At 36.2% G+C, this 288,358-nt stretch overlaps 1 non-coding gene across 1 annotated transcript; it reads left to right on the top strand.

Moving 5' to 3' along the window:
• The first annotated feature begins 266,813 nt into the window (after positions 1–266,813).
• LOC117704746 (small nucleolar RNA SNORA48) lies at positions 266,814–266,956 on the top strand. The gene has a single exon (XR_004606280.1). It is a non-coding gene; the product is annotated as a small nucleolar RNA SNORA48 (small nucleolar RNA).
• The last annotated feature ends 21,402 nt before the right edge of the window (positions 266,957–288,358 follow it).

The raw sequence follows: 288,358 nt of genomic DNA, 5'->3' as shown, positions 1-288,358 counted from the left end.
CTACACATCACCTTTCCTGTTAAAACTTTTCTCTCAAAATACAGTTAGAGCATAACTATACCAATTTATGTCAGTAAGGTGCAAGATAGACCTAATACCATGCTCAGTTTGTTCTTAGATTCTAAGATAGGAAGCTGTCAGGAGCAAACAGGTCTCTAATCAAAATGAACATTAATACAGAAATGTTTGTAACGTCAATTCTGTGGACTTCTGATGTTTTGAAAACCAACTATCCATGTAAGGCAATCTGGTCTGTTGTCTGTTAGCTCCTCTCAGCTATTTCTAAAGAAAATACAGAAAACACCCTAACAATAAACTCAAAGCCATGAATTTGCTATAGGCCCTTAACTCACAGGCTAACCATGTCAAATAAGTTAAATAGTTAAAGAAGGACTGGGTCTAAGCCTTGTATTCCTAAATGTGTTATACAGGTGCAATGCCTATGATAGTAACAATATTCATCTCACTTTTATATTAATAAGAAGCTCATACCAATGAAAACCTTAAATTTGAAATCAAAGTAAATTTTGTACCATTTAAGAAATTATAACTTCATCTTAATAACAATTATACATATTTCTACCAGTAGGTTATGGCTATATAATAAATCCTAGCTAATCCACCTTGTTCCACCAAAACCACTACTTTTCCCTAGAAAGACAGCCCAATATTAACCACCTCAGTCCCCAAGCCCAGGGAATAGGGGTACTGACTCTTCATTAATTTTTCAAGCTGATTATGGGTGTTGAGATATTAGAAGAAGGGTTGGGGGAAGAGTAAATTGATAAGCCTCTGACACTGGGTCTTCACTGCATCCATCTGGAATTCCAGGACATCAGAGGTTTGAGCAGGTCTACTCAGCTTGCCTGATGAGTAGATACACCAAGGCTATGTATTCTGCAATATACAATTCTCACAACAAATTTTAGTATCAAGATAATTGTTTGTTTGAATTCTGGAATCTAGTCTTCTGGCGGCCTGCCTCTGTCATGTCTAATCCATATAATTCTGGGAGTTTCTATGAGGGTGTGCTCCCACCATCCTCCCATTTTTGTCTTCCTGCTCTCAAATTTCCCAACATCAGGGAATTCAAACTTTCGGGCACCTAGGCCCTCCACTTCCACTGATGCCTAACCCGTTACCCCATTTCCCCCCTCCAATTACTATGAGGGTGTGCTCCCAGCATCCTCTCATTCCCGCCTCTCTGCTCTTGAAATTCCCCAACACTAGGGAATCCAAACTTTCAGGTAGCAAGGCTGTCCACTTCTACTGATGCCTGGCAAGGCCACCTTCAACTACCTATACAGGTGGAGACATGAGTCCCTCCACCCCTTTGTGTTCTCGGGCTGGAGATTTTAGAATGGCTACTCCAGCTTGATTCTTAGGACCATTTTCTTGAAAAATTGTTTTCCAGCCTTTTACTCTAAGGTAGATTCTGTCTTTGCACTGAGGTGGGTTTCCTGTATGCAGCAAAATGCTGGGTCTCTTTTATGTATCCAGTCCATTAGCCTTAAATCCCTTAAAGACTTACAAGAGAATACAATCAAACAGGTGAAGGAATTGAACAAAATCATCCAGGACATAAAAATGAAAGTAGAAACAATCAAGAAATCACAAAGGGAGACTACGCTGGAGATAGAAAACCTAGAAAAGAAATCAGGAGTCATAGACACAAGCATCACCAACAGAATACAAGAGATAGAAGAGAGAATCTCAGGTGCAGAAGATACCATAGAAAATATCAACACAACTGTCAAAGAAAATATAAAATGCAAAAAGTTCTTAACACAAAATATCCAGGAAAGCCAGGACACAATGAGGAGACCAAACCTAAGGATAATAGGTATAGATGAGAGTGAAGATTCCCAACTTAAAGGGCCAATAAATATCTTCAACAAAATTAAAGAAGAAATCTTCCCTAATCTAAAGAAAGAGATGCCCATAAACATACAAGAAGCCTATATAACGCCAAATAGACTAGACCAGAAAAGAAATACCTCCCATCACATAATAATCAAAACACCAAGTACACAAAACAAAGAAAGAATATTAAATGCAGCAAGGGAGAAAGGCCAAGTAACATATAAAGGCAGACCTATCAGAATTACACCAGACTTCTCACCAGGTACTATAAAAGCTAGAAGATGCTGGACAGATGTCATACAGACCCTAATAGAACACAAATGCCAGCCCAGGCTACTATACCCAGCAAAACTCTCAGTTACCATAGATGGAGAAATCAAGATATTCCATGACAAAACCAAATTTACACAATATCTTTCCACAAACCCAGCATTACAAAGGATAATAGCAGGAAAGCTCCAATACAAGAGGGAAATTATACCCTGGAAAGAGCAAGAAAGTAACCCTCTCCCAACAAATCCAAAAGAAGATAGCCATACAAAGATAACTTTACCTCTAATAACAAAAATAACAGTAGACAACAATCCCTGTTCCTTAATATCTCTTAACATCAGTGGACTCAGTTCCCCAATTAAAAGACATAGGCTAATGGACAGGAATGGCATTTATAGCTTGATCCAAGTACGTTTTTTTTCCCTTTTATTTGGAGGGGGGAATATTCTACTTAATTGTTTCAGATGTTATTCCCTTTCCCCATTTCCCCCTCCCTCCAGGAATTCACTATCCAGTCCACCCTCCAGCTGCTTCTAAGCGGGTGTGCCCCCACCCATCCACCCACTCCTCTCTCTGAACCCTTGAATTAAATTCCCTAACACTGGGGCATCCCACCTTCAGAGGACCAAGGACATCCTCTCCAACCAATGCCTGAAAAGGCCATCCTTTACTGCGTATACAGCTGGAGTCATAGGTCCCTCCATGTATGCTCCCAAACTGGAAGTTTAAACCCTGGGAGCTCTGGTTGGTTGGTATTGTCCCTCTTCCATTGGGGCTGCAAGCCCCTTTAGTTTCTTCAGTCTTCTCTCTATCTCCTAAATTTGGGAACCCAAATTTACATCATTGAACTGATGTTCAATGGTTAGCTGTGAGCATCCGCCTTTGTGTATGTCAGGCTCTGGCAGACCTCTAAAGAGACAGCTCCTTAGAGCATGCACTTGTCAGGCTCCTGTCAGCATGCACTTGAGATGAATCCCCAGGTAGGGCAGCCTCCAGACAGCCCCTCCTCCAGTCTCTGCTCCACTCTTTGCCTGTATATTTGCTCCCTTGAGTATTTTGTTACTCCTAAGAAGTACCAAAACACTCATACTTTGGTCTTCCTTCTGCTTGAGCTTCATGTAGTCGGTGAGTTGTGTCTTGAGTATTCTGAGGTTTGGGGCTAACATCCACTTATCAGTGAGTGTATACCATGTGTGTTCTTTTGTGATTGGGTCACCTCACTCAGGATGATATTTTCCAGTTCCATCCATTTGCCTAAGAATTTCATGAACTCATTGTTTTTAATAGCTGAGTAGTACTCCATTATGTAAATGTACCACATTTTCTGTATCCATTCCTCTGTTGAAGGACATCTGAGTTCTTTCCAGCTTCTGGCAATTGTAAATAAGGCTGCTATGAACATAGTGGATCATGTGTCCCTATTGTATGTTGAAGCATCTTTTGGGTATATTTTTAATTTTCTTTATTGAAATTTGAAAGTATTTCCTCAACTCTTCTCTACTCTAGATAATATTTATTTCTGAATGATAGAAGTTATATGTGAATTTCTGAATTGACAATACCTTCCACATATTTTATTTTTATTTTACAGTGAGATTTTTTCTGCCCTTTCTGTTTGGTTATTTTTCAGAATATTTGTTTCCTTACTGAAACCTTCTTTCTTATTAGTCATGTTCTTATCCATATTATATTGATGATATATGCTCACTCAGTTTTTTGAACTTTTCATCTGTGTTTCTGATTTTCTTCTTTATTCCTCAGATTGATTTCTTTATTTTAATCATGTGTTCTTTGCTATCCACTTGAAGTAAATACGTGTTTTTATTATTATTATTATTATTATTATTATTATTATTATTATTATTTCATTATGCTCTGGATTTTCTCCATTTAAAATCTGAAATTCTTGCATTGATTTTTCATGTTTCTTGTATTTTTGTGTTGTGAATTGAGCATCTGTTGGCATTGATTTCTTGTCCAGCTTATTTTGTGCTGGGTATGTATATGTCTTCTTAGTAAATAGCCTATTTATAGGGGATTTATATTGAATACTATTCAGGGATGAGAAAACAACTTCCTGTAAGAGCCTATACTTCTTGACTATTCTCCATGACAGTTTTCCATGTCTCACCCTATGGCATTGATGTTTCCTGGCAACAGTCTTCATAGTCAGAGAGTGATAAAATTGCACTCTCTACTATAAACCAGGCTTGCCATATGTCATTGTTTTTGGTGACTAATCTTTTCACATTTTTGTTCCTGAACACAAGAAGTCACAAGTTTTCCCAATAGCCTAATGATACATCTCATCATTTCATAGTATTTTGTTTAAGTAAGTAATTAAGGTATTTTTTAGGTTGTTCTTTTATTCTCTATGTTCAAGCAATAGGCACTAGTTCCCACAGTCAACAACAGTTTGTCAAAACACTCCATTGCTGTAAGGTCCCAGTTCTAGAGACAGAAAGTAAAGAATCTCAGAGTGTTACACTAGTAGCATGATGATTTCTTTAGTATTATTTTCTACTTGTTTGCCTCTCAGTCTTTCACTTTAAAACACCATTTAAAAATTGAAAGTACATTTTGCAAGTTTATAAATTTCTTAAAGGTAACCCCTTTATTAAAGAACAAAGTAAATTATATACTACTAACATATAATGGCATAGAATATACTTTACCATTCCAAAAGAGAGTAATGGGGCAGAGAGTGGTGCTGAAATACTGGTTCAAAGCATGACTAGAACACAACAAATAAATGCAGAATCCTATACCTTTCTATCTGATGTCAAGCACTTAGATGACTCCTCCCTTCCAGTTTTGGTGCCTGAAATGAATATCTCTCACTGGGGCTGGTACCATGTCATTAATAGGCTCTTTGGCTGATAACCCAAAGCTCTTGATTTTCAACATCTTGGGGGTCTCTACTGCAACCTAGAATTCACAGTCACAGCTTCATGCAATTACCTATCACAGTCTTTTAACCTCTTGAGGCCAGTATATTTCTGAAACCATGAAAGAAGAATGTACCATCCCTTAACTCTTGAATCCTTCATGCCTCTACTACTACCACTGTATAGACAACACTCCACAGTCTTGTTGTAAGGTTGGGAAGGACCTTAGTGCTCTAAATCAAATAGCAGCAATACTCGTATACAGTTGCTTTTTAAATAGTGACTTTAGATGTTTCTTATGATGTTGCCTTGTGGTATCTTACCCTAGGGCACTCTTTCCTTTGTCCTCATACAAAGTAGGCTCCCGCTTCATGGTCTAATCTTTTTAACAACTGAAATTTTTTCTTCTGGCATATAACTTGATTGTAATACTACGCTCTGTAGTGCTTTTCCTTTCCAATATTTACATTTTGCATTTATTTTTGCCCCACCTGGTTTTTCATTATAAACTTGTGTAGGCATTATAAATAATAGTCATGCCACAGACTAAGCATTGTATAGCCTTCAAATTTTCTCTTTCAGTGAAATTAGTCCATCCCATTTAACATATGCTCAGGGAAGTTATCAGAACATGGAAAGGAGGCAGCCAGAATTTTTTTTTGTATCCTTTTTTAAATTTAATTTTTATTTGATTTATTTTATTTATCCACCTTATATCCTGATTGCTGCCACCTCGTACCACAATCCCCTTCTCTCTCCTCTAAGAAGATGGATCTTCTCTCACCCTTACCCCCTGCCTGGGTAGCCCCCTAGCCCAGTATATCAGGTTTCTGTGGAGCTAGGTGCATTCTCTTTTACTGAGGCTAGACAGTGTAGCCAAGCTAAATGAACCTATCCTAGACACAGGCAAGATAGCCTGTGTCTAGCTAGCTAGCCCCCACTCCAGTTGTTTGGAACACGCATGAAGCCTGAGCTGCACACGACAGCCAGATTCTTATTCAAAATATCACATACCTATATTTTATTTCAGTTGTTTTTAAAAATCCTTGCTTTATTTTGAACATTCTTGGTTTAGACCTCTATAGTCTTCAATATTCTTAGCACTACATGGTTCTAGGCTCTTATTAGAAGGTCTGTTAAGCAGTACTTCAACTTTTAATGATGTTTTGCTATTGTTATTTTGTTCAAAGTTTCAAAGACTTAAAAATAATATGGTCAAGACCACCACTCACTACCACAACAGCCCATTCTGTGGTACCAATTTCAGTATTATTTACATTTTTATGACTGTGATAAAAATAGCACATGAAGGCAATTCATACAATGAAGAATTCAGTTGGATTACAGTTGCAGAGGGATAAGATGTTTTATGATTAAGAAGCATGACAGAGGACAGGTAAGATAGCTTCAGCAGGAAGTTGAGAGATCAAATCTTCAACTTTGAGCATAAAAGAAAGAGCAAACTGAATATGAAATGAAATGAAAAAAAGAAAGTGATAGACTCTTTCAGTGTACACACACAAAAAAAGCTTCACTAAAGTCTGTCTTGTTAAATATAAGGGACTATAAGATACAACTTTATCTCCACAAAGAGCCCATGAGAATAAATTTGTACCACTGTATGTTTTCTAATAAAACAATGAATAGATTAGCATATAACAAACATCATTGTAAATTTGTAAAGTATTTCGCAGGCTCACACTAAGGACCTATTTTCTAGAAACCAGCCATTGTATTGAGTGGATTCCAACCACATCATAAGGTATCAGGTGGGTGTCACAGTTGCTTTATCAATTAAACCTGTCTTTACTTAATTCCCATTAAGTGCTAGTATATCACAAAAAGAATCCAGATGGCTAGAGTCCCCTTTTGGACTCTTTTAAGTTGAGATGAGACATATGAAGCAAAGAAGCTAGTCAGTCATATTTGTCCTCTTCTGATACCTTTGAATAATGACTCAATATTCAGGTATTTGCTTTATAGAATAATGTCTGCATTGCTATCCAATATTACTTAAGAGAAAACTTAAAAAACAAAAGGTTTAGATTCAAATACAGTTTAAATAAAATGCCTCATATACATTCCAAATTAAATTCATCTTTGTTTATTCAAAACATACTGGAAACTTCAGAAATCATTGTGCCCTTTGAGATCTTGACATTATAAAATAATCCTGATTGTATTATCAAGCTTGAAAGAAATACCTAAAATGATGTTATTAGAAAGATTATAGTACTTTGGAAAGCCAGATTACATAGTTATTATTCTTGTATTATGAAATAATTGACATAGCAAATTTTATAATTAAACATGGGGAGAATGATTATATTACTAGAATATATTTTAGAATAGTCTCAAATGAATATTTAAAAGTTTAATTTTAAATACAAAACCAAGAAGTTTATTATAACCAAAATATGCTCTCAGAAGTGAATGTTTCTGTGTACATTAGACAGAGGGTTAAAGGAGGAGAGAGAGAGAGAGAGAGAGAGAGAGAGAGAGAGTTAATAATTGAGGGATGAAGAGATGAGATGAAAGGAAACTTAGGAACTTAAAAAATACTGATAATACTTTGTATATTTATATAGGTCATTTTTTCTAAAGTATAGACTGTGAGGTACAGAGCCATGCAATTTCTAAGTCATCAATTAAAGTTTAGTCAATTTCAATGACTACATTTAAAAAAATGCTATTTCTAGAGCTTAAGTGCTATGTATGTTTCCAGAAAGACCTTTGAATAGAATTTTGCTCAGTTCAGTGAACCCTTGCTGTCAGTAATGCTCCTAATAGTGCTTTTGGTATCCTTAAGATAATATTATTGTCAGGATTCAATTGTTCTTTCATTTTATGGGGTGATTAATCAGTGACTGACAAGCCTAATGAGACGATTTACTGTGTGCAACATGCTAGTACTATCTAACAGTATTGTGGCTTAAAATATCTTTTTAGCAATACTATAAGAAGAATGATATTTTATAGAAAATTCAATTTACCTTGCTGCAATTGCTGCATGCATATGTGACGAGGTTTTATTAGGGCAGAAGATACTACCTTTGGAAGTATAAATATATTGCTCTAATGGTTTTATGGTGTCTCACAACACCTCAGTGTTTCTGCTCTAAAGGTTTGATGGTTTTTCAAATTGGCAAAGATAGATTATTGCATATGTATAATTTTTTATTGTATTCAGAATGTAGTGCATTTCAAGTGTGTAGATTTATGCTTTGATGAAAAGAGTTTTTTTCTCTTTCTACTTGTTCCCAACAGAGGTAATTCATAACTGGATATCATAATCAGAAGAGAAATGGCATCTGTTAAAAAATATGGTGCTTGGTTACAAAGTCAACATAAAATCCTATATTTTTTAGACACTGAAAATATCTAAGAAAAACCAATGCTCATTTCTTCCTATGATATGGCATTGGCTAACCTTCTGAACACATTTTTTTTTTCACATAGAAATATCTTCTAAAGTGTTAGACTTCAGACTAGATAATTATACTGTATATTTGCCTTTTAGAATTTCAATTAGGATCTGTTAATCTTGAACTTGTGAAACATACTTTGTATGCAGAAGAAGAAAGTGGAATTACAGGAAGTATTCAACCATTCTTTCTGTTCTTGATAAAATGATGAAATAATGTACAAAGTGCTTTCCTTCACTTTCTGAGATTTCTTTTAGAAAATGAGGCTTTCTATCACATAGAAAGCCATAAATTTCTGAGAAGACATCCTAGCCTCTCTTGCAGAATATGGATTGCACCAGAGCCCAGTGCTTTCCTGAGGTTTAAAAGCCAAATGACAGTCTGGAAAATACCATCTTATTTTTATTTTAAATATCCTAAATCAGCATTTTGAATTAAATACATCTTTAGGTACTTTGTAATTTAGTGGATGCATGTTTTCTACTCTAAACTTCAAGCTGAAATATTAATATGATGTGTATGGAAACACCGATAAGAAGCCTTTAGAATATTTCCATGAGAAAGTATATTGATTTGAAGCACTAGTACCAGATGTAAAAAATTTAAAATGCCAACAAAGATATAAGTTAGAAATTCTCCTTTTAGATTTAATTTTTTATCATGCTATAGCATATTTGTTATTTCTGTATTTTATAATCTTACAAATATTCTTCTAGATACATTCTGCAACCACATTCATAGTGCCTCTAGAACCCAATAGAACTGGTCTGCTTCTGACATCTTCAACTTGCTACTTCTTGTGTAAAAGTTTCCTTCCTGTTTGAAACATTTCACCTTCTAAGAAGCTCCTTAAAACAAAAATCAAACTACTCAAAAGAAATCCAGGAAGTCCCTGAAATTGGGCAAATTCACTAGGTCCCTCTGTCTAATGAGTAAACAATAAAGACTGATGAAAGATACTTGGAGAAAAATCCATGCTGCAAAGAAGACACTCTCATATAAGCACAGCTTCCTGGAAGAAGCAGAGAGCAGCCATTCAGGCTGTAAAGAAACAGACCAGATTACCAGGCTGGAAGGGATTTAGACACATTGAGATACCTAAATGGGATACTCTATTCTGTTGAGCTGACTACAAGATGCACAGTATGTTCCAGATTTCCAGCTTTTGTAAGTTAATGCCCTTGCTGGGATCAACTTTGGAGGTTCAGCTCTCTTTGAATCTTTTCTACTTCTAATTTTCTCTAAGTAATCATAAAATAATATGTTGACTCACCAAGGTAAACTTTGGTGATATGTGTACTTTGGTGCATGGTGGAGTGGAGTCTCTATATGGGGTGACAAGATGGGTATGTGTCTTCTCTCCACCTATACTTCAAATCATCTGCCAAATACATCTGACTCTAATTGGAAATACAATGTGACTCTGGGTATTGGTTATTGAATTATACATTTATATTAAAAGAAAACAGGAGGAAGGTGGTTACTTTTAAAAGGTGTTGAGAATGTACATGGCAATTGCTCTTTGCAATATGAAAGTAATTATAATTTAGATATATGTTTTATAAAATTATGCAAACTTGTTTCTGTAGGAAAATACCTAGAATCCTAATTCTTCATGCACTTCATTTTATTCTGTGATGTTTCCCCTTGATCTTTCACTTTAAATATTTATCAATAATATTTCCAAGTTCGCAAGTCACTTGCCCAAAATATATTAAAATTTATATTAGTGCTCAGTCACTTAACTGAAATCAGTTTTAGTATCACTAGCATATTTTCAATCACTGATTTCCATGAAGTATAATGGCTGTGCAATGAACATCACACTGCAGATTGATTGGTTCTACTTCTGGGTGTAGAGCCTAAAGAAGCTGTTAGTGAAGGAGCCAAGAGAGAGGATCATGAGTAATGCAACACAGTTTTGCAGTTACCATGCATTGTGGAAGGAATTTGTCTGCCTGCTGAGGACACAGAGGTTAATGGCATGTCTTACCCAATGCAGTGGACAGAATTTACAAAGAAGGAAATTTGGCAGTGCATGGTTTTGTGAAAAGATCCATCACTTACACTTCTCAGAGTCCTTATTTTAAAGAAATTAATACAATAAGAATTAAGAACAGAGAGAAATAATCAGACAAAAACAGAAATATGTGTCAACTATGCAGAATAATCAAGAATGTCTTTCAACTTAAAAGATCACCTTTTGATTACAATTATTAGAAACTAAAAATATAATTCATTTAACAATTGATGTTAAAAATAATCAAAAGTAATTGATTCAGTCTTGAAATTAAGGACAAGAGAGGCAGAATGAGAAGAGAATATTTCAGAATGTAACTGAGTCCTAGAATTCCCTAGTTACTCTTAGCTTTAAAATAAGCACAGGTTGAATTTATTTTTAAATAACAGTTTGCAGTTTTAAGTGGGAGATGAGACAATTATTTAGGGAAAAATTCTACTTTTTCTTAGCTACTTTAATTTTTTTCTGTTACTGTAGAATTCAACTTGTTATCTCAGAAAAGTCTGTGCAATAGGTAGCCTTATTTTTAAAAATATTTTGAAATCTAGTATCTCAAGTGAATCAAAGCATCATGAACAAAGTAAGGTTTTAAAAATATTTTTGTTTGCAACAAATATCATTAATAGTTATAAAAAATAGTCCAAACTGATTAATTTTCTGCTGTCTCAGTCACTGTTTTATTTCTGTGAAGAGACACAATGACCAAAGCATCTCTTATAAAAGAAATAATTTAGTTAGAGGATTGCTTAGAGTTTCAGAAACTTCATCTTCAGCAGAGAACATGCAGCCAGGCAAGTTTGGTAATGACCTACATCCTGATCTACAAACAGAGAGGGTTGGGCAGGCAAGGGAGGAAGAGAGGAAGGGGGAAAGGAACGGGGAGAGGGAGGGGGAGAGGGAGAGAGACTTGTCTACCAAGGATTTTTGAGACCTCAAAGCCCACCCCTAGTGACACATTTTCTTCAACAAGGCCCCACCTACTCTAAGACAGTCACACCTTATCCCTTTCAAATAATCCTGCTCCTTGATAACTAAGCATTTCAATATGTGAGGCTATGGGGCATTCTTATTCAAAACACTACCTCTGCTACATCTTCTTTTTAAAGGAGTCTTTCCATCAATGGATTATTCACTTAGCCATTTTTTGAGAGTTTTCAAGTTTAGTGTATGATTGGATCTTATTGTCCCCCACTTCCAACTATCTGAAATCTTAACCTGCTTCCCTTCCAGTTCAACTTACTGTTCTTTCCTTTTTTTTTTTTTTTTTTTTTTTTGCCTGTGTACACAATTTTGTGTTGCTCAAATATTTTAAATATTGGTCAAATTATCGAGTGATATACTTTTAGAGAAAATTGGCTTTCATTCTCCTAGCAGCTATTCAAATACTCCACAATCACCATCTCTTCCACATCTGGGGGTTGGATTATACTCCTACCTCTTCTCTCCATCCTAAGTTTGGTCTAACTTGTGCTTTCACAGGCTTTCTGCATGCTCACAAAAATTGCATGAGTTCATGTGTAACTTTATTACTATTTCCAAAAGAAAGATACCTCCCATGCTCATAAATTGAAGTAATATGTTGAAAGTTGTCCTTCTACCAAAAGCAATCTACAAGTTCAAAACAACCATCATTATAATTTTAACACTTTTTTACTGAAATTAAACATCATCATCATCAACAATAACAACAAGCTCTTAAATTCCACAAGAAATTTTAAAAAATTCCAAGATGTCCAGAACAATATTGTACAACAAAATGTTACTGGAGATTTCAGAATCCTAGGTAGCAAGAAATAAAAACAATGAACAAGTTTGGTACTGGCATAAAATCAAACTTGTTGATCAATGCAATAGAATTGAGAGCAAAAATATAGATGCACACTCTTACAGTTCTGACTTTCACAAAGAATACAACAATGCACGTTGAAGAAAAGAAAGAATCTTCAACAAATAGTGATGGTCAAACTGGGTAACTACATATACAGGAATGAAACTTGAACCCCATGTCTTCACATACATAAAACTCAAGTTCAGATGGAACAAGGACCTCAATGTAAGACCTGATAATGTGAATTTGATAGAGGAAGAAGTAGAGAAAATTCTTGAACTCATTGGCATAAGAAAGAACTTTCTGAATAGGACTTCAAAACCACAAACATAAAGAACAACAATAAACAGGACCTCATGCATCTAAAATCTTCTGCCTAGCAATAGACTACATTGCTTGAGTAAAGAGGTAGCTAAAAGAATGGGAAAAGAAATTTACTAGCTGTACATCTAGCAGAGCATTAGTACTTAGAATATATAAAGAACTCAAAAATAAAACAGCACTATTTTAAAAATAGGGTATAAAACTAAAGGGAGACCTCTCAGAAAATCAAATACAAATGTCTGGGAAATACTTAAAAATATTCATCATCCTAAGTCATCAGGAAATAAAAATTAAAACAACTTTGAAAGCTCATATCTCCCCAAACACTAGAATGAAAATCACTAGAATGGAAATGCCTAATAATGACAAATACTGGTATGTGTGTTGGAATGCAAGTAGCTAAAACCAGTGTGTTATCAGTGTGGAACTCCATCAAAAGACTACATATAGTTTATGAACCAGCTATACCATCTGAGATATATACCCAAAAGATATTCCATATCTCAATCTAGAGGCACAAGTTTGGCTTTGCTCATTGGTGGTTTGTTCCTAATCATCAGGAAATATAAATAAAATAGACAGCCATCAATTGATAAATGAATTATGAAAATGTAGGAAATATTACATAATGAGTATGATTCAGCTGTTAAGAAAAAAAATAATTACAAAATTCACAGATAAATGGATGAAACTACAAACAATTTTTCTGAATAAGTGTGATGGTTTGTATATGCTTGGCCCAGGGAGTGGCACTACTACAGGGTATTGCACTGCTGAAGAAGGTGTGGCCTTTTTAGAGTAGGTGTGTTACTGTGGGTATGGGCTGTAAGACCCTCATACTAACTGTCTAGAAGTCAGTATTTTCCCAGTAGCCTCCAGATGAAGGAGTAGAACTCTAAGCACCTAACTGCCTAGATGCTGCCATGCTCCTACCTTGATGACAATGGACTAAACCTGTAAATCTGTAAGCAAGCTACAGTTAAATATTATACTTCTAAGAGTTGACTTGGTCATGGTGTCTATACATAGCAGTAACACCATAACTAAGACAATAACATCACTAAGACTGAGAAAGAGAAAGTCAAATGTTTTCTCAAAAATGTTGATATTCAGTGAGTCTTCATATATTTGTGTTTCATTTGGAATACCCATAGAAGTAAGAAAATTATTAGCAGCCATGGTGATGGATTTTATGGTAAAGGAGTTAGAATGTGCTACCATAAATAGTAAAAAAGAAATAATGAAATATGGTGTAGGAAGCTGCTGTTAGCGGTGGTATAATTCGCCATTCCAAGATGGCACGGACATCGTGTCCTTCCCACTAGTAAACAATTAACTGCGCAGCTGCAAAGGCAGAAAGCCCGCCAAAGTCACTGGCCAATCCCGAGGCGTAATATTGGGTAATGAGTGAACAGCCAATCAGAAGTGAATACGTCACTCTAGGGTGTATTTAAGCTAGGCCTCTTCCTGTCTTCAGCCCTTCCGCGTTCTTCACGTCTGTGATACAGAGTAAAGCCTCATTTGTAGTAACTACCCGAATACTGTCTCTCATGTCCTTTTTCGCGGGCGAAGGGGACTCGAGAGGTGCGCGCAACAACTGGAGCCGAAACCCTGGAGTTTCAAGGCAACGCGGAGGCCCCCAAGTTTTGGAGTGGGTTAAAAGACTACAGGATTTGAGGTACACCTTTGGAAGATATGCCTGGAATGGCGTTTTTGGCAAGCGGATTTAAACTCACCTCTGCCGCTCCACTAGCTAGCCTCTTGCTTGCATTGCATTTGTTTTTAACTTATTTGCGTTGTGAGAAAGAGGGCCACTCTAGCATACCAGAACCAGAGTGTGTTAGCCGGCATCAGGCCAAAGGGTCTGGGGGTCAGGCCAAAGAGCCTGGAGATATAGAGTACTCAAAAGGAACAAGGGCTACTGCAGAGTCCATTAAGCTTAAGGAGAGAGTGGAGGTCAAAAGGACCCCCCTGTACTTCATTAAGGAGCCTGACTCCATAGAACTGGGCAGCTCCGAGGAGGAGAGCATAGAGGAGGAAGTAGCCGCTTGTGCAAAGGATAACCGTGCTGAGATAAGACTAAGAAAAGGCAGAGCCAGAGCAAGGGAGCGTGGTGTGAAAGACAGGCAGAGGAGAGAGACAGTTTGCTCTGTGAAATGGCATACCGCCGGCAGACACACGGGGAGTGCGAGCTTAGAGCAAGCAATGCCAGTGATAGAACAGATGATCTTTGAAAATGCCACAGCTGAATGCCGTACAGCCATTGTCCCTCATAGGAACAAGAGGCTACAAGATTGGCTAAGGGCCTGCTGTGGCCCGGGAAGGGAGGCTGTTTGTGCTTATTCCACAGGTGAAAACAATGCAATTTGGGTCCCTACGCGGCTGGTTTAGATTGTGAAGAATGAAGCTAGGTTGCAAGATTACGGCCCTGAGTCTCCTGATACTGAAGTTCGATTTGGCGATAAGTATAACACTGTGGGACATAGTTAGATCTTGCCAGTACATTCAAATGCTGAAGTACTGCCTATTGATTACAGCTATTGAGTGTCACTTGGTTGCCCTGGCCTCAGGCGCATCTGACGACAGCCTGGGTCATAAATGCTACAAGTATTCCATTAGATTTTACACTTTGTTTTGTGGCAGTAAAACTTTATAGCATAAAGGTAATCTACTTGGTGTGTTTTAAGTTAAAATCAAAACCGCACAATTCAGGCGTAGCCACGCCTCAGAGAGCAGGCAGAGGGAGGTTAAGTGCATTTACATTTGAATTAAGACAATGCAGACTGCAGCAACAGTCTGTGGGCTAAAAGTTATGTTTATGCTACAGAAATTAAAATTATGCCTGCTTCCCTCCATGAGTATAGCTGTGCCTGCTGATAGAGTATGGTTCAGGTTGTTTTAATTCCTCTGTATTTGGAGTTGTTGAGGATGAGATGCTTTGGATTCCACTAATGTATGTAACAATTATTAGAGAATAAGGTTGGCTTTTATCCAATATTCTCATTGGACAAAATAGATTGGTTATTAAATTAATCCAAAATAAAGTTCAAATTTAAGATTTATACAGCCTAACTTGCCTACTCTAGCTGCCATTTCAGTAAATACTTATAGAATTTTATAGATATAAAAGATGTTTTATACCATCCCTTTACATTTCTGGTAAAGGTGAGAAATTTACAGTTAGTAAATTTATTCATAATTTTAAAGAGCCCATGAAGCGATATTTGTTAAAAATAATTGGTTCAGAAAATGGTTAATTGTTTTACATTATATATATATAAATATTGTTGTTGCTTTAATACAAAAAAATTGAGGTTAAATCTATTAGTGTATTATTCATTGTGTGATACTTTATTAGTGGATTTCTCTAAAGAAATTTTTTCTGCAAGCCATTGCTCCAATATAACGAGCTTTAAAAATTTTTAGAGTACTTGTTACTCCAAAAAAGGATTCAAAGACAGTGTCTTTTTAATATTTGAGACAAGTTGGGCCAGAGAGAAGGCTAGATTTACAATTTAAAATATAAAAGCTAAACTCCCAGCAACCACATGTTGGCTCACAACCATTTGTGGTGGGGATCTAACACCATCTTCAGGCTTGGGAGTGTACATACAAAAAGAAAATAGTTTACTTTTAATCTTGATTTGCTCTTTGTGATTTTTAAAAGTTGTTAAGAGATATTATTTGGCTAAAACCTCATCTTAAGCTTATCATAGGAGGATTTAAACCTCTGTTTGATATTTTCAAAGGGATACAAGTCCTAAATTAAATCATATGTGTATTTTCTTGAGTTTATCCTGCTTCAACACAATTAAATTATGTGTTGTAGCCACTGTTTAGAATGTTAAAAAAGGGTGTATCTGCCTTTGTCTTGTTGAATGGTATATTTCATGAAGTGCAGAATGTTTCGGCTACAAGATCTAATATCTCTAGCCATTTGAATAACATTAAAATTAATAAGGTGTTTAAGAATACATCTGCACAACCGGTGTCGGTGTGTGTAGACCGTCCATTTTTCTTTATGTTATCCAACTTTCAGAATAATTCTGATATCTTGGATTGTAAGAATGTTGCGTGCTTTTTAGCACAATGCTGGAATGGATCACTAGACCTAGCCATGGTTAATCAAGTTACAGCAGCTACTGTTAATCAAATCTCAGAAAAGACTTCTGAGGATTTGACCATTCTACAGAAAGTGGATGCATATCAGACATCCTGTTGGTCAATCAGAGAGTTGATTTGCTCCAAGCCCATGTGGAGCAGCTCACGGATGTGGTTCAAATAATCTGCGTGTCAGCAACCCCACATCTAGGTACTACACCTCTGAGATTTGTGAATGATACATTTATTCAAAGCCATAATCTTTCTGCTTATTTAAAAGAGAATTGGACTGGGGAGCTGGACCTGGTGCAGCAGCAATTGCAAATCCGGATCTTGAGCCTTGATGGAGTGCGGATGGAGCCCGTTACCCCTGGCGATTTTACTTCTTGAATTTCTTCTGCCTTTCCTTTCTTTCTTTCTAAAAGGGGGGATAGGCCTGTTTGATGCAGCCCTATGTTGTGGATTAGTGTTCATGATGGTTGGTCTATAAGCTCAGAGCCCAACAAAAACGTGACAAGGCCGCTATAGCCCAAGCACTCGCAGCCTTGGAGCAAGCATCTCTCCCTGAAATTTGGCTATCTAGGCTAAGAAAGTAGCCGATGACTGAGACCCTCAGTCGATGCACCCCAAGGGTTCAGCCCATTGCACTGGGTTGATGAGAGGTCTAAGTCCAGCCAGCCCTTGCCTAAATAGCTGTGGTACCTGAATAGTAGGTTGACAGCCCTTGCACTCCTGGGAGCTATACTCCATTGCACAGGGACGGGTGTCAATTCCTCTTTACTTCCCCTTAGCCCTTGCACCCAGAGGACTTGTTTCCATTGCACCTGGTAGGGTAAGGGAGAATCTTCGGGCTGTAAGCTCTTGATCACTTATTCCCCCAAGATGGAGTTTGCTTGATCAGGCTTGAGTTCGAATCTTGATTGGTACTGCGTTTGATAGGCAATAGGCTGTTCCATATTAATAATTTAAACAGGGAGAGATGTAGGAAGCCGCTGTTAGCGGTGGTATAATTCGCCATTCCAAGATGGTGCGGACATCGTGTCCTTCCCACTAGTAAACAATTAACTGCGCAGCTGCAAAGGCAGAAAGCCCGCCAAAGTCACTGGCCAATCCCGAGGCATAATATTGGGTAATGAGTAAACAGCCAATCAGAAGTGAATACGTCACTCTAGGGTGTATTTAAGCTGGGCCTCTTCCTGTCTTCAGCCCTTCTGTGTTCTTCACGTCTGTGATACAGAGTAAAGCCTTGTTTGTAGTAACTACCCGAATACTATCTCTCGTGTCCTTTTTCGCGGGCAAAGGGGACTCAAGAGGTGTGCGCAACAATATGGAATCACTAAATACAGATGGGCGAATGCAAGGTATGGCAGAGGATGAAGTAAGCCAGGTACCAGAAATGGGTTAATACTTTTGGAGTTCTTTACTAGTGAGGCCCCATGAACATCTCTAGCAAGTATTATAGGCTACTGCAATTGGTCTTGGTCATCCTTCAGAAACTGACAGTAAGACCACAGACCACATGTTGAAGACACAATATACTTGAGTCTTAGAACCTGATAAAATTAGGCTAATACAGACATGGGAGCTTCATCCATATTAGGTAGATTTCATACTACTTGGGGATAGTATATAAGCTACTCAAGGAGAAAAGTTATATCATACCCAGCTGTGAACCCTGTGAGCTACAACAAATACATGCCTACTGGTGTAACAGTGGCACTAACATCACAAAGTAAGTACTGACTAACTGGATGTAATTCTCATTCTATAAGAGGAAATTCATTTGTAGCATCAATATTAGACATGTGCATTTTGTTCCTACCATAGAGAAATAAAATATTCATGAGATGCCTTCCTTTATAGAGGAAAGAATACTAGAAGCTTCTTGAGTTTTGCCTCTGAACTGCAGTGCCTAACCTATGTTTGTGTCTTAAAAATCAAAATAATTAAAGCACCAAAAATATTAAAATATGCTGTTCCTATGAGGCATTCTTGTAATTTTTGACTTAACTAGTTTCCTAGGATTTTATAATTTTAATTCCTATGTTCACAACTTTAAAAAGATAAAGTAATATGATTTTTTGTGATAAATAAACTGAAAACAATTTTAACAAAATAAGTAAGTACTGGTTATTGCATCTTCAAAAATGTAGAAAATTAAATACAATGTAGCTTCAAATTTTATTTTATTGTTTACATAGAGACATAATTGTTTAATCAAGTATTTTTCAATGAAAATAACATAGAAGGAAATATATATAGTTTTCAATTTGTAATTGGTGTATTTTCAGTGTGATGTTTGTCATTTTGATTATTCAAATTACATTTAAAAAATATTTCTGTTTCAGTTCATAATGCAAAGTGACCTTAGTTGTGTACTACTTTGCATAAGCTGTACATACTGTGTACAGAGATTTAATAACTTAAAGATTCATAAATCATTCACATTGTGTGTCTTAGGATTTCTATGGTTGTGAAGAGAAACCATGAACAAAGCATCTCTTATAAAGGACAACATTTAATTGGTGCTGTCTTATAGGTTCAGAGTTTGAGTTCATTATCTTCAAGGCAGGAGCTTGGCAGCTTCAAGTCAGGCATGTCACAAGAGGTGCTGACTGTTGTACATCTTGTTCCAAAGGCAAACAGAAGAGGACTGTCTTACAAGGAATTAGGAGGGAGGTCTCAAAGTACACCCCCACAGTGACATACTTCCTCCAACAAGGCCACACCTTCCAACAATGCCACTCCCTATGTGCCATGCATATTTCAAACATCACAATGTGAATAAAATGTTCTGAAGTACATTGCAATGAAAGACCTCAATTATTCAATGTAGACTGACCTATATTTATGTAAAAGGTCTCTGCATTTTGCTATCTTAGACAGAGTTCTTAGATCTTAAATCCTTATATAGCCCTCAAATTATTTCTGTAATATTCTAATCTTATTATATATGCAGAGAATTATACAAAAATGTCACAATAAACCAGGACAGAAACAGACTGTGGTCAGAAGGTATCATGTACAGTAAGTTTGTATCATTAAGGCGACCTAGGTATTAAGGATGAGTCTTGAATGTGACTGAATTGGGGAATTAAGCCAGATGTTCCCTTTCACCAGTTCATCTGTAGAGCAAGTGCTTCGTTGGGAAACTAATATTCTCACTGACTTTAATTCTTTGGAACTTTAGTATCTAAGAGATACTTTTATGCATCGAGTTAGTAGAGTAGGTATTATTTTCCAGAAGACAGAATCTGGGATGATCATCTTGTTCATGGAGCTCATGCTGATTTCTTGAACAAAAACAAATAAAGATCTGATTTGGTTTACATAGGCAAAACATGAGATATAAGTGATGTGTCCTTATAAGATTAGCAACTTAACATTTTTGATCTTAGCTTTATTTGAGAAAAGTTTATAACAGTTCATCTACTATGAGATGTCTGAGCATTTCTGTGATATAACGAAAAAGGGAAGCTGGAAATCCATATACTCAGTTGTTCTATTCTGTGAGACAAGGAGGGACAGTGGGACATACTTTGTTAGAGAGTTTTGGAAATTCCCAAGAGAATAAGCAAGATTGTAAAACAGAGCACAGTCAGCACAGTCTACATTTGCTATGATGACTGAGAGGTGATGACAGTAGTGTTCTCACTAAAGATAGTGTAACAAAAGCTCACCTCTGGCAAGGAGAGGAAAATGAACCAGTTGATGAAAGACTTGATACTCCTCTTTACTGGATAACCTGCGAGAGTATTTATTCCATAAAATTTTCTTCCACTTTCTATTAAATATGTAAGTCTGCTTGTTTGCTTCTCATAGAATATTAATATTTTCTAGCATATGATAGAATTCACATTTCTCCAGTCACAAAATACAGTCAAACAGTACTAATAACTATAGAATATAATAGGCATTTATTATGATGCTCAAATTTAATGTGCTATAAAACAAATGAAATTTTGGCTGATCACATTTTACTTGCAATCTGTAGAATACTTGATTAGGAATAGTGCATTTGACAAATAACTCTGAATTGTGTTTAAGCATTTTTAATACCTTGGCCAATTGTGCAATTAAAATATCTTACACTATGTTTTATCGTAGCTTTTAAAGGAAAAAATGGGCCTAAAAGAAACCGAAGCTTCAGTATGAGATGACTAGCAATGAGTGAAGTGTCTTGCCTTTTCTCTTAATTGAAATGTACTGCTCAATAAAGTGGCATTAAAAAGTCAGTTGTAAGTTTGGTGTAAGTACCAACATTTTCAATTTTATAGTTATCTATAAACTTGCATTTAGTATTAGACTTTTTCCCAAAAGCAATAATTTTGGACTTGCTGTAATTAAACTTAAGTTTTTATCTGCTAGAAATGATGGTAAAAAATCTCCCTGGCATGTGAAGGATCAGATCTCTGGGAGCCTATAGGGAGGGGCAGCAACAGTGGCTATGATGGGAACTCACATTCTCTCACACAAAGTTCTGGTTGTATTTAGTTCAAAGAAGTAACTAAGGCTGTGGCTTCAAAGTAGCCAGCAAAAGCTATATTCATTTAAAAACAAATTAATGGGTGATTGAGGTATGTTGCTATTTGTGTCCACGAGTACAATGTTCTGAGAGTTAATTTTTCTATGCTTTCAAATGACAGCAAGATGCCATCAGTTAGCAGGTAATTCACACATATTAATAGAATTGAGCACAAACAACATAACAATAGTAACATAGCATCAAATACAGGTTTCCAGTATAAACACCCAACTCAAGTTACTATGAAACAGAGGATAAGTCTTCAGTGGTAACAGACCAGAGTTTTCTAGATTTTTGTTGTTGGAGGGTACCTAGAGGTAAGTTCTAACAATGAACTAAAAAGGGAACAGAAAGCTAGGTCATGAAAAATCACAAAATAGTGCAATAAAAGTGAAATGAAGTCAAGAAACAATTCTGAGCTCCTGTCACAAAGAAATACATTTCAAAGGATTCATATTCCTGTAGATTGGTGAAGCTGAGGAGCTTCTGTTGAGAAAGAAAGGAACAAAGTATGCTGCATTATCTGTGGTTACCCACATGGACCTTTGGCAGAAACATTATGAGTATCTTTTGAGTCCTGTAACTATAAAAAATATACCTTGTTTGGAGAATAGGAGAGATAAAAGTCAGGCTCTGAGGGCCTTCTTTATTCTCATGAAGTATAACTGTGTGGAATATAATAAAAATTAGTGATACATCAACCTGTGTGATAACCATAGCATTCAAGGCAAGAAAATGACACACAGGTGCCCCGGCCTGAGGGGTCTTCAACAGGATACCCTAAGAGAAATGGGGAGAGAATGGAAGGGAGAGGGGACGTAAAGAATGAGACCAAGTAAAATTTTCTGATCAAGGTCTAACAAACTGTATTTTCTCAGGCAATTTATATAGGCAGGGAAGGGGATAATGTGTTTGGGTGAATTTCACAGAAACTGTGCCTTCTGCCACGCCGATACCTTGCAGCCCCAATGTTTTTGCCTGGCTCAGGGCACAGCCACTACTTTCCTAGGGGCACAGTGACTATTGACCATCTGCTGTCTCAGGAGTTGAGAGCAGAGGAAAAACAAAATCTAAAACTATTCTTTCAAAATGGAGTAATGTTGGCTTCCGGCACACAAGGATGATAGTGAAGAAGACACAGAACACTAAGAGCATCTAACCATTTTTTTTTTTTTTGGTTTGTTTGATTGTTTGGTTTACAATCAAGTAAAGATGAAAATATTTATGTGACATTCCTACTACCTCTCTAAAGAATGAGAATATTATGTTATTTTCTGAATGTCCCACTCTTTAATCTTGTCTGATCTTCAGTTTAAATTAATCCATTGGTATGAGGCTTGGGTTTATGATCTATGGTCTGTTCTTTTTCAGGAAAATTCAATGAATGGTTTTTAAATTGATAAGGTTTCAAGAGAGTTTGAGGCTAACTAGAAAGATTAAGATAAAGATTAAATACTAATTCCCTAACCGGGCATACAGAAGAAATAGCTATATCCAGAAATCATGGAATAAAAACTGCATACTTTCCACAGGCCACTATTTCAAAGACAAATGGTTCCCAAAGTAAGGTATGTTTTCTCAGCTCTTTACACATCAATATTATCTGTGCCTTTTTGGTTTGCTTTTTAAATTTTAAGATGTTTAAAATGTTTTATATATTTTGCTTATATTTGTTTTCCTCCACCCATCTTTACCCAGCATAATAAACCTTCCTTTTCTCTTAAAAACAAACAAACAGATCCCACTGAGTTCATTTTGTGTTGGCCAACAGCTCCTGAACATGAGGCCTGCTCTGGGTTGTTATATCCAGAATCATTCCATGGGGTTGTGGGAGAAAGGATGTACAGGTACCATCTTCTAGTAGCTATCAGGTTCCAAAAAGCTTCTTGATTAGGGGTAAGATTTTGTAGCCACTTCTGCTTTTACATACTGGAATTTTGTCTGACTTGAACTTGGGTAAGTCTTGTGTGTACTGTCACAGTCTCTGAAATCTTGCATCGTTTTTGATTGTTTGAGATTTTTTTATATTATTATTAGTTTTCACATCAAACCAAACCCCACATTTCTACCATTCTAATTGTTCCTCTATCCCCTCTATACTTTTCTCTTCCAATTTCATATATCCTCCTTTTAGAAAGCCGCCTGAGTTCAGTCCAGGTTCCCTGTATAAGCATGGTGTAAAACCATCTACTTTAGCTTGAATGCCCCCCACCCCTTTTTTGTCTTCAATCATGAAAAAAAAAAGTCCTTCTTCCTTCTCCATCAGCCATAAATGGTCAGTAGTTTCTCAGCTAGGGGCAGAATTTCATGAGACCCTTCACTGTCTGGACTAGAATTTGACTGACTTGATCTTGTTCCGGTCTTATGTATGCAGTCACATGTACAGTGCATTCATGTGTGTGATGGCCCCATCATGTCCTGCATATACTATTTTACTCTAGAGGACACCTACTTATGGCTCTTGTGATCATATATTCTACTTTACCGATTATCCCTGAGCCTTGCAGGGAAAGTCTGTAATATGGATGCTCATATATCTTTATAGAAAATTACCTCTAGAGTTGACATTTTTGTTTATAGAATTTTTACTTTTAAACATGTAACCAAATAATTACATTTTACAGGTCAGCAACAGCTGGAACATTTGTCAAATCTTGGTAACAACACATCCAAGAAGATTAGTTTATTTTCCCAGCTGCAGTAGAAATAGAAGAGTTGAGAAAATGATATTTTTTTTCTGATTGCAGTTTGAATATTAAAAAATAAGAATATACATATATATGTGTGTGTGTACATATATATGTATATATGTATATTTAATCAACCTGTTTTACTTATACAGTGAAACAGTTTGAAAAATGCATGTGCCTCTTCAGTTGGGAGTCTTTTATAATGGAAAAGATAATAAATTTAAGAGGCTATAGTCTAAAAATAATTTATGTAGCATTGACTCCATTTGTGCTTTAAATTAGATTATATGGATTTCATTAAAGATGAAAATGAGAAAAATGTCTCAAGGACAGTGTGTGATAACTAGGATTTCAATGTCCTTTAATGAATTAGGAGTACATTTTTCTCAATAAAACTATATTAAGTAATTAAAACATCTACTTTCAAGGTTAGAATAGAGCTTCTTTTATTCCATTTTAAAATATGGAAACAAAAAAGAATGCAAGTAAAATGCAAGATATGCAGTTTACAAGTAGAAACATTGCTGCTCCAAAAATATGAGAAGTATATACCCAGTAACGAGCTTTTATATTTCATTGGCTTATTTAAGATAGTATATTCAAGTGAGTATAATATGCAATGAAAGTTTAACAGGCACTGAATAGAATCACTGACCAAAGTTTCATTGACTTAACACACTGGCTGAAATTCAGTTTCCTTTACCCTCAGAGCAGTAATTATCCCAGCTCCCTACACCAGAATTGCCTGTATTTTATTTAAATCACAATAGGCTGGCTTTGAAAGATTCATTTTACCATGTAATCAAGAGTGAAAAATTAATGGCAAAGTGATACTGTGACATGAAAGACTGGCTTGATTTCTACATTCACACTGTGCTTGCCAGTGAATGCTTGATGCACTCAGGTAATGCTGGAAAGAGCTTCCTGGGGTCATAAATATCACCCAAAATATTGAAATAGTGGCTGTGTCAGGAATCAACCTCACCTGACTTTGCTATTACTTGGGGGAGAGTATAGAGTGACCTTCCCTCACTAACATGATCTTGCAGCAATTATTGCAGTGCATCTCTCTCAAAAGGGCAAGCTATGTGAAACCAATGCCCATCGATAAAAGCTTTTCCCATAAACTCCTCCTATTCATTAAATCAAATGTAGCTTTTAAATGGATGAGACTGCAAAGATAAATTGTTCCTTAAGTTTAGTATATTTATCAATGAAATAACATAGAACAGAACAAAGAGAATTAAAGACCTTAAGAAGAGTCCTGACAACCACATTCAGTGGCCATTATGGGTTTCGCTCAATTTAACAGATTTCACAGGAAAGATTAAACAATCAAACAAACAAACTTAATAGATTATATCAAAAGTAGAAAATACGGTTGCATGCCATGTCGAAGAGTGAACTTACAGGAAATGAACCAGCATTAGCTAACATTAAAAATGCTGAATAAAATAAGCACTTGAGAGTGCCTTACAAAGCGAGAAACACATATTTTGATGTATTTAATATATATAGTTAATTGCGGCTTCTATGTACACACAAAATGCTCAAAGAGAAACAAGGTTTCTTTTAGCTGCTGTTTTAGAAGGTAAACACAACTTCAACTCTTCTTTGTTGTAGTAGTTGTCATTGATGTCATTCGTCATTGTCTTTGTTGTCATCCTCTCCACCCCCTTCCCCACTTTTTTGGCTGTTGTTCTTTTGTTGTTGTTGTTGAGACAAGATTAGACTGTGTATGCCTAGCTGTTGTGAAACTCACTCTGAAGAACAGGCTGGTCCTCTACTCAGAGATTTGCCTGCCTCCTCCCTGAGAATGCTGGTTAACTGGTGTATGCCACCACCACAGAACTCAAGTTCTTTTTTTATACACTATGCAAAAACAGATAACATAAAATAAGAAATGAATTTTTATTGACTTAAATTTTTAAATATCATTTAATACAATGTATATTTAAGATCAATACTCTGAAATGTATATACACTAAATCTGAACATTCCTTCAAAAATTTAGTTGAGTTCCAAACATTGGTATCTCTGAAGATTTAGTCATCAATAAGTTTTTGTCAATATCCAAAATGCAATGTAAACAGAAAAGATTTTACATGATCCTCCAGGAGTGTATTTCACAAATCCTGGGCTTCAGATAGATCATTCCACTTATCTTTCAGACTAATAATAATTGAATTTAGAATAGACAAATAAAGATCTTGCCTGTTCCAAAAATATTTTACAGTAATTGCAAAGAAGTAAGGATTTAGGGAAAAATCGATCTCAGATCAGACTGAAAGGAAGAGGTCAGGGGAAGGAAACTTGAATCACTGTCATGCTAAATATTGCCACTTCCATAGTCTACTAAGGTCTTCAGGAAAATTAATTTTTTCATAAAGCAGGTGATGCTGCTTTTCAAAACCAAAGATCACATATTTGTGAGCAAGTAAAGCTGTTACTCTTTATGAACCAATTACACTTTCTTCTTTGTACATTATTACAAAGAGCCTAAAGAGCTTTCCTAGTATTGGTGAATGAGTGGAAAAATCCAGTAGGTTTGGGCTTTAGACTGATGTCAAATCATTCTTAGGCTTTACCTTTCAGCAAGAAGGCAACAGAGAGTGATTTCAGGTTTCTTTTGAACATAAATACATTTACTTACCTTAGTTTGTTTTGTTGAATGGGAATATCTTTGAGAATATCAAAATGTAACAACTGTTACAGTTTCTGCCCTCAAGAGGTTTATGATCTACCAAGTATATTTTTTAATTTTTGTCACCAATGTTTAATGTCATAAATCTTCTGAAATTATGTTAGCTTCTAGGATCAAACATGCCCTGTTTAAGTCACATAGTTTTGTTAGTATTTAGTTTTCATAAACTCCACCTGCATTTAAAGTAACACAAGGAACACAGGGCTGCTTGTCTTGACGGAATTTAGGAGATTATTCAATAATATTGTGATATTAAGATATTGAAACTTTGAGCATAAATTATAGGATTTGGGGGCTAAAGAGATGGATTTATATGTGCCTTCTGCAATTACATTATAAGCAAAATAACCATATACATTAAATGGAAATCAGTAAGTCTTTAAAAATACAAAACCAACTTAAAATGAAATACAATAGAGGTCATTTCATTCTTTATTCTTGAGGTTTTTACTTAGTTTCCAAGTTGGCTATTAATTACTATAGTATACAGATATTTATTTAAATAATTTATGCATGTATAGAATGATTAGGTTCACCTCCCATTATTCTCTGTTCTCCCCCTGCCTCTCCTGATAAACTCTTTTCTTTCCAGCTAGGCCTTCTGATTTATCTATAATTCAGTTAGTTAACTAAAGCTGCCTTCATGACCGTTGGCATTAGTTGACTGTTTTCTGTCAGATGGCTAACTTTCCTGAAGACAGTTCTTCCCCTTCTGGAAATTCATTAGCTGTCAATAGCTTCTTAAATAGGAGGGAGACTACATGGAACCCTCTCCCAGCCACAAAAAGAAAATGTTGTTATTCCCAAAACTGTACAGGTCTTCTGCAGGAAACACATTGTAGGTTCATGATTGCAGAAACAATGATTCCTCAGTCTCTTCCTCATCCTCTGGCTCTGAATTCTTTCCTGTTCCTATTCAGTAGTGCTCCCTGTGCCTTGGAGGGTTATTATAGATGTCCCATTTAGGTGTGTTCCTCCACATTGCTTAGTATTAACATTTGATCAGTTATGAATTAACTACAAGAAAAGTTCTCTGACCAAGGCTGAGAAGATCAGTCCTCTGTAGGCATAAACAGAAACATATTGAAGTCATTTTGACATTTTTAATTTAGTAAAAAAACAAAAACAAAACAAAACAAACAAACAAAAAAACACCCTGCAGGATATTTCTACCTAGGGCCTGTGACTTCCTCAGTAATGGTCTTTGGATTGGGTTTATAGCATTACTCATTATAACCAGATAAAACAGGGAACCTTTGTGATTTCATTTTACAACTAGAGCTAATGACCATTAGAAAGGCTGAGAAAATTACTCTTTTAATTTATCAGTTAGTAACTGCACATTGAATTCACATCATGTGACTCTGTAGCCTTCTCTTGCTATCATTTGGAATGCTTGCTTGCTGCTTGGATTTGCTTTGGTGCTTGAGTCGTCATTTTCTTTAATATCTACTCATCACTGAGGACAGTCAGCTTTTTAAAAGCTATAATTTCTTTTCTAGACCAGCAATTTTCTTTGTATTGTCACAATCATCATTTTTATACAACTTTCTGCTAATCACTACTTATTTTATCTAAGCACATTACATAAAATAACAAACTCATTTGTCTATCAAATTGCCACTAGATTAATAAGGCTGAAGCAGCATATGTCCTTTCTTTCTGTCTGTCTGACAGTTTACTAGCCCTTAACTGGGTTTTAATGATGTCCCCAATTCCATTTATTCTAAAAAAGCTCTGTAATAAAAATTCTTACCTTATTAAGTTTTTAATATACAGTTTTTAATTTTCAAAATGTGATTCTATTTTTTGAAATGTCTATACATATCATTTGGAAACTATAATTTTAAAACTATTTGTTTATTAAAATCTAGAAATTTTCCAAATTTCAGCTCAAGTATGAGTTCTTTGTAGCCATTTGCCTTTTAAAATAATTCATACTTCATCTTTGGAATGATAATTGTCATCAAATAGTTTTAAATTTGACATGATAGTATTTTTTCTTGACATTTCACTTCTACATAGTAATATGTAAATAGAATAATTACTTTTTGTTTATATATATATATATATATATATATATATATATATATATATATATATAACACTAATCCCAAGGGACTTCTTATTCAGTTTTGAAAAATGAGCTTCAAATATTTATTCAGTATACACACACACACATGTATACATATATGGATTGTGCATAAATTTAGAAAATATAAAATATGATTCTTTGAGGCACTATCAAACAACATTGCTGCTATTTGTCCTTTTTCCCTTCTTCTTCTTCTATCTTGACCCTCACTCTTTCCATCCCAGTTGGGGCCAACTCCTCATTATTTCCTTTCTGACTTCATATCATCTATATCCTGCTATTCTGCTCTCAAGCCCTTCACACAAACTATGGTGCCTTTATAGTTTCCTGTTTTTTTGTGCTTATTTTATGTTATTTTTTCACAACTGAGGATTTTGAGCTCAGAAAAACAGTTGAGAAAGAAATGCAACATTTGTCTTTCTGGGTCTGTGTTACTCCACCCACTCATTATATTTGCTTGGCCCATCTACATACCTTCCAACCTCATTTTTCATTGCAGATGAATAGTATTCCATTGTGTATATGTAACACATTTTCATGATCTATTCATGTATTGAAGAACACTTAGGTTGTTTCTATTTCTTGTCTATTTTGTCTAGGGAGGATTTGGACATGCTGGGCAACAGTATGCTCAATCCTTTAGTCATGTGCCAAAGAGAAGTATAGCTGGGTCACATGGTAGATTGATTTTAACTTGTATGTTTTGAGCTAAACCTGACCTGATGGCCTCTTTCTTGTGATCTAGCTTTCATGGTTCCATGAAATATTATACAAGCTGTCAACAGAGGGAAGCAATTAGTTTCCTACACAGTTGCAAAACCTATGCAACAATTACCAGCATGGCAAAACATGCATAAATTTGTAGTAAGTGGCACTTACATATTGCTCTAATTGAACTTAAAGCTCACTCAACAGGAGGGAAATCAAATTTGGTACTGAAAACTTAGCCAGCTTCTCGGGGCTAGTGAAGTCAGGGACATTAGAAAAGAATCTATTACTGCCACTTTGCTAAACCAGCATAGTTTTTGCTATATACTAGTCTTGTCTTTATACACAAAGATAAGCATAGCTGTCACCCTCATCAAAGAAGTCTCTCTTTACCCCAAGTGGAGAACATCATAGAAAACCAAATCTGGACATATGCAGAAATCAAAGGATGGTAGGAATCCTAGCCCTTACGTGTGTATGTGTGTGTTTATGTCTGTATCACAGCTATTCCACCTATGATTCAGAGAACATCATGGAAGATGTGATGGAAAAATTGTAAAAGTCAGAGGGTCATAAAGTCAGTTGTAGAACATTATTTTCTAGAAATGGCATTTTAAGCAAGATAGATAGGAAGAACGATAGTGGAGTCTTTAATTTGAAATGGAAGTTTTTACAGAATCTCATCTCCATACCAGGAATGACAGGAAATTAATGACTGCTGTGAGAAGGAGAATAATCCTCTTCCAGGGATATTCTTATTGCTTGATCAATTTAGTCTTCTTATTAGTCTTCATATTGATTGATTAATGCAGAATGGGAAGTCTTGAAGCCACCCATATACACACAAACAGACTTAGCAGGTTTCATATATGTATACATATATGTATATAGTATGTACACACAGAAAACACACATATGGCGTGCACATATATTATCTACTTATGTATGTATATCACAATAATAATCAAAGAAAGAAAGGCTAAAATCTTGAGAGTTGGAAAAGATATGGGAAGAGTCTGAAAAAGATAGCTTGGAGTGGTGGGAGGGAGGAAAGAGGAAGTATACATTTTGTAATTACAATTCATTAAAATATATCTTAAAAAGTGGAATAAAAGTTCTGGAGCCAACTCTTATATTCAAATAATTGGTACACTACTACTTAGGAGAATGGTGCTTAGAAGCATGTTTGACTTTTCTATATATAATCCTTCCTGTCTGAAAAAAAAAGTAATAAATGAGTCTGCCACATGAAGTTCTTGAGAGGATGAAAGAAATTATTTTTCTAAATAACATAGAGATAATCTTGTTTTGTAAAATACTGATGTACATATCAATATATAATGAAATGTTTTATGCTCTCACATACAAACATATAAATATGGAGTGCGGTGGGAAGTTTTGAAGAGCAGTTCTCAGCAGTGGAATTATGACTGTTAGGACATACAGAAGTGAAACATATTGCCGTATTTAGGTCCTAAGGTCATGGGTACTTGAGGGTACAAAGACATATCCGTACCATTGTGACAACAATAATTATAGTAGAATAGCTCATAAATTGAAAAGAATGTGAGGGGGCCTAGAAGGTGCTAGAGGAATAAAAATGGTTTCAGTACAGTACTCATAGGTTTTCTCAGAAAACTAAATAAACAAGCATGATAATGTAAAAAATAACTATACAAAATTTATAAGAGATCCAAATTAAATATGAGGCATATCTTTGGGTCTATATGTATTTAACTGCAACTTAAATACTGGTCTTTTATTACAAAAAGTGAAAACAAATACACATTTTTAAAATGGGTGACATTTGGTTAACAAATAATTCTATACAGAGAAACTGGCATAGAAGTTTACCTCAGCGAAGGGTGCCCTAGTAGCACATGAACCCGATGGCTATGTAGAACATTAAGTTGCATTGTTCTCGAACATTCAGGTTTAAGGCAGCCTGAAATTTGAGGAAGCAATTTGACATTCATGTTTTACACAGCCTGAGACCTAGACTTTATTATTTTTTTGCAAATTTTCAGTAATTCATTAGAAATACTAAACCTAAGGTAGACCTTCAATGTGCTTTAAAGAAATAATTAAGCATCACATTGAAAATTACTGGAAAAATGCATATTAGCAATTATCTCTATATAAATTACAGATGTTCATTTGCAAGATAATTAGCATTGTTTGTAATGATCTTGCACTGAGTCAGTTTTATCAAATGGAAAAAATATTAATATTTTCAGTTAAACACCAGTAGAGAATATTTTTTCTTTTTTTGCAAAACAGTAATCTTGAATGGGAATCTAAATAAGTGAAATAATTAATGGTGAATGTCCAGCCTTGAGACTAATGTCATTTTATTTAGCAAAATATATTACAGAAGGGTTGAATTAGAAATTCATTGTGCTTTCATCAGTAACATTTCAAATGCAGTTTCCCAGAAACAGAAGTGATGAAAGCAAATGTGGACATCATTACAGTATTCTGTAGATTATTTTAACTTCCTCCACCACTGTCTGTCCATTAGAAATGGTTTATCATCAGTAGGGATGAGTGAATCATTTGGTGATCAGACCTGTAACCTTTCTGAAAACTTGGATCTAGCATTTTTTTTCCTCAAGAAAGCCAGCATTCAAATTAATTGTAGGCACAAGTTTCTTTTATTTAATTCTTAATGTTACTTGTAGCAAAGAATCAAACTATTAAATAAAAATCCTTTCTGTCTTCCTATCTTATACTGAATGTTCCCAAGTCTTTGATTACAATACTTCTTCTCTACTTGAGAACTAAAATAGTTGCTGCTAGTCTTAGCAGTTTATTGCTTCCATTAGTAGCTCTGCATTGACATTATTAGTCTGCTTCTTAGAATACTTCATGATGAATTTAATATAAACGTGTGAAAATGTACAATTTCCTATGATTTTTTTCTAGCAGACCGGAGAAATATATTAGAAGTGAATGTTATCTTCTTATGTATTGGTATCAATCACATGATCCTCCATTTTCATTCTATGATTATAATAATAAACATTATGTTATCTAAAGGTTGTCAACTAAAATAACCATAGTTTTAAATAGTTAGTGTACAGGATTTCTTTTAGATTATAATACTTTGATTTTGTTTTTTGTTTTTTTTTTTAATTTGGAAAAGTTTTAGAGATTCCAAAATTCTTTATAATCCATTTCTCTCAAATATGTGCTTTGCAAGATAATGTCTAAGCTGGCATGTTAGACTGCCAATGTTGTGTCTATTATACTATTTCCTTTGGGTCATCAGATGACTGTTCCCACCCATAGCTTTATCTTAATGGTCTTTGTGATCACCTTTGCTTTGAAAAGTAAATCCTTAATATGAATTGCTTAAAAGATATTAAAAAGGTTCCTTGTATGTATTACTTGCAATAAATTAAGTACTATTCCATATCTAAAAAGAAAGCGTGTTCAGAATATAACCATAAGCCTCTGAGAAACAGGAATCAAGATTTGGACTGTTAAGTCTGTGCTCTTCATTTTGTCAGTTGATTATGAACCGTTATGATACTTCTTTAGAAAAATGCCTTTGGAAACTTCAGATCTTTCCATCCCAACTTTGGCTTTTGTTGTTTTGTTTGTTTGGTTGGTTGTCGTTGTTTTGAGAGTGGACCTTTTTATGTAAGCAAACAAGTAATACAATCATAATACGTATCAGTTCTGAGCTGTCAGGTGTGTCATCATGCTAGGCTTCTATGACTTCTTGACATAGTTTCCATAATTCTGTTGGAGATTAAAAGGGATAAAATAAAACCAATTAGACAAACACTGCACATTGATCGTTAGCAGTCACCTTCAGATTTACAATGCACATTCTGCTCACTTTGAATTTTCACAATTCCCGTCCTTCTTTTGCGATAAATTTTAATCAGATACTTTGTAGGAAGTTAACTCTCCTCTGCAACCTTCTAAAGTGTCATTGTTACCAAGGAAACCACTTCGTTATTATCTGTGCGTTCACACTGCCTCACTGTCTGACTCATTTTTCTCCTTTATCTTGCTCATTCTGTGATTCAACTGGAAGCTTGTCATCCAGGAGTTAGAACAAAACAAATCCCTCTTTCTCTCCTTCAACTATACTGCTCATTTAAACAGTGCAGAACACAAGCTTCAGTGGGGTTTATTAAACATTCAGTCTTTTGAGTTTTATGGGGTGGGGGGAAGATAAACCAGAGATGAGAATCCTGACTTGTTTTCTACTTTGCTACATTGAATGAGCTGGAGTGTGTCTGAAGCCATTCTTTTGATCTGCTAGAAATATGTAAGTTCTGCAAAAATCTGAAACATGTGGTCTGGATACCTTTAGTGTGGACTATTTGCATATGTAGTGAAAAAAGAAATTGGAAATGGACACACAGACATAAAAGAAAATGTGGAAATGATGGTATGGCTTTTGGTTAAGCATGTTCTAAGTACTCATCTGTTTATGGTCTCTTTCCTTCTTACTCCCAGAAATAGGTGCTAAAACTTATTCCTCATCCTTTTACTTTTATGTATTTCATATTATCTTTATGCTAAATATATGATTTTGTATTCTATATACAATAAATGTATATATTGATCTATATGTATACAAACATATATATGAATATATTACCTCAAATATATATATATATATATATATATATATATATATATATACACTGTATACATGCATTATATATTATATACACAAATATGTGGGATTGTTTTTATAAAAAATTTGATATCTCTATAGAAACCAAATTTACAAGGTTTTATTAAAATGAAAAATTTTAAGGTTCTGACACACTGTTTGTTTTTCTTCAAGTGCATGCACAAATACATATAAGGAAGTTATAAACTCAGTTAACTGTGATATTGAAAAAATTCCTTAAATATATACAAGAATATACCATTGTTAATTATTTTTCCTTTTAATATTTTGGTTAGTTAAATTCATTTTTAGCACAAAACATAAAAGGCATATATTATTAGAATATATATATGTATATACATATATGTATAAATATATTATGTATATACATATATAAATATATATGTATATATGTATTTACATATAAATATATATGTAAATATATATAAATATATGTATACATATTGTTATCTCTATTAATCCCATTGTATAATATCCCACCAGAACTTACATTATGTCTAATAACAACTGAGTGTTCATTGTTCATACAGTTCTTATCCCACCTACTCTCTTCCACCTCTGGTAAACAATTCTATCATTGACTTCTAGAGAATTAACATTTTGCATCTTGCCTGTGAGTGAAACCATTCAGAACTCATTCCCCCACCAACACCCCAACTTTATTTTATTTGAAACACTAGTTTTCAATGTCATTGATGTTGTAAGTGATGGAAATATTTTAAAGCTCTACTGATATGTAATAGTGTTCCAATGCATAGAATTGTATTTTTATTTCATTTTTTTGTTTTTTGAAAAATTACTGAGTAGTGGATTGCTAAACTTATAGTTTTAGTTGTAATTTTTTAAGGAAACTTCATTTTGAAAAAATTATAGTGATTGCAATTTATAAATTTCCAGCAACCATGACCAGATACTTTCTTTACTTTGCATCACAGCCTTTGGTCTTCTGTGAAAATCACGTTTCTTTTTTAATGAGTTGGCATCTCATGCTTTTATTTTAATTTCTTTGATGATGAGTGACACATAGCCTGCTATCATTTGTAGCAAGTTAACTTTAACATGTTAAAGTTATCATGTAACATTGCCCCAATTTACATCACGTTTTTAGAAAAAGTACACTTTTAATATTATCAAATTAATTGCTAAATAAACAAACTAAATCCATCTTCATATCAAGATTATTACCATGATCACAGACCTGCAAGTGTTTCCACTGCAAATTGATCAACATGATGTATACAAACTGCCCTTACAGAGTAGATTAAAACCCTGAATGCCTCAGTAGAGATACAAAAACAACCCAATAAGATAAAACCCACTTCTCATGATGAAATGTGTAAACAAATTTTGGTATAAAAGGGATTCAAGTCAACATAAAAGTGTGTCAATGAAGCCATGGATATTAATCCAAAAAAATTATACTGAATGGGAAATATTGAGATCTATGTCTCTAAAATGTAATATTGCTCAGGACATAAAGATACATTCAGCAGATGACCTACCTTCCTTCCTTCCTTCCTTCCTTCCTTCCTTCCTTCCTTCCTTCCTTCCTTCCTTCCTTCCTTCTTTCCTTCCTCCCTCTCTCCCTCTGTTCATCCCTCTATCCCTCCCTCCCTTCCTTCCTCCCTCCCTCCCTCCCTCCCTGCCTCCCTCCCTCCCTCCCTCCCTCCCTCCCTCCCTCCCTCCCTCCATTCTTCTCTCATTCCTTCATTGTCTAGCATTTCTGCTTCTCTTAGCTTGTCTAGTTGAGTGTTCACTGTCCTCTCCTCTCCCTCAAAGCCATCCCTTTATTTTGCTATTAATTTTATTCTCTATGTCATTATTTTTTTCTGCTCAGTATCATTTCATTCCTTCTTTTAATCTTAGTTTTGGCCTGTTCTCATTTTTCTCATTCATTATAATACATCAAAATATTGCTCGAGATTTCCTCCTTTTCTACTTGCTGGCACTGATGACACTTTATTAATATAGTTTTTGATGCAGCATATAGAATTTGGTATCTTTTTTAAAAAATTATTTTATTTACATTTCAAATGTTGTTCTCTTTTCTAATCCCCACTCCACTCCACGAGCATCCCACCCCATCTCCCCTCCCCCTAGCCTCTAAGAGGGTACTTCCTCACCTACCTACCACTCCTGCCTCACCTCTCTAGCATCCATTTTCTTTGGGGCATCAAGCCTCCACAGGACTAAGCATACTCCTCCCACTGAGGCCAGACAAAGCAGTCCTCTGCTATGTATATAGCAGGGGCTACAGACCAGTACATGTATGCTCTTTGGTTGGTAGCTTAGTCCCTGGGAGCTCTGAAGTGTCAAGTTAGTTGATACTGTTCTTCCTATGGGATTGCAATCCTCTTCAGCTCTTCAGTCCTTCCCCTAAATCTACCAAAGGGGATCCTGGACTCAGTCCAATGGTCAGCTGTAAGTATCTGCATCTGTCTTAGTCAGGTGTTGGTAGAGACTCTCAGAGGACAGTCATGTCAGGCCCTTGTCTTCAAGCACATCTTGGCATAAGAAAGAGTGTTGGGTTTTGGTGTCTGCATATGGAATTGATACCAAGTTGGGGCCATCTCTGGATGACATTTCCTTCAGTCTCTACTCCACTTTTTGTCCCTGCATTTACTTTAGACAGAAATAATTCTGAGTCAAACATTTTGAGATTGGTGGGTGGCCCATCACTCAACTCGTGGCCTTGTTTATCTACTGGAGGTACTCGCTATAGGTTCTATCTCTCCACTGTTGGGCATTTCAGCTAATGCCATCCTCACTGGTCCTGGGAGGATCTCACATCCCTGGTGTCTGAAGACTTTCCAGTGGTTCCCCCTCACCCCACCATTCATTCTCATGGCCATCTAGGCTTCTCTTCTGTCTCCCCCTTACCTGATCCTGCTTCCCTTTTTCCTCTGCTCCTCCTTTGTCCTACCTAGGTATCCTTCTCTCTCTGTACTAAGTGAATATTTTCTTCCCTATTCTAAGTTGGAATGAAGCACACTTGGGTCTATCTTTTTGTTAAGCTTATGGTCTGTGGTTGTAACAACGAGTATTCTGAACTTTTGGCTAATATCTACTTAGCAGTGAGTATATACCATATATGTCCTTTTGGGTCTGAGTTATGTCATTCCGAATGATTTTTTTAGTTCCATCTACCTGCCTGCAAAATTTGTGATGGCTTTGTGTTTAAGAGCTGAGTAGTATTCTGTTGTGTAAACTTACTACATTTTCTGTATCCATTCTTTCATTAATGGACATCTAGATTGTTTCCAGCTTATGGTTATTATAAATTAGGCTGTGACGAACATAGTGGAGTACATGTCCTTGTGATATGGTAGAGCATATTTTGGGTATATGCCCAGTAGTTGTATAACTGGGTTTCCAGGTAGAACTATTTCAAATTTTCTGAGGAACTGTAAGATTGATTCCAAAGTAGTTGTACTAGTTTGTAATACCAATAGCAATGGAGGAGTGTTCCTCTTTCTCCACATCCTCTCCAGCATTTGCTATTATCTGAGTGTTTTATCTTAGTAATTCTGATTTGCATGAGGTGGAATCTTATGGTCGTTTTGATTTGTATTTCCCTGATGTCTAAGAATGTTGACCATTTCTTTAGGCACTTCTAGGACATTAAAGATTTCTCAGTTGAGAATTCTCTGTTTAACTCTGTAGTCCCTTTTTAAAATTGGGTTATTTTTGTTTTTCTGGAGTCTAACTTCTTGAGTTCTTTGTACATCTTGGACATTAGCCCTCTATTAAATGTAGGGTTCGTAAAGATCTTTTTCCAATCTGTAGGTGGCTGTTTTGTCCTATTGACATTGCCTTTTGTCTTACAGAAGCTTTTCAGTTTCATGAGGTCACATTAGTCAATTGCTGATCTTAGAGCTGGATCCTTTGGTGTTCTGTTCAAGAAATTTGTCTTGTACTAATGTGTTTGAGGCTATTTCCCACTCTTTCTTCTATTACATTTAGTGTACTTGATTTTATGTGAAGGTCCTTAATGCACTTGAACTTGAGCTTTGTACAAGGTTATTAATATAAATCAATTTGCATTCTTCTACATGTAGACTGCCAGTTAGACCAGTACCATTTGTTGAAGATGTTTTCTTTTTCCACTGTACAGTTTGACTTCTTTGTCAATGTTGATAGGGGTGTGGGTTTATTTCTGAGTCTTCACTTTTATTCCATTGATGAACCTGCCAGTCACTGTACCAATACCATGCACTTTTTAAAATTGCTATTGTTCTATAGTATAGCTTAAAGTCAGGAATTCTATTATTGTTGAGAATTATTTTTGCTATCTTGGGTTTTTTTGTTATTCCAAATGAATTTGAGAATTGCTTTTTCTAACTCTATAAAGAATTAAGTTGGGATTTTGATGGGGATTGCATTGAATCTGTAGATCACTTTTGGTAAAATGGCCACTTTTACTGTGTTAATCCTGCCAATCCATGAGCATGGGAGATCTTTCCATCTTCTGAGGTCTTCTTCAATTTCTTTCTTCAGAGACTTGAAGTTCTTGTCATACAGATCTTTCACTTGTTTGGTTAGAGTTAAACCAAGATATTTTATATTATTTGTGACTATAGTGAATGATATTGTTTCTCTAATTTCTTTTTCAGACTATTTTTCATTTATATAGAGAAAAGCTACTGCTGTGTCTGAGTTAATCTTATTTCTAACTACTTTGCTGAGGTTATTTATAAGATGTACAAGTTGTCTGGTAAAATTTTTGAAATTGCTAGTGTATACTCTCTTATCATTCTCAAATAGTGATTCCTTGGCTTTGTTCTTCCCAGTTTGTATCACTTTGACCTCCTTTTGTTGTCTAATTGTTCTAGCTAGAATGTCAAATATTATATTAAACAAAGAAAAAAAGGGTGGGCAGTCTTGTTTTTCCATGGATGTACTGGGGTTGCTTCAAGTTTCTCTCCATTTAATTTAACGCTAGCTTTGCTGTATATTACTTTTATTATGTTTAGGTATGTGCCTTAAATTCCTGATATCTCCAAGATTTTTAATACAAAAAGGTGTTGTATTTTGTCAAAGGATTCTTAAGCATCTAATGAGATGATCATGTGATTTTTTTCTTTGTGTTTGTTTATATAGTGAATTATGTTATTGGATTTCCCTATATAGTACCATCCCTGAATCACTAGGATGATAATTAATTGTGGTGAATGAGTGTTTTGATGTGTTCTTGGGTTCAGTTTGTAAGAATTTTATTGAGTATTTTTGCACAGGTATTCATAAGTAAAATTGGTTTGAAGTTCTCTTTCTTCATTGGGTCTCTTTGAGGTTTAGGCATCAGAGTAACTGTGGCTTCATAGAACAAATTAGGTAGTATTTCTTCTGTTTGTATTTTGTGGAACAGCTTGAAGAGTATTGATATTAGATCTTCTCTGAAGTTCTGATAAAATTCTGCACTAAAACTATCTGTACCTGGGCTTCTTTTGGTTTGGAAACATTTATTGACTGTTTCTATTTCCTTAGGGGTTATGGAACTGCTAAGATAGTTTACTTAATCCTGATTTAACTTTGGTGCATGATATCTGTGTAGAAAATCATCCATTTCATCTCAATTTTCCAGTTTTGTTGAGTATAGGCTTTTGTAGTAAGATCTGATAATTTAAAAAAAATTTCCTCAGTTTTTGTTGTTATGTCTCCTGTTTCATTTCTGATTTTTGTTAATTTGGATACTATCTCTGTGCCCTTTAGTTAGTTTGGCTAAGGGTTTATCTATCTTATTGATTTTCTCAAAGAACCAACTCATAGTTTTGTTGATTCTTTGTGTAGTGGTCTTTGTTTATAATTGGATAAAATCTGTCCTGGGCTTGATTATTTCCTCTCATCTAATACACTTGGGTGTGTTTGCTTCTTTGTGTTCTAGAACTTTCAGGTGTGCTGTTAAATTGCTAGTGTAGGATTTCTCCTATTTTTTTATGAAGCCACTTAGTAATACAGATTTTCTTCTTAGCACTGCTTTTTTATTTTTTTAATTTTTAAAAAAAATTTTTATTGGATATTTTATTTACATTTCAGATGCCATCCCCTTTCCCCATTTCCCCTCCCTAGAAAACCCCTATCCCATACCCCTTCTCCATTTTGCTTTTATACAATTTTTTTTGATGTTAACCAATGGCTTTATAAATTTGGTAATGCTCAATATCAATCAGAAGTGTAACCTAATACCCAACCTAGATATATCAACTATCTTTGACTGGCGGAGACATGTGAACATCTGTCTCCATGTCTGGCCCCCTCTCTCTTTCTCTCTCATCACCTAGCTCCTCTTCTCCTTCTCCTCCTCCTCTCCTTACTCCTCCTCTCCTTACTCCTCCTCTCCTTACTCCTCCCACCTTAGCTCCTCCTACATACCACCCTTCCTGTTAAAATAAAAGTTTTCTCTCAAAATACAGTTAGACCATAACTATACCAATTTATGTCAGTAAGGTGCAAGATAGACCTAGTACACAGTCCATCATTTTGTTGACTAAGCAGAACCTCTATCTGTGAGGAGCCTACAAAAGGCGGCTATCATCCTTGCAGCCATCTTGAGCCATAAACCCTGACAAGAGGCTTGTTTACAATAGCCTACAACAGCTGAGCACACTCTGATAACATTGTTTAGATACCCAGGATCTTTCCTTGGGTGTGTGAGACTTAAAGGTATGTGACTTAAGGGTGTGACTTAGAGATCAGATTTAGAGACAAGGCCTAAGGGCATGACTTAAAGGCGTGGGTTAGAAATGAGACATAAAAAAGGCAAGAGGCAGACAGAAGAGTTCAGTACAACTTGGAACTAGGAATTAGGTTAGAGAGTACAACTTAGAGTACAACTTGGAGTAGGAATTAGGCATTGAGGAAGAAGACACTTGGTCTAGAGAACTCGGAAGAAGACTTATTAGGTATTAGGCATTTGGCTCTTAAAGGAAGAACTTGGAATTAGACATTAGGCACTTAGCACTTGGAAGGAGTAACTTGAAACTTGGAGGCACTAGGGACTAGGAACTCAAGACTTGGGACTTGGAGAGAAGAAGAGAGACTGAAGAGTAAATGGGATTGAATCACACTCTGTCTGGTCTCCATTCCTCGAGTCCATCCTCACTCTCTCTCTCTTGCTGAACCCCTACCTTTGGACTGGAGCAGCTTGGGGCAGTGCTGGCTCGGGGTCTAACAGTTTAGCCCCCAAGGCTTTTGGCAGTGCAGGTTCCAACATTGACAGAATGGTCTGAGACATTTTGGTCCCCAAATGTGGGGTAGTGCAGTTCTCAACATTTCTGGCCCCCAACGTGAGGCAGCTCGGGCTGCAACATCTGTCATCTCTCCTAAATAAAAGACTTAGTTCTGAACCTGGCTTTTTTTCCTTAGCTTTAGAATGAATGTCAGCTGAAAACCATCCTCTCAAATCTTTTCTCTCAAAGTAAATAGCAAGGATTGGCTATGAGACTATATATATTTATTCATTTATTTATTCACCTTAAATCCTGACTGCAGTCCTCCTTTTTGCAGTTCTACCCCCATATTCTCTACCTTCCTCTCCTAACATCCCTGGATACCAACACCACCCTAGCACATCAAGGCACCGCAATACCAAGCATATCCTTTCCAACTAAGGCCAGACAAGCCACCACAGTTAGGGTAATAAGATCCATAGGTAGGCAACAGAATAAGGGACAGCACCCTCTGAGTTTTTGGAGAACCTCTTGAAGACCAAGTTACAAATAAATCTGTTACATATGTGTAGAGGGTCGATGCCTAGTATAAGATAGTCTCTTTTTTTTTTTTTTTTTTTTTCTTTTTGGTGGTTTAGCCTATTGGAACTCCCAAGGGTCCAGGTTAATTGACTCTATTGGTTTTCTTGTGGAGTTCATATCCCCTTCATGTCCATCAATCCTTCCTACAACGCTTAGACAAGACTCCTCAAGTTCTGTCCAATGTTTGGCTGCCTCTGTTTCTATTTACTATTGGGTAGAGCTTCTTAGAGGACAGTTGTGCTAGGCTCCTGTCTATAAGCATAGTAGTATACCATTACTAGTGTTGGGTATTGTCTCTTGCCCATAAAATAGGTCTCAATTTTAGTCAATCATTGGTTGCCCATTCCCTCAGTCTCTGCTTCATCTTATGCACATTTTGTAGGTAGGACACATTTTGGGTCAACAACTCTGCATTTTGTTTGATTGGTTGTAATGATCTCTGTTGCAGAAAGAAGATTCCTTCATGGTGAGGACTATTTATCTGTGAGTAAAAAGAAAACTATTTAGATATATTTAGGGATTACATAGACTTAGAAGAATGGTGGTTGTAGACTCTCTTTCAAGGTCCATAATTTTATTAGTTCTGGGTAATTGATTAGGTTTCCAGTACTTGGCATGATTTCTTTCTTTTTGAGCAGGCCCTAAGTGCAGTTGGGAGCTTTTGGTAACCACTAAAATATGTTTAGCATTATTGCACTCATGCAGTTCTTACACCATGCTTGTGATAGAACAGCTTACAGGTGACATAATTGGGTAAGATTCTTCATTGTTTCCCTTCTTTGGAAGCTTGAATAGCACCATTTGCTACACATGCAGACACTGTTACAAATGCCAAAGTGCTTGCTGACAGGAGTGTGATATAGCTGTCTCCTGAGAGGCTCCACCAGAGCCTGACAAATGCAGAGGTGAATACTCAGAGCCAACCATTGGACTGAGCATGGGGTCCCCAGGGGAGGAGTTAGAGAAAGGACTGAAGGAGCTGAAGGGGTTTGCAACACCATAGAAATAACAACAATATCAACAAACCAGAACCCCCCCCCCCCCGAGCTCCCAGGGACTAAACCACCAACCAAAGAGTACACATGGAGTGACCCAGGGCTCCAGCTGAATGTGTAGCAGAGGATGGCCTTGTCAGGTATCAGTGGGAGGGGAGGCCTTTGGTCCTGTGAAGGCTCAATGCCCTAGTATAGAGGAATGCCAGGGCAAGAAGGCTGGAGTGGGTGGGTGGGTAGGGGAGCACCCTCATAGAAGCAGGGGAAGGGGATAAAGGTTTCTTGAGGGGAAACTGGGAAAGGGGATAACATTTTAAATGTAAACAACGAAAATATCCAATAAAAGAAGCTATTTCTCAGAGAGGAGGCTTTTGAGGACTTAGTTACAGCTTGGGAAACTCTGAGCTCTGCATCTGAAGTAGATGGCTTGCCAGTGTTGGGGAATATGAGAGCAATGGAAGGGAAATAGCAGGATACAAGTGATCTAATTCAGAAAATGGGAATAAACAAGAAGAAGAGGCTCTAAATATAGAGGCAGATAAATGAGGAGGGAAAAATATCAGTAAGAATGTCTGAAAAAGTCAAAAGAAATTCTATTATAAATTCTGTACTATGAATCCTCACTATGACACACACACACACACACACACACACACACACACACACACACCTTTATTTAAATATTCAAGTAAATATTTCCTTTTTGGGCTGACAACGATCCTTTCAGGATCCAGTGAGAATCTAACAAACACCAGACATGACAAGAGAGAGTTTTTTTTTTTTTTTTTTTGAATTATTGGTTAGTGTTGTCCAAGAGACACCAAACCATATCAGACTATTGTTAGTTCTTTTTTTTTTTTTTTGTCCCTCAGAGGTATAAAGTATGTTTTTTTATTCTTATAATGTGCATTATCGCAATATTATTTTAGTTCCTTTCTTGCTTGCTCACATTTTAAGCTTTGTGGTGAAGTTACTTGTTTAATAACATGATTTCCTTAATCTTCGTTTCTTTATTAAAATTTTTTGATTTGTTAAAATAAAGCCTTCAGAAATATATTTTGAGAGTTTGGTAGTGTCCCATAAATGAAATTCTAAGATTCAAGAAAATGAGGAAGAGGATTATTCATTAAAGGCCAGCCGGAAGTAGAGAGTGAAACTGGATTTTGTAAGAACCTATACTGAATTAATATCTGTATAATAAGAACCAACACCTGTCACCAATTAATTCTCAAGAAAGATATTAACAAGTCATCTTGGAACAAAGAGAAAGGTAGGGATAAATGGTTCTGACAAAATTAAGTACCCATGCTGTAAACTGAGGTAGACCCATATCTCATAAGCCACAAATCAAGTCAAGATGGAAAAAGCTCTCTAAGGTCTTGGCCAAACTTTCAGTTTCTGATGGTTCATCATCCTTTTCATAATGGTTTGTCAGACAGCATATATTGAAATTATAATATTTCTTTTACTTTGAAGAGTTAGATTTTCTACTCACCATCTAAATGATGCTTCTCCTGCACTTAGAGCATATTTTACATTTGTGTAGTTACACCCTTATCTAATCAATTTGTATAATTCTTCCAATATTTCTTCTTATTTGTTAATGTAATGTTCTCTCAGCTTGAAGGTCATAATTCAAGATATTTTGTTGGAGAGCTCAAGATATGTTGTCTTAGCTTCAGTTTATTTGTCAAGGTCTTATCACTTCACTTTTAAATGATAGTTTTTCTAGACCCATATTAGTTTTCTTTGACAACTTTTCCTTCATTGTGGCAAAAATATCAGGACCCTGTTTTCTGTCTTGCATAGCTTCTTCTGAGAAGTCTCTTCTAAGTTGAATTAAATTGTTTCTTTCTTTTTGAAAACCTTGAATTCCTCTCCTTATCTCTCAGATTTGAGAACTTGAGTATGAATTATCTGGTAGACAGATGTGTCTTCCTCTGTGTTTTAGAACTTCAAAGGAATCCCCTCCCTGTTTATCTCAAGGCCATCATGAATCCATATAACACTGGTAGTTGCTCTTTCTGTACAGCCCCAATAGTTCCACTGGACTCTTTTTGAAGCTTATAATCTTTTTGCTATTGCCCTGTCTCCACCTGGCACCAGGCTTTTTCAGAAACTCTATCTCTATATCCATGAGATTTTCAGATTGAGGAGTTGCCAAAAATTAAGTGTCCCAAGCTGTACTTAGGAACACTTAGCTCCATTGCAAAGCCCATATTAACTTGCATGTCTTTCCCACACTCTTGTGCTTGGTGAGACATCTCTTGATTAACATGATTAATACTAAGCAGAACCATGCTTGACTCGCAGTCACAAGGACCTATCTAAGCTCAGAATGAGCCCAGCCAGGTGCAGGCTATCATTGCCATTGGTGGAGACTAACACAGTGGTTCATTGTGTTGTATCTCAGATCTCTGCTTTATTTGAACCAAAGAGTGTGTCTGTGAGTACTTGCCTGGGTATATGCACACTGCTTACATTTGAAGATGTTATACATGGGACAATATTTCAGCTACCGGAGTTCACACTAAGTTGAGCAACCACTAGCCTCCCAGCTGGCAGAATATTTGTAGTCTTGTGCAACCACAGGTAAACTAGAATTAATCTTACCTGTAAGTAGGTGTCCTACTGATCTGGGAATAATTCAAAGGAACCATCTGTGTCCTTTGGTCTGGGCCTAAGAGCTTTGATATCTACCCAGTCCCAATTCTTCCTCTTAGTGGACCAAGTACTGAGCTCCAGAATAAAGTCTCATGACAGCTTTGGTGTCTAGATCCTAGAAAATAAAGGATAACTTACTGCTTTGTACCTGATGCTGGGTTAAAAGCTATGAAGGCATAGGTCTATCAGACAACATATACTGTAATTATCATTGTTTTTTTTTTACTTAATTTAGATAGTTTTGATTTTTCTATGAACAGTGGACACCTTGGCCACCCCACTAACAGAATGCCAGTGACTGTGTCAATAGTACTGGCTCAAAGAGAACAGAAATGGATGTCAACTTCTTACTTTTATTGGCCTGGGGTTTGTGTTTAAGGTCCTACTTGATTTTTCTCTCCTTGTGTTAAATAGAATGTATCTGTGCTATCTTGCTTGTAGTTTTGGCACAAGGGACACTGGAGTCTTCTTCTGACCTTCTTATGTGCTTTTCTTTTTGTTGTATGAAAAATGGCACCATGGTCTTTCACTTTAATTTTTGTTTAATTTTACAGTCAATTCTTGACTATTTATCTATTTATCTATCCATGAATTAAAATTAAATAGAGAAAAATAATAGCAAGAGATGTTTTTATTTTCTTCAAAATCCAAAGTTGTCATTCTAAATGACACATTTTTTAAATGGCTGTATGAAAGAGATTTCTGTGTAAATTCAGGAGGGAAAGAAGCCTTGTCATTTGTGATACAACTTGTCACTAATCTTCAATTCTCATGTAGTCTTAAAGAGGATCTCTTCATGTCCAGTCTGCAGCATGAAGAGATATTATTTGAGACCACATGAGAATTTATCACACACCTTCACTTTAATAGTCAATATTTTAAGTTCAGTATATACTGAGTAATAGCATAGAAAATTATTCTATCCTATTAAACTATATTACTAGAAAGATGTTGGCAAAACTTCAGCAAATGCAATAAAGCTAGATATTATAAGGAAATTAAAAGCATGTTATTAAGAGTGAATGTGGGTTGGTGGCTTGTTAACACATGAAATTCAAAGGAGAGTTCTCTAGAGAATTAATACAAACATTTGGATCAAAACTAATCAAATTAAGTGAAAAACGAATCAGGATACTTTAAGCATAATTTACTGCACATAAATTAATAAGCATTTGATGTCTCCATGAGCAAAGATTAATATGCTTAAGATACATTATACTTATTTTTTTGTTGTTGTTTTTTGAGACAGGGTTTCTCTGTGTAGCCCTGGCTGTCCTGGAACTCACTCTGTAGACCAGGCTTGCCTCGAACTCAGAAATCCGCCTGCCTCTGCCTCCCAAGTGCTGGGATTAAAGGTGTACGCCACCACTGCTCTATACTTATTATTTTTAGTGGCCATTGTACCATTTTAGTTATAAGCTCTTTAATAATTGTTGCTGTTGTGGCTTAAAAAAAAACACGAGTACATAGACTCTGTGTGTAGCTATCAATGTAGAGCTGTCCCTATGATGATGCCCTTCACATGAATCACTGCAATGTTTTATATCTCTTACATCTTTAACATCAATTTCTACTTCCTTTTCATTGAACTGAGTTAATTTGGTGGCCTTGTGGAAAGTGGTGTAAGCAAGAATATTCTTTCTGCTTTAAGCAATCTTCATTGATTTTAGTCCTTTTAATATTCACTGCTCAATACATGAGCAACTCTTCATTGGTTCTTTGGGGCTTCCCTCCTCATTAATCAGTCTCCTGGCACTGTTACAAAATACACAAGATAACTCACTTAAAGACAGAAAGGCTAATGCAGGTTTGTAATTTCACAAATTTCAGTCCCACATCACTTTGTGTCTTATGAGAAGGTTTATTGTGATTGTGCCTCCTAGATGAACCTATTCCTCTCTTAACAACTGAGGATGAGAGAGGGGCGGGGTTGTATGTGTGTGTGTGTAAAATGGTGTTAGAGGGCCTTGGGAGTGGGAGTGGGGCTGTATTACATTCATATCCTAACAAGAAGCAAATCCAAGTTAACATCAAGTACAAGTTTTAAGAGTGGGTTTCTTGGGGTAGCTAGTAGAATGTTCCAGATTTCAGGAAAGCAAGAGGCACCCAGGACACAACAGGGATGACGTTTGCTGAAATACCTAACAAAGGGGACATAGAACCTGTAGAGACCATATCCAGAGGGATGCGGCCACCCACCCATATCAAAAAAAAGTTAACCCAGAATTGCTCATGTCAAAAAAAAAATATGTAGGAACAAAGAATGGAGCAGAGATTGAAGGAAAGGCCATCCAGAGACTGCCCTACCTAGGGATCCATCCCATCTGCAGACACCAAACCCAGACATTATTGCTGATGCCAAAAAGTACTTGCTGACAGGAGTCTGACATAGCTGTCCCACTAGAGGCTCTGCCAGAGCCTGACCAATATAGATACTGATGCCCAAAGTCAACTATTGAACTGTGCATGGGAAGCCCAATGGAGGAGTTAGGGGAAGGTGTTGTAATAATTATTTAAAAAAATCAGCCACCGGTTAAGCCAACTGGCTAAGCTGTGGTGTCTCTGCCTAGCTCAAACACATGGCCAGAGGCCACATGAGCCTGCAGCTAGAAATTGTCAGCCAGAGACACCAGCTCTGCCACCCACAAGATGTCAGTGTGGGAGATGGCTCTGCCAATCTTCCACGCTGTCTCTGCAAGGCTGGGCAGTTCCCGGACCATCCTGCCAAACACATGGGCTCAGTACAGATGAGACTCTAATGCTTAGATTATCCAAAGGCTTATATATTTAGTAATGATCAATAACAAGATACCCTTATAATCAGAGGTGTAACCCAATACCCAACCTAGATATGCCAACTACCTTTGACTGCTACAGGCAAGTGAACATCAGCCTCTTATGTCCCACTCTCTCATTCTCCTCTCCTCTCTTAGCTCCTCCTCTTTCTTCTCCTCTTCCTCTCCTTTCCTCCTCCTCTTCCTCTCCTTTCCTCCTCCTCTTCCTCTCCTTTATTCCTCCTCTTCCTCTCCTTACTCCTCCCACCTTAGCTCCTCCTACAGGAAGGACTGAAGGAGCTGAGGGGTTTTGCAACCCATAAGAAGAACAACAATATCAACTAACCAGATCCACCAAAGCTCCCAGGGACTAAACCACCAACCAAAGAGTACACATGGAGGTGCCCATGGCTCCAGCCCCATATATATCAGAGGATGGCTTTATCTGGCATCAATGGGGGAAGAAGCCCTTGGTCCTGTGAAGGTTCAATGCCCCATGATAGAAGAATGTTAGGGCAGTGAGGCAGGAGTAGGTGGATAGGAGGGGGAGCACCCTCATAGAAGCAGAGGGGAAGGAGCATAAAATGGGGGTTGCAGAGGGGAAACTGGGAAAGGAATAACATTTGAAATGTAAATATATAAAATAATCCAAAAAAAGGAGTGGGACTCACCAGCTAAAAGGATAGGATATGATTTTTTTATATTTATATTTATATTTTATTTTTGGGGAATTTTCTATATTTTTTAAAATGAAGTATGTATTTGTTATATAATGGTGGAATGGAAGAAACTCTAAAGGAATTAGTTAATAATGATATGACCTAGGGGAAAGAGAAACCTTAAGCCTTTTAAAAAATGAAATAACAACATCAAAGCTTAAACACAACAAACACCAGTGCATTCCAGTGTTAGCCGTTAGGAACTCGATTTTGAGGTGGATATTTGGCTAGGCTTCTTTCCCTGGCTTCAAGATGAATTTGCATCTTATACACAGGAAATGAGTTAGTACTTTACTCAGACATGGATTTTGCTCCCTGTTCTGTTTTTCGTACATCTTAGTACATCTTAGTCAGTCTTAGTGGATCCATCTGACACTCCATAGCCTTCCCTGAATCTCTGCCTATTGGTTCTTTTGTACAAGGAGCTGAGCAAATGCTGTTGATTAAGTCTAGATGTCGGTTATTCAATACTCAGAGCCATTGGGCATTCAAGATACCCAAGTACAGTTTGCCAGTGAATTTTTTTCTGTATCCACACAAGTCCAGTGTCTGAATTATGGAGATCCCAAAAAGCTGTTCATGGATGCCACATGTGCTTGCCCAGAGGCACAGTTTTATCAATGCATACAATACCTAGAGGCTCATGCTTAGACACATTTTGAACCCTGAAAGAAAAGGATGGGTAAGAGAGGAGGGAGGGAATGAGAGTGAATAGGATTGAAAAGATATTCCTGGGTAAAGAAAATTAAAATGAAATATGAGACTGTCTAGCAGCAAGCTGTCCTTCTGAAGTCAGACTTGGAATACAGAACCTGAGAGCACTTTTAATAGTGTAACTAGAAGAAAGCACACTAAGCTTTCTGAATCACATCGTCTGTTTAAAAAATAAAATAAAATAGGATTATATTTTTAAAAAATGCATGCTAGGCAGTAATGGCACACACCTTTAATCCCAGCACTCTGGAGACAGTGGCAGGTGGATCTCAGTGAGATCAAGGCCAGGTTGGTCTACAGTACAAGTTTCAGGACTCCACACACGCACATGAAAATTTATGTCCACCCCCTCAAAAAGAAGCATGTAATATGCTTGCTTTCCATCATTGGCATTATTTATAACTAAATCCAGGTACTAATATATGTCCTAGTTTTTATATTTAAACTAATCCATTTGGATCTTTATGATTATGACTTTCACACAAATTCAACACTTCTATAGAGATTTTCAAACAAATATGTAGACCCGAAGAAACAAAAGAAGCCAAAAATGTTAAACAGAGAATCCTAGAAGCCATGCATTTGTAAATTCTCAATTTTTACTTTGCCAAGTTGAAACTTCATTATGTGGAATTACAGTCCTTCTGTTACTTACCCTAACTCTATGAATAATTAAGATTTTTGTCAGAGGAGCTATAAAAATCCACTTTGTGAGTCTAAAAGACACTTTGCCCTACAAAGCACACTGTCATTTCAGCATGAGAGTCGAAAGCCGAGGAAAGGTTCTTGCACACATTGGCAGTAGTCTAGTAAACACTTAACTGTAGCTGGTCTTTCACCTTTAAACAAAGGAAGATAGCTCTTCTTGGGCTCCCAGTTATTTGAGAACTGAAGTAGATCAGCAGTGAACAGACTCATCTCTGAACTGCAGGAGCCATTTGTAACATTCCTTTGTTGCAAGTATAATACAAGACATGAGATGCACGCTCTCCACCAATTTTTAATTTTATAACAACACATAGGAATTGACTCTTAATTCAGTGCTGCACTGAATATCTCCACAGTGTGTTCCTTCGTTGACACAGGTTTTTATATCAATTGCTTAGGAGTTTTAAGGGCCTCAGCTGTTGTGAGGCTGAACTCCATCAGCCTGTAGAATGTCCCCCATCTATATTTTCTCTTTTATTATTTAGGTTTTGTGTTGCTTGCATTCTGTTTTTATTGCTTATTGTTTGTTTCTTTGCTTTCTTGATTATTTGCTGTGAATCAGGTTTTGATTTGTAGCCCAGGCTAGTTTTTAACCCTGAGTTGACTACTGGTGTACTAGGGTACAGTTATTAGGTCCCAGTGACTGTTCTTCTGAGAGCAGATTGTTTCACTTGGGAAAATGCTTTCAGGATCTAAATATGTACAAAGGATAAAAGATGTTGGAATATTAATTCATTTTATGTATATAACATACTACTTCTCAGTAGGTATTTAATTCATTTCTTCTATATCTTGGCTGTTGTAAAGAGACCTCAATGTAGGAGTATTAATATTGGGGGAAGATACTCATTTTTATTACTTTGAATTTCTGTATCTCTGTTTTCTCTGAGAAATCTCCATATTTCTTTCCACAGGGCTACTCTATTAGTTTGCATTTATACCACTAGTATGCAATTCTGTGACTTCTCTAACATTCCAGCAACACTTGTTTTGTTATTTAATTAATTATTTATTAATTAGCTTTACATTCTGACCACAGTTTTACCCTCTCTCCTCTTCTTTCAGTCCTCTCCCACACCATGCCTCTCCCCTATCCACTGCACTACACATTTCTTCAGAAATGTGTAGGACTATCATGGAAATCAACCAGGCCTGGAATATCAATTTGAAGAAACATTAGGTTCATCGTCTTGTATTGAGGTTAAACTCAGCAGCCCCATGGGAGGAAATGGTCCCAGAAGCAAACAGAGTCAGAGACAGCTGACTCCCACTGTTAGGAGTCCCACTCATGATCTAGATCTTGAAGCTGGAAGATACAGGCTTTTGATAAGCATCATGAGGAATAGTGGCCAGGAAAAGTTTAGTCCCAGGCATGCTTTCAATCCTAGGAGACAAAGCCAAGCAGATATCTTATACCAAGGCCAGCCTGGGACAGAGCAAGTTCTAGGTAAAGAAAGGCTTAAGTCCAAAAGTGGTCGTACACATCTTTAATCCCACCATTCAGGAGACAGAGCCATTCAGATCTTTGAGTTTAAGGTCAATCTACAGAGCAAGTTCCAGGACAGTCAAGCTTAGACAGTGAGGGAGTTGGAAAACAGAAAGCTGATAATAGAACGAGGGGCCCATGCTCTAGGACAAGAAAGCAACAGAAATCTGTAGCTTTGACCACAAGACTCTGGCTTTTGAATTAAGAATAGAACAGATTATGGGAACAATTGATCTTGGTTAGCTAGATCTAAGAAGAGACCAGATCACTGAGGTGAAATCTTCTGTGAAGTGTTTTCTGAGAGCACAAAAAAAGCTGTGTTCAAAAGATAGCCAAGGTTGTATCACATCCTGCAGCTGTAAATGGTAATGTGTAGGAATCACCAAGGTGGTACTGGTTTTGAAGGTATGAAGGGGTCATGGAGAGCAGCTGAGTCTTTCCACTGTGAAAGACCAGAGAATGCCATGGGTGATGGTACAGCCTCAGTTACAGTTGGTGACTCAGGACTGAAGGGGTCATGCAAAGAAGCTGAGTCTTGGGACAGTAGAGAGAGCCTGTGAAATGCTACTTGTGAAGCCTAGTTGCAGTTGAAGACCCCAGTGTAGTGGAGATGCCAGTACCATGGGATAATCATTAAGAATAGCAGAAACAGTGGAGTGCAGACAACCAGAGCCTAGAGTGCTACAGAGGGCAGAGCTGAAGAACTGACACCAGTCCTTCAGAGGATCCCAGAAAATCACATGTGAATCCCAGGTATCAGAATATGAAGCTGTAAAGTTGAAGTTGACTTGAAAACCTGAAAATGTTAAAGATGCCAGAGCCCTGTGAAATCTGCTGAGGAAAGCGGCTAACAGGGAGTAGAACTGGTCCAGAAACAAGAACTTTGTTGCAAGTCCACAAAGATGAGAAAGGAGTAGAGATCTGAAGACTACTTTGAGATCAGAATGGAGATGCAGAGTTTGGAGTTTGCCAAGCTGGTTTCCTGTCTTGCTTTGGGGATTACAGTTAAGTGATTGGGTGAATCTCAGAAGAGGTTTTGAACTTTGGACTTTTAATATTGTTGAAACTACTTTAGACTGTGGGGACTTCAGATGTTGGATTTTTGCATTATAATATGGACTCATGTGTTTGAAAAAGCCTATAGATGGCAAAGAGTAGAATGTGATGGTTTGTATATGTTTGGTCTGGGGAGTGGCTCTAATAGGAGGTGTGGCCTTGGAGTAGGTGTGACCTTGTTGGAATAGGTGTGGGCTATAAGATCCCTGTCCTAATTTCCTGGAAGCCAGTATTATCCTAGATGTCTTAAAAACAAAAGATGGAACTCTCAGCTCCTTTAGCCCCATGTCTGCCTGGATGTTGCCATGCTTCCACCTTGATAACAATGGACTGAACCTTTGAACCTGTAAGTCAGCCCAAATTAAATGTTGTCTTTTATAAACATTGCCTTGGTCAAGTGTCTGTTCATAACAGTAAAAACCTAACTAAGACACTCAGGTCAGAAACAGTATTTCTTAGGTTTTCTTCTTAGGAAGTTTTAGAGTACTTTTTCTTACATTTACTTGAAAATTATTTTAGACTGATTTCTCTATGATACAAAGTAATGTTCTCACTTCATTCTTTGCATGTTGACATCTCATCTCCCTGGCAAGATTAAAAAGTTCATTCCTCTCCTACCATCCTGTATTCTTCTTTACTATAAGTTCTTTTGTAATGTTCTATTGATTATCTCAAAATTTTTACTTTAGCTTTGAAATCTGAGATCTGACTATAAGATATCTTTATTTGGATTTCTTTACCTATGTGTCATTTAAAAGTTTTGAGCCTGGTTGTCTATTTTCTTTGGAGTTTTAGAAAATCTTCAGTTAGTATTTCTTTAGGTACATTTTTGATGCTTTATTCTTTTTATTTTACCTAAACTTGAGTCTTGGATATGTGCAAACATCCCTATACTTTCTTTGTTATTCTGATCTGTATTTCTTTACTCCTCTAATTTATTTATTGTCAGTTGCCTGTGTTTGAGTTCATGTTTTTTCTTTTTTCGGTTTCATCATGTTTGCTAAAAATCCAGTATTTTCACGATAAGACCGCAATTTTTACTTGGTATATCTGGTTATTCTCATATCTAATATATTCTTTGGAACTTCTCATATGAAGTTATCACTTTGCAATTTATTAGTTTATTAATATTAATAACCATTTTATGATAATGGTAAGCTATACATCTCTGTTTTATTAGAAATGTTTCCCTGAGATTTGTCGTCTTGTTATTTTATTTTGAATATTTACCCACAACTCTTCATTTTTCATCATGCACTACATTTAAATCTATTCATCAAACAAGACTTACTTCCCCTCCTCTTCCTGGACTGAGCTTGTAAGAGAAATAAACTCATCACTCATCATAGAGATATTTTGATCATCTTTTCTTACATTTTTCTTCACCAGGGAGAAGCATGTATCTGTTTCTTTTGTCTAATCATTTTTCATTGAACCTTGGGCAGACTGTTTTTACAGGGTGGGAGAATATGTAAGGTTTGGAGGTCTGATAGGGGTAGGATATAGTCATAGCAACCGAGGTACTATTTTCATTCACCTTAACAGGTTAGTCCATGCTAGGTGGCTTAGAGCTTTAAGATTGATAATAGAGCTACTAGCTCTTTGGGAAGCTCCAGAGATATTTCATCTGCTCATACCATTTCTGCCCAGACTCATACATTGGGCTAAACCGACTAGAGTTCAGAGACTGATAAGGCACTAGGCAGTATTCAGAAGAGCCCCTTCTGATCAGGTAGGTTATGAGACATGTGAATCAATCTTTCCCTTCCTCAGTGAGACTGGGAATGGGGGCACTCTCCTAATCATATGACTCTGTTCAGGTAGAGTCTCCAATGTGAATTTTCCAAATCTCCCTGTAGTTTTATATTTTCAGGTCAGAAACCTTTTTTGGTTTTGTGAATTTCTGATTTCTTACAAAGGGAATTTGCTCATAAATGATTGCTGCACTGATGTGGACTGAAGGAGGGCTCACGTTTTTGTGCACTGAAAATTTGCTGATACCATTTTTTTCTTGTTGAAGCAACTTTCAGTGCAAGTGGATTGGAATGGGAATATATCTTCTCACTTTTAAGTTTGAACCTAAGCACAAGGTGTTCAGTTTTCAAAGTGCTAAAGCTGTTCCGCAATAAAAGGATGGAAATGAAATAAATGGCTCTGTACATGTACACAGCTTATGTTTTTTGATTTGCAGTAAGAGGGAAGATGAGAATCGAAAGATGAGAAGTGCCATATACTAACCTGAACAGTTTTATTTTTATACTTAGAAATTCAATTCTCAGTGGTGCTGAACCAAAGAGTATTTCCCTTGTGCAAAGATCACGTATGAAGGGTGTGAGCCTAGAGGACTCTTTGCAAAGGGATTGCAATAGAGAATTTGAGAAAAAAAAAGTTGAAGTCCAAAGTTATAACTTGGAAGTTAAAACGTTTTTAGATTTCAGATATAAGGCTTGACATTTGGATATAAAATTTTGAGATTTCTTACTGATGATTTAGGTAAACAGGTTCCTAAAATTCAGTTTCATGAAGCACTTAATATGATCCATGACATGTATATAATAGACTCAAAATCCAGCAACAATTGTTATACTTATAGCATCTTGAGGTGTCATGTGCTGCATTGTCTGCACTAAACAACAAAACAACAGTCACAGTACAATAGGTTTCTTCTTATATCCATCAACTTGTTTCTTTCTTTGGAAGGAAAAAACCCATTGAATTTTTCTCTCCTTTAATTGGTTATTTCTACAGGTACATTTTCTTTTTCTTTTGTTTCTTTGTGTTCTTCTGTCAATTCCATCTTTGAAATTCTATGTTTTCATTAACAAAGATAGAAGGTGTAGAATATTTGAAAAGGACATTTCAATGTATGATCAAGAACATCACTTATTGTGATACTGTCTTCATGTTGTTTGCATAGTGAATCAGACAAGAGAGTCAAAATTTTAAAGTACAGGTCTGTTTCCCCAGCTACCTGAACACATCTTAGAGAAAAACAATTGTCTTTCTTTCTTCAGTGGTACCATGTACTTTCATTTTGTGTCTTTGTGGAATTTGATTTCTTTGAGGATTCATTTATGTCTATAATTATGGATCCCCCTTTTATAATGAGAATGTATAAATATTGGGCTCATATTCTAGTGGCATTTGGATGACAGTGAATCTTGACATTGTTTTATTTTTATTGAAAATAGATTCCTTTCTCATAAAATATACCTTGATTTCACCTTGCTCTGCTACCTCAAGTTTCTCTTCCACAGCCCACCCCACTAGGTTCAGTCCTTTTCTGACATTTATTAGAAAAGAACAGGCTTCTAGGAGACAAGAACAAAGCAAGACAAAATAAAACACGAGATAAAACAAAAACTATCACATCAAGGCAACCCAACAGAAGGAAAAGAGAAACAAGAAGGGGCACAAGAATCAGAAAATCACTCAAATATACACTCAGAAATCCCATAAAAATACTACACTGGAGGCTAAAACATAAACAGAGTACCTGCTGCTTATCCACACGGGCTCTGTGCTTTCAGTCTCATGCTCAGTTAATTCAGAGGACCCCATGCACTTGAGATCCTCCATTCCTTCTGACTCTAACATTCTTTCTGCCACATTTTTCTGTCAGTTCTTTGAGCTCTGAGGGGAAAAATTAATGAAAATATCCCATTTAGAGCTGTGTATTCCCAGGACTCACTCAATGGATAATGGATTCTTGTGGTTCTCTGCATCTGTTTGCTTCTGCTGCAGGAGAAAGCTTCTCTGATGATAATTGCACAAGCCACCTATCTATGAGTAGAGCTGAATATCATTCAAAGTCATTTATTGATACATTGATTAAGACCAGTGATTTTTTTACCCCTAAATCTCAGGGGTATCTTGTTTCTTGTTCTCAGTCATACAAGCAGTGTCTAGTATGGGTTCTATCTCCTGGAGTGGGCTGTAAGTCATGACCATGCCTTTTCTTTCTGTTTTGGTTTGAAGTATATTTTGTTAGATATTAAACTGGGCACACCATCTTGCTTCTTAGGTCCATTTGCTTGAAATACTGTTTTTAACCCTTTATCTGAGATAATGTCTATACTTGTTATAGAGGTGAATCTTGGGTGAAGCAGAAAGACAAATTCTGTTTTTTCTGCTTCATTCCATAAGTCTGTTTGTTTGTTTGTTTATAGAATTGATTAAGACAAATGATATTGAATGATACCAATGTATCATAGTGGTGGTGGTGTGACTAAGTGTGATTCTGGTGTGTGTGTGTGTGTGTGTGTGTGTGTGTGTGTGTGTTTCCTTTCTTTTGATTTTGCTGTTGTGAAATTATTTATTTTTCTCTGTTTTCATGGGTGTAGTTAAATTTCTCAGGTTGGAGTTTTCCTTCTAGCATCTACTCTAGGGCTAGATTTCTAGATAGATGTTGTTTAAATTTGGCTTTATCATAGAATATCTTACTTTATCTATGGTGATTGAGAGGTTTGTTGGAATAGAAGTCTTGGCATGCCTCTGAGGTTTCTTAGAATCTTCAGGATATTTGTCCAGGCCTTTTTACTTTTATAGTTTTAACTGAGAAGTCAGGTGTAATTCTAATAGGAATTCTAATAGGTCTGCCTTTATACGTTACTTTGTATCCCTTGCAGCTTTTAATATTCTTTATTTGTTCTCTATGATTAATATTTTGATTTTTATGTGGCAAGGGTATTTTTTTGGTCCAATCCATTTGGTGTTCTGTATGTGTCTTGTATCTTTATAGACATTTCCTTCTTTAATACAGTTAGATACATTTTCTTCTATGATTTCATTGAAATTCTTTTCTTGGCCTTTGACCTGGGATTCTTCTCATTCCCATTCTTGAATTTGATATTTTTGTGGTGTTACAGATTTCTTGAATGCTTTGTATTAGAAGGTTTTCTTTTTTATTTTAACACTTTTTTGAAAGATGTATCTATTTATTCTATTGTATCTTCAGTGTCTGAGAATTTTTCTCCAATGCTTTGCACTTTATTGGTGAAATTTTCTTCTGTATTTCCCTTTTGAACTTCTAAATTTTTCATTTCATGGTTTACTTTGGTTTTTTTTTTTTTTTTTTTTTTTTTCCTTTATTGACTGTATTTCCACTTTCAGGTCTTGAACAGTTTTATTTGTTTCCTTCAACTGACTGTGGTTTCTTGGTATTTTAAAAAGGGATTCCTTATTTCCTCCAATTGTTTGGATTGTTCAGATTTTCTTTAAGTCATTTACTCATTTTTTCTTTAAGGATCTTTATCATTGTCACATTACTGGTTGTTAGGTCATTTTCTTGTGTTTCAGCTCTGTTGCAATACTCAGGGCCTACTGGTGTAGGATAACTGACCTCTAGTGACAACATATTGCCCTGTTCTTGATTGTGTTTTTACATGGACCTTTAGCCATCTGGGTTTAGGGTAATCATAGGTCTAGGTTCTGATTTCTGGGTTTGTTGGGTTGGTGTTTTGTTTCTTTGATTCTGTTCTTTAAATTTTCAGAGTGTGTTTTGATTATGTGTTTCCTATTTTCTTGTAGTGGTTTGAATATTCTTGGCCCGTGGGAATTGGTACTATTAGGGAGATATACAGCTTGTTGGGATATGTGTGGCCTAGTTGGAGTAAGTGTGTCTATGTGGGGTTAAAAGTTGAGGTACTATGCTCAATCTCCACTTACTACAGAATGAGTCCCCTCCTGGTTGCCTACAGAAGAGAGTCTTGCTCTGACTATCAATGGATTAAGATATAGAACTTTTAGTTCTCTCTCCAGCACTGTGTTTGCCTGGATGCTGCCATGCTTCCTGCATGATGATAATGGCTCTGAAACTATAATCCAGCCTCAATTAAATATTGTTCTTTATAAGAGTTGTCTTGGTGTCTCTTCATAACAATAGAAACCCTAACTAAAACTGTTGGTGTCTTCACAAAGAATGCTTTCTGATGTATGAGGCTGGGATAAGGGGATTAATTGTAAGAAAGGTTAGAGAAGACCTTTGTGATCTGCTAGGGATGGGGTCAGAAAAGAAAGGGATATTTCAGCCAGTTTCCTGTTACAGAGTTGGGGGATGCAACTAGAGAATTAGACTTGTAAAGCAGTAGAAGTGTCAGTCTGCCTTTAGTGTACTTTTTGCCCTAAGAGGAGTAGACCTTGTGTTTAGAGGGAGTGCCTGTTGTGTTTCTGGGCTAGGATAAAGTGACCAGATCGAGAGAGGAAGCTTATGACAGTGTGCTCTACAAGAGATGTAGGCGGGGGAAGGGAAGACTGCAGCTAATACTCTGTTGCATTGCTGAGGAGGTGACAGAGTGATTAGATTAGACTTGGATGAAAAGGAGGGAGTTTTGAGGATCTTCAGTTAGCTTACCTATTTGTTCCCATGTTTTGCTTAACTTGTGTATTCCCAGTGAATGCTTGTTAGTGTTGGAATCTGGATAATGGGATGAGTTGCAGGGCAGAAACTTGGGGGAGTGTTTTGATATTTTTGGGAGATGGGACCAAGTAAGAAAGGGAGACCACAGCAGGTTTCCTGCTACAGAGCTGAAGATGAGATTATGAGGTGAGCGGAGCATCATTTTAAACTAAATGCTGTTTCTCAAATAGTGAAGGTAGAAAAGATTCCCAGAGACCATATGAAATTTCCTTTTAAATGAGAGGATAAATCTTTTTTAAAAGGAAAACTTTTGGTTTTGTTTTTGCTTTGTATTTGTTCCGTTTTAAAGTAATCCTGAGATATGATTTATTTAATTATGAAACAATGAGCATTTGTGCTTTTCTCTTGAAGGAAGAAAGTTACTTGTTACTTCTCTTCAGTGTTTCTGTATTTCTAGCACAACTTGTGCATTGTGACCGAAATTTGAAAAATACAGTTTAATCAAATACAAGTTCAGAAACATTAACTCAACCTGTATACTGAAATGGCTAGTTGGTGGCCATTTAAAATGGATACATGAACAAAGGGATTAATTTTTTTCTTTTTTTTTTTTATTAGAAATAGATTATTTTTCACAAAATATATCCTGACTACAGTATCCTTTCACTTTCTTCCTCTCACTTTACTTCCTTCTCAGTTTTCCTCCCTTCCAGATCCACTTTCTTTCTTTTACTTTAAGAGACCAGGCTTCTTTGAGGCCCCCATGGGGAGAGCAACAATACCAACCAACCAGAGCTCCCCAGGGTCTAAACCACCAGCCTGGGAGAACATAGGAAGGGACCCACGGCTCCAGCTAACAGCAGGGAGTTGGGAGTGGGTGGATGGGTGGGTGGGTGGGGGCACACTCTCATAGAAGCAGGAGGAGGGGAGATGGCTTAGGGGGTTCCTGGGTGGGGGAAAATGGGGAAAGGGGCTAACATCTGAAATTTAAATAAAATATCCAATAAAAATATATATATATATATATTTTTTTTTTTTAAAAAAAGAAAGAAACCATTCTTGTGATATTTGGCAAAGAATATGGCTGCTTTCTGCCTTGCAGAAAATATCTTCCAGAGGCTAAATTGAAGAGTTTTGGATTAATGAAGTTAGAGAAAAAGATTTAAATTGAGTCTAATATTGATTATGTTGTGTGATTATTATTGACCCCTATTATGCAGATCTATAATAAATAGGAATAAGCCAGTAAGTAGCACTCCTCCATGGTTCTGCATTAGCTCCTACCTCAAGAGTCAAGCTCTACTACAGATTCTGTCCTGAATTCCTTCAGTGATGGACTAGAAGATACATGGAAGTGTAAGCCAAATAAATTCTTTTTGTCCCCCCTCCAAAAATAAAAAAAAATAAAAAATAAAAAAGAGAACAGGCTTCTAAAGAATAGTAATAAGATACAACAAAATAAAATATAATAAGAAAACTATCACATCAAATGTGGCAAAACAAAATAAAAGAAGGAAAAAGCCTAGAAGTCTCAAAAACCAGACCCACTTTTTTTTCTAACTCTGGGATCCTACAAAAACACTCAACTAGAAGCAGTGATGTATACTCAGAGGACCTGATACAGATCCATGCAGGCCCTGTTCATGCCACCTTCGTATCAGATTTCAGATGAGCTTTGATCATGGTGATTTAGAAGGCCTTGTTTTCTTCCTGTCCTCCATATCTCTTTGGCCCTTACATTCTTTCTGTCTTCTCTTCTGCAGAAAAGTTTCCTGAGCCCTAATGGGAGGATTTGATGGAGACCTCCCATTTAGAGCTGTATGTTCCAAGTTCTCGTATAATATTTTATTATGGGTCTTTGTATTTGTTCTCATCTGCTGCAGGCAGAAGCTTCTCTGATGATGGCTGAGCAAGGGAATAATTAAATACACCATAATGTCATTAGGAGTCATTTTATCACTATGTTTTTTATTGTTGTTGTTGATAATGATGATAATTATGTCATGTTTTGTTTGTACTATATGATTTTTACATAGGTCCCTATGCTATCTAGTCTCTGGTTCTTGAGCACCAAACAGAATCAGGTATGAATTCCATATTTTGGAGTGGGCTATAAGTCAAATCAGATGTTGATATAAGAGATGCCTTTACTGAGAATTATTAAGAAGTAATTATTGGGAAGGAAAATATTGCTAATTTTGACATTGAAAGTGAACTTGCCTGTCTTGTCAACATCTTTCTACTTAGAAAATCTAGGAAGAAATTTCATGGACATCATAACTATGTAACACATAAATTTGGAGACAATTGAGGGCTTTTCTCCCAGTGTCTGGTCACAATGAATTTAATTAATTTCCACGGGTTTCAAATCATGTGCATATCCATGTAACATGAAAGACAAGATAGTTGCTATTCTAGAAGCTTGTCTACAAAAAGCAAGGCTAGCTGTTTGAGGTGCCTGTGCTAAAATTTATGAGAGACTCCTTTCCTAGGGCAGGGCAGGAAAGGGTTGGTCATGAGGTTTAGATGCATGGTTTGTGGAATTTTTATTAAATCTTTTCATTATAACATTATCAGTTCTACACTCAGATACTAATTTTACACCCATGTAACCAGAGTCAAAGAAATGCCAAGTATCCTGATTGACATAAACCTGAAAGATTTTTTTTTTGTTAGATCTTTTCTAAGTTTTCCGTAATGCATTACCTGTGTTTGGTGGGTAGAATTGATCCTGGAGGGAGATGGAACCATGACTCACTTAGCATGTTTGTAGAGGAAGTTTCCAGCTGTTCCACCTGAGTGTGGCTGGTCAAGTGCATCTCCCTAAGGGAAGGATTTTTTGAGAAATTCAAAACCATTGTACTAACATGGTATTACACCTTGAGAAGCTATGTGCTTGTGACAAGCTGTGCCCTTAGTATTTTAACAACTGCCCAATTTCACCTCTGCTTCTACAGTCCAATTCTCTCTGATTAGCAGTTTCAGTGGCAAATGAAATAAAAATCCATGGTATTAACCTGTCATATTAAGAAACTCTTTTCGCTCTGGCGCATACATTTTGCACAGCTGTGAATTTTGCATTTAAATATCCCTCACCAGTGGGCTGTTCAAAACTATTGCTTTTCTACGGGAAATTAAACAGAGAGCTGCTTAATGCTCCTTGTTAGTTTTTTAATAAAAATGAAAGTGAGAAGCTAGCAGTATGGGGAGCAAATCTCTTTAGGACCTCATGGCTGTGCTAAAAGCAGAGAAGAGGAACCAAAATGCATATGACTTTAAGCTACTCCTGCAATGGTGACTATGTAAGATCCAGTTCTCTTGATCCTACAAGTTTGCCTCACAAATGCTGTTTAGAGGTTATGTTAAATTGGGAGAGTCTTCTGGGATCATTAGGTAGCTCCCACTTTCATTTCTTAATAAAATATTGAAAGTTGCAATTCAGGGGATGGGATGCTGATCTTGAATTTCTGTGCTTTCTGTGAAGACTGCAGAGGTGGTTGACAAAAATTAAGGGGAATGGAGAAAAAGTTAAAGGAAGCATAAAGTTGAGAATATCTGAATGCAGGAAGAGAAAACTAGAAGAGAGAGACTGAGATATAGATTAGTACTGGAAGGAGGAAGACAGAGAGTAAATAGAGAGGGAGAAAGATTTAGAGAGAGAGAGAGAGAGAGAGAGAGAGAGAGAGAGAGAGAGAGAGAGAGAAAGAGGGGAGAGGATGAATCTTAAATATTAAAAATAATGTCCAGAATTCAACATCTGAGCATGTGGTGCAGTTGTGGTTCTCACTACACCCATTTAAAGGCCAAAATCCATCTTAATTTCAAATATTTGTAAATGTGTCATCCTTATTTCAAGTGTAGAGCATATCTAGTGGACAATTATAAATATTTATAATTAAAAATAGAAATATAAAAGTTCTTTTTTATCAGAAAGATGGTTCAAAGAACAAAAGCTCTGTTTCTTTTCTCTCACTTTGGTTATTTTTATGCTAACAGTGATCTTATCAAGTATATTAAGGACACAGAGAACAAGTTTTAAAGATAGTTATACCTCAAAAGACCTAGCAGTCAACTTTCTGAAAGTGCCACAGAAACACTGGTGCAACTGCTCACATACACACTGATAGGTGACAACTGTCAAACACAAGAGGAAAAAATGAGTTTTCGGCTTATGACAGGAATTAATGCACAAGAAAGCAGACACCAGAATGGAGTTAAGGTGAGCACAAGCCATTGTTATATGACAACCATACTGACTACCCATGCAACCTTCTCACTAAGCTCCTAAAAGAAAAGCAAGTGTTCATTTATCCCTAATTATACATTTACAAATATTTTTAGCTTATTTTTCACAGAAATAGAAAAAGCTACCCTACAGTTCATATTGAACCACATAAAATAACTGATAACCAGAATAACCATGAGCAATGCAAATAATGCTGGTGAGACTACAGTTCCAGATTTTAAGATATGTTAGTTTCATAGCTATAAAAGCAGTCTGATATCAGCACAGAAACAGACATGTAGACTAATAGAACGAACAAGTGTAACTTCATTTAATATTTGACATAGACACCCGAAAAATAAGCTGGGAAAAAAAGAAAAGAATCTTCAACAAATGGTACTGGCAAATCTATATGTCCACATTTAGAAGAGTAAAATTAGATTCTGTTTCTATTACCTTGTATATAACCTAAGTGCAAATGGATTAAAGACCTAATCCAGAAACCTGAAACACTGAAACTACAATAAGAAAACATAGGCGGTGACTACATGATATAGAAAGGACTTACTGAATAGGACTCCACTTGCCTAAGAGTTAAGGCTGTCAATTATGAATTGACTTATGAAACAAAAGATCTTTACATCCACATAAACAATCAGCCAGGTGAAGAGGAGGCAGTCAGAATGGGAGAGCATCCTTGTCAGTTATTGTTGCATGTAGCTTTTCATTACCCAGCCCATGTTCTAGAAATGGGCCATGCTATCATCTCCCACCCAGTTTCCCTTCAATGAAAGTTACAGATATATAGTTGTTCAATTTCAACTTGCCTTCTTGGCACAGATGTTGGGGGCTACTATCTCACGCCTGGAAAACCTGCACTTATCAATATTCTTAGCACCACATTTCCCACCTGCCATAACGTTAGTTGGTCAATTAAATCTAGTCCCTGCTAAACATCTCTGATCACCCACCCACAGGAGCAGCCGCTATCCATCATTCCTGCTGAGACCTCACATGGCTGCCTGATTCTTCTCTTCTCAAAACATGAAAAACTCCCTTCTCCTCCTTTGCATCTGTCTCCTTATTCTCCAGGAACCTGGAAGTCCTACCTGTACCTTTTGCCTAGCAACTGGCCCATGGCTTTCTTTACTGAGAGATCAAGAACCAATTGGGAAACAGGACCTTAGTATCAGAACCGCCCATACACCTCACCTTTTCTGTCCAATGAAAACAAAGAAAAATAACCTCTTTTCCCAGGCATAAATTGAACAAAACCATACCAATCATGTAAATTACACAGTATGATATACAAGTGACAACCAGTCCATCATATTTGTCAATTAGATAAACTTACCATCATTCCCAACTTAAATTATGATCCTATTCCCTAGATTATATTTAGATTTTAGCCTATAATGCCATCTGAAAAGCATATCTTCTACTTTATAAACTCTCTCTCAACTTGAGTTTGATTATGGGACTAAAACTAGTCTTCAACCCCATCAGAAATCTGAGAATGACTTAAACATTATCTGAGTATATAGAAGGCACCAAACATAGCTTCTCAAACTTAACGTTTGTAAGTCAAAACTTACAAAACTTAACTTAAACAATTATAGAGACAGCTGACTACCTGGACAAGCCTCTAATTTCTCGAAACATTGCAGCACCATTCTTTAGCCTTTTGGCCCAGGATCACCTGATAGACTTTTGCAAAACAGAATTATTAAGTACTATTTACCCTGTTTTGAAATTGATAAGAGTTGATTATTCTGTATAATGTGTCCCTTTTCTGGATGGTATTTTGTGTGTAGATGAAATAGGCAATTTCTGCTCAGTGGCTATGTTGCCATAATAAGCAACTTCACCTGAAGATGAAGATGCTCAATTTCTTCTTTGAACAAAGAAGGGGGTGCTATCAAGAGTAGATATGTCTCATTACCAAATAATTAAATAATATTAAATGTCATATTTTATAGATTTTTGATGTTTTTGAAGACTATAAGATTAAATTGAATCGTTAAACCTTGACAAATTTTAGCTATTTCTAATTAAATATATTAAAAACACTCCTTTATAATTAAATCAGAATCTAACATAACCATGAATTTGCTATCTGGCCTTTAATTTGTATTGCTTAATCAACTAAAAACAGTTTGTAATAGCAGTTATTAGAAGGACTGGGTCTAAGCTTTGTATGAAACTCATTTGAGAATGAGTTGCATAGGCACAATGCGTATCCAAGGCTAACAATATTAATCTCAAATTTTGTATCAATATAAGAAATTCATAGCAATGAAAACCTTAAATCTGTATTAAAATAAATTCTCTACCAATGTAAGAAATTATAACTACAATTTGCATCAATTATAAACATTGCACAGCCTCTCCTGCTTGAGGCTTCTAGATCATAATAGTCAGATATGAATACATAGCCTGCAGTTACTATAGAAATCAGAGAATTAAAACAGGACCACTGCCTGGGCAAATAGTTAAGAAGCATTAGAGCAGGGAATAGAAGGGCATAATTTATTTGCTTAGGAAAAGGACAAAGAAGAATTATTTTAGGGAGGTAAATACAGAAGATTGGAATAAGATAAAAGAAAAGATACAGTGGTCTGGCATAGGAAATTAAAAGGGAAAACTATTCACAGGGACAGGAAAGAGCTCATTACAGGAAAAGGGCGAAAATGGGTAAAATAACAATATAGAAAGCTGAAAAGTCCAAAAAACAACAATGAATCATACTATTAACTATTTACTTAAATAAAACCAAACACCTAGAATTAATATAGCTCTCAGTGCATATACATATATTATTTTAATGAACTTTCCTCATCTGTGCTAGCAGTGCTCCATTTAAGAGTGAAATAGTACACATACACAAACATACACACACACACACACACAGACAGACACACACACAGAGACACATACACACACACCAAACAAAATCCAAAAACAAAAATAATACCACAAATAATACCAGACATAAGAAGCCCTCTTTAGAATTCTTGGCCAAAGCTGCCTACGAGACTCCTAAAAATCTCCATCTTGTTGCTGTTGCTCTTGGTTAGCTCCCAGAGGTGGTACGTAACTCTCTTTTGTTGAAGATGGCATGTACTTTAGAAACAGGGCCCAAAGACTCCTTATCTGGAACTAACCAGAATGTCTCTTCACTGAGGACTAGTTTGTGTGGACCAGAAGGCCCTTTGCAAGCTTCTTAAGGAGGAAGGCAACAAACAATCCTATCCAGCTATGATGCCCATGACACCTATCAATGACCAGCCTGAAAGGATAACTCTACAGATTCAGCAATGGCATATGCGCCCCTCCCCCATAAACACATACAAATATTTGTCCTTATGCTCATAGATAAGTATAGTTTTTACCATATATCAAGCAAACATCTCTTTGCAATAGATGAAGGCAACTACAGAAAACCACAAAACACAACAAAACCAGTTAAACTACAGAGTTGTAGAACCCAACCAACTGATATAGCTAAAAAATACTCACACACTTAAGGCTCATGAAACATTTAGTGAGAAGGGTAAAAAGGTTGTCACAGCCAGAAGATCAGGGAGTTGACAGTGAGATTATGTCCGTTGGTAACATCAGAAACTATAACTTTAAAGTCTCAAAACCATGATGTGTTAATTTTTCATCTCTTTCAATCAGTGCCATTATACACAAGGTCTAATGGATTTTAAATTTACCGAGTAGTGGACTTGAGAAGAGCCTAATTAGAGTGCTTATTATAACGACTAACTTCCTAAGTAGAGCTGAAGATGGAGATAAAGTCCACATTGCTGATTCGATCCATATATTCACAGATTACCGTGAGTGAGTATTCAAAGCAGTGATGCAGCAAGATAAGCGAGTTTGGTGATGCTTCCCAAAGTAAAAGCTTTCATCATGTGATTTCTTTAAAGAACACTATAAAGAGATATTTTTTACTATCATAAGTGACATTTATTACAATGTACTTTCAGTGAAACCTGTCACATGGATCCAAAGTATTGTGTAAATTAATTTGACAGCCACACTTTGGAATTTAACGGTTCAACGAACACCATCAAGTAAGCTAACTGTGGATATTGTACCATGCCTTCTTGATCAAAGGAAATATTCACATCACCTCCTCTAATCTTTTGTGCCAGTAATATGATGTTTATTTATACCTAATGATACAAAAGTATACTAAATTCTGTATTATTTTTGAGCCAATATGCCAAGAGAATGACTCATAAGTGTTAAGAATATCTGGAAGAGATATTTGGTGAGAGAAAACAAGAAAAGGCACAGAGCAGAATACATGAATAAATCCTTTGAATAGAGAGCTCCTGAATACCTTAATTCTTCTTCATCTGCTTCTTCAGTTCTCTACATCTCTATCTGGTAAATGATTTCAGTCTAAGGAGATAACAAAGAATAGACTTTTCAGACAGTAGTTGCAAAGTTATGGATTATAATTTTAAACACTGTAATGATTCTTACATTATCTTTAAAATTTAAATGAAAGCTCTCACATTTAAACATATATTTCCATGTTTCCCTGGACTGTGAATACAGGGGATGAAAGATAAAGAGGTCACACTGAAAGAAATACACTGAAAGACAAGTATCTAAGGGGCAAAGTAACACCTTTGAGATGTGTAAAATTTTAATTCCAGATTCCTTACTTTTGGCTGCTTAAAAGAAATAAATTTGTTAAGATGAATAGAAGAGAGGGAGGTGATAATGGGTAGGAGATATGAAGAAAAGCATTTACAAAGAATAAAACTCTAAATAGTTCATGTGGACATTTTTTTTTTTTTTGCTGCTGTATGAAAAAGGTAAAAAATGTAGAAAATTCTCAAAAAGCTAAAAATAAATCGACTATATGATTTACCTACACTACTCTTTGACATATGTCCACAGGTCCCAATGTCATATTCTACAGGTATTTGTTCAGTCATGTTCATTGTTATTTTATTCACAACAGCTAAGAAATGAAAACAACTTCAATACCCTTGAACCAATGAAATTATAATCAAAGAATACACAACAAAATACTATTTATCTATAATGAAAAATGAAAATATAAACATTACAGGTGAATGGATGAATCTAGAGAACATCATATTGCTGGAGATAACCCAGACCCACAAAGAAATATATCACATGTTATGTGTTCTCTCTTATCTGAGGATACTAGCACTGAAGATGCAAGTAAATATGCTCAAATAACTTCAGAAGCCAGGAATATAAAAATGGACCATTGTCAGGGCTAAGGGGAGCAATTGGCAGAGGAACAGCAGGGTAAAAGTGATGTGTTCTGGGAAATGGGAAAAAGGTAGAGGGCTTTAACTTGGAAGTGGGAGATAAATACAGAAAAAAAAAAAAGAAAAAAAAAGGATAAAATTGCAGTAAAAATGTCTGTAAAGGGAATAAGGAATTATATTATTAAATATCTATCTACAAAAAAAGAAAAACAAAACAAACAAAAACAAAATCACAACAACCTGTAGTACATATAAGTCTGTGTATAAATGAAAACTTTCATCTGGATTGTCAATTCTCCATTTTCTCTTCAAGATCCAATTACCACCTAACAATACTTCCAACGTTAGGCATATGAAGTCACCATTTGAGATGTTGGTCAAGATTGTTCAAAGACTGTCTAAATATTCAGACTATTGCTATTGGCTTTGGTTGACTCCTAGAAGTTGAAGGTAAGTGTGTCTTATTGCTGAGGACATAGCGTGCACTTCAGAGATAGGTCCTAGAGGTCACTGAGCTAGAGTTGATCTGAATGCCTTTTCTCTGAAGACAAATTTTATGGTGTCAGAAGACACCATGAATACTTCCAAAGGAGGGAAGCAACCAACAGTTTCCCCAGGGATAATGCCTATTAATTACTGCAACAGACACATTACTAAATCAGCATATCCCTAACTATATCCCAATATTCGTTCCCAAACCCACAGATAAGTATAGTCTTTACTCATCAAGGAAATTTCTCTTTACAGCAAAGATCATTACAAAACCCACAACCAATTAAAATTTAGAATCATGGACCCTAATCCCAAATGATACATCTACAAAATAATGACTGCTTTGGAAATCATTGTAAGAGAGAGAAGAAAAGACTGTAAAAACCAGACCATAAAGGAATTTCTGTGAAACTGTGTCTCATAGAACTTTAAGAAGCACATTCGTAAAATTTCACCAACATGACTGCCTAAACACTTGAAGAAGGACATAACTTGACTCTCACCAATATGCCTGCCTAAAGTTGAAGAAGGACAACAAAAGTAGGCATGCAAAGTGGGTGGCAGAAATCTCACATGTATATAACCTTACTGAAAAAAAACTACAGGAGACTATGGAATGCTGAGAGTGGGGAAAATGGTGTTCTCTGGGAAAGAGCACACTAATGAGTTTTCCAGTACCAAGTGGTCAGCTCTGGAAACAAACAAGTAACAGTATTCAGACTGAGCAGGTTTTACTTACGCACGTGTGTGTGTGTGTGTGTGTGTGTGTGTGTGTGTGTGTGTGTGTGTGTGTGTATTTATAACAATAAAAAAGGAGATCATGAATTTGAAAGACAGAAAGTGAGGAGGATTATAGTTGAGGGATTGGAGGAGCAAAAGGGAAGTGGGATATGGTGCAGTTATATTAGAATCCCAAAAAGAACAAGAAGAAGGAGGAGGAGAAGAAGAAATAGGAGGAAGAGGGGAAGGAGGAGGAGGAGAAAAAAAAGCTAAAATATTAGGCTAGCTGGAAGGCAGGAAATAGGGCTACATGACGAGACTAATTTAGCTGACTGCCAAGGAATTTCGAGAAAGTTGTGAAGATAATAAAATGATTTTCATCTCCTTTTCAAAATCGTTGGAAGAGTATTTTTGCTTCTGTTTTTACATGTTTTCTGGCAATACAATAAAGATACATGTTTTTTTTTCTTCTGCCTATCCTGAACAAAGACTCGCCTCCTTACAGAGCTCTCCCCATTACCCCTTCAGAGAAGGGGGAGCCCCTGTTTGGTACCACCTCACCTTGGGACAATCATTCGTAGCAGGACTAAGCACATCCTCACCCATTGAGGCCCAGTAATTTTTAACCTGTACTTTCCCTCATCTCTGTCTTCTGACCTTTTGCTTTCAAAACACTCACATCCAACACAACAAGTGTCCTCTATGGAACCTTAGCTCTAAATTAATTTAGAAGATTTTAGGTTTAACTAGGTATGCTGCAATATAAAGGTTGTTTAACTTAAATCAGAGGAAGTTATGAACTAAGGACATTTTGCAGATGAAATATCATAAACATAGACGATACTTTCCAATTTTTCTTTCATTTCACCAACAGTGCAATGTATTAGGTGGAAATCATTAATATCTCAGAAACACAGAGAAACTCAAAACTCCTACAGCACAGTGAAATGCTGTAATTGGGGGAAAAGAATAAAATTATTCAGTAAGTATAGGGTATTTGATAAAAAAAAAGTCTGAAAATACATTTAAAAATTATAATTTTAGCTATTGATCGTTAAATCAACATGCTTGTTAAAATTGAAAAAACTGAAGCAATTACATTTTTCTTAATTCTATTATTGTTTCTTCTTCAATGCTTACTTCATACTGAGTTATTCAAGAAGCAGCAGCCCTGTTTTTTTTTTTTTTGTTGTTGTTTTGTTTTTTTTTTTTTTTTTAAAGAGACAGGACTAATGTTCATTAATTAATTGATTTTATGTTGGTTGGACACTTTCTTCTCAAGACAGCATACCATAGCAGAAATCTGAACTACTTCATCTGACGATTAATTGTTCATTGATCACTGACAAGGTCCAGGGAAAGATTGGTCTATCAGCCACACACATCACCTTGCTTTGCAAATACCAACTAAATGAGGCAGATGACAATGTGACCAATTTGTCCTTGTGCAGATTCTGCATCCTCAAGGGGAAATGTGGATTTCTAAGTTGGAATTAGTGTCTGTCATCATTTAGAAGCATAACAAAATTATTCCAAATTATTAGTGATTAGTGTGAGAGCTGTAAGCCATGAATAATTCTAGCAGACATTAGCGAAATCACACTGAGAAGTTGGAACCTGACAGTATGAGAATACCACCATTGTTTTGTGTGTAGCTTTAAAGCACTATTGCTTAGCAGTAGTGCACAGAAGCATTTTTAAATGGCCGAGGATGAAGATTTTTGTACAAACCTCCAAACAAAGAGTAGAAATGTGTCAAACTTCAGCTACAGAGGACATAAATGTGTGGGTAACTTAGTTCCATCCAGGAACTCACAGTACCAGTGGAGAACCTCATTCATAACCATCTGCCATATGCTTTGTTTGCCTTTGAGGCATGGAGTCTAAATACTCTGCACAGGCTATTGTAACAAGCCTAGTGTTCTGTCTCTCAATTTCTCATTATAGATGTCTCAGAGAGGCAAACTTCTTACAAATATACATAACTTTTTCATTCTTCCCATAGTACATATGAGATTACACTGAGGAAATGCTTAGAGGACGCTCCTGCATTTAGAGAATGTGTATATGCTTAGACAAATGAGACTGTAGAGCCTCAAAATAATTTACACTTAACATAGGGTTTTTTTTTTTTTCTACTTAACAGACTTTTTTTGAGATTGTTTTAAAATCACCTAAAGCTACTAGGCTCACAGAGGTCTTTTGAATACTAACTTCTTTTCTTCCCTTTTTTCCCATCATTACAAAATGTGTACAGCATAGCTAAATCAGGAACATTCTTTCCAATATGCTATAAGTCCTTTAAGGCAAAGTTTATTGATACTTAAACACATTGATGGAGATGAGTTCTATAGTCAAAGCCAGATAAAGATATTGTCATTCAGTGGTAATGATTAGATAGATAAGAGATGAAAAGAATAGCTGTATGGACCTTCCTCTTAAGTCAGGCCATAAATCTTATTTATGGAATCTCTGCCTGTAGTGAATTAGTAGAAGCTGACCGTACCACTTTCACTTTAAGGAAACTCTTTATCTTTCATGATTAATTATTCTTTGACCAAGAAATATATTAATATGTCTGATACTATAGTGATCTTTGCTTGACATTTTCATTTGTATTTTCTGTATTCTAATTATTCCACCACAATTTTACGTTCAGTATTCTCCATATGATCTCTATTTGAAATGTTTCCTCATAGATTTGAAGAATAAAAATTAGAGTATCCATGAGAGGATTATTTAATGTCAGATAACCAATAATTTTTTTTAAAAAAGTCCATGTTTATAAATCATTCTCTATCTATATGAAATTTAATTAAAATGAACATTTTTGCCATTTTATTTGCAAATAACAGCAATTCTTAGACAAACTAACCTTTCATCCTCTCCTCTGCTGGCTAATCATTTAAACTAGGAATCCCTGAGGAATATAGCTTGGTGGTCAAGTGTTAGCTTAGCATATACTAGACAAAAATATGATGGCCAGAATAACAAAGAGAATGAAGAGTAGAAAAAAAACTTGTTTATAATTGATCAAAATTATGCATATATTTTCTGTCCCTAACATTAGGAAATAATTGCTAGAATTTCTCTATTTCCTGCATTGCAGGCTTCTTTGGTATACCTATGGGACATGGAGACTGCTGCTGTGCAAAGGTGTTAGTGTAGACCTGGAGGAGTTCATGTGGCTTGTTCACTAACCACTGCCACCATTGAACTTCCACTTCATTTATTTTCAATCCCTAATGTTACAAAACAAATAAAGTTCAGCAAGGTAATTGTGTAACAGCGGACACAGATGATGTGGTACAAAGTGACAAGCATTGTGGCGTGAAAAATATAATAATCAATGACACTTCTTACTCGATGATGCGATTCATTTATTTTTCAACCATCTTGAGGCTACATGTGATAAAACAGTTGGCCAGCTTTGGATGAGAATTGGTGTTTGGGGGGAGGATGACCTCACCTTGAAAGAATTACTTTCAAAAGGGCATTTGTTTTGCATATGACTAACTTTTAAAATTCTGATGAAGCTGGGCATGATGATGGGACAGATGCAATCTCAGCAGTTGGGAGACTGAGGTAAGAGAATTTTTAAGGCTTGCAAGCCTTGGCTGTATAGTGCTCTGGCTTAAGTCTGAAATGTATCTCATATGCTCATGTTGTAAAATTTAGTTCCAGCTTGTGGTGCTCTTTTGGGAGTTTCTGGAAACTTCAGGATATGAGATTTTGCTGGAGCAAATAGGTCAGTGGGAGTGTGCCTTTAAAGGCAATACCCCATACTGGGACAGTGTCCCATTTTCTCTGCTTTTGTTTGTCATGAAATGAATTTGCCAGCTAAATAGTCTTGCAGCCATGATGATCTGTTGGCATGCAGCAGGCAAAACAAGCATACTTCAGCATTCTGAATAAAAAAAAGCCAAATGAATCTTTCTTCCTTTACACAGGTTGTGTCTGGTATTTTGTCAAAGAGAAGAGAAACTTAGCAGGATTGTATTTGCAGTGGAGCTCGGTGATTGGGCAGTAGAAGAGGTAGGCAGAACGAGGAGAGAAGAGGAGAGAGGAAAGGGAGGAGGAAGGAGGCTAGCAACCTTAAGACGTGTTGGTCTCTAGCAGGCTCAGGTAGCAATTCATATCAAAGGCTAGATATGGGGTAACAATTCTAATTGTGTGGGCATCTTGTGTATTGATTATTTGTTGATATAGAAGTCCATTGAGATATTGGGTAACAATTCTAATTGTGTGGGCATCTTGTGTATTGATTATTTGTTGATATATAAGTCCATTGAATAATCTTTAATCATTAAGAGTCTTCTTTCTAATGTGTACCACGAGGTTGGTGGGCACTGTCTGCTCTGAGCCAAGAACCATGTGTTCACCCGTAGAGTTTATAAAGCTGACCAGTGAAGGCAGCAACCACGACAGCTTTTTGTGGGACCTCCGGGGCAGCATTTCTGGCTAGCTGGTGTTGAGTCGGAGCAGGAACATAGAACAAGAGAACTAGCCGGGACGCAGACCTCCTTTTAAAGGTCTCCTGCTTCAAGGAACAAGACACAAATTATGAAACATAACAAAAGATGGATATAATATGTCATGATTTATATCCCTCAACCCATATTTTGAAGATTTAAAAAAATCTTTGTCTAAAACATTTTTATTTATGATGTTATTTGTTGGGTCTTTTATCTTAATAATATTGTCGTCTTTTTTTGTAGAACAATATTAAAGTTCAAAATTCTTGGTTTATAAAATAAAAATAATACCTCTTTACATGTCATGAGGATTAAATTGGACAAATGTTAAAATCTTTAGCTTAGTTCTGAACCACAACAATTTAATAGATTATTTGAGACTGGTTTAATTACATGCTTTTTTTATTCTGAGCCATTTTGCAAGTTGGCATTCATAAGTTCATAAAGCACTGCTTTTCTATACAGACAACATTTCTGACAGCAGATGTATGGGGAGTTTCTTAACCTTTTAGCAAATCTCTTCATATAGTAGCTGTATGTCCTGGTTTTCAAACTAATTCTGACATTGTCTACCGAGAGTTACCATCAGATCTGATGAGTTAAAGAGCTCAAGAAAATTCAGTCTCATCCTTTCTTCTTTCTGACCAAATTATAAATTAGTGTCCTTTGTATCTTTTTTCTAATTTAGGAGCTTGGTCAAATGGCTGAAGAACTCAAGGAAACATAATTTACATTTACCAACTTTTTAAAAGCATTCACAAGTAAAGCCTCAGTGAGAGGTTAGATGTACCATTTGTCTACTGCTGTGATGTGTTTGCCAACCCATAACCTGTTCTTCACGTCCTGTTCAAGAGAATGCTTGGAACTCAGTCTTAACTTGCTTCTTTCCTAATATCGCTGAGTAAAACTGAAATACCCATCTTGCTAACTAACCTTTTCTTTCTGGTGACAAGAACTATCCTAAAGCCCCTTAAGTATTCTAAAATGCCAAAAACTTTAGTAAAACTCAGATATAATCAACGGGAAGTTATCATGAGCACGCTATAGTTCTTTGTGAAAATTCATAATTATCCTGATCTCTGTGTCAAAACCTGAGACTAAAAACTAAATATTAGTGACTTTTCATACTCCCAGGTTACACAAATAATTATTTAACCCAACTAGAGAAGAGAGCAGTAGTGTTATCAATTTTATTTTTATAATAAATCACAGTGTCACTCTAAACAAATTGCTTTCTTCATATAATTCTTTCAATATAGACAGGAGAAAAATTTCAATCCTTCAATCATTCAGACATTGCCCACACACACACATATGCAAGCATGTACATTTTAGTAACTTAATTATTTAATCTATAAATGTTTTAAATTATATAGGAGGTGTAGGTCATTAGGAACATTAGAGAAACTTAAACATTCATATGATTTGATATCCACAGGGACTGTAAAGTCAGACTTCTGCAGACACTAAGTAGTGAACCTATATGCTATCTATACACTGTTAAATGTATTATAGACATATATATGACTCTTCATAAAATGCTGCATCTTGTCATTGTCCTTGGGTAGAACAGTGGATGATTTAAAATCCCAGTGTTGCTTTACATTTGACCTAATGGACTTGATTGAATATTTGCATTTTATTTGTTGTTATGGTGTTAATATTCTTCATCAGGCTGACATTATTGATGGTCATTATATTACCAACTTCAAACTTGAAGATTTAGCTGATGGGAAACTCAAATAGAAAGCAGTTGGAACTTTGCTTAAATCTATTCCTTATTGTTGAAAACAATTAAGCAGTTTGAGGAACCTTTCAGAATGATTGAAAAATTGTCTCCTGTCTATATTGAAAGAATAATCTGAAGAAACAAATCTGTTTAGAGTGACAGTCTGATTTATTATAAAATGAAAATTGATAACACAACAGATTGTGAAAACATACCTGCCTTTGCTAACATGACAGCCTGAAGAATGGATTTCAGTATGAAGTGTAAGTCAACTCATCATAATTGGAAGTGTTTTTAGTAACATGAGATTTTTATCATCACTATATCTTCACGAATGTTACTAGATGTAACATTCTGTTTTGTTCTTCATAATTCATAATACAACAGTTGTATTATGAAAGAATAAGCAAAAAAACACAAAAAATATTCAAAGGAAGATAAAATTTTAAAAATAAACCTCACTATAAATCCATTTGTTTTCAAGTGATTAACAAGAGATTTTTAAAATAAAAATATAATTACATTATCTTTCTTCCCTTTTCCTATTCAATTCCTTTCATGTCTGCAACACCTTTCATGACCCCCTTATTCCATCTTCAAGTCATGGCCTTTTAACAATTATTGTTATATATTTACATCCATAAATATATAAATATAACCTGGAAGTCCATTTAATCTTGCTTGCATGTTTATAAATCCAGGGCAGATCACTTGGTATTAGCTAAACTATTAGGGGGATTATTCCTGGGGAAGAGTAATTCTCCCTCTATAACCGTTATTAGTGGCCTCTGTTTCTTTGTTTAGGGATAAAATTCCATGAGACATCCTTCTTCCGTGCTATCATGCCTATTGGTATTGTTGTTTCAGGTTTAGTCAGCCATATTATCCTGGTATCATGGGTGAAGCTTCTTTGACATTTCTAGGAACACAGTCTCACAGCAGATTTCCTGGTCCAATTAATATCTTTCGGCTTTCTTTTCTATGTTGTTATCTTAGTCTTAGGTGCAAGAATTCTTTTGTACATGCATCCACTCAGGCTAGGCATCCCTCTGTTAGTTGTTCTTTGCATTTTGACCAGTTGTAGTTTTCCTTAATGGTTTCAGTCTGCTGCAAAAAAAAAAAGTTAATGAGGGAGTGACAGCTACACTTACCTATGGGTATAAAAATAAATATTTAAAATACAGTTATGGATTAGGCTGGTTTAGTAAAGTGGTGGTTGTAGGGTTACATCAATAACCTTAATAACCATGAGTGTTTGCTTTGCTTTACCACCCTAGGCATGATTTCTTTCTTGCTGAACATTCCTTGTGTTCAAAAAGATAGTTAATGGTTACCACTAAGATCAGAGTAGTGTATCATTTCACTTTTAGAAATATCTTGCCATGCTCATCATTGTTGTGAGTCATAGGTATCAGGTAATCATTGATAGATATATTGGTTACTTTTCTCCATTGACAGCTTGAATAGTAGCTCCTGACATTGTAAAAGCTAGTCCACAGGGAGGGGCCCTTCAGGTTAGATCAAGATTGAATTTTTGAGTTCTATATCTGAAGTACATGGTGTCTTTAGTAACAGTGGCCAAAATTCTGCTTCTGGGAGACAACCAAAAACAACAATAGTAGTGAATATTGTTTTATGAGTCATTTGGACTCATTTACCAACAAGTGGAAGAGTTTCTCATGGTTGGTGCTGTGATTTGCTAGGTTCCTGTGGGGAACTGTCTCAGTCCAAGTGGCATAAGTTTATTTCCTCTTCATGAGCACCTCTACCATGACACTTACATGTTTTGTACATAATTTTATATCAATATAAAGTAGAATAATATTAGTCCTAAATAAGTTTTTAAATTATCCTTAGTGTTATTTATCCCTTTCTTCTCCTCTTATATGTGTTGACTTCCTGCCAATGTCCCAAATTAAATCTCCCCATTTTTCCATCCCTTCTTCATATCATTGATACCTTCCTATTGCATTATCTAGGTCTTCCCACAATGCCTATTTATTTACTTGTTTTGTTTAAGTAGTTACTCCAGATTATATATTCATATCTTAGGTTGATAGCTAGGAAGCACTGATTAGAAAGAATATATGATATTTGTACTTCTGGGTCTGGGTTACTGTATTCAATATTTTCTGCTTCTTCAATTTACGTTGGGGCTAGAAAGATGGTTCAACAACTATGGTCACTTTCTAGTCTTGTACAAGACTTAAGTTTGGTTCCTACCACACACCAAACATGTGACGGCTCAGAAATGGCTACAGCTCCAGTTCTAGGAAGTTCCTTGCCTTTGTCTGGCCTGCACAGCATGAGCTACACATACACATACATTCAGGCAAAATATTTATTCACATAAACCTGCATGTGTCCTCTCTGAGAATACTTCCATAAAGAAAACTCCCAGCCTAAGGAAAAAAATAGCTAACTTTTTCTCCCTACACTGTACCTAGTAAACCTGCTGACTTTCAAAGTTGTATAGTAGATACCCTTTATAAAATCAAATATAGCCTACCCTGTAGATAAATTTTTGTGCAGCAACATGTCTGCTTGGGCAAAAGATCACATCTAAAGACATCCTATGTCTGTGTAATTTGGCTGAAATGACTACCTTAAATCCTTCTGGAGAAATATACACATGCTCTTAGTACACACCTTTAATACCAAACAAGGAAGATAAAATTAGTTTGTATACAGAAACATGCATGTTTGAAAGTGACATCTAATTGTGGGACAGATAAAGTGATTAATCAGAGAAAGACATAGCAGGAACAGTCAGAGATAGGATACATCCAACTCTCAATAGCACAGGAAAGAGAGGTGACTTAACAGAGCACCTCAGAGAAAAAGAGGGGACAGGGTTTACAGGGACAGTTTTATAAAGACAGGTTGAAAGTAAAGACAGAATGAACCAGAGAATGAGAAGGAGCCAGAAGATTAGCACAGATTACCAGAGTTAGTTTGAGACCAACCAGAACAATTCAGCCAGAAGCCAAGAGAAGTCAATTTGAATCAGTCAGCTTGGAGAGGAGTTTTAGCCCAAATAGCTGAGCTGAACCACATTGAGTTCAGAAAGAGCTAGAAAGGGTGAGTTTAGTCAGCAGTAAGCCTTTGAGACCAGGTAAATAAAAGTTACATTTACAATTCCTACTAGAGCATACTGACCTTTTTTTACCAGGCAGGGAACTTATTTTAGTAAGAAGCCTGTAGACACTACTAGGACTACAGATTCACACAGAAGTAGTCATTGAAGATTATAATAGGTATAATATAGGAAAAATTAATGTTTTTGACTTAGGTTCCCTAAAGTTAGATTTATATTACACCTAAATTAAAATAAATATACAAACAAGCAAACAAAAACTAGTGGCATTAATACCCAAGATACAATTCACAGACCACATGAAGCTCAGGGAGAAAGAAGACTAAAGTATGGGTGCCTCAATCTTTCTTAGAAGGAGTAACAAAATATTCATGAGAGCAAATATGGAGACAAAATGTGGAACAGGGACTGGAGGAGGGGCCATCTGGAAACTCCCCCACCTGGGGATCCATCCTATGTGCAGTTACCAAACACACAGATACTATTGTGAATGCTGGGAAGTGCAAGCTAACAGGGGAATGATATACGTGTCTTCTGAGAGGCTCTGCCAGAGCCTGAAATATACAGAGGGGGGTGATTGCAGCTAACCATTGAACTGATCATGGGGTCCCCAATGGGGGAATAAGAGAGAAGACTGAAGGAGCTGAAGGGTCTTGTGGCCCAATGGAAAGAGTGACAATACCAACCAACTAGAGTTCCCAGCATCCAAACCACCAGCCTGGGAACACACATGGAGGGATGCCCAGTGTGGGGGTATTTGAGGGTGGGGAGGCAGGAGTGGGTGGATGGGTAGGGGCATACCCTCATAGGAGCAGGAGGAGGGGGGATGATATAAGGGGTTTCTTGGGTGTCAGGAAATGGGGAAAAAGAATAACATCTAAAATGTAAATAAATATACAAATTTTTTGAAAAAAGGAAGATATTCATAGCTCAATCCTGTGAAGACTAGTTTGGGGTCTTCAAATCACAATTACTAGGTAAAAAGAACGAAGCAGAATCACTCAGAAATGAAGCTGTACTTTAATGGGAAAATTTTTCTTCAGCTTCTTTATACTGGATGTAGTATCTTCACATTTGCAGAGTAACATTGGCTGTAGTTTGGCCACTTCACTCAGTTCTGCCATTGTACATGGAGATGGTGACTCTTGGACACCATCACAGAATTTTGTCATGATTAACTGGTGAGATGCTGAAGGTCATCCAAGTGTTCTTGGGTCGTATGTCCTGCCCAATACACCTATAAATTTATAGGGTTGAGATATCTTGAGATAATTGGGAGTACTTTTATATAGCCCAAACCATACTGTCTGTGATCAGATGTTACCCCAGGGATTTAACATTTTATGGTACAACTAACTTCATAAATCTTCCAGGTAATTAAATATGGAAGGCTTGGATTGAAATATTCAATGACTGGTTCATTTTGCTACTATCCATGATTGATTTTTACAAGGTACTTTCCAATAGAACTGTGTCCTGGGAAACTTGGCTATTAGAGAAACCTTTCAGAATAGATGAGTGGCTGCTGACAAGGGAAAAATTAATACTGCTTCAGTGAAAAAACAATGATAGACAGGTCTCATAGAATGGTCCAGTAATCCCTGGAACACCTCTATCTCCATCACAATACAAATAGAAAATGGAGGCTGTTACAGAACTTATGAGCTTTACAAAAAAGCCATTCTTTTTTAAAATTTTCTATTGGATATTTTATTTACACTTCAAATGCCATCCCCTTTCCCCATTTCCACCCCCCCATTAGAAAACCCCTATCCCATGCCCCCTTTTCCTTTTTGCATTTATACACTTTTTTAAAAATGTTAATCAAAGGCTTTATAAGTTTGGTATTCCTCAGTCAGAGCTGTAACCCACTACCCAACCTAGATATATCAACTATCTTTGACTGGTGGAGATACATGAACATCTGCCTCTCTGTATCCCCCCTCTTTCTCTTTCTCATCACCTAGCTTCTCCTCTCCTTCTTCTCTTCCTCTCCTTACTCCTTCTCCTCCTCTCCTTACTCCTTCTCTTCCTCTCAGTACTCCTCCAACCCTAGCTCCTCCTACATAGCACCCTTCCTGTTAAAATAAAACTTTTCTTTCAAAATATGTTTAGAGCATAATTATGCCTATTTGTACCAGTGAGGTACAAGATAGTCCTAATACCCAGTCCATCATCAAAAAAGCCATTCTTGCAAAGTTGTGTAGACAGCCAGGACTGCCTTTATCTACTGTTATGCCATTACATTTTCATCTGATTAATAGAGGATGTAAAGGACTGTTTGTTTTTCCCCCACCATTATACTAATGAGTAGAACTCTGGGAATGCAGGTAGAGCTGTGGTCTAGAAACTATAGTGCAGAGGGGACATAGTGGAGGTTACTGCTGCACAATTTTGGGGGGTGCAGTATGGGGGAGAATGAAGACATACCCTGCAGACAGGAGATTAGGACCTAGGGTTCTCATGTGCTTTTTCCCAGGTGGCAGCAGACCTTGGGGGATGAAGGAAGAGCTATGTGGCCTGTGGAATGAGTACACAGGATTAATGGTAGAAATATTAATCCAAGGTTTAACCAATATAGGCCATCTCTAAAACTTGTGTCGTTCTTACTATGGGAATATCACTATAAATATTGGTGGGACAAAAGGCCAAAATCTTCAAAAACCATTCTGACTGCAGAGTTCTGGTGATGTGGGCTCTGGGGTAGGTAATATTTTTCTTGAACTTGTGAAATGACCACTTTGAGTACATTCAAGGCCTGCAAATACCTACAGATCCAGTGAAAAACCTGATGCCAGGTATGGAGAGGCTGAGCTGCATCTGACAGAGATAATGGAATGGCAGCCTTAACATTCTTTTGAAAAGTCTCAGAGTAGCAAGCCTCTTGAACAAACTATCAGCAATGTGGCACCACCATCATGAGGTCAGATAACAAGACTTCCATGGTCAAGGATAAAACACATTGTTTTGTTTTTTTTATTCTCATGTGCCTGGTTATCATATCCATGCAGATAAGTTCGGTCTATGGTAAAGCCTACTGGACCTATTACTCAGGCCAATACTTTTTCATTCAGTGGCTTGACCACACCTTTCCACATTTGTTTTTACTAAAGACTTCCTGCATTTTGGGGTTGCAACTCTACTACTGGAGTCTTGATAGGCTCTATTCATATATGTAGGGGTTGGCTACAGTCCTGTGATTTAGCATTGAATATGTCACAGAGTCTCAACACATATGTGACACAGAAGGTCCTTATAATGGGAACAAATATAGTTGTTGCTTCTTCGGTGTTTCTTTATTTTCATGTTGTCCAGTCAGGTTTCTGGAGAAAAGTCATTCACAGGAGGTGGCAAACACCAATCTTTGCTTTTTAAAAAGAGCAGTTGGCCCTGTTTCACTGGGTGTTTAAATTATTTTAATTTCCCAAACTAGTAAAACAAAATAAGTAAGTAATTATGCCATAATTAACTTTTAATTAAAGTAGATTTCTACTGGAGCATGGTCATCTTATCAGGGGCTACCCTTGTAGAAATAAAATTAACTTTCCCTTTCCCAGCTATTATCAGTTGCCAAACTGCTAGGCTAGGAGTGAGACTTTGGTGCCACTTTCTGTCTCCATGGTAGGAATCATTTGGGTATGTGCTTGCATCTTATGCATGTTGTCTTAATAGTTGTGCAGTCACGTACAAGTGGCCTGCTGTGTGCAAAAGACATTTTTCTTCTTACACACACCAGCGTTGGCTCTTACACTCCACCTTCCCCTGAGCCTTGGAAGAAGAAGGTGTTATATATGTGTTTTATTTAGAGCTTTTAACACAAACTGGATTTGTTTTGTTAAAAAAAATGGTTAACACAAAAGTTGGATATGTAGGAAAGGCGGTAGATCTTGTGGGAATTGGAGACATGAATATCATCAAAAAAAGGCTACACAAAATTCATAAAGAAATAATAAAATTATACATAAATATACTATATATATACATATTGCATATATCTACTAAAATAGAATCCTGACTTGAAGAAAAACTGATAGAAACTTGTCCTCAGCATGCAGACATAAAAGAGAAAATATTTTATGAAGTCTCATGCACAAAACATGAACTATAGGAAACTAGAAAAAAGGGAGAATTAGTATCTCCCAGGGATGAGCCCCTAATTGGTGATTCAATACAAAGTGGCCAGCTTTCAAATTATATAGACAAGAAGAACAAAAGTGAAATGAATAGATTATATTCATATATTTGTACATATATATGTATACACAATATATAATTACATATTTGAATCTATATTTATTCTTATTTATTTGTATAATATAAATTGTTTTTACTAGGAGTGTTGGAAGTGAAAGCACTAAAGGAATTTGTGTCTGTTTAAGCACAATACAAATATGTTTCTGAATGAAAGAGTCAATGTATTCAATTACATTTGAGAAGTAGAAAAAATAATTACTGCATGGTTGAATATTGATCTAAGACACCAACAGTTACAGTGCTTTTCTTGGCTGCCAGTAGCATGTAGGGAACTCTGATGATTGTGTTGATGGATGACGAGACAGAGTGATTGATCATATAGGTATTTTACCTAAATATGGCAACTATGTCAAATATCAGCTATGGTCTCTTAAAAGTACAGTCAGCCCTTAACAACCCCCGATCTCCTAAACATAGTTTCATAAGCTAAGTTCTGCCAAATTGAAATGGAACTATTAACACTGTATAATAAAGTCTCCTCTTTCAGATCAGAGGACAAAGCCAATAAATGGGTCTGAATTGTTACAGGTTAAAAACTAACTCATTGTGGGTTTTTTTCTTCTGCTCATTCTGAATCAAAATTGCAACTCTAGTGGGCTATGCATCTCTTTGACCTTTCTGCAATGCCCCGACCCATCCTGTAAACAGAGCAGATGGGTCTCCTACTGCTCAAAATCTAGGAGAGCTCCTTTATTACCAGTAAACAGGAAAGGAAAGGAAACACTTTCAGCCCTGTTATTCAATACATTAAAAGTTACAAAAATGTATGCCAAATTATCTGAATTTACTAAATGTCTCAAAGTGCATGAAAATGCTGACTTTAGGCAATTGCATCATAATTCTTATGGGGAAGTGAATTGCCTTTCCTTTTATAGGTTTCCACTTTAGAAGTCCACTTTCATAACATTCTTTGTTTCTTTCTTCACTTTACAACATGGCCCCAGCCTCCTCCCTCCTCTCTTCAGGGTCCCACCTTCACAAATACCTCTCCCTATTATCCTCCTCTCTTTTCCTCAGAGAAGGGGAAGCCACACTTGGGTACTACTCCACTGTGGTACATCAAGTCAATGCAGGACTAAGTTCATTGTCTCCCACTGAACCCTGACCAAGTAAAGTAAGGGGATCCAATTTCAGGAGACAGTCAGAGAGCCACCACTCCATTGTTAGGGACCTGCATGAAGACCAAGCTGCACATCTGCTACAAATGTCTACGGAGCTATGTCTATGTCTAGGTCCAGCTCCTATATGGTATTTGATTGATGGTTCACTCACCATGAACCCACATGGGCCCAGGTTAGTTGACTCTATAGGTCTTGCTGTGGCGTCCTTGACCCCTCCAGCACAATCAATCCTATCATTTTCCAACATGACTCCCAAAGTACCACCTGATGCTTGGCTATGGGCCTCTTCATATATTCCCATCAGCTGCTGGATGAAGCTTCTCAGAAGACAGTTATGGTAGGTTTCTGTCTGCAAGCATAGCTGAGTATCATTAATAGTGTCAGGGGTTGGCTCTCTCTTATGGGTCTCAAGTGGGCCAGTCATTAGTGGGCCATCCCTAAATCTCTGCTCCATCTTTATTCCTGCACATCTTGCAGGCAGGACAAATTTTGAATCAAAGTTTGTATGCGTGGGTTGATAGATTAGTCAGGGTTCTCTAGAGTCACAGAACATATGGAATATCTGTATATATTAAGGGAATTTATTATAACAATTTACAGTCTGTATTCCAACTAATCCAACAATGGGCAGCTGTGAATGGGAAGTCTAAAAAAAAATCTAGTAGTTTCTCAGTCACAAAAGGCTAGTTGTTTCACGTGGTCTTCTATATAATGTGGAATTTTAAAGAAATAGGTTCCACCAGATGTGCTGGCAGGTAAAGAGAAGGGTGAGTCTTATTTCTTCCAATGTCATTATGTAAGCCTTCACCAGAAAGTGTGGCATAGTTTAAAGGTGTTTATCACAGCACCCAGTTCTAGAACCTGCTTTGTCCCATGCTAACCTTGAGCTCAGAGATCTGCTTGCTTAAGTCTCCTGGGATTAAAGGCATGCAGTAGCTTGCCTGGGACTAAATTTTTCATGGCCACTATATCTCAAGATTTCCATGTCTGGCTCAGAAGACTGTGTTTTCAAACCTAAGGATCTGGATCACAGATGTGCTCTCCATATCTGGATTATAGTTCATTCTAGAGCTAGTCAATTTGACAACCAGCAGTAGCCATCACAGTTGGCATCCCTCATCTTTCACTGGAAATCCTGCCTTGCCTACAGGAGTCGGTCACTTCAATCTCCATATCTCACACTGCTAAAAGTCTTAGCCTCATAGGCTCCCTGGAGTACTGCCTTCCATCTCATGTCTTTGCATAGTCCCAGAGGTGCCCCCCCACACCTATTTCTATTGTCTTTCCATGCCAACCACCTTATCCCAACCCTCATGCAACTTCTCACTCTTTCTCTCCTAATTCCCACCCTCTGTCTACCTCAGCTATCTATTTTATCCCCCCATTTGCATAAGTTTCACAATCCTATCTTGGGCCCTTCATATTATTTAGTTTTTTAGGTCTGTAGCATGGTTATTTTGTTCTCTATGACTTATGTCCACTTACAAATGACTAGGCATTCTGTGTGTCTTTCTGGGTCTGAATTATCTCACTCAGGATACTTTCTAGTTCCATCTATTTTCTTGAAAATTTTATTATGTCTTTGTTTTTAATGGTGGAATAGTATTGCGTTGTGTATATGTACCACACTTTCTTTATCCATTCTTCAGTTGAGAGACATCTATGTTCCTTTTGGTTTCTTGCTATTATGAGTAAAATTGCTGTGAACATAGTTGAGTAAGTGTTCTTGTGGTATAATGTGGCATAGTATATGTCCAGAAATGATATAGCTGGATCCTGGGTAGAACCATTCCCAATTTTCTGAGAAACAACCAAATTGATTTCCAAAGTGGGTGTACTAATTTTCACTTTCACCAGTAATGAAGGAGTGTTTGTCTTGCTCTACAACTTTGCCAGCATATAACATCACTTGAGGTTTTTATCTTAGTCATTTTCAGGGGTGTAAGATGAAATCTCCAAGTCATTTTGATTTCCATTTTTCTGATAACTAAAGATTTTAAACATTTCTTTAAATGCTTCTCAGCTGTTAGAGATACTTCTATTGGATTTCTCCATTAAGCTCTATACCCAATTTTTAAATTTGGTTATTTGGTTTGTTGGTGTTTAATTTCTGAGTTCTTTATGTATTTTGGATATTCCTCCTTTGTTGGATGTAGGCTTGGTAGACTTTTCCCCATTATATAGGTTGCTGCTTTGTCCTATTCATCATGTCGTTAGCACTGCCGAAGCTTGGGTTTATTTCTGAGTATTTGACTTGATTCCATTCATTAATCTAACTTGCCTGTTTCTATGCCAATACCATAAAAATTTTAGTACTATTGCTCTTTTAGTACAGCTTGAAATAAATTCATAATTCCAGAATTTCTTTTGTTGTACAGGATTATTTTAGATATTCTGGGGTTTCTGTTATTTCATATGAAGCTGAAAATTGCTCTTTGAAGGTCTGCAAATAATTGTGCTGGAATTTTGATAGAAATTGCATTGAACTTGTAGAATGTGTCAGGTAAGATAACCATTTTCTCTACATTAATCCTCCCTATCCATGAGCATGAGAGATCTTTCCATCTTCTGATAGCTTCTTTAATATCTCTCTTCAGAGACTTGAAGTTCTTGTCATACAGGTCTTTCCCTTGCAGTTTAACCAATATATTTTATATTATTTCTGGCTATTGTAAAGGATGTTGTTTCCCTAATTTCTTTCTCAGCCTGTTAATCTTTTGTATAATGTAGGGCTACTGTTTTTTTTTTTTTTTAAGTTAATTTTGTATCTAATGACTTTGCCAAAGGGGTTGATCAGGTGCAGGAGTTCTCTGGTAGAAGTTTTTGGGTCACTTATGTATTTTATCATGTCATCTGCAAAGAGCAATCCTTTGACTACTTTCTTTTCTGAGCATTAGCTCTTCCTTGAATCTATGGTAGAATTCTGCACTAAAAACATCTTGTCTTGAACTTTTTGGGGGATTTATTGAGAAATTTTTTTAATGAGTGCTTCTATTTCCTTAGAGGTTACAGGGCTATTTAAATTGTTTGCCTGGCCTTAGTTTAAATTTGGTAAGCTTTATCTAAAATTGTTTATTTCATGTAAATTTTCCAACTTTGTAGAATAAAAGTTTTTGAAGTAAAATCTAATGAGTCTTTGGATTTTCTTAGTGTCTGTTGTTATACTCTCCTTTTCATTTCTGATATTGTGGATTTGGATACTGTCTCTGTATCTTTTACTTCATTTAGTTAAGGATATGTCTATCTTGTTGACTTTCTCAAACAACCAGTGCTTGGTTTTATTGATTTTTTGTATTGTTTCCTTTGTTTCTAATTAATTGATTTAAGGTCCTCATTGAGTATATTCTGCAGTCTACTCCTTTGGGGTGTATTTACTTCTTTTTGTCCTAAAGCATCTCCTAGACCCCTTTTCCTTTTAGAGTCTCTGTAGAGAAGTTGGGTATAATTCTGATAGGTCTGCCTTTATTTGTTACTTTGCCTTTTTCTTGCAGCATCTAATACTCTGTTTTAATTGTGTACATTTACTGCTTTGATTATTATGTGGTAAGAGGATTTTCTTTTTTTAAAATGTACTTGGTGTTCTGTATGCTTCTAGTTATGTATATAGGCATCTCTTTCTTTAAGTGTGGGGAATTTTCTTCTATGACTTTGTTGAAAATATTTTCTGGGTCTTGTAGCTAGGAACCTTCTCCTTCTTCTATCCTTATTATTTTTAGATTTGGTCTTTTCATTGGATCTCAGATTTCTTGGATCTTTCTGTAATAAAGTTTTAAGATTTAGCATTTTGTTTGAACAATGTACTGTTTTCTTCAATCATGTCTTCTATGCCCGAGATCTGCTCTTTTAGCTCCTGTATTCTGTTGGTTATGCTTCCATCTATTATTCATGTTCTTTTCCTTGGGTTTTCTATCTCTAGGCTTTTTGAGTTTGTTTTGTTTTTATTGCTTCTATTTTCATTTTTAGTTCTTGAACTGTTTTATTCATTTGCTTCACCTATTTGCTATTATTTTCCTGTATGTCTTTAAATGGTTTATTAATTTTCTCTTTAAACATGTCTATCATTTCTATAAGATTGGGTTGACTATAATCTTCTTGTGTTTCAGCTCTGTTAGGATATCCAGGGATATTGTAGTGGGACAGCTGGTCTCTGCTGGTGCCATATTGCCCTGACTATTGTTAACTGTGTTCTTATGCTGTCTAGTAGGCTTCTGGTTGTCTGTGGTGTTGGATAGATGTTTCTGATATGAGCAAGACTCCTCTGGAAGGCAGGTAGAGCCTGATAATGGATCTCAGGAAACTGGATGCTGATCAACTATTCTGGTTGTGCCCTCTCTTGGATGTGGCAGGCAGCAGATTGGCTGGGGAGTATCTAAGCTGGATGTTCCATCCCTTATACTCTTTCACCTCCAGGCCTCCTTAGGAAAGCAGGAGGCTCCTGGGGCTTGCAAGCCTCTTTGGGAAAGCAGAGAGATCTGTGGGTCAGAAGATGGAGGTCAGGGAACAGTGCACATTTTATCTCTGCTGTGCTCCAGGTAGACATGGTTTAATTTATATTATTCTATAGTATGGATTATATACATATATAAATTATATGTAATTAATTACATGTAATATTATATAAAATATAATAGATATTTGTATCTATATAAATCTATAAATTGTATATTAACCAAAATAAGCATATCCATCAGTTTGTGAGGGAAAAAGTTTCAATTTGGGAAGGGCTAGAGAGCTGAAAGGGAAAGAGGAAAGATATAAATATTTTAATTAAGCATATTAAATAAATAATATCTCCTCAAAAGTAGATTTATAGTCTCTTTTTTCACAAAGTCAATACTAAAGCCTAGTTTAAAAGAAAAGTCCACAAGTACAGTCAATGATCACCTCAGAAATTGCTATACGATTATGTCTTTTGAGAATGTAGGTACTTTTATTGCTGTGTACCTTACATTTACTAAGGTCCTCAGACTTAGTAGAGAGTATTTGTCAGCAAATTAGCTACACATGGCATACAGATAATGCATTTACATATGGTAGTCTCAATTTGCAAAAGGTAACTACAGTCACTCTGAATCAAAGCTAGAGAAGAAGATCATGCTGTGCATCTGGCTGGTGAGGAAATGTGCCTATCTCTTCTTTCATTTCTAGCTTCAAGATCAGAATGGGAAGGCATTCAATATGAAAATTAGAAAAGATCTTCCCTATGGAGCCTATGTTGGCACAAATATCAACAGTGGAGAACAGAATTATTGAGGAGAGTTCAGTGTGTAGCACTGGTAGAGTCACTGTATGGTTGTAGATACAGTGCTTTGCCAGTCTATACGTTCTAATCTAAGGAATTTGTTTTCTTTTTTTCTATCCCTTTTAATCACATGAGCTGTTTGTATAGTTTGCTGAGCATCAGCAGAAATTTTAATAATTATACTATATGACCTGGAAGGGAAGTATATTCCTGTAAACCTGTCTCTTGGGAGAGTAAGGCAGAAGGTATGCATGATTTTGACCAGCTTTGTTGACACAGTGAACCCAGATTAGCATAGGATGAAGGCCACCAAATATAAAAATTATGTCACAAATAGACTAGTAGAAAAGTGTATGTTTTCGTATTTAAAATAAGTAAAGTGATTTAAATTACAATTTCGAGAACTGGCTACACTTCCTCATATTTTACCTGGAAACTAACTTTCATGAATATTTAAAATAGCAGAAAATATTGCTGAGAAAGGCTTGGATGCATGTCATGACCCTTTTCTGGCCAAATTTTTAATTTGATATTTCTCCATCAATTTTTCTAAAGTATCTTGAACTTTTACAGGAAAAATATCAATTTCTATTCTTCATCATTAATTTCTGTCTTTTTGTATATTTTTCTTTCCTTTTTCCTTAAAAAAATATATTCTGCCCTTCTCCATCAGATTTGTAAGTACTGGGATTACATGTTTGGATATCTTTTCCAAGGCCATGAAATATTTCAAAACCATCTCACATTCTGTCTTATATTCTGAAGTATGGAGTCCTAATTACTTTGCTCAAAGTTGAAAAAAATAACTCAATACATTTGAGCAAGACACTGAATCAATCAAAATAATTTAAGGTTGTCCATTTGAAACATTTTTTTTTAGATTTTTTTTTGTAGTTGTTGTTAGGAGATTCTTTAGTGTCTTCTTTTTAGGCCCCGTGTAGGCATCCATTGGTATCAGTAGAAAACTCTAAAAATTAGTGAATATACTTTGAAATTTTTGAAAGTTTGTTGAGTTGAGCCATGTTTCCAATTTAAAACTTCTACACTGACTCACTGTTCTCCTCCTATCCTTCCTGCTTTATACTTTGAACAGAAGCCTGCACACTCCCTGAATAGAAAGCTATCTTGACTTTATACAATGACCAGTATCTTAAGTGGTTCTCAAGTTGTTTTGTTGGTTGTAGTTGGTCCAACCATTTCTATCTCTGTTTAAAATAAACAAAACCAAATGTACTTCAAGAGACAGTGAAGTAAATCAAATAATATACATTTAGTTCTTTCTGTAGTGCTTAAAAGAACAAGTAAAAACATATTTTTCAAAATGGAAAAAAAATAAAATGAAACAAGAACTCTCTTTCATTTGTCATTTTTTTTATTCCTGTACTTAAAATCATTTCTGAAAGGTAAAAAGAGTCTATTGTGGACATTTCTCTTTCAACAACATAGTGATGATTCTATACTAAGTAGTATCGGCAAAGTAAGTGCAGAAAATAACTTTAAATGGGCACATTTACCTGTAAGTATTTGAGTGCAATTGATATACTGCTACGAAGATTCTGTAGGAAGAAGCAGAAATTATAATTGCTCCATATTTCCCAGAAGTTAAAGGAATTTAAGTTATGAGGGGAGAGCAGGCTTCTTCATAGAAATGTTAAAAGAAATGCATTGGACAAAATATTCCTGTTTATAAAATTACTTCATATTTTTAATCTAGCCCTGTCTTGTAATTATACAAAATGTCTTTGTAATTAATTATTACAAGAAAAATACCACAACCATTAAGGCAATCAAGTAGCTATATAACATCTTCATGAGCACAGATTGTCAGTGCTACTTCAGCAATTTCTGCCTCTCCTTTCCCTATACGTGTACTAATCAGTACAAATTTCTTTAAGTTTTTAATAAAACAGGTTCCCTCACACTTACTATTTTATGGGTTTCAAATAATGTTTTAAAATTTAAAATAGATTTTTTTTCATAAAATACATTTTAATTATGTTTTTTCTTCCACAAATTCCTCCCAGATCCTCCCATTTTCTTACCAAACTAAAGCTGCACACTTCTTTTTCTCTTCTTCCTTTTTATTGAAAATAGATTCTTTATTCATAAAATGTATTCTGATAATGGTTTCCCTTCTCTACTCCTTCTATTTTGTGGGTCTCTGTAGTTTTTTCCATCTGTTGTAGAAAAATACTTCACTGATGAGTGAAAAGGACACTAATCCACGAGAAAAACAATATAATTATGAGTCATTTTAATTTTACTTTATTTTTAACCAGTAGTATTTGATTTTAGCCTAGATCCTGGGCTATCTAATCTCTTGTTCTTGATAACCAAAGCAGAGTTGGGTATAGGTTCTGTCTTGGTGAGTGGGCCTTAAGTCAGATCAGTTATTTACTTGTTACCCCTACTTGAAGCAATCCCACTAAAATCAGAAACAAGACAAGGCTACCTACTCTCCCAGTAGCTATTCAGTATAGTATTTGAAGTTCTAGCTAGAACAATCAGAAAACAAAGCAATTTGTATCAAAGGGAATACACATTGGCAAAAAGTCAAGATTTCACTATTTGCAGATGATGAAATAGTATACATAAGAGACCCCAAACATAACTTCTACAGCTGAAAACTTCAGCAAAATATATAAAATTAACTCAAACAAATAAGTAACCTTTCTTTATAGAAATGATAAATATGCTAAAAAAGAAAATAGGGAAACAATACCCTTCAAAGTTGTCACAAGTAATATAAAATAATTTGGTGTAACTCTAACAAAACAAGTAAAAGATCTGTATGACAAGAACTTCAAGTCTCTCAAGAAAGAAATCAAAGATCTCAGAAAATGATGAGATCTTCCTTGCTCATGGATTAGTAGGATTCACATAGTAAAAATGATTACCCTACCAAAAGCAATCTGTAGATTCAAAGCAATCCCCATTAAAATTCCAACAAAATTCTTTGCAGATATGGAAAGAGCAATTCTCAATTTTATATGGAAAAACAAAAAGCCCAGGTCAGCAAAAACAATTCTTAACAATAAAAGAACTTCTGGAAGAATCACTATCCCTGACCTCAAGCTGTACTACAAATAATTAGTGATAAAAATCACATGATATTAGAAGAGAGACCAAAAGGTTGCTCAATGGAATAGAATTAAAGACCAAAAAAGAAATTCACACCTTTATGGACACTTGGTCATTGAAAAAATAGCTAAAAATATACAATTGAGAAAAAGAGAGGATCTTCAGTAAATGGTGCTGATTTAACTGCTAATATGTATGTAAAAAATAAAAATAGATCCCTATTTATTACCTTGCACAAAGCTCAAGTCCACGTGGATCAACATAAATCCAAATACACTGAACCTAATCGAAGAGAAAGTGGGAAAGAGCCTTCAATTCATTGACATGGGGGTGGAGGGTGGATTTCTGAAAAAAAAAAAAATTTCAAATAGATCAGGCTCCAAGATCAAGAATTGATAAATGGGACCTCATGAAATTGAAAAACTTCTGTAAGGCAAAGGATGTAGTCAATAAGACAAATCAGCAACCTACAGATTGGGAAAAACAATCTTCACTAACCCCACATCTGATTCAGGCTTAATATCCAAAACATATAAAGAACTCAAGAAGCTAATCTCCAACAAACCAAACAACCCAATCAAAAAAAAAAAAAGTTAGCTTTGTACAGAGCTAAGCAGAGAATTCACAACTGAAGAATCATGAGTGGTGAGAAGCACTTAAAGAAATGTTCAAAGTCCTTAGTCATCAGGGAAATGCCAATCAAAACGACCCTGAGTTTTCACCTTACACCAATCAGAATGGCTAAGATCAAAAACTCAGTTGACAGCACACGTTATTGAGGATGTGAAGAACGAGAACACTCCTTTATTGCTGGTGGAATTGCAAGCTCATACAAGCACTTTGTAAATTAATCTGTTGGTTCCTCAGAAAATTGGAAATAGATCTACCTGAAGATCCAACTATACCACTCTTGGGCATATACCCAAAAGATGTTCCACCATGCCACAGGGACACATGTTCCACTATGTTCATAGAGGCCTTATCTGTGATAGCCAGAAGCTGGAAACAACCCAGATGTTCCACAACAGAAGAATAGATACAGAAAATATGGCTCATTTACACAATGAAATACTATTCAGCTATTAAGAATGAGAACATCATGAGTTTTGCAGGTAAGTATATGGAACTAGAAAATATCATCCTGAGTGAAGTAACACAGATCCAAAAGGACATGAATGATTTCTACTCACTAATAAGTGGATATTAGCCAAAATAGTACAGAATACCTAGGATATAATCCACAGAACTAATGAAGGTTATCAAGTCAAGGGGCCCACGTGAGGATGCCTCAATCCCACTTGGGCGGGAGAAGAAAACAGCCATGGGAGGCAGAGGGACAGAGCAACCTGGGTGGGAGAGGAGACGGGGAGGGGAAAAAGAAACATGATCAGATATGGGGAGTTGATACACAGAAGAGAAGCCCTGAAGGCTAGCAGAATGAATGGAAATATGCAACCTGGGATGGGGGGGGTGTGGAGTTGACCTTTGGTAGTTCCAGAGACCTAAGAGATGTGAAACTCTAAGAACTCAAAGGGGGGTACCTTAGATAAAATGCCCAACAGTGGGGAGAGGGAACTCGTAGAGGTAACCTCCAATAGAAAAACAAGCCATCAAATGGAGGAATGGGGTTGCCATCCCACAGTCAAAAATTCTAAACCAGAATTGTTCCTGTTTAAAAGAATTGCAGTGATAAAAATAGAGATGAGACTGAGGGAAAGGAGGTCCAGTGACTGGTCCAACATGGGATCTCAAGAGGAAGCTCCAAGGCCTGACATTATTACTGATGCTATGGTGTGCTTACAAACAGGAGCTTAGCATGGCTGTCCTCTGAGAGACCCAACAAGCAGGTGACTGAGACATACTTACACCCAACAATTGAACTGAAGGTGGGGACCCCTGTGATTGAATTAGAGGGAAGGCTGGAAGAAGCTGAGGAAAAGGGCAACCCTATAGGAAGACCAGGAGTATCAACTAATCTGGATCCTGAGATCTCTCAAACACTGAGTCACCAGCCAGGCAGTGTACTTGAGTTGGTCCAAGGCCTGGATACATATATAACAGATGACTGCAGGTCTAGCCTCAGTGGGAAAAGAGGCATATGACTTCTGAGAGACTTAAGGTCCCAGGGAGTAGGGAAGCCTGGTGGTGGTTGTTTAGGGGTACCGAGAGGGAGGCAAAGGCTGGACTGTAAAAAATAAAAATATAAATAATAACAATAACAACAATAATAATAACAAAGGATGTTGAACATTTCTTTGTTTCACAGGTACTTGAGTACCCTCTATTGACAATTCTTTATTTTTATCTCTATAATATTTTATATTGGATTATTGGGGTTTTTTGATTACCTAGTTTCTAGAGTTCTTTAGATATTATGGATACTAGCCCTCTATCAGGTGTATCGGTGGTAAAATATTTTCTTGATCTGTAGAATACTATTTTATCTGAATTGTGTTGTTTTTTTCCCAAGAAGAAGCATCTCAGTTTCATAAGGTCCTATTTATTAATAGTTGAATTAAATGTATTCGCTAATAGAGTTCTCTTCAGAAAGTCTTCTCCAATGAGTTCAAAGATATTGCCCACTTTCTTTTCTATGAGGTTCAGTATATCTACTTTTATGTTAAAGTTTTTGGTGTTTTTGGAGTAATGTTTGTGCAGGGTAAAGATTATGAGTTTAATTGCAGTCTTCTGTATGCACACACCCAGTTTCAGCAGCACTTTTAGTAGAAAAGATTGTCTCCATTTCTGGCTTATTTTAAAATTAAAAATCAAGTGTTCATAGTTGTGTCGATGTATGTTTGGGTATATAAATCTATCCCATTGATCAACATATCATTTTATGACAATACTAGACTATTTTTATTATTATCAGAACATGAGACAATAAGTTAAGGTCAGAATAATAAAAAGTAGGGCTAATATTTACTTTATTATTAATAACATCTTTAGAACACACCTCTTGGTGCAATCAGTACTTATCCATTTCTTTCTGTTTGCTAATTATTGTAAATCTCTCATATCTTACCAGTTTTAAACATCATCTTTCTCAGTAATCCTCTTTGTCATCTTATACCATATCATCCTTTTTCTCATTTAATACTTAATAAGAGATGCTGCTAAAAAAACAGTAATGGACTTCAACATTTAGTCAATATTTCTTTCTTAATTTAAAAAATTTTAAAGCTTTAAAATTAAAATATATTAAAATAATTTCCCCCTTTCCTTTCCTCTAATGCCTAGCATATACATTGCTTCCTTTCTCATAAATTCATGGCCCCATTTTTTGTTGTTATATATTTCTAAATATTATATCAATACATTCTTTTCAGTCCATAATGTTACTCATATACACAACACACAACACACACAACACACACACACTCACACACACACATACACGCACATGCACGCACACACATGCACACACACACACACACACACACACACAGAGACATTTTTTGAATGACCACTTATTTGGAAGTTTATTCATGGGGAAGATTATTTTTATTCTTTGCATTTCTTATTTTTCTGTAGCTCTTTGTATAGAGTTGGAGTCTCATGAGATCTTCCTCTTCCATATTAGAATGTCTACTGGTTTCATCCTTGTCAGTATATTGTTTAGGTAGTCATATTGATGCTACTATGTGGCTATAGCTTCTGTGATATTTCTAGGAGACACAATCTTACCACAGTTTTTTCTTCTGGATCTTTATAATCTTTCTGCCTCCTTGCTGATCACTGAGCCTTGATTGCAGAGTTGTGTTATATGTTTGTCACACATACACATACACACACATACATACACACACATGAACACACACATACATATACATACACATATACATACACATATACATGCATATATGCTGGGTATCATACCTTATCTCTACATTTTGCTTGACTATGCTTTTTTTATGTAAAGGTCTCTGTTGTAGAGGGATTTGTTTGCTTGTTTGTTTTGTGGATGAAGAATGTAATGGTTTGAATGAAAATGGCTCCCATCGGTTCATAAATTTTTATGGCTTTTCCAAATTTGCTGAGTGTTAGGAAAGGATTAGGAAGCATGGTTTCTTTGGTGGAAGTAGATCACTTTGGGCAGGCTTAAGGTAGTAAAAGCCTCCTATTTCCCTGAGTGTACTCTCTGATTGCTTTGTGGTAATCAGAACCAGAACTCTCAGTTGATTCTACACCATACCTGACTGCCTGCCCTTTTGCCCCCTACTATGATGATGATGAAAAAAATTATTTCTCTGCAATTGTAAGTCCAAACACACCCCTCCTTATAAATTGCCTTGATCATAATGTTCAATTACTATAATAGAAGAATAAATTATAAAAGAGTTGAGGCTTATACTTATTTTGAGGTATAAGGGTACATACTTAGAAAGGAGGTAGAAATTATGCTGGATTAGTAAATTGGTACTTACTGATTTTCTTGTGATTTCCATGCCTTCACTACTCCTAAGTAATTGGGTAGGATTCTTGTATCACGAATGATCTCCCTCTAGTTGAATGGGATTAAACTCTATTCAACAAGCTGCTGGTTAATGCCAAAGCATACATGTTACTATTGTACCGGTAAAGTTACCATAATGTGCTGGTCATTGTTTAATATAATAGACATCACAGCTATGTACGAACATCAGTTTTTACTCTGGACTGTTTTGGTTCTCTGTTTTTTTATTTGTTTGTTTGTTTGTTTTTTGTTTTTTGTTTTTTTTTTGTCATACCATATAAGTTTTATTATAGTTTTTTATGTCTTTGGATAATAATATAAATATTTAGATTAAGATTTTATTGAACGTGTATGTGGTTTTTGGTAGAATGGTAATTTTTACAATATCAGTTCTACCAAACCATGAACACATGATGCCTTTCCACTTTCTTTTTCTTCTGATAAGTAAGTTTTCATTGTAAAGCTATTTTATCCCCATAGTTAGGTTTATTTTTAGATATATTGTTTTCTTTAAGTTATTGTGAATAGAAGTATATACATGATCTCTTTCTCTGTATGCAAGTTGTACATAGAAAAGCAATTTATTTGGCAAGTAGTTTCTGTATCTTGCCACATTGATAAAATTGTTGATGGTGTCTAGAACTTTTCTAGTAAAACTTTTAGTCTGTTATGTAATATTTTGTATCATCTGCAAATGGGGATAGTTTGACTTCAACTTTCCTATTGGTATCCCTTTAATTTTGTTCTACAATATTGTTCCAGAGAGTGCTTGAACAAATTATTGAAAAGAATTAATGGCATTGAATAATACTGTTGTGTTCCAGATTTCAGCAGGATTGCTTCAAGCTATTCATCATTTGGGATAATGTTGGCTTTGGGTTTCTTATGTATAGCTTTTTGTTATGTTGAGGTATGTTCCCTTCAGTCCTATTTTCTCTAGCACTTTTATCATGAATGCACTTTGATTTTGTCAAATTCTTCTTTATTTTCTATTGACATGATCATGTAACATTTGTCTTTAAATCTATTTATGTGACTTATTACATTTGTTGCTTTTGGGATGCTGAAAAGGTACTGCATCTCTGGGATAACCTCAACTTAGTTATGGTAGATATATTTTTGATGCCTGTTTGTATTTGGTTTGGAACTATTTTATTGAGAATGTTTGATGCTGTGTTAATCAGGGCTATTGGCCTGGGTTTTTTTGTTTGTTTGTTTGTTTATGTCTTTTGTTATTAGAGTGATACTGGCTTCATAGAAAGACTTAGAGAGGCTTTTTTTATTTCTAGTACTTTGAATTATTAGAAAGAATTGTCTGTGGTTCTTTGAAAGCTTAGTAAAATATTACTATGAGTTCATCTGGGCATGCAATTCTAAAGTTGGGTGCATTTTAATTACTGTATTAATCTAATTGTTAATTGTATGTCTAGGTTGTTGTTCTCTTGTTGTTAAATTTTGATGGTTGGTTTGAATCTACAAATTTGTTTATTAAATTTACTTTTTCTGAATTAATAGAGTTGAACTTTAAAAAAATTTCCCTTATAATCTAAATTTCTTTGGTGTAAAATTGTTTTTAAGCTTATTTCTGATTCTGTTAATTTGAGTCATTTTATTCTTTCTTTTGATTAGCTGAGCCAAGGGTGTGGCAGTGTTGTTTATTTTCTTGAATAATCTGTTTCTGTATTACTTGATTCTTTCAGTTTATTTTTATTTACTTAATTTTCAGTCTGAATTTTATTATTTCTTTGTTACAGTTTTGGTTAGGATTTGTTTTATCCTTGTTTTTCTAAATTTTTGAGTTACATCATTAAGTCTGGTATGAGTTTTTAAAAAATGTATACACTTAAAGTCATTAATTTCTCTTATTGAACTAGTTTCAATGTGTCAGAGAGAATTCTTGTGGTATGTTTATATCTTAATTTAGAAATTTAGAAAAAATTTTTCTTGATTTCTTTGATCCATTCATAATTCACTAATGAGTCATTCAATCGTCATGAATTTGTATACTTACTAGAGATTTCTGTTCTGTCAGCTAAAAGTTTCAATGCATTGCAGTCAAATAGACTATACAAAGTTATTCCATTGTTCATGAATTTGTTAAGATTTGTGTGTGTGTGTGTGTGTGTGTGTGTGTGTGTGTGTCCTATACTCCTTTTCAGGAAACTTTCATATCATCCATACTAAAATATATTTTCTTTGGTGTTTGGAGGAAGATTCTGTAAATCTCTTAAGTCTATTTGACATATGAGTCATTTAATTTTGATGTTACTCTGCTTATTCATATTTTGTTCAGATGACATTTCTATTGGAGAAATTAGAGCATTAGAACCAACTATTATTAATGGGTTGATGTTAATTTGTATATTTAATTACAGTAGTATACTTTTTATGAGTTTTGATGCACCAGAGTTTGCTGCATACTATATTCTTAATTAATTGTTTTCATGATTAGAATAAAGTGTCCTTCTTTATCTCATCTTATTGGTTTTATTTTGAATTATATTTTGTCAGATACCATTGATTGCTTCCTTGCTTGTTCCATTTGATGAGAATGCTTTTCTCTATCTTTTTACCCTTCATCTGGTTTTGGTATTATGGTGATACTGGATTCACAGAAATAGTTAGAGAGTGTTTCTTCTTTTTCTATTATTTTGATATATTTAAAAAGGACTGGTTGTGTTTCTTCTTTAAAACCAAGATGTTTGTATTAAAGACTGTAAAAATCCTGTATCTTCTGACTGGAGAGTTGAGGGTACTAATATGAAAAGGTATTTGGAATTTTTTATGTTTCCCACATTTATTCCATGATCCTTTCTGTGCCTTTCCTTTTTTAAAAAAATTTTTAGTACCCAATACCTGATAACTAAGTTTTATAATCAATCTTGGTTGTTAAACTTGCTAGATTCGGATTTGATTATAAGACAGGTAACTGGGCGCTTCTATGAGGGATTTTCCTGATTGCAGCATTTGAAGTGGAATGACCCATCCTATGGGTAACAAGTTTCTGTGCATCCTAGGTACAAGGGAGATGGAAGAGGGAAAGTTTTCCTGTTGTCTACTTATCTTCACTTTTGATGGCAGGCTCATCTACCTGTTGTTGCTACTGATAGATGTTCTCCAGATAATAGAGTCATCTTCTTTGGGGCAACACAAACAGAAGTCCATTTGTTCATTAGAAATACTCCAGACCTTCATCAATATACTAGGGCTTCTTTGATACCTAGTTGTGTAAACTGAGCAACTACTTGATTCTGGGCTACCATTTTTGAGACAGCCATTGTGTGACTACTCAGAATTTTTTCTGAAAGCCAAACTTTATACCCTTTTTGAGTATATAGTCATTGGTTCTTGTAATCTAGAAATCATAATACACTAAGCTCACAATTCTTTGGGTCTCATGTTTAGCTAGAAAGGAGAAACAAGAAGGCAGTGATTGGAAAAAAAAAAAAAAAAAAAAAAAAAAAAAAAAAAAAAAAAAAAAAAAAAAAAACAAAAAAACACCTCACACTGTCTACATGACCACTCTTAGTTTTTCAAACTTGTCATCCTTCAATAATTAATTTCATGCAGTTGGCTAGTTTAACTGAAATGCTATGTTAGAAACATGGTTACTTGCTTGGTACATAGTTTATTTAATAGATTAATGGTCTATTCTAAAGAATAATGGAATTGACAGTAGAGTATAAAGTGACATTCTCGGTGTATTTTATATACTTAGTAAAAAAAATAATGTAGTAATTTGACTATCATGAGGTCCAACAATGTCAAGTTTAGGTGTGTCTATCACATTGAAACTTGATATGCATTGTCTTTCTGTAAGGTAAAACTTGCATATTATCTCCAATGTCTAGCTTTGGCATGTGACTTGCTTTACCTATAAAATGACCTGGAATGGAGGAGGTATGTTATTAGAGAAAACTGTATATGCTGTTGTCTGTATTTACCAGCTATCTTCTTTCTTCTGCCACCTATTCATTCACTGAGAGCATTCTTCAGCCTGTACTCTGGAATGCCATACATGTAACACAAGACACAGCTCACCACACAATATATGACAGAACCATGCAACATAACATCACCAAACAGTCTTCTAGGATGCTAGAATTATTTATTATCAAACACTCATGTGAATGCCAGCTACTGCACAGAACACAACAGACTTAATTGTCATGAAATAGAAAAAATTTCAGAAGTGTGTGATTTTATAGACATATTTTATAAATAGCAGTCATATGGATTTGAGAGGATAAAGAAAGAGAATGTTAGAGCTTCTACACATCCTTTCCTTGAAGCCTAGCCTTCATAATATGTGGGTATATTCAGTCAGGGCTAGCTATTTTTTAGAAGTATTTAAGGAGACATTGTTGACAAATACTGTATACTCATCAAATCTCCTACCAGAGTTTAGTAACAACAATACTATATGATTGCTGAGCTAGCTTGATCAATTGCTTACAAAGATATCTAAGTAATATTTTTCCAAATATATATATCCTGTCTTGCCAAATATACCTTTCTGATAAGAAGGATTGGGGGCAAGAACAGATAGATCAAATGGGGATAAAGGAGAAGGTAAGTAATGGAAAAAATATGTGAAGAGACATATAAAAAATGGACATCAAGGACCATAAGAAGAAAAAAAAACTAATTATGGTACCAGTCTGTTTTCAGGGCAGGCTTTTTATACAAAAAAAACCAAAAAAAACAAAAAAACAAAAAAAAAAAACAAAAAAAAAAAAAAAAAAAAAAATGAAAAACAAACAAACAAACAAAAAACAGGTTCAAAAACTTGAAGACAAGCAGTGGAATGAATGGTATAGCAGTTTTGGATAACGAGATAAAGCATTATCAGCTAACCTTTTAGGTGACAGGTCCTGAGTGAGGTAACAAGGGTAGTTGACAGGTGGTGAACATATTTTCAGAATATTGAGATAACAGGGTACAAGCAATTCAACCAAAACTTTTTGACTTCTTAGTAACATTTTTAATGTTATCTATGGATAATTACTTCTGGGAAGTGGAGTCTGAGAACCTGAACTTAATTTCACCTTATGAGCAAAATGGAGACTGAATACAAAATGGTTACAGTTATGTTAAAAATAGCAGACCTCAACAGCTGTGATAGGCCTGATTATAATTTTATTTGGAGGAATGTAGATATTGAGACTTTGGGTGAGGAAAGTAATGAATTGACTTAAGCTCTGCGTAATGAGCTATACGAGTAGAAGCATGGCTGACGGTGGTGCTGAGGGTCATTTGAACTGTGGGAGCCTAGCCCAAAATGTTTCTGAGGAGAATTGTAATGTGTTGCCTAGAGATGGTTTTTGTGATATTTTGGTGGAGAATGTGGTTGCTTTTTGCCCTTTTCTGGAGAGTCTGCCCGAGGGTAAAATAAAGATATTTAGATTTATTGCATTGACAAAAGAAACATCAAAACAGCCTAGTATATACTCTGTCATGTGGTTATTAGTGTTCATTCTTATGATGAACATTTTGAAAAGGAGCTGGCTGGTTCAAGGAGAAAAGGGTACCAAGAAGTAGAATGGTGCTATGGTCTATGTTTAAGGAGACAGACAGATTAAAGTTATTAAATGGAAAAAAATGGAGCAGGACAAGATTTCGCCAACTATGCTGCCATCTTGTGAAGAGGAATTAAAGGAAACCTTAGGTTTTCTGATGTGGTGATATACTCCTTTAATTCCAGCACTTAGGAGACAAAAGCAAGCAGATCTCTGAGTTCAATGCCAGCTTGTCTATGGATTACCCATTCCAGGACTGTCAAGCTTAGTCAGGGATAGAAATTATAAAAATGCCCAAACTGGTGAAGATACAATTAAACAAAGGGATGGTCATGTTATAGCCCCATCAAGAAGTAGAACTTGGCAGCTTTGGCCATGTGGTTTTGGCTTTAGAGTCAAGGGTAGAAGAAATGGATTATGGGATCTTCCTCTGTGGGTAAGGAAGCTATGGAGACCAGGTATGCTATAGGGGTATCCTTACATGGAGGGCCAGACATGCCCTTGTGTGAGGCAGTTGAAGGTTAAACTTATATTGTCTTGGAGATCCCAAAATGTTGGAAATAACAGACCTGTGGGATACCTGCCAAGGAGAGCTGCTAGCAGGAAGTGGCCCAAGAGAAAGAAGTATGTTGCAGTCAACAAAGATGAAAGGAGTTGGAGATCTGAAGAGCATTTTGACAACAGACATGTATGATGAAGAGTGTGGTATTTTCCCAACTGATTCTTGGTCTTACTTTGATCCAGTATTTTCTCACTATGTTTCCTTTTGGCACTGTAATATATATCCTGTGCCACTGTATGTTGTAATTATATTATTTGCTTTTCTATTTTGGTTTTATAAGAGATTACAGTTAAGAGATTGCATAAATATCCTAAAAGACTTTGAACATTAGACTGTAAAAATACATCTCTGGTACATTCTAGAGGATTCCTCCATCTCCTGTCTCCTGGGGTTGCCTGTTTTCATTCTTTCTGTTAGCCCTCAGGGCTTTAGTCCTCTTCCCTCAATACCTGATCATGTTGCCCTCTTCCCCTCCCTGATGCCTTTTCCACACAGGTCCCTCCCTGCTTTCTTTTGTCTCCCAAGTGGGATTGAGGCATCCTCACTTGGGCCCTTCAGCTTGTTAGCCTTCTTGAGTTCTGTGGATTTTACCCTGGGAATTCTGTACTTTTCAGGACTCAAAGGGAGGGACCTCAGATGAAATTCCCTACAATGGGGAGAGGGAAACTGTAGAGTCCACCACCAGTAAAAGAGAGGACATCAAATGGAGAGATGGGTTGCCATCCCATAGTCAAAAACTCTGACCGAGAATTGTTCCTGTCAGAAAGAACTGCAGTAACAAAAATGGAGAAGAGGGTGAGGAAAAAGAAGGTCCACTGACAGGCCCAAATTAAGATCCAGCTCAGGGGGAGACCCCAAGGCCTGACACTATTACTGAGGCTATGGTATGCTTACAAACAGTGCCTATCATGGCTGCCTCCCGAAAGGCCCAACAAACAGCTGAAAGAGTCAGATGCAGATATTCACAATGGACAACAACCTCTGTGGTTGAATTAGGAAAAAACTGGAAGAAACTGAGGAGGAGGGCAAACCCATAGGAAGACCAACAGTTTCAACTAACCCAGATCCCTAGGATCTCTCAGACACCGAGCCACCAACCAGGCACCAGACAGCATAAACTAACTGATATGAGGCTCCCAGCACATTCACAGCAGAAGATTGCCTGGTCTGGACTCAGTCAGAGAAGATTCACCTAATCCTCAATATATGTGGGTCTCAGGGACTGGGGAGGTGTGGTGGAGTTAGGGTGGTTGGGACATCCCCTTGGAGGGGGGCAAGATGTGGAATGTGGAACAGTGGGAGGGTGGACCCAGAGGGGGATAAAGTCTGGACTGTAAAAATAAATAAATAAATAATTAAAAAGGAAAATATAAATAAATAAATAAATAAATAAAACCTACATAATAAATAAATAATACCTACAGGAGAGAGAGAGAGAGAGAGAGAGAGAGAGAGAGAGAGAGAGAGAGAGAGAGAGAGAGAGAATATATCTCTCAATTATGCTTGACCACAAACCTATGTGGCCCAAGGAGTAGGAGTAGAATGTGGTGGTTTGAATAGGAATTGTCCTGATAGACTCATGTGTCCTTGTCACACGATATAGCACTGTTAGGAGATATAGCCTTATTGGAACAGGTGGGGCCTTGTTGAAGGAACTATGTGAGTTTTGAAAGCAGGCTTTGAGGTCTTATATGCTCAAGCTATATCCACTGAGGCACACAGTCTCCTTCTGCCCCCTGTAGATTAAGGTGTAGAACTCTCAGCTTTTTTTTCCAGAAGTATATCTTTCTGTAGTTTCTATGTTTCCCTCCATAATGATAATGGGTTAAACCTATGGAACTATAAATCTGCCCCAATTAAATGTTTTCTTTTCTAAAAGTTGCCATGTTCATGGTGTCTCTTCAGAGTAAAAAAATCCCAACTAAAGTAACTATCAAACAATTAAGTGAATTGTGGAAGCTACCATTATAGGAAACTTGTTACCAATGCTGTTTTTCTTTACAGATGAACACACAGAATTCAGTCCAGAAATGTGAGGTTGGGCACATGTGTCTGTAATCTCTACATACTCCTAAGTCCCCACAACAACTTTCATGTTCTCTTGCAATAGTCTTGAAGTTCTTGATAATGTCTAAATATGTAACCCTCCCTTTTTTATTTTGAATTATATTCATGATGATATAGGTGAGCCTGGTGAGACTATGGATTTCCTTCCAACAATGCAACCCAATTTAGACATGTACTTTAAAATACAACAAGATGAAATAATAACAATAAACAATTCTCATTTTATTTTAACCTTCTCCCTTCTTCCTCATTTTTCATTAGGAGGTAAAGTATTTAGCAAGCTTGAATGTATTCCAAAAAATATGGGACCTTTTAGATTGAAGGAGAATATAAGTAAAACAGATCCACTGGCAGTGCAGACCATAGTATATAGTTTAGATTTTTATATATGAGGAATGAAATAAATTTTTATCATACAATGTTTCTGATATTTTATAGTTGTTTATTAGAGGAGCTGGCCTTTTTCAATTAAAAAAAAGAATTCATGATGATTCAAAAAGACTTTTTCTTAGAGGAAGCAAAAAATACTTCTTTATATAATAATAGATTTAACACTAAAAGGTAGCAAATGCTCAGTCCACTTTAGTAGAGTGCTAAGAATAATCAAGAAGAATGTTAAAATAACCTTGAATTTTCTTTCTCCTGTCCTCCCTTTATCACTAATATATAAAGTCTTAGAAAAGAAAAATTAAGCTTTAATATAAGACTTTATTTTTCTAGTTTACACAACATGAAATACATCTTTCCTTGTTTCATACATTACATGGAGAGTTTGATCTTCACAGTGATTTTATCACTATAAAGTTGAAAGTAATAATTTGACTTATGTCACGAAAAGGTCTCATCTTTTATTTTGATAATTATCCAGAAAAAGGCATGGGAATTTAGTTTTCTCTAGTGTATCCAAACTGAGTTTGCCTTAAATACCAAGTTTCTTGTGTCTTTCTCACTTCTTTTGTAATTAATTTTAGACAGTAGCTTTTTAAGTTGTAAGAAAACATTGGGATTGTGTTGCTGAATGAAGTTGTAATATTTCTTGCTTTTTATTTTTATGCAGTTTTATTTGATTAATTTGTATCTACAGGTGTATGTTTGCTACAGATTGAGAGGAAGGTCAGAAGACAAATTCTAGGAGTTGGTTTTTGTCCAACCTGGAATCAGGAGATTGAACTCAGGTCTTCCAGCTGGTATAACAGATGCTTTGTCCCCACAGAACTCTATTGCTGGACCTTTATTGATTTTCAAATTGTCCTTGTTAAAAAAAAAGTCAGTTAAATTTTTATATTGTGGATATTTTAATTATGACTGATGTTGAAAATTGAAAGCTTCACAAAATTACATACCTCTTTTCTCTTTTGAAACATCGTTAAAATAGAAGTGAGACTATATTTACAATTAACCCCAAGAAAATAAAAATCAAATGGTATTACCAAATATTATGAGATCTGTAAGCAAATTTCTGGAAGAAAAAAAATGTGGTAGAAATGTTTAATTGTGAAAACAGAAAGCCACAGTTGCATTCATGGAGATGACAAAATACTAAATTATTTGCTAGGCTGAACATGAGTCCACACTCAAATTGATATCTATCTAGCTTAGAACAATATTTCTTTTCTATGAACCCTAATTTAATAATTTTGTACTTTTTCTTTTAATTATATATGTGAGAACAATTATCTAAGAATCATCAATATGTATGCTATTTAAAACTTATTATTCAGTGGTTATGTCAGCCTATGAAATGAGATTGCGGTAAGAATTTGCTTACCTTAAATCCAATTTTTTAATATTATGTACATACCTGTGATTAATATACTTAATCTTTCCAATTATATTTTTAATATTTTTTAGTTTATAAGTTAGAGATAGTATATATCATTATAGGAATTATCCAAAAACTCTTTATTTAAAACACTAGAAATAGTCCCAGTTACCCAAGAGTTAAGACAAGAGGATTCCATGAGTCAGTGAGCCTAATAATTCAAAGCCTGTAGAGAAAATATAAAGAGAACATGGATCAAAACAAAACAAAACAAAATCCCACACACAACAACTGTTGCACTCATTAATGACACAGTATTCTTAAATACACAATGGCAATAGCAATAATAGTAATTATAAAGAACAGGAATTAAAAGCTTGTGGCAATATTCTTCAAAAATATCAAGGCATAGAACACACAACATTTTAATATTTAATCATATTAAGTGTATGGACAGAAAATTAATGACTACCTTTGGAAGCCCAGAAGAACAAAAATAATTAATTCAAAAGAATACAATAGTCAAAACTTCTCAATGAACAAGTGAGCTGGAGAGGCAGAGTGGTTCATCTTAAACACTATGAACTATCATATATGTATATGCTGCAACCCTCAAGAAGAGAAAGGACACATGAGAAGCTGATTTTTCACAGCTGAGTGTAAACATAAGCAAGGGAAATATGGCTCAAAATCTTATATTACTATTAATAGTAAATGTATAAAATGAAAGATTTCATCTAAAATCTACAACCAGAATAAGATGTCTAGCATTAAATCTTGATTGGAGTATAGCTCAAGGAAAGTCATCGAAGAGGTTGTAAAAAATAGAAGAAGTCAAAATGAAGGTCTATGAATCAGATAGATAACCCGCAGGTAGACAGACAAAGAAAACAGGCTCTAGTTAGATTAATGTTCTTGTCGCTTAAACCTTTAAAATGGCTGACTTCCTGTTTCTTCTCTGTGTCTGTGACAAGCACTCTGCACTTTTACCAGGCAGATCCAATTGTTCATATCTCACAGGTACTGAGGAGGGAACAAATAAGCTTTTCATTTTTCAGGCTGAACAAATCCCTTGTAATAGTCCAAAGAAGTCATTTCTGCAGTAAAGAAGAACACATCTCAGTCCCAAACATGAAGTAAGTGCAGACTTCCCAGAAGACTTGGGAAGCAGCTCTGGGAATATGAGGAGTCTAACTCCCTGACTACATTGATTTCTGTCTTTTTGTCTCTCTGTCTCTTTCTGTTTCTTTCTCTCTCTCTGTGTGTCTTTCTCTTTCTGTGTGTATGTGTGTATACACACACACACACATACACACATATATATGATTTATGTGTTTATTGGTATGTGTTTGTCTGTGTGCATTTGTGAGTATTTGTGTGTATGTTTCTACTCTTACCATGAGCTGTCTGATTGTCAAGACTTTGCATTTCCTGCACTTTTTATTCTTTAATTTAATTTTTTTATTGTAAATTTTGTTATGTACCCCAGTTCCACTCATTCCTCTGTCCTTCTATGTCTGCTTTCTGTTCCTGCTACTCTTCCTCCTGAAAAAAAACCAATCAACAAATCAAACAAAGAAAAAACAGAAAAATAACATAAAGAATAAGAAATAATCTTGTTATGAAAGCTGTAATGTGTCACAGTGTATCACACAGTACACCCTTTGAATACATATCTTCACTTGCAAATGTTCATTGGAATGAGTTTAAGGACTTTGACTTCTGCTACACTATCAATACTAGATCCTCACCTGGTCTCTCCTTAGATATTCTATTTTTGCACTGTAACATGGAGATTCTGCAGCTTTGATTACCCTGGACCCATGCTTCATGAGCTCCAGCAGTTCATAGATGAGCTAGATGTTGGAGTGGACCAACTCAAGGTCCTAGATTTGAGCCTGGGTATAGGCTTTGTTGTTTAACCTACCAGCTTTCCTTCACCCTTGCCACCAAGACCAGCTCATCCACTTTGTCTAGGGGAGGGTCAGGACCAGTTCTCCTGCTTGTGTCAGATAGAAAGCAAGAGGACATTACCCATGCACATACCATATGGGTCAGCTCTTTAGTACTGCCTCAACTAGGGATGGGACTAGCTCTCCCATTCTCAAACCCTCAATGCTGGCTCTCCCATATCTATGACACCAGGGTCAGCTCTCCTGTCTGTCACAAGTAGTAAGGGACAGGAGGGGGAATCTCTCCCAGGCTCACTCTATCACACTGCAGGTAGGAGAGGAGAGAGCAGGGTGGCTTTCCTATGACTACATCTCCAGGACAAACTTTATAGAGTGCTGCAACCAGTGAGAAACAAGACCAGTTCACCAGCTCTCACACCTTTAGGCCAAGGTCTTCAACACTGCCCAGTCAAGGGGCCTGGGCCATTTACCTCCCCTGCCTCTTGCAGGTGGTAAGGGAGAGGAAAGTGAGGGGAAACCATAACACTCTAAATATGCCTGATCTCTTCTGCATTTTTATTCTAAAAATTGACAGAGAATTTAATTTTTTCTTCAAACCTAGATGACTTTAATTTCATTCATCAAAAACATCCTTGCTTACAAATGCTTAAAACACACTAAAGATAAAAACAAATGACAAATCCCCAAAGACTCTTAGATCTGATAAAGAGTTTAAGTAAATATCAGGCTGCACTTCCTCATGAAAACATCAGTAGTGAGTTATTACTTACTAACAACAGACTTACTAGAAAAGATCACCAGAAGAATCTCCTCTCTTCTTTTCCCCAAAGAACCTAAAAATACACCTAATCAAAGGTGTTAGACACTTAAATAATAAAAAATTATAAAGCCCCAAAGGGTAGGAAATAGAAAATTCAAAAGACAAAAAGAACTTCTTTGATCATGGATTGGCAAAATAAATACTATGTCAATAAAAACTGCATACAAGTTTAATACAATTTATATCAAAATTTCAGTGGCATTTTTGTAGGCTAGTTTTATGTCAATAAACAAGGCCTTTTGGGAAGAGGAAGACTCAACAGAGAAAATGTTCTCACTGGAATGACCTGTAGAGAGGGATGTAGTACATACAGTTTATTGACTAATGATTGATATGAGAGAAACCAGCTCACAGTGGGAAGAAGCACCACTGTCAAATGTCCTAGGTGACACAGACAGCAGGCTGAGCCAACCAGGAAGAATAAGTTAGTAAGCATCATTCCTCCATAGCCTATACATCAGTTCCTCCATCCAGGTACTTTTTTGAGACTCTGCCCTGACTTTCTTGTATTTTAACTGTAATATGAAGTAAATACTTCCTTCCCCAAGTTACTTTTGCTTATAATGTTATCAGAGCAATAGAAAACAAAACTAAGATAGCTGTCCATACATCATAACAATAAATGCCCTTAAGAGTCAATACAATATTAAACAATTGACCTTTTGTTTACCACTACCAGCATTTATATCATAAAACTATAATACTAAGAAGCAATATGATACTTAAAAACATACATGTGGTAAACTGGATGAATGAAGAACACTTGGTAAATGAACCCAAGCAGGTATCAGGCTCTTAACATGGGTGCTAACTTTTTAACATGTGCTGAAGAAAAAATGGATACTTACAAACAGAAGACTGAAAATTATGCTTGAGTTCTTAGCAAGAATACACAGGGGTTTATCTTTCACACTATTCAATCTTAAAACTTAGTGGAGTAAATGTCTTAATATAAAACAAGAGGAAACATTTTGAGAATGGCTTCTAAGTGCCCCAGTCCCACAGGGCATTGAACTGGGATCAGAAGACCTGGAAGAGAGAACTGGATGACAGGAGACACAAAGAATGAGTGGCTTGTCTATAGTCTGATCAAACCACTGATCTTAATTTTATTCCACACAGGGTTATATACACATAGAGGCAGGATGTGAGGAAGGGGGTGATGCAGGAATGTAGGTGTTCTCAGGGGCAGTATAGATATCTTCCAGAACAAGGTATCAGCTGGGTGAAGAAGCAGGGAACAGGTCACTATGACTCTGTCTATGATTTACTTGTTTCTTATCTAAGCTGGTACTGTCCACCAAGGCTACCTATCCATAAGATCTATGACTGCTAGTTCTTATCCAGGCTGGTAAATTTCCTCCAAGGCTGCCTGTTTATAAGATCTTATAGCTATCTGTTATAGGGTCAGTGTTTTTCCACAGAGACCAAGACTTTGTATTAGCAAGCATGTATGGCTAACTCAGGCCTATTGCTAATTTTAGGCCTTCAGTGTATAAGCAAGGCTGCTCCCAACATCTAAGAAGTCAAGAAATTGGATAGAATTGACACATGTAATTTCATCAGTTTAAAACGATTCTTTGATAAAAACTAAAAGGAAAGAGACAACATACAAATAGGGAAAAATGTTTGCCAATTGCAAATTTATGTATATATACACATACATATTTGATGATATACATTAAAAATTAAATAGTAAAATAACAGCTAATATCATAAATTAATCAATTAATAGGGATTTGACTTAAATGTATACTTCCCATGAAAATGTACAAGTATAAAATGTACAAGTAGCCAATAATTACAGGAAAAAATGTTCAATATTCTTAGTCATCAGGGAATTGCATATCATAACTACAGTGAGATTACATAACTCAGAAATCTGAGTGTTGTCATCAAGAAGATAAAAGACAACAAAGGAAAAGAAACCCTCATATATCACTGATAGGAATACAAGTAGGAACAAAAATGCTGGAAATAACTAAGGAGACTTCTCTAAATTAATGTGAAAATTAACCTCACACAACATAGACTAGAACCAAAGAGTCAAAGTCAGGTGTGTAATAGTTATGACTAAGTTTATATAGAATTGTTCATAAGGGACAAGTTATAGATGTATCTAGGTGCCTATCTACAGGTGACTAGATAAGTAAGTATGACATAGTTATGCTATACACAGAGTAGCAATAAAGAATCATGAAATGATGCCATTTACAAGAAAGTGTACAGAATTAACTTTTATTATGTTAGGACAAATAAACCAATGATACAAGAACAAATATCATAGCCCATTCCATACCCTGATGTCTAAAGTTTTCCTCCATCATCAAGCCTGGTAAGTACCCTTACCAACATGTCTTTGTGTATCTGCAATCTGCCTGTTATACACTGTGTCATACAGCTAGGGCCCCAGCCTAGCCTGACGACTATATTTGTAGTGAAACTGAAGTTTACCCCTAGGCTGCAGCCAGGATACTTTCTATCTGGTTCTACATTCTTTGCCACTTCCTCTATAACCACAAGTAAGCTAGACTTCCTACCCCTTTCAAGTCTCCAGCAGGGTCTAGTCTTGATACCACATCCTGCACCTTGGCCTAGTCTGACCAACCCAGTTTGGCCCACACCCAAACACTAGGCAACTGCCAGGAAGTGTTGTATCTATAACCATCCACAGGTACCTTCTAGACTTCTGCCATCTTTCTACCCAGACTTCCTATCCACTCTTCCATTTTTTAACCTGGCATATAGGACAGACTTCCCCATCCATAAGTTTTTCACAACCAACCAAATTTATCCCAGTGCCACAGACAATGTACAGCTTAATATGACCTTTCCTGTCTTCAGTGCAAAGGATCACTAGGCTTTGGATACTATTGTTCAGCTTATCTCACAAAGAATCTCTGACATCATACCTAACTTTTCCACGAAAGCAAATCTACACCCAAAGTCCAGGCTTGCAAGTGGAAGCATATACTCTCTACCAGCCAAATTCCCTATGTGTACCTGACTTCATTCCACCCAAGTCAATTTCAACCTCCAGACCAACGTTCGCCAATGTCTTCTCTTCTTCTCCAATTTTCTATGTTCAGAACAAACTCAGAAGAAACAAAGGAAGCCTTCATGGCTAGATCTAATCACAGGAATACCAACAATATGAAAGATCAAGTCTATAAAAACCTGAAGGAAGTCTATAAAAAATTCTGAAGGAATGCTCACCAATTTGTATGTAGGTGAACTTCAGTACACAGAATTTAAAACATATATCATGAATTTGCTCAAAGAATTTATGTTTGAAGAAGACATAGAGGCTTTGATATAATTAAGAAGAAAGGGTTAAAGGAAAATAAGTACTTGAGTGACATAAGGCTGATGAAAATGGTGAAGACAATTCAGGATTTGAAGGCAGAATGCAATAGAGAACTAGAAATAATGAAAAACTTATGCTATAATGAAAATGAAGCTGAAAAACCCAATGGTTCAGCTAGGAAATTCACTGGAAAGCCTTCCAAGTAAAATGAATCAACCAGAAATAGAACATCAGGTCTCAAAGCTCAAGCAGAGAAAGTAGACCAAAACACCAAGAAACATGAAAAATTAAAACAAACACACAGGAAAGAAATACACAGGAAAAATGGGACACCTTTAAAAAAAGAATCCTTTAAATTATAGGTATTTTATTTCATAATGAGGAATGTCTTAGTTAGTGTTCTGTTGCTGTAAACAGACATCATGGCCACAGCAACTCTTATACAGTAAAGCATTTTATTGGGGCTTGCTTACAGTTTCAGAGGTTTAATACGTATTCATCATGATATGGACCATGGAAACATGAAGACAGACATGGTGCTGGAGAAGTGTTTCAGAGGTCTACAACCAGATCTCCAGGAAGCAGGTAGCAGGAAGAGTCAGACCTCTGGGTACTTGAAACTTCAAAGCCCATCCTAAGTGACATACTTTCTACAACAAGATCACACCAACTTGAACAAGGCTATACTTCCTAATTCTTCCAAATAGTGCTATTCTCTCAGTATTCAAAAATAGAATCCTATGGAGACCAATCTTACTCTAACCACCAGAAGGATCCTAAGTCAAAAACATACCATCTACAACAATATTAGAAAAGAAAACTTCCCCCAATGGAAAGGCATATTCATACAAATACATAAAGCTCACAGTACACTAGAGGAAAAAATAATCACAGAATATCAAAGTTAAAGTACTAAGTATGTATAAAAAATCTGCATTAAAAGTTGAAAGAAAAAAGTCTCAAGTCACACATAAAGGAAAATTCATCAGAGTAACAGATTTCTCAATGGAAACATTAAATGCCAGATGAGCCTAGTGAGATGCATCCTAAGTCTTAAATGTTATGATGACCTGCATAAACCAATATACCTAGTAAAAGTTCCTGCTATGATCGAAGGATAAAGAATTTTTTCAATGACAAAAGTAGCCTAAAACATTTATATCTAACAAATCAAGCCTATTGAAAATATTGGAAGTGTTTTCTTTTCAGGATGAAGAAAGGAGTGAATATAGCCTGTAGAGGGACTGTAGAAGTAAGTACAAAGTTATAATTATTAAAATACAAAATAGCACTGGGAACACAACCACCAAAATCCAACAACAGGATGATTGCAACTAATATACACATTTCTACCATAACTATAAATATGAATTGTCTTCTTTCTCTAATCAAAAGACAGAGACAAACATATATGTATATATACATATATATATACAAAATCCATCAATCTAAGACCTCTGAGAAAAACATCTTAGTTTTAAAGATGAATAAAACATTATAGTAAAAGGCTATGTAAAAGTACTCCTATAATATATGACCAGTAAGTAAGCTGGTATTACTGTACTAATATTTGATGAAATATACTGTAAAATAAAACTAATCAGAAAGATAAGAATGATACTTCATTCTAATCAAGGTAACAATTAACCAATAAGACATTACTATTCTAAATATAGATGCATAAACTCTTGAGTACTCAATTTCATAAAACATCTACTAGTAGATTATAAGACACAGATTAACATCCATTCATCAATATCTTGGTTAAGGTGTCATCAGATTTTTTTCCAGGGTAAAATTATATTTTAATAATTACAGAGCTTGTTGCAGACCATAGATAAAATAACGAGAAAAGGTTCATTTTGGTACATGTTTTCTGAAATTTCAGTTCATAGTTGCTAGACCACATGAGTTTGGGCCTTTGGTACATCATGTACACATACTAGATAGCATACATATGAGAACATGTCATGGAAGAAGCCTACTCATCTCAAGCCAGCCAAGAAAAGAGAGAAGATCAGGATTTCAGTATCCTAGAAGCAATTTCTTGTCAACATCATTCACTACAGAGGTCTTTGTACTGGCCAAACATTTATACATGGGCATTGGTAGTTTCAAATTCAAATTCTTGTAACATTAGGAGAAAATGAATATAATTTATTCCTAAGTATTTGATGAAATTCATCATTAAAGCCATCTGGCCTGGAATTGGTATTATTGCTTTGGCAGAGAAAGGAAAAAAATACTTTTAATTACAGTCAATTTATCTAACAAATAGAAGCTGCTTAATCTATTTCTTCTTGTGTAGGTTTTGTTAGTTTTGACTTTTCAAAAAAATTCTGGTTGTATTTTATCTAGTTCATCAAATTTACAATTTTTCTCCATTTAAAAAATTTTTAAAGAATTTTTATGGCAACCTACAATAGAAAATAAGGTCACACCCACCTACTACTAAATCCCTGTCCTCAACAGCTTCACTTCTCAACTTCATGTTATTTTTGTTTTATATTTATTAACTCACTGAGTCCATTTAATGTTATCTGTATGTATATGGTGTGGTGTCTTACTTTGTAGCATGCATAATACATAGTCAAATGCCCAAAGAAGAATAATTTTTTCTCTTTTTACAGTTTTGAGTTGCCAATAGCTATTCAATTATGGGTGGATACATATAAGTTTTTTCTTCATCAATTGTGCAATTTAAATTTTATCAAAAATAGATTTTTTCATATAATATATCCTCATTACAGTTTTCTGCCATTGGCACTCCTTCCAGTTCCTTCCCATCCTGACTCCCATACAGATCTGCCCCTTTCTGTCTCTCATTAGAAAACAAACAGGCTTCTAAAAGATAATAATATATAATAAATATGATATAATAAAACAAAAACTAATTTCCTCTAGTAGGTCAAAACAAACAAAAGAAAAACAGCCCCCACAAAGGGCACAAAAAACAGATAAAGATACAGAGACACATACTCATCAATCCCATACAAATAAAACAAATTGAAAATAACTAGATGCTAAAATATAAATGGAAAGAACCTGTAAAACAAAAGAAATTTTTTAAAAAAGATAAGAAAAAAAGAAAGGAAAAAGCTATGACAGGATATTAGGAGACATGGAGCCTCTTAATGTGCTCTTGGACTTTTGCTTTAGATTTCTGTTGGCCATCTACTGTGGGCATGTGACTTTCTCTTAAGAGTAGTTTGTTTTGTTTTTTTTTCCCCTGGAGAAACACTTGCTTGGAGAAAACTAAGTGTTCATTTTTAAGTGGTTATCAACTGGAGGTGCTATGCTGCCATTTTTGCTGACTTGATCTTTTTAAGGTAAACACAGCTGCTGTGAGTGCATACAAGTTGTAGCCATGCCAAATCCTGAAGACACTGTTTCACAGCACTCCTGCTGTATATGAGTCAAGGAAATCCAGAGTAGCAGAAATTATATAAGGAATCTAATGAATCTCTCTTTATATCTATCTATCTATCTATCTATCTATCTATCTATCTATCTATCTATCTAACTATGAAAAAGAAACACATGTATTCACCCATAATTGAAGAGCTATTGGCAACTCATAGCTGTCAAAGGAGGAAAAATTCTTCTTCTTCAGGGACTTGACTATGTATTATGCATGCTACAAAGGAAGACACCACACCATATACATACAGATAACAATCAATGGATTCAGTGGGTTAATAAATAAAATAAAAAGAGAACATGAAGTTGAGAAGTGAAGATGCAGGGGACAGAATAAGGAAGAATTATTGTGATTCAGTAGTGTGTGGGTGGGATCCTATTTCACTGTAACCGTAAAAATCTAAAAGTTTTTTTTTTAATGTGGAAAAGAAATTTTAAATATGATGAACTAGAATAAAATCCAGCCAGATTTTTTTGAAAATTCAAAACTGAGTATGTACATGTATATGTATATATTCAGGCTTTGGACCAATTATTCCACAAATCCAGGAGGCTGGATTTTTCAGCTGGTATTCTGTATATACTAGAATCTTGAGAATGTAGGCTCTAATGCCACTGAAGTAATGGACTTGCTAGCAAGGTCAGAGAAAGTGCCCACTTCAGACCATAGCAAAAATCTTTTGCAGGTGAGCTTTCTATTTCTCTATTGTTGTTCATTCTAGATGTAATCAAATTGACAATCAAGAATAGCCACCAAATTTACTCATCCTCCTGACCTCATAATCTTTTCTCTTCTGAGATGTTCCTGATTCACGCCTATGGTGTGAGAGAGGTTGATGACAAAAATGTCTTATTTAGCATTCAACACTCAGAGTAACTTATTATCACTTTAAACAGTTATGTGTCTGTATTTACTGTCTTCCACTGGGGATATGAAGTGAAAGAACAGAAAATGTTTATTTGATCAAGGCTCAGAGGACAGCCAAGGTATGAGTATATTTACAAGTATAGTGACATTTATTCCAATTTTATTTATTCATGTTCTAGATGCATTTTAATATATTGGATTTTGAATTTTTAATACACATTAAATATATCTGATATGCTATAATGCATGATGGTATTTTACTATTAATAATAATAATAATAATAATAATAATAATAATAATAATAACTTGCATATTACATTTTAAAGTGTTTCAAATATTTTACTTAATTATTTATGACAAGACAGCATGAAATATGTACATGGATATAGCTCTTCCTCTGAATTTTTAAGTATGGAGGGTTGACATCATTACTTGAATTCTGAGGTTGATTGTTCTTTTCCATGTTATGAAAATCACTGTTGACACAGGCTGATTTTCCTTCAGCCCATAAGCTGCTATTTTTCTGAACATTTTATGGAACAACCGAGCCACTAAGTCTTCCTATCCACATTCCACATTCACATAAGCATCTGATAAACAGTCATCCATTTGAATCTCTACCCTCTCATTATTTGGGGTTCATTGTTCTTGGTTTCAGATTCTCTCTCTCTCTCTCTCTCTCTCTCTCTCTCATCAACATTTACCCATGCATAGATTCAAATTCACTATTCTCCTGATGATGAATTCTAGGATTATAGGTGACAACTGGTTACACCATAATCTTGATATTCTACCATCACTGAACTGAACTTGGTCTTCATGTCTGTTCTTTTGTGGCAAGCTTATGCTAGTATCATGAAGTGGGGTTCTGGGAAGGGTTCTCCAAAGCCTTTTCTCTTGCTGGGTCTTAGCTAGCTATGCATTACTGGGCTTTCTAACTGGCATTCAAACTTTCTTTCATATTCTTTGAATATTGAGCAGGAGGCATCCTCTTACCTCATCCCTCAAATCTTTACATTTCATAATTACTATAGGGGAAAAGCAGATGGCTTTTTTAGATAGGCTTTGGCCTATTCCATTGATCACAGTCTCTTCTATTCACCCAAAACATAAATAGACCTCAACACTGGATGTACTGTTTCACTTGTATTGCTTGTCATTTCTTGCCTGGGCATTGATTACGGGAACTCAGGCATGAGTAAATCCATGACACTAAGAAATTCCAATAGTAGAAGCTACTACAACTAACATGTCCCTCTTATTTAAAAAAAATTGTAGAATCAACATTGGACTATCATAAATTATATTGTTAGCTTCTAAAATATACTTCTAACTTCTAGTAATTTTTAAATATATATTTGTATATATAATATATACATAATACATATGTATATATATATATGTGTATGTGTGTGTGTGTAATAAGGTATGTTCTATAACTTATGGACAGAGTTCTCTCATTTTTATGTTAAATTACTTAAGTAATAAGCTACATTTTATATAGTGAAATGTTAATTCATGGATAAAATTCAATGTTTTTCTCAAAATAGTTTTTAATCTCTAAGAACATGTTTCTATACTATGCATTTCTACATTTTTGTGTTAAAGAAAATAGTAATAAACAGAAAGACAAATTACATTATTTTATTAAAAAAACTAAACCTTTTCTAATTTTCGTTTATATATAAAAGAGTGGTTTATGTTCCCTTTGTGTTGTTCAACTAACAGAATAAGAACTCATCCTCCAGAGACTCACTCATCCAGGAGTCCTTCTATGTGTCCACTTTAGATATATTAAAATTTTTACCTGAAAAGGTTGTTGGCTTAGCAAGCAAATTAATCTAAGTTAAATTGAGATACAGAGTATCCGAACTTAAGATTTATTACACACTTTTCAGTATTAGTAGGTGTATTTCACAAAAATTATCACCTCAAATTTTATTTTAAATTGAGAAAAAAGTTATTAAATCACTTTTATCACATTTTCTGAAACAGTTCTAAGATTTTTTGATTATTAGCAATTTGTTATAGCAATATAGTATGAGATTAACTACTAACCTTGTTAAAGGTTTATGATATCATGGATTCTAATAGTCAATATCTGTAATTAGTAATGCCTGCTACAGAAGTGAAGCAACTCGTGGCAGTGCATCTGGCCACACAGGCACAGACCTCTATGCTTTCATCCAAACTACTTTACTCTCTTTAAGAATAGATCCAGAGCCACAGAATGGTATTGTCCTCTTCAAGAGACATCTTCCCATGTTTCCTAAATCTTTCTTGAAAACATTCATGGACACTTCATGGTTTCTTTCCTCAGTGATTATAAATCCAGTTAGCTTGCTATTGAAATTAATAATCATAATTATGTTTGAGTACTTGAATTTGAATTTTTGAAATTCTAGAAATTTTTCTCTAAGGGTGAATTTCCTAATTTTTGTCTAGGAAGTCTGTACCTAACCTCACTTAGCTGACAAAGGCTCTTAAATGTTAAGAGCTGTTAAAAACTGTTAAAAGCTCTCAATGTCAGTGAATATTAATTAACTACCTTGTAGATCTTTACATGATGGTTGTTCCTAAGAGGGTCAAAATATTTGTAGATCTGTTCATCAAAGAAGAATTTTCTCTCACAAAATTGATAAGATGTAATTATTTATAATTCTTTTAGTTTTTTATTATTTTAATATTAAAGTTATGATCAGGTGTGGCATGCTTCAATGATGTTTAAATAATTACTTTTTAATAATTGCTTATTAAATTGCAAAATACCTAACTACTTAATTGTAGCAACAAATGAAAAAGAAATACATAGTTTTGCCGCCAATAAAATCATAATCTTGTAAGTTATGAAAAGTCGAGTTAACATAATGTCAATTGAAAGGAATAAAATTCCGCAGGCTGACATGCATTGACTTCACAGTTTATGATTCATGAAGATCAAATGACTTGTCCTAATTAAATAAGTTGAGAATCAAAACAAAAGTTAATTAAATTCCTTGGAGTACAAGGGCCAAGATTACATCTGTAAATACTTTCAGAGAGAATAAAAACTGAAAAACTAGATACAAATGAGTGTCGTGCTCTTGAAGAAACGAAGAAACACCAGGGAAATTCATCATGAGTAAGTCAAAAGCAGAAATAAAACCTAAGGCAAGCCTTGGATTGCAGTATATATGAATTTATACTGATGCTTATGTACCAACAAGAGTAATTAGAGATAGTCGAGGACAGTAATACTCGTACTTCAAAGCTACTCAGAAATTTAACTTTATTTGATTTACTAGAAATTATGCCACTTAGCTTTACACACCCTCATTTTCTTTGATAAATGTGCTGATTTTAAAGGAAATTATACTAGGAAAAAATGCACAGGTCTGTCCATGTTCCAGTAAAAAAAAAATAGCAAAGTAGAATTAAAAAAAAAAAGATAGAAAATTCTTTTAGCACAGTTGTCAGAGGAAATAGTGTGCTGTAGTTGGGAGCCACAATGCTTGAAATCGGGGCTCACAACACTAAGAAGAAAGCGAAGCAGCTTTTACTCTAGAATCTAGAGCATTACATCAGCACAGAAGCCAAGTCTGCACACATCACCCAGGCTGCTGAACACAGAAGGGACAAACAAAATACTTCAGAGCATTGGAAGATGTTTTGTTTTATAAAAAATGAGAAAGAGACCAGGATATGTTTTCATAGAGGTGTAGCATGGTAAATTGAGAGCAGGCAGGCCATACTGAGGCATCTTTTCCCCTTAAGGTACTGGCCATAAGACTGATATAGTATGGAATAGAGTTTATTTGGGGTATGGGAAGAGGAATTGTGAAGGGGGAGAGAGAGAGAGAGAGAGAGAGAGAGCGAGAGAGAGCGAGAGCGAGAGAGAGAGAGCGAGAGAGGAAGAGGAGAAGGAAGAGAAAGAAGAAGAGGAGGAAGAGGAGGAGGAGGAGGAGGAGGAGGAGAGGCTGCTGGTCAGGAACATGTGGAGAAAGGTGGGAAGGGCAAGGGGAAAGAGGAAGAAAGGGGTCAGGAAGAGAAGGGGCAGAGAAAGTAAAAGAGTAAAAAAGAGAGGAGGGGACAAACAGCATCTTTTATAGTAAGCCATGTGTACCTGGCTATTGCCAGGTAACGGTGGGGCAAAGCCTGGAAGGAATGCTAACAGCTTCAAAACTATGCAGAATATGAGGATGTAGTATGAATTATGAGGGGCTTCATTCATCTAAAGGAACAAAGGCAGCCAGGTATACTATGAGCCAGCTGCTCAGGTAGATACAAAGGGAGGCAGATTCCTGAGTTCAAGGTCAGCCTGGGACACAAAAAGGTTACTCCCAGCATAGGTGTAGTAGAAATGATAAATTTGCGGCAGGGTTCTACCCAACTAATTTATCTTCTGTGCTTAACAAAGGCAGACAGATCTTTGAATTCTTCTGCAATGTTATGAAAAAAATACATATGCTAGTTGTCTCTTAAGAATTAAAGGGCTGGGGTTACAGGGTGTTGATTCATAAGAAAATCAAAAGGAAACCTGGAATAAATAATTGAATTGATATGTAAATAAAAAAGTGAGCTTTTGTTCTGCATGAGATGAGCAGAAAGCCAGAATAGTTCTTTACAATTTTCTCTAGTGAGAGCTGAGCACTCTGGAGATCTCTGGAGAGCAAAACAGGTCTTCAATAATTTTCTCTTATCATGATTTCTGACTTATTTGAAAGAACCAATATTTTTTTTATAGCATCTTTTCTGACATTGGTCAGAAAACCCATGAGCTATCCAGATAGCTTTTAGAATTTTAATAGCAGAGAGAGCTGTCTCAACCAGAGAGTTTTTAGAATAGCAAGAAAAGGCTGTCTAGAGCAGAGCAAAACACATGGGGGAGGGTGGGGAGAGACAGACAGAGAGAAAGAGAGAGAGAGACACAGAAAGAGACACAGAGAGAGACACAGAGAGAGACACACAGAGAGAGACACACAGAGAGAAACAGAGAGAGACAGACACACATACAGAGAGAGAGACAGAGAGAGAGAGAGAGAGAGAGAGAGAGAGAGAGAGAGAGAGAGAGAAATCTGGAAAGCCATCTCAGCAGAACCTAGGCTGCCAGCTTGGACTCATGATTTAATTTTGAGTCTTTTGTTTACGCCATTCCCAGACATCTCTTCTCTCAGAACCCCTCTGCATGTTGAGGCTTGTCCTTAGTAAATTTTTTTTCACAACCTTTGTTCACCTACTTCTAATGTTCTACTGATTCATTTGTTTTCATAAAGATAGAGTAGATAGGTAAGTACAACACCAGAAATATGTTGTCTTACTGTTCTGAGGTCTAGACTTGCTTGCTTCTGTGGCTGTTTTTCTTATCATGCATATAGACATCTTCCCACTATGTCTTCAACATGGTCATGTATACACACCCGTTTCCTAATTATTACATTTTATAAAATGTCAATCCTATGGATTAAGGCTCATACTAATGATATTGTTTTAGCATAAATTATCTCTTTAGAACTCCTATTTTATATATAGTCATAGTATTAGGGACTTCAATATGAAGATTAGATAGGAAAGCTTCAGTTATAATTGCATAATATTCAATGGATAAAGATCTCTGAGAGAAGCCCAGGTATGGGGGCTTGGGAATTATTATACATTTTGCCTTTTCAAATTTTTAATTTAGAAAGAGAGAAACACCAGAACTTCTTAAATTATACTTTATCTCTTTCATCTTGACTACTGAACGGAAATTTCAGTTCCATACTACGTTAAAATAGTGTGTGATTTAAAATATATTCTTCTTATGGTCCCTGTTTATAGTTAATAGACATTGGGAACATTGAGGTTACTGATGTGTGACAGTGAGGTTTAGAGGCAATGCTAGAACAACCAAAATTCAGAGACATACAAAAAACAAAACTGTAAAATTTTTATCTCAAGAAATATGTGGAGAATGTAAGAGATATTGGTAAGAGAACTATAATTCTCAAAGGAAAGATCATTTTTTCTTTTTGTTCTTGACTATAAGAGGAACATGGAGGTAGTGAGGGAAAGGAAATCTTTGCATTTTGTTCACTAAGAAGTCTGCCATGGACTTGTATAGTTGTCACTTACTTTTGTCTTCAGTTATTAAAGTTTGTTCATCAAGAACAACCAGTATTGGCAGGACTGTCTGGTAACCTTCCATGGGAAGTATGCAGACAAGAGGAAAAACACTTATATTGAGCTTACCAGGCTCAGTATCTAGATGGAATGAGAGACTAAGCTTGCTGTAATGACTCACACTTGCATTGGAGTCTAACGGTTAGCATGTACATTTGTCTTTAGTGTTAATAAACATATAAGACCAATTTTCCTTAAAGATCAGTTATCACAAACTGATATTATTATGTTTAATTGTTTTATAAAATAATGTGGTATAAGTGTAGACTTAGGAAAATTCCTTAAAAGATTATCAAAAGTTTCAAGGACAATAAAAGAAGATATTACCAGTCTTAATTTGAAACAGTTTGGCTTTTCATGTGAGTTTTGGAACTTATGATAGCATATGTCTATGTTTCCAATAGAAAAGACAGAAATGTGACCAGAAAAAATGTAATAGTTTCAGCAAAGATATAAGAAGGAAGTGTGTTCTGTGTGTTATTCTGTAAATTCTTAGTATTAAATTTTGTATTTTGACACTTAAGGTGTGATAGAAAGAAGAATTAGACAACCTGTGCAAATTCAGTTATGTGGAATAAGAAATAAAGCCTGTAGTTCTGGTCAACACTTTGTTACTATAATAAATTCATAGGATGAAACATTCCTTTTAAACAACAAATTTGGACATTTTAGTCCATGGTTGTAGACACTGCACATGTTGGTGAGGATCCTATAAAAATTTTGGCATGTGGTAACAAAGGAGGAGGAGCAGCTGAAATCCCACTGTCCATCCTTTTTGTTAACTCCTTTATTGATTCTTTGTGAATTTTATATCAAGTACCCCAATACCACTCATCTCCATGACCATTTTATCTGCTCTTTACCCCCAAAAACAACACCCCCAAAAGAAAACAAAAGAATAATTGAAGAAGAAGAAGAAGCAGAAGGAGGAGAAGGAGGGGGAGGGGGAAGGGGAGGGGGAGGGGGGAGAGGAAGGAGGAGGAGGAAGAGGAGGAGGAAGAGAAGAAGAAGAAGAAGAAGAAGAAGAAGAAGAAGAAGAAGAAGAAGAAGAAGAAGAAGAAGAAGAAGAAGAAGAAGAAGAAGGAGGAGAAATCTTGTTTGAAGTTTTAGTGTGTCATGGTATGTCACACAGTATACCCTTTTCCCAAACAATGTTCATTGCAATGAGTCACTGGCGTGGTTCGAGGCCTCTGACTTCTGCTATAGTATCAATACTGTATCTTCACCAGGACTTCTATCAGATTTCCTGTTATTCTCCTGTGTTGTCAAGATCCTGCAGTTTTGGTCTATAAGACCTCTCCCTTTACATGCTTCAGTAGTTCATAGATAGTGTATATGTTGAGAAGGGGCAACACAAAGCCCTAGATCTGGGATTGGGATAGCTTTCCTGGTCTCACTAGGGCTAGGGTACAATCCAAATGGCCAAAAGGTTTTTAACTGAGCTCTATTTACTACATTTCCATCAATCTTCCATAGCACCTATCTGGGAAGTAAGCCTTAAGGGAGATAGAATTCGAATTCTAGCTTATAGCAACCGGCAAAGACACATGTGAGGAAGGCAGAGCATAAAGAATGGAATCAGCTTGAAAAGAATGAAATCAGGCAAAACATGTAGATAGAAGTTTGATATTTGAATTAATTCCAAGGTATCCATTACCATTGTATCTGATGCAATTGCTCTTTCAAACACATCTTCCAGGGCCTGCAATGTGTGTCTATCAGGCAGACATACTTGCGGACATACCCTAAGATCAATCCTCACACAGCACAAGATGGCAGAAGGAAACTTTTGAGAGTTGCCCCATCATCTTCACATAAGCCTTAATACAAACATGCAAAATAAATAAAAGCTTTAAAAATAATGCTTTTTTCAAGATTGGTTGATCTTTAAAGGTGTGTGTGTGTGTGTTTGTGTGTGGTGGGGTTGAGTGTATACTCGAATAGAAAAACAATATAATTGTATTTATGCTGTTCACATGTATACTGTTCACACGGCAAAGGACTCCATTGTCTCCAAAGAGATACCAAGAAATCCCAACCTTTATTCTTGTCCCAAGAGTTCTTAGTGTCAGGAATTATCAAAGGTTAATAATTTTGTCTATGTGTGACCTTGGATACTCTTAGAGAATTATGAAAAGGGAGACCAACTTTATTTTGTCCCATTTAAAACAGATATAGAATATTTTAAAGATCTGCCCCATAAAAGTATTGAAGTTTTCAAATTACTTTGTCATCATAGAATCAGCATATATATTTCTAAAAATAAATAAAAAGCATACTGTAAACATTTTCTGCAGGAAGATGAAATAACTTATATTTAATTTTTTATTTAAATCTCAATTTAAAAATTTAGCCATTTAAATGGGTATGTTACCCATAGTAACTCAGAATCCTCTTGAAATCCATAATTACAAAGGCTCATTTCTTTCCATCTGCCACAAAGACCATATTCACTGAAAAAGAACCAGATGTGGCAAACAAATTAACATGTGTGCCATTGTCAAATGCTGCTGTTCTGAAGCATACAAGTGACACGCCAATTAATGCCTGAGAACAGCTGGCTCTAAAGAGCAAGGAAACTGATCACTTTGCACCATAAATGGACGAATCCACAGATGTTTCAGGTTGCACATGGTTGTTGGCATTTGTAAGATGTATTTTAGAAAACACTGTGAATGAAAGCATGCTGTTTTACAAAACTTTGCTGGTTGACACATTGGGAAAAGAAACTTTGTGAAACATTTAAAGTGAGAATACAGACTTTAGGATGAGCAAGAAGTAGTGTGCAATTTTTAATGCAGATTCGAGCAAATAAAAGTCTAGGAAAACGATCAAGCCTTTCTTGTCCAGTGGTATTGGATCTTTTGTGTTATCCTCAGCAACACATCAATAAGAATGTCTTGAGGAACTGTGAGAAAATTCCCACCTCTTGTTAACTCCTTCCTTTATGCATATTTCTATGGCACTGATGGAAGAATTTGAAATGTATGCATGAAATGTACTTGAGTATTAATTGATACTTTCTGTCTCAACAAAAGTGAAGCTAATAGATTAGATAATAATGCATAAAGATTTTCAAGGTCAGGCTCACAGACTACCTTGTGTTCTCTATTTGCACACTTTGAAATGTTATAGACATTTTTCAGAGAAAAGGTACAAATCTTTACCACTGCCAACATGATGTAAGCTGCTATATTACCCAGCAGTTTACTGATTAAATGAATGGAAAATATTAAGCTATTTTGCCAATCCAAAAATCATTAACCAGATTTATCAGACAGTAACCAATTAAAACTCATATTGGAAATATTATGTAAGAAACTAGAAATTAAACAAGATTTAAAAAGTAAGCACTTATAATTTATAACTTTCATGTATAAAATTATATAATTTGATAGTCCTCCTATGAGACATAGATATGGAAGGTTTTCCGTAGATATTGTTTTGAATTCTTCAGTTTTAAGTCAGAGTGGAATGTAAGTTTCCATTATTACTGAATCCATTCTGAATACATGAGAAAGTATATTTAGATTATGCATAGTCTGAAGAAAAGTCATTATAATCAATGATTTTACGAATTCAAGAATTGTTCTACTTTTAATAGTTTAGCACCTTAAATTCACAAACATGATTATAAACTAAAGGAAAGTTTTAGAGTTAAAAATCACATAAGAATATGTACTAAGTAAAAGATTTATACAAAAAAGTTCAATGACTTTTCATGAAAGATGTTTCAGTGACAAAGTTGAAAATGTGAAATATGAATGAGCCAATTTTAAAGCACCTTAAACAAAGCAAAGTCTAGTTCTTCCATTTCTATCATCAGGAGTATCTAAACTTTACCAACCATGGTGTAATAGCAGACGTTTTCCCTCAGGACTCCTCAAGGACTGGACAAGGCTTACATTTGTCTTTGATGTTGTATGAAATAAAAAAAAAAAACATTAATTAACTGAACATAAGTGCTTTAGTGATAGGTAATATTCATTTATGTTTGAACCAATCAGAAATCTTTTTGTATCAGCATGAATTTAAGAACTCACATTATACCTATATTAAATGATCATAATGAAATAAATGAAAACACATTTCTAAGCAGTAAAAATAAGATATGAACGTATAGAAATGGATATGTTCATAGGAGAATGATAATATCTATGAGAAAATGAAATTTTAGGGAAATAATACAGGTAACCCTTTTGGCAGCCCCAAACTACAGCACAGAGAGATTCTCCTGAAATGTGAGTCTGGTCCCATTTTAAAGGAAGTTGATGCAAGATTATAGCAGTAGGCTGACAAGAAAAATCAAAGAGATCAGATGTGAAGGGGATTCAAATTGAATATTCAGAACTATAAAGATTAACCCACACATACAGTTGCCTGTGCTAGAGATTGCCTGCTCTCTGACTCTATCTCTGTCTATGTCTCTGTCTGTCTTTGTCTGTGTCTGTCTCTGTCTCTATGTCTCTTCTCTCTCTCTCTCTCTCTCTCTCTCTCTCTCTCTCTCTCTCTCTCTCTCTTACACACACACACACACACACACACACACACACACAAGTTGATACTATGTATGCTGAGGGAAGAAAAGTAACAAAATGGAATTTGTTGAAACACCAGAAAAATTGTGTTTTGTTCCAATGAATATCGATTAAGGTATCCAGATGTGTGCTCATTTGAGTAAAATCCTCAGCAGTACTTCAGAAGCAAGACTGCTAAACTTAATTTCATTGCTTCAATAGCAGAGCAAAGTTCTTAACAAGGGCTTCTAAGTTTATAAAGGAAACACTGCTACAGCTTAAGTAACATGTTGATAATTATCAATTATCACACACTGATAATTGAAGACTTCAATACTCCACTTTTATCGTAGATAGATCCTCTAAACCTTAAAAATCAAGTGGTCCTAATAGATAATTTCAGAAAATTTTTTACCCTACTCAAAAAAAAAAAAAAAAAGACAAAACCAAAAAAAAACCAAAAAAGCCAAAACAAAAAACCCAAAAACCAACATACCTTCTTCTCAGCACCTTTGAAACTTTCTTCGGAAATAACCACATAAGCAAAATAAACAAAGCAAGTCTCAACAGATAAACTAAATTTTAAGTAACTCCAGGCATCCTATGAGTCCACCATGGATTAAAGCTGGGTATCAACAACAATAGAAACAACAGAAAGCTTACAAACTCATCAAAACTGAACAACTCTCTGCTGAATAATAAATGGATCACGACAGCAAGTAAGAAATAAATTACTAGTCTAAAAATTTTTAAAAATGAGTACACAACATATGCAATCTTAAGGGACACAATGAAAGAAGTTCATAGATACAGGTTCATAGCAGTAAGTAGCTACATTAAAAAAATTTTTGAGTGATCTCATACTGACAATATAACAGCACATTTGAAAGCTCTAGAGCAAAAAAAAAAAAAAAAAAAAAAAAAAAAAAAAAAAAAAGTCACTCCCATAAGAAGTATATACTAAAAATACTCAAACTTTAGGCTGAAATCAATGAAATTGAAGCAAACAAAAAATAAATAGAATCAATAGAATAAAGAGTTGGTCTTCTGAGAAAATCAATAAGATTAACAAATCTTTATCCCAAACTAAAAGGATGAAAAAAGATATCTAACATCCTTAGTCTTTGGGAAAATGTAAATCAAAATGACACTGAGATTTCGCCTTACAATAATCAGAACGGCTATGATCAAAATTCAAGTGACAGCATATGTTGGCAAGGATGTGGAGAAAGGAACAGTCCTCCATTGCTGGTGGAATTGCAAACTTATTGGGGTCCGACTTTTAGCAGAAAGCAGCTATCAGCTTTGCAGCCATCTTGAGCCATATACCCTGACTTGTGACTTGGATTACAATAGCCTACAACAGCTGAGCACACTCCGATAATCTTGGTTTAGATACCTTGAGATTAAAGGTATGTGAGATTAAAGGTGTGTGACTTAAGAGTGTAATTTAGAGATAAGGTTTAGAGACAAGACCTAAGGGCATGATTAAAGGTGTGACCAAAAGGCATGGCTTAGAAGTGAGATATATAAAAGGCAGAGAAAGAACAGAACAGACAACCAGACACAGCAGAGAGAAGACAGGTAGCAGGCACTTGGAAGAGAACTTGGAAGAAGTAACTTGAAACTTGGAGGGACTAGGCATTAGGAACTCAAGACTTAGGACTTAGACTGAAGAATAAACGGGATTGAAGTACACTCTGTCTGGTCTGCATTCTTTGAGTCCATCCTCACTCTTGCTCTTGCTGAACCCCGACCCGCTGACCGGAGCGGCAGCTTGGGCCGGGATACAGTGGCCACCCAAACGTGGGTCGGCCCGGGCCTCAACATTTTGCTTGGGCTGCGACATTTTTTGGCTGCCCCAATGTGGGGCTAGTGTGGACCCCAACACAAACTGGTACAACTACTCTGGAAATGAATCTGGCAGTTCAACATAAAATTGGAAATAGATCTACCTGAAGAAACAGTTGTACCACTCCTTCCTGGCCATATACCTAAAAGATGCTCCACCATACCACAAGGACACACGCTCCACTATGTTCACAGCAGCCTTATTTATAATATTCAGAAGCTAGAAACAACCCAAATGTGCAGAGGAATGGATATGAAAAATGTGGTACATCTACACAATGGAATACTAATCAGCTATTAAAATCGAGGACATCATGAATTTTGCAGGTTAATAAATAGACCTAGAAAATATCACCCTGAGTTAGGTAACCAAGACCCAAAATGACATGCATGATATACATTCACTGATAAGTTGATATTAGCCAAAAAGTACAGAATACCGAGGATATAACCAACAGACCATAAGAAATTTAACAAGCAGGAAGTCCAAGTGAGGATGATTCAATCCCACTTACAAGTAGAGACAAAATAATTACAGGAGACAGAGGTAGGGAGGGTCCTGGGTGGGAAAGGGAAGTGTTAGGGGAAATCGGGAACATGATCAGGTATGGAACAGAGGTAGAGAAGAGCAGCCCAGAGGTCCAGGAGACTGAATGAAAATCACCAACTTCTGGAGGATGGGAAGTCTAGAAAGTCCTAGAGACCTGAAAGGTGAGAGGATTCTTATGACTCAATGGGAGTGATCTTAATCAAAATGCCCAACAATGGGGAGTGGAAACTCAAAGAGCCCACCTCCAGTAGATAAACAGAGCCCCAAGTTGATCGATAGGGTAACCAAACGACAGTCAAATTTTCTGACCCACAGTTGTTCACATGTAAAAGAACTGCATGAGCAAAAATGGAGAAGAGACTGAAGGAAAGGCTGTCTAGTGACCAACTTGGGATTCCTCTCATGGGGGTAGGGGGCCTCGATGCTTGACACTATTACTGATGCTATCATGTGTTTATAGACAGGAGCCTATTATGGCTGTCCTCTGAGAGGCCCTATCAGCAGATGACTAAGAAAGATGTACATACTTTCTCCTACTCATTTGACTGAAGCCAGGGACCCCTATGGAGGAATTAGTAGAAGGACTGAAGAAACTGAAAAGTAGGTCTATCCCATAGGAAGACCAGGAGTCCAGACCCTGAGGAGATCCCAGAGATGGAACCACCAACCAGGCAGCATACACAGGATGGTCCAAGGTCCCTGACAGGCACACACACACACACACACACACACACACACACACACACCAGGGATACAATAGTGGGCATGTTAAACACACACACACACACACACACACACACCAGGGATACAATAGTGGGCATGTTAAACACACACACACACACACACACACACACACACACACACAGAGAGAAAGAGAGAGAGAGAGAGAGAGAGAGAGAGAGAGAGAGAGAGAGAGAGAGAGTTAGTTCAGAGGACTGTGTGGTCTGACCTCAGTGGGAGAAGATGTGCCTAATCCTTGACAGACTTAAGGACCCAGGAAAGAGGATCCCTGGGGTTGGCGGGTGTGGGGCAGCACCCTCTCAGAAGCCAGGGATAGGAGGAAAGGGGTGAGGAACTGTGTGTGTGTGTGTGGGACCAGGAGGGAGCAATATCTGTAATGTAAATAAATAAAATTAATTTAAAAAATAAACGGATATTAGCCCAAAAGCTTGGAATAGCCAAGACTCAACTCACAGAACAAATGAAGCTCATGAAGAAGGAAGACCAAGTGTGGATGCCTTCGTCCTACTTCGAAGGAGTAACAAAAATACTTAAGGAAGTAAATATGGAGACAAAGTGTGGGACAGAAATTGAAGGAGGGTCCATCTGGAGACCATTCCACCTAGGTATCCATCCCATGTACAGTCACCAAAGATAGACACTGATGTGGATGGCAGGAAGTACATGATGACAAGAGCCTGATATAGCTGTCTCCTTAGAGGTCTACCAGAGTCTGACACATTCAGAGACAGATGCTCACAGCTAACCACTGATCTGATCAAGGGTTTCCCAATGGAGAAATTAGAGAGAAGACTGAAGGAGCAGAAAAGCCTCATGGGGAGAGCAACAATACCAACCAACCAGAGCTCCCCAGGGTCTAAACCACCAGCCTGGGAGCACATAGGGAGGGACCCATGACTCCATCTGTATATGTAGGGGAGAATGGCCTTGTTAGACATAGGTGGAAGAAGAGATCCTCAGTCCCATGAAGGCTGAACACCAAGTGGGAGGAGGAGATTCGAGGGTGGGGAGGTGGAAGTGGGGGGTAGGTGGGGCCACATCCTCAGAAACATGAGGAGGGGGGATGGGATAGGAGGTTCCTGGATGGTGGGGGGAATGGCGGTAAGGGGATAAAATCTGAAATGTAAATATAATATCCAATAAAAAAAGAAAACATCTGTGCATCATCTCATCTCAGATATGTTTTAATAAAATAAATAAAATATTATTTTGGAAAAATAAGACTGGAAAAGGAAAGCATATCAACAGACACTGAGAAAATACAGAAAACATAGGACATACTTTAAAAGCCTTACTCTACTAAACTGGAAAATCTAAAAGAAATGGGTAATTTGTTTGATACACACACACACGCACACACACACACATATATTATCAATCAATATATATATCATACAATGAAACAAAGCAGTAATTAAAATTGTTTTCAAGCAAACAGGCACAACAACAAAAACAGCAATGGCTCAAAGCAAAGACAGTTTAGCTCAGAATTCTACCAGAGTTTCAAAAAAGATTTAATGCCAATACTCCTCAAATTATACCACAAAATAGAAACAGAAGTAGCACTTACCAATTTATTTTATGAAGCCACAGTTACTCTGATACCCATATCCAACAAGGAAAGAAAGCTACAGATCAAATTTTCTTACAAATATAGGTCTAAGAATTATCAATAAAATACGTCTAAACCAAATCCAAGATGGCATCAAAAATAAATAAATAAAACAAACCAAAACTAACCATTATTAATTAGGCTTCATCCCAAGGGATGATTTAACGTTGACATATTGATAAATGTAGCATGCCAAACAAATAAACAGACAAAAAACTGCATAAACATATCAATAAATGTAGAAAAGGCTTCTGGAAAAAAAATCCATCGTCCCTTCATGATGAAAGTCAAGAAAAGAAAAGAAAAGAAAAGAAAAGAAAAGAAAAGAAAAGAAAAGAAAAGAAAAGAAAAGAAAATCCTGGAAAGGTTCAGAATACAAGGGATATATCTAAATATAGTAAAGACACTTTATAACAAGTCCATAACCAACATCAACTTAAATGGAGAGAAATGCAAAGTAATTTCACTATAAGCAAAAAAAAAAAAAAAAAAAAAAAAAAAAAAGACAAGATTGTCCACTGTTTCCATGTCTAGTCAATATAGTACTTGAAGTACTTTTACAATAGTCTCAAACAATATAAAATATTTTGACCTAACTGTAACTAAGCAAGTGAACGACTCATAAAACTTAAGGTATTGAAGAAAGAAACTGACGATATCAGTTGATGGTTTGATCTCCCTTGTTCTTGGATTGCCAGTTATAATAAGATAAAAATGGCCAGGCAGTGGTGGCGCACGCCTTTAATCCCAGCACTTGGGAGGCAGAGGCAGGCGAATTTCTGAGTTCAAGGCCAGTCTGGTCTACAGAGTGAGTTCCAGGACAGCCAGGACTACACAGAGAAACCCTGTCTCAAAAAACCAATAATAATAATAATAATAATAATAATAATAATAATAATAATAATAATATAAAATGGCCATCCTACCTACCGAAACTATCTACAGATTCAATGGAATTCTCATCAAAATTCCACCACAATTTTTCACAGACCTTGAAAGGACAGTTTTCTGCTTCATATGGAAACAACAACCCAGTATAGTTAAAGCAATCTTGGACATAAAAGAACTGTGTAAAGTATCATTATCCCTAATTTCAAGTTGCACTACAGGGGTATAGTAATAAAAAGAGCATAGGTTACACACACACAGACACACACACACACACACACACACACACACACACACACACACACACACACACACCAGACAGATTAATCAATGGAATTGATTTGAAGACCCAAGTATAAATCCACAAACCTATGAACTTCTGAGTTTTGATGTAGAAATCAGAAATCCACACCGGAAAAAAAGAAAAAAAGGATAGCATCTTCAACAAATGGTGCTGGTTAATCTGGATGACTGTGTGTAGAAGAGTCCAAATATATCCATATTCACCATGCTGCCCAACAATCTTACCTCCAAATACATCAAAAATCTCAACATTCAAACAGATACACACATCCTGATGAAAGAGAACACAGAGAAGAGTCTTAAATGCTTTGGCACAGGGAATGACTTTCTGAACAAGATACCGATAGGCATTTTGTTCCAAGATCAACAACAAATAAATGAGACCTTATGAAACTGAAAAGTTTCTGTAAGGCATGTAAAAGACATCATACTTTAGACAAATCAGTAGTCTGCAGAATGAGAAAAGATTTATACAGATTCTTCATCTAAGAAAGAAACTAGATGATATCAAGAAAACAAATGATCCAATTAAAACTATGGTTTGGATCTAGCAGAATTCTCAAAAGAGCTATGGCTGAGAAACATAAAGAAATCTTCAGTATCCTTAGCCATCAGGCACATGCAAATAAATACTTGTCTGAGATTTCATCTTATGCCCATGAGAATAGATAAGATCAATGAAACAATTGACAGCTCATGTTTGCAATAATGTAGAGTAAGGAGAACACTCATCTGTTGCTGTTTGGAGTGAGTATTTACATAGTTACTACGGAAATCAGTGTGACAGTTCCTTAGAATATGGGAAATGAGCTACCTCAAGATCCATCTATACTGCCCATGGACATGCACACAAAGGATACTTTATGTAATCTAAAAGGTATGTGTCCAATCATGCTTATTCCTGCTCTATTCATAATATCTCAGAATTGGAAACAAATGAGATGCTACCCAAGAGAAGAATGGATAAAAATAAATGGTGCATTTACACAATGGAGTATTGCTTAGCAGTTAAATTATTGGAATCATAATTTTTATATGTAAATGAATGGAACTAGATAAAAATCATCCTAAGTAGGTAATTCAAACCTAGAAAGACAAAAATTATGTGTTTGCTTATATATGTATGTTAGCTGTTACATCAATAATAACTGAGATACAATCCATCGAACCACAGAGGTTAATTCTATAAAGAACTTGGAGCAGGCTGATAGATTACCCAAGGAAAGGTAAATAGATTAGATAGTTGTAGATGGTGGTATATACATATATACATACATAATATGTACATATGTATGTACTATGTATACATAAATCTGTATGTGTTTATATAATATATATTACATATACTATATGTCTGCAATATATTACATATATAAAAATTTCTAGTTTAAGTAAAAGAGAAAAAAATAATGATGGTAAATCTATATGCTCTTTTGGATACCCAGTTGTGTCAGCAGACAGGAAAATTTCATGCCAGAGTCAATGTCCAAATAAGTCAAAACAAATAAGTCAAAATATTATAGTTAGTGTATTTTCTTTTTTGTATGTATTTTCTAAAACAAAAATTATAACTATTTTTGTTCACTCTTACTTATGTCAAAAATGTTTCTTTAATGTCATAGTTCAGACAAAGTTGAAAAAAAGTACTAAATATTGCTAAGTCATCAATACTTGCAAAAGTATAACTCCTTTTGGCTGAGTGTGTGCTCAGTGTCTGACAGCATTATATTATAAACCTTCTGTTCAGCTTACTGAACAGAGCAGCAAGCAATACTGTAGAATCTCACTTGCACTTCCCTACCTACCATATGGTGCATCTGTGGAACATTATATGCATTAGACTGACAGGCAGAGCTATTGCGTCAGAGTCATATTGATTTATTTGAGCAAAAATCAAGAGAAATTTTGCAACTAGAGCTACACTTTCTGGCTAGTGTGATCATATTACTGTTTAATCAGTACTTTCTCTGTTACTTTATTTTCCAAAGGGTTTTCGGAAATGATTCCTGTGAGTTGCATAACAAGCTTGTAAGAGTTGTGAGTTAATCTCACATGCTATGTGAAGAAAAGCTGACATAGTTGCTGATAGCAACCGTTTATTCAGTTGTATATCTATGTGTTCAGTTTTCAATTATGTACTCATTCACATAGTGGAAAGAATTTCAAATTCTTTGCTTTTCTCAGAGTAACATTTGCTTCTGATGTCTTGATATTTTTACTTTTTTATTAGTTTATTTTGAAATGATCTTAAAGTTATAAAAGTGTTTTAAACACAACACAGAGTTGTTTTGCTGTTATGTGTGGTTTTTTTTTTTCAAAATATTGACTCTGCCACTGCTAGATATTTCAAGGGACATAGTGTTTTGAACAGGATTTACTGTTCTTTAGACCATAAGACAATCCTCAAAATTAACATTATTTACAAAGCTGAGATTTAAGCTCCCATTCTTGCCTTGCCAGGTCTTTTAAAAATCTACTTATTGGCAAGCAAGCAAGCAAATAAACAAACAAAACATAGTTCAGTATCTTGAATAAAGTTGATCTCATTTACTTTCATTACTCTACGACAATTTCTTGAACTTTCTTTGTCTTTTATGTGTGGATACTTTACTAGACACAGGCAAATACTTCAAAGGAAAATATATTTATTGTATTTTAACTTAATTTTCTGGGTTTTTATTTGTAATTAGTGTTCTAAGTGCTCTAAGGTGAGGCACAGCTATTGATTTCCCTTGTACTGTGCTCAAAATCCTGTATTAATCATCACTTAGAACTCTATATTTCTCAACAAGAATGAATGTAAATTTTCTGTCATTATCACCAGAGGGTTGGTAGAATGATATTTTCTTGAAGGAAATGGTTCATTTTGTTCATAATTACTCCTACTCTCAATACCCCCATATACCCGTGTACTCCCTTCTTTAACTACCCACAATGCACACAAACAGGAAGCATTTATTTTTCCCTAAGAAGTAACTGAAGGTGATAGTTGCAATGATGTTCTTCCCAACAAACAAAACACAGTTCAGAATCTTGGATAAAATTGATCTTGTTTACTGTTATTACCTTACTAGATAGAAGCAAATACTTCATAGAAAAAAAAAATATTTCTACAAACCCCATGGTGATGATGGCAAAAATGTACATCTAATTTTTTCTGAGAAATGTTTATCACAATGGGCAGTGCATACAAAGTTAGTTTCAGTATGTCATAATTAGAATGGACCTTTGGTGCTTGTTAACCAATCATGGTGAGTTTCCAAAAGTAAAATAGATTTTTAAGAACCTATTTCATTTTTTTCAATATATATAAGAAGTATATATAAGCAGAAACCTTTTTGAACAGATGGAAAAAAGGGGGGACACAATAGATCATAACAAAAGGAATCTTTGCCTATGAAACACCATCCAGACTCTGTCAATTATCAGACTCAGAACCACTTGAATGAAGGGATAGCCAAAATTCCCCTGAAAAAGGACTTAACTAAAGTACCTGATAATTTTATTATTAGATTTTCTCTCATCCTTATCTGGAGAAACCTATGGCCTTTTACACTGTAGAAGAGAACAGTCATACTTTCCAGGGTCTATTGGATAGTAGTTCTGAATTGACACTAATTCAGGGGATATCCAAAAGCTTTGTGGCTCTCAGGTTACAACAGGGTTTATAGAAATCAGATAATTAATAGAGTTTTACTTGAAGTTTGACTAAGAGTTGGTCAAGTTGGTCCCCAAACACATCTTGTGGTTATTTCCTCAGTTCCAGAATGTATAATTGGTAGAGATATACTTACAATTCTTAGCGAGCTTATATAGATTCTGAAGGTTGAGTAATCCTTACTTAGGTGTGCTATACTGGCCCATATACCAAGTCACTTGGGAAGTTGCTAGGTTTGAGAGGAATGTAAAACAGAAGGCTCTTTAACAAATTTAGGATGATATGCAGGCTTCTTTGTCACTTGGATCAATGGAATCATTATAATCAATGATACTTGAGATGTTAGTGGCAGAAAGGGATATAATTTGTAGTCTTTGGAAGGCCCTTATAGTTAAATCATGGAAAAGATTTTTGGGATTTTGAAACAACAATCTACCATCATCTGTAGACATCTTGTTTCTCTTTGAGAGTTTGTTCTTGGCCTTCTATTCTTAATGAAAATTAAATGATTGACAATGAGCCACTAAAATGATACAGTCTCAGATTTCCATCACTAGCTAGGGATTTTTTTGACCCACTGAGCCATAAAGTTGGATATTCATGACAGCAATCATTATCAAATGTAAGTACATAATGCTCCAAGCGTTTCCTAAGGTTACAAGCTAGTTACATGGGGAAGTTGATCAATCAAATACCTATGGTTTCTACTATAGTTATTATGCTTTCTGCTCAAAGTGTGTACCTAAAGCCTGATGGAGTGTTTTCCATGATAGGCTGACTGGAAAAGAGAAGCCATGGGTCTGATTAATTAATGGTTCTGTACATGCAGGTACAAACATGAAATTAACAGCTGCAGCACTACAACTCCTTTCTGATACATCTCCAAACTTCCCAACTGATGTCTATCAATTAAGGGAAATCTTCATAGTGGACATAACTTTGGGTAGTACACATGACCATAGAACTTTCTTAAAGAGAAAAATGAATAGATGTATGTAATTGTTTACACATTTATGGGTTATAGTCAATGCGTTGTCTGGGTAGTCAAGAGATTTGGAGAAAGCATTATTGGAAAATTAATGAGTTACTGTAGCCCTAGTGACTCCTTAGAAGTCAAAATTTGCTTCCTGTTCCTGTGTCTTTATGTTCTGCTAGCCTAGACATTTTGATTCTACACAGGGGAGCATTTCTGCTAGGAGACACAAGAAACATTCCTTTGAAATGGAAGCTCAGACTTCCAACTAGGTACCTTTGACTGCTGATGCTCTTAAGCCATCTGACTAAGTAAAGAATAATAGTGTTAGGGGGAGTGATTTATCCAGACTACCAGCATGAAAGAAATTGTCTAGTTACTGTAATTAAAGTCAATGTAATTAAAGTCAATGAGAAACTATAACAACTAAGTCCCTATAGGATAAAAAAAAAGTTACTCTGTCTAGTAATGAAGGTATGGTCACTCTTTTTGAAAAGTAAACAGACCTACTAGGGTGTTTACTGAGAGTAGAGAAAATACAAAATTGGTACAAAACATAGCTATAAATATGAGACAAGATTCTGTGACAAGTTGCAACAATGAGGATGGTAATTAATATGAGTTTTTCAGTCTTGTTTTTTAATAATGAATTTATATATCTATATATATATCAAGTAAATATGATTTACTTCTCCCTTTTTATGTAATACAGCATAGATTGAGATGATATTGGTATTAATTATCATATTTATGTTATAATATAATAGAAGAGCAAGTGTTCAACAGGCATTTTGACCCATTTAAAAATATGTGTGTTTGCAGATGTATATGTAATAGTTACATTATACTAGGCAGAATTATGATCTGATTGTTTTCATTTGTATATTAAGCCATTCTTGTATCAACTAGTCCATGGTCTGGAGCCTACTCTTTGCATTTTATATACACACACACACACACACACACACACACACACACACACACACACACACACACTCATCCTTTTCTTTCAGAGAACGGTGACTAATATGCTTTGTTTGAATGCCCAGCAGCCAAGCCCTCTCATAAATTTCCTAACCTCTATGGGTATTACAAATGATATATTACTATAGATTCAAAGCTAACTTACAGAAATTATGTGATAATGGTCTTTCTGGGTCTGGGTTACATCACCCTGAATGGTTGTTCCCAGTTCCAAACATTTACCTAGAAATTTTCATTTCTGGGTAGATAAATAATATTGCATTTTGTAAATATGCCAGTTTAATTATCTGTTTATTAGTTTATGGACATCTAGGGTGTGTCCATTTCCTGGTATTTTCTTTATCAACAGAATTGTTAAATTCTTTCATCTTATTCAGATATTTTTGCCAAGTGATATTCGGGAAAGGATGAAACTAAGTGAAGGAGCTGTGTTCAGTAAACACAGCAATGCATGCATGGGTAAAGCCTTTATTTTGGAGGATGTATTAGAAAGAATACTCTCATTGCGCCAGATGGTTAGAAATTATTTCCATGTTATGGATCCATTTTGTGAATAATTTCTCAATGACAATAATTAATTACAACACATTAGTGTTGATTGGACCAGGTTGTCTTTAGAAATGAGAAGAAAAAACAGTGATTCTTTTGGCTTTATCAATGAAAGAGGTGTGACACAATGACAACAGCAATTTAAAACTGTAATGTCAGCAGCAAATTACTGTAGCAGCAACTTCATGACAAAAAGTTTATGTAAAATATGATGGCTAGCTCCTTTTGTGTTCATCACTTTTTTCTTATTTTATTTATTTTCTTAATAACCATTATTTTGACCTTTTATATTTATTAAAGTATATTTTTGCAAGCATATGTGTGTGCCACATTGCCATTTGTAGCTGTCAGGGCAATATACAAAAGAGAAAAAAAACAACTAGACTAGTCAACATTATCTCAGGAAATTTTACCCTTTCCTTATTTCTGTACCTTGTGATTGCAATGAAGTTGTTGTGAGGGAATTAGATCATTTATACAACACACATACATACACACACACACACACACACACGTGAAATGCTGTGTGTTTTGTTTGTTAATTAATTCATTTATTAATTAATTCATTTTATATACTAATATCAGCTCCATTTTCCTCCCAATACCTTCTCACCCAGATCCTTCTCTCATCCCCACCCCCTTCTCAGAGGAAAAGAGGGAGCATCTCTCTGGGATCTCATGCCTATGTACATCCCCTCACCCTATATCCCAACACATGCAAAACTAGGTGTATCTTCTCTCATTGAGGCCAAGCAAGGCATCACAGTCAGGAGAATGGAATCCACAAGCAGGCAACATATGCAGAGACAGTCCCCTGCTCTAGTTGTTGGGGGACCTTCACGAAGACATCTGTTACATATGTTCAGGGAGCCTAGGTTCATCTCATGCTAGTTCATTGGTTGATAGTTCAGTTTCTGGGAGCCCCCAACTAACTCCAAGCTAGTTGACTCTGTTGGTCTTCCTGTGAAGTTCCTGTCCTCTTTGGGTTTCTCAGTCCTTCCCTCATCTTTTCCATAAGACACCTTGAGTTTCATCTAAATGTTTGGCTGCAGGTTTCTGCATCTCTTTCCATTTACTGCTGGGTGGAGCCTCTCAGAGGACAGTTATGTTAGGATCTGCAACCATAGAATATCAGTAATATTGTCAGAGATTGGTTCTTCCTCATGAGATTTGTCTCAATTTGGGCCAGTGATTGTCTCGCATTCCCTCTATCTCTGCTTAATCCTTGTTTCTGCACATTCCGTGGAGGCAGGAGACATTTTGGGTCAAAGGTTTTGTGGGTGAGTTTCTGTTCTTATCCGTCTACTGTGAGTTTTTCCTGGCTACAGAAAGTAGCTACTTCAGGATCCATATCCTCCATTTTTAGGAGTCTCACCTAGAGTAGATACTCTGGGGCTTCCCTCCATCTCAGGTCTCTGTAGTGTCCTAGAGTTTGTGAACCCACCACCTTGGATTCCCCTCTCTTCCCTGCTCTCCCTACACTTGAGCTTCCCTCGTCTTCCCATTCCTCTTTCACACGGTTTCCTCCATCCATCCACCTCTATTATCTATTTTATTTCCTCTTCTGAAAAAGATCAAACCATCTTTCCTCGAGTCCTCTTTGTTATTTGGCTTCTTTGGGTTTCTGTATTATAGTGTGGTTATCTTGTACTTTATGGCTATATCCACTTATAACTGGATACATACCATGCATGTTCTTATGGGTCTTGATTACCTCATTTAGGGCTATATTTTCTAGTTCCATTTATTTGCCTGCAAAATTCAATGTATTTTTGTATTCAGTAGCTGAGTAGTATTCCATTGTGTAAATGAACCATGTTTTCTTTCTCCATTCTTCAGTTGAGGAACATGTAAGTTGTTTCCAATTTCTGGCTACTATAAATTAAGCTGGTATGAACATAGTTGATAAGTGTCCTTGTGGGATGGTGGTATATCTTTTGGGTATATTCCCAGGAGTAGTATAGCTGAATCTTGTGGTAGAACTATTCCTAATTTTTCGACAAATCACCAAATTGACTTCCAGAGATGTTATAGTAGTTTGTACTCCCACGAGTAATGGAGGAGTGTCCCTCTTGCTCCACATCCTTGCCAGCATATACTGTTCCTTGAGTTTCATATCTTAGCTATTATGGGTGAAAGGTCAAATTTCAGAGTCATTTTGATTTGCATTTCCCTGATGAGGAAGGACTTGGAACATTTCTTTAAGTGTTTCTCTGCTACTCTGTTGAGAATTCTCTGTTTAGCTCTGTGTCCCATTTCTTTTTTTTTTTTTTTTTAAATTGGGTAATTTGGGTTGATGGTGTCTAACTTCTTGAGGTCTTTATATATATTGAATATAAGTATTCTGTCAGATGTAGGGTTGGTGAATATTTTCCCAGTCTATAGGCTGTCTTTTTGTCCTATTGGCAGTTTCCTTTGACTTATAGAAGCTTTTCAGTTTCATAAGGTCTCATTTGCTAAATCTTGATTTTAGTGCCTGAGCCATTGGTATTGTGTTAAGGAAGCTATCTCCTGTACCAATAAATTCAAGGTTATTCCCCACTTTCTATTCTGTTAGATTTTATGTATCTGGTTTATTTTGAGGCCTGTGATCCACTTGGACTTGAGTTTTGTGCAGGGTAATAAATATGGATATTTTATATGCATTCTTCCTCATGCAGATATTCAGTTAGACCAGCACCATTTGTTGAAGTTGCTCTCTCTTTTCCACTGTACGGTTTTGGCTTCTTTGTCAAAATTCAAGTATCCATAGGTGTATGGATTTATTACTGGGTCTTCAATTCAATTCCATTGGTGGACTTCTCTGTTCCTATACCAATATCATGCAGTTTTTATTACTATTGCTCAGTAGTGCAGCTTGACATCAGACATGGTGATATGCATAGAAGTTCTTTTTATTTCAGAATAGTTTTTATCTATCCTGAGTGTTTTTGTTTTTCTATATGAAGTTGAGAATTGTTCTTTCAAGTTCTGTAAAGAACTGTGTTGAAATTTTTGATGGAAATTGCAGTGAATCTGTAGATTCAATGGTAAGGTGGCAATTTTCACTGTTAATCCTACCAACCTACATCTATGGGAAATCTTTTTGTCTTCTGATACTTCCTCAAATTCTTTCCTCAGAGACTTGAAATTTGTCTTTGATTTTTTAAAGTGACACAAATTTGTAAATGTCTACAATTTTTATGAGCTTTACTTTGTTAGAAATGGTTACAAGATAAGTGGGGAATAATGATATCCCCAGAGGTAGAAAATATCCCTAAAATTTGCAAGGGGAGAAGAAATAAACAAGAAAAGATATAAATGTTGAGAAATAGAGATAATAGTGTGGCATTTGTGACCCTGCATATGGAACCTTTTCTGCAGATGTGTGGGGCAATGTAGCATCTAACAATAATTGACAATTCAAAACTCAGTCTTGCAGTTCAGGTCTCATATCGAAAATCCTCATTTTGAAGCTTGTCTGTGAGACTTCATCTGCAATAGATTTACTAAAGGAAACCTGCATTATTCTAGTTATGTATATGTCAGAGTTTCCATCTTTAAAGCATGCATATATTATTTCTCTGCCACAGATATCCCAAGAATGTTGTTCAGATTACTTCTGATCCAAGAAATGAATGTGCATTATATATGAAAATTTGTCACATTGTACAATTGTAATTTCTACTCATTAATAAATTGCATTACATATAGGGTTCTTCTATGTGATGACTTTTTTTGACACTTCATTAAAATTAGCTTTGATTGAAGTTTGTACTACAGTCATTTCCTGTCATGTCCAGAACTGATCTGTTTGTGTTTCTCTAGATCTCAGAAATTCATGGTTCACTCAGAGAAACCTGTGCTGGTGTCCATGTCTTTCCACAAAAAAAGACTAGAAATTCTTAGTATGGATTGTACATATTGAAGCTCAATTTTGATAAATAGGACTTACCATGTATTCTCTAAGTGTGATAAGGGAAGAGGGGAAAGTACAGGGCAGGGTAGCATATAACACAAGTCCTTAAGAACTTCCTTGAATAATGTTAGATAAAATGTCCTTTCCTATATTCAAAGGACATATTCCCATATTTTTAAAATAATATTTTATTAATTTCTTGAGAATTCCATACATTGTATTTAGATTATGTTCTCTTTCTTCCCAAACTTCTGTTGGTCTATTGTGATCAGTTTTGAGTTTTCTTTGTTTGAAATCCATAGAGTGTGATTTATTTGGTCAACCTTCACTGGGATTTTAGGCATACCTTAGAGTGTGGTTAAACTGCCATGGATGTGCTAATAGATTTTGTCCAGTTAACACAAATTAGAGCTACCTGGGAAGATCCCAACTTAGAATTTCTCTCCATTAGTCTGACCTTCACATTTGAATTTGGAGTATTTCTTGATTGACTAACATAGATAGACCTGCTCACTGTGAGTTTTGTAACTCCTGACAGGTGGTTCTAGGTTGTTTAAGAATTCAAGATGAGCAAGTCAAAAGGAGCAAGAGGACTAGCAGCATTCCACCATGGCCTGTGCTTCACTTCCTGCCTCAAGCTCTTTCCATGACTTTCCTCAGTGATGTACTATAAATTCTAAACTGAAATAAACCTTTTCTCTTCAGATTGACTCTAATTGTGGTGTTTTCCACTGCAATAAAAAAAAATAGGACACCTCAACATCATCATTAAAGAAACCTTACTCTCCCTCTTCTAACCCCTAGCAAATGCCAATAACTTGACAGCTGCTGGTGAGATATTTGTGTCCATATTTTTCTTCCATGCTAGTATTTTGTCTGGCTTGCACTTATGCATATCTTGTGATTATGGTCTTTATTGCTATGTGCTGTCATGTTCAACTGTCCTGATATTTTTTGGAAAAAAAAACAAAAATCAAAAAACTAAAAACTAACAAAACATTAAAAAAACAAAGTACTCTTGAAGTCATTTGCCACTTCCATCTCTTAGAATCTTTTGCCACCTTTCTCCTTGAAGATCTCAAGGGTGAGGATGTGAAATGTACATCCCATTTAGGATTGAACATTCCTTAACATCGTATTTGCTACACTTTGACTACCTGAGGGTCTCTGTGTTAATTGAGGACACCTACTTCTTATATGTGTAATAAGAGACAGGATAAAATTTGTTTTATTCCTCTAGTGCTGTCAGCTTATTTAGAGGACATATAAGTTGTATGTTAATGTTGATGGTCAATTCCATATGATTTAGAATCACAATGGAAACAAATGCCTGGAATCGCTTTGGGGGAGTTTCTGAATTAGGTCAATTGAAGAACTACCTTAGATATGGGCTGTACTACCATGTAAGCTGAAGTCAATGAAAAGGACAAATAGATATTGAGTACTAACATTTTTATCTATGTCTGCTTCCACACTAAGATTGCAATGTGTCCAACACCACAAACTCAAGCCATCATGACTTTTCTACCATGATGGTTTGTATTCTAAAACTGCAAGCCAGAGTAAACCTATCTTAGAGTTTCTTTTGTCCATTTATTTGTTGCAACAACAGGAAATTTAGCTAGTATAGAAAATGGGTGCTGATGTTTCAAAGAACAAGAGAATTAGGCTAGAGGTCACTAATGTGATATTTATGAAAGAATCTCTGTATATTCTGCTATGTCTTGAGAAGTGAATGAGGCTGAATGTAGGAGTAAATGAATAATTGGTAATGTCAGGGCAGGATAGCACTAAGGTTGTATCATAACTACTGTTCACTTCTCACAGCCCGAGATATAGGGACAAAGAGAACTAAAGGACATTTAAAATTAATAGTTTAAAAAGGAGAAGATTGAGAGATGTTTAACCTGATAAACTAGGCAGGTTCAAAGCTAGTGTGATTGTTAAAGAGATAACTGACTTTTTTTAATTTATTTTTTAAAAATATATTTCAGATTTTATTCCCTCACCCCATACCCCTCACAACCCAGGAACCCCCAATCCCATCCCCCCTCCTGCCTCCACAAGGGTGTCCTCTACTCCCCCCTCCCCACCCTCGAATTCCTCCCCAATTGGTGTTCAGCCTTTATTGGACCAGGGATCTCCTCTCCTGACCATGCCGGACAAGGCCATCCTCCCCTAGGTATACAGCTGAAGTCATGGGTGCCTCCCTTTGTGCTCCCAGGCTGGTGGTTTAGACCCTGGGAAGCTCTGGTTGGCTGGCACTGTTGCTCTCCTCTTGGGGCCACCAACCCTTTCAGCTCCTTCAGTCCTCTAACTTCTCCACTGGGAACCCTTGTTCAGATCAATGGGTGATGTCAAACTCTGGCAGACCTCTGGGAAAACAGCTACATCAGGTTCCTGTCAGCATGCACTTCCTGACATCCATATCAGTGTCTATCTTTGGTGACTGCACATGGGATGGATATCAAGGTAGAGTGGTCTCACAACGGCCCCTCCTTGACTTTCTGTCCCACACTTTGTCGCCTTATTTGCTCCTTTGAGCATTCTGTCACTCCACCCAAGAAGGACTGAGGCATCCACACTTGGTCTTCCTTCTTCATGAGCTTCATGTGGTCAGTTAGTTGAATCTTGGCTATTTCAAGCTTTTGGGCTAATATCCGCATATCAGTGAGTAAATACCATGTGAGTTCTTTTGTGATTGGGTTACCTCACTCAGGATGATATTTTCTAGTTCCATCCATTTACCTAAGAATTTCTCTAATATATTATTTTTAATAGTTGAGTAGTACTCCATTGTATAAATGTACCACATTTTTGTATCCATTCCTCTGTTGAAGGACATCTGGGTTCTTTCCAGCTTTGGGCTATTATAAATAAGGCTGCTATGAACATAGTGGAGCATATGTACTTGTTATATGTTGGAGCATCTTCTGGGTATATGCCCAGGAGTGGTATAGCTGGGTCCTCAGGTAGTGCTATGTCCAGATTTCTGAGGAACCACCAGACTGATTTTCAGAGTGGTTGTACCAGCTTGCATTCCCACCAATAATGGAGGAGTGTTCCTCTTTCTCCACATGCTTGCCAGCATCTACCATCACTTGAATTTTTTATCTTAGCTATTCTGACTGGTGTGAGGTGGTATCTCAGAGTTGTTTTGATTTGCATTTCCCTGATGACTAAGGATGTTGAGCATTTCTTAAGGTGCTTCTCGGCCATTCAAATTTCCTCTGTTGAGAATTCTTTGTTTAACTCTGTACCCCATTTTTAATAGGGTTATTTGGTTGTCTGGAGTCTAACTACTTGAGATCTTTGTATATATTGGATATTGGCCCTCTATCAGATCTAGGATTGGTAATGATCTTTTCCCAATCTGTTGGTTGCTGTTTTGTCTTATTGACAGTGTCTTTTGCCTTACAGAAGCTTTGCAATTTGATGAGGTCCCATTTGTCAATTCTTGATCTTAGAGCATAAGCCATTGGTGTTCTCTTCAGGAGCTTTTCCCCTGTGCCTAAGTATTCGAGGGTCTTCCCCACCTTCTCTTCTATTAGTTTTAGTATATCTGGTTTTATGTGAAGGTCCTTTATTCACTTAGACTTGAGCTTTGTACAAGGGGATAAGAATGGATTGATTTTCATTCTTCTACATGCTGACCTCCAATTGATCCAGCACCATTTGTTGAATATGCTGTCCTTTTTCCACTGGATGGTTTTAGCTCCTTTGTCAAATCTCAAGTGACCATAGGTGTGTGGGTTCATTTCTGGATCGTCAATTCTATTCTATTGATCTTCCTGCCTGTCTCTGTACCAATACAATGCAGTTTTTATCACTATTGTTCTGTAGTACAGTTTTAGATTAGGGATGGTGATTCCCCCAGAAGTTCTTTTATTGTTGAGAATTGTTCTTGCTATCCTGGTTTTTTTGTTATTACAAATGAATTTGCAATTTGCTCTTTCTATCTCTATGAAAAATTGATTTAGAGTTTTGATGGGGATTGCATTGAACCTGCAGATTGCTTTTGTCAAGATGGCCATTTTTACTAAGTTAATCCTGCCAATCCAGGAGCATGGGAGATCTTTCCATCTTCTGAGATCTTCTATTTCTTTCTTCAGAGACTTGAAATACTTGTCATACAGATCTTTCACTTACTTGGTTAGATTCACTCCAAGATATTTTATATTATTTGTGATTAATGTGAAGGGTGTCATTTCCCTAATTTCTTTTTCAGCCTGTTTATCTTTTGAGTAGAGGAAGGCTACTGATTTGTTTGAGTCAATTTTATATCCAGCCACTTTGCTGAAGTTAGGTATCAGGTTTAGGAGTTCTCTGGTGGAAGTTTTATGGTCACTTAAGTATACTATCTTATCATCTGCAAATAGTGAAATTTTGACTTCTTCTTTTCCTATTTGTATCCCTTTGACTTTCTTTTGTTGTCTAATTGCTCTGGCTAGGACTGCCAGTACTATATTACATAGGTAGGGTGAGAGTGGGCAGCCTTGTCTAGTCCCTGATCTTAGTGGGATTGCTTCAAGTTTCTCTCCATTTAGTTTTATGTTGGCTACTGGCTTGCTGTATATTGCTTTTACTATGTTAAGTGTGTGCCTTGAATTCCTGATCTTTCCAAGACTTTTAACCTGAAGAGATGTTGAATTTTGTCAAATGCTTTCTCGGCATGTAGTGAGATGATCATGTGGTTTTTTTCTTTGAGTTTGTTTATGTAGTGGATTACATTGATAGATTTGTAAATATTGAACCATTTCTGCATTCCTGGGATAAAGCCTACTTGATCATGATAGATGATTGTTTTTATGTGTTCTTGGATTCAGTTTGCGAGAATTTTATTGAGTAGAAATAACTGATCTTAAAGGGTATCCTGAACATCTGCATTGGGCCAGTTAAAAAGGTTTCTCTAGGGAAAGACTCTACGTATTGAATGATTCAATCTGAAAACATGGCTTTAACTTTAGGCAGCTAAAGTTAAAAGCAATGGAAATTCATGAAGGAAAGAAGGGTTGACAGCATGGACTCACTATTTTTCTCACTATATTGTGTAGAAAGAAAAATGGATCCACTGGCTGGGTGTGTAGGTCAATGCTATATAGTTAAATGCTTTATCTGAACTTAGTGCAGAAGCTGACCCAAGCATGAGATCTATCTCAGAATTATGGGATAGGAACTGACATGAAATATCTGGATCATAGTGACACAGATCACAATCAAAACAATAAATAAATAAAAGAGGACATGGCAAAGCCAGAGGCAAATGACAGAAGGAAAACATAGGTAAGGGTTGGGAAAGGAAAAATAGACGTATTCAGAGGTCAGCATTTCAGCAAACTGAAATATTATTATTTTTTATTGAAATTAATTTTATTAGATATTTTATTTACATTTCAGATATTATCCCCTATCCCCATTTCCCACTAGCCCAGAAATCCCCTATACCATCCCCCTTCCTCCTGCTTTTATGATGATATGTCCCCACCCACTCCTACCTCCCTGCCCAAGAATTCTCCCACACTGGGGCATCCAGGCTTCACAGGATCAAGAACTTCTCCTACCTTTGCTTACCAAGGCCATCCTCCACTACACATACAGCTGGAACCATGGGTCCCTCCCTATGTACTCCCAGGCTAGTGGTTTAGACCCTGGGAGCTTTGGTTGGTTGGTATTGTTGCTCTCTCCATGGGGCCACAAACTCCTTCAGTTTCTTCAGTCTTGTCTCTAAATTCTCCATTGAGAACCCCATGATCAGTTCAATAGTTAGCTGTGAGCAACTGCCTCTATATGTGTCAGGCTCTGGCAGACCTCTAAGAAGACAGCTGTATCAGGCTCGTTTCACCATGTACTTCCTGGCATCCACATCAGCTTCTGCCTTTGGTGACTGCACATGGAATGGAGTCACCACATACCCACATGGAGCAGTCTGTGGATGGTTCAGTTTCTGTTCCAGACTTTGTCTCCATATTTGCTCCCATGAGTATTTTGCTATTCTTTCTAAGAAGGACTAAAGCACCCACACATTGGTCTTTCTTCTTTATGAGCTTCTTGTATTGAGATGCTGTTTCTTTCATTAAAATAACGTCTATATCTGATTTGCTCCAAATCTTTTCATTAAGAAGTTTCTGGGATTCTCTTACGAAATTGCTTATCATCTGGAGCATGAACTCAAATGATTTTCAGCCCACTTATTGCCAATAAATATTCTGTAAATTTTATATTCCTCTAATATTTCTACTTTTCCTGATAATCTTCAATAAATTAATTTTTAGTTTTTCTAATGGTTAAATCTTTTAAAAATTCCAGTCATTTTGGCAAAGAACTTAATGAATTTAGACAGGATCAAGTCTATGGGTCACTTCCAAATTTCTAACTTTGGTGTTAACTACGCCTGTTTCAAATAGTAGAAAAGTTGTAATCTCAACTGAAAGAGTTTATAAGCATTTCATGTCACACTTTAGTTAGGGATTGCTCCAAAGGAGCTATGTAGTGACAATGACAGAGACTAAACTCAAGTTCTGAAGAGGTATAGAGTCATTTTCAATGAAATGTGCCCTTCATTAAGGTTCTGATTCTTACCTTTGACAATTGTTGCAGATAAGTTTTTGCAATAACAGGTAAAAGTGTACATATATGTGTATGTGTATATGATGTATATGTATATATACATATGCATATGTATATGATGTATATATGATGTATATGTATATGATGTATATGTATATGATGTATACATATATGATGTATACGTATATGATGTATATGTATATGATGTGTATGTATATGATGTGTATGTATATGATTATGTATATGTCATATAGGCATAAGTATAGGTATGTATTTTGGAAAATTGTATCTACTCTGAATATTAACAATATTTTATTGTTATAATTTTCTAGATATATAATCAAGATTTCAAGGACAGAAGATTTATTAGTACTTTTTGTTAGTTCCTTGAGTAATCTACAAAAGAATGAGTGTGAGGGAAGATGTAGGTATAACCTATATGCATTTTTATGAAGGAAAACATTGAGCATCCAGTAATTTTGATATAGTTGCAGTTCCTAGAACCCATTTACTATATATGTAGAGAGACAGCTTTACTTTCCTGTAAGTGTGGAGACTTTTCCTTCTATCATCATTATAACACTGCTAACTGGGAATGATGGCAGATTCTGGCCTTTCCATCTAATTAATTCTGACCTGCTGTCTTTACTTTTCTACTTATTCCCCCCTTAACAACTATTGTCTCACAGCTTTTGGTGAAGAGTTTTTGGCACAAACTCATTTGTAACTTAAGAATCCTTGATAAAAACAGAACTATTATAAAAGTGACAATGCTACTTTTGTAATATATAAAGAAAGATTCATTTTTTAATGCTTGAGAGCAGATAAGAACCTGAATCAGGACTGACTAAGCAAGGTAAAGCAAGGTGACTAGAAAGCAGTAGTACTTCAATGACAGATATGATGCTGCCTTTGCTATTGTCTTTAGATCATTGACTTTGACATCATTTTGAACTCATAGGGATCTCAGAAACAGTCTACAGTTTGCTTAATTTTTACCATTTAACCACATGATAGAAAATAGCTTTCTGAGAAGACAAGTTTCCATTAAGCTAATACTACAAACCCAGCTTGGGGTTGTAGGCATTATATAGATCTGAGGGTGCTTTCTCAAGAGCAGTAGACTATTAGATAACATGAGGAAGAGTATCTTGATTTTGAATATTTGAATATATTTAGAAAATAAAACAACTTTATCACTGTAAAAAAAAAAACATTCAGGGAAATTCTGTTAAAGCTGCACTACAAAGCTAGTCTATGAAAGCCTGATAAAATTATTGCTTTTATTAAAAACAGAGAAATGCAGAAACACCTTTGAAAATAGTGGAGGAATGAAGAAGAAACTTAAACATGAAATCATGAACAATTAGACTGGCTGTGTCTGGTAATTTGGGAAAACCTCTGGATTTCCACAGTGTGTAGGACTCTAAACACAGTTTACTTAGCAAACCAGTAAAAATTATTTCCATGATGGTTATATAGCTAATTTGTAAATATTTATATAGATATCCTCAGCAGACAAGATCTGATTCTTGAAATATGCTACCAGAAGGCAGTAGCATATTTCCACAAGCAAGTGGACTGCCTAGTTAATTAGGTTCAGGTGACAGTAATTAATTGCAATATGAAAGATGGGGGAAATTACTGAAATCTGCCTTGAGGTCAACATAACTGCAAGGGCCAGGACTTAATCAGCAATATGAGTTTATAAAACACAGTAGTCTTTGGAGTAAACTAACTGGATGATCAACAACAATTTTCCTTCATACATAAAATGCAAACAATATCCCAGAGTGGATGATCAAGGAAGCAAGAGAAAGTGGCTCAATCACAGTCATTATATCTGTTTCTGAATCAGTATTACAGCATGTTGATAGACAAAGGACCTGAAGGTTTAATGGTAGTAGCATCACAGTGAAATATTGAACAAAATATGTAAAACAGTGAATTTCTGAGTTCTACTGCAAACAATTTAAGAATACTTATTTGATGTGGTTGTTGAAATTAGAAATGCCTCCTCCAACCCCAAGACTATCTGGGGGAGAGTGTGGGAAGTACAACCTCAATGAAGGAAGTACATCACTGGGGTTGGGCTTTGATAATTCACAGCCTTCTTCAACCTCCAGTTCACCTTCTCTACTTCATTTGTGGAATTGAAGGTGTCATCCTTCAATGTCCTGCCACCATATTTGCAGCTTGTTGCTGAATTTTCCTGCCATGATGGACTCCATGTCACTAGAATTGTAATCCCTAATAAACTCTTCTTTTTATAAGTTGCCTTGGCCATGAAGTGTTATCACAGCAACAGAAAAGTGTATAATGTACCTGGTAACCTTGCTTAGGGACTATGTGTTTTTGTGACAATAACTACATTCTTGTTCAAATTTACTTCATTCCTTGTCTATGTTTCCTAGAGACATATGTGGAGTCACTTTCCAAGTTCCTGTACACATAATTGAGGTTTATCTTCACACACACACACACACACACACACACACACACACACATTTTTACTTAGTACAATGTTTTGGTTACTATTACGAGAGTTCAGTAGCTTATTCTTCTGCTATTTTTCTTGTTCAGGAAATCAGGAAGGGTGCTGACAGCAATTGTCACTGGGGGGTTCTTATCCTGGTATGTTGTTTACTGAAGCCCTGTCATATGAAGATTCAGGTGATCCTGTCAACTAGTAAGTCAAAATCACTAGTTATACTCCAGATTCAATGGAGATGATTGATGCTATTTTGAGTCCTAAATGTTATATTGTTCACTTTTGATTTACTAGTTGTAACCAGTGCTGAAGGTAAATGATAGTGAAGTTTGACTTCAAAATTGGAGAGATTTGCTGGGCGGTGGTGGCGCATGCCTTTAATTCCAGCACTTGTGAGGCAGAGGCAGGCGGATTTCTGAGTTCGAGGCTAGCCTGGTCTACAGAGTGAGTTCCAGGACAGCCAGGGCTACACAGAGAAACCCTGTCTTGAAAAACCAAAAGAGAGAGAGAGAGAGAGAGAGAGAGAGAGAGAGAGAGAGAGAGAGAGAGAGATTTAAGTAAGAACTACCACCAAAAGCTGCCTAGAACACATTAGCATATATATGTATATTATATTCAGCCAACTTTCTGAGGAAGATATGTTTTTCTTATTGGGAAGGTGAATCAGAAAGTTGTCATTTACATGGAATGAAAAGCAGTTATATTTATAGTCTATAAATATATATTAATATATATTTATATTGTAGTCAAAAAAGACCAGCATCCTCGGAATATTCTGGAGAAAACCACTTTGTATCATACATGGTGAGTGAAAAATAACACATGAAGTAATTTGGGAAATATGATGCTACCCAGCAATAAGAGTTACAGATTATGAAGACTTCAAAGGTACAAACATTACAGAAAGAGTCATTGATCCATAAGACTGATACAGTCCAACACTTAGCCACCCTGATAAAGAGGAATGCATCACATTTGTGCCTATAGTCACTAAGTAAAAAAGAAGCACAGACAAGCCTTGATCTAAATGATTCATGGGAATGCATCTTGCATTCCACAGCTAGATGTGGTAGTCATATTAAATGGGTTGGTAACAAAAAAACCTTTTTGTGTGAGAAGATTTAAGACAAGACCAGGATATCACCAAAATTTGGAGGCAGGTAGCCTTGCTACTTGGTACATGTAAGTCATGAGATTCCAGATGAGTAGGTAAGTAGACTGACCAGCTTTATATACTTGTGTGTAAAAGTATATAGAGGTATTAAGCAATGTCTATATATTCACATACCATGCATGGAGGCTACCATGACACCAGAGGACTTCATGTAGATCCTCTTTGCCTACAACACTCAAATGTGACAACTTGCAGCTAGTGCACTGTAAACATACAGTCTCTAAAAAATATTAGCTATATGGTCTATTAGGGTCAGCATTTTCATTTATAAATCACTATACAAATAACCAAATCACATTGTAATAATTAAGCAATCACTAAATGGCCATTTTCCTCATCTATTCACTTTGCTTATGTTAGATCTTTTGTTGAGCCATGCCATTTTTCTCCCTGTACCCACTGGTTAATGCAGTGCTACATGGCTAGTACTATCATCTTCATGGCTGTTTGCTACTGGACAAACTAAGACTTCTGAATTCTCTAACAGAACTGCAGTCCTCAAAGCTTTAACTTTACAGAGTTGAGTCTTATTCAATTATTTACAGAAGACTTGCCAGGCTCCAGTTTATAATATCTGTGGCTCCTTATGAACTATAAAATGGTTCTGTTTGAAGGGGACAAATCTGAAGGAACCAATATGTTTTTCTGGAGAGCTTAGAGAGGTGTTGAGGAAGTCACCCCCAAATACAAGTAAGAGTTACAACTAGACATTTGAAACTGTGAACGTTCTAATATCAGAACATGAGAGAGTGTATTAACAAGCAGATTCTTCAAGTCTCTGGAGAAAGAAATCGAAGATCTCAGAAGATGGAAAGATCTCCCATGCTCATGGATTGGCAAGATAAATATAATAAAAATGGCTATGTAGCCAAAAACAATCTACAGATTCAGTGCAAGCCCCATCAAAATTCCAACTCAATTCTTTATAGAGTTTGAAAGAGCAATTCTCAAATTCATTTAGAATAACAAAAAAAGAATAGCAAAAATTATTCTCAACAATAAAATAACTTCTGAGGGAATCACTATCCCTGACCTCAAGCTGTATCACAGAGCATAAACAATATGAGATAAAAACAATGCAATGTCATTATCATTGTGTGTCTTCAAATCACACTACACATTCATAGTAACACAAAAGGCATGTGGCTGGGAAAATAACTCAATGACCAATGAACTTGCCTCATGACAGGAGTACAGACATCTATATCTCACATAAAGGCCACATGCACATGACTAGTGATGGTCTATAATATCAGTTCCAGAGCAAGCCTAGTTATATCAGGGAATTCTGTGTTTGACTGAGAACTGGTGCCCAAAAAAATTCAATGAAGAATCAAGGATAATTTTGACATTAGATTGTCCTTTAATATACTAATGTAAAAGTGTGTATACATTACCATCCCTGACCTCAAGTTGTATTACAGCACAGCCATGAAAAAAACTGCATGGTATTGTTACTGAGACAGTCAGGTAGATCAAGGGAATAGAATTGAAGTCCCATAAATGAACCCACACACCTATGGCCACTTGATCTTTGACATATGAGCCAAAACCATTCAGTGGAAAACGGACAGGATTTTTAACAAATGGTCCTGGTTCAGCTGGAAGTCAGTAAATAGAAGAATGCAAATCAACCCATTCTTATCTCCTTGTACAAAGCTCAAATTCAAGTGGATTAAGGACCTCCACAAAAAACTAGATACAATGAAAATAATAGAGGAGAAAGTGGGAAAGAACCTTGAACACATGGGAACAGAAGAATATTTCCTGAACAGTACATCAGTGATTTATGTTCTGAGATCAAGAATCAACAAATGGGATCTCATAAAATTGCAAAGCTTCTATAAGGCAAAAGATACTGTCAATAGGACAAAATGGAAAATAAGAGATTTGAAAAAGATCTTAATTAATCCTACAACTAATAGAGGGCTAATATCCAATATATACAAAGAACCTAAGAAGTTAGACTCCAGACAACCAAATAACCCTATTTAAAAAAGGGGTACTGAGCTAAACGAAAAATTCTCAGCTGAGGAATACCAAATGGCCAAGAAGTACCTAAAGAAATGTTCAACATCTTTAGTCATCAGGGAAATGCAAGTCAAAACTACTCTGATATTCTACCTCATATGAGTCAGAATGCCTAAGATAAAAAACTCAGGTGACAGCAGATACTGGCTAGAATGTGGAGAAACAGGAACACTCCTCCATTGTTGGTGGGATTACAAGATGATACAACCAGTCTGGAAATCAGTCTGTTGGTTTCTCAGAAAATTGGACATAGTGTTACTTGAGGACCCAGCTATATCACTCCTGGGCATATATCCAAAAGATGCTCCAACATATAACAAGGACACATGTTCCACTATGTTCACAGCAGCCTTATGTATAATAGTCAGAAGCTAGAAAGAACCCAGATGTCCTTCAACAGAGGAATGGATACAGAAAATGTGGTACATTTACACTATGGAGTACTACTCAACCATTAAAAAAACAATGAATTCGTGAAATTCTTCTGCAAATGGATGGAACTGCAAAATACCATCCTGAGTGAAGTAACCCAATCACAAAAGAATACACATGGTATGCACTCACTAATAAGTGGATATTAGCCCAAATGCTGGGAATAACCAAGATACAATTCACAGACCACATGAAACTCAAGAAGAAAGAAGACCAAACTGTGGGTGCTTCACTCCTTCTTGGTGAGGGGAACAAAATACAGGAGCAATTATAGAGAGAAAGTGTGGAGCAGAGACTGAAGGAAAGACCATCCAGGGACTGGATCCCACCTGGGAATCTATCCCATATACAGTCACCAAATGCAGACACTATTGTGGATGCTAAAAAATGCTTCCTGACTGGATCCTAATATAGTTGAATCCCGAAAGTCTCTGCCAGAACCTGAGAAGATTGCTAGCAGCCAATCATTGGACTGAGCATGGGGTCCCCAATGGATTCTCCAATGGAGGAGTTAGAGAAAGGACTGAAGGAGCTGAAGTAGTTTGCAACCCCATACAAAGAACAGCAATATCCACCAACCAGACCCCCGAGAGCTCCCAGGGACTAAAGCAAAGAGTATACATAGAGGGACCCATGCCTCCAGCTGCATAGGTAACAGAGGATGATCTTGGCAGACATCAATGGGAAGAGAAGCCCTTGGTCCTGTGAAGTCTTGATGCCCCAGTGTAGGGGAATTAGAGGGCAGTGAGGCAGGAATGCCTAAGTGGGTGTGGGAACACCCTCATAGAAGCAGTAGGAGGGGTAATGGTATAGGGAATTTCGGGGTGTGTGTGTGAACTGGGTAAATGGGTAACATTTGAAATGTAAATAAAGGGAATATCCAATAAAAAATTAAAAAAAAACAAGCAGATTCTGTTGACTGACTGAATCATTGAATTTCCACTGTAAATGAATTTTCACCAAAAGATGTCTAGGTTATTTATTTATTTAGTCACTTCAGTCATTTAATTCTGGAACAGTCTTTTCACATTTGCTTTTTTGTTGATCTGCCTAGTTTTACATAATCAGTTACACTTAATATGTAAAAATGACCTGAGATTGAGAGGTTTTCACTTTCCTTTTTTGCTTATCATATTATTACCTTTAAATGCAGACATTTGCTTTCTGCACATTTCCCTTAAGACAGACAATTTAGTAATAGAGCATGTCGTTATCAGCTCATCTTTGAGCCTTAGAAATAGTTGATTGTATGTGAAATTATATTATGTGAATCTTATGTTACATATCATCATTATATTATTTAAGTGACCTTATAAGCAACAATAGTTGACTGTTTTGATGCTTTTGAAGTTTCAATGTGGTGCAGGAAGATTATGCAGAATGATGAGCTCTCTGTGTGTCACTGGCTCATGCCCATCTTTGTTCCTTGAAACTGTTTGTCCCCATCAGAATCTCTGCTGAGCACAGCAGAGGATAAACTCATCATGGTATAGCATTGCTCAAGCGGCCTGTCCTGAACAGTATGAATATTGAATGTACTTTGCAAGAAAATGATGAAGATGAATGGGAGAGATTTAGCCAATGTGCTTTTTACACCACTAACAGACTGCAGACACTTTCATTTGTTTTTACCCTGCTGTGTGACATTGCGTAATACAGCCCACACCTGCAATAAGCAATTTTTTCATCTGCAAAATAGAGGGAATAACAGTATTTATAGCAAATGTCATCTTGAGAGTTAAAAGAAATATTGTTTGTGAAATGCTTACCCTGAAGCTTAGCAACAAGTGTTCAGATCATTACGACAATCTCCAATGAGCTTCAAGTTCAGCTAATAGTCATTTTTAAAGGAAGCTAAATGGAATAGGGTGTGATAGCTATTGCAAAGCTCTCTAATGCAGTATAAAGAAGCCACTTTACCGATTGACCAGAATATGCTTTGTGAGGCAGCCCGATGAATAACCTCTCATTCTATGGTTTAAATCGCACTGACTCCCTGTGTCTTAATAATGTAAAAATATCAGGGAAAGTCTAATAAAAAAGACTGTAGACAGAGAAGTGTGGTCGTAGAGAGAAAATGCGGACAATGATAGAGGCTGAGATAAAGGGCCATGACTACAAAGTTGCTTTGCCATCACAGTGGCACAAAGAAGATTTTCTCATGTCCTTGGAAGGAGGAGCCTTTCCTCTCCCAAGCAGAATTTCATTTCTATCAGGTCAGAGGATTTCAATGGGTCCTTTGGTGTAAAATTTTAATTGCAAGATACTGAAAGCAACAAAAAAGAAGTCACTCCACAGAGGTTGGGGACCAGTAACCTACAATTAGGAAGAAAATATATTACATTGAGAATGACTTTCTTTGTATAAGTTATATTTGGGAAACATGGAACAAAGGATCACTAGTTAATTTCTAAACATGAGGGAAAACTGGATAATTGCATAATTTATATATCTTCAATACTTGTGTCATATTGATAAAAGTTAAGATTTGTACATAATCTGATTATAAAATGCTTTTTCAATTTTGGGATTATAATGTAGTCCAGTTTTAAAAGCACTGATACAACAAAGCCACATAAGAATAGACACTTTTATAAACACAACCCAGAAACAGCCAATTAGGCATGCAAAACAGTGAGTTTTGCAAATCACTGAGTTAGCACTTACATGTATTTGGGTGACTAAGGTCAGATAATCAACAGAGAAGGAGCAGTGGTCTGGGTGTACAGGAGAAAGATTCCTGTACACGGAAGTGGGAATATAGGCAGAGTCATTGTGGAAACAGTATGGAAAGTGATAATGGAGCTGGCAGGACTGATCCTAATGCAAATCTTGAAGATGTTCCAGAATAGTAAAAGTGGGCTCTCTTTGAGATTGAGGCTAACTTAGTGGTGTTCAGCTGAGACAAGGAATATTTATTCGTCTCACATAGTAACCTTTTAACTACTATATTGGTTCCATGACACTGTCCTATATATTATGTATACATAGTGAGGTTCATCTTCATCACAACATGGAGAAAAAGATATAAGAAATAATATAGAATAAAGCGAAACAGAGGAAAATATGCAACTGAAAAACCAAGTAGTTTAAAAACAAAATAAAGATAAATAAATAGCTGAATTATTATTAGGTAGAAATGAAACTTTATGAGACCAAAAATATAGATGAGAATTTGGCCCATGAATGAGAGATAAGGGGGAGAAATTCCAGTGATTAAATAGAGGACAGAAAGCTGCAAATCCACAATAAAAGGAGACAAACAAAAGTTCAAATGGGCAAAATAGCGTCTTCTACTTAATAAAATAGTAAAATAGTGAATTAACACATGGCAAGGTTCTTCAAACCATCATTCATTAAGTAAATGTAGTTGAAACAGCAGAGGCCAACACTTTTATACAAATGTGGACATGCACTACTTGCACACACAAACACTCACACATGCACTAACACACATACATGACAGATAAGCACACACACACAAACACACACACACACAGATACACAAGTTAACTCTCAAAGCTATTAAGTAAAAAGAATTGCTTGTTAGGGTATACAACTATGCTGATTTTCTTAAACATACATCTATCCTATGATGCAGCAGCAATGAAAGCATTCTGAATTTTTATGATTTAGTGACTTCAAAAGAATATGAAATATTCAATAAGACATACATTGAATATTTGTTATAACTTTCATGTATTCATTTACATAAATGGTATTTAAAATTTTTACATTTTAATGTGACCATCAGCAAGATATTTAAATGATCTAGATTATTCCCATTAAATTTGTACCAAACTGCACTGTGAAGAACATTGAGCCTTCTCATCGATGTGATTATTTTTATTGACTCTCGCATTATTTGTTTCATGTTTGCTCCATATGTTCTTAGTTTCCATCCCACCGTATCATTTCATTTGAGAACATTAGTTTCTTTAGTTTTCTCTATTGCATTGTGGACGATATGTTTTGCCTTGCATCCTTAATGCTTTTTTGTGAGGCTTCCAGCATGCAGGCTCACTCGCTGAAACAGATGGTCACACTGAACTTCATCTTTTTACTTTTGCTGTAAACTCAGTGCCACTGTGTACTGATTCCTTCTGCCCATATCTTGCATTAATATTGTCATATACTTTAAATCCACATGTTATAAATATTATAGTATGGCATATTTTATACAGTTGTATTCTGTGTAGTTTTAAATTTTTTATGGGCTTATAAAGTGGTGTGTGTATATGAATACATGTTCTTTGTGTGTATGTGTGTGTGGTGTGTGAGTGTGTGTGTGTGTGTGTGTGTGTGTGTGTGTGTGTGTGTGTGTGAAGGACCCTCAAGTGAAGGACCTCATCTGACATTCTCTGTATTCCTGAATCACTCTGCATCTTATGTTTTGGAGCAGGTAGTCACAATGGCCCTGGAGCTCAGAGCTTTGGCTTCCCTGACAAGCCAGCTATTACAGAAATTTTCTGTCTCTACTGCTCACAATTGGTATCACTAGAGAATGCCATATCATTCTAGGTATATGAGTTCTAGGAATCCTAGTCTTAGTCCTTGTAGTTTCGGGGTTTTACCTGACCTTGAAACAAACAAACAAAACACAGAAAATTAAAATAAACAAAAGACCCATTAAGCAAAAATGCCAAAACAAAACATAAAACACACACGTATGCGCATGCGTGCATGAACACACACACACACACACACACAGTTTTGTGTTGATCAGACCTGGCACCTACCATAGAGTATGTTGATATACCCAGTGACTATCCATTGGAGAAAACTGCATTTGCCAGCACATATCAATTGTAAACAGCTTCATAGTTAAGGGGGCAACCCCTGTGCCTGTCAGTGTTAAGACTATGTCTGGCTTGATCCTATACAGGTCTTGCATATGCTGACAGCCTCTGAGTTCAGATGTGCATCAGTTTTGTTGTGTTAGGAAGACACTGTTTCACTGGACTCTTTCATCACCTCTTGCTCTTAATCTCTGCCTCCTCTTCTACATAGATCCCTGAAGCCTAAGAGGAGTTTGATAAAGACATACTATTTATGAGTGAGTGTTCTAAAGTCTCTCCCTCTGCACGTTGTCCAGGTGTCGGTATGTACATTACATTTCTCTTCCATCTCCCTCCCCATTTAATCCTTACTCTTGAGTCTTTCACTTATCTCTTCATTGCAAAGCTTCTGTAAGGCAAAGAACACTGTCAATAGGACAAAATGACAACCAACAGATTGGGAAAAGATCTTTACCTTTGGGAAAAGATCTTTTTTAGTTCTTTGTATATATTTTATATTAGCCCTCTACATCCAATAGAGGGCTAATATAAAATATATACAAAGAACTAAAAAAAATTAAACTCCAGACAACCAAATATCCCTATTAAAAATGGGATACAAAAGAAATCTAAACCACAAATTCTCAACTGAGGAAATGAATGGCCAAGAAGTACCTAAAGAAATGTTCAACATCTTTAGTCATCAGGGAAATGCAAGTCAAAACAACACTGAGATTCCACCTCACACCAGTCAGAATGGCTAAGATAAAAAAAAAAAAAAAAAAAAAAAAAAACCTCAGGTGACAGCAGATGCTGGCAAGGATGTAGAGAAAGAGGAACACTCCTCTATTGTTGGTGGGATTGCAAGCTGGTACAACCACTCTGGAAATCAGTCTGGTGGTTCCTCAGAAAATCAGACATAGTGTTACTTGAGGACCCTGCTATATCACTCCTGAGCATATATCCAAAAGATGCTCCAACATGTAACAAGGACACATGTTCCACTATGTTCATAGCAGCCTTATGTATAATAGTCAGAAGCTAGAAAGAACCTAGATGTCCTTCAACAGAGGAATGGATACAGAAAATATGGTACATTTACACAATGGAGTATTATTCAGCTATTAAAAACAATGAATTAATGAAATTCTTAGGCAAATGGATGGAAGGAGAAAATATCATCCCAAGATACAACTCAGACCACATGAAGCTCCTGAAGAAGGAAGAACAAAGTGTGGGTGCTTCTGTCCTTCTCAGAAGGAATAACAAAATACTCATGAGAGAAAATATGGAGACAAAGTCTGGGACAGAAACTGAAGGAGGGGCCATCTGGAGACTGTTCCACCTGGGTATTCATCTCATGTGCAGTCATCAAAGGCAGACACTGATGTGGATGCTAGGAAGTGCATGCTGACAGGAGCCTAATACAGTTGTCTCCTTAGAGGTCTATCAGAGCCTGACTTATATAGAGGCGGATGCTCACAGCTAACTATTGAACTAATCATAGGGTTCTCAATGGAGAAGTTAGAGAGAAAACTGAGGGAGCTGAAGGGTTTTGTGGCCCCATGGGGAAAGCATCAATACCAACCAACCAGAGCTCCCAGGGTCTAAATCACTAGCCTGGGAGCACATAGGGAGGGACCTATGGTTCCAGCTGTATATGTAGTGGAGGATGGCCTTGGTGGGCAAAGGTAGGATAAGAAGTCCTTGGTCCTATGAAGGCTGCATGCCCCAGTGTAGGGTAATTCGTGGGTGAGGAGGTAGGAGTGTGTGGGGGCACATCATTATAGAAGCAGGAGGAGGGGAAATGGTATAGGGGGTTTCTGGGTGGGGTAAAATGGGGAAAGGGGAGAACATCTGAAATGTAAATAAAATATCCAATAAAGAAAGATTAATAATAATAAAAAACAAACAAAAAAACCCCAAAATTTTCCAGTTTCCTTTTCCTGGGATGGTTTTACTCCTTCCCCTACCTGGCCCCTTTGCGATTATAGGAGTTGTAGAATGCATATTGAAGGCTTAAAAGACATATGCTAGGGTTTGGGGTTTGCAGTTACCCATTCAGAATGTTTTTCTTTCTAGCACATCTATTTACATGGAAATTTCATTTCACTGCTCAATAATATTATATTCTGTAAATGTACATTTTAACTATCCATTTATCATTTGATGTGAGGAGCGGGTGTGGTGGCACAGCCAGGTAAAATGGCGCCTGCACAGTTTTGAGCACTGTTTCTTGGTGGGTTGTGCGCCACCCTCCTTTCCCTGACAGAGCCATGTCCGCAGAACTACTGCGCAGACTCACTGCCACACAGAATTGGGCAATTTGATGCGCACCAATGAGGCATGCCCACGTGGCAGGTTCTGAATGGGACAGGCATAGGGATAAAAGGACTGCCATTAAGGGGATGGGGGGGGGGCTTCCAGAGAGAAGATTGTAAAGGGTTCCTGAATAAACTGCTTTGAGAAGAACTCCGCGTTGTGTTGTTCCTGTCTGCTGGTCAGATAGAGAAGCGACAAGTGGTGGCCTGTACGGGGAGTTCAGAACTCAGCGCAGTCAGGGCAGCTAGCTGGTAAGTTCCCAGGTAAGTGAGACAAAATAAAGCTCTCAGCTCAGAGACTATAAAGTTCCCAGGCAAGTGGGACAAGGGCAAGTTCTCAGTTTTGAAACCTAAAAAGGTTCCCGGCTTCGGGACAAGTTGTACCATGGGAAATTCATCATCCTCACAGTCGCTGCAGCATGCTCTTTGTGGCTTGCTAAAAGTGAGAGGGGTTGGTCTTAAAATGACCATCATGGAAAAATTTTTACAGGATGTAGACGAGGTTGCACTTTTGTTTTCAGTTTCAGGGCACTTCACACTACCCAGTTGGGAGATGTTAGGAAGAGATCTTAAGTTGGCTGAAGAGAAAGGAGAACTAGCCAGCAGAGTAAAGCCTGTGTGGAAATTGGTGAGATCGTGCCTTGAGAAAAGAGAAGGGAAATCCACTGCAGAGTTAGAGAAGGGTAGTGATGTGCTAGAGCAACTGAAAGAGAAGAGATCTCAAAAGTCTGAGAATGAAGAAAGTTCTGAGGAAGAAGAGGTTTCCAAAACCGAGTTAGAGAGGTTGGCACAGGACCTAGAGGAAGTAAAACTGGATATAGAACCCTCTGCACTGGGGCCGCCTCGGCCACCTCTGTAAGCTCCTACTAGAGAATCAGGACGGAGTTTTTGCCCTGAAGCCTGGAGGGAACTACGGGCTCAGTGTTTCCCAGTATTTCAAGACACCCAAGGCAATCAGCACCATGAGCCTCTTGATTGGAAGGTTATTCAAAGACTGGCTGAGGGGGTCAGAGCATATGACATTAGTGCCGCTTTTGTGGTTTCTCAACTGGAGTCCCTCCATAGATATTGCATGACACCCAGTGATTGGCAGAATTTGGCTAGAGCTTGTTTATCTCCTGGCCAGTACTTAGATTGGAAGGCCTACTTTATAAAGCTCTCAGTGGAGCAGGCTGCTGTAAATGCCTCTAATGCCCAGCAGGCCCTGGACCAGGACATGTTGTTGGGCCAAGGCAGATTTGCAAATCAACAAACAAATTACCCTTTTCAGGTATATGAACAAATCAATAATATAGGGACTAGAGCATGGAAATCTCTTTCCAATAGAGGTGAGGTGTCAGGAAACCTAACCAAGATTGTTCAGGAATGAGCAGAGCCATTTGCAGACTTCATGGTTAAAATGGTGGAGGCAGGGGTAAGAATTTTGGGGGATCCTGATGCAGCCATGCCACTATTAAAGCAACTAATTTTTGAACAATATACCAAAGAATGTAGACAGGCCATTAATTCTTATAAGAGCAAAGAGCTAGAGGTGTGGATGAAAATTTGTAGAGCGCTAGGGGGACTTCTTTCTAATGCCAGGTTGACAGCCACTGTTATGCAGATGACCCGAATTCAAAACAACCCTAAAAGTGGAAAATGTTTTAAATGTGGCCAACTGCGACATTTAAAATGACAGTGTCCCCAATTTCAAGTCCCGATGGCCTCAGAGCAAGGGTGCCTGGTCTTTGCCCTAGATGTAAAAAGGGGAACCACTGGGCAAATGAATGCAGATCTGTAAAGGATATCAATGGACAGCCTATCAATGCTGGATATAGAGGAGCCAGGCCAAAAAACTTGCCACGGGGCCCCCGACTTTAGGGCCCTCAAATATATCGGGTAGTAGCTGAGAGTTGGCCAAGCCTGAGGCCTCCAATGCAATGGAATCGCCACGGTGAGCCACAGTGGGAACTGCAGGACTCGACCTCTGTTCCACCTCCAGACTCCTATTAACACCTCAGATGGGCCCTCAATTGGTTGAAACAGATTTTCAGGGACTGTTACCATCCAGCACAGTGGGTTTGATTATAGGAAGGAGCTCCATCACTTTGCAGGGCTTAATAATTCATCCAGGGGTGATTGATCCAGACTATACGGGTATAGTAAAGATTATGGTGTCCTCCCCTAGAGGAGTGTCCGCCATTTCTCCTGGAGATAGAATAGCACAGATGTTACTATTACCCTATTTCCATGATCGATTTCCTGCAAAAAATGTTGAGCGAGGACCCAAAGGTTTTGGCTCTACTGGACCCAATTCCATATTTTGTTTCCTGAATCTTGATTCTCAGCCCTTAATAAAATTATTTATAGAAGAAAAATCAATTTCTGGCCTTATGGATACTGGTGCTGATCGCAGCATAATCAGTATTAATGATTGGCCCAAGGGGTAGCCTAAACAAAACTCAAATCAAATGTTAAGGGGATTAGGATACACCAAGGAGCCTGAGATGAGCTCTCAATTGTTACACTGGAGAGATGATGAAGGACATTCTGGAGTTTTCCAGCCTTATGTTATGGGGCTTCCTGTTTCTTTATGGGGAAGGGATCTCCTGAAAGAAATGGGCTATGTGTTAACTAATGAGAAGGAATATAGCCCACAATCTCGTCACATAATGTCTGGCATGGGTTACGTTCCAGGAAAAGGACTGGGGAAAAGATTGCACAGACGAACGTCTCCCATGCCCGTAAAACAGAAGCAAGATAGAACTGGAGTGGGTTTTTCATAGGGGCCATTGAGGATGTTCTTCCCATGTTGTGGAAATCTGAGGAGCCTGTGTGGGTTCCTCAGTGGCCACTCCCCTCAGAAAAATTACAAGTTGTACAAGAGCTGGTAAAAGAACAATTATTGTTAAGCCATCTACAGCCATCTACATCACCTTGGAATACACCCATTTTTGTGATAAAGAAAAAATCTGGGAAATGGAGGCGTCTACATGATTTAAGAGAAATTAATAAACAAATGATTTTAATGGGACTGGTACAATGAGGTCTGCCTTTACCATCCACATTGCCCAAAAAATGGCCTATCATAGTTTTAGATATTAAAGATTGTTTCTTTTCAATCCCATTGCATCAAAAGGATATGGCTAGGTTTGCTTTTACAGTCCCTTCCATGAATCATGCAGAGCCAGATCAGTGATATAAATGGCTTGTATTGTCACAAGGCATGGCCAACAGTCCCACTATGTGTCAACTGTATGTTGATGCCGCCTTGAAAGAAGTCAGACCAAATTTTTTGAAAATCAACTGTTATCATTATATGGGTGATGTTCTTGTTGCTGCCCCTACCGAGCAGATGCTTGATGAAGCCTGTAGAGCTGTCGTGTTAAGTTTAAGAAAGAAACAGTTAGTGATAACTCCTGGGAAGGTACAAAAGGGCTCTGTGGTTAATTATTTAGGAACAAAAATATCTTTAGGACAAGTAATTCCTCAAAAAATCCAGATTCGCACAGATAATTTGCATACCTTGAATGATTTTCAAAGATTGTTGGGAGATATACAGTGGCTTAGACCCTATCTCTCATTGTCTAATAAACAATTAAAGCCATTATATGATATTTTACAAAGTGATTCAGACCTCAACTCCCATAGACATTAACTAATGAAGCTAGAGCGGCATTAACATTAGTGGAAAGGGCATACAAGATGCAGCCTTGAGGCTTAGAGATGAATCCCAGGATATTACATTATGCATATTGCCAACTGAATGTCAGCCTACAGGAGTATTATGGCAAGGGGCCCCTTTACTTTGGGTGCATCTGAAAATTTCTCCTGCTCAGACACTCACTCATTATCCAACTGCAGTAGCCCAATTAGCCATGCTGGGAATTCGTCAGAGTGTTCAACATTTTGGCATCCAACCTACAAGCTAATTGTACCATATACAGCCACTCAACTTGAAGTATTGATGGCCATTGTGGATGATTGGGCAATTTTGAGATGTACTTTTAATGGGACAATGGATAATCATTTTCCAAAGGACCCTATATTACAGTTGATTAATGCTTATCCTGTGGTCTTTCCACGGATCACCCATAGAAAGCCTTTGTTAAATTGCCCTGCTATTTTTACAGATGGTTCTAAGACAGGATGTGGAACGTTTTTGGTTGCAGGATCATTACCTGCAACCATCCAATTTCCTCCAGCATCCCCTCAAGTTATAGCGTTACAGATTGTGATAAAGGTTTTTGAACAATTTTCTCATTCTTTTAATTTGATATCTGATAGACAACATGTAGTAAATGCTATTAGACAATTGAAAATTGTAGGTAAAATAAACCTAAAGTCCACCATAGGAGAGTTAATTACCCAATTGCAATTTCTTATTTGGAATAGGGAACAACCCTTTTTTGTTCAACATATTCATGTCCATACTGGTTTACCTGGTCCATTGACTAAAGGAAATGATATTGTTGATAAAGCTTCAAAGACCTGTTTTAATGTTGCAAATTTTGCACTCTATGATTCCCTGGAGTTAGCAAGACATTTTCAAAGCCAGTTTCATGTAAATTATAAAACCCTATCATCTCGCTTTGGCATTCCTCGTGCTGATGCTAGAGATATAGTGAAAGCTTGTCAAGCATGTGCCCCATTGTTACCCCAGATGGGAATCAGGGTTAACCCCCTAGGCCTACGCCCCCTACATTTATGGCAAATGGATGTTACCCATTTCCCTGAGTTTGGAAGATTAAAATATATTCATGTATCTATAGATATTGCTTCTGGAATTATGTTTGCCTCCCTGCATTCTGGGGAGAAGGCTTGCCATGTCATTGCTCACTGTTTTGAAGCCTGGGGAGCCTGGGGCATGCCTAAATGTTTAAGGACAGATAATGGACCGGCATACACATCTACTTCCTTTGTGTCCTTTTGTAAGACCACAGGAGTTCACCTTAACCATGGATTGCCTTATAATCCTCAGGGGCAGGGCATTGCTGAATGGGCACACCACACACTAAAGGAATGTCTTCTTAAACAAAAAGGGGGAATAACCTCTGGCCACACGCCTAGAGAGAGAGTGGCTATGAAGACCCCCATACTTGGGAGACCCTTCCTCAAGCCTCCAGAATTGCGACCACCCAAAAATCACAAGAAACCATACCTGGATGCAATCAGCAGAGGTTTATTAGGGGAGGAGCCGGTGGTCAAAAAGACAAGCTCTTTAGCTCCAAGAGCAGGGTTTTTGGCCCCGTGTGGTAGGTTAAAGGGTCTTTTATAGCATGGGGTTGGGGGAGGAAGGCATTTTCGCGCGCTTACACATGATTGGTTGTTTTACAAATTTTGAACATAGCACTGGGAAGACCAAGGGAGGGGTAACCAAAAACAGTGGAACATTTCAGAGAATCTAGCCCAAATGATCTAGAGTTACTTTTTCCGGCTATAGGGCTATGGCCCCACCTAGGTGATAGCATCTTTATCTGTAGTCAGGAATGCCTTCCTGCCTTGGGTGAGGCTTGGGGAATGTAATCCAGCAAGTGTCCTTCACCTGGAATGTGAAGGCCTGAAATCTTATTTTCAGTTCCGAGTTCTGTAAGGTGGAAAAATCTACACATATTTCATAAAATGGCCTTTATAATTTTTCACTCTACAGGTATAGCCCTCTTTACCCTAAATTTTTTGACTCTGGATAAGCAGGGATGGTCTGCAGCTGATCGCCATGCTGATCTCAATGCTACCCATAAAGGCATGGTAATGTGGAAGGACATATTGACAGGAAAATGGAGTGGCCCTGACCCAGTATTTGTGTGGATGAGAGGGTTTGTTTGTGTGTTTCCTCAGGATCAACATCAGGCAATTTGGGTTCCAGAAAGATTTACCAGGGTTATACAGCAAGAAGACAGGAATGGAGATGCTAAGGAAGACTCTTCTGCTGATGTGGATGCTACCAGTGATAAGGAGCAATGCTAGTTTTTGTTAAGGAAGTCTCACCTTTGAAAGCTCAGTACAAATTTTAAGTTCAGGACAAAATATTTCTTTTCAACCCACACTGGTATGTGTGTGTGGCCTCTTTTTACATTTGTAGTATAAAATGATAGTTTTTTTGGTTTTTTTTGTTTTTTGTTTTTTGTTTTTTGTTTTTTGTTTTTCAAGACAGGGTTTCTCTGTGTAGTCCTGGCTGTCCTGGAACTCACTCTGTAGACCAGGCTGGCCTCGAACTCAGAAATCCGCCTGCCTCTGCCTCCCAAGTGCTGGGATTAAAGGCGTGCGCCACCACTGCCCGGCTAAAATGATAGTTTTAATGGTAGTGTTTTAATAGTTGTTTTTATTCATTATGTTGGAATGTTTCTAAATATCATTTTGCTATGGTTGTCCATGTGCCTCGATATCTTCCTTGGCCTGTGGAAGCCCCCTCAGCCATGATTTTATTTAGATCTAAAAGAGATTTTGGCATTAGTGCAGCAATATTTACAGCCATTGCTGTTTCAGCCACTGTGGCCACAGCGACCACAGTGGCTGCTATTTCATCAACAACCACAGTCCAGACCGCAGCTGCTTTGAATAATATGTCTGCAGCAGTTGCCAAGGCCTTGGATACTCAAGGAAATATTAATAATTATTTGAAAGCATGTGCCCTTCCCCCAGGCCTGAACAGACCTGCAAAGTCATTTACCACAATAGACCAAGCAACAGTAGGACCTAGGAGATGCATTGCATTACCAGCCTTGGCACCTTGGAGCCTGCTACCTGAGCTAAGAAGAATGGACTGCCTGCTGAGCTAGCCTTGACACCTTCCAGACTGCTATCTCTTTGCCTAGCCCCTGGGCTAAACTGAGAAGAGACTCTGGGGGTGGGGGGGGTGGGGCTTCCCCTTTATATGTGAAAGCAAATTATTAAACTTCGAGCCTTGATCAGAGAACTTTGTCTTGGCTTCATCTTTTCCTGTCCGTTTCCCTATTCTCAGCCTCTCTTGCAGGTGAACCCGGTTCAATTGTTGCTGCTGGCAGCAACAGAATGGTGCCTTGAACAGGGACGAACCTGAGGACAAGAGATCAGCTGAGGGACATTCATTGTCTTGTGTAGAGCTCTATGGAAAAAGGAAGAAGAAGATTATCCTGCACACTTAGTAAGTAGCAAACGATTTTGATACTAGCGCTAGTTATGGTTACTTGTTGAAGGTCATGTTTGCAGAAGTTTGTCAGGGATAGGGTCTAGGAAATAGGCATGGCCCGGCGTCAAATTTACCTAGGAGTAGACAACGAATTGTGGGTCAGGACAAGGTTCTTTTATCTTAAAATTACAGCTAGAGAAAGCGAGAAATTTTGTTTGGTTTAAATATATAAGATGTGTTATCACTTCATTTTTGTTTCTAATTGTTTTTAAGGAATAAATATGTTCTACATGTCTTGGTAATAAATTATTGGCCTAAAATTATTGAATATGATTGAAAAAAAAAAGGTTTACAACCTTGGGAACAAAGGTTAGCTTAAGATTGGTAACTCAGGGTTAGAGTCATTCAGAAACCAGATGTATAAAGATAAGATTTAAGAACAATGTCTCTTTAGTGAGATATTAAAAGCTGCACTATCATGCATTCATATATAAGAATTGGCAGCAAAACTTTATAGCATAAAGGTAATCTACTTGGTGTTGATCTTAGAGAAAATAGATTGCTTACATTGTTAAAGATTGGTTTTGTTTCTCAAAATTATGGTTATACTCTAATGTTGCAAAAGAGGCTTAAAAACATAGTTAAACTGCCAATATTCCATTGGCTACAGTTGGTAGTTCTATCAAGAGTTTGAGATTTTTTGATTTACCCATGTTTATAAAGAAAAGATACAATGCTTATTCTAACGCGCCCCCCCTGAGCCTTGCATCCATGGGAGAGAAAGCACGAGACGCAGAGATCAGGTAGTTACTGCAAAACGAGGCTTTAATCTGTCTCACACACTTGGAGAAACGCGGAGAGGCGCGGAAAAGGTGAGCTGAGGAAGGGGCTTGGCTTAAGTACAGTCTAGAGTGACATATTCACTTCTGATTGGCTGTTCGCTCACCACCCAAGATTCAGTGACTATGGCACGCCTCTCTGCCTAGCAACTGTGCAGATCAATGTAGCGCCAACTTGGGGTGGCAGATTATACTGCGGCTCCTAACAGCTTATCTTTTAAAGTTTAAAGTTTAAATTTAAAGTTAAAAAAAAATTGTGCAGTTCAGGCCTAGCCAGGCCTCAGAGAACAGACCAGAGATTAATACCATTTACATTTGAATTAAGACAATGCAGACTGAGCTCTGCTTTTCAGGTGCTAAGTGTTCCTTTTGTCCTTGGTCTTCTACCAGGTCCTAGAAATGTGTTTACCAGAATTTGTCTTTTGCCTTGCTTGTTTCTTGGAGAAGGGGTAATTCTAAGATCCAAAGACTTTACAACAGTCTGTGGGCCGAGAGTTATAATTATGCTGGAGACATTAAAATTATGCCTATTTCCCTCCATGAGTTATAACTGTACCTGCTGACAAAAATATTGTTCAATTTGTTTTGATTCCTTTACATCCAAAGTTGTTAAATATGAGATGCTTTGGATTCCTCTAATGTATGTAACAATTATTAGAGGATAAGGTTGGCTTTTATCTGATATTCTCACTCAAATAAAAAAGATTGGTTATTAAATTAATCCAAAATAAAGTTTAAATTTAAGATTTATGAAACTAATGGGGCATTACAGCCTAACTTGCCTACTTCAGCTGCCATTCCAGTAAATGCATATAGAATTATTATAGATCTAAAAGATGTTTTTTATACCATTCCTTTACATTTCTGGTAAAGGTGATTGGTTTACATTCAGTAAGTTTATTCGTAATTTTTAAGAGCCCATGAAGTGATATCGTTAGAAAAGTTTGCCTCAGAGAATGGTTAATTGCTTTACATTATATATAAAAATATTGTTGTTGCTGTAATACAAAAAATTAAGAGGTTAAATCTTTTAGTGAATTTCTCTAAAGAAGTTTTTCTGCAAGCCTTTGCTCCAATATAACGAGCTTTAAAAATTTTTGGAGTACTTGTTGCTCCAGAAAGGATTCAAAGGAAGTATCTTTTCAATATTTGAGACCTCAATTTGTGACATGGAAAATTCTAAAAAAAAAAAAAAAGAAAAAGATAGCTGGGCCTAGAGAGATGGCTCAGCCGTTAAAGGCTAGACTTAAAATTAAAAATGGAGAAACTGAATTCCCAGCAACCACATGGGGGCTCACAACCATTTGTGGTGGGGATCTAGCGCCATCTTCTGGCTTGTAAGTATACATGCAAAAAGAAAATGGTTTCCTTTTAATCTTGATTTGCTTTTAGTGATTTTTAAAAGTTGTTAAGAGATATTAATTGGCTAAAACCTCATCTTAAGCTTATCATAGGAGGATTTAAACCTCTGTTTGATATTTTCAAAGGGATACAAGTCCTAATTCCCCTTGACAATTAACTATAAAGGAGAGATAGCTTTGCTGAAAATAGAGTAAGTTGTTATTTACCAACAGATAAATTATATAGACTGATAGATTGTTGACTGTTTGTGTTATTACTACTCATATGTCCACTGCAGCCCTTTGACAAAAGAAACCATTAATGTGGATTTATTTTTCTATATCTACAAATAGAGTTTAAACATCCTATTATAAAATTATAATTGTGTTAATACGAGATTATATGATAAAATTCTAAAAGCATTTTGGATAAAAGGTTTATTCCTTATTCCAAATAGCAATTAAATTAGTTATTGACAAATAATATTTGGCCTATTACATGGCAAACATTTTAGGCAAATTTGATAATCATATGTTACAGTTTTTCTCTATGCATGCTTTTATATTTCCTAAAATTTACTATGCATGCAGCCCATAGAAAAGATGTTTGCTATATTTACTATATATACAAATGCTTCATCTATATGTAATTAAATTATATGTGTACTTTCTTGAGTTTCCCCTGCTTCAACACAATTAAATTATGTGTTGTAGCCACTGTTTGAAATGCTAAAAAAAATCAAGCTTTCAATTTATATACTCATAGCCAGTATATGGCTCATGATTTATAATTGCTTAAAATTGTTTCTTTTTAAAATATAGCTAATTCTCAAATTTTATTTATAAAAGTACAGCTTAATTTATGAAACATGTACTGTTTCTTAACTTTATAAGACAATTAAAAGCTCATTGGATCGTCTGAACCACAGGACAATGCCAGAGCAGATTTGTATACTAGACATATTCTAGGCCTTTCAAAAATAATTGGCCATACAATCTTATTCTTTACAACATCAGAAGAGTAATAGCTTAAGACAACAATTTGACATTTCTAGAAAGCGTGCAAGTTAAATTGCAAAAACTTGTTCTCAATATCTTCAATTTTTTCATAATGGTCTTAAGCCTTAAAGACTTATATATAATCAATTTTGGCAAATAGATGTTACTCATTTTTGATTAAAAAAATTAAAATATGTACATGTGACTTGACACCTTTTAGACCTTTTAGTTGCAACTACTTTAACAAGAGAAGCAACTAAAAATATAATTAGTTATTGCCTATATTATTTTCTTGTACTTGGTGTTCCATATCAGACTAAGATAGATAATGAAGCTGACTATTACAGTTATTGACTACAATCAAACATTTGAGATGTTTGTTGACAATTTAATATTACTGATATTTCCTTATTATCCTCAAGGACAAGAAATTGTGAAAGAGATTATGAAACTTTAAAATAATATTTTCATAACTCTGTAAATATGAGAAAAGCAACTAATGGTGCTTCTTCCTTGGTTTTACAGGTAATTCTAAAAAAAATGACTTTTTTAAACTAAAAAGGGGGAATTATACCCCAAGGTCACCAAAAGCATACCTTGCTTTTGTCTTGTTTTAAGTTTTCTGCAAACTTATGCTAAAGATCAGTCTGCAGTGCATTGCCACTGGCATCCAGTTACTTCTAACTCATTTGCCAGGGTCTTGTGGAGAGACCCCTTAACTAATACTTGGTGTGATCCTGATCCTATTCTAATTTGGGATCGTGGGTCAGTCTACATTTTTCAGAAAAAGAAATCGAAGCCTGATGGCTGCCTGAAAGACTGGTCCATCAAGTGGACACAGATCTTGAGCCTAATAATTATGATTCTAATGATAAAGATGGCTCAAAATCTTTATCAACCAGCTTATTTAACTTGGTATAGAGTCTCCACTCTTACTGGAGAGTAAGTAATTTTTACTAAGCCACCCACCTGGTGGCCAGACTTTGTGTCTGATCCCTGCTAATTAGCAGTTGGATTAGATACTGAAACACTTCCACTTCCAACCTTATTTTCTACATTGCTTGAATAATCGTGTTGCTTTTAGCCTTTGAACCTTATATTTTAAGCAGATTGGTTGCCCTCAAACAGGATCGTTCTCAGCAAGCTCAGCTATTCATCATCGCAGTTACACATCACTGTGAAGAACTGCATCTAGTGCATGCCCACAGGCCTTTGGTCTGAATGTGGTCTTGGTCTAAAGAGTGTGCCAATGATGGTAGGTTAGTCAATGACAGGTAAGAGTGTTTTGAGCTACTATAAACCTAAGACAGAGGCATACATCATTATGCTATGTATGTTTTCCTCAGTGACGGGTAACTATAGGAGTAATTTTTAGCTCCTATAAACCTAAGGCAGAGGTATACATCAATATTCTATGTATGATCTCCTCAATGATGGGTAATATAGGAGTAATATAAATGCCGACCTAAGCCAGGCACGGTTGCCTGGCCACTCGAGACCCTAGACGGGATGAAATATTGTGGCCCATCCAGATATTGGCACTGCCATCTTAAAAAATTAAGGGGGGAACTGTGCCCTTCCCCCAGGCCTGAGCAGGCCTGCAAAGTCATTTACCACAATAAACCAAGCAACAGTAGGACCTAGGAGATGCATTGCATTACCAGCCTTGGCACCTTGGAGCCTGCTACCTGAGCTAAGAAGAATAGACTGCCTGCTGAGCTAGCCTTGACACCTTCCAGACTGCTATCTCCTTGCCCAGCTTCTGGGCTGAACCGAGAAGAGACTCTGGGGGGTGGGGCTTGTTCTTTATATGTGAAAGCAAATTATTAAACTTCGAGCCTTGATCAGAGAACTTTGTCTTGGCTTCATCTCTTCCTGCCCATTTCCCTTCCTCAGCCTCTCTTACAGGTGAACCCTGTTTAGCTGTTGCTGCTGGCAGCAACAAAAGCGGGCATTCTGTCGCTTTATCAAAAAGAGTTGATCTTGTTCAGGAACAGGTAGATGTATTGATGGAGTTGGCTCAATTGGGTTGCCAATGGAAAAATACAGGTATATGTGTTACCTCTGTGCCTTTTCAGAATATAAGCCATGCTAGTAATCTTTCCAAAAGCCTTTCTCAGTTCCTTACAGGAAATTGGTCGAGAGAATTGGAGGGAATGTTGAGAGAATTACGACAGTCCATTGTTCACATTAACTCGACCAGAGTGGACACCTCCCTGGCCTCCAGATTGACCAGCTGGATTCTTCAAGCAATGTCCCACATCAAGGAGTGGGTGGGAATCAGGGAGATTGCTATGTGCCTGGTCCTCATCAGTTGCCTTGCCTTTTGGTGCATGCGTTAGATGAAAGCCCAACAGAAAACATCTCAGGCCTTGATTGTACAAGCGTTTGCAGCAGTGGAGACGGGACAGTCTCCTCAAGTGTGGCTTGGCATGCTAGCGAGGTAGTCAATGACGGGTAAGACTCCTTGGGCATGTTACCAACCTAAGACAGGGACCAAACCAAAGCTGTTTGACTCCCCATGCTTGAAAGGGGCAACCTAAGACAGGTACTCTCTCTGCCAAAATTAATAAATAAGGGGGAATTGTGAGGAGCAGGTGTGGGGGTGCAGCCAGCTAAAATTGTGCCTGCAGAGTTTCAAGCGCAGCCCTCCTTTCCCTGATAGAGCCACATCTGCAGAACTACTGCGCAGAGTCGCTGCCATGCAGAATCGGGCCATTTGACGCGCACCAATGAGGCATGCCCATGTGGCAGGTTCTGAATGGGACAGGCATGGGGATAAAAGGACTGCTGTTAAGGGGATCAGGGGTCTTCCAGAGAGAAGATTGTAAAGGGTTCCTGAATAAACTGCATTGAGAAGAGCTCCAAGTTGTGTCCTTCCTGTCTGCTGGTCAGATAGAGAAGTGACAATTTGATATCTAGGCTGTTTCCAACTTCACAATATTATGAGCAGAAAATAAAAGAACCTGGATGAGCAGGTATCTGTACTAGGATGTAATCTTTGGGCATTGACTCAAGAGGGGAATAGCTGAATCTTGACATAGATCCATTTCTACCTTCCTGAAGAAGTATCATTCTGATTTCCATAGTTGCTGTACAAGTTTGTACTGTCATGAACAATGTATGAGTGTTCCCCTTACTCTACATCCTCATCAGCATGATCTTTCCTGTGTTTTATGAATCATGGTGATTCTGACTAGGGTTAAATGAAATCTCAGAGTAGTTTTAATAAATTGCTTTGCTCTGGTAGCTAAGAATGTTTAGTGTTTCTCAGCCATTTCTGTTTCATATTCTGAGAACTCTGTGCTTTGATCCACACTACATTTCTGAACTGCAGCCATCTTCTTGTACTTACACTCTTTCCACCCACCCTTCTGCAATAATAGGAGTTTTAGGGAAGGTGGTATAAATTTTCTTTTTATTCTCAGGCTTTGGAACCATGCATCTCCGCATTCATGTCATTCACTATGAATGTCATGAAAGAGTGTCTTCTTTGATTAGGACAGAAAGTAACATGTATCCTTGGTTATGAACACAAATATAAGGAAGGCACCCTGATGTCATGACAGTTTACCTAAACAAAAATAAATTGTTTGTCCCAGGGCATAATATATTTTTAATTTTACCTTTTAAAAATATTTTTTATGAATTTTATTTTAGGTATATAAGTGCTTTGAACACATTGACTACACACTGCATTCTTAAATTTCTGGCAAGGGCCAAAACAGGGTGCCAGTCACACTGTATCCATTATTTTAAGTTGCTATGTGCATATTTAGAGTCAATCCCCAGTTCTTGGAATAGTAGCTAATGCTCTTAACTGATGAGCCAGCTCTCCAGGACTCACCTATGTATTATTTTAAATCAGGTTTAGATTATCTTACATGAAATCTCCTCATAGATTGGAGCTCAAATCCAATAAGAGAGCTATTGGTTACCCATGTAAGAATCATGCCACTATCGTATACATGGAACATCTTTTGCAGCAAGTTGGTATTTAGTTCAGATGATTCATAGCTGGATAATGGTTGATGTTATTTCTTTCCAATGTATGGCGTATTCTGGCACTATGGAAATCAAGAGTGAGTATCATTTTCAGTGCCTTCAACATCTTCCTTACAAACAATTCATAAGGAAGTATGTCACAACAATATTTGTGGTAGGAAATTTTGGCTTCCCAGACTAGAGTTATCTAGTCATGCAAAATATCTCCTTTTCTTAAACTTATATTTTATAATTTGCTTACTCAATACTGGGTGTTCTGTTTTAGTATACTCTTAGTTTCTGTTAGGCAGCCCCATCTTCAATCATCATCCCTATACCATCTCCCACCCTCAATTATGTTTTTTACTATGTTTAAATTTTATGTAAACATTTTATTTTTTTCCTTATTGTTCTATCACTAATGTGCTTATTAACTACTCCAGAGATTGCAAAAAAGGTGCTATAAATATTCTGAATACATCGATTAGTGAAAAATGAAATTGGAAATAACTTGGCACTCTTTATTATATAATTCTGTGAACAAGTTATTAGATTTTGTCTTGCTAACATTGGAAATCAAGAGATATATTGAGTTCATTTGAGATCTGAGACAATTAAGAAACATGACAGATGTCAAAAAGAAGTACCGACATCCACTTTTCTTTTATATGTCAATTCTGTAAGAATTTCTTCTAAAAAATGTTTTAAATTTGCTCTTTGGAAGGAAAAGACTGAAGAAAATATATTTACATGCATTCTATGTTTTCTGGTATTTTTCTTTACTAATCTAAGCATAGTTAATTTCCTAATTTTTGTTTTAAGTGATTATATCTCAATGTTATCATCACATACCATATTCTTCAAGCATTTGAGGATTAAATTAAGGACAATGTATATATTAAACAAACATCAGCCTAAGTTTTCTTGGCCTCAGCTTCTGCACTTTTAAGATGCTGAGCAACAATACATATTTTCTCTGATCTTTCCATGGACCTTCTGTACACTGAGGCCTTTTTAACAGGAACAATACTCATTTGTCAAGAGAGAAACATCAAGAGGAATTGAAGGTCATGTAGGATTGAAGCACTCTGCTCATTTGTGTCCTAAAACGTTCATCAGTTGTTCCTTACATACTTCCTAATCTTTTAAAATAGAATTCTGGTGATACTTTCGATAACTTGATGTTCATTAAGGAGTACCTAATAATCTCAATCACATCGTGAGATTCTTTTAAAAAATATTTTGGGAATTTCTTTTTAATAAGCATTAGTGTTTTGCCTGCTTGTATATCTATTCACCATGTATTTTCAGTTCCCTTCAACACCAGATTGCTTGGAACTGGAGTTACATCTGGTTGTTTACTACCATTTGGATCCTCTGTTAAGATCAGTCAGTGTTCTTAATTGCTGAATCACTTTTCCACTGCCTTATGAGGTTTCTGGTGTCTTTCCTGTGAGGCAGAAGTTGAAGAAACTAAACATCTTTTAAATATTTATTTAGTAATTATGTGAACGTATGTACCAGCATACATTTATTCATATCTCATGCTTGCAACACCCTTAAAGGGCAAGGGCAAGCAAATAATATCCCTTGAAGTTAAAATTAATTTGAGCACCGTAATGTCGATTCTGTGAACCAAATCAAGGTTCTCTTCAAGATCATTAAGCAACTTTGAACACTGAGCCTTCTTTATGAATAAATACTCTGTTTCTCTCCAGGTATGCCTTTGGAATTATATAAAACAGTTTATAAGACCAGGGAGAGTTTAAAAGAATACTGATGGTCATTATGTCATGTGTTCAGTGACTATTTAATGCATATTTCTTATGCTATGGAGACTATATCAGAGTAGATAATGGTCAGTATAAATGTCAGCCATACTCACCGAGGCTTGTTTTGTACTCCTGCTCTTATTTTTAGACTTGGTTTCTAATTTTTTTGTACTGAGTCATAGTCATATTTAATATGTGATACTAAATTTTGATTTCTGGACAGGAACTCTGCTGTGCTCACCATTACACAGGATTGTTAAAGTGATTGGAGTAAGACAAACTGAAGTAAGTGACAGCACTTAGAGTAGAATCACATCTTCACTGTCACTTTTGACTGTACTCTTTGTTATATGTGAGGAGACTGTGATACTTACTACCTAAGTCCTGCATCAATGACATGGCCAGAAGCTGGATTTTCTCACTATAGTAAGGTGTGGGAGAGGAAAAGCCCTTTCAGCACCACCGCCTGCTGCAGAACTGATGCTTTATGACCGTTTGAATCCGCACATTTTTCACCGTCAAGCCATGAAAAACCATCTTGATAGAGCGCTTCTGTAAGTGGTTTCAGAGGGTTATTTATGGCTCTACAAGGATTACAGATTGCCTCATTTTCAGACAATTAAAACAGGAATTTAGGCAGTTGTTTGCATCTTCAGGAGGAAAAATCCATTAACACAAGGCCAGGGGATCATTGGGTCCCAGAGAAGCTACCATGAATAGTAATGTCAACAAGTAAACTCCAGCAGCTGGAGTCAGCAAGGGCAGCTAAACAGCCGCATGTATGTGGCAGAGAAGCTGAAGCTGAAAGTCTTTCTAGGATGGTAAATAGTGTATTTTTTATGAGGCAGACCAAAATGAGACTCCAGGGATAACGGCTGAAAAGACTGATCAGAGAGAATAAACCTGGAGAGAGGATTGAAAAGCAGGCTGGATCATAGAACAAACATCTCACAAGTAGCTTATGAGAAAGCGCTGAAAATCAGAAAACACCTGATTCCATGTTTATGATAGAGGTCAACTTACTGAATTATCAGTGTGAAAATTTGAATTCTGTAATATTTAACCATATAAGGGAGAACACCAGGTGTTAACTACTAAGAAAATACCATCACTCTGTAAAGAGATCCAAAATCACATTAGGAATTAACCATGCAGAGATTTGGAATATAAAGACATGATGAATTATTTCAAATGAGCATTTTCTGTTTGTTTGAATTGAATTCCTCTTCTCTATGTTTACAACTAACTCATGATTTAATCCCAAGTAAGTTGATACAGTCACTGCTATTCCTACTTAGTAAAACAAAATATACCTAGAAGGTGACAATATTTATATTAAGCCAACATCCATTAAGGGTCAAAAGGTCAGATCTATAGTTAGGCAATATAGAAGAATACAGGAAGATTGGTGAAGAGAATACTTTCCTTTAAATTCTTTCATTTTTTTCTTAGCTAATCTCTTTTTATTATTAACATATAAATAACCTGTTATATAAGCCAGAGTGTTTAAGTACTATATACCATGAACCAGAGACATAAAATGACTGAACAGTAAGTTCATAAGTCAAATGATCTTATTTGTAGAAAGACAAATAAGCAAATGTTAGAAGGTGTGCTTGACATTTGAAAAGTCTTTGGAATTTTTTCCAGTCAGCAAGAGGTAGAAATATGAGCTAGTATCTATTTTCATTTTCTTTTTTTAAAATTTTTATTGAATATTTTATTTACATTTCAGATGCAATCATCTTTCCCCATCCCCTCCCAGGATCCCCCCATCCCATCCTCCCTCCTCCTACTTCTATGAGGATATGCTCTCACCACCCTCCCACTCCCACCTCCCCACCCACAATTTCCCCTACACTGGGGCATCCAGCCTTCACTGATCCAAGGATTTCCTCACCCACCTATGGCTGACAATGTCATCCTCCCCTACATATACAGCTGGGCTACAGGTCCCTACCTATGTGCTCCCAGGCTGGTTGTTTAGACCCTGAGAGCTCTGGTTGGTTGGTATTGTTGCTCTCCCCATGGGGGCCACAAACCTTTTCAGTTCCTTCAGTCTTCTCTATCACTCCTCCACTGGGAACCCCATGATCAGCTCAGTGGTTAGCTGTGAGCAACCACCTCTGTATTTTTCAGGCTCTGGCAGACCTCTAAGGAGACAGCTATAACAGGGTACTGTCATTTTTAATGAATAAGAATACTCATAAGTAATCTGAAAGCTAGAAATTTTCTTCAATCCAAGAGCACCAGAAAAGTAGTAAAACTGAGCCTAAAGCCAATTACTCCTGATGCCTTTCAGAAAAAAGTTGACAATCTGTTATTTTCATTTTATTTATTCATTACAAAATCTATAAATCTTTTAAATTGGAAATTCTAATTTTAGACACTCACCTGCTGTAACTAGCTCATTTGTTGATATTCAGTGTTTAGTAGCTACTCACCAAAAGGCATAGGGAATCAATCAACAAATGATAGCAAAAAGCCTGATATAATTTATGTTTGACCTGATTTGAAATTTTTTATAGGTTCTGTGATATTATCATGTGTGTGTATATATATAAATGAATATTGAATCTAGGGTCTCAAACTGGCCACAGTGAATCTGGGTCTCCCCGCAACAAGGGTTACCCCACATCTCATCCATTCCTGCCAATGTTCCTCTATTAGCAATAGATATAAAAAGATTGCCTTTTTTCCCATCCCTCTCCACTCCCAGGACTTTGAACACTTTGCATTCTCAGTGCCCCCCATTAACAACTTTGGCTCAGCCTCACATTCTTCCCCAAGGAATGGCTAACAGTTCTACCATTTGTCAGGAGGCTGTAGCCACTGCACTAAACCCCTATTTAGACAAAGGACTCAACATCTATCATTACATGGATGACATCTTGGTATGGGAAGATGCTTCTACCTCCCCCTTCAAACTTAAGGACCAGCTAATATCTTCCCTATCTGCCCTAGGATTCAAAATAGCCCCTCACAAAATCCAATTTATTCTCCCCATTGCATTTTTAGGAACAGAGATCTCCCCAACTTCAATATGCCCCCTCAAACCCACCCTTTCCTTCCCTCAAAAATTAACTCTCACTTCTTTCCAGAGCTTTTTGGGCAATCTCAATTGGCTACAATCCTGGCTCCACCTTCCCACAAGCACCCTTCAACCTTTCTTTAACCTTCTAAAAGGAGATAAAAGTCCCTCCTCCTCAAGAACATTGTCCCCAGAAGCAGTCCAAGCCCTAAATTCTGTCAATTCAGCCCTAAAAGATATAGGTCTTGCTAGGTACGACCCAACCATACCTGTACATCTCCTTATCTTTAACTCCTCCCCTATGCTTGTAGGAGCCCTTTACCAACCTCAGGGGGTGCTAGAATGGCTCCACACCCCAATAGGTGGTGTGCCCCTAATTTTAAATGAAGTAGATGCATTTGCCAACATGATTAAAAATGACAGGGATAGGGCCCTACAAACTCTAGGAAAAGAACCTGACGTTCTTGTCACCCCCTTCTCCCTCTCCGAAGTTCAGTGGCTAATCAAAAATCATTCCCACTTCACTATCAGCTTAATAGGGTTCCCAGGACAAATTGAAAACCATTATCCTGATGAAAAATGGGCCTCTGCCCTTCCTCTGTTGCGATGGCTACCCCCAAACTATTCTCAAGAGAGCCCATAACAGGAGTCCCCTCAATATTTACCGATAGGGGCAAGAGGGGAGCAGCAGCAGTAATATACTACTTCACTGAAGAAGAATCCCCAATCCTGCAATTTAAAGAGCTCCCCCACCTCTCTCCCCAATATAAAAAACTATATGCTATTTACCTAGCTCTAAAAGAAGTCAAAGGCCCTCTTGACCTCTTTTCAGACAGCATATATGCTGTCAATTTGCTTCCCTGGCTGTCAAATCATTTATTAAATTAGATGACAACCCACTCTCCCCTCTACTCATACAGGTCTCTGCCCTCCTTCAGGAGAGAGCCTCTCCCATCTATATCCAGCACATCTGATACGACAGTCCCCTGCCAGGTCCTATATCTGAGGGAAATGCACTCGCTGACCAAACTGCCTCAACAGGCATATTCATAGCCTCCACTGAGCAAGCAGACCAATTTCACACACACACACACACACACACACACACACACACACACACACACAAACACACACAAACATACACACACACACACACCTAAAGGGGCTTCATGTTTACTTACCCATATCCCCCTTGCTCAGCTCCAAAGGATAATAAAAACATGTGCCTCTTGTGCATCCCTCCTTACCACCCCAGCTTTACAAACCATGGGCACCAATCCCAGAGGCCTCAAATCCAATGCCTTATGGCAAATTGATGTCATCCACATTCTCCAATTCGGTAGACAAAAATATGTTTTTGTAACCATAGATACTTACTCACATTTTATATGGGCTACAGCCCAGACAGGTGAAAACTCAAAAAGGCAGATTTACCATATGCTCTCTACCTTTGCCACCATGGGCATTCCTCAACAAATAAAAACTGATAATGGCTCTGCCTTCACTAGCTCTCAATTTAAAACCCTCTGTACACACTGGGAAATTGCCCATCAAACAGGAATTCCCCAGAACCCTCAGGGCCAAGGAATAATAGAAAGAACACATCAGACCCTGAAGGCCCAACTACTGAAACAACAAGCCACCACTTATCCCCCTAATATACAATTAATGATGGTCCTGACTACCCTAAACATATTTAACATCTACAAAACCTCCAAACACCCTCCTATTTCCCTCCATTGGCACACACCAAAATTAGCTCCCCCTATCCTAGTATGTTGAGATCCTTTAGATGGAATTTGGAAGGGACCAGAACTCCTCCTTATAACTGGGAGGGGTTTCGTTTGTGTTTTTCCATAGGACCAGCCTATCTGGGTCCCTGCCAGAAATGCCCGACACCACCCCGCCAACCAAGAAAATGGCCCGCCTCTCACTGACAAATCAGATTGAGATTCCCCTACATCCAGAATCCATCTCCACTATCTCCAGCACATTTCTCCGCTTTCCTTATGGAAACACAGGTGAATGTCTCCAGGGGATCTCTATATATGGAGGTTGTAGATATTGGAGCTGCAGGATGAAATCCACCAGTCATAGTGGCACCATGCTCATCAAACTTAAAAGTCATTTTCAGCTTTTCATTCGTGATCCATGGAGAGAATGTTGGCGAACTGGAGTCATAGGTAAACTTTACCCCAGCAGCTGTGCCAGATACCCTGTAGCTGACCTACACATCTTCTATGAACTTGTCCCTGCCCCCAAATCAGCCTTTACCCATGCTGATACTATCTAACAGGAAAACCAGTCTCAGGAAGAACTACAAGCTATCATTTCCTGGCTACAGTACATCCAATATGCAGCAGACCTCCTTCCCTTAAAGACTCACCCCAATTCTTCCCAATGCTTTCTCTCTCTCTCTCTCTCTCTCTCTCTCTCTCTCTCTCTCTCTCTCTCCTTATTAACAGCTGTTCCCATTAACTTTTCCCTTTATGACCTTCATGGACCCCTGCCCACGAGGAAAACACAGGACATTCCTCTCTTTGATCTACCCCGACCTCTTTGCCTTGTAGGGCCCTCCTCAAAACCCTATCTCACATGTGCTTATGACATCACCATTACCAAATCAGTATGTATTAATCCTCCTGCCCTCCTCTGGTGCAAAGGTACTACAGGTGCCTGTATTAACCCTCATTTTCAGGGCTCCTGCACCCCTGTGATTGTTGTTCCCCGGGTTTATCTCTACGAACCTGAAGAGCTCACCTTGCAGATGGGAGGAAGCCAAAAGAAGGGAGAGATCTTCATCCCTCTGCTCATTGGACTAGGCCTTGCTGTCTCACTTGGTGCTACTGGAACTGCTGGGGCAGCCCTTGTCCAAACACAGCATCTGGCTGGCGACTCCAGGACAAGCTTGACTAGGCAATGGCCTCTACTACAGACAGCCTTGAATCTCTTCAACAACAGATAACCTCTTTAGCAGGAGTTGCTCTCCAAAACCGGAGGGCCCTGGACTTATTGACTGCTGAATGGAGGGGGGGGTGGGGACTTGTGTTTTGCTGGGGGAGGAATGTTGCTTCTATGTCAATGAATCTGGGCTGGTAGAAAAAGATATACAAACGCTTAAAGAGCTCCGAGGGAACCTCCACGCACGCTATAGTCCCAACACCCCCACCCCTTGGTACTCTAACCCCTTAATGGCTTGGATTCTTCCCCTCCTTGGTCCCATACTAGCCATTAAAGCAACAGATAAGTAACATTGCAAAGATAACCAATCAGGTCTTGGTTCAGTATCAAACTGTTCCCAACATTGGAGACCTTTATTCTGATGACACCTATCCATTATAAAAAAAAAAAAAAGGAGAAGTTGTGGGGCAATGGGCTGTGAGAAGCAGCTGGGTGTTTGGTCAAGCATGAGTTTTGAATCCCGGAACCTTTATCGGACAGCAGGAGTTCAGCTCTGCTCCCAGGCCCTGGTTCTTTTCATTTAGCTTCAGTCCTCCAACAACCCCTCCCACAGAGAGGTTGCTGACCTCTGAGGTGCCTCAGGCTCTCCCACATGCAGATGAGGTATCTCCAAGCTCTCAGACTGAGCCAATAGGCATTAAGAGACCTCATGCTACCGATTTAACAACACACTGAAAGCTTTAGATTATAAAAGAAGAAATCATAGCTAAATGGAATATACAGCAATAAATAATCAAAACCAGGGTTGAAATCAATAAAAAAGAAACAAAAATATTATAAAGAATCAATAAAACAATGAATCAGTCTCATAAAAAAAAAATCAGTAAGATTGGCAAACCCTAGAGGAGTGTATAGTAAGAAATAGTCAAACTGAGGTCTAAATTCAATGAGGTAGAAATAAAGAGAGCAAAAGAAAAGATGAAATAAAGAATTTGGTGTTTTTGAGAAAATCAATAAGATAAACAATTCTTTATCTAAACTAAAAGGCAGAGGAAGAATATCTAGTTAACAAAATCAGAAATGAAAAGGTCAACATAATGATAGATAGCAAGGAAATCCAAAGACTAATAAGGATATAATTATAAAAAACCCCACATACTTCAAATTTAAAATGTCTAAATGAAATAGATAATTTTTTAGATATCTACTACTTACTAAAATTATGTCAAGATCAGATAAGTAATAGAAATAGACCTATTACCCCTAGTAAGATAGAAGCAGTCATTAAAATTTCCTAAAGGGGAACAACAACAACAAAGATAACAAAGCCAGATAATTTCAGTGCACGATTTTATCTGACATACTAAAAAGAGTTAATGCTAATATTTCTCAAATTATTGCACAAAATGGAAATAGAAGGAACACGGCCTATTCATTTTATGAGGCCATAGTTTCCCTGATACAGAAAGCACATAAAGATACACATAAAGATCAAAAAAAGAAATGTAGACCAATTTTTTTATAAACATAGATAAACTTAAAAACTCAATAAAATATATCTGAAAACTGAATCTAAAATGACAGAAAAAAGATCATCCATCATGATCTAGTAGACTTCCTCCCAAAGATGGAGGGATAGTTCAAAATACATAAATCTAAAAATGTACTCTAACATATAAGCCAACTGAAAGAGAAAAAACATAATCATCCTACTAGCTACATAAAATGCCTATGATAAAGACTAACATAAGTGCATGATAAATCCTGGAGAGACTAGGCATACAAGGTACATACTTCAATATGATAAAGGTAACTTCAGCAAGCTCATAATCATCATGAAATTAAATGGAAACTCAGTGCCATTTCTTTAAAATAAGGAAAAAGACTAGGAGGTCTACTCTTGTCATACCTATTCAATTTAGTACTTGAATTCTTATCTAGAAGAATAACACAACCGAAAGAGATCATGCATATACAAATTACAAGGAAAAAAATCAAAATATCTTTATTTGAAAGATATATGATAGCATATAAAAATGACCCAGAAGAATCCTACCAAGATAATCCTACAGCAGCTAAATACTTTAAGTAAAGTAGCTGGGTACAAAATTAATTCACAAAAATCAGTAATCTTTTTATATACAAATGACAGATGGACCAAGAAAGACATCAGGGAGAGAGAGAGAGACAGAGAGAGAGAGAGAGAGAGAGAGAGAGAGAGAGAGAGAGAGAGAGAGAGAGAATAGGTAAACAAGAGTGAATAATAAAAGAACTGCTTGAGGTAATTGAGGTATCACTATGTGCAGTTTCAAGTTGTACTATGGAGATATAGAAATATAAAGTACATGGCACTACATGGTAGTAGCATAAAAACAGAAACATTATTTAATGGAGTTAAATTGAAAGCCTTGAAATAAATCCGTTCTCTTAAAGACCCTGATAATTTTTTAATACAGAAGCCAGAAATCCACACTGAAATGAAAGAACATTTCCAACAAACGGTCTAGGTAAACAGCATGGCTACATGTACAAGAATGCAAATAGATCCATACTTAGAACCCTGGACAAAACATAGCCACAAATTTCAAAATAAAATAAAAGCCACAGACCTCAAAATAAAACCAGATATATTGAACCTGAGAGAATGTGGAGTGATAATTTTTAACTCATTGGCACTGGAGATGACTTTCTGAACAACACACCATTAGCACAGGCACTAAACTCTGACACTAATAAGTGAAATCTCATGAAAGAGAAAAAATCCTGTATGAGAAAGGACAAAGCTGCAGCATACAAAATGACAATTTTTTTTTCCCAACTCCACATCCCATAGAGGACTAATATCCAAAATATATAAAACTCTAAAAACTAGATCATCCAAAACCCAATCCAATTTAAAATGGACAGATCTAAACAGAGAATTCTCAATAGAGGAAATTCAAATGCCCAAGAAATATTTAAGGCAATGTGGAACTTCTTTATTTATCAGAGGTATGCAAATTAAACTACTTTGAGATTTCACCTTATGCCTGTAAGACTGACTAAGATCAGGAAGACAAGTCACAGGTCATAATGGTGAGCATGTCAAATAATGACATCCCTGCATTGCTGGTAGAAGTGAAAACCTATATAGCCATTATGGAATCACTGTGGCCATTCTCGTGGAAAATGAGAATCAATCTTCTTTAAGATATAGCATACTACTCCTGGGTACATACCCAAAGGATGCTTCACCCTACCAGAAAACACTTGTTGAAACATGTTCATTGCTATTGTATTCACAATAGGCTGAAGCTCATGACAACCTAGATGTTGCTCAACAGAAAAATGGATGAAGAAAATGTACTTTTCCAAAATGAAGGTTTATTCACCTGTATAAAAATCTGAGATCATGAAATTCTCAAAGAAATGCATTGAACTAGAAAAATATCATCCTGAGTGAGGTAATACAGACCCACCTAACAAAGAGAAGAGATATCAACACCTGAAATTACCATGTTCCTGATCCCAGATGCCTAGAAAAAGCATAAAGACACAATAACAGTCAGGACAATATATATCAGTACAGCCCAGAAACATTACAACAGCAAGCCTTGAATACTTTAATACATTTCAAGGACAAGTAAGAGATCTTGGCACATAATAATCAACACAGGTAACATGCATTAAAAAGAAATAATATCGAAAGTTTCAAAGGAAAAAGATCAAGTATATGAAGACAGATGTGTTAGAATTACACCTGACTTTTCTGTGAAGACTATAAAAACCATAGGAGCCCTGGACCAGACTATAATTAACCACAGATGCCATCCCAGATTAGTATAAATAGCAAAAGATTTAATTGCCATAAATAAAGTAAGACATTCTATGATAAAACAAAAAATTTAGTGATTCAACCTTACAGACAGTGCTAGAAGTAAAACTCCAACCAAAAGATGTTAACTAAAGATAAGGAAAAAAAGTGGAACAAATAAACCCAGTCAACAGGAGGAAAGCATTCTCTTTATAACTGTCTCAGAGACACAGGCACAGACACCACACACACACCACCACCACCACCACTACCACTACCACTACCAACAACAAAGTAACAGGAATAAACATGCATTGATTACTGATATCTCTCAACATTAATGGTCTCAAGTCTTCAAAACAAAGAAACAGTCTAACAAAATGGATGTGAAAACAGGATGCATTCTTCTGCATCCAAGAAGCACATCTCAACATCAAAGATAGAAATTACCTTAGAAAAAAAGGGGTAGTAATGATATTCTAAGAAAAATTTAACTATGATGCAAGCTGGTGTAGACATTGTAATGTGTAACAAAAAAGATTTCAAACAACCCATAATCTAAAGCAATATAGAAAGGCACTACATACTTATACAAGTAAATGTCTACCAAAAAGACATTTTAATTCTTAACATATATCTCCAAAACACAGGGCCAACCAAATCCCTCAAATTTGTAAACAAATAAATTCAATAAACAACAAAATAAGGAGTATTAGGAATAGAACTGTCCAGGGTATTCATAAGGCCAGTGAGGGCACTGATCAATTTCTTACCTGGAAAACTCTCCTCAAATTCTTTAAATGATAAGGAAGAATCTTCTAAAAGGGGATCCTGTCCTCCTGTCTAACAAGCACCAGATCCTTCCAAGATCGCAGTGGATGCCTGCTGTGATGCCCAGGCCCAGCTTGGGTCTCCTGAAGCCTGTCCAGTGTGTCCAGTGCTTCCTTCCTCAAAGCCTCTGACATTTATTAACAATCCTCAACAATCAAATTTTGTCTTCTATTCATTAGTTCATTCTTTATTTTCCTTTCTTCTTTATTCTTATATAATTATGATCCAGTCATAATCCATGTCATTTATAGTCCAGGACTTCCTTGATCACATCGAACATCGAGTTAAAGAAGCAGAGATCCAAGTATGGAATCTAATTCAGAAAGAAAATGTCTGGTCCAGACTGATGTTCCTTTCAGAGTGTATTTCTTTCACATGAACCTCAATTCTTGTGGATTTCTCCTGTGTGAGTAGAGAAGCAACAATACTTTATGTTGAATATAAGTAAAACGTGTATGTTTCTTTCATTGTACCACCCAGCTTCTTGATGCAGGTTTTGTACTTAGGGTTTGACTCAGTCTTCTCTGAAACTGCAGCAATTTGTCCTTCTCCATTGCAGGCAGGGCAAAGATGACTTTTTGTTTGATCATAATCCTAAGTAAATCAGTGTGCATATGCATGATTTGTGTAATCACAGCAGTTGGTAATTAGTGTAAATAGAGATCATGTCACAGCTAAAAAGGATAATTAAATCTCACAAGACTAGAAACAGATACTGTTTTGTTTGATTATTTGTGGGTTCCTTCTTTATTCAAATTTGAATTAGATAAATTACCAAATTGTATTTTGGAATAACTTTTACATGAAAATATGCTGTGCCTTATCACTAGATAAAAATAAAATCTTACCTCTGTGTAAAAAAAAAATAGAAAAAAATGCAGTATTTCTTAGGAATATTTTGAATGTTATCAAGTTTAAACCAAGAAAATAAAATGGTAAAATGTAAATAACTTCTCTTTTCTGTGTGGTTTATCTCAAAGAAAAATCAAGAACAAGACATATCAGAATGACTAAGGGTTCTATGTCCAGCATTTCTTCTTTGAAGGAGTTCATTTTGTTTTTAGGATTAAATGGTTTCAATCTTTTGAGTGTCTTAATGGAAGTGTTTTGATGAGTTTGTTTGTTTTTTGTTCTGTGTATTGCTCTCTGTGTGTCCATAAGTCTATGTGTTTGTGTGTCTGCATGTGTTTATGTCCAAATGTGTGGTTTGATATTTTGAATATTTTAATGAAAGGTACATCTGAGGAAGCAATAGGCTTTACTGAATGTAAAAGCCTTATGCTTATTTTATTTGTCTTAGAGTCACATATGTAAAGATTTACAAATAATTCATAGTTTCCCTGTCAATGATGTTTAAATGTCAGTGTAATGTTCAAAGTAGTAGCATTAACTTTAATTTATCTCAATAGATAACTTATCTCAGTGCATGAGATGCTAAATTTCTGAGTTTATAAAATGTGCCCTTCACACTACCTCCCTTGGTTCTGACAAGAACTGCATGAAGCAATTATTTTCTTAGATGAGGGCATCATTTCAAAATGTGGGAGTCTAATTTGCAGCAAAAGCATGTTATTTGAAATTCAACTGGTAGAACCACAGATTAAATTCAGAGCCTTCAGCTTTTGAATACCTAAATATCCAAATCCATTTAATGGCAAGGTGACCATATGTTCTCAAATGGCATAAAATTGCAGTTATGCAAAAGCAGGGAACACAAATATTCTTTTTGTTTTCTTGGTTCTTGAGACAGTCTTTCTATGTCACTTTTGATGACCTTGAACTCCTGATATTTCCTTTAGCATACATTTCTATGACTGTCTGAGAAGTTATTTAAAATAACAGATGTGTCTTTGAAAGTATATGTACTTGATTCTCATTATTCATGCTAATTATGTTTTATAAAATCATTTTACACTGGATTAGCAAATCTTGAATCATTGCTCCTTAGGGATCGAGCATGATAGATTCCTGTCCATCCTAGCCACAATATTTTCATTAGCTGATTCACATAACATTTTGTTTAATATATGTTTTCTCTAAAAAGACATCCTAGTTGATAGGTATATTTTTGATTCATTAGTATTAAGACCTCAGTCAGCCATACTATATGTCATGTCTCAACAAAGCTTATGTATCATATGTCTAATTCTTTAAGGCTCATGATAACTTTATTGCACCTAGAGACATTAGACACTTTAATTCTAGGTCAGCAGTCTGCTTAGGACACATTTTAAATAGAAACTTAACCAAAAAAGAAAAATCAAACCAAACCAAACCAAACCAAAATAAATAAATAAATAAATAAATAAATAAATAAAATACCTGAAAAACAAAAATCTAGAATTGTAAATGTAGAGCATAAATGGGTTACCATAGGGACACATAAGACTCTGGTTTGACACTTCAGATCATTATTCACATTGACTCTGTGCTAATGTGAAGACAAGCATGTATACAGAGAGGTAGGATACATATGCTACTCAACACCCTCTTCATCAGCCAACACCTAGCACAGACAGTTAGCCTCCTTACTATAGCATTCAAACCAGAGTCCTATGTGTTCCTATGGTAACCCATTTGTAGTTTTCAGACAAATTGCTTTGTGGTGAAAAAGAAACCATGAATGTCTATTGATCTTGCTAATACTCTTAAATGAACATATATTGACAAGCATAGAAAAGGGAAACATTTCTCTTATGTTAGTATTATATTCACTGCTATTATAGTTGTCACTAAATTAGTAGGTTTATAAACTTGACTGGGAAAAATCAATCACCAATACCTTTTCTGCAAGGAGGCAGCCAGGTAGCATTATGGCACCATAGCTCTATCGTCCACTAGGTTCTGAGTCATGAGCAGGTATTTTCTTTTTCACTAAAGTATAGTGCTCTCCATCAACTTCAAGTTCTTGTTTACGTCTGGTGATCTAAAATCCTAATCATGTTTCTCAGTTTTCTTACTTGGAGCCATACCCTGAAAATTAAAGAACAATTAAAGTGAACACTTGAAGATCTCACAGTTCTATTTATCTGAAGAGAAAGGTTGTTTATTTCTAATTAGATTCGTTTTATGCTCAGCCGTCTTATCAAAATACGGCCATTGACATTCTTTATTGAAAACTTTCTTCATTATCTTCAGCAGAGCTGTGTCTTCAAACCAGCAATTTATTGTTTTGGCTTGTTTCAATGTGTAGGGAATAGGTATAGCTTCAATTCATAGTGGAAGCTAACTTCTTGCACACTGCCTTGTTTGTTTCTTTATGGTGTCAATTTCCTAGAAATTAATTTAAAAATTATTAGTCAACTATAAGTCCTTTCCATCGTTTTTTAATATTTATTGTCTTTCACTGTTTTCAAGAATCAGGGTACCCATATAGGGACCAGTTACACCTAGAACTTGCAGGCCTTAAAGTCTTAGCTTTCTACAAGTTCAGGTTCCAGGTGTCCTGCACTATGCTCTGCTTATTCATTTTAATTTTTATTTGTATTATTTAATTTTGAACGTTTGTTCGTGTCTCTTTTTATCATTTCCCAGAAGTGGTTCTCTACTCTCTTTCACAGTTTTTCCTCATTTTTATTAGTCTTTTGAGAATATTTTGCAATGTATTTTGGTTATTTTTCACTCCTTCAGCTTTTCCCAGTTCTAATCTCATCCACAAATGATTCAATGTTGTGTGTGATTCTCTCTTCTTTCCCTTCAACTAACCTTCTTTTTCTGGCTCATAAAGAAGTGCAGACTTAACAGAATCTCAGTTGAGCAGCATAGCTCTTGTGTGGGTTAATCTCAGAATTCGGGATCCACATGTTCAGCAACCAGAACATCTGTAGCCAACCTTCATTTCAGACTGTCTGCACCTTTATAAATGTATGCTGCGAAACCCTAGCATTTTTAAGGGTGCATTTGTGTAGTTTTTCCTGATAAAAACCAACTGATTCTCTTGCTAACACCCAGGAAGACCCATATTGCTTCTATAAGATGCCATCTTTCAAGTACTGGTTGCCTTTGGAGACTTGGGTGTCCTGTAGGTCTGGCAGATGTCATAGGTACTCTTAAAATGAATGAACTCAAATGTGTGAACCTTTTATTTCTATTACTTGCTGGTTTTCTATATTAACTACATAATGATCTATTTTCATTGATCATACTCAGGTCTCTCATACAAAGAACTGCTCTCCTGTAAATTGGCCCCAATGAATTTTAGTGTAGATTTCCTATCTTTACCAAAATATATAGCTGTTTCCATTTTCATTAAAATTATCTCCTTATTCCCAAATCCTAATATGAACTTCCTGGCATTGTGTTCTCTCAACATAGAATTAATTTTAGCTATTCTTACAAAAGATATTTACATGAACATGGCATGTATATTTTCCACCTCTATCCTGGAATATTGCTTCCAGAGACAAAACTGCCACCCTAGCCCCAGCTGTCAAACATCACGTGTCATATGTTCTCCTCCTTACCCAGCTAAGAACACTGCTCTTTCCATTCTCTTGTGGAAATGGGGATATCTTAGGTCAGAACTAAAAGCTTTAAAATACATGTTTACATAAATTTTTGATTCAGTGTGATCTCTCACAATTACTGTTGTGCCTCAGAAAATGATAACTGGAGTGACCGTAAATTCCCACAGGATATTTATCAGCAATCACTCATTTAGAACCTGCACATCGTTCTGGGACATGTGGGCTGTAAAATGGGTTAATATTTTATGATTATGTGTCTTTAGATGGAATGGAGGTCTTTGAAATATCATCTTGTTAATCAGTTGATCTTTCCCCTCAATAATTAGATCTTTAAATGTACTTCTAAAATTATTGGTACTGGCATTTTCAGATGATATAAAATAAAATTCACTTAATGAAAAAAATGACATTTGAAAATAATAGATTTTTTTTCTGTATTGAATTTAATTTTCTCTTCTTTTTTCTGGCTAATTCATTGCTTAGTACCATTTGAATTTTGATCTTCTAATTTTTAATGGTTTAAAATTGAGATAATTATAAAGTACATGGTAATGACTAATTAGAATACGAGAGCACTATGCCTAAAGCACAAATAATGAGTAGGAAATGTGTTTAATTTCTTTAATGGTTGAAATTATATCGGTATTTGAAAAATGTAATTATCATTTTCAACTGCAATTTTGCACATATAAAGACATTTTAGAGTAGATTGTAACTTCCATCCCCTGTTAGTTGAAAAATTTAAAACATTCATCATGTCCTTTTAGATTATTACTACATTAAATTAAATATATGTGTATATATAAATAGTATATATTATAAATAGCAAATTTGGGCTGAGACTTCATCTATAAAATAGAAAATTTGGGGTTATGTTAAAACATATACGTTATCTATTTTCTAAAGTGAGTTAGGCAGCTGACTAGCTCACACTGGGCCAGTTGGCATTTGTGGAGCATCTGAATGAACCTTCTCAAAGATGTATACTACATTTATATTCTGACTTTTCACTTATTCTGTCACCAGATGACTGTGTCCTAAAGACTTGTTTATTGCAATCACCACAAACATTTCTGTAAATGAATGTTTTTGACAAATTCTAATATTAAAATATGCTCACTTTTAAGTGTAGATAAACTCATCTTAATAAGGATGGCATAAGAATTATGGGTAAGTTCTGATTATTGCTTTTCTATCTCTTCACACACATCTTAACACATTTTTAATTAGGCTATTTTAGTTTCTCCTTCTCTTTGAAAAAGGTTCTTATCCCAAGTCGGTTTGACAAGTGGTCCTGACTGTTGATTTGCCAGAAAAATAGGGTCATCATGTGCTTGTCAGGCACTCTGGCTAAGGCAGGCTTCTACTGGCTCTGGATATTGAGACCTTTCATTTAGGAAACAGCACTATACACTATGTGTGCTATCTATCTTTCTAATTCCAGTCAAATCATTATGCTCAGCTGAAAACAGTTTTCTTCTGGGAGAAGCTGAAGCTCCAATTGCCATTATACATAAAAATAAACTTTATCAAACCCAATAGTTAGACTTTTGCGATAAGCCAAGAGAACATGTATTTGCTTTTAATGAAAGAAAAAGGTATATATATATGATAGATAGATAGATAGATAGATAGATAGATAGATAGATAGATAGATAGATGATAGAGATAGATATGTGCACGTGCACATGCGTGTGTGTGTGCGTGCATGCATGCATGTATGTGTGTGTGTGTGTGTGTGTGTGTGTGTGTGTGTGTGTGATATAGAAACTGCTTTCTAGCCTGAAGCATGCTAAGAGTTATGGCCAGTTTCTTGTGGGAGTAACTGCAGTTTGTACTAACATATGCATTGGGTTCATATAAACTTCTTCTGAGTCACAAGATATTTGACATAATCAGGAAATGATGAGAGCATGCAAATCCAAGGTAAATTGTATGTAAAAGATGTTTTAACCAGCTTCACTATTGTGATAAACAAAGGAAATTAGGCTGATGACCTAAATATCCTCCTGCCCAGCATTAACTGAATAACAGATATAGCTTAAAAAATAGATAAATAAAATAAAGGCAGTGCTGGGGGAAAAGGAGAGACCAATGGAAAAGCAGACACAGCATCCCCATCAATATTATTTCAGAATAAACTTATAGAGTTCAAAGAAAAATGTAAGTGGTTCATATTAAAGTACAAAGAAAAATTTTATTAAAATAACCACAGAAAAGATTGATACTATCTTCCTGATTATATTACAAAATATATATCAGTCCCAAAGTTATGTGATTGATATTCAAACACTTTGAAAGCACAGATAATGTTCATGTTCTCTGATAATTTAAAAACAATGCAGAATGCCAATGGATATACTTTCACTGTCTCTCAGTAAAAATACCCCTTACTTGATACTGTACTCTTTATTACTTTTAAAGGATGAAAATGGTATTGCTCTTATATTTGCATTTAGGTTTCCAAATTTACTAGTCATAGTTAGCAGGTTTTCATGTTTTATAGTCATTATTTTTGTATACCTGGATCAATTTTTCAAGCAATGGTATATATGACTTGAAGATCTATACACTGTTATTTGTTGAGAAGAGAAAAATAAACAACAGTATTATTCTTTAAATACTATGTTTTGTTATTTTGTGTTAAGATTTTGTTACTAAAAAAATGTAAAAGCAACGAGGTTTATTTGGACTCACAGGACTTGCAGGGTGTTTCAGGTGGACCACCTTGCTTTTAGTGCTGGGTTGGGGAAACTGTTGGCAGTCACTGGACTGTGTGGTGAAGAGTATCTGTTCATCTGTGGCTGGAGAAACAATATGTAGCTTAGAGAAATAAGCTGGCTTCTCATCATCCCCTTCAAGCACATACCTAAATAACCTGAATCTCTCACTTGTCCTTGCCTTTTGAAAGGTTTCATGCACTCCAATATTGCCATTCAGGGATGAAGAGTTCAATACAAGGTCCTCTGACAAGCTCCATCATGTATCATAATTACATCTCAAGTCACAATCTCTAGTGTAAGCTTTAACTAAAATGTCTTAAATTAGTTATTTTCCCCATCAAATCAATGAAACCAGAAAATTCATCATCTCATTAATTTTGAAACAGGGCAGGAGTTTGTTATGTACTATAGAATGTGGAGGGAAGTGAAGTTATTCAACCTTAGGAGAAACCATGTGTTTCTATTCCCTGCTCTGGTAGCTTCCATTTTCTCTCGATGAGAAGTCAATTTTCTAACTGTCTGCTGCCATTTTCTATTGCAAAATTCATACAAGAAAGAGATGCCAATATCAGCTGCAGCCTTTAACAGAGCTGAGCCCAGCATTTCTTAGATAAATTAGTAAGAAATTAATTTCATGTGAATGTTTCTAGAAGTAAAAGAAAAAACAAGTGATATCAACCAGCATATCACAGAAATAGAAAATAAATAACTGCCACAAATGATTTAAATGTGTTAGGACTGCAAAGAAAAACTAAAGTAATTTATAAGTAAATATTAAATTAAGGATCATTGTTCTTCTGCCAGATTGTTTGGTCAAATGTAATATCAGTGAAATTATACACAGCTCTATATAAGTCTATTGAAAATACTAAACTTACAACACTTTGATAACAAAAAGTTCAGAATCTATAGCCATACATACACAAATCTTAGAGAGTTTTAGAATTTCCACTCATTTTTGTTTTCTTTTGTTTGAGCCTTTTGAATTCAATTGATACTTTTTCCTCTAACCAATATGCAGTGGCCTAGCCTGGAATGAGAGAGATGCGAGGTTTTGTAAAAGGTCTTTGGCATGCCAAATATAAGTCATTGGTCACATTCCAAAACAATGATGTCAACAATTTGTGTTTTGTTTTCTAATTTTTACCTTATTCCATATTAGGAAAGACCCAGAATTTTTCTATGAACACACGCATACATAACATTTCTCCAGAGTAATTTACCACAAATTTACTCTAAAAAGTCAAAGAATAATCATTTCATGATAAAATACAATTGCTAGTATACAAGTCTAACCAAGATGTAAAGCATAGATACAATTTTAGGAAACTGGCACATGGGCAAGAGACTTTGAGTACGCTTCTATATAGAGTTAATGACTAACTTCCAGATATGTGGACTCTGTGTAAAAGTTTTCTGTGGTCTCCATGCACATTCACTCAAAGAATTATCACACCAGGCTTAATAGTTTTGACACTTCACACATAATGGTACCTTTATGTCACCTGCTCAAGATTGCATGGCTAATTAGTGGGAAAGTACAGGTAAGGTTCAGATAGGCTGACCTTGACATGGTCTGGACAATTTCCCAGTTTCGGGAAATGCAGGTTTTGTTTCTGCCATTATCTCAACAGACTGAGTTCACATGGGCTCTGGAAACTTTCATGACATACTTAGAATCCTTCAAAGCCACTAGAATATTTTTGGCCTCTTAAAGAAACTTTTATTATATTATAGTATGATATTTTCTAATGTAACACATGTAAAAACACTATGTATTTATATCTACATAGTACTACATATGTAGTTATTTGATAATCTGACTATTAATTACATATTGTACCTAGGTATTATATTTATTTTCAATAATTATGTTCTGTCTGTTGAATAGGTACTTGTGTATAGGCCCATTATTCTGGCCAGAATCCAAAAAGAACTGGCTTTAATCACTTTATTTTTAATTTAATTTTCTATAGTTGTCATACATGAGTACATATTTGCATAATCTCTACCTTTTTTCTTCTCCTCCAACTTCTCTTGTGTACCTCACTCCCTTTCAAATATATGACATCTTTTTTAATTATCTGAGGATGAATCTTAGATAAAACATTTGTGTTCATCCAAAAGGAGTAATGCACAACTGTATTGTAGCACTATTCTTGAGAACAAAACACATTTTCCTGTTCTTTATTAAACAGAATTACATAAAATCAAACTGGGTCCTTACATCAAAAACATAAGACTTGAGAAGAAAATATGATATATCATTTAAAAAGAGTAATTTCTGATAAAATCTTGCCCTAGACCCTAATTTCCTTGTGAAAACTGTAGTGATTTTATTCAACTCCACTCAGATCTTCACAGAGTGAGGGCTTTGAAAATCACCTGGTGTGTGCCTTAAATTACGAACATCTTTTATACAATCCCTAAGAATTTGTGAGCTTGATATTTTGCTATGCTTACACAATCCCAATAATTTATGATCCATTGCTAAACATTTCTTAAAGCAAGTAAACAATGACGTAGCTCACTAGCTAAATGCATTGTTCTGCAGTCAAATTTGCTTATGTGGAATCTAAAATTTATAGGTTTTGGTGAGGTAACCCAGAAGAAATCATTTCAGCTTGTTTTGGTCTTAACTGTGAAGTAGGGCTAATAATGCAACTTAGTTAGAGAATTCATCTGTGGATGTTTGAATCCCAAAATTATTGTTTTAAGACATGCTTCAGATTGTTTATGATACTGTAGTGAAAAATTGCAGGCTAGATTATTTATAAAACAGAAATGTATGTGTCATGGTTCTAAGGTTGAGAAGACTAAGTTAAATGAAGATAGGATTGTGACATGACAGCTGTTCACTGCCTACCAGAAGATGGCCTGTTGCTGCTTGCTTCAGAGCATGGAGTGCTATGGTCACACATAGTAAAATGAAAGAGGATAAATCCACTCTCTCATGACCTTTAATAAAACTATAATCCTGGTATCCTCCCAAGAGGACTACTAGAAAGCCTTTATCTTCTAATGTAATGCTGGTAAGGCACTAGGCTTTAGAACATAAAATTTCCATTGTGGGAATTAATATATTTATAAAAAATAAGTATTTAATTCACCTTTGTCTCTGTATTGGAAGAATATAGCCATCAGAAAATAAAAAAGAGCACCCTCATCAGAAACTAGATCCGCAGTCATATTGGTTGAGTGCTCTCTACCCTCCTGAGATGTAGAAAATGAGAGTTTGTTGTTTAAAACAACCAGTAGCATTTTGTTATAGTGTGAGCTGACTAGTACTTTGTGGAAAAAAAACTTAGGTAACTTGTTTAAGCTATATTAATTCAGAATGAGTAAATTAAACGTAGTATAATTTGAGCATTTTTATAAATATCCATTGTATAACATGTCCCGGAGAGTTGAAGAGTCAAGCCTGTTTACCCCACAGAGGAGACTAAAGACAGCAAACTCTTGTATCCAAGATCTTAATGGTGAATCAAAGAAATGATTAGAGGGTGCTTACAGGACCTTGGAGACTTACACTCTGATGCTGCCTAATGTACCACCCATCACAGATCACTCCCAACCCTGATGAGGTATGGATTCTAGACAATCTCCTACCTCCCAAGTAATATAGCAGTCTCTACAGCACATGTGCTCATGGGAGGATGCCATATAGCTGCCAGGAGTGGAGAGAATAATCAGCTGGAATATCAGGTAATGGTCTAATGACCCCAGTTCTCCCCTTCTAGACAGAAGCAGTAGTCCAGAGTTCTGAGGATCTCCTTCAGGTAAACATAGATGCTCTAATTTTGGGAAAGCAACAAATAAATGACAGAATAACATGTCATTGATGAATGAATACATGAAGAACACCAAATGCTCAGTATGTACTAATAGAAATAATGATAAAGGTCACAGTGTAGGGACGTATAACTGCAGTTACTGTTAATTGCAAAATAATTAAAATAACAGCCACATATAACACAGCTAAGTAAACATGACAGCTATTTATCTTACATAAAATTTCCACATTAAACTGTTTATTTTTCTTGAGCTTGGATCTCTTTTGTAGCTCAGGCTAGCCTTGAACTTGCCTACCTCCTGCCAAAAGATTTCAGAGAGGTTGAGATTAGTAAGTGTGTTCTTTGAAGTTCTAAAAAAAGGTAAACATAGTATTTATTACTAATAAATGAATGACAGGGTAGACAACTGAAGTTGATTCTGTCTTACTTTACTGAGAGAACAAACTGATATACTAATTGAACATATTATTTTATAAAGGACATAATTCTTTTGTACCTTCACCATTTGAGTAGGATGAAATTATGTAGCCCATGGTACTTTAAACAAATACCTAAAATACCTACCTTCTATCTCAATAAATGTACAAATGAGAATTTAGAGAAATCGCCCAGTAGTTAAGAGCACTTACTGCTCCCGTAAAGGCCCTAGGTTCAGTTTTAACACACATGGCAGGTCACAGATATTTAAATTTCAGTTCTAAGGAATTTGATACTTGCCTCTGGCTTCGAACACCAGGGATGTTTGTGGTATGTACTTCATACATAAAGAAAACACTCATACACAAACAAATAAAAATAAATATAGCAGTTTTATGAAGAAATTTTCAAACGAATATACAAAGCATATTCAAATCTTGCTGTACTTACAATTTTTAAGTACATACTTTAAGAACCAAGCCCAGCAGCTGTTTTTATTGAAGCACTAAGTAACTTAATCACAGTGTGAAGAGTAATACCTTACCTAGTGAAAATGTCAAGATGGTTTGGATTTGCAAAACATCTTTCTGCCCAGTGGTTACATTGCACGTTGCCTCATTTAATTTTTGGCAAGTTGATCCATATTGATGAAATGAATATATTTCTTGAAAACAGAATATTTTACTTTCAATTGAGAGGCAATAAATTTTTCAATAAAACTAAGCTGCATATTTTATCTGATCTTCATAAAGTACTAGAGAAGAAAAAGCACCCAACCCAAGGCCAAAAGATTAAAGGAGAATTCTCTTTATCACCTTTATATGTCTTAGGAATATTATTTTATACCTTTTATGGATGAGCTATTCAACAGAAATTAATGGATTTCTGGTCTGTTTGAGGAAGAGCTGATGGACTGTATATTGAACTGAGGAACTCAGGTGTAGTAGGTAAGCAGAATTACCATTAAGCTTTATATCTAGCCCACAGCTTGTTATTTAGAAAAATATTGCTTATTGCATTTACATTTCTTCTCACTCAATGCCTTATTTGACCTTGTGACTCATTCAATTCTGTGGAAATTCATTTACAAAGCTTATGTAATATAGCATCAGTTATTAGCATCATTTGAAATGTAGGTGCCTTGTCATTTCACAAATATTGTCATAAATATATGTGTCCACATATTTGTGTTCAGACATGACTCCTGTAAATAAATACATTACTGGGAGTTAAAAGTGGGGCTCAAAGATAATATATTGCTAAAAAAGTGCATTCAACATCTTTTTTAGAAAGCAATTTATATTTTTTCCAGAATTTTTTCCCCTGTATCCTTTAAAACAATGAATTTTTTTCCTGACAACAGGCCAGTATGATATCTCACTGATTAATTTGCATACCTTTGATTACTTGTGGGGTAAGTTGAGCATTTCCAGGCTTACTATAAGTTTCCTGTTCTATAAGTTTTCTGTTTTGAAATGTTTGTAGTTTTATGTTTGATTGGAAATTACTCCAGAGCTTTTCGGTGCAGGCAAAACACAAGATAACCAACCAGAATTAGTTATCTAACTTAAAAAGCCGTAGAGGATGCTGAGGAATTCTGAATGCGTGAAGAACTGGAACACAACAAAAATTCATGTGAAAGGAGAAATGTGTGCAAATTTTTGATGAAAAAGTCACAGCTACGCAAACTTTGAGAAAGCACATCACAATGAAGTTAACATATAAAGACCTGGTGATTTCCAAGGTTCCAACTGAACAAAGCAGTAAGATTGAGAACCTCTGTCTGTGGGAAATTAGAGAAATACTTTTGAATTTAGAAGTATGAGTGTAAAGAACATGCAAAGAAATATAATCCTGTACACTACAAAAAAATATCCTACTAAACTTCAACAGAGACCAAAGATTGCTGGTGACAGTTGGGATAGCACATAACTACCAGAGTATGAATTCTGCAAATTTCAGGCACCTAGTTCCACAGAAGCTCAGTGGCCTCCCCCCAAAATCTGCATGCTTTCTTAAAATGTGATTAAGACAATATAGTAAAATATAACCTAGATAGTTGAATAATAACTATCACAATTAAATAAATAAATAAGAAACTTTAGACACCATTTTGTTGTTGTTGTTGTTTTAGATTGCAGTGTCAGGAAAATGTTAGTGATCCCCCAAAACACAGACAGGAACCAATCTGATGCAACTCACAGCATCTATTTGAGCTAGCTCAGCTGCACTCTCCCCAGCTCAGGATGGTTTTGGAGGTGGGGGATCCCTGAACATCTATGTGGGCAAGGCTTTATAGTAAGCAGCAATGGGGGTGGGGGGGTAGATAAGCATCTAATTGGAAAGCAACTGTGGCCTTTAACATAATTGGCTGCTGCTAGGAGTCATATCATAAACTTAATTTCTGCTTTCTTCTGCATTAGTGGTCATTAGGCAAGGGGTGGGCTTGTAACCTGGGGGTGCAGGTTTGTTGAGGGAATAACCTGGAAATGTTGGTCTTGCTGAGGGTGTAACCTAGAGACTCTGGTCTTGTTGGGGATTAGCCTAGAGACTAGAGATAGGCTCAGGTTTTGTTGGGGGACAACTTGGAAACTAATGCTATGTACCAGTCTGTACCTGAATTCAAACTTAGTCAAGTTCTCTGAAATGGAGCCTTAAAACTTAAAAGATATGGCCTCTCAAGATATTATAGATTAATTGTCCTTTAAGAAAATTGGAATTATAAAGAATGCATTGTTGGTTTAGTTTGTGATTTTGTATCTGGCTGTTTACTTAGTAATTTTTTTGAGATTACATACATGTTGCTGCTTACATCATTAGTATGAAGAATTAGTCTTGATTTAAATTGTTGTAGCATTCTCTATAGTATTGGTATATTACAAATCATTCATCCAAAGATGTGAATTCATATTTCTTAAATTTGAGGCTGCAATCAATAAAGTGACTAGCTACTGACACTGGATGGACCTGTCTTCCTTAAGCTTAGTCAGTCCAGTATTTACATAGTGGTTTAATGCTATAGTTACCTGATGTTTGATGTTGTTAAACTCATTTTAGATTTCAAGTGATTATATGTATATTTTCTTTGTTAAATATTTTCTGAGGACTCCCAGTACCTGTATTGTTTTTAAACTGGATTTATTGTCTTATTATTCTTTATACTATATAGACTCAAGGCATTTGTCATATATATATATATATATATATATATATATATATATATAATATTTTCTCTTCTCATTTTCTTAATGGCATTTATCAAACAGAATTAAAGATAATTTTATAGTATGCTTTGTATCATTTATTTTAAATATCTATAAAAGCTTAACTTTCCACAGACTTGAAAACATTTATTTACTTGATGTTTTATAGTTCTACATGCAGACCTATAACTAGTTTAGAGTTAAATTTAGTACATTGTAAGATAAAAGTTCATGCATTTGCTCTTTGCTTTTGTTGCTTGCATGAATGCTTACTTATTTCGAAGCAAAACAAGGTCTCAGGTTGTCAAAGTTAGTCGCAAATTTGATATGTATCTATGTATCAAAGGATGACTTTGAACTTCTAATCCATTTGTCTCCAGAGCTTCAGTGCTAGAATCACAAGCAACTATCATGCCTAGTTTTTAGTGAACTGCAAGTGTATTTCTTCAGGAGTTAGGGAAAAATATATATAATATATAATAATATAATATATATATATATATATATATATATATATATATATATATATATATATATGAGTGATTAAGGAGAGATGTGAAGAATCTGAAAATATTTGGTGAAGAGAGGGTGTATATGACCAAAATAGATTTTCAAATAACTTCAAATAAATGAAAGTTCAGTTTACATAAGATAAGCTGGATCACCTTGCTTAAAAAACTATGCAAATAAGCAATCTCCAGGGTTGTCTTCCTTTGTGATTTCTTTATTGTTTCAATTTTCATTTTTCCTTTCCCTGTTTGGTTGTGTTTTCTTGTATTTCTTTAAGGGATTTATGTGTTTCCTCTTTAAGGGCTTCTACCTGTTTACCTGTATTCTCCTGTATTTCTTTAAAGGAGTTATTTATGTCCTTCTTAAAGTCCTCTATCATCATCATGAGATGTGATTTTAAATCTGAATCTTGCTTTTCTAATATGTTAGTGTATCAAGAGCTTACTGTGGTGGGAGAACTGGGTTCTGATGATGTCAAGTAGCTTTGGTTTCTGTTTAGGTTCTTGTTGTTGCCTCTCACCATTTGGTTTCCTCTGGAGTTAGCTGGTCTTGCTGTCTCTGACTGGCGCTTGTCCCTCCTGTGAGCCTGTGAGTCTGTGAGCCTATGATCTTAGGTGTGTCAGCACCCCTGGGAGACCAGCTCTCTAGGCAGGATTTGGGTACAGAAAGCTGTAGCACAGCGTTATTTCTGGGCGCAGATGGAAACCAGACGGATCCTTTCCCTGGCTACTCCACAGTTCCTGTGCCTGTGGGCTACTGGCAGGTCTCTCTTTGGCCAGTTATTGGAGCAATAGTGCTGAGCTTAAACCTGTGAGCTTAAGAGTGACATTTTCAGGAGACCAGCTTTCTCCAGGCGGGATTTGGGTGTGGAGAGCCGTGGCACAGGGTTAGCTCTGGGCTGCAGATGGAGACCAGAAGGGGTAAACAAAACTGAACTGTCCAAAAAGATTTAAACTAGTTAAAAAAAAAAAACATGACATTTATAACATTTTGCTAATGTTTTCATATAACAAAATTCAAGAGAACAAAAGTGTGTGAAAAAAGAGAAACCTTCCCAGAGGTGATGAGAGATGTTCATTGACATGTTAACTATAGGTAATTGTTACTAGGATCAGGACCTAGGCACCGAACTGGTACAATCTAAAAAGCTGATAAGATCTCCCCAGATGTACTAAAGGTACAGGTGACTTAGAAGAGCAAGTAAGAGACCAAGAAGTGAGGCTTAGAGCTAGTAGCTTTTACATCCTTAAGTCTTCATGGTCTTCATGGCATACACAGAGTGGGTCTGTTACAAATTAGGATTTTCATAGTACTATCTTTAAAGAACAACATTCACAGCTTAAAGTTGATGAGAAAGTTCAGATATTTCCAATGGCATACCATCCTAGAATTGATGTTTTATTATGTTTGAACAAATAAATAATTGCCATATTTTGAGAAAATACAGTTATGGGCTAAATATTGAGTGTGAGTCCACAGTACCCTGTTTCTGTTTGGTACTGGCATTCCTGATTGGAATGAGCAAGCTGAGGACAAAAGGGAAATTGGCAGTGGAGGAACGTCCAGTGCCTTATTTTCCTTCTGGTATAGTGATGAGCAGAGCATACATTGTCAGGGAAAAATGCATACCACATTTGCAAGAAGAGTGACCCAAAGATGGAAATGAAGGAGAAAGGGCAAGCAGGTTGCAGCCACATCATAGGTTTTTGATACAAGTATTTCTTTAAGTAATATTTTTGAGTAAAAACAAAGGCTTAAAATATGATATGTATGGATATATTTTAGTTTAGTAAGTCAAATATTTGTTAATAATTAAAATAAAACTTTAATATGTAATGTATACTTTCAGAATGTTTGGAGCGAGTTGACCAAAAAAAATGAAAGATCAAAAATTATATAGACAAAATATATGATTGGTCAAAATGAAAGATAGAATGGCTAGAATACTTATCTTGCTTGCAGATGAGTAGGGGACAGTAAATAAACTTGAAAAAGTGAAGAGAGTTAATTAAAATAACCTGAGCACATGTGGGAACTGGCCTATAACTACATTAAACATTAGTCAATGGCCCTATTTTAAACAGGAATGATTATCTTCAGACTTTCTTTTTGTTTCTAAAACTAAAGTGTGGTAATGAAGCATTTTAAAATATAACTTAATAGTTTTCAAGAAAAAGTCTCCTATTTCTAATAGTATTTTACATGTCATCTTTAAACTTCTCCTTTATTTTGTTTCATTAAGTAGAAAAATTGACTATTTACTAAATATATTATATCATTTTGAGCTGGAATATTTCTGCCTGTCTCACTGTGGAAAATTTTGTCCTGGACATTGGTTTTGGGTGGTGAATATTAGCCCTGCATAGACTGCCTGACTCTTCCCTATAGAGCAAGAGGATGGACTCAGCACAATATAGCTGGTATGACTGATACTGGAGGCCCTAGAGCTTAGGCAGCATCCATGCTGTCAGTGTTATAGCTGAGTGATTGGAACAGAACAAAGATAACCAGAAAATGTGTCACACTTTGTGTTCAAATCTAGGCAATTGTGATGAAAGTACTATGAAAAAGAGAAAACTCAAGATGTAAAGAAGAGCCATATGTGGAAAGTTAATGTATGAAGGAAAAGGGGAAGATCAAAGGAGAGTGGATAGAATGCACATAGAAGCCTCAGTCTCTGAGAGCTACCAGTGGTCCAGGTTAATTGACTCTGGTGGTCTTCCTGTAGAGTTCCTATCACCTTCAAGGCCTTCAATCCTTTACCTATCTCTTCTGTAGGACCGTGAAAGGATCGCATGATTTCTGGTCAAGCACTGGCTAACGACAGCCAGAGACCCTGAAAGTTAGAGACACCACAGGTTTCCCAGCAAGGGATGGCATGCATTTTGCCATGCTCCCAGACTCCAGGCACCTGACACAGGCTCCTGACATGAGACTAAAGACCTCCATTGACCCACACCTTTAAGACACACTAGGACAAAGCCCCTACTAGCCCCTCCACAAGTAGAGGGCTTGACTATAGGCCACAGAGCCTAAAGACAGATGTCCATATTTATGAGATACCTAAAGGCCAGAGGGCATAGCCAATTAAGCATTCCATCCCAGACTCTCCTCCTTGCAAAAGGTATTTAACCTAAGTCCTTCCCTGAGAACTGGGGTATAGTTTCATCCATTTTCTACTATGGCAATAAATATTTGAAGACCATGGACTATCTCTCTTCCTTGGGATCCACCATGGGGAACCATGGAGAAGGTTTTCAACTATGAAGTTGCCACCTTATCTCCCGCAGACGACCTCTCTACATTCTCAGACACAGAGGGCCATGACCCAGCCAAGGGACCAAGAGTCTCATCACTGTGAAACACAGCCAGAGCCTCTCCCGATCCCCATGGGACCTCAGACTGTGTTCCCTCATACCTGAAGTGAAGTCCCGTGGCTTCACATAGCCAGACATCCTCCAGGTGCTGGTGTGGAGTGAACACAGTCAAATTCTTGCACCTCTGTTCCTCTTAGCAGCTGCCCTAGCCCCATGAGGGGCCAGATGTAGGGCCCACAACTCAACTCAACAATGGATCCATGAGTACACTACAACCCCACAGTCTTCCATAAGAGTCCTCAAGCTTCATCCAATGTTTGGCTGTGGGTTTGTGCATCTGTTTCAGTCAGCTGCTGCGTGGAGCCTTCTCAGAGGGCAGTTATACTAGGCTCCTGTTTGCAAGTATAACATAGTATCATTAACAGTGTCTAGGACTGGTGCTTGCACACGGGATGGGTCTCAAGTTGGGCCAGTTATTGGTTGATCATTCCTTTAGTCTCTGCTCCATCTTTGCTTCTGTATTTTTTTTTTTTTTTTTTAGACAGGACAAATTTTGGGTCAAATATTTTGTGGGTGGGTTAACACTTCCTTGTCCCTCCAGTAGGAGTCCTACCTACCTACAGGAGGTGGCCATTTCAGGTCCTCACTGTTAGGGAACTCAGCTAAGGTCACCTGCATTGGCTTCTGGGAGCCTCTTTCATCCCAGATCTTTGGGATTACCTAGAGATTCCCCCACACCACACCCCTCATATCCCTGTTCCCTCACCCCCAGCAGCTGCAGATTTCCATTCATTCTTCTGGTCCTCGGGCTCTTTCTCTTGTTTGTCCTCACACTTGAGCCACCAAACAAAGAGCATACATGGGCTAGACTGAGGCACTAGGCACATATATAGCAGACTTGTAACTAAGTCTCCATGTGGCTCCCTCAACAACTGTAACAGGGGTTGTCCAAAAGCTGTAGCCTTACTATGGAATCCGTTCCCCAACAGGACTGCCTTGTCTGTCCAAAATGGAAGTGGCTATTCCCAATCCTGCAGAGAAATTGATGTTCCAGAATAGGGAGGGGGGTGGATACCCAGAGTTGGACCCACTGTCTCAGAGAAGAAGGGGAGTTAGCTGAGAAGAGGGACTGTGTGTGGGAGACAAGGACAGGGACATCATTTGGGGTAGAATGAAAGATAAGATAAATTACACGCACACACATGAATGTACATTGATAGTCACCAGAACAGAATGATTTGAGGAAGTAGCACTGTAATGGGTTAAAATGGAAGAAAATATAGAAGAACAATGAGGAAAGACATCCCATGTTTGCATGAAGCTTTCATAAAGTCTGGATTAGGAGACACAGTTTTGCTTGAAGGAATATAGAACATGGGCAAGGAAGAGTTATAGAAATTGGACTGTTGAATGTGGGCAAGCATAGCTTTTAGACAGAGTACCTACAATGGATGAGAACCATGACAAACTATAGCTACAATGAAAAATAGGCTGAAAGGATGAAGAAAGACATGTTAATTTTAATTTGTGAATAAGAACTCTTAGTGATGCTATAGGCAAAACGAAATGCCAAGACAAATCATATAAACTTAAATAAAACAAAGCAAAAAATTAAGGAAGTAAAAGGAAATAAACTTTTACATACTGCTATTCAATTTTAAGAAACTGATATTAAATTTGGTAGAAAGTTTGTGGGCCTGGCTCTTGAGAGTTGGACCGTAAATATGTATAATATGTAAATAACTTTTAATATATTTAAATGCTTTAAGAACTTGGATAATAAATATAAAAGTGCTCTAGAATGAATATCATTACAGACACAGGGGATGTTGAAAGGAATACCAAAAGAGCATCTTCAATTCTTGTCTCATATCTTTTATATGTATTTAATTTCCCACATTGGGTTGCTTATGAAACATAAGCCCTTCCTTATTGAATTTGTTTTCTTTCAACTTATCTTCTTTTACAGCTTTACCTCTCAGGATCCTGCAGATGAGCTGCATGTGTTTGCTTCTCTCTGTTTATGCTTATTGCCTGTGTCATCTGTTTTCGGTCCAAAGACTCTAAAAGACAGGAAGCCTATCCATTTACTCTGGCTGCTCCGGAAAGGAAGATGTGATATGATAATGGCTGTCAGAGATTAATTCACTAGGCAACAGTTAAAATGGTCCCATCGTAGAAAATCAGTTTCTTATGTAGTTTTATTTTCTAGTAAAAATTTATCATAAAATTGGGCATCTTTAAAAGTACACAGTTTGCTTTTGGTCACCAGAGAAATATTGCTTGCAAATAATCTACTCTTCTTTTAAAATGCCATGTCACATTAAAGAATCATCAATAGCTCACAGTTACACACCAAAATGGAATCTAGAATGCAAGACTTTAGAAAAGTCTCACCAACAATCTTCTTGTGACAACACAGAACTCTGTTTTGTTTTTGCTTTGATTCAATTATACCAAAAATATGTACCCAAATTGTCCTCCAGTCAGATTTATACACATTGTAACTTTTAATGCTCATTGTTAACATTCTGCCTTTTCCTGCTCTGGTTAATAGAGTATAGGTAACCATCTAGTAAATCACAAACTTTGTTTCCTGGTAAGGATAAAAAATTGAAGAACCAGGAAAGATGGAAGACTGAGTTTCAGAGAAAATGAAAGTGCAATTTTTTTTTTCTCTTTAGGAGGAGAGCTTAAAGCCTGGAATTCTGGCAAAGAGACCCGGGTTTAAGTATTTTATAAGAAGCAGCGATCATGACCTTTATACTGTAGCTCTTATTACCCATACCTGTAACATCCCACTCTTTGTATGCTAACAAGAAGCTGACATCTCAGTTGTTGGGAGGACATTTGTTTTCTTTGTTGTTCTGTATTTCTTCTCAAGACAGGGCACTGTGTATGCAGGGGAAAGCAAATATCCAAAAACTCAAGGTCAGTCTACTCAACATAGTAGACAAAAGAGTCAAAAACACTGCCACTCCCCATTGGTTGGTTATTTATTTATTTATTTATTTATTTATTTAAATATTTTCTTCTTATTTCAGTTAGCTACTGAATGGAACCTCATAGAGGACAGTTATGGTAGGTTCCTTTCTACAAGCATAACAAAATATAATAGTGTCAGGGATTGGTGCTTATCCACGGGATGGGTCTCTGGTTGGGCCAGTCAGTGCTTGTCTATTTTCTGTGTATCTTTTTCATCTCCTGTACCTGCATTTCTTGTAGACAGGATAAATTTTGGATAAAAAGTTTTGTGGATGGGTTGGCGTCCCTATCATTTCACTAAGTTTTCTGCCTGTCTTCAGGAGGTGACTTCTTCAGGTTCCATGTTTCCGGTGCTGTTAAGACTCAGCTAAGGTTATTCCCATTGATTCCTGGGAGTGCCCCCCATCTCAGGTTTCTGGCATGTCCTTGAGATGTACTGCACCCCGTACTCCAACCAGCTACAGATTATTATTCATTCTCTTAGACCTATGGTTCTCACTCCTGTTTTACCCATACATGATCCTGACTCATTCCAATCCTAGTTCATTTCCCATTCACTCTCTAGCTTAGTTCCCTTCCTCCATCTGTCTCCTATGACTAACTTATTCCCAATTCTAAGTGAGATTCAAGAACCCTGGCTTGGCCCTTTTTTCCTTTTTTGCTTCTTTGGGTCTATGATTACAGGTATGTAACCTGTACTCTATGGCTTATATCTACATATAAAGGAATACATACTATACACATTCTTTTGGGTCTAGGTTACCTTACTCAGGATGATATTTTCAAGTTCTGTCCATTTGCCTGCAAAATCCATGATGTCTTTGTTTTTAATTGCTTAATAATATTTTACTGTGTACCACATTTTCTTTATGAATTCTTTAGTTGAGGGGCATCTGAGTTATTTCCAGTTTCTGGTTATTATGAATAAAGCTGCTATAAACATAGGTGAGCAGGTATCCTTGTGGTGTCATGAGGCATTTTTGGATATATGCTAAGGAGTAATAATATAGCTGCTTATTGATGTAGATATATTTCCAGTTGTCAGAGAAACTGTCTGATCAATCTCCAAAATGATTATATAAGTTTTGCATTCCCATCAGCAATGGCAGAGTGTTTTTCTTGCTCTACATCCTCTCCAGCATGTGTTATAACTTGAATTTTTGATCTAAGTTATTTTGAAGTGTGTAAGATGGAATCTCAGGGTTGTTTTGATTTGCAATTTTATGATAACTATGTATGTTGAGCATTTCTCTAAGTGCTTCTCTGTCATTCCAGATTCTTCTGTTGAGAATTCTGATTAGCTGTTTCCCATTTTTTAAATTGGGTTATTTAGGTTGTTGGTGTCTAACTCTCGAGTTCTTTATATACTTTTGATATTAGCCCTCTGTCAGATGGTGGATGGGTGAACATCTTTTCCCAATCTGTAGTCTGTCATTTTGTCCTATTGACAATGTTCGCTGCCTTACAGAAGCTTTTTCAGTTTTAAGAGGTACAGGATATCAACTGCTGATCTTAGAGCCAGAGTCACTGGTGTTCTATTCAGGACTTTGTGTTTTTTTAGTTGTTTTTTATTTTCAGGTCTTAAACAGTTTCATTTATTTCTGTTTGGTTGTCTCTCTTTAAGGGATTTATTAACTTATTCTAATTTTTTATTCCTCTTTTTATATTTCCTTAAAAGATTTTATTCTCATCCTCATTAAAGACCTATATCATTTTCATATGGTTGGCTTTTAAGGTGTTTTTCTTGTGCTTCAGCTATATGCCAACTTTCATGACTTGTATGTAGTAGGATAGTTCGGTTCTGGTTGGGATATTGTCCTGGTTGTTGTTCATTTCATTCTTATATTGGTATATAGGCATTTGGATTTGGGGTGATTATAGGCCTTAGTCCTAATTTCAGAGTTTGTAATTGTTGCATGGGTGTTTTTTTCCTTGGTGTTTGTATTCTTATTGGTCTTATGTGTGGCTTAGAGTTCTGGCAGTCAGCATGGGCTCTGGTTCAGCAGGTTTAATTTAGGGGCTGGATGTCTCAAAACAGTTTGATACAACTGGGTATCTCTGCCTGATCTGGGATCTGAGCCACAATGGTAAAGAGAAGAGGAAAAATTGCGGTTAGTGTGGGGGCACTCAGGGAGTGGGAGAGTTCTGTGAGAAGGTGACTTCTGATTGGCATGGCTTGCATCTGAGCAGAGAATATCTCCCCAAGTGAAGAGCAGGGGCACAGAAGCAGAGGCAGGAGAAAGTTTAGGAAGTGGTGGGAGCAGATTGGGCCTTTGGGAACCAAGCCTAGGAACTGGAAGAGTTTGGCAGTCATGAAGACAGAAAAAAAGCCACTTTCTATGTAAAATAAAGATGCTCCAACAAGTAACACAATCTCACTGACTTAAATAAGAAAATGTTACTGGATGTTCATGCTGTGTTCCATCCCTATGTGATTATACAACCCCAAGTTAGACATTTTCAGGTATCAGTTACTAGGAAAAGTCCAGGAGCCAAAGTTCATCTTAAGTAACATGGTAGATTGAATAAAGAAGATGGCCCTACAATCTCACATGTTTGCATACTTGTCCTACATTGATGGAACTGTTTGCAAAGGATTAGGAATAATGGTCTTGATGAATAAGGTGTTTCACTTGGGGCAAGCTTTAGGTTTCAAAAAGACTTATGCCATTCCCTATGTGTTCTTTCTGCTTCCTGTTTGTGGATTGGGGGTGAGCTCTCAGCCGCTTCTCCAATGTCATTTCTGCTGCCATGTTCTCCCTCACGATGGTGATCCCAAATGAAATCTCCCTTCTATAAGTTGCTATGGTAATGATGTTTTATCACAGCAATAGAAAAGTAGCTAACAAAAGTAGCTCCTATTTAAGAACTCCAGACTTTAGATTCTGCATCATTCTGCTGTCAACCTGTCTTTTAATTCAGACATTCTCCAAGAATTAACCATTTGTAGCAGTAGCAAAGAAACAGAATCACATACTTTCTATTTCCAGAAGGGAAAACACAGGGCCTAATTACAAGTAAACTGAAGAAAAAATAATGTTAAAACATATAAATAAATCAGTTCATTTTGGGGATTCACTCATGAACTCTTGTGCTCTGTAGGCTTTGGAACATTCTACTTATCTGGCTCTACCATCGATATTACACTTAGCTTGTCTCTTAAGTTCCAGAAATACCACTTCATACCTGTGGTTTTCCTTGGGGGGGTCATGTTCAAAGTCTTGGTCTTTTCGACACCTTTCACATTGCTAAAAGTAGTACCATCTGGGAGGCACTTACACATTAACATGTGTCTCTACAAGCTTGAAATCCAAATGTGGTCTCATTTAGACCACAGTGTCTCTATAATGACTCTATAGAAAAATGTTGGCCTCTTGTTCATCATAGCAGATTTTGTAGCCCCAGCTAACCAATATCAGTTTTTCCTGTAATACACGAATTTCACTTCAGTAGTGCCACTCTCCTGTTAATCACCATTGATTCTTCAGTCCTGACCAGAAATCACACAATCTTACACACAAATGACCCTGATAGAAACTTTAAGGTCCTCTCAAAACTCCATTGTTACTTTATAAGCCTGACAGAGAAAGAACACGCAATAAAAACCAGTGGAGTCCTCATTAGCCTTCCACCCAAGCGGGCTAATCCTTCTTTGCCCTTAGATATTACTTGGAGCAGATTGTATAGAACATGGACCTGGGCTGCTAAAATCAAGTATCATTTCTATTTAGGCAAGCCTTCTACCACTAAGCTCCAGCCACAGTCTCACAGCCAGAACTGTTGCCATTTTCTTTCTCACTCATTGATCAGATTGGGGACTTCCAGAACTCAGAGGTTGGTAAGCTCAGCAGAGAGGTTTGTAAAGATAACAGTCATATGAAGTTGCTTAGGTAAAAGAAGGAACATATGTATGGATGAGTCTGTCACTACAGCAATAGCCAGGCAGGTTTTGAACAAACATCTCACGGCTGTTGTGGGAATCAGCATCTAAGGAACCTTTCTAATACAGAAATTCCACTCACCCTCCTTGGTTGCTCATAGCCACTTCCATTTCAAATTCAAAGTAAACTTAATAACACTTTCTGTACATTGCAAAACTTAAGGCTCCCTTGTGTTTGGCCTACACAGCAGAACACTCAACAATCAGTAGAAAAATTTCAGCAATTTTTCCCTTCTCCTAGAGGGACTGCCTAAAGGTCTCTACACTTGATGTATTTGGGGCCCAAGAATTAGGTGTGAGGTAAAGAAGCTATCATGTAGAGCAGTGACCGTTGGTATGTACCAATCTTGGGTAGAGTAGGCAGTTTGAAATTTTCAGTTCTTCCTTCACAAGAAGATGACTAGTTCCTTACAGTCCCATTTGCTTCCTCCCTTGCCTTAAGAGTAGTTCATAAGCCTCAGCCCTGGCTCTTTCAGAAATCCCCTGTCTGAAATTAAAGATCAAAATACACTCTTCTTACTCACTGTGGAGGTGGGAGCTAATCAATTGAGGGTCTCCACCATGGTAGTCACTCAGAAGTGGACCTCAGAATGTAGGGCAGGTCACAGACACTTCTGAGTCCTTCAACTCAATTTTCAGTCAGATATGTGATCTTTTGTAGAGGTCTTCCCAAATCGTGAAAGAACTTCCAAGAATTTCAGTGAGATAGCTAGATTTGTCATTTTCTGGTACAAAGAATTTAAAACTGGCCGGGCGGTGGTGGCGCACGCCTTTAATCCCAGCACTTGGGAGGCAGAGGCAGGCGGATTTCTGAGTTCGAGGCCAGCCTGGTCTACAGAGTGAGTTCCAGGACAGCCAAGGCTATACAGAGAAACCCTGTCTCAGAAAAAAAGAAAAAAAACCAAAAAACAACAACAAAAAAAAAAAAAAAAAAAAAAAAAACAAAAAAAAAACTGAGAAAATATGAAAGACTAGAAAACAGAGTTTTTAAGAAAGTGAAAGTAGCAACCTTTTCCTTTTAGGATAAACAGAATCCGAAGGATGGGTGGGAATCATATAAGTTGTTTCTGGACTGGGTATTTTATAGGCTCCCTGGAACCTTCTTTGTATATATTGGTACTGTTCAGATACCCATCTGTGTCTTTCTGCATTTTCTTCTCAATGTTTTGTCTTTCTAGAATAAAAACTACTATCTCTAGGGTACATGCTTTTATTTGGCTTGTCTGCCTATCCTCCTTATGTGTTCCTTCACTCCTATCTTAAGTGTTTGCTGTTAAAATACCTTAATTCACTGTTATATGCCATCCATAATCCAAATTTCTCAACAGAATTAACATAAATTCTGAATATATGCACATTCTGTAACTACTAATAATTAAAATTAAAGATCATGAGTTTTTAAAAAAATCCATCAAAAGCCCTTGTTTAGAAAAAAGAGAAGATAACTATGCTGAAATAAAGCCTAAATATTAATGCAATAACTAGACTTCATTCATTGGCTTTTCTTGTTCTCCGTCTTTCTTACTAATTTCTCTAGACATCAGATATTCATTCCACAGTACAGCTCACCATCAAGTTATATCTGGGCTTGTATGAAACATTCCACTCTGATTTTTCAGTTTTAATATTGTATTTTCTACAAGCAGAACAGTAAGTTTCTTTTTTTTAATTTATTTTTATATTTTATTTACATTTCAGATGCCATCCCCTTTCCCCATTTCCCCTCCCTAGAAAACCCCTATCCCATGCCCCATTTTCCTTTTTGCTTTTATACATTTTTTTAAATGTTAATCAAAGGCTTTATAAATTTGGTAATGCTCAATCAGAAGTGTAACCCAATACCCAACTTAGATATATGAACTATCTTTGACTGGTGGAGACACATGAACATCTGCCTCCATGCCCCCCACCTTCTCTCTCTTTCTCTCTCTCTCATCACCTAACTTCACCCTTCCTGTTAAAATAAAACTTTTCTCTCAAAATGCAATTAGAGCATAGTTATTCCGAATTGTACCAGTGAGGTACAAGATAGTCCTAATACCCAGTCCATCATTTTGTTGACGAACCAGAACCTCTGTCATCTGTCCTAACTAAAGCACTTAGTTTTGAATCTGGCTTTTTTCTTGGCTTTAGAATGAATGTCAGCTGAAAACCACCCACTCATATCTTTTCTCTCAAAGTAAATAGCCAGGATTGGCTATGAGACTATAGGTCTTCAACCCTGTCAGAAATCCAGAATGACTGAGTTAACTGAAATTATGGGAAGCACTAAGCATAGCTTCTAAAACTTAGCCAATTTATAGAGAACGCTGAACACCTGGAAAGCCCCTATACTACCGAAAGTTGGAGCATCAAATCTTCAGCCTTCTGGCCCAGAATCATCTGACAGACGTTAGTGATGCAGAATTATTAAGGGCTGATTACTCGAACAGTAAGTTTCTAAAGCATAACTGAATTAGATATGTTCCCATTTAAAAATGTAATGGCTCAGAAATTTCTCCGAGTTATAATGGATGGCATTTTTCCTTTTTTCTGATGTATTCAAAGATCCTTTACACCTGATATCATTCTCCACTCTGCAGTTTCTTTGCACCCTCGACTCCAACAAGGTGCAGAGGTAAACTATTTCCATCATTTGTGGTCCTGATGCATCCTTTTCCTAATGTGTCTGCCTTCTTACACCAGCCTACAATTTTTTCACTGATACCCATCCAGGTTTGATTTAATAGTAACTTTTCTCGAGATGTGATATGTTCATATCATAGAGCTGTTGCAGTACCAATGCAACCTCAGGCTCCTTTCTAAATATATGTGTATGCCATGGACAAATGCATCTGGCAACTGTAGGCTGAGAAGCCCCTCTTCCCAGATAACAGTGGTGCATGCAGATACCAATGGTTGCCTAACTTGCTGAGGGCTAGTGACAGAAGAATTGTTCAATTCTGAACAAGCTCTTCTCAGAGGCTTAGGGTACATCATAAATCAGAGGCCAGAAAGAATGAATAACAAAGGAGAAATGCTGTGAAGTACCATGTGGGCAGGACATGGCCATTGATATCATGAACAGCAGCTATGGACACTTCATGGATGGGTCCATGAGCAACCAGACATGATTTGCAGATGGACTCAGGAGGCCCAACACTGTACTGTTGAACTATTTACTATTAATAGATTCAGAAAAAGGGAAATCATGGCCCCACGAGGCTTCAGTGAGTAATAACTGCAATGGTCACACATCTGGATAAACTAAATGGACCATGAAGAAAACCAAAGACCTTGACCCTAGAGAAGAAAATGACAGGAAGAGATGAGTGAATTGATAGGTAGTGGAGGAAGATAAAAGAGGGAACAAAAAGAGAATAATCAGAATGAATTGTATACTGTAACAAAATCAATCAATAAGAAAAAACAAAACCAATAGGACCTTATTGTCTCCTACCTCAGGAGTAGAGAGGGCAGGATTTTGAACTCTGAGGTGGTATTGGTTTCATCCTGTCCAAGAGTTCCTGGTACTTTGATGTTAAGTTTTGAAATTCATGATTTTTAGATGGATTGCTCTGATCTTAGCTTTCGTCTACATTTTATATTCAACCTGACTAAATTTGGTATTTTATAAGGGCATTAGTCTTCGTGAATTAGAGCCTACCCTAAGGAACTCATTTTAACTTGATTGTTCCTGTAAAGACACCCCTGAGCAATTAAGGTCACATTCTCAATTACTGGGTGGAGGTTAGGGCAACAGCATTACCTTCGAAGGGAAAGAAATCATCACAATAAATGTAATATGCTTTCCAGTAGCTCTGCTAGATTACAGTTTTAATTTCAAAGCCTCTTTGTATTATTGCTGCTGTAATTTTGGATTGAAATTCTCTGCTTATGTATTTATCTCCAGAAATTTGAGAGGAGCTACTGCAAGACTTTTATGTTGGGCACAATGGAAGAAAAAAAAAATGTTAACTTTGTAATGATGGGATTCTTGGTGTTCTAAATAAATTTAAATTTTAGTTTGATAAAGGTCTCACAAGGTACAGTAATACTGTTTCTATGGTGATGCTGGCCGTTCCATCACCAAATGAGCCTGATTTTAGAATGTGTCAGGTTTATGATGAAGTCCTTGAAGATTTCTGGGTTCCAGTTATTTTTCTGTCAAGTTTTTCCCGACCAGTTGAGTCCCAATGCATTCTTAGGCTAGGGTATTTCTTTTCAAGTCCTTGTTTGCCTTGTGAGTGAACATATTGTCTCTGCCTTTAAATTTTTTCTTACCTATGTCCAAAAATCTAAAATCCTTCCTTATCTAATGAAGACATGTTCAGATCCTGCCTTTATTTCTTAATTCTCTAAAAATTCGGTTTATACTTAGTACATAATTCATTATGCAAACTCTGATAATTTTGAAAAAATGTATACTAGTAACAGTCTAGTAAAATTGCATACATTTAAAGGGGTATTTCTCAGAAAAAAATGTACAAATAGTCTGGTTACAATTTAACTTGCATTTTTATTGCTTTATTAACAGTGCTACACACAGGTTTTTTAAAAGAGGTCTTGGAAGTTTACAATGTTAACAAATCAGTTTTTGAGACCTGGTGAAGAGTTGAAGTTTTACAAGAATTTGCTGGTTGTGATAAACTGATCCATTCTGTGAAGTGTAAAGCAATTTGTTAGAAATAAAATTTATAAGATATTCTGAAGAATTAAGAAGATACTAACTTGAGAATATTTAGGACAAATAAAAATCCAGTCAGCTGGTAAGTCACTTTGAACCACTTTGTCACAAAATACATGGTAATCTATGAATATTTGGTCCTTAAATACATACAGAAAGTTTTATCAGGTTACACCAGTTGTTCACACCGTACCAGGTACATCATGCAGGACCTACATCCTCATTGTCTGGGTCTTCCCCCTTGTATAAGCAAATATACTGACTGAGGACATACATCTTCCTCTCTGTGTTTGCTGTTTATCAGTTGTGAATTGTTGACATTAATAAAAAAAATCATTCTCACTTAAGATCAGGAAATAATTTCATCTACAGTCCTTGTGTTATTAGAAAACCTTAAAGCTTCCCTGTATATTATATAAAATAATAGAAAGCTAGTCCTAGCCTCCTAAATGATTTTGTCAGTGATGGAAACTTGAGACATAATGCTTGGTGGAACTACCCCTTCCTATACATAGTGTCTCTACCCTTTTCCCATTCTCTTCCTCTTGGCACTAGTTTCAGTATCTTTATACCTTATAATAAATTCCGCTCTCACTAATTTATATGTCTGTTCTCAGTTCCTTGTTGTCTAATGAATACCTAGCAAGACACTTGCTAAACAATAATAACACTGCTTAGCAACAGGAAGAGCAGGCAAAGACCCAGCATCTCAGTAACACTGCAATATTGGAAAAGTAGTAGAATCATCAACAATCTTTTTTTTCTTAGGATGACAGCCCAAATTTTGTTTTTCTTATTGCAATAGCTATACATTTACAAAATGCAAATGTGGATCAATAAGATTAATTCCCTACTGAGGAATCTTAATAGAATTGAATTCTGTTCCTCATCTACTTCAAAATCCCATCCAGAACTCTGCTTTGGCATAACATTCAGTAACAACCTAGCTGGCAGGGGTTCTGATATCTTCACAAGGAATTCTAGAGGAAATTATATGAGGCAGAGGGCAGTGTGATACTAGAGTGGTAAAAAAAAAAAAAAAAAAAAAAAAAAAAAAAAAAAAGGATTTAGCAGAGAACATTGATAAAATAATTTATTATAGATGAAAAGAAACCAGGAGGGAAGAGGAAGAAAAAGAAGAAGTTTGGAATTGCTGGGAATGTCAGCAGAGTTTAGAGACCAGCAGGAGGATAAAAAAGCTCCAGTCACTGTTATCTCTCATTTTTTATTTTACACTTATTATATTTTTCTATTATTTTTATTTGAATGGCAAGATGCATTAGTTTATTACACCACATGGGTGCAGGTGCCTGAAGTGGTCAGAGTGTGTTGGATTCCCTGAAACTACTGAAGGCTTTTGCAACACACCTTATGTGGGTGTTGAGAACTGAATCTGAGTTCTCTGTAAAGAGTAATCCAATGCTCTTAACCACTGCGCCTTCTCTCTAGCTTCTCATTTTTGTTCTTAATGGTCACATGCAAAACTGGCAATCTTAATAAAGCAAAGGAAAATCAATTGAGACTAGATCACAGTCAGTAGCTTGTTTTATAGTGAAAATATAAATTTGATAACCTATCAACATGGGTTACATTTAAGAATACAGGCTTGAATGTTAAGAACTGTACCTGCCCCTGAAAGAAGTTGCTGGAAAGGAAATTTTAGAAATGGGCATGAGAAGCAAACTCTGCAAAGAGAGGAAAGGGGAGAGTAAAAGGAAATGTAATGTGTATTGAAAGGTACTCAAGAAAGGAGAGGGATCACTAGCTTCTCCAGTCATGGAGACTGAGTCCAGCCTCGAATTCCAGCAGTTAGAAAAGTATTATTAAAGATTCCTAAATTTTATCAAGGAATTGGAGTGAGAGCAGTAACACATTCTTACAGTTGTGACTGAAGGATTTAAAGGTTGAAAACTGCAGTTTACAGTCATTTCCTAAGAACATTTTCCATGAAAGGAAGAAAGTGATCAGGGGGAGGTACAGAAAAACCTAGGTATCTTTTAAGGAAGGCAGGGGCATGATAGAGCCTGCAGTCTGAGAAAAAGAGGCTGCAGGAATGTGAGACCAAAAAATAAGGATTTCGGCTAAGAAGGATCTGTACTGGTTTTATTTTCTGTCTCCAAGATTTTTCAGCTCAAGGATTCTACAACCCTAATATAATGTGAGCTGCTGAAGTCTTTGACAACTCTAAGAGATATCTTAACATATGGAGAAGGTCAACAATTTAGAAGGATACTTCCTGAAAAACTCATAATGTTCTACCTAAGGTATTGCCTCATTCTGGAAATGTAGTCCATTCCTGACCCTTCAGTGGGCTGGAGAACTGGAAATAGAAGAATGTTTATCAAGAGTGGAGGATTTCAAAATGTCTGCTTTCTCACTGAGTTGTACTTTTGTTTCCTAGGACAAATTATTATCAACAGTATGTAGAATTTTTTATTTTAATTTTTTTTTGAGAATTTTGCTAGTGTTTTCACTTTCTTTCCCTTCAGGCACTGCCATCTTCAACTTCTTTGCTGTCTCACTTACTCCTTTTAAATTTGTGATTACTCCTTTAACTACTGTTAATACATGCATATGTAAAAATGAATAGATGTGCGTAAATATAGCTAAGAGCACAACTTACTGAGTTAATTAAATGATACTTATATGTGCATACTTTCAGAGCTGACCACGTAGTATTGAACAACCTGTTAAAGGCTCAACCCTGGAGAGGTCTGGTTCTCTGTGTCTCTCAGTAGCCTTTGATTGACTGTAGCACTCTACCTAGGGGTATGGCTATGAGTCATTTTTTCCCATTTATGTTGGCATGTCACATATGATGCTCTTACTGTGCAGATCTTATGTAGGCTGACTAGTAGTCACTATAGATGTTACATTTCTGCTGACTCTCCTTGATTTTTACCTAAGCCTTAGGTGTAGAAATTGCATTGTAATTGTATTAGTTGAACAACAGCACTCCATGCAAAATTATTTTCTGCATTTGGACCAATTGTGGATCTCCATAATGGTCTTTGTTATAAAAAAAAAAAAGCCACTCTTTAGATATACTGTTTGAAAGGTTAAGTGTTTCAACTGGTGTTTAAACTTTATACTGGTTCAGGAAAATAGCAGTAAATAGATTTTCCTCTAGAGTATATAACCTCGCTATACATAAACAATTGTTTAGATTTATAGTCCTAGGCATGAATTTCCCTTACTCAATGGCACTGAAGTCCAATTAGACAGCTGTGTTATCCTACAAGATGAATATGTTGCTGTTGAACAAGAGAGCTTATCTTTCTGGATGGATAATCACTGTGGTTTATAGATTTTACAGCTATATTATTGGTTGTTTACATTGCATCCTCAGATAATCTGAGTGCTGGTCCTCAGAAAGGCAGCTTTGTATTACATTCCAGTTAGATTATTTGAAGTCCTGTGTCTAAAGTGTGTGATGTCTTTATGTTTTACATTCACATTCTTGGGAGCAACCAAATATACTGGCAATAGCTTATTTTGAGAGCCACTTGGAGTCCTCTACCTCCACCCAACAACTGTAAGGGAGGTTTATCGTGCCTGGAATTTGGTTTTGTTTGATAGTCTATGTCTTTTCCCTGAGGGAGTATCTTCTTCTCCTGTGTGCTGTAACACATTTATATTCTCTTTTTATGAATATATATATATATATATATATATATATATATATATATGTGTGTGTGTGTGTGTGTATCATTATATATTTATTATATGCATGTATATGAATGTATATATTATACATATATATGTATGTATATATGTTCATAAATGTATATATGTGTATATGATTAATACAAATTTACTTGCATTATATATGAGATACATTTCTATTATCATCAGTTGAAGGAAAGTTAAATTGTTTACATTGTATATATAATGTGAAAAGAGTAGTAATGAATGTGGCTGAGCAAGTATCTCTGTAGAAGGCTTTCTAGACCTTTGGATATATGCTGAGAAGTGATATATCTGGGTTATATGGTAAATTTACATTTAGCTTTTGCAGATTTCTTTGTGTTGAATTTTATAGTGGCTGTACTATTTCCTCAACAGTGAATAAGAATTCTTCTTTTCCCACATCCTTGCCAGCATTTCTTAGCTGGAGGGACTGATCAGTGGTTAAGTGCACTGGCTGATATTCCAGATGACCTGAATTAGATTTGAAGCACCTAAATTGCAGCTACTAGTCATTTACAGCTTTAGTTGCAGAGTTTCTGACAACCTCTTCTTTTCTCTATTGGTACCAGGCATACATGTGGGGCCTAGACATACATAAATGCAAAACTTTCATATGCATAACATTTTTAATGTAACAATAAAAATAAAAACAAAATAATTTTTACTTACATATATCCCATGTTACATACATTTTAAAGAAAGCCTCTTAAATGATGTTTCCTTATGGCTTTTCTGAACATCTTACTTTTATTTATTTCTGCTTTCTCTCTATCCCTCTATATTATCTTCAATTACCCACCACCAATTAATATTTCTTCCATTTTCCCCTTATAAAGCCTGCATCCTACTTTCTCCTCTTTCAAGGCCCTTTTCCTGCCCTTCCAACATAATCTTTCTGGCCTGTGTAGTTACCTCATGTGATGTTATCAAACTTAAAGTTTCAGAGTTAGAAATCCACAAAGAAGAGAGAATATGAGACATTAGTCTTTCAGGGTCTTGGTTGTCTCATTCAGCATATGTTCAAGTTCCATCCATTTTTCTGAAGAATTACTTATTTTATTTTTCTTTACAGCTGAATAGAATTTTCTTGTGCACAACCATTCATCAGTTGAAGGAAACCTAGAGTGTTTCCATTTCTCAGCTCCTGTGACTAAAGAAGCAAGGGATGAGCCCATTTGAGCTTGTATCTGTGTAGGAGACCGTCTAGCACTTTGAGTATATGCTAAGAAGCCATATAGCTGGCTTATATGATAGATTTTTTTTTATCTTTTTGAGAATCCACCATATTGCTTTTCATAGTAGCTTTGCCAATTTTCAATCCTTTGTCCTACAGCTTCACTAGCATGTGGTTCTGGATTTTTCTTAATCTTAGCCATCCTGATTGGGGCAAAATGAAATCTCAAAATAGTTTTATTGGTATTCTTCAGACTGCTAAGGATATTGAACACTTTTAAAAATATTTTTTAACCATTATTTATTTTTTTGAGTAATATCTATTCCAATCTACAACAAATGTTTTGATTAGGTCATTTATTTTCGTAATTCTTTGAGTTCTTCATATGTTCCTATTTTTTTCATCTGTATATCTTTGAACAGTGTTCCAAAGTTAGAAAAGACAGAAGTCTACTAAATTAAGTTGAGACTGTGTGTAGTCCCTGCAATCATATTCCTTGTGTTCCTAAGCCAGAAACTGGCTTAAGCAAGGCCTTTTTGGGTTTCAGAGTGTAATCAAGGCATCATGGCCAGCCTGGGAAACTGGAATGTGTGCCTATATTGAAGAAGAAAAAGAGGAGGAGAAGGAGAAGGAGAAGGAGTTTGTGAATGCAGTTCAGTAGAATACCCCTGATATGCACAAGATTCTAGGTTCAATTCTTAGCAGTTAAAGAAAATGGGAGAAAGGAATATCTTAAAAATATGAGAGTTACCTCAATAATTGTTCTTTCTTCATTACTGTGATGGAGACCTTCACATTTGAACTTAACCAATAATACATATTTGATGGATTCTCAAAAGCCCTCATAGTCTTTCCTTCAGGGTTTCAGATCACCTCTTTCAGCAACACTTCTATGTAGCTCTGTATGCTGCAAGCACAGATTTTAGGCTTGAGTCTAATTAAAACACATTATAATTGACCTCCAAGTGCAAAGGCTGTCATCCTGGTAGGTCAGAGATGGCAAAGGGAAGCAATAACGGTGCTTTCTAATGGTGAAAAGGCAAAAAGTTTCTACTTAGGTAAAGAAAATTGAATGCTAGGGTTGCTGTGATTTTCTGTAAGAGTCAACCTTTCTCTGTGCAGAGGGGAAATGTGCTAGTTTTACTTTGTAATGGCTGAAACCTGCTGACGTTATCATTACAGATCACTGTAATCTGAGTTAAAATAGAAGAAACACTACATTTGTGGGTGGTAGGTGGATACAGAAAGTGTGTCTCAATGGAAAACAACTATATTCATTTAAAAGGACATTGAGATTAATCTATGACATTTAAAAAATTAAATAGTGTCGGGCCGTGGAAGGGTATCCTGGTTCTTGGGTTGTGGGTGTTCAGTCATGCCCCCAGAACCCGGACTCCTGACATGAGATCTAACCTCCATTCAACCTGCACCCTTCAGTCATGTAGGACACAGGTAGAGGGCCTCAGGCCCTAGAGAGATTTACATACTAATGAGGTACTTGAAGGCCAGAGAGTGGAGCCAATTAAGCATTTCTCTCCAGCCCCTCTCCACTCTTTCCCTCCCTATTTAACTCAGGTCTGCCCTGGGTTTAGGGGGGGGTACATCCAGATCCATCCACCGTTAGCCATGACATTAAAGCCTATGAAACCCATGGACTCTCTCACATCATTGGGGCCACGCTGTGAGAAACCATGGAACCACAGCAGCTGGGCCTAACTTCCAGCCTGGAGGAACCCAGCACATTCTCAGCCAACAACACACAGCCTGGTTTGAGGAACCCTGGTTCTCCAGCAGCCAATTACCTACAAAATAGCATCTTTATTTTTCTTTGATAGATATGTGACTTTGTTTCTCTGTCTATCTATGCAGATTTACATTTATCATCTCCTTCTTGTTTGTATAGGCTACAGTACTCAAATATCAAGTGACTAATGACCTCACTCAGGTGAGGATAGAGCTATGCTGTGGACAGAGCACTCTGTAATAACATTTCTATTATTTGGGAGCTAATTTCCTAATTTAAAACAACAGCAGCCATGGGACAGAGAAGGAATGTAGTGACTCCTGCTGCTCTGCCTCAGATGACTGTAGGGTGTGGGATGGGCAGTGCAGACCACGGCGATCTGAGAACAGTCCCCAATTTGTCAAAGTCAGTTGACAATTTGTATTAGATTTCCATAGAAGTCATAAGGTTTCTGAATTCTGTAAATGAAATGCCTACATAATTTTACATTTGTTTAATAGTAAAAGAAGATACATTTTTACCTTCACCTTTGTCTGTAAAATTCATAGTCATTATCCAATATGTCACGAGGTCTTGTGTTTATAGTTTGAAGAAAACAGAGTTTAATTTACCTGTTTTGTTCATATTTTATGTAATCCAATGTAACCAGTGTCTCAGTTTATCATAGTATGCATTTCATGAATTATTGGAATTAAAAGGAAAAATTAAGACATTGTAAGCTTAGAATTCTATTACAAAGCTGCAAAAAATGCTTAATAGAATAAGAGGTAACGGGGCGCAGCCAATTGCTTGATCTTAAGACTCATTTCTTATGTCCATTAACCTACACTAAGAAATGTTTTCAACAATTATTCAAACAATTTGAGTAAAATTCTTAGAGCAAAATGGGTAAGATCCTTTTCCAGATTCATAAATTTAAACCCTTGGGTCTCCTAATTAGCTGTAGCAAGACTTACAAGATCCAAAAAATTTTTATAAGAACACTGTAGAAGTAAATCGCATAACTGTTGCTGAATTATCTGTGACTAGGGAGCTGGGATAATGGAACCTCCCAGAGGAAAGCTGTTGGTGAGGTGGGAACATGGAGTTTTAAAGAGGACCAGGCTAACCTGAGCAGTGTGGGAGGAAAGGTGCAGCAAATCGTAGGTGTGCACAGAGCGTGGAATAAGAATCCCAGAGACAGGGGTGGGAAAATATGAGACCAGAGAATGCATGTTCTCCACACAGGGGCTGCACCAGCAAGAATCAGAATTCCATTTTCCTTATACTACATACTTACTACATGAAGTTTTATAATCAATTAGCAAATTGGTGCTTGTTTCTGATTTTACAATTAAGAAAATGTATGAAGTTTGTGTTCAAGTCATGGGACTAAATACATAGAGCTAATAAAGCTTAGAGTTCAGTCCTAAACCTGAGCATTTCCTTTGATAATTCTGTAGAACCACTTTCTTGCAAATATGAAGGTAACGAATTAATGTTATCCTGTAAAGAATGCAAACAGATAGCTGTAGAGAGATAGCAGGGAAAGTTAATGAATTTGAGAGTAAGAGCAAGAGGACTGGAAACAAGATTTAAGCAAAGTTTACTTGCACAATTTTACTTTCTTCTTTGGGACTTGCTACAGTCCTATATATATGAAATTCCAGACATATGTGGTCCTAGTTTTCATTTAATAACTAATTTTGCATATTGTCCTCTGGTTCCATTCATATTTGTGCAAATGAAAGAACTTGATTTTAATGACAATAGTATTTTACTACACATTCATATCATCTTTTCCTCATCCATTCATCCAACAATTGGTTAGTAGAGATTGATGCCATAAGTATAATAAATCTGGTATACAGAGGTCTCTTTGTTGTATTGAATTCGTTTTTCTAGATATATACTCAGAAGTGTGGTTACTGGATGGCAATGCTTTTTGAGAAATACTCCCACTTTTATCCATAATGGCTAGATTATCTAATATGTACTTCAATCATCAGAGAATTGTTGTTTTTTTTTTCAACACCTTTTTAAATCTGGAATTTCTTACTTTTTAAATTTATTCATTTTAGGTTTGAGATTATAATATAGCATGTCTCCCTTCCCTTTCCTCCAAATTCTTCCATAAGCCTTTCTTTGCTCTCTTTCAAATTCATGGCTTCTTTTTTTACTAACTGTTACACGCACACACACATACACATACACACACACATACACACACACACACACACAGATGCACAAACTCTACATATAAAAAACCCCCAACTCAAAAGAAAATCTTTTTGAATGATAATGCTTATTATTTTAGCTCTCTTATTATGTGCATTTATAGTAGTCTGCCACCCTGAGCTGGCTTTTGACTCTTCTTAGCAAATGCATAACCATTAGCATTATCTATAATGTAAAGTTACAAAAGCAGTTATATGAAGAATACTTGTACTGAGCATAAACAGTGTTTCGGCCTTTCAGAATACTTAAAAGTGTAAGTAGAGTTTTATATTTTTGTAGCAAGTGTTCTAGATACTACATAAGAAAATTGAAGTTTTCCCTTGGATAATTAAATGGTTTTATTCAGTCGTCACATTTGAATGTCTAATGGTTTCAGAAAGAATCTCTGTGCATGACCCTCTAATCATATAATGAATAAGTCAGTTGTGAATAAATGTTATTTTAAATAAAAGCACTTTGTTATCCTCTTCAAATATGTTTAAGGTAATGTACTCTTTCTTTTATTAATAACCCCATAGATTATAAAATAATTATTCTTTTTCAAAACCATGTTCTCATTTTAGCATAAAAATTGAAGAACATATTTAGTTCAAATGGAAGAAAGCTGCTGCTGTCTTAAAATGAATTTAGGCATAAGGTAACACGGAAAAGGAGATCATTCCATTTAATTTCCTGCATCTATAAACATTATGTGATGAATCTGACAAGATTTTCCCCTAAACTTGATTATCATAAAAATAAGAATATGGTGTTATGCAAAATAGGACAGAGAGCAGAAGAAAATGAAGGAAAATTATGTGTTGATTTCATATTACAAAAATAACAGGTGATATCTGAAACTGAAATTTTAATAAGAATTTTACCTTCAGAGTGTCAGTCCAACAGAGAGTTAAAAAATAAAATAAACTATAGAAAACTCTAAAAACCACTTTGTAAATAGTAGTGATTAAAAAAATATTCTCTAGCTTGGCTTGGTGGAACATGCTTTAATCATAAGAAGAGAGAACATTTAGGAGGCCAAGGCATGTAGATATCTGTGAGTTTTAGTCTAGTCTGATCAATATGGAGAGCCTTAGACAAGTCAAGGCTACATAGGAAGATCCTGTCAGGAGCAAAACAAAACAAACAAGAAAAGTAAAACAAAACCAGAAAATCTATGTATTTTCAAGTTGAGAAATAATCAAAGCTTTGCACTAACAGGACTGAGATATGGCTCATTGGCTAAGAGTACTTGATGGTCCTGCAGAGGACTCAGATTTCTCTCTGAGTACCTGTCATTGGCAACACCCACACCTGTTGTTGATAAGAATGGAATCAAAACAGAATTATGAACAAAAGTATGAAAGTTGTTCACACAATTGAAATTAGAGCCATTATGACTAGCATTTCTATTAGTGGATGTGTACAGTCAGAGGAATCACAGTAAATATGTAGCAGATATACATACATTTATCCTTCTACATTATTTGAAGTACTGTGCCAGCTAGGTATATGTCAAGCTGACACAACTAGAGTCATTTCAGAGGATGAAACCTGTGGTGTTGAGAAAAGGTTCCCACCAGATTGACCCATAGCTATACTTTGCTGCATTTTCTTGATGATTGATGTAGAAGGGTCCAACTCACTCAAAGTGGTGCCACCGTTGGGTTAGTGGTTCTGCATGCTATAAGAAAGCAAACTGAGCAGAGCCTGAAAGCAAGTCAACAAGCAGCACTTCTCCATGGCCTCTGCATCAGCTCTTGTTTCCAGGTACCTGTTCCATTGAGTTCCTGCCTGACTTTCTTCAGTGATGAACTGTGCTGTGGAACTGTAATAAGAAATATACTCTTTCTTCCGTAATTTGCTCCCTAAATTACATAGTGTGATAAAATATCATGGTCTTGGTGTTTTCTCACAGTGATAGAAGGCTTAACTACAAAGGACTGTTTCTAATTGCATAAAAAAGGGAAGCAATGTGTCTATCTATCTATTACTGAGAATAAGGAACATGGTCCACATAACCCAAGAATGCTATGGAACCCTGAACAGAGCAACTCTGCTCTTTGACCATTATATCAAATGAAACAGGCACAGAAATTTTATACAAACCTCATTTATAGGAGGAATAAAAAAATGCTAATCTCACAGAAGTAGAGAACTGAATGGCAGCTATTAGTGGTTAGGGAATAAATATGGATGGAATTATGAAGAAAGGGTTATCAGTGAGTGCTATGTTCAGTCTAAACAGGAGCTACACGTTCTGCAGGATGTTGCCTGAAGTAATTATTTGTAGTGAGCATTCACTGTATAATTCAGAAATCAAGGTGAGGATCTTGAGTGTTTTTGCCATACAGAAGTGAGAAATACTTGAGGTGATAGATGCAATTATCATGCTTAAATTAGAACAGCATATATTGTAGCATCACAAGATACCCCACAAACATATGTTTCTTATGTTTTGTGTAAGTGGAAAATAAATTTAACTGAAGATAATAGTTAAAATTTAAAATATATTTCATAAGTTCTAATAATAAAACCTCCTATATGGAAGATTTGGTGATGATAGGTTGGAATCATGTGAGGGACTAAGGGAAAGCTGGTGCTTGATGCCTTGCTTTAATTGCAGAATAAAATAAGTGCTGAGAATTCAAACTGTCACTTCCTAGGAAGCACTCATAGCTATTAGGTTTAATACTGTTATATCACACTGGATTTGTTGTATGTGTTAGCTGCTCAGTAACTGCTCAGTAGATACATTGGAGAGGCTGTTCAGGGTACTGGATTCTAATGAGAAAAAACGAGGACAAGAGAGGGGAGAACTTCAGAGGAGCAAGGGCAATGTGAGAATTGTTAGCTGATAGAAGACATTCACAGCTGGCTCTCAAGTGTTGCCTGAAAGACAAGCTGTCCTTGTTATTTTGCTCTAGAGCAAAATAATTATCTAGCAATAATATGTGGAAGCAGCAAAGGTGTTTTCTTATATGAAACCATTTAATGTGAAGAATTACCCAGAGGATTAATGTTAATAATACCTTATAAGCCAGAATTGGCTTCATAGTATGTGCAGAAGGTGCCACTGAAGGATACATGAGTGTTTTCTATTCAGTTTTACCCACTCAGCAAAATTCTCAGAGTGTATATTAGGCTTTGTGAGTCATAGAGCTTAAAATATTGTTCTCTTCTCCACACACTCACATTAGAGGTAAAAACAATTGTGTAGTTAAAACAGCTATAAAAATTGGTTTTGAAAAATAAAACCTGGAAGGGAAGTACTGTATGCTATATAGATTAGATCCAGCTTTTAGACAGATAAGCAAAGATTCCCCAGGGAACAGGACAATTGAAACAAGGCCTTCACTTCGAGGCCTAGTTTCCCTGAGGAAACAATGAGAACAAAGAATATGATGCTCTCCTGTGACTGAAGCTGGGGTCAAACTTCTGGTTTTCCATCCTGCACCTCCAAAGTGTATGGATTACAAACATGTACCACCATGCCCAAGTAATCAATTGGCCATGATATCATAAAATTTTTATGATTGAAGTTAAGCCCCACTTAACTGCCCATGTATTCTGGCAGCAATTCATTACATGTATTCTTTTAAAGTGTAGATTCAGAATATCATAATAATAATAGGGTGTACAAAAATGTCTATTTTGAATCATGTGAATACAAAATTATTAGGGTAGGAATTGTGTATCCCTTATATAAAATAGTTGGGGCTGGAAGATTTTTGGTTTGGAAATTTTCTGAGGTTTGGAATGTGTCCATATTTGTAATTATGTATTTCATGGACAAGACCTACATCTAAACACAGAATTCAATTATATTTCATATATATGTTAATAATAAACATGGAAGGTGGTCCCATATCATATTTTATTATCTTTTTGGATGAATAATCTGATGATACTGGATATCTCACTTGTAGCATCATGTGCTTTGGAAATTTGTATCATTTTAGAGTTTGTAAACTTGCATTGTGAATGGTCAAATTATTTAAATTTATACATTTATTAATATTGTCCCATTAGTATATAATGACACATTCTAAGTGATATACTGAGTAAATGAATTTACTGTATAGAGTCTAAATGGAGAATGTTTGCAAATCTCCCTAAAATTGCCATCCTCAAAAAAGTCTTTCTTTACTAAAGATTAGCTTCTTTGTTGATGCTGACATGACACATCTAGGCTGAGAAGTAGTTTCAAAATGTACTGCTGTCTTATTACTTTTCATTGTTTAATAATAGTAGAGTGATGGATGAGATATACATGCAAGATAGGAACACAGGATATTTACTCTTAGAAACTCCTGAAATGACAAAAATCCAGTATGTGATAACACAATGAAAGTCACTAAAAAAGTGGGAGCAGACGGTATCAGAGGAAAAGAGTCCTGGAAGCACCAGCCAAGAGCGTCAGGTATCAAAAATCTCTTTGCTCTGACATGAAAGTTCCATACAAGAGTTGCAGGTATCAGAGATCTCCTCCCTCCAGCAGCAGCTCTTGGATCTCATAAACAAAGTTTTATATTTAATATTTTTGGAAGCCTTTCTTCTTTCGACTATGTTTTAAAATTGTAAATAGTAAACACTTCATTAGTTAGAGACAGGTATTGCTATGTGAACCCCAAATGGTTATGTTCAATTAATTGATTCAATTAATTCAAATTAATTATCGTACCTATACATTTATTTCTAAAAATATGTAACCAATGTTTACATATGAATCATCTAAGATGTAGAATTATATTTATACTTATGAGTATTTATACATTCACTAAGTCATTTGACTTTAAAGCTCTATAATTTCTATGATTTGTGGTTTTTAATTTTAGAAAGCATAAATATGCTTGTAAAATTGTGATTTATATTTTATTTTTTCCATTTTGACAGTATCACACACATACAATCTGCTGTGGTCCTATTCACCCCATTTCCCTCAGTCATGCCTCCCCTCTTGCCACCAACCCACTCTTTTGTGTCTTATCACTTTCTAACTTCAAGGTTTTGATTTTCTCTTTTCCATGTTCCTTGGAGGTAGCCATAGTGTATTTGATTGAAATGATTATGTCATTGTCAGGTGACCAAACTTCAACATATTTCTTCGTATCTGTTAGCTCCTAGAGTCCTTCCACCACCTCTTCTGCAATGTTCCTTGGGCGTCAGGAATAGTGATATAGATGTTCCATTTAGTACTTAGCACTGCACATTCATTAACTCTTGGCATAGTGATCAGTCATAGGTCCATGCTTTGTCCATCACCCATTGTCAGAGTTGCTTCTTTAAGCACAAACTTTTAGATGGCAGTATACATTCACATTCATTTTGTATACCACCAGGAACTGAATTTCTAGTGGGTCCTGTGACCTCCCTAGCCATAGACTTTTGACCAGTTGTAAACTGCCCAACATGGTTTTCCTACAAATCCAGTATGGATAATTTATACCACTATTATACAAATGGCCATGTCTTGACAAATAGGTCAGTACTGTAACATGTAGGATCTACAGTCAAGTGAGATCACTGACGAAGTTTCTCCCCAGTAAACCTTAGTAGAGCCTTTAAATCTATTCATCCTAGCATCAGGTATAAAGATTCCTGAAAATTCCATCTTTATTATTCTGTATCTTGTATCTGAAATGTGAGATATCTTTGTCACCGGAAAGCCTATAATAGTTTTGGAGACTTTATAGTATAAAATATTTATTAAATGTATGTCCTTTTTGCTTTAAGTGAATGAGACTCAAGCTATGATATTTATTTATTAGGCTTTGAAAAATTACTAGAAGATTACCCCTAATCCAAATCTCTAATGTTAGACTGCCTTCTACCCAAACTGTGTTCCCTAAATACTGGCTGTGTGAAATTCTCTGGGTTATTTCTGTTCCAGCAGTCTGGTGTCCTGGGGAGGCATTCTACTCTGGCATGTGCTACTCTATCATAACTAATGGAGACTTTCTGTCCTATTTGTCTTCTTCTACTCTGTCTCTGTTTCTATCTTTCTCTCTTTCTCTCCCTCACCTTCTGTCCGTGTTCTCTTTCGTTCTTTTGGAAGTCTCTACCTAAGATCCCCAACCCAGTAACTGTAACTCAAACTTTTTCTATTCCTCTCTCCCAGTAGTTGTCTGTAGCTAGTTTTATTTAGTAAATAGTTTTAAATTGGGGGCCAAGGTTTACACAGCAAAGGCTAGTGTATGTGAGGGTCCACTTGCTGGGAGCAGCCTTCTTTGGGTACAGAATTTTGCATTTTAACACAAGCAGCACCAGGTCAACCGCCTACACTATAGGTCCACTTTCACTAAACCTTTGGGAAGTACCTCTCATTTAGCACTTGGATTTTATTTTGAAAGCTTGCAACATCTGGGAGCAGTGGTGACTACTTTCTCAGGGTACTTCAATTCGGACTACTTGAACAAATAAACAAACATATCAGAATTAGCTTATACATTTGTGAGATTTTGTATAGTGTATTCATCCTTTCTTAGTTTGACAGGGACAAACTTCCCATCATCTCAGCATTTCCTATATCTTACATCCCCATCACCTATAAACCTTTCATCCACAAGTATTCCTTTGTCTACTTTCATATGACATGAGTTCTAATTTCTTTCTCTTTCTTCTTCTTCTTCTTCCACCCACCACAGCTAATGCCTTTTTGCTTGTTACCTGCCCTCTGCTGACATCTCACTTTAACATGAGACAAATACTTACAAGTTTTAATTTAACATGAATATATAACTTAAAATATATGGTGTTTATATTTCCAGACTTGGCTTCCCTTACTTAGTATTTTTATATTTTGTGTTCATTTTTGTTTGTTTGTTTGCTTTTAGTTCCATTTATTTCACTGCAAAATTCATTTCATCATTCTTCTTTACAGCTAAGTGGCAAAACATGGTTTATGTATGCCAAGACTTCCATTGTTCCGTTTCATAACCATTGTGAATATAAAATCATTGAACAGTCATGTGTAAATATCTTTATTTAGGGTAGAGAATCCTTTGGGTATATGCCCAGGACTATTGCATCTCTTATAGGCAGATCTATTTCAGTTTTTTGGAAATTCTCCACCATGGTTTCCATAGTGTCTTTATCACTTTACAAATGGTATAATAGGAATTCTTTCTCCATATTCTTACCAGCACTTGTTGTCATTGGTTTTCTGGATAAAGGCTATTCTGAACTATAAAATTCAATTACATAGCTCATTTCATTGCGTTATTTATTTATTTTTCATGGTCTCCTTCTCATTCTGCAAAACACCTCTTTGTTTGATTGCCTAGTAATTTTCCTGTATGAAAGTCTTTTAATTTTACAATGTCCCATTTGTAGATGTTAGCCATCTGTCCTGAGAAACTGGGGACCTATTCAGAAAATACTCACCAGTGTTTGTATCTTGTAGTATGCACTCTATTTCATTCTCTAGCAATTTCAGAGTTTCAGATCTTACATTGAGCTCCTTGATTGACTCAGGCTTTTCTTTAGAAGCAGGGTGAGAGACACATACCTAACTTCATTATGCAATGTGAAGATATCTAGTTTACATGAGCCATCTTTTTGACAATGCTATGTTATCCAACACATTTTTGGCAATTTTGTCAAAAAAAGATATGGCAATAACTACATAGGCTATCTTCTGTATATTCTATTCCACTGATCTAGAGCATTATTTATGCCAAATAATATACCCTTCTCCCCGCTCTCTCTATATATCTATACATATGTATAATATATATTTGCATATATACACACACATATGTATATATATGATTTTATATGCATGTGAGAATATATATATATTTATTTCTTCCTTCCTTCCTTTCTTTATTTTTTTATTGGATATTTTACTTATTTATATTTCAAATGTTAGCCCCTTTCTTGGTATTACCTCCAGAAACACCATAACCCATCTCCCCTTCCCCTGATTCTATGATGGTGCTTCTCCACCCACCCAACCACTTCTACCTCCCCTCCCTAGCATTCTCATGCACTGGAGCAATGAGACTTCAAAGGATCAAGTGTCTTTCTTCCCACGGATGCCCAACAAGGCGATCCTCTGCTACAAATGCAGCTGGAGCCATGGGTTTCTCCATATGTACTTGTTGGTTGGTGGTTTAGTCCCTTGTAGATCTGGGGGGTCTGGATGGTTGATATTGTTGTTCTTCTTATGGGGTTGCAAACCCCTCCAGCTCCTTCAGTCTTTCTTTAAATGCTCCACTGTGGACCCCATGATCAGTCCAATGGTTGGCTGTGACCATCTACCTCTGTATTTATCAGGCACTGGAGTGAGCCTCTCAGGAGACAGGTATTTCAGGTTCCTGTCAGCATGCAGTTTTTGGCATCCACAACAGTGTTTGGGTTTGGTGACTATATATGGGATAGATGTCAAGGTGAGGAAGTCTCTGAATGGCCTTTCCTTCAGTCTCTGCTCCACATTTTGTCTCTGCATTTCCTCCCGTATTTTGTTCCCCCTTCTAAAAAAGACAGAAGAATACACAATGGTCTTCCTTCTTTTGGAGCTTCATGTGGTCTGTGAATTGTAAATTGGGTATTCTGAACTTTTGGGCTAATATCCACTAATCAGTGAGTGAATGTATTTTTTTTTTTTTTGTGACAAGGTTACCTCATTCAGGATGATATTTTCTCATGCCATTCATTTGCCTAAAATTTCATGAATTCATTGTTTTTAATAGCTGAGTAGTACTCCATTGTGTAAATGTGCCACATTTTTTGTATCCATTACTCTGTTGAAGGACATCTGTGTTCATTCCAGCTTCTGGCTATTATAAATGAGGCTGCTATAAACACAGTGGATCATGTGTCCTTGTTACAAGTTGGAGCATCTTTTGGGTATATGCCCAGAAGTGGTATACTTAGATCCTGAAGTAGTACTGTGTCCAATTTTTTGAAGAACCGCCAGACTGATTTCCAGAGTGGTTGTTCCATCTTGCAATCCCACCAACAAGGGAGGAGTGTTCCTCTTCTCTGCATCTTCACCAGGATTTGCTGTCATCAGAGTTTTTGATCTTAGCCGTTCTGACTGGTGTGAGGTGGAATCTCAGGGTTGCTTTGATTTGCATTTCCCTGATGACTGAGGATGTTGAATATTTCTTTAGGTGCTTCTCAGCCATTTGGTATTTCTTAGCTGAGAATTCTTTGTTTCACTGTGTACCCCATTTTTAATAAGACTATTTGGTTCTCTAGACTCTAACTTTTTGAATTCTTTGTATATATCGAATATTAGCCCTTTATTGGATGTAGGATTGGTAAAGATTTTTTCCTAATCTGTTGGTTGCTGCTTTGTCCTATTGACAGTGTCCTTTGCCTTACAGAAGCTTTGCAATTTGATGAGGTCCCATTAATTGTTTAGTGTTGATCTTAGAGCATAAGCCATTGGTGTTCTGTTCAGGAAATTTTTCCCTGTGCAAATATGTTTGAGGCTCTTCCCCACATTCTCTTCTATTAGTTTCATTGTATCTGGTTTTATGTGGAGGTCCTTGATCTACTTGGACTTGAGCTTTGTACAAGGAGATAAGAATGGATCAATTTGCATTCTTCTACATGATGATCTCCAGTTGAACCAACACCATTTGTTGAAAATGCTGCCCTTTTTCCACTGGACGGTTTTAGCTCCTTGTCAAAGATCAAGTGACCATAGGTGTGTGGTTTCATTTCGGGGTTTTCAATTCTATTCCATTGATCTACTTGCCTGTCTTTGTACCAAGAGTATGCAGTGTTTTTTTTTTTTTATGATGGATCTGTAATACAACTTGAGGTCAGGGATGGTGGTATATATATATATTTACATGAGTATATTAAAGCCCAATCTGATGTCAAAATTATTTTTGATTCTTCATTGAATTTTTTGGTTCACCAGCTCTCAGTCAAACACAGAATTCCCCAATATAACTAGGCTTGTTCTGGAGCTGATATTATAGACCATCACCAGTCATGTGCATGTGGCCTTTATGTGAGATATAGATGTCTGTACTCCTGTCATAAGGCAAGTGCATTGGTCATTGAATTATCTTCTCAGCCACATGACTTTTGTGTTACTATGAGTGTGTGGTGTGATTTGAAAACACACAATGGTAATGTTCTTTTGGTTAAACACTGCATTTTTATATGATGTCTTTTGTGTTTTTATATAGATTTTAAGATTGCTTTATGTTTCTATAAAGAATGCTATGGATATTCTAGTTGGGATTTTATTGAATTTATGGATTACTTTTGGTAGAACAATCAATTTCACAATAGTAATTCTTCCTACTCATAAGCATGGAGGGCTTCCCTTTTCTTACTGTCTTGCTTGATTACATTGTTTAGAATTTTAAAGTTTCCATTAAAGAGGTCTTTGACTTCCACAATTTATTTAAATGTAGTACATTTCTTTTGAGGCTATTATGAATAATATTGCTTTTCTGTTTTTTTTAATATATTAGTCACTGGTGTACAGAAAGGACATTAATTTAGTATGTAAGTTTTATATTCTGCCAATTTGTTGAATGTATTTTTCAAAGCTGGGAATTTTTTGGCAAAATTTTAAGGTCTCTTAGGTAAAATATCATCTACAAACATGGATGCTATAACTTTTGCTCCTACTTGAAACCCAATTTATTTTCTTTTCTTGTCTCAGTGCCCTTCATCTTTGAGCACTGCACTGGATAGGAATGAGAGAATGAACAAGTCTTTGTTTTCTTGATTTTAATGGATAAGACACAATTTTCCCATATCTATCACACTGGTTATTGATTTGTCATGTTTACCTTTATTGTGTTAAGATGTGTTTTCCATTACATTGCCCTCCACATAACTTTTGTCGTGAATGGAGGTTGGGTTTTTTCAAAGTCTTTTAATGTACATATTGTGGTGTGATTTCTGTTTGCAACAAGCAATATACTGTATTACTTACAAAAAGTTTTTTCTTGTTCTTTTTTTACAGTGGCATGTCTATAATCTCAGACCTTGGGGAGCTGAAAGAAGATTTCAAGTTTGAGACCATCTTGGACTCTATAGCAAAACTCTGTATCAAAAGTAAAAGACAGATTTTTTTTTAACACCAAGTAATTTCAAGTTGCTTTTTGATCCCCATTTACATTTCATGTTGCTGGCTGCTATAAATTTATGTCAGGAGATGAAGAGAGATCTTAGTTAAGATCATCTTTTGCTCTTTCAGAGGACCCAAGTTTGGTACACAGCATTTGGTTTGGGTTGTTCAAAACCACCTTTAATTCCAGTTTCAGGGGAATCCAAGTCAAGGCTCTATAGGCATATGCACTCATGTACACACACAGACACACACATATACATACATGAACATAATTAAAAGTAAAATAAATGTTTAAAGTTAACAGACTTACAATACCAGTACATGCAGTATTTTTTCTATTAATTTTTAAGTCTAATTTTCTTCATTTTATAACATTAAAATACATTTACATAGCTATATATATACATTTTATTTTTATAAAGCTTCATTTTATAACTTGTTTAGTTCTATATTCTGTAAGATCATTTTTTTATTTGCTTGATGAGCTGTAGTGTATTTTAAGCAGTAGCTCAAACATTGACTTTGTCAAGTTGCATGACTACTAAGCTAGCTAAGAAGTATGTCTTTTTCTCTCTTTTCTTTCCTTTTAAACACGTCTTAGGTATTTTCTAATAAGTGGCATGGTAGATGTTGTACAGCATTCTTGAGACTTCTTCTTGATCCAATCTTTGACATGTTTCCTAGCAACAGTTAATTTGCTGAAAGAATGCTTTGTGGGTAGGAGGGAGGGAGGTGTTTTTGGAAAGCAATCAAACATAGAATGGGCTTCTGACTGAGTGTCTGCATATGCCTATAACTATCTACTTACTGAAAAACGCAACTTTACACTACAGTTTGTATGCTTGCTCCCTTCTGGGTTCTAAGTGTCACAGTTTATGTAAAGCACTTCTGGAGATACAAAGTAAAATCTTAAAAATGTTCATAAGCAAAGCAAGATAGTTGTACACCACTAAAGTTGAAATTAAAAAAAAAACTCACCCATTTAAATGTTAACTATTTGTATTAAAATTTCATTAAGTACAAAGTAGTTTTAGAAGTCTTCACAGAATGTTTCATTTTCTAAAACCAGGCATCAGCCAAACAAAACAAAAATGACCACAGCCATTCCAACAGAAAACTCTGTAAATACATATTTTGCCACTTAAATGAAAATTACAGCATGCATTTCAGAAGAATACATTAATTGCTCATCTACTTGAAAAAGTACACAAGTGGATTCTCTCTTTCTAGGATAGTTCTCTCTCGCTGGTGTGTTGAAGGACCTTTGAAAGTTAAGAACAGAAGTACAAATATTTAAGACAAAGAAAAAATTTGCAGGTAATTGCAGACTCTATTAAAGCCTTAATTAAAGGGCAGCAGGAAAGCAAATTAGTGTTTCTGAGATTTTAATCAAACTGCTATTTCAACCAATTTATTAATTGACTCCAGGATTAGGCTATAATGTGCACTGTTAAAATGGACGCATGTGATCTGAAAATCCTATGAGTGAACCAAATTCTTCTTATTTTAGGAACAGCAAAGTGTAAATGTGTATTTGAAAGTGCCTTCTGGTTTCAGAGTGGTAATTGCAGAAGGTGTAATGAGAATTGATCATTTGGTACCTATTAAAGCCAAGCCTAAAATAATAAAGTTTGGTATTCAACAGGCACTTGTTGAACAGTCAAGAAGTTGCAGATAGTTCTAAAGTCAAACATTACAAATTGAAGATAGACTCAGTGTGCAGTACAGTGTTGCCTTTGAAATGCTTACTAGAGGTTAACAAGCAAAAATCAGAAACAAGTTAGATTTTTCAAACATTTCAACAGTATTTTTACTAAAATCAGAAGGCACTAACAAAAATACAGAACAATACTTTTACATCCCAATCTAGACAATGAATAGGAGCTCTTTCACCTATTTCACCCAGAAAGCCTCAGGCCTCAGTCACTCAATAAGTTGTCCAATGTTTTGGAATATTGATCTGAGGAGGAGAAACAAATCATGCAATGGCTAAGATGTTCTCTGTCTATGTGTCTTTGTTTCTGTCTCAGTCGCTGTCTTTCTTTCCCTGTCTCTTTGTCTCTGTCTCCGTCTATCTATGTCTGTCTATCTCTCACTGTCACTCACTCCCTCTCTTTCTCTCACTGTTGATTTAAATTAAAATTATAGTTGTATTGTTGTCTTACTTGTGCTCTCCTTGTACTAGGATTCCCCTCAGGTGCCATGGTGCCAGGCTCCTGATAGGTAAAGGAAACACAGTTTCCTTTACTGAACTGTACTATAATAAGGTTTTTATCTGCTTTAGAGTGAAACAGATATTCATGAGCTTCAAATGGGTTATGGCTTCACTTAGCTTGAAGTAGAAGGGGGAAAATTCAATTCTCTTCTAAAAGCCTTTTCTCCCAGATGACTCAAGACAGGCTACATTCTCAATTCATTAAATGAACAGCCAAAAAGAATGGTCCTCCACTTTAATTACAGTTTTCTTTAAATCTTTGGTGCTTGTAAAAGATCTGTGCAAACATACAAAGAACAATTATGCATTTTTCAGTGTCCAGGCTCTCTGGCCTTAGCAACAACAGCAGTGCTCTGTCAGAAGCTTTAGCTGGATTAGCTACTATGGCCTATTATAAGAACAGATATATGTATATCTAGCTTTCTATGCATTTTTTCTATTCCTAGGGAAACTGTCTCACGTTTTGAAATATAGGAGTGCCTTAACCATGTTAATTTGATTCCTGTTTTCCTTACGTTTTTGAATCTGGTGTCTTATTGTTTATTCACAAATTATTCCTTCACTCCAGGACTAGCTAGTCCTAGAGATAAGAAAGATTTTGTCTATGTATGCAGTACCTAAATCCAGGGAACAAGCGTACCAGCTCCTCTGCATCCTATCTTGCTCATGTTCATCTTTTCCTTCCTCTGATAGGTTCAGAGTAAAATTGAGTGGTCCACAATGGTTTCAGATGCCTGACACTATGTCTGCTTGCTCTGCCTCACCCACTTTTTTTTTTTTTATAGCAAATACTTAAAAGCTCTTGACTGGTTGTGTTTGTATCCATTGCTTCTCAGAGGTGGATTTTCAAGGCATGGCATGTCATATCCTCTTGAGACTACACACACTATTATTTTTCTTTATATTTTTAAAAATGTGTGTGTGTGTGTGTGTGTGTGTATGTGTGTGTCTATGTGTGTACACCTGCACCTACATGCATATGTTTATGTAGGTTATAGGCAGTGAATGGAGCATGTCACACAAATGTAGGTCAAAGGACAACTTCAAGTATTAAAAGTTGTCTTCTATATTACTGGAGGTAATTGCTTGTTTTTGCCTACACCAGGCTTTTGTCCTACAAGATTTGAGGAATTATCCAGACTATAATATCCATCGTTCTACAAAAGAACTGAGAGTATAGACATGCACCGCCAAGTCCTACAGAAGTTCTGGATATTTGAACCCCTAAGCTCACATTTGAGCAGCAAGAACTTTAACTACTGAGTCCAACAAACCCAATACCTCTTAAAAAGAAATTATTTTGTCATATAATGGGTTAATATAAGTGAAAAATAAAATGTTTCTTTTAAAATAAGATGTGAAATGTCACAGTTCTGTTAGAAGAAAGAACTGTCTTACTATTTCAAGGTATTAGGTATGACATTCCAGTAATAAACTGTTGCTTTAAATAAACATTTTTAATGCTCCATATTTTCTTTTTTGGATATTTTATTTATTTACATTTCAAATATTATCCCCTTTCCCAGTTTCCCCTCTGAAAACCCCCTATCCCACCTCCCTGCTTCTAAGGGGGTACTCCCTGCACACTCACCCACATACTCCCACCTCACCACCTTAGCATTCCCCTACACTGGGGCATCGAGCCTTCACAGGATCAAGGTCCTCTCTTTTCAATACAATGAATTCATATATATCAAACTCTTTTACAGTGTACTCAGCTAGAGGCAGTTTGGTGAATGTTTTCTTCAACATCCTGTTAGAGGTTATCTTTCAGAAGGGAACGTCATATCTACTTATGTGGCAATTCACAGATCCAGTAAGTCCTCATTTACTTTTAAAGATGCTTTAACTGCCATTGACACTTTTACTTTTATAAAAGATACCATATATGAAAATAGTCTTCGTGGTCATTCAAAACCAAATTACTTTATTTCTGCCTTACTTCTCTGTTGTAAACCTCACTCTTATGTCCCATTGAGTTTGACAAGTTTTCTTATTTTTAAAGGTTCTATTTGATCTGATCCTCTTTGGTGCAGATTTTGAAGAGAACACTGGAGCAAAAATAGTTTTCACGCCTGACTGAGACTTTATCTAGACTGTGAGGAAAAATAAAATAATAAAGATAAATTAAAGATTCTGGTTTTGACTCTTTATATATTGCCTTTTCACTTCAGGTCAGGATTCTACTTGAGTGCAGACCATTGCCAGCATTGATAGACGTGAAAATCATCTTTGAATTGTTTAAGAACTCTTATAGCATCATTTTAATCATTATTAATAGCAACCTTCTGCAAGCCATGAGTTGCTACATGATCAGTTAAAGGAAAACTGCACAGTATGGAAACATCAGTACTATTGATACCGAGTAAGACTGATATGTCCATAACTGTCTCAAGACTAAAATGTTATAAAAATAATTATTTATCATCCTTAGTTTAGTTAAATAGCAAAATGATCATTGATCACCTACAGACAGTAGCTATAGTTGACGCTATTTCTTTGAATATCTTCATTTAATGACTAATCAATTCATAGAATTTTTTTACTGAAACTTTAGTTCATCTTCTTTTGATATCACAGTCTAACAGTGTGAAAGGTGTAGTTACTCTTACTGTGCAGCTAGTCACTCTGTAGATATAATTTCCCCAGACTATTCTTCACAATGCTGTCAGTTAAACTTGATGAACAGAAATGAGAATAAAATTGCCCTTATGTAGAATGTTCTCCAGTAATTGCTTGCAAGAAGAGGCTATTGTGCTAATGTCCCAAAATGGTATATATAGTTATTAAATTATTTATTTTATGCATACTTTAAACAATAAGATCCAACAATGTTAGACTCCCACAGCTTTTTAAAACAGGAAACATTCATCCATATCTTTTTTGAAATGTTTTCTAAAATCATTGATATAATTGTACAAAATCAAATATTTTATTATATGTGATACACATATATTTCATTATGACATTTTGATTCATGGATAGGCATGCACTGTTGAGTTACAATCTTTTATCCTCTTTTTTCCTTTGTCCACTTCTTTTTCCCAAATTGCTTTTTGTGTTCAGGGTTTTTTTATTTTAAAAATCCAGATTAAATATATGAGAAAACAAGGAGCATCTTTTTTCAAAGTTCGCTTCATTTATTTAGTATCCATTTTCCTGAAAACAACATTTCATTCTTATTTATGATCAAATAGTTTGGCTTATATAACCGACTTTCTTTGCATATTTATCAGTGACAGACACTTAGACTGGCTATGGTATAATTTACTCTGCTTGAACATGCTATTTAGCTTTCTAATGCATACATTATAAGAGTCTTTCTCAATAATAATCAACTCAAACAACACAATGTCCTTGAATATTGGGAATGTATATCCTACAACATGTGTCATAAATATGACATATAAATTATGTCATGAGTACAACATGCTCTCAGTTTATATAGTTGCCTAATTAATATAATTGACTTAATGGTAGAAAAGTGTGGCTCAATTGATGAAATTGAGTACAAATTTCTATGACTGTAAGCCTCATGTTGCATGCAAACACACACAAACACACACACGGGCATGCACATATTATATATGACATAGTTTCTTCTCAGTTAATAGACAACGCACTATCAGTAAACTTCCAAGAAAATCAATTGTTTTAGTAAAACCCAAGTTTATCAGGCCTAATGCATATACAAAGAGAGCACCATAGTTCATTGTATTGCTGAATCCTATGTGGGCCGTGGAAAGATTTAGTGTTTCAGGTCCTAGGTTGGTTGACACAGAAGGTGTCCTATCATGTAAGAATCATTAAAAATTCAGAAGAGTCTATAGCATAACAGCTTCAGATTAGTGAACACAGTAAAGGTCTTGCTCTGTTTGACACAGAAGTTACCAATGTTTAAACTTTCCAAAGTAGATGTTTCGTGAAATGATAGGATATTTTTTATAGGTCAAAAAATTGCTTAACATGAGTAACCAGAGATATATGTATAGCCCTAGTATTATGTAGACCAAGAACAAGGATTACATTGGTTTCACTAACAGCAACATTGTGTAACATATCTGCCTGATCATTCCCATACTTGCAAGAGGAGCAGATTTTAATATTTTAGATGTTTTAACTTACTTTAACAAGAATAATTAACATATGGGGGATTCCCTTGATTCAAGAAGTTTAGCTCTCTGAAGAAGTCAGGATAGATATAACGTAAGAATAAAAACTAAGATAGGCCTAGAAGCACGTAACTGTTTTCCTGCCGGCTTCCATTTTAGCTTCTTTTCTATTAATATTGCCTTCTCTAAACAATGCACTGTAGCTCCAACCCCGGCAGTTATCTGCCTTCTATTTCCTCATTTTATAATGAAGCTAGGTTTCCTTTTTATATTTTCTATACAAACTTAGAATGCTGCATTTGCATTAGAAATTCATGATGTTTAGAGAGGTATAGTGTAAGACATCCAGAAACACAATTTTTATTGTTTTCTAATGTCTTGTAGCCAGGCCTTATGGATATACTTAGACAAGCCTGTGACTGCTATGACTGTTTGGGGACTCAGGGCAACATCATAAGAAATCTTAGTAACTTTGCACTTTTTTGGATTATTTAACCAACATTATTGAGGACTAAAATTTCAAACTCCAAAACACAGTGCAATTTACTCCAGCAAAGAACTACAGTGTATCATCCATGTGAAGACAATCTGTTTTATTCTGAGGAGTTAATGTAAATGAAAGATTCCTTTCTTCCAAAGCTTAATAACACCATGCTGAGTCTTATCACCCAGCAGAGAAGACGTCTCTCTATGTAATTAAAAGAAGCAGAAAATGAATGAAATATATCTAAGTTGCTGTATAAGTAGTGTGTTTTCAGAGTTCACAGTAAGGAGTTTGCAGTTTGAATGAAGTCAATTTCTTAGTATAACTTTGGATACTTTCTTAATTTCAACCTTACTTTTATCTTTTTATATCTCACCATGTATCTATACAGATAGAAGATATTTCATTGGTCTATCTATTTAAATAATTTTATAGCTTATATTTACTTTGCTATGGTTCTAAAGCAAGTGATATATTCCTAAGTTTCAGTTTTAAAAGACATTTTGAGAACTGATTTCAGAAGATATATAACTGATTGGTGGTAGTGGCAGTGGTGGCACATCTGTGTATGTGTCTGTTTGTGTCCACATTTCTCTTTGTGTCTGTGGGTATATGTGTCTGTATCTGTGTGTGTTAGTGTACCTGTGTGTGTTTGTCTTTCATGCATGTGTGTATATATATTTGTAATTGTGTGTTCACATGTGCAGTAAATTTGGGTGTCTTCCTCTGTAGCTCTCTACTTTATTATTTGAGACATTTCCACAGAACCTAGAACTAGACATTTCAGCTAGACTGGTAGGTCAGCAAGGCTCAATCGGCCTCCACCACTCCAAGTTCTAGGAATATATGTGTGTGTGTGTGTGTGTGTGTGTGTGTGTGTGTGTGACAGTATCATACTTTTATATAACTTTATACATTGGAAATTTCTAATGCTGTTGGAGACTCAATTATGTCATGTAATAGTTTCTGGAAACTGTTTTATAAGAGAATGTTTTATGGAAGCAGACAGATGAAATGATATAAAGCTGAGAACAGACACATTTTTTTTTTCTGGAAACTGTCTTGTGAAAGGACAAGTTTTGTTTTGCTGGAATGGATGCTAGAGAGGATACATGACATTTGAAAAGAGTATAATCTAAAAGACAGTAGACAATGCTCTATTATTGATTCACCTTGCTAGTCTTCTCTGATTTTCATTTGTTGTAACTTTGTAGAGAAAAAAGCACTAAAGAATTTCTAATGGTGCTCCAGCTTCTCCTTGCCTCTTGGGTGGACCTGTGCCAGTCAGCATAGCCTCACAGTTTCTTCTTGATGGATCTGCTGCTGATACATGTTTGGGGTGTTGCTAGTGGACTGGACTGCTGGCAACAAGATTGACAATCACCTCAAAGAACTACTTCCAAACAGGTCCATGCTCACCTTGTCCTATTAGCAATCTTCCACCTCTACCTTTGGTTGATAGGTTATAAGGGAGGTTGAAGTGTTTAAGAACACTTATTAAAGTAGATTTTTTAAAAATTATAAGCCTCAGGACTTGGTCCTTCTTCATGAGACGGATCCCAAGTTGGGCTGATCATTGAACCACCTTTTCTGACTGAGACAGACTCAGATACTTACACCGAAGCATTGGACTGAATTTGAGGACCTCTATGGTTGAATAAGGGAAATGATTGAAGAAGATGAAGGGGTTGGCGACCACATAGAAAGACCAGCAGCCTCAACTGACCCAGACCCCAGGAAACTTTCAGAGACTCAGCCTGCAACCAGGCATATATATATATACACACACACACTGAGTTATATATATATATATATATATGGATATATATATATATATATATATATATATATATATATATATATAATCAGTGGGAGAACCTAAGCCTAATACTTGAGAGACTTGAGGCCCAAGTGAAGGAGGAGGACCGATGGGAGGGAGCCTTTTAGAGGCAAGAGGGAGAAGAAATCGATGAGGAACTATGGGAGGGGAGACAAAGAGGAGGCAATGTCTGGAATGTAAATAAAAAAGTACAAGCCTACATTTATGTGGTGCTGGAGACTCAAACTTAGGTCCTTGAACATATTTCCTTTCATTTGTGTAGCAAGTGCTGTGCCCTCTAGGCTAACTTCATGACCACCCAAATTGGCAGTTTTTATTTCTAATTTTTAATTGTGCTAAAATATACATAACCATAGTTCTTTTATTTTTCTCAATTTTATTTTTTGTTTTGTTTTTTGTTTTGTTTTGTTTTTTTTCGAGACAAGGTTTCTCTGTATAGCCTTGGCTGTCCTGGAACTCACTCTGTAGACCAGGCTGGCCTGGAACTCAGAAATCCGCCTACCTCTGCCTCCCAAGTGCTGGGATGAAAGGCGTGTGCCACCACTGCCCAGCTTTTTTCTCAATTTTATTAATTCCTTAAAAATTTCATACAATGAATTTTAACATTGTTCACACTCCTTCCCAACTCTTCTCAGATCCAATTTCCCGTACCCTACCCAGCCAACTTTAGATCTTTAATTTTTTAAACTCATCAAGGACAGTTTATGCCTTTTTATATGTGTGGTCAACCAACCACAGGCCACACCCTTAAAATAACACTAACTCTCCCAGGATAACCTACAAAACTGAGGTTTATCAGTTGCCAATGGCTCCTTATCTAGGGTAGAGATTCCATACCCACCTCTCCAGTGCATGCTGGAAATTATCTATCCTGAGTCTCTGTAGTAACTGTGCAAGCCAAAAAAATATTTGTAAAATTGTATCATTTTCTAGCCATATGGAATATACAGTTCATTAGTGTTGGGTAAATACATTTTTGTGTGTGTGCAATCATTGCCAGCAGGCATCTCTATCATTCATTTTTGTGTGTGTGTAAAACTGAAGAATCATAAGCATTAAACCATGAATCCCTCATTCCTTCAGTTTCTGGTAACAATCGTTTCATTGTCTGTCTCTGTGATCTTGACTTTTCTAAGTACCTCATGAAAGTGAATTCACACAGTCTTTGTCACTATGTGAATGTCTTATCTTAGAAAACTGTTCTTACATTTCTCTTGTGCTGTTTCTTCATTCCCTTCTAGCCACCTAGTGTGTCCTGTTTAATTTCATGCCTTTTATCCTGTTCTTTCTTGCTTCTGTTTTCCATGTATAAGATAAAACATACAGTATGTGTCTTCCTGAATCTGGACTATACTGTGATATCCAATTTAATCCACTTTCTTACATATTACATAACTTATGTCTAACTTTTTGAGATTATTATATGGTGTTGCTACCTGGAAAGGACTTGGGGCCAAATGCATAGCTACTGCAAGATATATGTACCATAGAGTTACAGTTAGGATTCACCCATTTGTTGTGCATAGAATCAGTACACAGTATGTAGTAAATACATAGTAAGCACATTTGTGATTACCACTGTGAGAACTGAGTGAACAATTTCAGTTGAAAGTCAGAAAGAAATTGAAAACTTTTTAAGCAGTGTGAGTACAAGGACATTGAAAAGATGCCGGTGTTAGAAGTCTGTGGGACACTGTTTATAAATCACCTGGAAACCACTTTCTCAGCATGACTGTGAAAGGAACAACATACAGCTAAATTAATGGAGAGAGAGAGAGAGAGACAGAGAAACTGGCTAAAATAGTTATTTTTATTACTGTCGGTTTTAATGTCAACTTGCCAGAAATTATGATCACTTGAGTAGGGAACCATACTTCAGAAGTGTCCTGATGTGGGAAGACCAAACCCAGTTGTCGGTGGCATCTTCATGCAATAGCCCAGATTAAAAAGGCAGAATGAAGAACATCTCTCCTGCCAGTTAACTTTCCTTGTTGCTCCTGTTGATTTCTTTACTGATATCAGTAGCTGCATTTCCAACCTTTGACTGTGGAGTAAAGGCCAGCAACTTTCTAGCGAACTTAGAAGAGATTGTGACTGCTCAGATACTCCATTTGATGAACGTAGGAGCTATTTGTTATATCTCTCAAACACCACACACACACACACACACATTGTGCTCTGTAAAGAAGCATAATTTGACAATAAACATCTGACATCCAAGGAACCAAGCCAGGATTGAAATGTGGGACATCTAACAGAGAACGACAGGAATTCTGGGAAAGACCCAAGAGCAGGAGATTCCCTGCCCAGACTCAGAGATACATGGACATACGAAACTGAGGAGAGGTAACTAGACTGTAGCAAGTACAGAATACTGTAACCTGGTTAATATAAGCTATGAGCCAGTGGGGAAAAAGCCTAGCTCATGATCTAGGCATTTATTCATAAATAATAAGCTTCCAAGTCATTATTCGGGAGCTATGGTGCAGGTGGAAAAGCCTATGTCTACACACACACACACACACACACACACACACACACACTGCAGTGAAACACAGACATTGTGGGATTCCTATAACTGCCTGCAGAGGAATAAATCTTCAAAGACTGAACTGAGACTTGGTTCTCAGTTCTTTGGTGTGAATCTTCTGTTGCTACTACATTAAAGATGGCTTAATAAATATATATATGTATGTATGTATGTAAATTCATGCATTGGTTCTGTTCCTCTATAGACTCCTGACTAATACAATTTTTAAAAATATCTCATTAAATAGAAGACCATAGTTTTGAATCTGAGGGGTGTGTGCTATCAATCAAAGGAGATAGTGGACAGAGAAGCTAGTGATTCCTAAGGCTAGATTAGAAAAAGCCCATGGCTGGGTCTCTATGGTTATTAGCTATATCCATTCTGTGTGAAGAGTGCAGTCATAAATTTCAGGTAAGCCAAGTTTTGAGATACCCCAGTGCCTGTTTGGAGAGTAAAAACAAAGCCCATTGAAGTCTGTAATCTCCGACTCTCCAGATTTACAGCAAGATTTTTAATCTGAAGTCTCAGATGTGTGAGGAAAAATAACACACAGCTGCTTGGCCTTGTCAGAATTGATGAGTCAGAAACCTACCTGTATTTATTATTATTTATTAATTTTTGGAGGTGCTGGTTGTTACTAAAAGTTCTCTTGGAACTTCATTTATTCTGTAAGGGTCAGAGGTATTAGATGACTATAAGAGAACAGCATTTTCTAGACACAGTGGAACAGACAGGCATAATTACTCACAGAAACACTTAGAATGGCAAGCCTCTTAAAAACCCAGCTGTAAAGCCTCAAGTACCACGCCTGGACAAGAAGCAATTTGTAATTGATAACTACCAGGAGAGAGAAAACCAGGGTTTTGTGGTTGTTGTTGTTTTAAATGGACTGATACTAGGTGTGTCAACCATATTTTAGTCAGGCTTCTTGCTCAGGAGTCGTTGTGTGTGTGTGTGTGTGTGTGTGTGTGTGTGTGTGTGTGTGTGTGTGTGTGCATATGTGTGTGTGTGTGTGTTTGTGTATGTATGTGTGTGTGTGTGAAGTGAAAAAGAACATGAAGTAGGGAGGAATAGGAGATCTGTTAAGAGTTGGTAGAGGGGAAAGAATATGATAAAATATATTATTGTTTGGAATCCTCAAAAAATAAATAAAAAATACAAATTAAAAATAAAAGAGTCGGCCATAAAACAAAACACCTTTTTTTCAGTCAGCTATGTGGAGATTGTTCTATTAAAAAAAGCCATAGAATACTGGAAAAGAAGCTGTATGAAATCAGTAAGCTTCATGTTTGTAAGTGAGAGAAAGAAAAACAAGTAAGAAAACAAATGAAAGGAAGCTGTTATTGGGCTGGGAAATAAAAAAAAATCATGTACCTAGGTTGTAGAGTTCATCAAGTGATGAGGAAAACTGAAATGTGAAGGAACAGTTGCCTCTCCGACCTCTGCAGCTCTCCAGATGGCTGCAGAAGAGAGGAAGGACAAACCTGAGAGTTGAGAGCACAGGGTGGCCCAACCACAAACACCTGTTCTATTCTGTGGCCTCGCACTGCAAGCACACAGGTCAAGACTGTTTTACTCAACATAATAGTCTCTGTCACTATCTAATAGGACTACCTTTGTCATTCTGCATGTGTAGAAACATTTTCACCAAAGAAACTATTTCTAATATTTTAAATTGTTATTGAAGAAACTGCTGCATTTGTTGAAATTTTTAAAGTTCTATGTATTATAGATCTGCAGGTCAAAGAGGGTATCAAGTGAACCACCATGTGGTTGCTGGGAATGGAGCTCAGGCCCTCTGAAAGAGCAGCTTGTGCTCTTATCTGCTGAATCATCTCACCAGCCCCTGTATTTGCTGCTTTTAGTTATAGTTGACAACTTTAGATTCACCAGCTCTTTGCTCCTTCTTTGTAGAGTTGTCCAAGGCGGTTGGTGGCTTTCAGAGAAAAATTTTGAAATGTGGCAAAATCTTGCAGTCAACTATCTGTTCATGGAGTTCCTTCTTTTCATAGACAACTTAAGGTTTATCCACGACTAAAAGTCTCAGTTTCTCTCCAGAGGAGATGGGCAGTGTTTAGCCAAACTCTCTTGTTCTCTTAGTGGATTATCAAGGTCACTCAATAAAGCACGGCTGATAAATACTTAAAATATCCTTTAAGTACTGAAAGAAGAACACTTTATGTATTTTATTGAAGCCAGAACTGTGGACTTATGAAATTATGTAAATTGAAAATTATTCCTTCCAATTCTTTGGTCACAAATTTTTCTTATGTGGTTGATGATTCTGTAATTACTGTAACATTGCTACATGATAGCAAACAAAAAAGCAGAGAAAGCACAATACTTCAAACAAGGAGTAAGTTTAGAAATATTAGTTACTTGAAAGCTTAAGAGAGGATATATGCATGCATAGATATGCTTATATGCATCTCATCAAGATACTGCATGGTAATTGACATTCTTATAATTTGCCTGTTATCATTATATTTTTAACATTATTTATTTTATTTTCCTAAAAACTGGGCGTCCAGTTATTGTTTATGAGCATTTTGCCTGCACTCTTCCTTTTTCATTCTGTTCTGCTTGACTAACACTCAGGTTTTCCCTATTCTTTTCTGTACAAAAACACAGCTGCTTTTATGTGCCTATAACACATATAAAATTCATTGAGTATCTCTTCTTCCTCAATTCCTTTTGTTCATGTAACATTTTCCCTTCAATTCCCAGCAACCACATGTTCAATTCCCAGCAACTACATGGTGGCTCACAACCATCTGTAGAGGGATCCAGTTCCCTCTTCTGGTGTGTTTGAAGACAACTGCTGTGTATTCATGTAACATTTTCCCTTGGTAAATTTAGTTATTTCAACTTTTATCTCCAATTTTTGTTGTTGTTATTTAGTAATTCCTAAAATGTGCATAGAGTTCTATCCAGGAGGTAACCCAGAGAATGAAGCATGGAGCCATGTTTGCCTAATTCTCATAGTGAATGCATTTTATTAAGTTAGTTTCTTTATCAGACCTTATAATTGGGAAGTGAACTAAATGTCTGTCTTGCTTGTAGAAAATTGTCTACAATTTTCTTTAGTTGAGTGTCTTTGCTCAGTACTCAACATTCAAAGTAATTCATTGTTTGCAATGCAGCTTATTCCTTTAATATTTCTAAGCATTTGAGATTTTTCAAGTCCCATCCCTACATGGATAGTACAAAATTCAAGTCTGAGTTTCCAGTTGGCAATTGGACAGCTTCATTCTAAACATCTTGCATTCATCTTTATAGATGAGAACTCTTCAGGATTGTTCTGGTAAAACTTCTCATATACAACACGGCTAGAAGCTGTGTACCTCTTACCTTTTCTCTTTATTTTATTTTATTTTTTTTTAGTCTCCCAGGGTTATTGATTAATGCATCATCTTCTAAAATACATTCGGTCTGCCAGCTTCTCATTTCATCTTCCTTAGATATTGGGATCAGCCAAGTGACCTTGCCATAAGAGTTGACCTCTATAGCTCATTAGGTTAATCTTCCAATTTTGTGGATTTAATCATTACACTACTTTGCTCACAATAAATATATATAAATTCTTTAGCATTCTCTCCTGTGTAAAAATTGAAAGGCTGTAGGGCTTTTTTTTTTTTTTTTTGGATTATTGAACTCTAATGTTGTCATAGTTCCACTACTAATTAGTGCAAGTCATATATATATATATATATATATATATATATATATATATATATTCTGAGAAATTTGAATCTCGAAGGCTGGCTCACTCATAATGCATAGGTAGTTGGCAATCCAAAGACACAAGCATAACTCTGCATGATCTCCCAGGGCCAAGTCCACCCACATCCTCCTTAGTTAGTATTGCTAGTTAAAGCTAGTTTCTAGCCCTCTGTCATCTATCACTAGCAAACCTGAATTGAGGTTGTTGAGATCATCTCAAAGATAACTCTGTCCTTAAAAAGGGAAACTTTAGTCCTTTCTTGACTTTTCTCAGAATATGAAACACATCACTACTTTTTAAGTGTATATTTTTGTGGTTAGTGTTAACTGTTAATTTGACAGAGAATAATCTTGAATGAACCTCTGTACTTGCTCATAGGACATTATTTTTGTATACTTATTGAGATATGTTTTATCTTAATTGTGGACTGACCATTACAATGGGATGGAATCCTGAAAGTACTTTAATAAAAAAAAATGAACTGAAAAGTAGCGTGCATCTAATTCTTTTATTTGTTCTGACTATAGTGATAATGTGGCCAGCTGCTTCAAGCCTCTGCTGCCTTGACTTCATCATTATGATGGACTAAAGACTGAACTGTTGGCCAAAATGGGCTTTTCTTTCCTTAAGTTGTATTTGTCAGGCCATTTAATAGAACAACAGGCAAGTAAGAGAGACATTAGTATTCAAATTTGGACATTGCAGTATTAGATCTGATTGAGTAGTGCTTAAGCCTTTGAAACAACAAATCTGTGGTTGGAATAGAAAAGAAAGATTACAAGTATGAACTAGGAAGGCCTAAGAAGATATTAATAAGCCATGCTTGCATGAACTTTGGAAATAAAAACACTAAGAGAAACAGGCAGAGGCCTAGCTCCTAAGTTTTAGGAAGAAACAGAAATTTTATCAGAAACTGTGCTTGGGGTCATTTGTGTAATTTTCTAGGAAAGAATTTGACTTTATTTTGCCCATACCCAGAGAACTTGAGTTAAATTGAACTTAAAGAAAATGTACAAATTTGTTTGGCAGAAGAAATCTGAAGACAGAACATCACTATGGTGTTATGAATGAAACTATACTTGTTTTGTTTAGAAGTAGGGATAATTTTTTAAATAGATTCTTCTCTCATGTAACACATTCTGACCAAAGTTTTTTCTTCCTCTGCTTATGCCATGCCATTCCCTCCCCCCGATCTTTTCTTCCCCAATCCATTACTCCTCAGTGTCCCATCAGAAAAGAACATGCCTGCAAGAGAAAACAACCAAACATGGCAAAACAAAATAGAATAACACAAGGCAAATACTCTCACACTGAAGCTGGACAAGATATCCCAACCAGAGGAAAAGAGTACCAAGAGCAGAAAAAGGAGTCACAGACACACCCACTTTTACAATTAGAATTCCCACAAAAATAGTAAGGTAACAGCTACAACACATACACAGCGGACTTGGTGCAGACGTGCAGTCCTTGTGCTCATGGCTGTAGTCTCTGTGAGACTATATGAGCTTTGTTTACTTACTGGACCATGTTCTCCTGCTGTGCTCCATCTCCTCTGACTTCTATAATCTTTCTGTGCCCTCTTTCATGGATTTCCCCAAGCTACAAGAAAAAGGGCTCAAAGGAGGCCTCCAATTAGATTTGTGCTCTGCATAATATCTGTGTTTCTCTGCATCCAATCCCATCTCCTTTTAGAAGAAACCTCTCTGATAATAACTGGACAAAACACCAATCTATGAGTATAGCAAAATATCATTAGAAATCATTTCATTGATTTGTTTTCAGACAAGTTGTATTTAATTCTACACAAGGCCTCTGGGTTATCCAATATCTGGTTCCTGGTCATTCATTCAATGACAGACATGACTGTCTCTCTTGGAGTGGGCATCAAGTTAGATTGGACATCAGTTGGTAACTTCCTCAAGTTATGTATTGCCATTGTACCAGCCCATCTTGTAGGCAGCACTGATTTTTGGCCTATGATTTTTTTGTTAGGCTGGTGTCCACATTTCTTTTTTTGGCAGTTTTAAGAGTACCTTTGTGCACCAAAAAGACTAGAACCAAGTGGTGAAGGCTCCTTGAAATAACCAGTTAGACTTCACTATGTTCAAACACCTGTGTGGATGTTACCCTCAACAATGTAACCCCATTGTCAGTTTTTAGAGAGAAACCCTCTGTTTTAGCACTACCCTGCGTTGCTTGCAAATATCCAGGGGACTCTCTCAGTCAACAGCTCTACCAAATACAACCCAGTACCACTACCAGAAGCTTTGCCTAGCTACAAGAAATCCTACTTGAGACTACATCTCCTCTGTTACAAGAAGTACTTAGTAAGGTCAACCTCATAGATTCCAGGAAGCTGACACAGCTCTACATTTATACACACACACACACACACACACACACACTCAAACACCCCAAATGTCCCATAATTCCAGCCATCACTCCCTGTACTTTCTACCTCCATCCCATGTCCCACCTCAAACTGATCCCTACACACCTGAAGTCCAAAAGCAAAATTTACCATTACCATACATGGTTAAGTGATAAGCACCATTGAAGAAAAAAAAAAATTCATGCTGCACTTACAGTAAAACTCGACCCATGGAGGGCTCCATCATATGAAGATTCAAATTACTGTCAAAGAAGCAAACCTAAGCTGAAATAGTTCCCTTCTCCTCAAAAGCAACTGCCCAGCAAAGTGTTTTTCTCTCATGGTAGACTATACTTTAAAATGTCTGCTAAAATAAACCCTTCCTTCTTCAATCTGCTTTTGTCTTAGCAATAAGAAAAGTAAGACAATTAAAACTGTTCAGTTGTTAGTGTTTTTAACCACATCCCCTGCTAGACTTTGGCAGTCTGCTTTTATGTTATTGACTCTTATAGCCAGGTTGTCACAAGAAATTGTACTATTCTAGAAACTAATATATAGTCCTGATCCTAATAGCTTAGATTGACATTAAACCCACTCTGGTGTCCTTTTCTCTTTCATGATTTTTCCTAAAATACTGTCTACTTTTACATTCTAAAAACAAATAAATAAATACACAAATAGATAAATGAAATGAAATAATTTTTTTCTGACATGGACTTCTTCTCTTCCAAATGGTTCCCATTTGCTGACATTTTTTTTTTTACATTTGCAAATAATAGAAGTCATGCTTTTAGGTTTGTTTGTTTTCTTTAATACATAACAAATCCCTGTTGCCAAATTCCTGTTTGGCATTTGAAAATAAAGATTAAGAATAGCAAGTATTTGCACTTTCAGTTTCATCACTGATTTCAATGTGTTTTTAAAACTTCATCACAGATAAAAGGCCTGTATTCAATACAAAATACGATCAAGAATTGTTCAACCACACAGTCCCAAACCTCTGAATGTCTAGCAACTTTAAATTTGTAGAAAATCTGTATTATTCCTCTGGCACTTGCTATTACACTCTGCAAAATTAGCAATTTAATAGTTACTTAGCTTAATATCTATTACTAAGTAATTGTAATTTCATCAAACTGTTCATTCCAGCTATAGCCCCATGCTGTGTTATAAAATTTAATCAAATATTAATTTGAATTCAGGTCATAACATTTCTAGTTATCTCCTTATAATTAAAGTCTGGTTTCTAAAAGAATTGAAGACAAAAAGAATACACTCAGTTTAAAATTGCCTTCTTACTACTTCTCTGTTATTCTTAAAAACAAAATAATTAATGCTAAAGACACTAAAGATTTGTCCTGGACATCTTGTAGTTTTGAGATAAGAGAATTGATGTAAAATAACATTTTAAGTTCAACATAAACTGTCATTATGTATTCATGTTAAAGACATATTCATCATATTTAAAATTACAATGCTTTCAAGTACTTATTCTTTTAACATTTAAAAACATTTAACTATGCATATATTCCATACAAAGTTAAAAATTACAAAATATTTAAGTGATTGCTTATTTTCTACATGGGTCTCACAATATTTTGAGCTTACAGGCTTTGAATAGTCTTCCACATGCAGGGATTTATATTTCAAAACACAAATTTTCCTTTCTACAGTCTCTTCGAAAGCTAATTAGGGATGGAACTAAATTCTATAGCAATGAGCTAAGTTCCATGAAACTAAAAGATCCCTATGAAATAATGGCTTAGCTATTATTACAGTGGCTTGGGCTTTAATATTCATTTATTTTTCATTTTTTTATTTTTCTTTTTGATATACATTTATCAGAAATATACACATCCCACACATAAACACAGAAATTAATTTTTGACCAGTGGTAAATATGTAAGTATAGTTCTTAGTAATATAGCACAATAATTACACATAGTTGTTTACTATCTTTATAATAATTAATAAAACATATAGGTTCTAGTGTTCCAGGTACCTTTAGTGTTGTAGATACCTATGTAGTTCATTCACGAAAATGCTATGGGCATGCCTCAGTGATCAAAAATCAAGGATGACAGCGACTTTATAGGGAGTTGAGCAAGGCTTGAATGAATGAAGTCCTAAATGAATATGTATTTTGATATGGACACAGCTTTTTGAGGACTCTGAGAAAAACTGACCCACTGAAAACTGGAAATGCTATTGCCATATATACCAGGCTCAAGAAAAGCAAAAAAGTTTTTCCCTGGAGTCAGAGTATGAGGATTTATTAAAGATTATCCATTTAGTGCAAAGACTAGCAGCTGCAGCTTCTTCCTCTGGGATGTTTACCACCTGAGACTTCTCACTTAAAAAGAGCAGTAGATAAAACACAACAATATCCCCACAATACTGCTCCCTAATAAATATATGAGGTTTAGAATTACAGCTGTTAGGGAAAGTCACCAGATTCCAGCTTCATTGTTTATGTTTCGGTGTGTCTGTCCTTTCTTTATTCAATTACTGGCTCAGGACAGAGTTCTGTGACCCAAGTCATGAGGTATAGAGCAGGTTTTGGTTAGTCACTAGGATCTTTTGCTATGTAAAAGAAGAACTTCTGTGGTACAAGAAAAGCCCAAAGAAGCTACTGCAAGAGTGCTGCAGGGAGAGTGGACACATCAGCCAGAGAAATGAGAGAAGGTCAGAGTCACAACACATCGGAGACATGTAAGAGACATGTGAATGAGTGCATGTTCTGATGGGGGATGCATCAGTATCTACCTCCATATAGGATCCTGGTGTTTATAAGTCTGAAATATCAGTCAATGCATCAAAGGATTATTATCCTGTCTACTGTGTGCTCTACTGTCAGGATGTAACAGAACATCTTTGTTTATCTTAGTGATTAAAGCAAGTGTAGTCTCAGTGTATTCTCAGTTCTATAACTCATAGAGCCAAGCATCATACACTGTCTCTGAATCTCAAAGGGACTAGAACTATAATGTGACTGAGTTAGAGAAACTTGACTCCATTTGGTTAATGAAAGTGTCATAAACCTGCTTATAAGACTGTCCACATGAAATTTTCTGCTGTACACCTGAACAAACAGCAAATAAAACAGTTTCTGGTTTGATAGAATAAATTTATCAATTTTTAATATTTGATACTCTGTAACTGATAAATATTTCTTGCTGAGAGAAAGATAAAATGTATTTCTTGCTCCCCAGTGTTATTATGATGTGTTTAGAAAATAAAGTAGATACAGATATATGCTGATCATACTTCTGTATTAATTTTAATTTTATTATTAAATATTAATTATTATTTAAGTGGTAACATTTGCTAAATATATTACTAATTATACATTTAGAAATTATACTGAAAGATAGATAGATAGATAGATAGATAGATAGATAGATAGATAGACATGAGTACACGTATAGATAGATAAATGCATATATTCCTGACTCGTTTATGTGTACTATGTCAAACCTAGAAGAATAAAGTACTTATTTACCATAGCACATCATGTTCTCAGGCAGCCTACTTCTAAGTACTAGGTGGAAACGATTCTCTTTCTCTATATAACACTAAATCACACCATCAATCAATCAATCAGTTAATCAATCAATAGAACAAAGGACTGTAAGGATCTTCAGCAATCCAAAGCCATCTCAGGAATAGATTAAGACTTTTGTGGATTCTGCATCAATTTTAGCTTCTTTTTCTGGTGTGATTTTTTTCTCTAAAATGGATATTTGTAAGGAAATCTTTTAGTAAACCTCAATGAACTTCTAGCATCTTGATATCTTATAATAGGTGGCTTCTCAGTGAACTAAGTCAAAATCATACAAAAAAAATAAACATTCTTACTTATGTCCTCTGATTTATCTACATTCTAAATGGAGGAGAAATGTGAAATAACCTTATTTCAAGACATATTTTCATAGAAATAAAATTTCTGTGAACTTTAATTTTTTGCAAAAAAAAAACCAAGTGATTATAAGTGTCTAAAAAGTGGCAATAAAATGAAATTAATGTGAGAAAAAGAAAAAGTAATAATTTTAAGATTTAATACTAAATGATACCATGATATAAGGGGATAAAATAGATGCTTTTTCTGTTCATTAAAATATAGTGTTTTACCTGTCTCAATTGAGCAGGTCCAATAGTTGCTGAGATTAAGTACATGAACAATACCACCTCTTTTCTAATATAATATCAGCCTCAAGACCTGACAAACATGGGGAAAAGTTCAAATGATTATCTCAATTTATATTATGTAATTGTTCCTAATACTTTCCTCCAATCAAACCAATCAGTCACTTGGTCATATAATGACCAACACAAGTGCCAACAGTTTGCACCAACAAACATAGAAATACTAAGAGAAAGTTCAGCAATATGTACCTAATTGTAGGAATAGTGACTCTGAAATGCACCCACATGTGGGAGGCAAGGTGTAAAAGAAAAATAACAAGTCAGATAGTATGAATAATAATCTAGTTACTATTCTTCTTTTTAAAAAATTATTTATTTATTTACAATTCAGCCGTTGACCCCTCTTCCGTTCCACCCTCCCACAAATCCTGAAATGCACCCACATATGGGAGGCAAGGTGTAAAAGAAAAATAACAAGTCAGATAGTATGAATAATAATCTAGTTACTGTTCTTCTTTTTAAAAAATTATTTATTTATTTACAATTCAGCCGTTGACCCCTCTTCCGTTCCACCCTCCCACAAATCCTGATCCCATTCTTTCTCCCCTCTATTTCCAAGACCATGCTCTGCTCTAACAGGCCTCCCCCGTCCCTGAAGCCTCCAGTCTTTCCTTCTCCCACTGAGATCATACCAGGCAGTCTTCTACTATACATGTGTTCGGGGCCTCAGACCAGCTCATGACAGTTGTGTGGTTGCTAGCTCAGTGTCTAGGAGCTCCCAATGGGTCCAGGCAAGTTGGAAGACTACTGGTCTTTCTAAGGATCGCTTTTCTCATCTCCTTCTTTTATTCTTCCCCTAATTAAACCATAAGAGTCCATGACTTCAGTCCAATGATTGGGTGTAAGTATCTGCATTTGTCTCAGTCATCTGTTGGTTGGGCGTTTCAGAGGGCAGCCAGGCAATGCTCCTGTCTCTAAGCACATAATAGCATCAGTAATAGTGTCAGGACTTGGTGCCTTCCCATGAGGTGGATCCCCAGTTTGGCCAGTCACAGGATAGCCTTTTCTTCAGTCTCCTCTCCATTTTTGTTCCTGCAGTTTCTTTAGACAGGAACACTTCTTGACCAGAAATTTTGATTGTGGATTGGCAACACCATCCCTCCTCTTGAGGCCCTATTTATTTACTGGAGGCAGAGTCTTCAAGTTCCCTCTTCCCCTCTGTTAGCCACTTCATCAAAGGTCCCTCTCATTGAATCCTGGGAGTAACCTCCCAGGTCTCTGGTACTTTCTAGAGGGTCACTACCTCCCACCTTCTGAGGTTGCATATTTCCATTCATTCTGCTGGCCCTCTGGCCTTCTCTCCTGTCACCCCAACCCCTTACCTGATCCTGTTCCTCTTTTCCCCTCCCCCTTCTGTCTCCCGCACCAATCCCTCCTTCCTTCTGCTTCCTGTGATTATTTTCTTTCCTCTACTAAATAAGATTGAAGTATTCTCTTTTGGCATTACTGCTTGTTAAAGTTCTAAATTTCCATGCATTATACCTTAGGTATTCTGTACCCTTTGGCTAATACCCACTTATTAACAAGTACATGCCATGTATGGCCTTTTGGGTCTGAGTTACCTCACTCAGAATTACATTTTCTAGTTACATCCATTTGCCTGCAAAATTTGTGAAGTCAACATTTTTAATAGCCGAATAGTATTCTATTGTGTAAAATGTACCACATTTTCTGTAACCATTCTTCTGTTATAGAACATCTGGGTTATTTCCAGCTTCTGACTATTATAAATAAGGCTGCTGTGAACATCATGGAGCATGCGTCCCTCTGATACAGTGAGTCATCTTTTGGGTATATGCCCCAAAATGGTGTTGCTTGGTTTTCAGGTAGGTATGTTTCCAATTTTTGGAGGAATCTCCAGATTGATTTTCAGAGTTGTTGTACCAGTTTACAATCCAACCAGCAATTTCAGAGTGATCCTCTTTCTGCCCTTTCTCACCAGCATGTGCTGTAACCTGAGGTTTTGATCTTAGCCATTCTACTTGGTGTAACGTGGAAAGTCAGGATCATTTTGATTTGCACTTCACTGATGACTAAGACTTTGAACATTTCTTTAAGTGCTTCTTGACTGTTAGAGATTCCTCTGTTGTGATTTCTCTGTTTATCTCTATACCAGAATATAAAAGAATATCAATGGCTCAGGTCTACAACCAATAATTGATGAATGAGACCTCATGAAACTGAAGAGCTTCTGTAAGTCAAAGACAGTCAGCAGAACAAATTGGTAACCCACAGAATGAGAAAAATATTTCACTGACCCCACATCTAATAAAAGAGCTAAAATCTAAAATATATAAAAATCTCAAGAAACTTGTAGCAGGATATTTATTCAGCTACATTGTATTTGCAATGGAGCTCAGTGATTAGGCAGTATAAGAGAAGGTGGGGCTGAGAGAAGAAGAGAGGAGAGGGAGGGGAAGAGAAAAAGGAATCTAGCAGCCATAGAGAACCACTGATGGGTCCAAAGCTATCGTGGGTAGCAACTTCTGTCAAAAGGTTAGATATTGTGTAACAAATCTAATTGTGTGGGCATCTTGTTAATTGAGCATTTCTAAATATATAAATCCTTTAGATAATCACTGAGCTTTAAGAATCTTCATTCTACTGGGTACTGCGAGGATGGAAGATGTTGTTTGGGGTTCAGCTTGATGGTGCACCTAACCCTCAAAAGACTGGAGGCTCCAGGGAGTTTAGAGGTCTGGTGGAGTGGGGAGTGAGGGAATTCTCTTGGAGACATGGCAGCGGGGAGGACGTATGGGATATGGAATGGTCAGAGGGTGGACTGAGAGGGGAGTAAAATTTTTAGTGTAAATAAATAAATAAATAAATACAGAATTAAATGTAAAAAAAAAAAAGATTCCTGGTCTTTGTGGTGACTTAACCTAATCATGGTTTCAAGAAAGAAATAATTTTTTTCTAATGTAAATCTTAACATGGCCTACTTATTTGTGCTACATAGTTTAGTATTTTATCTAATTATCTGGAGTATATTTTGTACCAATTTCTTGTGAATGTAAACTGCATCTTTTGAAAAAATATCTATATTTTCACTATATTGGCTTTAAGATGATGAAATATAATAACAAAACTATAGGGTTTTTTTTGTTGTTGTTGTTTTGGTTTGGTTTGGTTTTATTGCACAGATTGTTAGAATCCCTGTGAGGCAAATAAAAAACCATTGTTTGGACTTAATACTTAATAAGTTAGACTCTGTGTTATCGAGATTTGATGGATTGCTTTGAATATGCAGTTGGATTTTGAAACACTAAAAATCTATGGAACACAGAGATAAGTCTGGTCCAAATAAAATCAATATGGTGTTCTCTTGAAATGTTGCAAACTGGAAATAGGACTTAGAGTATTTTTTTACCTACCCACTTTACATATGTAAGAAAATTTTTGTATATAGTCATATGTTCAATAAAAATATAGATTATTATTAGTATGACCATGACATTATAACTACAAGCTATGAGTCAAATTAATGTTTATTATCTTATTATAGTGAGTTCTGGGCAATAAATAAAATTGGAAAAAACTTCACTTTTAGAGCTCACCCTTTATTTGAGAGAAATAAACATGAAGACATATAAAAAATAAAAAGACAGTATATTTGTGATATCTGTTTAAAAGCTATTAGGAAATATTTCCTCTAAAAGGAAAATTATTATTAATTGATTTTCAAATTGTCTTAGGATTATTAAGAAAAAAAATGAAGCAACTCTTGGACATGAATGGGGTGGATCTGCTGTAGCTGGACTCATAGCTACTCCCCCAGTGTGAGGAACTGTAAAATTCTGCTAAATATATTGTGCTAGGAAAAGAAAAACACAACAAAACAGCAGTAAGTGTTATTTTTTTGGAGGGGTAGATGAAGAGATAGAATGGCCATCTGGGAACAAAATCTCTGTAAAGGGACATTCATCAGCAGAACAGAAGGAATTTGGCTCTGCAGTCTGCTTGCCATGTCTGTGGAAAAGCATCATTTAAAAACATACTCAGACTTTCTATTTCGTAGATTATTTTTACATGAGAAAAAAATGGATACTTAGTGCCTTTACCTAAAATATTATTGTGCTACCTGTCTTATTTCCATCTGTACAATGAAACTACTTTTGTAGACAAGAGATCAGTCCTAGAAGAAGGCAGATGCAATAGGAGTAAAATATTTCAGCCTGGGACCATCCCTGTGCTTGTCCATATTGCACATGCTGAAGGACACCTACTTTTTTTTTCACATCCCACACGTTGACAACTTGCCTTCACTCCCCTCCTGCCCCACACCATATGGCCCTACCACTGATTGAAGAGCTGTTCAATACATTCCTACTCATCCTCTGAAGTAAAAAATGGCTTCTCTTGGTCAGGCTTTCCTCCGTGCATGTTGGGGTGCAGGCTAGCCTCGAGAATTAATGTGGGTCTGGAGAAATTAAACAGGGAGATGAAACAAGAGAAAAATGTACAGAAATAACTGTAAAAAAAGCTTTTAGAGTTTCAGGATACGGCAAAAATAAAGAATATATATGTTGTGTGTATTTCTGCTAACAAGACTTCTGTGATGATACATATGGATCAGTGGAACAGATCAAATCATACCAACATCAATATAAGTAACTGACTTATTTTTGTTTTGTTGTTGCTGTTTTAAAAGACACACTGTAACAAAGAAAATACTCTTTAAAAGCTCTTCTGCCCTGTCTCCCCATGCAATGGGCAAAGAGACACTTGTTGGGGGTTGTTGTTCTTATATCAGTCAAGGGAAGAGCAGATGGCACTTCTTTGTTCATCCTAGCTTGATGCCTGGCTTGGTGTCCAAATCTGTTTCATGCCTAGTGCACATAAAAAATGATACTGGGAACAAATAAATAATTTTGCTATGTGCACTCACAACTTATAAAAATATTAAAAAGTTAATGAGTTTAGTGAAAAAGAAATATTGTAAAACTTCTGGGAAGAAACTAGAAAAATCTGCATGAATTTAATTTTCCAATGAGTGTTTAAATACGATATCAAAGCACTATTTTATAAAATAATAAATTAGAATTTCTCAAAACTTGAAATGCTTTAAGGTATGCAATACATTAAAATATTATAGAAACATTACTATGATAATGAAAAGTGACAAAGTAACAAAGATTTATCTAATACATATAAAGACAGAAATCTAATTTTAAAGAGTGAGCATAAGATTCATACAAACAGCACTAAAGAAAATGTAGACATAGTAACAAGCAAATATCAAGATGTCACTGTAATTTAATGTTAGCAAAATATGCATTATGAGGCAATGAGATGCCAACATGAGAACTGAATAAATAAAAATCCAATGCAAATTGGAGACACCAAATGTTTATGTGAAAAAATAAGTATTACTCTTTGTAGCTGGGCATTAAGGAAGGTTTTGATCACAATTAAAGCAGTATGAGAACTTATGATTTTTTAATAAGTTATATTAAGTAATATTAATATATTTCTGAATTTTTTCTTATGATGTAAAATACAGTTTGTTACCCTACAAGGTACATTTTTTACTTCAAGAAGGCAGTATTATGCCTACAAAATCTGTGTTTTGAACTACTGTTTATGCAATCTCATGAATTTCTTTGGTGAGAAATGTGAGTTTGACTTTTTTGACACTGTGTAGCTATTTTTCAGATTCCGAATATAGCATGGAGTTCCCTCTACTTTCTGGATCTTTTATAAAATATGAAATGAACTGACTGGAAACAGGGAAACATGGTGTGGAATCTCTCCCAGTATTTGAAGTTCAGATATCAAATTAAATTCTTCTTTTCTAGCTACTACTTACAAATCAATCCTTTCAAATGAGAAATTTATGGGCAGCAAATATACTATGGAGGATACAAGTAGTTTGTTAATAAAGTAGGTATCAGGTTCCTAAGATTTCATTGCTTTATTTATTGGTTGCAATCAATGGTATATTTGTCTAAAAACCCTACATCAAATTGTTTATTTCTAGTCTCCATATCTTATCCTAAATATGCTATGGATGTTTAAAAGAACTTTTATGCATCTTATAAATTCCTTGTGTCTTGCTTACTTGAGTATATTATGTTCAAATTTATTTCACAGAGATGTATGACACAGCATCTTAAGGGCCCTGGATTGTAGCTGCAGTTTTCATAGAGCCTCCTGAGATCGTACTCAAGTCAGTTCCTGTTATTTTTTTTAATTATTCTTCAATAATATTATACTTCTGAAGTGATAGCATATGAATTAACTGATAGCTGATGTAAGAACTTTTGGTTGTATTTTTATATATCATTTTTTCTTAGTCCCTATGTCACATCTATATGATCCAGGCTTCAATTCTTAGAAATTACCCTGAACTCAGACAGAAACTTGAGTCTTAAGGTCAGTCACAGTGGACTTATAATGAAAAGAACAAAAACTTGTATAAAGGTTAACAGACTGTAAAAATTAGAGAGGGTTAAAATTTTCCACTCAATTTCCTTTTACATAGGAAATTTTACTAATGCAATCTTATTATGAAAATAGAGATCATGAGATTTTCTTTTTGTGTTTTAAGTCACCTATAAAATGAACAATTTAATTTATATGAAAATATTCTCAAAGATGCTACTATATTGTTAAATTATCATGAGAAAATTATGCATGCCAAGTAGAAATATAGAACTCTGAATACAGTTAGTATGTGAATATGCATAAGAAAATATACTCTGGCTTGGAAAAATGAGATTTGTGAGAAGAAATGATGGAGACAAGTTCATTCCTGTAAAAGTTTTTATTTTCAGATTGCTAAATCCATTTATCTTGTTTTCTGGTTTCAATGAGCAGAGTATCTAATAAAAGGTTGAATTATAATAAATTTAATGAGCAGCCAATCACTGACTATTAATATAGCAAGTATTTAGTGAAGAGTTCGTTTACTTAGTAAATAAATAACAAACTATAGTGTATTTACAAATTACATATATATATATATATATATATATATATATATATATATATAATCATTATTAATCTGTGGATTTTGTATAAGCATATGACATGTTTTAAAATATTTACTTTCATTCATGCATTGCTATAACTTGTTTAGATCCTCCCCCTGCCATTCTATTCCTTTTAATTCCTTTCTTATCACATATCCTAATTTTCCTCTCATCTTTGTGTATCTTCTAGCCATTTTTAATTTAAAGGTATAGCTAACTGCCCTGTAATTGCTGGAAAAACTATCTTGCTATAGATATCTACTTTCTTTGAATCATATAGTCTTTCAACTTTCACCTCAAGATTATCTCTAAAATTTCAGGAGACAGAATGCAATACAGATTTCTTATTGAGAACTGAGCAATCTATAGACTCATTATATGTACATTGATTATTTTTGGTCTTTGTATTAATTGCTGTTTATTGCAAAATAGAGCTTATTTTATGATGGTTGAGAGATGCACTAATCTACTGGTATAACTACTATAATGTAGGCATTGTAGGCATTAAGGCCAATAGTTGACAAATGCAGCTTCATGGAAAAAAATTTTCCTTCAAAGGAAAGAACATCAATAGAATAAAAGGAGAGCCTGTAGAATGAGAAAAAAAATCTCGACCACCATACAATGTGCTTAAATTAAGAAAGTTAGAGGATCTGTATTATAAATGTATTAATTGGGAGTTGAGCATCTCATATTCCCTTCTGTTTTTGTTTGTTTGTTTGTTTGTTTTGTTGTCTTGTTTTGCTTTTGTTGTTATTGGTTTGTTCAGGTGTCTTTTGTGTTTGTATATTTTGCATTTTGACTAGTTATTTCCTTCTGTAATCATCTCAATCTGTGGCAAAAAGAATCTTGAAGAGGGATTAGAACTACTCTGATCTGAGGGTATGTAGGCAAGTATTTAGAAATCTATACTGCTTTATCAAATGTCAATACTAATTTTTATGGTTTCACCAGCTATGTGTAGTTGATTTTCAATACTGGCATGAATTCTTTCCTATTGAATTGGACTTAAATGCAATTAGGTGTTTGTTAATCCTATTTTTATCCCTTCCTCTTCTAATATATAAGTGAACGTGTTGCATTTTTGGAGTGATCGTGCCTTCCTTTTCATAGTTGTGCTTTTTGGTGTCACAGCTGGATGGCACTATGAATTCCTTTTCTCTTAGGCAATATTGTCAAGACCAGGGAAGAGATTTCAGCTAGATGCAAGTTGTTCCGCGCACCTCTCGAGTCCCCTTCGCCCGCGAAAAAGGACACGAGAGACAGTATTCGGGTAGTTACTGCAAAACGAGGCTTTACTCTGTATCAGCAAACGTGGAAAACGCGGAAGGACGCGAAAGGAAGCGGAAGGGCTGAAGACAGGAAGAGGCCTAGCTTAAATACACCCTAGGGTGACATATTCACTTCTGATTGGCTGTTCGCTCACCACCCAATATTACGCTTCGGGATTGGCCAGTGACTTTGGCGGGTTTTCTGCCTTTGCAGCTGCGCAGTTACTTGTTTACTACTGGGAAGACACAAGGCCAGCGCCATCTTGGAATGGCAAACGTATAACCACTGACCACGGTTTCCTACAGCTAGTTACTTGAAAACAGATGTTAATTATAGTTTTTCCTTATATACTTTTTGGAGTCACAATATTGTGTAGTAGATTAAAAACATCTTTGGTAACATAGATCAGAAAAAATCAACTGAAGCCAAGAAATTTGAACCTGTGTTTCTATAAACTTTGAAGATGTATCCACTATTTAGACCTTATCTAACATCCTAATTTCATATGAAATCAATGTATTCATTCTTAATGTGTCCTTGTCACGGTGGATATATGTAATAAATAAACCTTGAAAGCGGTCAGGAATTACAGATGTAAGTATCACCAACAGAATATATGAGATAGAAGAGAAAATCTCAGGTGTAGAAGATAACTTAGAAGAGCTTGACACAACTGTCAAAGAAAATTTAAAACAGAAAAACAAAACAAACAAACAAAAAACCAAAAAACTCTAACCCAAAACATCCAGGAAATCCAGGGCACAATGAAAAGGTCAGCTGTAAGAATAATAGGAATAGAGGAGAGCAAGGATTCCCAGCTAAAAGAACCTAAAAATGTCTCCAACAAAATCATAGAAGAAAACTACCCCAACCTAAAGAAAGAGGTGGCCATGAATATACAAGAAGCCTTTAGAACACCAAATAAATGAGAACAGAAAAGAAAAACCTCTTGTTACATAGTAATCAAAACACTAAATGCACAAAAAAAAGAAAGAATATTGAAATCTGCAAGGGAAAAGGGCCAAGTAACATACAAAGGTAGACCTATTAGAATTACACCAGACTTCTCAACAGAATGACTAAAAGTCAGAAGAGCCTGGTCAGAGGTCATGCAGATCCCAGGAGAACACAAATGCCAGCCCAGGCTATTATATCCAGCAAAATTCTCAATTAACATAGATAGAGAAACCAAAATATTTCAGGACATGTAGAACAGTTGTTGAGTGGACTGATTGAACTGAGAGGGAGATAAAGTGTGGACTGTAAACAAATATTAAAAAAGAAAGAGAGAAAGAAAGAAAGAGAAAGAAATCTATGTACTAATATAGCCCTACAGAGGATGCAAGAATGAAATCTCCAACACAAGAAGACTACCAAAGAAAAACAAGATATTAATCATTTTACAACAAAGCCAAAAGGAAAGAATCACATGTACATAATGCCACCTACAAAAACAAACATAATGGGAACTAACAATCATTGGTCTTTAATATCTCTCAATATGAACCTACCCAATTACCCAACAAAAAAAATAAGATAACAGACTGGATATGCAAATAATATCCAGCATTTTACTGCATACAAGAAACACACCTCAGTACCAAAGACAGGCACTACCTCTGCTTAAAAGGCTGAAAAAAATCTTCCAAGCAAATGGTCCCAAGAAACAAGCTGGAGTTGCCATGCTAATATTCAATAAAATAGACTTTCAACCAAAAGTTATCAAGCTAGATAAGGAAGGACACTTCATGTTCATCAAATGGAAAATCCATCAAGAGAAAGTCTCAATTCTGAATATCTATGCCCCAAATACAAAGGCAACCACATTCATAAAAGAAAGTTTATTAAAGCTCAAAACACATATTGAGTCCCACACAATAATAGTGGGAGACTTCAAAACCCCACTCTTACTAATGGAGAGGTCATTGAAATAAAAACTACACAGAGACACAATGAAACTAATATAGGTTAGCAATAGCCAATATCAAATTAAATAAAGAAATACTTAAAGCAGTCCCACTAAAGTCAGGGAAAAGACAAGAATGCCGACTCTTCCCATATCTATTCAATATATTACTCGAACAGCTAGCTAGAACAATAGGACAGCAAAAAGAGATCAAAGGGGCAAAGAAGAAATTAAGGTATCACTGTTTACAATATGATATAATAGTATACATAAATGACCCCAAAAATTCTACTAAAGGACTTCTACAGCTGATAAACAACTTCAGCAAAGTGTCCTGATATGAAATTAACTCAAGTAAATCTGTAGCCTTCTTTATACAAATGATAAACAGGCTGAGAAAGAAATTCAGGAAATAATTCCCTTCACAAAAGCCATAAATAATATAATATATCTTGGGGTACCTCTACCCAAACAAGTGAATGACCTATATAAAAATAACTTCAGTTCTTTCAAGAAAGAAATCAAAGAAGATCTCAGGAAGTGGAGAGATCGTCCATGCTCAAGGATTGGCAGAATTAACATAGTAAAAATGGCCATTCTACCAAAGGCAATCTACAGATTTAATGCAATCCCCATCAAAATCCCAACACAACTCTTCAAAGACATGGAAAGAACAATTCTCAAATTCATCTAGAAAGGCAAAACACTCAGAATAGTGAAAACAATTTTTAAAAATAAAAGAACTGCTAAGGGAATCACCATCCCTGACCTCAAGCTATACTACAGAGAAATAGTGATTAAAAACTGCAATGTATTTGCACAGAAACAGACACATTGATCAATGGAATAGAATTGAAGACCCAGAAAAAAAAAGCCACACACTTACACACAATTGATCTTTGATAAAGAAGCCAAAAATACACAATAGAAAAAAGAAAGCATCTTTAATAATAATAATAATAATTTAACTGGCTGTCTGTATGTAGAAAAATTAAATTAGACCAAGTTTACGTGAATCAAGTACCTCAACTTAAAACCAAATACACTGAATCCAATAGAAGAGAAAGTGGGAAAGCCATGAACTCATTGGCAGAGGGGGCAATTTCCTAAACAGAACTCCAATGTCTCACACTCTAAGATCAAGAATTGATAAATGGGACCTCATGAAAATGGAAAGCTTCTGTAAGGCAAAGGACATAGTCAGTAGAACAAATTGGTAACCTACAGATTGGGAGAAAATCTTCAGTAACCCCACATTCAATAAAAGGCTAATATCCAAAATACATTAAAAAAAAAAATAAAACTCAAGAAGTTAACAACCAAAAAATCAAACAACCCAATCAAAAAATGAGGTGGAGAAATAAATAGAGAATTCACAACAGAGGAACTTCAAATGGCTGAGAAGCACCTAAAGAAATGTTCAAAGTCCTTAGTGATCAGAGATGTGCAAATCAAATGACCCTGAGATGCCACCTTATACCAATCAGAATGACTAAGATTAAAACCTCAGGTGACAGCACATGTTGGCAAAGATGTGGAGAAAGAGAAACACTCTTCCATTACTGGTAGGCTTGCAAACTGTTACAACTACTCTTGATAATCAATTTGGAGTTTCCTCAGATAGTTGGAAATAGATCTGCTCAAAGAACGTGATCCAGTATTGGATGAAGGAAAAGGATGAAGCCCAGTAGTAAGAATGGAAACAGGCAACCTCAGGAGGAAGGAGGTTGGGGGGACTCTCCAGAATGTACCAGAAACCTGGGAGGTGAGAGACTCTCAGGACTCAAAGGGAAGGGCCTTAAGAAAAAATTCTTCACAGTAGGGAGAGGGAACTTATAGAGCCTATCTCCAGCAGAAAGACAGGTCATCAAGTGAGGGATGGGGTGGCCATTCCACAGTCAAAATTCTGACACATAATTTTTCCTATCAGAAAGAACTACAGGGATATAAATGGAAAGGAGCCTAAGAAAAGGGAGGTCTAGCAACAAGCACAATATGTCTTCCAGCTCAAAGGGAGACCCCAAGGCCTGATACTATTACTGAGGCTATAGAACGCTCATAAAAAGAGACCTATCATGACTGTCTTCTGAAAGACTCAACAAGAAGCTGAAAGAGTCAGATGCAGATATTTGCACCAAACCAATAGACACAATATGCTGACCCCTGTGGTTGAATTAAGGAAAAGCTGGAAGCTGAGGAGTAGGAGGACCCTGTAGGAGGACCAGCAGTCTCAATTAACCTGGACCCCTTAGTTCTCTCAGACACTGGACCACCATCCAGGCAGTATACAGTAGCTGATATTATTTCTCCAACATATATACAGCAGAAGACTGCTGGGTCTGGGTTTAGACAGAGAAGATGGCACCTAACCCTCAAGAAACTGGAGACCCCAGGAAGTTTAAAGGTCTGGTGTGCTAGCAGGTGAGAGGGTTGGGACATCCTCATGGAGACAGGAGGTGGGGAGGAGGCATGAGATGAGGAACAGTCAGAGGGTAGACTGGGAAAAGAATAAAATTTAGAGTGTAAAATAGATTAAATAAAAAATTAAAAAATTAAATATTGCTTAAAAATTATCATGACAGATTATTACGTTATATGTTATATGTTGTACTGTTCCTGCATCTCTGGAATGAAGCCTATTTGATCAGGTTGGATGATATTTTTTATATATTCTTGGATTCAATCAGTATTTTAATATTTTTTGTATCAGTGTTTATTGAGGAAAGTATCTAGGTAGAAATTCAGGCCTACAGAAGTTTGAAAAAATATATTCAAACCCAAGTAGGTTGACTACATCCAAGAAAACATAAGATAACTAATCTCAAACCTACAAAACCCAAAGAGGTAATACGCACACACACAGTACCATGACCAATAACAAAATAACAAAAATTAATAATCATCAGTCATTAATTTTCCACAATATCATTAGACTCAAGTCCCCAAGAAAAAGACACAATCTTCCAGCATGGGTCTGGAAACAAGATCAATCTGTGTGCTTCCTAGAAAAAAAAAAAAAAGAAAGAAAAAGAAAAAGAAAAAAAGAAAGAAAGAAAAAACATACCACAACATCGAAGATAGACATTACCTCAGGGTAAAGGATTAGAAAAATATTTTTCAAGCAAATGGATTCAAGAAGCAAGCTGGAGTAGCTACTCTAATTCCTAATAAAATGGACTTGAAGACACACTATTCAAAGGACATGAGAAGGACACTACATACTCATAAGATGGTAAACCCAACATAATCTTTCTTTCAACTTTTAACATTTACTATGCAAACACAAAGGAATTCATGTTTATAAAAGAAACATTAACAACATATAAATCATAAATTGGATTTTACAAAGTAACAGGAGATTTCAATATCCTACTCTCACCAATGGGCAGGTCATCCAGACAGAAAATAAACACAAAAATAATGTAGCTAACAGATATTATGAACAAAATTGAAGTAATAGATATTTATAGAACATTTCAACCAAACACAAAACAATATTCCTTCTTTTCTATATATAATAGAACTTTCAGAATTGAACATATACTCCATCACAAAGTGTTGGGCCTAACACGAGGTCTAATCTCCATTCCACCTCCACCCTTCAGTCGTGTACACAGGTGGAGGGCACAACAGGCCCTAGAGAGATTTACATACTAATGAGGTACCTGAAGGCCAGAGGTGGAGCTGATTAAACATTCCTCCCCAGCCCCTCCCCCCTTCTCCCTTCCCCTTTTAACTCAGGTCTATCCTGGGTTTGGGGGGGTATGCATCCAGATCCATCCACAATCCGCCATGTGAATAAACCAGTTTTGGAAACCCAAGGGCTTCGTGTGTGTTGGGGCTGCGCCGCTATGAGGAACCGTGAGGAGCCAGGGAGAGGCTTTTAGTTAATGAACAGCCGGGCCCAACTTCCAGCTGGAGGAACCCAGAGCATTCCCAGCCTACTACCCACAGCATGGTGGGAGGAACCCTGGGATCCCCAAGCCTTTTTTCCCCCACAACAAAGCAACTTTCAAGAGAAAAAAAGAAAATTGACATAACCCTGTGTATCCTATCAGACAACCACTAATTAAAAGTGAATTTCAATGACAACAAGATAAACTACAGAAAGCCTACACACTCAAGGAAACTGAACAATTCACTACTCAATGACTAATGGGTCATGGCAGAAATAAAGAAATTAAAGACTTCCTAGAATTTAATGAAAATCAACGTACAACATACAGAAACATACACCACAGCAAAAGTGTTGCTAAGAAGAAAGTTCACAGCTTCAGGTCTGGACATGTACCTCCTGTAGGAGCCCTAAGGCTTCAGCTCTGCACCCAATCCCCCAAAACCCAAAGAAGGCAAGACTTTCAAGAGCTCTAACAAGTCCAGGACTGTATGTGAGTAGGCCACAAACTGCACCCCCCCAAATAGGGAGTAATTTGGGACCCTTGGGGACCCATAAACTTCCTCAAGACCAGTGGGTTGGTGCTCTTTCCGTCTGTGCCTGCAACTGGAACAGCCTTCATCTCTGTACCCAATCCCCCCAAAACCAGAGGAGGCTGGATTCTGAGGTCTAACATGCCCAGGAACATAGGATCGTAGGTTCATGGGATCACAAGTTCATAGGATCATAGGATCTTAGGAGCTTGGTCACACCAGGATTTAAGGACCCCAGAAGCAGCCTGATTCCCAGGAACTCTTACATCCAGGAGTTCAGGATTACAGAATCACAAAGACAACTGGAATCTGAGTAGTTGTGACACAATCAAGATAACAGGAAAGATAGGCTCCAGTTGGAGAAAGTGAGTTTAGGTAGCATTAGACATAACCAGATGGCAAAAGGCAAGTTCAAGAACATAAGCAATAGAAACCAAGGTTACTTGGCATCATCAGAACCTAGTTCTCCCACCATAGCAAGTACTGAATACCCCATGACACAAGAAAAACAAGATTCAGATTTAAAAACCCTTCTCATGATGATGATAAAAGACTTTAAGAAGGACATAAATATATCCCTTAAAGAAATATAGGAGAACACATGTAAAGAGGCCCTTAAGAAGGAAACACAGGAAAGCACAAAGAAATAGGTGAAGGAATTGAACAAAAAGATTTAGGACATAAAAATGGAAGGAGAAACAATAAAGAAATCACAAAGGGAAACTACCTTGGAGATTAAAAAAAAAAAACTAGGAAAGAGATCAGGAGTCATGAATGCAAGCATCACAACAGAATACAAGAGATAGAAAAGAAAAATCTTAAGTGAAGAAGATACCATAGAAAACATTGACACAACTACCAAAGAAAATAAAAAATGCAAAAAACTCCTAACCCAAAATATCCAGAAAATCTAGGACACACTGAGAAGACCAAAGCTAAGGATAATAGGTATAGAACAAAGCAAAGATTCCTAACTTAAAGGGCCAGTAAATATCTTTAAGACAATTATAGAAGAAAATTTTCTTAACCTAAAGAAAGAGATGGCAATGATCATACAAGAAGCATACAGAACTCCAAATAGACAAGATCAGAAAAGAAATCCCCCCGTCACATAATAATAAAAACACTAAATGCACAAAACAAAACAAAAAAAGAATTTTAAAATCAATAATGAAAAGGGTCAAGTAATTTATAAAGGCAGAATATCAGAATTATACCAGACTTCTCACCAGAGACTATAAAATCCAGGGCCTGGACAGATGTCATACAGACCCTAAAAGAACACAGATGCCAGCCCAGGCTACTGTACCCAGCAAAACTCTCAGTCACTATAGATGGAGAAACCAAGATATTCCACAACAATATCTTTCCACAAATCCAGCACTTCAAAAAATAATAGAGGAAAACCACCAACACAAGGAGGAAAATTATACCCTAGAACAAGCAAGAAAGTAATCTTCTTCCAACAAACACAAAAGAAGATAGCCACAAAAACATAACTCCACATCTAATAACAAAAAAAAAAAAAAAAAAAAAAAAAAAAAAAAAAAAAAAAAAAAAAAACTGGAAGCAACAATCACTTATTAATATCTCATAATATCAATTGAGTGAATTTCCCAAATAAAAGACATAGACTACTGACTAGATACATAAACAAGGCCCAACATTTTGCTGTATACAGGAAACACACCTCAGTGACAAAGACAGACACTTCAAAATAAAAGGATGGAAAACAATTTTCCAAGCTAATGGTCTCAAGAAACAAGCTGGAATAGCCATTCTAATATTGATTAAAATTGACTTTCAACCAGAAGTTATCAAGAAAGATAAGATATGGAAACTTCATACTCATCAAAAGAAAAATCAACCAAGATGAAATCTCAATTATAAACATATATGCACTAAATGCAAGGGCACCCACATTCATAAAAGAAATTTTAGAAAAGCTCAAAGCACACATTGCGCCTCACACAATAATAGAGGGAAATATCAACACCCCACTCTCAGCAGTGGAAAAAGAAACAGATCATAAAAACAGAAACAAAAGAGAGATAGAATGAAATTAAGAGAAGTTATAAACCAAATGGATTTAGCAGATATTTATAGAACATTTCATCCTAAAACAAAATATACCTTCTTCTCAGCACCTCATGATACCTTCTCCAAAACGGACTATGCAATTGTTCACATCAGGCCTCAACAGATACAAGAAAATTGAAATAATCCCATGCATCCTATCAGATCACCATGGACTAAGGCTGGTCTTCAATAATAATCAAAACAATGGAAAGCCCACATACATGTGGAAACTGAACAATGATCTACTCAACAATAACTTTGTCAGGGATGAAATAAACAAAGATATTAAAGGTGTTTTAGAATTTAATGAAAATGAGGACACATCATACCAATACTTGTGGGACACAATGAAAGCAGTGCTAAGAGGAAAACTCATAGCTCCGAGTGACTCAAAAACAAACAAACAAACAAAACTGAAGACAGCATATTCTAGCAGCTTGACAGCACACCTAAAAAAATCTAGAACAAAAAGAAGCAAATACACCCAAAAGGAGTAAACAGCAAGAAATAATCAAACTCAGGCCTGAAATCGACCAAGTAGAAACAAAAAGAGATATACAAAGAATCAACAAAAGCAGGATCTGGTGCCTTGAGAAAATCAACAAGATAGATAAATCCTTAGTGAGACTAACCAGAGGGCACAGAGACAGTATCCAAATTAATAAAATCAGAACTGAAAAGAGAGACATAACAATAAAAACCTGAAGAAATTCAAAAACTCATCAGATCCTACTACAAAAGCCTATACTTAACAAAACTGAAAAATCTGTATAAAATGGACAATTTCCTAGACAGATACTAGATTATACCAAATGTAAATCAGGATCAGATAATCCATCTAAATAGTCTTATAACACCTAAAGAAATATCAGCAGTCGTTAAAAGTCTCCTTATCAAAAACAGCCCAGAACCAGAGAATTTTGTGCAGAATTCTATCTGATATTCCAAGAAGACCTAATACCAATTCTCTATAAACTATTCCACAAAATAGAAACAGAAGGAACACTACCCAGTTTGTTCTATGAAGCCACAATTATGGGCACACCTAAACCACACAAAGACCCAACAAAGAAAGAGAACTTCAGATCAATCACCCTTATGAATACTGATACAAAAATAATCAATAAAACTTGCAAAATGAATCCAAGAACACATCAAACAATCATCCATCACGATCAAGTAGGCTTTATCCCAGAAATGCAGGGATAGTTCAATATATGGAAATACATCAATAAAATTCACTCTATAAACAAATTCAAAGGAAAAAAATACATGATCATCTCACTAGATGCTGAGAAAGCATTTGAGAAAATTCAACACCTTTTCATTGTAAAGTCTTAAAAAGAAAAGGAATTCAAGGCATATATATATATATATATATATATATATATATATATATATATATATCCAGTAGCCAATTATTAAACTAAATGGAGAGAAACTTGAAGCAATCCCACTAAAATCAGGGACTAGACAAGGCTGCCCACTCTATCCCTATCTATTCACTATAGTATTCCAGTCGTAGCCAAAGCAATTAGACAACAAAAGGAGATCAAAGTGATAAAAATAGGAAAGGAAGAAGTCAAAATATCACTATTTGCAAATGATATGAGAGTATACTTAAGTGATCCCAAAACTTCCACTAAAGAACTCCTAATTCCAATAAACACCTTCAGCAAAGTGACTGGATATAAAATTAACTCAAACAAATCAGTAGCCTTCTTCTACATAAAGGAACAAAAACCTGAGAAAGAAATTAGGGAAATGACATTCTTCACAATACTCACAAGTACTATAAAATACCTCAGTGTAAATCTAACCAAGCAAGGGACAGACCTGTATGACAAGAACTTCAAGTCCTTGAAGAAAAAAATCAAAGAAGATCTCAGAATATGGATAAATCTCCCATGTTCATGGATTGGCAGGATTAATATATCAAAAATATCCATCTTGCCAAGTGTTATCAACAGATTTAATGCAATCCCCATCAAAATTCCAACTCAGTTCTTCACAGATATAGAAAGAGTAATTCTCAAATTTATTGGAATAACAAAAAAACCCAGGATAGCGAAAACTATTCTCAACAATAAAAGATCTTCTGGAGAAATCACAATCCCTGACCTCAAGCTGTACTAGAAAGCAGTAGTGATTAAAAAAAACCTCATGGTATTGGTACAAAGATAGACAGGAAGATCAATGGAAAAGGATTGAAGACCCAGAAATGACCTCACATACTTATAATCACTTGATCTTTGACAAAGGAGCTAAAACCATTCAGTGGACAAAAGACTGCGTTTTCAACAGGTGGTCATGGTTGAAATGGAGGTCAGCATGTAGGAAAACGCAAATCAATCCATTCTTATTCCCTTGTACAAAATGCATATCCAAGTGGATCAAGGACCTTCATATAAAACAAGACACACTGAATCTAATAGAAGAGAATGTGGGGAAGAGACTCGAATACATGGGCACAGGGGAAAAGTTTCTGAACTGAACACCAATGGCTTATAGTCTAAGAACAAGAATTGACAAATGGGATCTCATAAAATTACAAAGCTTCTGTAAGGGGAGGGACACTATCAATAGGACAAAATAGCAACAAACAGATTGGGATAAGATCTTTAACATTTTCAGAGACATATATGGAAGTTAGCTGCAGTTCTCTATGATGTTATGTTAGTAAGAGATAAAATTGGGGCAGGATCTGGATTTCAAACTGGTTAAGGATTTTTTAATTGTCAAGTTAAAATTGTTTTTGTTTCTTCTACAGTATTTAATGTAAGTTGCATTGATCATTCACCTTCTAATTATGTTTGTGTTTTGAAATCCTGCATGTCAGTTAAGGAGGTCTATCAACCAGCTTTTGTTTTAGTGTCCTAAGTATCACAGAACCTTGGTATTCAAAAAATAGTTTGCAAGTTCTGGAATAAGTGAGCCGGGCTTTAAGCACAAGCAAGAGGGTAGTGGGCTTGATTATTGCTGGTATAACAGCTTTAATTACATCAATTGCTAGCACCACTGCTTCTGCAATTGCTGTGACACAAGAAATTAAGACAGCTACTTTTGTTAATCATTTAGCAAAAAAAAATTTTACTAATGTGTTGACTACAGGAAAATTTAGATAGGAATTTGGAAGAAAAGATTGATGCTCTTTATCCTATTCAAATTATTTGAAGAAGGTTCAGAATTTAAGGGTAAGGAGCCATCTGGAGTGTCATGCCAAATACCATTTGGATTCATGTGAGTTCTAAAATTTACAGTGGTAGCCATAATTAGGAAAAAGTTTAAAAACACTTGGAGTGTATTTGGCATAAATCTAATACGTCTCTGGATATTTTAACACTACATAGTAAGCTTATGAATTTCAAGAATGCTGCTCTGCTGAGCGTTGATGTGGTAGATACCGCTGATAAAATTACCTGTGGCCTGAGGTCAGTATTTCTATTTTGGTCAGCCTTCATGAATGATATATATATAGCTTGATCATGCTAGCCCTTCTTGTCCTGGGAATACTTTTATTCCTATCTATTGTTTTAAAGCTTGTCTTTAACAACATCAATATATTGGCAGCCAAAGTACATGACTTGAGCTGAAAATGGACCCCCCAGACAGAGTTATTAAATTAACAGACTGGCAAGTCAAGGATGGGTAAGATTCTGCACAGACTTACTAACTTAAGACAGAAGTGCATTGCTATTGATAATGCATATTCCATAACAGGTAAGGAAGGCATTCTTGTCAGAACTACCTAAAACAGTTTATCTTGTTAATGAAATAAAAATGGAGGAAAGGCAGAGAGCCTTTGGGGCTGCTTGGCAAGCATGTGACATGGACCAAGGACAAGAAACTGGAATGCTTGGCAGGAATATGACATTGGCCAAGGACAAGGAAGTAAGCTTCAGGCAGGAATCTGACATTGGGCTAGTGTTGGGGTCCACACTAGCCTCACGTTGGGGTGGCCAAAATAAATGTTGCAGCCCAGGCAAAATGTTGAGGCCTGGGCCGACCACTTTTGGGCAGCCACTGTATCCCGGCCCAAGCTGCCGCTCCGGTCAGCGGGTGGGGTTCAGCAAGAGCGAGGGTGAGGGCAGACTCTACCTAATGTCTGATGTGTCTGATTTGTCTCTATAGTCTGATCTGATCTGTTCTGTCTCTGCCTTTTATATGTCTCACTTCTAAGCCACGCCTCTAAGTTATACCTTTAATCATGCCCTTAGGTCTTGTCTCTAACTCTGATCTCTATACTTCTAAGTCATACACTTAAGTCACACACCTTTAATCTCATACACGCTTAATCTCACGCACCTTTAATCTCATGCACCTTTAATCTCAAGGTATCTAAACCAAGATTATCAGAGTGTGCTCAGCTGTTGTAGGCTATTGTAATCCAACTCTCATGTCAGGGTATATGGCTCAAGATGGCTGCAAAGCTGATAGCTGCTTTCTGCTAAAAGTCGGCCCCCAACAGGCTAGAACAAAGAAGTAATTACAGGTAGGAACCTAAATCTTAGGCTAGAACAAGAAATTAATTTCAGGCAGGAATCTAAATATTAGGCTAGAACAAAGAAGTAGTTTCAGACAGAAATCTAAATTTTAGGCTAGAACAAAGAACTAGGCTTTAGACATGAAAATGACTTTGGGCTAGGACAGGGAAGTTGGCTCAGATATTTTGGTCATCCTAGTAAGCCCTTAGAAATAGTGATCATAAGCATATTCATGGAATTGTGTTCAATACTTTGGTTGTCCTTTGACTATTTGTGTTTATTGTTTTGCTTGTTCCTTGACTATTTGCATCTGTTATATTTCTAGACCATCAACCTAAAACTGACCTTAATATATGCATGTAATTAAATGGTATAAAAGCAAGTAGAGGGGGGAGATGGGATAAGGGGTTGTAGGGAGGGGAAAATGAGGAAAGAAAATGACATGTGAAAGGTAAATAAATAAAATATCCAATAAAAATTAAAAAATGAAGGTTCATAGTGCTACGTGCCTATAAAGAAATTGTAGGATTTCATGCTTGCAAACTTAACAGCATACTTGAAGGCTCTAAAGCAAAAATCAGCAAACACATCCAAATGGAGTATACATCAGGATATAATTAGACTGAAGGATGAAATTAATAAAATTGAAACAAAGACAACAATACAAATTAATAATGAATCAATAATTTGGTTCTGTGAGAAAATCAAAAAGATTAACTAACTCTTAGCCAAACTACATAAAAGACTGAGGGAGAATATCCAAATATTCAAAATCAGAAATGAAAAGGGAAACATAACTACACACAGAGAAGATATCCAAAGAATCATTGGGTCATACTTTAAAAAACCTACACTCCAAAACCTGAAAACTGCAAAAGAAATAGTCAATTTTCTCAAAAGATAATTTATCAAAGTTAAATCAAGATCAAATTAACAATTTCAGTAGACTTATAATCCTCAGGAAATACATACAGTTACTAATTTTTCCAACCAATATAGCTGGGGCCAAACTCTTTTAGAGCTGAATTTTATCAGACATTCAAAGAAGTTCTAATGTCAATACTCCTCAAATTATCTTATAAAATAGGAACAGAATGAACATTGTCAAATTCATTCTATAAGGACAGAGCAACCCTGATATGCAAACCATACAAATAATTAACAAAGAAAGAAAATTAATGAAAATTTTACTCTGAATCTTGTAAGATTTATACCCATTAGTTTTACACAATTCATTTTAATACATGACTTAAATTCATTTATTTTATTAGCATTTGCTAATGTCTTTATCTTTAATTAGCATGAACAGAAACAGATGTTATTGTGGTATTTTTTACGTATGTATTTTGTATATCATCTTATTCTGCTCTTCTCAACACCCCATCAACCTTGTACACATTGCTCTCAGTCTTCTTCATGGTTCATGTCATGTGTCTTCTGTTACCTTTCTGTACACATTCCATTCCACAAAGTTCTGTTTTCCTCTCAAGTCCCCCTTTCTATATTCAAAGACTATACTCACAGGTGTGTATGTGTGTGTGTATGTGTGTGTGTATGTGTGTGTTTGTGTGTGTGTATGTGTATAGGAGAGAGAGAAAGAGAGAGAGAGAGAGAGAGAGAGAGAGAGAGAGAGAGAGAGAGAGAGAGAGAGGGGGGAGAGAATATCACAGAAATATCACAGAAACAGAGTGATCTGAACTCAAAATTAACAGATGGTTTAGTATTTATCTATTGGAAATTAGATTACTTCACCTAGCACAGTAAGTTTCAGATTTGTAAAATTTTTAAAGAATTTTATAACTTGTGGCTAAATAAAGTTTCATTGAGTATATTTAACATTTCTTGTTTATGCACTCACACTTTGAATAACATAAATAGATTCTATTTCCTTGCTATTGTGAATAGATTTGTATTAAACATGAACGTAGTTCTGTGATCTCAGTGGCAGTACATGCATTTTTTCAGGTATATGTTATGTCATGTTATGTTATGAAAGGTAATTTTAGATTTTTTTGAAAAACCTTCATCCTACTTTCCCTGATTACTCTAGTAACTTATCCTTGCATCAGTAATTATTGTTCTTCAAACTCACCAACATTTGTTGTCATTTGTTTTCTTGATGAGAGATAACTATTCTGTTTGAAATCAGATACTCTAGCAGAAACATTTAATTTTTGTTTCCTGTGTGAATAAGCATTTAATTTAATGTTGGCTATACATTGCCACATAGAATCTTTCTACATTAAAGGATATTCTATTTATTCCTACTTTAGGAATTTTTATTATAGCTGCACATTAAATCTTGTCAAATACCATTTTTTAATCTACTGAAATGATTACATTGTTTCTACCTTAAGTCTAATATTAATTTCTTTTGTATGTTGATCTAATCAAATTCCTGGATAGACATCTCTCATGATGTATGAACTTTATTATGTGTTTTTGAACTTGGGTTGCAAGTATATTGTTAAGAAATCTTCCTCTATACTCAGCAAGGAATTTTTTTTTCTAATTTTCTTTTCTTTTTGTTATATTATAGTCTAGTTTTGGTATTAGGTTAGTATGGTAGTCAAGGTAGGAGCTTAGTGACAGTTTTTATATTGTTAGAAAAATTTAAGAAGTACAAATATTAGATCTTTAAATTTTTGAGAGAATCCAAACTGAGACATCGGATTATAGGATCTCTGGTTCTGGACTTTTTTTGTGAAAAAATTAAAACACTTCAGATTATGACTTTATTCTCATTGCTTGCTATTGGTCTAAAAATCATTTATTAAGTACTATCTGTTTAAAATTTACCATTTTTGGAATATAGGTGTTACAAATATTTCCTGGTCAATTTTTTTTTTATTTCATCACATTGTAATCACTGTTTTAATAACACTTCTTTCTTTTCTAGTTTTATTAATTTTGATTTCTCTTCAGATAATTTTGGTTAAGCAAGGCATTGCCAATCTTGTTAGTCTTCTCAGAAACAAAATGAAACAAAACTTTTAGCCTTTTAATGTACTGTTCTTTTACGCTGTTTTACCAATTTCTGCCCTAATCTTTTTTATTTCTTCTTATCTACTTGAGTTAAGATTTGAATTTGACCTCTTCATGCTTATTCTTGAGACTTGCATGAGGCCACCAGTTTAAGAGATCCTTGGTGTGTCTTAATGTGTGCACTTGTAACTGTAAGTTTTCCCTAGTGCTCTATTAGTATACAGATATTTTGATGTGCTGTGACATAATGATCATTCAATATATGAAACTCTGATTTCTTTCCTAGTTTCACAAATAATACTTGTTCATTCAAAAACCATTGTTTAGCCACTAAGTTTTTCAGTGCCTTCTGAGATTAATCTTTAAAATGCTGTTTTAAGTTTTATTTAAATCTGGTTTTATATGATACAGGGTATGTCTTCTGTGATCCATATTATAAAAGATTTCGTGAACTTCTAGAAAGAATGTATGCTTCCCATATGTTGAGTGGAACATCTTGTAGATATCTGTTAAATCTAGTTGACATATGGTATAATTTAACTGTAAGTTTTCCTTACTTTTTTTCAAGACTTAGATATGTGGGAATAAGATGCTATAGTCTTCACTACTCTGTCTGAGCAGCTCTGAGATCTGTGGTGCGATTCAGCACTTGTCTTATAAAATTGAGAACAAAATACATAGCCTAAATATTTTTAATTATTCTCAATTAATTTGTCTGTTTATTAGATATGTGGCATTATCTTTATCTTTTCTCACTAGTTTTTATTCAAAGTCTACTTTGTTGATGATAATGAATGTGATAGCAACTAATTTCCAAGTTACATTTATTTGGCAGATTGACTTCCATGCCTTGATGTTTAGCTTTTGAGTATGTGCTATCTGCATAATTTTCCTAGCAACAATTGTTAAATAAATAAATAACAACAACAAAGTCAGTTGCTTCATATATTTTAATTGGTGGGTTGAACTCATTTACACTTATGGTTATCATTGACCAGGATTTGCTATTTCTTATGACTTTATTAGATGATATTCTACTTGTGAGTAGTCTTCTTCTTCTGAATTTTAGAGTTTTTATCTTTGCTTTGATGGCCATAATAGATTCCTTTGCTGTTCCTTTGTATTTATTGATTTCTCATATTGAATACATCTCTTCTTGTCTTCTCATGGGTACAACCTTTTCTTTTTCCATAAATATTATTCTTCAAACAACTTTCTACAGTGATAGCCCTAGAATTATGAATTTCTTTAACTTGCTATTTTCTTGAAACAGTCATATTTCTCCATCAATTCTAACAGCTAACTTTTATGTGTTTATTAATCTTAGTTGAGAGTTTTTGGCTTTCTTAACTTGAAATAAAGTATTTTGTGTTTCTTTCCTGACATTTCTAGTTGCAGTTGATAAATATAATGTTATTTTTTTTCTAGCATGCACACTTTCTATGAGCTGCTGATTTTCCCTTACAATTTTAAAGGTATTGCTTACTAGTTTGTTTTTTGTTTTTTGTTTTTCTTTTGTTTTGTTTTTATGTCTTTGAGTATTTGCCTGAATGTATGATTGGGCTGTCTGTGCATGTCTGGTACTTGTGAAGGCCAGAAGAGGGCATCAGATCAATTGGAATTGAAGTCACAGACACCTGAGAGCTTTCATGTGCGTCCTGAGAATCAACTCAGGTCTTCTAGAACAGCCAGTCCTCTTAAACACTGGACCATCTCTCAAGACTCTCTCTTTTAATAATGGGGTGTGTGTGTGTGTGTGTGTGTGTGTGTGTGTGTGTGTGTGAATTAATTGATTGATAGCTTTTTAAATTTAATTGTATTTATATTTTTTTACTTATTCATTTTATATCCTGCACACTTCCTCCCGCCTGGTCATGACCTCCCAAAATTCTTCCCTTATCCCTCCCTCGCCTTCTTCTTTAAGCAGGTGGGGAGCCCTTCTGGTTATTCCTCCACCCTGGCACTTCAAATCTCTGTGAGGCTAGGTACTTCCTCTCCCACTGTGGTCAGACAAGGCAGCCTACCCAGAAGAACATATCCCACATGCAGGCAACAGCTTGTGGGATAGCCCCCTGCTCCAGTTGTTCCAGACTGACATGAAGACCAAGCTGCATTT

This window comes from Arvicanthis niloticus, chromosome 2 (genome assembly GCF_011762505.2).
Source record: "Arvicanthis niloticus isolate mArvNil1 chromosome 2, mArvNil1.pat.X, whole genome shotgun sequence".
Lineage (NCBI taxonomy): Eukaryota > Metazoa > Chordata > Mammalia > Rodentia > Muridae > Arvicanthis > Arvicanthis niloticus.
Note: the sequence above shows the minus strand (reverse complement) of the source record. Positions and strands in the feature narration are given on the sequence as shown.